At 39.9% G+C, this 226,129-nt stretch overlaps 6 protein-coding genes and 2 long non-coding RNA genes across 10 annotated transcripts; 3 read left to right on the forward strand and 5 right to left on the reverse strand.

Moving 5' to 3' along the window:
• Window positions 1-6,792: 6,792 nt before the first annotated feature.
• Window positions 6,793-10,428, reverse strand: SOSTDC1 (sclerostin domain containing 1). The gene is made up of 2 exons (XM_068674099.1): window positions 10,030-10,428; window positions 6,793-8,130 (listed from the first exon to the last, which is right to left on the reverse strand). The coding sequence occupies exons 1-2, from the start codon at window positions 10,232-10,234 to the stop codon at window positions 7,715-7,717; spliced, it is 621 nt and encodes a 206-aa protein (XP_068530200.1). The 5' UTR covers window positions 10,235-10,428; the 3' UTR covers window positions 6,793-7,714.
• A 40,471-nt stretch (window positions 10,429-50,899) lies between these two features.
• Window positions 50,900-68,790, forward strand: LRRC72 (leucine rich repeat containing 72; the record flags this gene model as incomplete). Its single annotated transcript, XM_068674100.1, has 8 exons — window positions 50,900-51,030; window positions 54,433-54,502; window positions 56,881-56,962; window positions 58,441-58,554; window positions 62,879-62,968; window positions 65,100-65,264; window positions 66,262-66,289; window positions 68,336-68,790. Coding segments are annotated over 8 exons (846 nt in total), but the record flags the coding sequence as incomplete, so codon positions are not given.
• Window positions 68,791-75,715: 6,925 nt separating this feature from the next.
• On the reverse strand, window positions 75,716-98,791 carry ANKMY2 (ankyrin repeat and MYND domain containing 2). The gene is made up of 10 exons (XM_068674101.1): window positions 98,627-98,791; window positions 96,333-96,397; window positions 88,739-88,877; window positions 86,522-86,620; window positions 84,228-84,388; window positions 83,139-83,353; window positions 82,494-82,629; window positions 79,427-79,555; window positions 78,856-78,997; window positions 75,716-77,278 (listed from the first exon to the last, which is right to left on the reverse strand). The coding sequence occupies exons 1-10, from the start codon at window positions 98,691-98,693 to the stop codon at window positions 77,055-77,057; spliced, it is 1,377 nt and encodes a 458-aa protein (XP_068530202.1). The 5' UTR covers window positions 98,694-98,791; the 3' UTR covers window positions 75,716-77,054.
• Window positions 98,792-99,011: 220 nt separating this feature from the next.
• BZW2 (basic leucine zipper and W2 domains 2) lies at window positions 99,012-154,190 on the forward strand. 2 transcript variants are annotated; one of them, XM_068674103.1, is made up of 12 exons: window positions 99,012-99,222; window positions 118,957-119,021; window positions 124,653-124,829; window positions 125,972-126,075; window positions 128,595-128,660; window positions 134,677-134,812; window positions 138,376-138,485; window positions 140,345-140,515; window positions 140,959-141,105; window positions 145,263-145,401; window positions 151,904-152,026; window positions 153,734-154,190. In XM_068674103.1, the coding sequence occupies exons 2-12, from the start codon at window positions 118,964-118,966 to the stop codon at window positions 153,760-153,762; spliced, it is 1,260 nt and encodes a 419-aa protein (XP_068530204.1). In that variant the 5' UTR covers window positions 99,012-99,222; window positions 118,957-118,963; the 3' UTR covers window positions 153,763-154,190. The 2 variants fall into 2 exon arrangements, with proteins under 2 accessions (XP_068530204.1, XP_068530203.1); XM_068674102.1 differs by lacking the exon at window positions 99,012-99,222 and adding an exon at window positions 113,017-113,100.
• LOC137852398 (uncharacterized) lies at window positions 109,462-112,542 on the reverse strand. The gene is made up of 3 exons (XR_011093802.1): window positions 112,403-112,542; window positions 111,482-111,553; window positions 109,462-111,170 (listed from the first exon to the last, which is right to left on the reverse strand). It is a non-coding gene; the product is annotated as an uncharacterized lncRNA (long non-coding RNA).
• A 33-nt stretch (window positions 154,191-154,223) lies between the features above and the next one.
• Window positions 154,224-163,688, reverse strand: LOC137852399 (uncharacterized). Its single transcript, XR_011093803.1, has 3 exons — window positions 161,164-163,688; window positions 155,856-158,556; window positions 154,224-155,434 (listed from the first exon to the last, which is right to left on the reverse strand). It is a non-coding gene; the product is annotated as an uncharacterized lncRNA (long non-coding RNA).
• A 9,941-nt stretch (window positions 163,689-173,629) lies between these two features.
• TSPAN13 (tetraspanin 13) lies at window positions 173,630-192,220 on the forward strand. Its single transcript, XM_068674104.1, has 6 exons — window positions 173,630-173,962; window positions 185,769-185,936; window positions 187,213-187,293; window positions 188,239-188,352; window positions 188,689-188,799; window positions 190,003-192,220. The coding sequence occupies exons 1-6, from the start codon at window positions 173,900-173,902 to the stop codon at window positions 190,075-190,077; spliced, it is 612 nt and encodes a 203-aa protein (XP_068530205.1). The 5' UTR covers window positions 173,630-173,899; the 3' UTR covers window positions 190,078-192,220.
• Window positions 192,221-194,400: 2,180 nt separating this feature from the next.
• Window positions 194,401-199,518, reverse strand: AGR2 (anterior gradient 2, protein disulphide isomerase family member). 2 transcript variants are annotated; one of them, XM_068674105.1, is made up of 8 exons: window positions 199,381-199,518; window positions 197,593-197,730; window positions 197,284-197,347; window positions 197,139-197,191; window positions 196,456-196,529; window positions 195,979-196,042; window positions 194,939-195,022; window positions 194,401-194,687 (listed from the first exon to the last, which is right to left on the reverse strand). In XM_068674105.1, the coding sequence occupies exons 2-8, from the start codon at window positions 197,720-197,722 to the stop codon at window positions 194,638-194,640; spliced, it is 519 nt and encodes a 172-aa protein (XP_068530206.1). In that variant the 5' UTR covers window positions 197,723-197,730; window positions 199,381-199,518; the 3' UTR covers window positions 194,401-194,637. The 2 variants fall into 2 exon arrangements, with proteins under 2 accessions (XP_068530206.1, XP_068530207.1); XM_068674106.1 differs by having other exon boundaries at window positions 197,593-197,749; window positions 199,381-199,484.
• Between the last annotated feature and the right edge of the window lie 26,611 nt (window positions 199,519-226,129).

The following is a 226,129-nucleotide window of genomic DNA, read 5'->3' on the forward strand; positions in this document are numbered from 1 at the left end:
CAGCTGCAGCAATGTGGCTATCTGACATGCAGCAGTTATATAGACTGAACCTGTTTAACATACACCGCTGAGCAACCATCAAAGGTTAACCATTTTCCAGCATGCTAATCTAGCTGGATGCAAACCAGTTATTTAATGAAGAATGCTATGTATACTGTCAGCTTTTCTGAGTAATCCAGTCCTACTCATTTTACTTTTAAAAATTCTTCCTGACAGTTACCTGTACCTGTACAGTTGTTTCCACATGCATTCAGTTCTCTTCAACACTGAAAACTTAAGGAAATGGACTAAATAACCACAGAATGATTGCTTAGATCACAGAATCACAGAATGGTTGAGGTTAGAAGAGGCCCTCCTAAGGTCACCTTGTCCAACCCTCTGCTCAAGCAGGGGCACCCAGAGTAGGCTGCCCAGGACCATGTCCAGGTGGCATTTGAATTTCTCAAAGAGGGAAGCTCCACAGCCTCTCTGTGCAACTTGTGCTAGAGCTCGGTGTTGTGGTTTAACCCGGAAGGCAGTTATGTACCACACAGCCACTCCCCAGTGAGAGGGAGAAGTGGATTGAAAAGGATGAAAGTGCAAGAACAAGGTAAAGACAGTTTTATAAGAAAGGGGAAAAAAATTAAAACTCCAAAAATCCAAAACACAACACCATACCATACTATAAAGAAAATTATTCCAGCCAAAACCAGGACACTCAGTCAATCTCACAATAAAGTGCTTCCATGATACTCAGAGGGAACCTCCTGTGTTTCAGTTTGTGCCCATTGCCTCTTGTCCTGGCACTGGGCACCACTGAAATGAGCATGGCTCTTTTTTTCAGGTATATCTACACGTCAATAGGATGGCCACTGAGCCAAAAAGAAAAGGTGGTCCTAATGCATCCTTTATTTATTTAATTTTTTTTTCCTTTATCAGAATGGAATTGTGGAATAGGTAACCTAACTACTGGGAAGACTAGTTTGGTCATTGAGAGAACTGAGATTTTTACTATAGCTAGAAATTTCAAAGTAGAGGGCAGAAGCAGTAAGATTTGTAAGGGGCTGCAGTATTTGAATAAAGAGTACCACAATGTACTACATTCTTAAGTTAAGATTCAGACAGCACCTTGAGTGGTCTGTCTGATGAAGACTTTTATATAAAAGTATACAGAAAAGTATTTAATTAAGGAAATAAAAAATGAAAACCTATATTAATATTTACTTTACTCTTGTTAAAGGATGTTGCAAACGTTTTCCTCTTGCAGAAGTTTCCAGATTCATAACTGATTACAAAGAGCTCAATAGAAAGTAAGGAGACATTAGTTTCAGAACACCTAAAAGAGGTTTAAGGGGTAACTCACTACCTGTAATCTTAGAATCATGGAATGTTTTGGGCTGGAAGGGGCCATAAAGATCATCTAATTCCACCCCCCTACTGCCATGGGCAGGGACAGTTTTATTCATAAAATCAGATTCCTGTAACAGTACCAGGGTAACACTGAGAGGGAATGCTTTTACTGATCGACTTTATCTGTGTTGTGAACAGGATTTTTGAGCAAAATTCCTCAGCAAGGAGTTCAGCTGTGTGGCAGACTGATAACTTTCTAAGAAGTATAAAGTAGGTAATTACGCCAACCTTGTAAGCTTAGGCAGTATTGTTCTTTCAGAAAGAGGGGGCTGTACCCACACTCCAGAAGGTACGACCAGTGCAGTGAGATGTCAGTTTCTGTGTAGATGTCAAGTTCTGGAATCTCCCTGATTTGCTGTGGCCCTGTATGGAATCTGTGGATGATACAGATACAAATCACACTGCTGTGCATTATTTTCTTTGAATGGTAGGAGAAGACACAGGGACAGTCATGTGAATTTAGACTTGGCAGTCTATTAAAACCTAAGGGTAGCTTGAGCTTGGCAATCTGCAGACAGAAAAGCCTGTAGTTTTTTGAAACTACTTTTGTAGTCTTCTGAAAAGTTGCGATGAGCAGAAGAAAACGAAGGACATGCAGCACATGTTGCCCTCCACATTATTTTGTTCCATTTTTGAACTGTTTTCTCACCTTTCACCTCTTCTAAACACACCCAGATTCAGACATTTCAATATCAGAAAACAAAAGATGCAGTGCAGTGACACAACCTGTTCCATACGATCTGCCCTGGCTACCATCCTAAAAACTGCAATAAAGAAGTACAAAAGCAAAGGTTTCAGCAGGCCAATTTATTTTTTTTTTTTGCAGCTTTACATTTTAGAAACAGTCAGACCTCTGTTCTTCATCCCAGCTTAATGGCCATAGGGAGTCTAAAAGAGCTTTCTTCAACCCATCCCAAAAATAAATGAATAAATAAATAAGTAAATAAATAAAGTAATAATCTAACAAGCAACAGATGTTTAAACTTGCTTCAGCTGCAATTAAAACAGTCTTTGTGCTACAGAAGTCTGTGTTAAAGCTCTACATAGCCCCACCATTTCTCAGTGCCCGTTCATGTGGTAGGGCTAGACTTGTACTTCCATTTTTCCTTAGGCCCTCCCTCAACTCTCCACTGTTTTATGTAAAAGAACTGTAATATGTGTCTGGTTGGCTCTTCCTTAGCCCACCAAAGCATCACATTTCACAGACTGGATTATGCTTTTACTATGTTTCTTTGCAATTTCCTTACTAAGTAACTTCTCACCAAGGCTAACAAAACAAATCAAATGCAGAACTCCTAGGTCAAGTCATAGCATGACTTTTCCTTTGAGTAGTCAAAATTAAAAAATAATGCATCCAGTCATTCCAAAAAGAGATTTAAAATATTTCTATATCAAAAAGCAAGTGTGTTGTGACAAAACAGCTAAGGATTTAAACAATGAGACATTAATACGTTAGTGTATGACTCCTAAAACAGAGCAGGGGATGAGAAATAAAATATTCAACAAAAAAAATTTAGGTGATTTATTATTTTTTAATTAATATTAAGTAGATGGTAACAAATACCACTTGTCAACAAGTGTCATGTTTGAGGTTTTGTAAACAGAACCATATTATTTTTACAGTATATTCTGATTTAGGCCTCTTTTCCAGAGATCTGATATTTTTATTTGTTTTTCTTTACGTTCATTAAGTACCCTATTCCACAAACAGCCATAGCAAAGCCCTGGTTTCCATTTATATTAAGAGGTCCTCTGTATTTCTTTGTTGTTGTGTAGAGGCATTAAGACAGCCTGAATCCCAGCTAAGTAATGTAACATGACCTCGTTCACTGTAATATGTTGTCAAACCTAAGTGAGTTAGGAAAAAACAAACCCCAAAATGGAGTTAAAATCCAATGTTTGTAAATATTTTTTCACCAATGAGTAGAGACTAGTTGCTGTTATGGCATCTTGTTTGAGTAGCATTAACAATGAAGAGTATTTACGTGACACTGAAGTACTGAGGAAGGTGGGTGTTTAAATATTAACTGGGTGGTAGGCAAGTTACTCGTAAATCACATTTTTCTGGTGTTTCAGTCCACATAACTCATTTGACAAGTGAGCTGAAAGTCTGGGTGCCTTTCAGAAAGATGCATGGACAGGCTTTCTGTTGGGGTGGGGGAAACATTCAGGCAAAATTAACAAATCCAGTGACAGAATGTCTGCTTAACTCATAAATCTCTAGAGAAATTTCAGTTTTAGCCTGGAGCTATGTTTATATGTATGTCAATGAAGTTAAAATCAAAGCCCCTTGCCTGGCCTAAGGGAAAGGAAACGCATCATGAGAATAGGATACCTTCCAACACTAAGGATTCCTTATAATTTTCCACTGAACACCTCCAGGTTAATACTGTAGCAACAAGACTCTCACAGTGGAATGTGTTGAACAGCCTTTTCTTGATTAATGCTACACTTCTCCAGGAAGGATATAAAGGTCAAGGTTAGGAGGACTGCAGTGATTTACTAGCAGAAATCTGTTGGGTGTTTTGAAGGATGTTATTCAAATGTCTGCTCTGTGTCCAAATGACTGGACTTGGACGACTGGACTTGGACTGGGCATTTTCAATTCCAAGGTTGCTAGAAAGGAGAGAGCAACAGATTTGTTACTGTTGCTAAAAAAAAAAAAAAAAAAAAAAAAAAAAAACTTCTCAAAGGGCCTTTCTTGTCTAGACAAGTGTCAGGCCCTTCTGACTTCCGCAATTGATAACGATAACGCCTTAATGACTCGTGCTATCTACTGACGGCCTCCATGCAGTGTGCCTCTGAATGCTAACATGCTATCAAAACACTCAGCATCTGGCCAAGTTTCTATCTAGTGGTGTCTAAGGAAAATTGACTTCCACTCATTATGAAACAATTTACCCTTTAGCTGGGGGCAGTTTTCATCAACAGGAAAGTAATGTAATAATGATGGCAGATTAACAAATTATTTCTAATTTATTCACTTGTAGTTTTCTGAAGCAAGTGCGACAACAATTATTAGGTTCCTTCTAGGTTTGACTTTAAATATATAAAAAATCTGCTTCTTTTCTCAAATCTTGAATTGCAGAAAAGTGACATTTTGTGCAAGTGGAGATTATCTTCCTTTGTTCTGACTGATTGTCCAGCTACCAAGAAGGGTGACTCAAGTATTTATTTCCTTGTTGAAAATGAAGCAATGAAATCAAGCGCAGTCTACGACTATAAGGAAATGCTTTTTAAGAATCCCCTGGACTTAGTGCTCTATTTATAAGATAGGATATTACTGAGAAAGTCTCTATACTATTTAGCTATTTGGCTTAATATTTCAGGTGAAAACTAAGGAAATTCTAGCATATATGTCTTTCCTTGTTAACACTGAAGCAAGCATTAGAAGATGTATCATATGTTAAATTATTTAAGTTTAAACAGTACTGTTTTCTTCATTGAAGCTTTGGCAGGATTCTTTGATACAAGAACGATGGCCCATATCCTACCCACAACTTTACATTCAGAGACTCTCCGTATACGAAAAGCTAGCTGGATATACTTCTAAAATGCCTTTAGTCTGGATCCTTGGATAGACACCTGTGAGTCTTGCAAGTAACAGGGTGAAATAGAAAGCAGGTTTTATAGTCCAGATGGAAGCATTCAGAGCCAGGAGATGAATGACAAGATACCTTAAGAAAATTCATTAGGATGAATTTCTAACATTGCTTTCCTTCACAAAAAGCTGAAGTCCTGCCCAAAGATGAGACCCTAGCTACCTCAGGTGGCACTTCAAAGTTGCGTCACTGCTGATGGATAAAGCTTCTACTGGCTTCTCTTGTTTTATCAACTATACCAGTCTTGAGACCCTGTGGTCTTTCTGTTGCGTCTTCAGCAAATTTCCATGAAGTCATCTTAATGGAAGTGTGTCAGTTTATTCCCCTTCAGGTGTTTCTGTGTGCAGAGACAAACTAGGAAAGAGTTACTATCTCTGTTGCTAAGTGCAACGTCTTATTAAATACGCACGTTGTTCCTACGGTCAAACTTCATTGACTATAGGAGGGTCATGAGCAAGATCTGTGCCTGTTTTCACTACTCTTCCAGCAGCCAAGCACAAAACAGGCAGGGCAACCTTACTGATGACCATCGTCTTTTAAAAGAATTATGGTAACTTTTTGGTCTATTATCTCAGTCTTTTTTGCTTTATCATCTTGAAGGATTAGCCAGAGAATTAAAAAATATATATAATCACTGGTATTTGGCAATAGTCCTTCCCTTATAAAAGAGATTGAATGAGACTATAATGTCTGTTAAAATCAAAAACTTTGAACTCTGTAGATCTGCTGGCTTGATTTGCAATGTCACATCACCTCTCTCCCTGCTAATTCTTTTATTCATCTCCTATCATCTTAGGCTTAAAAGAAGAACCGTTTAAGATCAGAGATTTTATTTATAAATGGTCTCTGATCTCATCATTCTTACAGTTTCATGATCATAGAACAAAACTTGAAGCAACTAGGTCATTGATGTATTTTTTTTAACTGTACCACCCTGTATATACCTTTAAATGAAGAAAGTATCTATCTTTGCACATGTAGCAGATTTTTAAGAGAATTCTTTAAAGTAGCTTTGAGGAAAAATCATTAAATTTTGTCATTAAAAGTTAAGATCCAATAAGTCAAGCAGCAGCAATGAGTTTCAAACAGTTTCTATTTACAACCGAGGAAGATCTGGGCTAAGAACTTCATGATGAATCCTTTGAAATTAAAATGCAAGATTGAATGAGAAAACAACAAGAAGGTTAAAGGGAGCTCATGTGACACCTTATTATTAGGCAAGACTTTTCATTATCCTCTGTTGTTTTCTTATCTTTGGGTGCAAACAGGGTGTAAAAGTTAATCATTTATGAACAGCAGTGTCCTGTGATGAAATCGTGCCCATATTACCTCAATATAGTTTGAAAGATTAAGACCAGATGATTCACGGACTATGTGTTGAAAAGTAGGTTGTTTTCTATATATTTCCTGACATGTCCTGTAATGATCTGTGGGTAATGTGCAGGACTGTATTGGCTGCATGGGAAAGATTAAACTGACTGTTATTTTTACCATTTGTCTTTGACTTGATCATCATCTTTAGTGTAAAAAAATGTGGTGTTTTACTAGCTTGTAAAACTTCCCAAATACACATTTCTTCTGCAATGTACAACTTGAGAATTGTTAAATATGAACCTAGTTTGGACTGTTAATAAGCACCATCTGTTCAGTCGTGAACGATTGTTACATCCAAAAAGAATCTACAGAAATATTATTTTTATATTAAATGTCATGAATAGATTTTCTTTGAGCAGATGTTCTCCCACTTTTTAAGATTAACTGATTAAAATGTGTATATTTTCATACATACAGCCAGACAATACAGTTTCTTAGCAGTATTTATTTTTGTACAAAAAAAAAAAAAAAAAGAGAAATTAATTTGAAAGGAAGTCATATCTGTCTTTTGATTGCACACTTTTAAACAAAAATAATACGGAGTGGAGGATAAAAAAAAAAAACAACATTTTTTAATTTGCTACTTCAAAATAACATCTACGTCTATGAATGTTCAAAATGAAAATATATAAACCAAGAATGCTAAAACATCTATTTTACATTATCTACAAAATGTATGTTCTAATCCAGCCACAAATCATAGGAAAATACTTTGATACATGAGAAAAGCTATAAACATAGGAACATTTTGAAAGGAAATAATACACATAAAAGCTCATTAAATAATTACAACAACAAATAAATAGTTTGTTCAGCTTTACTTTTTGATTGCTGCCATGCATATTTTAATTTTTGGTATACTGAGATAAAAGAAAGGTGAGCATGCAAGGCATTTTTTTAAGAATGAATCTGAAAGCAGATACTAGGTGTTGTATTTTAAGCTGTTGTCAGAAGTTCATAAAACATGATAGAGAAGGCAACAGACATGATAATTAACTGTTCTCATGAAAACACACAACAGAGCATCTTTTTACAAAATAGACTTCAGTGAATATTCGTGGCAACTTTTCTTTGCCTCCATGGCAGGAGAAAATGTCAAAGTTTAAAGTGTGGGTTTGGAAGGCGTGTATTATTCCCCATCTTGAGCACTTGGAAAATCACCCAAATCGTCCATATGCTGAGAATGCCCCTTTTGGTTTTGGTCAAAGCAATAAGCGTGCAGCGTCAGCTGAGAGCACAGCAATGGCAGACTTGTCTTTAAGCAGTCAGAACTGTAAAGCAAACGGTTACAGGTGAGTTCAGTTTTGGCAGGAGGAGCAGGAGATGAGAGAGGAGAGAATGTCTGACTTCTAACTTGTACTGTGTTTGCTGGATTTACTGGCTCTTTTTCTCTCTTTGTGATGCTGGATGGGCTTTGCTTGAGAGGTTCCCTCAAAGTTGTGGCTGGACTCATTGTGCTGCCTGGTGTAGCGTTTACACTTGCAGGCCGTGACCACAGTTATTTTGTAGGTTCTTATACTTCCATCCTGGCACTGCAGCTGGATCCTCTGGGTGCGAGTTTTGTCGTTGACGCATCTCCACTCCTGCGAGCTCCGCCTGCTCCAGTACTTGGTTCCGTAGCCTCCTCCAATCCAGTTGGGGAGCAGCGGCAAAGGGAGGCATTCACCAGCACACACCAGCTCCTTCAGGGGGTTGATGCTGGTGCACTGGCCATCTGAAATGTACTTGGTGGATCTCAGCTCCCGGCAACCAACTTGAACCCGATCTGCAGAGTGCACAGAAGGACAGACACTGAGATTCGGAATGCAACCATCTCCTTAACCAGACATTTTCACATTAACAAGAGGCATTTTGCAGAAGTTGAAGGAGGCTTTAATCTGTACGGGACATCTTTTTACTGTTGTGTCCCCCAACACAAGGGCCTCAAGCACTGATGATATCTCTGGGTACAGCTTAAAGGAATGGTAAGGATACGCACTTCAGCAGTTGTGGGAGAAGAGGCACTTTCATTCTCTATCCTTCTTCACAGGGACATACCTTTCAGAAGAGAAAAAATGCCCCAAGGGAAGAAATGTTTCCTGCTTGTTCTAAGTCTAGGAACTTGCTCTGTGATGTTTACAACAATTATGTTGGATCATTAGCAAGGGGGAAAACAGTGCATTGGAAACTGTTTATATGTGTTTAAATTAATTTAAAATATTATGTTTCTTGTCCTTTCACGGTTACAGCGGACTGTGTCCCATGAGCACTGATGCTCTGAACACAGAGGTTGTGAGAGTGATAACAGCTCAAGTTTCCAGGGAATGGTGTTCTGCCTACAGTTTGAATGACTGGCAGGAGCAATTTCTGAGTGGCTGTTCTGCCTTCAGAGCAGAAGGCATCTGCCTGGTTGTAGTAATCTCTACGTTATGTGTAACATAGAGGATCCTGCAAATTCTCTCGGGCAACTGACATAGAAGGAAAATGCAGAGCTTCTAACACAGGCGTGTTTGTACCCGTCTGTGTGCAGCTCTGCACCCTGCAATAAACACAACTGTTTATTTCGGTAATTACACTTTGAAATAAACGCCCACAGCGCGCTTAATTTTAATAAGCAATCTTTACTGGCTACGCTCTCCCTCTTTCTGCAGGACAATTACGACGCAGATTCTACACACAATGCAATTAACTAACGCCTTTAAAATACAAGTAATTACCAGAAACGTTTCAGAGTGAATCATGAGAGGCTTTGAAGGTCCATCTGCATATCACAGCTACGGGCTGCTTCTGTTGGCTTTTGGGGAAGCCAGGTGGGAACGGGGACATGGAGTTAAGGCCACCCGTCCCCTGCGCCTCAGGGTGGGCAGCTCTGCGGGGCGACCTGAGGGGCTGGTCCCGCCTGACTTGCGGATGAAATTCAAGTTTCCCTTCCCGCAGCTGCACTCAGGAATGTACCTGGGAGCAGCCGGTGGCGGATCCGAGTTTGTCTCCCCTGTTTTTACGTCTCTCCTGGCTCAGCTTTTCCCCAGTGACAGCTCGGTGACAGGGAATTAGCTGCTGGCTGCCCCGGCCACCTGGCCGTGAGGGGCCCTTCCCTCGGCACCTGGCGTGGCTCCGCGCTGTGGGGGCCGCTTCGTGCCCTCCCTTTCCAGGGCTGCCTCTATTTTTATCGCCTCGCTGTGGGTGGGTCGGGTGCTTGTTTGGATTTTCTTTCATTTTAGGGAGGCGGTCAGGGAAGGAGCAGATAAAGTCAGCGGGAGGTTCCCAGCTCCCCGCGCATCTGACACACGTACATAAAACCCGGGAGGAAGCTACGGGAGGCAAGTCGGAGCAGGGCTCCCAGGTAAATGCCGAGCTCATTTGTTTACCCCCGCTGGAGGTGTAAAGCAGGTAGGCGCTCCAGCAGGAAGCAAAACCAAAGAGCGGGAAGAGAAATGGGAGGTTTGGCCGTCCTGCCTCTGAGAGCAGCCCCCACAGCCCGCTGAGCCGGGCCGGGGGGCGCTTCCCATCCCCTCCCCGGGGACAGCCGGGGGCAGGAGGGGAGCCGGCAGCAACCCCCGGGGGGACAGCCGGCAGCGTCCCCCCGCCACCTTCCTTCACCCCCGGCAGCTCTCCCCCCGGCAGCACCCCGCAAGAGAGGGGTGGGCGGACGGACGGACGGACGGACGGACGGACGGATACTCACTGCCGCGCTCGGGCGCCGTGCCCGCGTAGTGCCGGCCGCCGTTGCGGGCCTGGTTCAGCGTGCTGTTGCTGCCGGGGCTCGCCGGAGCGGGTTTGACGACGTGCGAGTAAAGGATCTCGGTGGCATCGTTCTTGAAAGCCGAGAAGCTTTTGGCGAAGATGCAAGCGAGCAGCAAGGCGGAGAAGTGCACGGCAGGGAGCAGCATGGCTGGGGCGGTCTCCGAGGGAGCCCGGTGAAAGGTTTCTCCGCTGCTGCTTCCCGGGAACTCTGCAGTCGCTCTTGGACGTTTCCCTTATATATTGAGAGAGGCTTGGCATCCGTTCAGGTGTAAAGTTGTGGAGAGCTTCAGAATGAAAAGCCACAAAAGGGGCGGGATCCCTACAGCAGCCTGCGAAGACCTCTTCCCAATGGGAGCGGGCAGCGAGCAGAGGAGGGGCTGGATGCTGGGTGCTGGGTCCTGGGTGCTGGGTCCTGGGTGCTGGGAGCCCTCCTTGGGCTCCGAGGGCATCCCAAAACCCGGGAACCACGCCGGGCACTTCGGCTTCATGTCCCTGGCACTAAGGGGCACAAGGAGCCTCTGTGGCTCCTGCCATGCCAAGTCCCTTCCCCTCCTTGCCAGGGCGCCCCTCAGAAAAACTTGCCCGTGCCGTGAGGATGCAGAAGTTTGCGGATCTTGCAGGAAAGCCCTAGTAACACAAAGGCTGTCTGCTATATGCCAAGATGGCTTTAAAAAAATTATAGTGAATAATTTAAAGTTGCCTCTAGATGTTTTAAATTATGCAGCTTTGATCAAATGAGTGGAGCACTGCTGGAGAAACTACTTGTTTTAGGGGAATATTCTCTCCCTGGTGTGCACAGCTACAAGTATGTATTTCTGGATCACCACGCATAAAAGCATCTCCTCTAGGCTCCTTAGCACAAAATGTCCATATTCATAGCCTCTCACTATGCTCATTCACCAAACTCGTCTTTTTTAGTTTTGCACATTGCCTAGAGCATTTTTGTATTTTAAATGTATTATTTCATGTAATAAAGAAAACAAAGAGGGAAGAATAGTCCTTATTTTGGCATGTGCTTTTATTGTGTCACACACTTACTTGATTTTCCATAAAATTACATGGCCCAAATCCAAACGCTAGTGTAAATTGAGATGTTGTCAGTAGGCCAATGCTTGTTTGCATCGGCGGTGAACGTTCTGTAGATTTTCATTATAAATAAAACAACTGTGATCAACACTGAAAGCTATAGTGTTCCGATTAAAAGGAAACGTTTTCCTTGGGAGAAAGCACAGCCATGCGGGAGGTGACATCATGTAAAGATTAGCCTCCAGTCTCAAAGCCTTTGTAACTGAGTTGATATCTGTAGAGTCATGCTGGATTTTATTTGAAAGCAGAGCTGGAATACAGATCAGTTACCTCTGCTGACAAGGTCAAAACCCCAGAAATTGAGAGAAGACAGGTTTGTTTCATCCTAGTCACAAGCAGACATTCGTCTGTATCAGCACCATTTCCCTCTTGTGCTGCTGAGAAAGTTACTGTGGGCTTCAGCTGGAGGAAGGACGGATCCTCAGCCAGGACCCAACTGATAGCCTCTGCTTAAAAGACACAGGAAAAACAGGAGTGGTGCAAGGTGAAGTGAGTTTTTCTGGTGGAGCTGTGTGTGGGGAAGTGAGTTGATTGCCTGCATCTATTATGAGTAGCCCAACCCAGTTCTGGAATAACAAGAATGTTGCAAGGCAGAGTGAGATCTTTCAGCGGGGCAGTGCACGGAGGAGTGGGATCAGTACTAACCCCTGACAAAGCTCTGAGCTCCACTCTCGTGGAATGTCTTATTTAACCACAGAAGTGAAGGTGTACATTTTACCTTTCCTGTAAAATAAAGTAGAAAATGAAAGCTTCTAAGCAAATTGTCAAAGAAGATAAGTACGTTACAGAACCATTAATATTTGACCATTATTCTACTTCAGCAGCAGCTAACCAAAGGTCTACTTTGCCTCTGTTCAAGTCCTACCTAATTTTTTCTCATATTCAGAGCTTCACGCATCTCACCTTCCCTGTAGGATAGTCTCTGAGATTAACTGCCCCAATACAATTAAAAACCTGGAACCCATTTTCCAGTTCTCCACAGTTCCTGTCGATATTAGTCAGGGGACCTCTTCCTAGTCAGACAGATTTTCCCACATTACACAAGACTTGGGAAAGTCAGAGGTTTCCTTGGGAGATGCTTCCTTTGAAATAAGGCACGCAATCTTCTCACAAGGAAAATGTATGGGAGCTTGGATTGCCTGTAGGACTGAGCCTGCAATGAGCTTGCTAAGCCTTAACCTTTCCATCTTTCAGTGAAAGCTAAAATTCGTCCTTTCAAATTTAGGCTGTAGGAAACCATTAAGTTTGTCACATGCTTCTCTTGGCCTCATCACTCAGAGAAGGAAGACCTCAGGACAAGCCTCTTACAGCCTTCGTAAAAGAAAAATTCGTCCTGAATTTGTCATAAGAAAGATAGCACAGATTACCTTGCTACCTTGTTTTTCTGTGAGCTAGTAGTTTGTAGACATTTTGATTTCATTTGCATTTTCCACTTATTACAAATATTGTATGAAAATCTCATGATTTTGGTACCTCTGGCAGCGCTGTCGGCCTCCCTGCTTTGAGAGGTAAGCAGGCTTCTGAGGAGTTTCTCAGTCAATTGACTTTATCCTTTCTGTTGTCAAACCTGGAGTTTGCAGTCTTTTGCTTTGGCTAAGTTTTCCTGAAAGAGATTAGGAGTCACATGAGGGAAAGGGATGCTGGTCAGTCAGATTTTGTTATTCTTCCTGAGCAAACCTCACAATCAAAAGGTGTTCCCTAAAGCTCAGCTCAGAACGGGTTCCTAGACATAAAGTGATTTCTGCTACCTTTACTCAGAAGGTTGTGATGAGTTCTCAGGGGTGAGGGCTGTAAGTTGCCTATGCCTTCGTGGCCTCAAAAACAGACAAATACAGTGCATAGTCTGCCCTTATTCTAGTCAGATTCAGTGGATTGTGTGGAACATTGCTCTGTGCTTAATCTGTAATATTGGCCATAAGGAATATATTACACAAGGTCTTTGAAGTCTGTACTGGCTTCCTTTTTGCCTCTGGGCATAACTCAGGATGTTCTTATTGATCTATAAAACCCTATATGCTTTGAGTCGTAAGCAATAAATTCTCTTTCCTTTATCTGCCATTATGACACTTAAGATCAGCCAGGGCACATTGACTGTATCTGCGTCTCGAGGGTTGAGTGCTCAGAGTGGAGGGCACAGGGGCTGGATTTCACTGCTCTCAAGGATCTCTGAGAGATCCCTGAGAGATCCCTGAGCCCATTCTGCTGCTTGGCGTGGCTGCCCACAGCCCCCTGTTTATTCAGATCCTCATAAGGTGGCTGTTGGGAAAGCTCAGGGAAGAAATCTGTTAACCAGATTAATTTAAATGTTTGTACATGTACCCAGGGATGAGGTGGTACAATTTAACTATGTGGGGTGGGTAGTGGTTTTTTTTGTGTTTGTTTGTTTATTTGTTTGTTTTTGTTTTCCTGCTTAACTGCTTCTTGTATCTTAACAGCCTTGCTTCTAATGGACCTAAATATAGTAGTAAAGCCATCCATCACTCTTCACAGAGAATGGTATCCGGAGGTATCTGCACCTTCAGTCGTGCTTTTGTCATTTTCTGTGATGCAGAAACACACACTTGTCTCCCTGTATGCAGAATACATTGTGTGCAATACATATGCTATGTAAGGGTCCCAAAAGAGAATTCCCTTCTTCATAGATGACTCCATGGTCATTCGTATGCCTGGCAGGATCCCATCCTTCGTGTTTCTGAGGCATTATAATGATGTCCGAAGGGCAAAGTTTTGTGCAGAGTGCACACACCTGTCGAGCAGCACAGAACAGCCACAGGGAACAGAAGGGTATGCATGGACAAGTACAAATGACTTCCAGGGAGCCTCATCCTTGCAATCCATGTGATTGCTGAACACACACAAAATAAGAAGGATTTTCCAATTTTTCCTAATTTTGGACCTGCCCATTTTAAATAATGACAGGAGAGGGCCTGGATTAGAATGAAGGCTGTATGGAAAAATAGGAATAAAATTCATTTTTGTATTGTTATTGCTCGTCCCAAAGAGAAGACCATTAGAGCACTACACTTCTGACTTGTTTCCAAAGTACAGGCTCAGATAAATGACTGCAAAAAAAAGAGAGTGACGTTTATTACTTTGCACCTTAAAACAGAAATGACTGTCAGGCTATTTTCTGTTAAGCAATAAGCATATTAGTAATGTACTTCAAAGCAGCATAAAATGTGATTTGGAGCATGATAAGAGAACTTGTCTGAAAGTGAGGTAAAATTGTAATAAATGTAACTGTTGAGAACTTGTAAGCTGTTGTGCAACAAGTTAGCATACTTCTAAAACTCACACAGAAAACATGTTAGGGAGATACCCCCACCCGCAAATTCCCAAACCAAAGATTTTTTAAAAAATGAGTTTTTAAAAAATTAACTGTCCATTTAAAATTTTCTCATTAAATTACACTTGAGTGATCCGACAGAAGGCACTACATATATTGTCATTAATGGGAATGGTTAATTAGGTCTGATTTATGTCTTCTTCCTCTCCCTAAGATTTTGTACTGCAGTTTTATTTTTTTTTTCTACTTTCTCTTATACATAATGTAGACAGAATAATTTAGGTCAGGCTTTGCCTTCAAAGGAAGCAATTCATCATTTCTATCAGGAAAAAAAAAAAAAAGACTTTAAATATAGACGGAAAAAGGGAAAATATTTAAGTTTATTTTAAAATTCTATGCAAATTTACAGCAGAGTGAAGAACTGCCTGCACTAATTATAATTGCCACCTCTTCTTGAATATTTGGAGTAAGATTTTAAGACCTGACTGAAGACATTGTGGCTTACTATCACCCAAAGCATGTTTTATGATTTTCTGAATACAGAAGAAATGAAAACAAAACAGGGTTTTACAAGCATAAAACTATAGGGACAATGGCTTGTCTATTTGGGGTAACATTTTTGGGAAACTCTTAGGTGGCAGTGAAATATAGCTTTTTTTTTTTTTTTTGGTTATTTTTTAAAGAGATCTGAGGCAATAAAGCAGGATTTTTTAATATGCACAGACATAGAAGTCAACTGGACTTCTCTATCTACATACTTTCTAAAATGTTGCCCTAAGGAGTAAAAGTCCTATTGATTTTCGGTGAACCAGTCACTTAAACGCTTTTGAAAATTTTACCCTCAGGTTAAAATTCTGAAACTCCTACTCAATGTTAAGCAGGCGAAGTCCCATCAACATGCCCCAGTTGCAAATAAAATAGCAACTGAGTAAGGGTTTTGAAGTCTGTCCTGTTTCTTTACATGTAATTAACTGAACTCTTAATATATCACTATGTTTCAGTAAACTGCTTTGTGTTTCTAATTACGTGGTCTGAAATGATTACAGTGTATTTAAAAAATGCACACTCTACAACAAACCAGCTAAGAAAGTCTGGCATAGGTTCAGGGTTTGCTAAGCAAACACTTGCCAAACCTGTTGTTAGATCCGAAGTCATAATTTAAAAACAAGCCTACAAGGTATCTGGAAGAAGATCCTTCTTTCCTTCCTTCTGCTCCATCTCCCACTCCCTTACAAGGAAATCACTTTCCCTTATCAAAACAGAACAGTTACTGACATTTTTCTCCTGGTAAGAAACCTATCCCTGCTATATTCAGATCCTAGATTTGGCTGGCGCACGTTCTTGTTAAAGAAAAAAGTTACCTTCACCAAGAATGTTAATGTCCAAATTCTTCAATCAGATAAATATGCACAACTCCTACTGAAATTAAGGAAGTACCTGAGGGTAAAACCTGGCCCCAAATTAGAATTTTAATAATTGTAATATTGTGTAATCCTTTCCCTGCCAAGAGACAGAAATGGCCCATCCCGCACAACGAATTCAGACCATGCATTTGGTATCAGGGTTTCACTCATAATGCACACACCAGAAAATAATTGAACAAAGCATATACTGCTCACTTTGTTAAAAGGAACCCATAAAATATTACAATGCATTTTTACAGTATTGAAAATCTCTATTAGTTGCACATATAGGATCTTCTACAATCCAGAGAACATTTCCATGTTATCACCCCAAACAGTTTCAAACACTGGGAACCTTAGTTAAAGTGGACTTAACTAAGGGTTTAGCTATGTGCCTCTCTCAAAGGATCCCTAGGAATATCAGATCAGTACAAAGGTTTTCAGACTCAATTACTGATACTTGCCTCCTACCTGAATTTAGTTTCAGCCACCTTGTCCTCTTTAAGTCCCGAACTGTTTCATGCAATGAGTGAGTGAGTCAGGTTGAATGAAAATAAGACACAGAACTGAGTACCACCTGCCTACGTAGACACTACAACCCATTCCAGATTTACTTTCCAGCAATTTTATTTGCCTTGAATTCACAAGTAAAAGAAAATCTAACAGAAGTAGCTAATGGAACCCTGCCAGAGGAGGGTCTGGTCACTGAAATGCTCTAGGATCTGTCTTAAAGCAAAAAAATTACATTTCTATTAAATGGAAATATGACCACCCTACAGCCCTAGCTAAGGAATTGGCAAAATGCTCACTGAGAGTCAAGTTTCCAAAATCTTAGGGCTAAGTCCTTAACAGTTTTTAGGCTTTTTTACAGCAAGAACTTTTTGTTGTTGCTGTTGACTCATGTACACATATATAATATATAGAAACACATGCACACTCAGTTTGGATAGGAGTTCTATTGCCATGAAGTTGAGAGATGGGAATGAATATTCAATACATTCCACCCATTCTCTAGGTTGCAGATAAAATTTAGTATCAAAACACTTCAGGGAAGAACAAAGAATGGAAATTCTTTGCAGCAGTAGGTGTCAAGATTTCAAAAACTTTTTTTGATCCAAGTCAGAAAAAAAAAATCTTATCTTTCTGAACTTCCTTGCAGAAGAAATTTTAGTCAAAAAATAAAATCTTACCAGATGTTACTGCTCAGTTTTGATTTTTCCTTTGATTAATCTTGACTTTTTGATTTTAACATAATGGCAGTTTAACAGCAGCAAGATAATCCCTGCCTTAAGCATGACATCAGGTTTTAAAGGATTATTTATCTTATCTTATCTGAGCCTAGAAGTCTCTCGGTATATCTTTATGGTAATAAACAGATATTAGCTGTGCTTGCTTAATCACAGAGTTTTAAGAAAAACCGTCCTCTAGCCTGAAGTGCAGTGGAGGTTCAGTCTTCAGTTGATGCTCTGTGTATCTGTATGATCACAACATATTAGCATTTGGAATTAAAATGTAGTTAAAGTGATATGGTTACAAAACAACTTAACAATGAGGTTGCTGTCAGCAGAGATGATCAGCAATGATGAACTTAAAACGACTACTTCTCCAGAGATTCAGCTTTGTCCATACTGACCAGCAGGACGATGCACCCGCGCCAGCAGTGGCAAGAAACCCAGTGGGCTCCTCACCATGTGTTAGGCCTCTTACCCCCTACCCAAACCCTCGTCACTCTTCACATATGTAATCTTAAGGCAACAAAAACATTAATTTTCCAATGCAAAGCATGGTTGTTGTGAGGGAGATTTGTTTGGGGATTTCGGTCTTAAATCCATTTGGAGTTAGAAACTGGTGTAAGCGACGTGCTGCCATTAGTCAAGCAGGGAAATGTCACAACGGTCTGTTTGTTCACTTGGCCTTTCTGCAATTCTTCAAAGCTTTTCACAGGGCTGCTTTTCTAAAATGTATCCTCGCATGGAGACATTGTACAAATAAAGCTTTCATAACTGTCAACATCTGAATTTGTTTTCCAGGAGGAATATTTCCAGTAAATTTTCACTCTGAGGAAAAACAGAATAGCGTACTCCCTCCTGGTAGTTTTCATCTAAAATGTAGCTCTCGTCTCACACACTCATGCCTGCCTGATCAGGCCAGCACAATAGTTTTTGCTGTAGATGGAAAATCCTACAGGTGGAAATTCCTGGTGTGATTCTTCCTTGGTGGGTACCAGCCTTGCCCCCTGTAAGTCCAGGAGACGCACATTTCCTCCTGAAGGCTGGGTGTAGCAAGCCAGCTTTGTATTGAACAGCCAGGAAGAGATGGTGCTTTGGTATCTGCCTCTAACCTGCACAATCTTTCTTTTTCTCCTGACTTGGTACCTGCTGGGGGTGGCTGGGAGGGTAGCATCACAAAATCCTGCCTTCCAGCTTCTCTTCACAGTTTTGTATCTCAGGTGCTCATTTCCATGGGATACACCTGTTGTAGTGTATCCCATGCTGACTCCCTCCTTTCTCTGTAGCAAACTCTGGCAAGCTGTTGGAGTGCCAGAGGTGTGACAACTGCCTGGCATTTCCATGTCTGTCCACCTGGCTCCTCTGCACAAGAAGCACCTTTAGCAACAAACAGAGGAGATACAGGGTTATGAGGGTACTTTCCATATATATATATATATGTGTGTGTGTGTGTGTGTGTGTATATATATATATGTATTTATATATATATATATATATTTCAGCTTGTGACAGGATGTTATTTCAAGAGAGGAAAAGCATCTGAGGTTTTTACCAAGGCCGTGAACTTGCACAATGCCATAAGGAGCTAGTAGTTCAGGCAGGTCCAGGAGGCAATCTGGGGACAGCTTTCATAAGATTGGCATTCTCAGGAGATTCTGTTAACTAGTAGGTGGCAATGCATTTTGCACCTGTTTATGAAAAAATAAGTGGAAAATAATTTCAGTGGTTTCTGTGACATGCAAACTAGGTGTTGCTATAAAACTCCTTAAAATACTGAGGAACCATATCTGAGAGTTTTCTTCTTTTAAAGAATACTTAAATTATTTCTCCTTTAAGTAGAAATAGGAATTCAAGAAGTTCTATCATAATTTATGTTTTATAGTAAATAAATACTTATGTGAACTTTTAAGGTTGAGTCCACCCTGTCCCACATCCAGTTACCCAGTTTTACACCTGTTTCCTACTTGAACTGTACAGCATTTACATATGTAGCATGTTACAAATTTTGCAAAGAATACATATTTTGTGCTCCTTCTAAAAAATAATATGGACAACATTAAAGAAGAGTATCTTACTCAGAACAAGATATACTTGTTCTGGGCAGCCCAATACATAATTTTTGTCAACACTTGGTATCATTATAAGGTCTGTTAAAAAAGCACTAAAACTGAACTACTGGAACTAATTTACTCAGTAAGACTTTAATGACTTTCTCTGTTTTTAAATGAAGTGAGGAAAGTGGTTATTTTATTACTATTCATTTAGTCAACAAGTATAAACAAAAATGAATGAATATGATGTTACAAAGGGTATATATGGTCATCAAACACTTTGCTTCATTTTGCATTCTAGGAAACATGTGCTGTCAAGAATGTTATGTGTTTGGCAATAAACTGCTTAAGATAGATCTTTTTATATATATATATATATATATACATGTATATAAATAGTAAGGAAGAACAATGCATGCTTTTGCTACAGCATTAAGTTTTTCTAAGGGTCCAATTCAAACCTCCTTGAAGTCAATGGAAATCTTTCAATTGTCTTGAAAGGAATTGTATTTTGAGTCTCCATGCAGTAAAATCACAAGGAGATTTGCTGGCAGTGTGTGTGTAATCTGCGTTCAGTGTGCACATTAAATTAACTTAAAACATCTGTCCAGTAGGTGGCATATGAGATCTCATAGTCCAAAAAGTAACAAAGCAATGGCTTGTCATCACCAACACGGGAAAATGGTATTTCATCAGTTGCATCTAAAAGGCCAATATGAACTTTAAGAGTCTATATGCAGAAACCAATGTGGTCTTTTTATTCACTTTTATTTAATTTGTATTATTAGATTCACATTTCCATGTTAAACAGAACTCATGTTTATTGAATAGCAGCTATAGAATATTAGATTATCCATCTTGTTACAAATAGTTCATATTTTTCAGTTTCTCCATTACTTAATGTTTATCACACATGTCAGCACACTTATGCTTATAATATGGTGGCAGTCCTTCCCAGACCTTGTTCCAAACATCTGAGGGAGGACTGGGACAGGCTCTCCAAGGCAGTGGTCACGGCACCGAGCCTGTCAGAGTTCAAGAAGTAGTTTGGACAACACTCTCAGACATGTGGTCTGATTTTTGGGTGGTCCTGTTGTGGAGCCAGGAGTTGCATTCAGTGATTCTTGTGGGATATTTTCTATTCTATTCTATTCTATTCTATTCTATTCTATTCTATTCTATTCTATTCTATTCTATTCTATTCGGTTCGGTTCGGTTCGGTTCGGTTCGGTTCGGTTCGGTTCTGTTCCGTTCCGTTCCGTTCCGTTCCGTTCTTTCCTATCCTATCCTATCCTATCCTATCCTATCCTATCCTATCCTATCCTATCCTATCCTATCCTATCCTATCCTATCCTATCCTATCCTATCCTATCCTAACTTTTTCTCATTCCTCTTGACTAAAAGGTTAGTCTGCATAAAGGTCATTAGCGAATGTAATCCCTCATTCCCTCGAAGTCCCCTTCCCCTCCAACAGGCACTGCTTCCTATGAGCATTCAGCATTGAGGCTCTGGTTTCATTCTCATGCCACATGCAGTTATGGCAGTGTAAATAATCTGGGGTCTTCCTTGAAAAGCAGTCTTGGGAATCCTCCAGTTCTATTTGACTCCTCTTTGTATCACTAACCATTCTTCATTTTGATACAATAGGTAATGTAGCAGTGACTTAATACCACATCACCACATAAGACTAAACACCACTTTGTGAAACTACAATACCTGAAAGAACTTCAAAATATCTTAATTATCCCACACACAAAGATTAAAGGAAGGAAGACAGTCCCAGAAATACAGAGGCTGCAAACTGTAATCATATTTCAGGATTACTCTTGGTTATTAAAGTCCTTTTTGGCTAGGGATTTTGCAGAGGATTGAAGTCACTCATTGTTTGCCTTATTACCTTCAGCAAAACATCTGAGAAGCAGCAGCACTGTTTGCTTTCCAAATCTAGCCTTCAGCTTTGTGGCACACATAATCTTTGCATGGTAAAAGTTCAGGCCGTATCCCGAACCCTAATTGGTTTGGGCTCCAGCATCAAAAGTTGGCGGTGTACTTGAAAATATCTCATTAATCTAATCTTGTGACTTTGGGGCCATTACAAGGTCTAGGATTTGCATCTGTACTGTCAAGCATGTGTGGATCTCAGAATATTCTCAAGACCTAACTCTCCCATAATTCACACCACAAACCCTTAAACTAATAGCAAGGCATTATTTTAGCATAAGTGCCAGGAGGTGGAAAAACACTTACTATACTCAGAAACACTGATTATACTCGGTGGTTTTGTGTGGGCCAAGCTTTTGTTCAGGCAAGCTGCCTGGACTGCACCCAGGCAAAATCAATCACAGTAATGGTTCATCAGCAAGTACTGGGAGGTTGTTTTTCCTTACAACAGCATAGATTATTTAAAACCAAGCTGTAAGTGGGCTACGTACAAAAGTATAGATGGAAAATTTGTGGGACATGTGGCTGAGTGTGCGCATGTCTGCACTCAAACCCACTTTTCAGTTTGTAGTCTAGACATGGCCTTATGGCTTGGATTTGGAAATGCTGAACCTCAAAGAGATGAAAGTAGGGTTTAATACCCTAAGGCAGATGGGTTGGAATGTGAAGAAAACCTAATAATGCAGGTTACTTTAAAGTCTGAAGTATGACTGTGGTCAATCCTGCTCTTTTAAATGGGGAGGGGGGAATTTCATCTCATCAAAATTTGGCAGGTACCATTCAAGATAAACAATTTGAATCTCTAGTGACTGTGGTTTGGAAACAAAATTAAGCTTGTAATAAATTTCTGTAAATTTTCTTTCCGAATGTTCTGCTAAACACAACTTCTCTCTTGGAGGCAGCTGTAATAATACAATATTTTACATTTATAAAGTGGATTTCAGCCTGAAAAACCCCAACAGGCTTTGCAGACTGCATTTGTTCACAGTCATCTAAATGTGACTGAACTGCGTTGGGAGCAACAAGCAGGCACGGAGGTACATTGCATACCTGGGGCCATGGAAGCTTTGTATGAAAACATTGAACTAAAATCCTGTCACTGTTGAAAGAATTATACCTTTTCATCTGCTTAAAATGGGCAGGATGCTGGATTTTTCAAATTACTTAGTTGTTGTAAACTTTACCAGTCCACTAAATACTTGGGAAGGTAAAAACATTGAAATGGTTTGGTTGGGACTGGAATAATTATAGTCAAGGTGTCTTACCACTAATGCTTGGAGCATTAAGCTTTCCTACGAGATAGATCTGGATATCCAGCTCTGTACGTTGTTGCATACAGATAAGACAGTTGTTGGATACAAAGCCTCAGTGAGGCTGCAGCTTCCCTACAAGAGGGTGTCAGACTGAACGTTACCAGCAACTGTTTGCCAGGCTGCCATGCTCCTTTAATATAGAAAATACTGCGCATAGCAGTAATTTAGAAAGACAAGAAGTACTGCATGTAAGGAACTAATACAAGCAATAGTATTCAGCAAATGGTTAACATCATGGGCTTTTCATGAGTGGAAAGAAAATGGAGGATACAGTGAATGCTCGTTTTGTTAGCTTACAATACTGTCATACAGCTTTATGTTCTGGCATCAAGCATGTTGAAAAATCCAAAAATGCTCGATACAAGTTAGAACTCAAATGTCTATTTCTTTAGAAGAAAGAGCTCTTACAGAGTTCAGCTAAAACTGTGCATAAGTGAGGCAGGATCTAGCATGCTGAAGAGTAGCTGCACCATTCATGGAAACGCAGTTATTTAAGTCTGGAAAAGAATGGACTTAGTATGTGGAATTAGAAATATTAAGTCAAATCAAAACTGCATTTAGTACATTGAGAAAGAAATCTCAACAAATAAAAATATTTTTCACTAGAAGAAATAAGATTACACTGATTCTTGGTTTATGTTCTCCATGCTGCCTCACTCTTGCCAAAGGGTAAATCATCCAAATATTTAAAATAAATTATCAATAGAACATTTATGTATGAAGCACAACTCATATGGTATAGATAACTTATACATAAAAACAATATAAACCATTTTTAAATGTACATTTTCCATTTTTGTTTCTAATAGTCAACTATAATCTAAAATCTTTCCTTTTTTGCTGTGCGTGTGTATGAGGTTTTGGAGCAATCCTCTTAAAACATGACCATTTTAATTTTAAAATTAAGTCATGATAACATTTAATGTGCTTTCTTGGGATTTGTTGATCACAATTTTATTATTTTATTTTATTTTATTTATTTTATTTTATTTTATTTTATTTTATTTTATTTTATTTTATTTTATTTTATTTTATTTTATTTTATTTTATTTTATTTTATTTTATTTTCCACACAAGGTGGCCAAGCTGTATATTGTTCTGTGCCATAGGCTGTAGTTTTTCATACAGCATTTCCTTGTCTCAAGGATAAGTGTTTAGAAGAACAGAAGGAAAGCACTCTATTTCTCCATTTCCCTATAATACCACCCAGTATTTCCCCTTGCAAGGTGCAGATTTCAGTAATCTCTAAGTCCTTTTTTAATTTCTCTCTCCTTCATCACTATTCAATCTATCAAAGACCTACCAAGCTACTCAGCTGAAAACAAAAGAATTATTTTTGTCTCTAAGAATATGGTATGAGGTCTACTGTACACAGAGTAAAAAACATTGAGGTATTCATGACAAAACTCTAATTTAAGAATAGTGCTGTCAGTTTCTCAGCAGTATCAAAGTGAATAAAGTGAATAATTCCTTGATAAAAACAGTTGTATGTGCCCACGCCTTTTACAAGGTTTCTTTTATAATGCAAATAGTTTCTGTTAGAAAATTACTTTTTCTGGGGGCAAGGTTACATGTTTGGGAGAATACTGCAGATACAGACCAAAATTTCCATCCTCTAGGGGTATATGCCTTCTGAATTCCACCAGGGCAAACTCTTGAATGTGCAGAAGGCCTTAGCAATTACATGGATATCCTACACACCAACAAAATGCTATGGTCCAGGTGCATACCAAAGAACAAAAGCAGTAAAATGATAACATTTTAAGCCACCTAAGGATATGTATAGTTTTCATTTTGTGGCTTTCCATGAGATTTTACTTAGTGTGTCACATTTCCTTTCCCTACTGTTACTACAGATTCAGTGGGACAGTCTAAGTAAAAACACACCAGAGTTCTCCATTGTAAGATCTTTCTTTTGTGCTAATTTTTGTCCTGAAAAGAGATAAACCATTTATTTCAGTTTGTCTGGAACACAGATGGGTATGGGCAACATTTTTCAACTGCTGAGTCAGTAATCAAAAGGATCTATTTTACCCTTTTTCAAAATGTTGTCATTGACTAGACTGTTGATTATTTATTTATTATTTATATATGCCCAACCTTCTCCTACTAAATCAGCTTGAATAGATTAGTTTAGTGTCAATAGTCCCTACACACATAGTTTTCCTACACTTAAAAAAATATGGACACTTGACAGCTTCCTGCCTCCATGGTTCATTGAAAGAAAAAAAAATGGGCACAAAGTACTGCAGCAATAAAAAACACCTTTCACTGTGATTTTTCCAGATATGGCATTTTGATAAAATTTAAAACTTGCCCTTTAATGTTCAAGTATTGAAAAATATTTACGTATTTCAAAACTCTAGTGTTGGTAACTGTGAAATACATGTAGAACCATTCCTCATTCTTTCAGGCAGTTCCTGAATGGTATGCTGTGGGACACCATCTGGTGGATAGCTGTAGTTAAAGCAAATATTTATATTTGCAAACAAGTTTTTTTTGTTGTTCTTTGAAGTTCATATTTGCTTAGATACCCAACAGTTTCCCTAGCCTTAACCAGTCTCATAATAAAGGAAGGTTAAAAACTACTCAGATGCAATCCCTCCCCAACATGACCTACTTACCCTTTAGAAAGTAAAGCAGACCATGAAAGACCTTTGTGCTGAAAGTACTGAATTCTAACTCATGTTGAATGTTGATGATTCCCATAGGTGTGTTTTAGCATTAGCATTTTAGCATGTGTTTCTGTGGAACTTACCATGCTTTATGATTCACATCATAAAGCAGTCTCAAAGCACAGGGACGAGATTGTTTTTGGACAGGATTAAACCAGAAGATATACTCCAAAAGCTCACCTAACGCTCTTCATCTACAGGACCAGGTTAGAAATACCCATAACTAAACTTGCCTGACACATGCATTGTGGATGTTGAGCTCTCAATGCAAACATTTCAATGCCACAAATCCTTTCTTATTCGCCTACACTACTTACGAATGCAGATGTAGTTCATGTGACTCACTTGGTCCTAGCTGCAGAGCGCAGCCTAGGTGGGCTTTGTGAATCTTACTGGAAACCAGTCCATCACAAAGTGAACTTCAAAATGGAAACAGAGATGGGGCAGGTTTCTCTGCACTTGAAGATTCATTACATGGCTCAAAGGTATGTAATTTAGTCATTGAGTAAAAGGTTCTGAACCAAACCTTTTCTCTTTAGTCAAACAGAAACTACATACAGAGAACAACTCATTTTAGAACATTTGTCTTTTTTTGTTTTGTTTTGTTTTGTTTTTCTTGGTGTGATAGAGTGAATGTTTTGAGGGATTTACATAGAGGCAGGGTTATTTGACTGAATTTCTTTAGTATTTGGAAGACAAGATTACTGATAGTCATGTTACATATTTGCTTGAAAAACATTTTTGTCTGCTACTTTTACATTTCTCATGAAGCAACCAGACAAAAAGATAGGGTGTCTTTTCTAAAAGTTAAAATAATAGAGGGAGAAAGAATTGCATCTGTGTATAATTATAGCTGATGTGATGAAAATCTACTGCTCTTTTTTAAATTCATCCTCAGCAAAACCTCACACGATCAGCTCTTTTTTATGCCAAATAACCCACAAATTTTATAGCCTGGACTTTTCTACATCATAAATGTAAAAATAAAGCAGAGTGTTATTGATGGGAAATATTATTGGCACCAACTGTATTTCTAATGATCTGTAATACATGTATGCTAGTTTATAGGTTAAGGCTGGCTGTAAATTTGTAAATGCATACAACCACGTAGTACTTTCACTTTGTGTGATACAATATAGAATCTTAAAATAAACAAGCCATATATTTAAAATAAACATAAATTCTTAAAATTCAGAAAGCAGCAACATTCCTGTAAAGAGAGGACATCATTTACTGGAATTGTTTTTACTAGAAATACCCAGTTTTGACATTTATGAGGCCAAGATAAGTGACACTGATTTATTAAGAAAGTTATTTTAACAACAAATTTAACTATTCAAGTTTTATAGTCACTTTTAGGATTAGTAATGCCTATCAGATTGGCGCTTGCATTTAAATAGAGCTCTTAGTTTCACATTAAAAATGTAAGAAAGGCCTGATTAGGTCAAAACAAAGGTCCCTCCAGCTCTGTTTTTGGCCTTCAGCAGTGGCAATAGGAGAGTCTATCCATGGTGAGTAACAAGCCCCACCATTTTCAGAGATCCATTCCTCTTTCACTTGACACACCATTATTGTGTTAGGGACATGAAAAATACATCCCTACCGTATGGAGATGTCCCTTATTTGCCTAATCCCTTTTTGAACCTGCTGTCACTGTTTGCTTCTACAGTCTCATGTGACAGCAAATTCCAGAAGCCCACTACCTTGTGTTTAAAGAAATGCTTCGTTTGACATGTTTTAAGCTGCTGTCCTATTATTTTTATCAAATTCTCATATTATGAGATACAGTGAACTAGTGGTTCTGCTTTAACCACTATTTTCATCACTTTTCTCCCCAGCCTTCTCCTTTCACTGTTGGAGTCCCAGCTTTTTCAGTTTCTCCTCAGAAGGTAGCTGCTCAGTCTCTAATTCATTTCAGTTGCCCATAGAGCTTTATGTTGTTGTGTAGAATGCCAAGACATTTTTAATTTTTATTTATTCATTTATTTATTTATTTATTTATTGTGAGTTTCTCAGCATAGTCCGGGGTCAAACTGTTATACTGCTGAAAAGAATACTGAAGGTTTCCATACTATCAAGGTGATAATTTTCTTTCTGGTAAGAGAAGTTACTTTTCCCTGTTGCTTATTCCTAAGGGTTCACAAGAATTTATACCTGGGGAATATAGTTTGATTTTTTCCTTTCTAATTTCCAGATATTTTATACATAATGCTATTCATTAACTCCAAATTTAAAATGTTCAGAAGTACCATATTTTTTGCTATAGCAAGCTAAGCATAAATATATTTTGCTGTCTTTCAGTAACACTTACACTTTTCTCTAATGTGCTATTTGGTTATTCCTTTAATGCATTTATCTATATACAGAACTTTTAATTATGTTAGGCTCTTCTGGAATGTCTTTAAAGTTTTCCTCAAAGACTTTGAATCATATATATTCACTGCCTTCTCTGACACTCAGTATTTCTCCTGCTCTAACAGCTTCTGCTGAACACTAGTTTTGAAAAATTTCCTTTATTTGAGGTGTGCTTTTTCTACCTCATATGTTAGGGGTTTAGTTCTGCATTAATTACAAATATTATCTACAAGTGCAGAAGCTTACAGGCACAGGTAGCTACCTTCTTTTCTCCCAGGAGAAAAATGGAAGCATTGTGTTGACTGGTTTTGATTTATAGAACACAAAGGCCTCATTCATTCTGATTTCAAGGTCATCGCTATGTGATCTTCTTGACAAGTTTGAACAACTTCCAGATAAGCATCAAGAAGTCCTCCTGAATAACAATGACTAGACTGTCAAGATAGTAATAGTATGATTGAAGGGAGCATCCTCTAAATGCAACACGTACTAAGGAATGTGGAGAAAACTTCTAAAGACTTACTGTTGTGATAAAACGGCACGTGCCATTTTTAATGTAATGGTGAACTGGATTGCTGATTCGAATCAAGAATTAAATGAACCTGCTTATTTAGCTAAGAGAGGGATTTTGACCATTTCATATAAGGCAGAGTGATGTGTAGGAAGCTCAAAGAGTACGATATCTTTCTCCGACTCCTTTGTTCCTCTGTGGGAGGCCACTCTATAGCACAGAAAAAAATTCTTGATGCTGCTGAGTTTCATATAAGCAGATTGACAGGATGCAGAGTTTGGCACAGTTGTCTTTTTTTCTGATGAGGATTACAAATAGCAGCAGCGGCAAAGATCCAAACTGACCTATACTGACAAAATAATTCAAGTAATTCTTCAGGGAATCTGACCACAAACACATTTAGTCCTTTACTTTCATGTGGAGTTCAAAACACTGCAAAAATCTCATGGTATGCTATACAGTTGTGAGCTCTGTGCTGCACACATTCACTTGGGGTACCACATGAGACTGAGACAAACGGATACATATAACAAGGTTCTAAGGAGTGATAAATAAACTGGGTTTATTTCATTCCTAGATAAATTTCATAGAAGTAGGACATGTGAAAATTGGGTGATAAAGATTCCCATGCCCAGCATAACTAGGAATGTCATGTATATTAATTAAGCAAACAGAAACAAGAAAATAGTTTGTATGTATTTTTGAGGTGCATACAATTCACAATAGAACAGGTTTCCAGTCTCAGTGCCAGATCAACCTAGCCAAAAAGGATAATTGATTGGTTTTATGCATCATTGCACAGTGTCTAAAGGCACTCATAATCTATGGTTGATTGCATTTTGAGTATTGCCAAAACGAATACAATCCCTTCACTGTTGAACAAGATCATAATATTTATATTGACAATTGAGAACTTTGAATAATACATAGTCCCATCATGTCTTTTCTATAAAATTAAGACCCTTTTATGTCCAAAATCAAAAACAGATTGCACAGTCCAAATAGTTAGGATCTTGTCAGCATTTTTCAATTAAAATTGCTTATTTGTCTAAGTCGTGTCTTTGTCATATAAATATGAAAATATATTCCTACAGTATGGACTTGGATTCAATCCAACTTCAAGACTTTCTTGTATTTTCTTATAGTAAGCTATCTGCCCTCTCAAAATGAGATATAAAGGATATAAAGAAAATTGTCTTTTTAGTTATGAGATTGAGAACATACAGTACTGTTCCCATTTACAAATGGTCTCAAAAGGTAGTATTAAACCTAGACTAAACTAAATCTTTCAAGAAGAATGACCAGGTTCACTTTGACGAAGGACAAGCTGAGGGAGTGTATGTTCTCTCTCTGAAAACCAGTGAACCAACATTTGGAATAAAAAGTTGTGGGTTTTTTTTGTTTTTTTGTTTTGTTTTGTTTTGATTTATTTTTTTTTTAAATTTTTTAATTTCTTATGGAACACAGAAGCAGTTGATATATTCTGTGAGTGTCCCAGTCAAGCAAGAATGTAGGATCACTTTTAACACTTTTAACAGACCATTTTTCAGGCACTGAAAATTTTCTTCAAAAAATTCTTCTCAAATTTCACTGAGTGCAAGTTTTTTAAAAGTTTCTAAAAGCACATTATTAAAATATCTTTACATTAACTTTTTTTTAATTTTATTTTATCTCTATTTTTATTTCTAAGTGCAAAGAGCTTTTTGTTAAATTTATGCCCGACTTATTAATTAGGCATAGGTTTGTAGAGCCAGTAGATCTTAATTTAATTTCTGTCACTGCCATTCTGTGCTTTTAGAATTCTGTGCTTTTATAAAACAGGGAAAAAAATAATTTCATTTATATAAAACTTCAGTATTTATTGATGAAACTATCTTTTCAAACAAAGTAATGAGATTAATTTTGGTTGATGGGCTTAAAAAAAAAAAAAAGTTAAGTGGAATAGCCTCACCCTTTCAGTACATTATGTGCATTATACTACAGTACATTACAATTACGTTATGATCACGCAGGGTTTAGATTGAAATTCTTTCAGCAAATCTGGCAGAGGAGTGATTTGGAGCCCTCTGCACACTGGATTTGGAATATAGGAGACCATCTCAGGAGAAAGTGCAGACAAAAAGATTGCCGTTACTGTCACATTGTGCTGATGCTGTGTCTGAGACAGTAAGAGTCCCATTAAACACAGAGCTTCTGCTCTAATATTATCTCCAAATGTTCTCTTCTTCATTCCTTACAGGTACAGAGCTGATTTGGGCACCTAACTCCCCCGGAAGTCACAGCTGCAGACTGCATTTTCTGTTTGCTATCTTAGTTTAGTTTACACTATGCCCTGATCTCAGTTAATCCCCTCCTAGATACCTAATTTTTACAAAGCTTTTTGACTCACTTGAAATTCTGAATTTCCCTAAATGAGAGGGGTTTCCAGGAATCCGGCAGAGCATTACTAAGTTTTATAACTCATATGTCTCCCTTTTAAATCTAGCCCAAGGTCTTCTGCTTGTGAGTGTTAGATCTGGGGCCCCCAGCACAAGAAGTACATGGAAGTATCAGAACAAGTCCAGAAGAAGGACAAGAAGGACACAAAGATAAATAAGAGGCTAGAGCACCTCTCCAGCCTTGGAGCACCTTGGAGCTCTCTCAAAGACAGCCTGAGAGAGCTGGGGTTGTTCAGCCCGAAGAAGAGAAGGCCCTGGGGAGACTTTATAGCAGCCTTCCAGTACCTAAAGGGGGCCTACAGGAAAGATGGGGAGGGAATCTTTGTCAGGGAGTGTAGGGTTCGGGCAAGGGTAATGGTTTTATACTAAAAATGGGGAGATTTATATTAGATATAAGGAGGAAATTATTTACTAAGAGGGTGGTGAGGCATTGGAATCTGTGGGCAGAGGAGCTGTGGATGCCCCATCCCTGGAAATGTTCAAGGCCAGGCTGGATGGGCCTTTGAGCAACCTGGTCTGGTGAGAGGTGTCCCTGCCCATGGCAGGGGGTTGGAACTGGATGGTCTTTAAGGGTTTCTAATTTTCTAACCATCCAGTAGAAACTGGATGGTTTCTAATCCAAACTACTTGATGATTCTATGGATCTAAAAAGGAGTGAATCTTTTCTTGGTGAAGAATGCCATTGAAGCACAGCATTGCTTTCCTCTCATTTTCATGCAGTTACATTTCATAATAGGATTGTTAAGATGGGGGCATTTATTTCTAATTATTCTTCTTACCTTTACAGCTCTGTGATTCCACATCTTTCTTCTTTCTTGTCCACCATTCCTCCACTATTCTTGTGACACAAAATGGCACAGGAATTTCTGACTTTCACTGGGAAATCTCTCTGGTACCAGTTCCAAATAGCCATTTGAGTTATTTCTGAAGATTTGTGAGAATTCTGCAGAACTGCTTCCTACCTTTGTATTTCTAAAACATTAACTGGGACTTCTTTGGCTTTTTTGGGCAGCATGGAAGATGGTAAGACAAAATGGTGCAGTGTGCGCTATTTAATTCTTTGTCCTCGCATACTATGCCAAAACTCTTTATGTGGTCTGCACAATAATTGAGTAAAAAACAAAGGAAAACCAGAAAGCCTTTTGCAATTAATAGCAGTTTAGCTTGTTCTTGTTTGTGTGGTTTCATTGTTTTTTTGTTTGTTTGTTTTGTTTTTAGTAGTGATTTTTTGGGGCAGAAAACAGTATTTAACTACAAGCCCGTTATCTCTAGAGTTACAGCATTGCCTACCAGTGACCTCACATTAGCATTTTAAAACACAAGATCTAGTAGTTATTAGTGATCAAATAAAATGTTTTTTAGAACATTCTGAAGGATAAGCTGGTACTGTATTAACACCTTGCAGATGAAGATTCACCCCCGGTAAATTCTGAGCAATGCACTGTCAGACACAGGGAAATTTGTAGACAACTACCCCTGTGCAGACCGGGCAGTATTGTATTCCTGACTATACAGAATATTGTAATCAAGGCATTTATGTATATTAAGTGTAGTTTCAGAAACTGTATATTTTTCTGTTGTCTTTCAAGCTGAAACTAAGAAACAGATTTAAAAGCTATCCATATGTCTAGAGTTAAATCAGCTTTCTCAGACAATTAGATTGCTAAACATTAATTTTTAAATTTTAAAGAAATATATAAAATTATTTTTTTCTAGAACTGCATATGATCAAAGAACCAAGGGTAAACTGCAATTGTGGAGAATTTTCTTACAGATCCCTAATTTTATTCCAAACTTATTAGCTTGGGGATGTCAGTAACTGAGGCTAAAGAATTAATACAGTCCGTTGAATCACAGGATCATTCAGGTTGGAAAAGACCTCTAAGGTCATCTAGTCCAACCTTTAACCTAGTACTAATGTTCACCAATAAACCATCCTGCTAAGTTCTAAATCTACACGTTTCTTGAAGACCTCCAGGGATGGTGACTCAACCACTTCTATGGACAGCCTGTTCCAATGCTGCACAACCCTTTCAGTAAAGAAATTTCTCCAATATCCAACCTAAACCTCCCCTGGCACAACTTAAGGCCATTTCCCCTTGTCCTATCACTTCTTGCTTGGGAGAAGAGATCAACCTCCATCTCACTACAACCTCCTTTGGGGTTGTAGTCACCTCAATGTCCTTGCAGCTGGGGGCCCAAAACTGAACACAGTATTTGAGGTGCGGCCTCACCAGAGCAAAGTACAGGGGGACAATCACTTCTCTAGTCCTGCTGGCCACACTATTTCTGATACAAGTCAAGACACTGTTGGCCTTCTTGGCCACCTGAGCACACTGCTGGCTCATATTCAGCCAGCTATGGACCAATACCCCCAGGTTCCTTTGTGCCAGGCAGCTTTCCAGCCACTCTTCCCTCGGCCTGTAGCATTTCATTGCATGCGGTTGTCATGCCCCAAGTACAGGACCCAGCACTCAGCCTTGTTGCACCTCATACAGTTGGCCTCAGCCCATCAGTCCAGCCTATCCAGATCCCTCTGCAGAGCCCTCCTACACTTCAGCAGATCAACACCCACACCCAACTTAGTGTTGTCTCCAGACTTACTGAGGGTGTGCTTGATCCCCTTGTCCAGATCATTGGTAAAGATATTGAAGAGAACTGGCCCCAGTACTGAGCCCTGGGGGACACCACTACTGACTGGCCTCCAGATGGGTTTAACTCCATTCACAATGACTCTTTGGCCCTGACCACGCAGACAGATTTTTACCAGTGAAGCGTATGCCCATACAAGCCTTGAGCAGCCAGCTTCTTCAGGAGAATGCTGTGGGAAGCCTTACTGGGTCAAAAGCCTTACTGAAGTCTAGGGAGACCATATCCACAGCTCTTCTCTCGTCCATTAAGCATGACGCCTTGTCATAGAAGGAGATCAAGTTTGTCAAGCAGGACCTGCCTTTGATAAACCCATGCTAGCTGGGCGTGATCACCTGGTTGCCCTGTAGGTGCTACATGATGTCACTCAAGATAATCTGCTCCATGTGCTTCCCTGGCGCCAAGGTCAGACTGACAGGCTTGTGGTTTCCTTCATCCCCCTTGTTGTCCTTCCTTTGGATGGCCATCAAATTTGCTAGTCGCCAATCAACTGGGACCTCCCCTGATAGCTAGGACTGATGATAAATGATGAAAAGTGGCTTGGCAAGCACTTGCGCCAGCTCCCTCAGTACCCTTGGGTGGATAACATCTGGCCCCATAGACTTGCATACACCTAAGTGGTTTAGCAGGTCACTAACCATTTCCTTGTGGATTATGAGGGCTTCCGTCTGCTCCCTATCCCTGTCTACCAGCTCAGGGGCCTGAGTACCTGAAGGACAAATGGTCTTGCTGCTAAAGACTGAGGCAAAGAAGGCATTGAGTACCTCAGCCTTTTCCTCATCTCTTGTCACTATGTTTCCCCCTACATCCAATAAAGGGTGGAGATTCTCTTTAGTACTTTTTTATTTTTGTATTTATAATAATAATAATAATAATAATAATAAGAAGAAGAAGAAGAATAAGAATAAGAATAAGAATAAGAATAAGAATAAGAATAAGAATAAGAATAAGAATAAGAATAAGAATAAGAATAAGAATAAGAATAAGAATAAGAATAAGAATAAGAATAAGAATAATAAAGTCTTTAAGAGCAATAACCATATTGAGCTCAAGTTGGGCTTTGGCTCTTCTAATTTTGCACCTGCACAGCCTCACGACATCTAAGTAGTCCTCCTGAGTGTCCTGCCCCCTTCTTCCAAAGGTCACAAACCCTCTTTTTCTTCCTGAGCTCTAGCTACAGCTGTCTGTTCAGCCAGGCCAGTCTTCTTCCACACCAACTTATCTTTCAGCATGTGGGGATGGCCTGCTCCTGAGCCTTTAGGATTTCCTTCCTGAAGAGCACCCAGCCTTCCTGGACTCCTTTGCCCTTCAGAACTGCCTCCCAAGGGACTACTCCAACCTGTCTCTTTAACATACCATGGTCTACCCACTGGAAGTCCAGGGTGGCAGTTCTAGCCCCACTCCTTACTGTTCCACTAATCAAAAACTCTATTAATTCATGATCAGTGCACTCAAGATGGCCTCCAACCTTCACATCACCCACAAGTCCTTCTCTATTTACAATCAAAAGGTTGAGTGGGGTACCATCCCTAGTCGGCTTGCTCACCAGCTGTGTCAGGAGAGCTGGGTTCTTGGTATATTCACTTAGTATATTCACAGTTCAAGTAGAGGAGTCTGGAACAGAGCATAAAAACTAAATTCCTTGATATATGGAATGAACTAGGAAGTAACATGGACCAGAGGATTTTCAAAGAATGGATGTTTGTTACTTCCCCATGTGTTGGGTCTGTCTGAGCTGGAGTCACCTTTTCCCTGCAGCAGCCCACACAGTGCTGTGCTCTGCACTCGTAGTTGGAACAGCACTGATATCACTCCAGTGTTGTGTCTATTGCTGCGTAGTGCTGGCACAGCATCAGGACTCCTTCCAAGCCCCCAAGAGCCAGCAGGCTGGGGGTGGGCAAGTGATGGGGAGGGGACATTGCCAGGGCAGTTGACCTAAACCAACCAAAGGGATATTCCATAACACCTGATGTCACACTCAGCAATAAAAAGGGGGGCTCTTGTGGGGGAGGGAGCTGTTCTTCCTGAACAACCACTACGCGTTTTGAGGCCCTGCTTCCCAGGACATGGCCAAACATCGCTCATTGATGGGAAGTAGAGAATAATTTTTTTTTTCCTCTCTCTCTGCACTTCCGTGTGGACTTATTGTTTCTTTTGTTTCTTTTTCTCCCCATTCCCTTTCCCTTTAATTAAACCTTTCTCATCCTCGAGTTCTCTGTGTTGTATTTTCTCCCCCTTCCTCTTTGAGGAGAGGGGGAGTGAGAGAGCGGTTGTGGTGGAGCTTAGCTGCCCACCTGAGTAAAACCACCACACCCCAAAATCTGAAAAGTAAAAATGCATCAGGTTGAGAACCAAAATTTTGTAAATATAGGGACAGATAGTATGACATGAATTTTATGGAATATATGTTCTTTGCTTAGATGAACAAATGGGGAAATTGAGTATCCTTCTAGATACATTCCTTTCTTCTTGATTATGCAGGCAAGTTTAACTAGGGTATATAAAAATAAATATATATATATATATATATAAATTGCCCAGTTAAAATGAACCAATGCTGATTTTTGCAGCATTGTATTTAAATTTAATCTATGACTTTTGTTGTAAGCAGGAAAGAGGATGTTGAGATACAATAATTAGAAGGTAAATAAACCCCAACTATATTCTGAGCTGTCTGACAAAATGCTGGAGGCCTTGGAAAACAGAATTATGATAAGCAGGACCAGAGTTTAGTTATTATTGATAGTGGAGAAATAAATAACTAGAAAACATCCACTCCGTTTCACAAAAGTCCTTCAAAATTCTGAAATACATCCTTGTTGAACACAACCTTTAAAATATTTGTGTTAAATGGTTTGTTTCAAAGTAGTATTTTTTATCAAAAAGTTCAGATCTTACAATTTTTCTTTACATTCTGAAGTGATTTACTTTTTCCAGATCACTAGGACTTCCCCAAAAAGTTTTATTTTTAACAAAACAATATAAAGTAGTATTTTCTATGTGAAAATTTTCTTATCATCTTGAATGAGATAAAATAACAAAAGCCAGTCCTGTGAATGTATGTGTGTGGCATTTTTTTTCATCACATCTGACATACAGCTTTTAATAAAAACTTTTCCTTCTCATCAATAAGCAGACACGCAAAAGAGAGAGCTTCCTTCTATCAATAACCTTTAACTAATACCAAATCTTCTGTTTCCTCAAGGCAAACAATCAGGTAGCCCTAACACCTGCAGCTACTGGAAACATTTGTCTAAGAAGGCATCAAACTAGTGGGAGCCTGGGGAAATATAAATATGGTAAATGGATTGCAAACACTTCAGCTCGTGCTTAGAAATTGTCCAGTCATGAAGCACTACTTTTTGCTAATAAAACCCCCTAGAACTCACCAGAAGTTAGCTTACTGTGGTGTTGGAACAGTTACCAAATATGTTTAGAAGAGCACAAAGATGCATTATGGATGAAAATAGTGTTTATATAACAAACCATAAGAAGGTAGAAGAGCTCTCTGAGATTACAAATCATAAACGCAGACTGAAAGCCAAATTCTTAAACGTATTAGTATGCCTATAAGTCCAAGTAGCTAGATAAAGCTCTTTATAGTTCATGTGGTATGAGAATTTCCTCTGCTTAACAGTCCAAAGCATCCACATTGGCTTCAAATTGTGCTTTGCTACTATGACTGTTACTTGTTAGAGTTCCCTACAGCTTTTTACAAACATATTCTCAAGTATTTTTCTCCCTCGAACAGTATTATGAACTTGAACACACATCCGTGTTAGTCTTGGGCCCACATCATTCCAGTAGATATCACTATACATGTCATGCCTCTACATACAATGCCTCTCTATATACATTGTCTCTACGTACAATGTCCCTACATATCAGTGCAAGATAATGATATGAGAAATGGTATAGGTCTTTAATTTGAATTTATTAAGCCATTCTGACATAATAGTTAAATCACCATGCCTACCAGCTGTAGAAAACCCTCTAAAGTAAATCACAGATATATATATATGTGAAAATGTCTCAGTTTATGTAGTTGTTCTTCAAGCATCTTCTTGAATACATCATCATTCAACACACCTGCTCCCTGTTTCTCAAGCAAGAAGGCAAGAAATTAAAAATAGAAACAGTCATGAAAGAGGAAAATAGTGGACTTGATTTAGAAAGTCTCTTCCACTCCTTTCCACGCGGGACAGTATTGTAAATGGTGGCCTTTTCCATGTACACAGATTCAAGAGACAACTGAGAATTAATACATTTATTACCTCTGATATGCACTACAGTGGTGAGATGTCATTTGATCCTCTTTTAGTAGCCTTAGCTACTCTAGTGCCTTTAGCTTAGCTACAGTTCTGAGAGTGTGGTAATTGTCAGAGAATAAGCACAGAGAATAGAATAAAATAGAATATAAGAATAGCAATGTAGTGTATCAGTAATTCATTTACACAGCTTGGGTTAGAATAGATTTGGCAAACTAAACACAAGTTATAGGATCCCAAAACGTGAGACAGATGAGTCAGGTTTTTTCCCAGGGCAGAAGGCACAAAGAAATGTGCCAGGTAGCCCATAAACATAATTTATACAAATTAGGACTTCATATATGATTAAGATAATACTTTTAAGAGTTCCAGTATTATGATTGCACTCCTTTGCCCCTGAGTCAACGTACCTTTTAAGTTTTTATATGTATATGCTCAAACTCTTCTTCAGACTTCAGCTTTATTTCATATCAGCATATTTTCGTTTGCAGGTATTTCATACAATATGAATTCACTACAGACTGTGCATTTACCATGTTACATCTCCACGGCATTAATTGAACAATTAAGTTATTACACTTTAAAAATAATTCTTATTATTTTACAGGAATACCTATGCTGTCTGATCAGGTTTCCTGAATCCTTGTGGTTCCTCAGGAAGTGTTTAGGGGCCACCAATGATTACAGAGCTTGCAATACCCAAGGTAATTCATTTAGAACTGCTTTGTGTATCTCTGCATGGCACAGTCTTGCACCATGTAAATAGTCTGATAGCCAAACTAAGACAGAATACTTGAAGTTTATATCTGAAAATTACTTCTACGGCCATCATGGTTAAAGTTTTATTTGAAAATGAGCAGTTAGGGGATGTTTAAATATTGGCAGGTTATGAAACAAAAAATGATCACCAGTAACAAAGATTTCTCTAAATCAATAGGCAAACTGCTATTTGACATCAGTAAGAACACTACTGACTTCTACATGTAGAGAGCTCTGCAAACATCATCCTTTAAGAAACAGTTTTTATTTAAAAGGATGAGGTGGTAATTTTTTTTTTTAGGAAGTAGTATTAAAAGTTTTTAAAATGCATAATATGTTTTTAAGACAAATACCAACCATGTTAGTAAGTAACATGATTTCACGTAGTGAGCATATAAATTTTTACTTACATGACTAACAGCAATACTTTTGTAATTACTTCTCTATTGGATTATCTTCCCATAAAGCCTTAAGCATTAGAGGCATGTACATTATAGAGGACCAAAAAACCTAACTATCATGTTCTGGAAAGCATATGTGATCATAGCAACAGAGATTTGTTTTTAAACGTTAGGATAGATACAAACCATTGTGGGGGTGTATATACAAAGTTTTGAAATATTAGAATGCAGATTTCTGAGACTAGAGGAATAGGATTGTTTGACATAATGTTATTTATGCGTCCATAAAAGAACTGTAGCAGACAAGAGTTTTACTTCTGACTGTAGATCAGACTTGGAAGCTCCAAGCATGCAATATTGACAAAGTTAAGAGTGAGTATGTTGAAATGAGTGATACATGGTGAGAAATAATACTGAGCCACTATATCTGTTGAAACACTTCTCCATCAGGCCTGTCACTTGTGCTGGTGGTCTTTATTCTCCAGGGTAGTATTCAGATGTCAAGTCAGATCAAAGCTGGCTTTGAATAAACTAGTTCATCCATACCATGCAGTCTACTGGGACTACTCTGCCATATGCTTACCAATGTGCAAGATGTATCAATTTATATTACACATAATACCAGAAAAAAAAATAATAAAGAAAAAATTTGGATTTCTTGTTTCACAGTCACTGCTTTAACCATTCAAATTAATCACTAGTTTCAAACTGAAAATAGCCTGAACTTTTTTAATACAGGGTCAAATTTGTGGTGTTTATTGAAAAATAAATGTCCTCCCACAGTTCTTCTCCTGAACTTGTTAGGGTCACTGAGATGTCGTCAGTACTATCAGCAAGATTAATAGTGTGAGCAAGAGAAGTGATTCAAATCACACAAATGCCTGAGCGGTTTAGATAGTATGGAGTATTTGAAAAATCTGCACAGGGCTTGCAGCTACTGGACCTACAGCAGACTGGCGCTCTTCTGGAGCAATAGCTGGAATGCAGGTGGGATATCCTACTGATCTTTCCTCAGGCTTCTAAGTTTCACCTGATAAACACTGATAAAATATTTCCGGTAGCAAGAAGAAAAAAGGAAATATGCATTTATCTACAATATATCGCATCTACTTCACAGCTTTCCAAGTCAAATTTATTTATAACCTCAAAAGCATGTTAATTGTACTAATTTCTATGTAGCACTGGTGTAACATAGGCAATTTAAAATTTGTCCCAGTTACTAAATAGCAGAAAATTTTCTTATTTTTTGGTGGATGTTCTGTAAATATGCAGAACTGTACAAACGTGGGATTGAAAATAATTATGTAGTAGGATTTCCTTTGGCTGGGGAGGTGGACAAGATGAACTCTAAAGATGCCTTCCAACATAAATTAGCTGATTCTATAAAATGCAGATGCAGTTTTTAAAAATACCTTTTGTGAAAATCCCATGCAAGGCAGTACCTTTGATAATAAGGATTTGATTGTAGAAGATAGGAAAGGAAAGAATTGTGAAAGCACAGTATTATATGATATATATTGTATTGATCTCTTTTAAAAAGTAGTGAGTGCAATCTTACTATTTTATTTTTCATTGTTAAATATTTTATTTTTACACTATGTTGTAAAAATATAGGCCTTGTCAGGGAGATGCATTGAAACACAACATTAAATCACAAGTCAATAAGACTACAAAGCTGAGACTAACATGCAAGTCATTTAAATTATCTGTATGAAAATGAAAGATTTTATTTAAAATATTTGGAACATTGTCTAAAAAATCTTACTAGTATAAGATGTAAGGAAATGGAGACCTTGACAATAGTAACTCTGAGTAACAGAAATTGAAGATAAACCCTCAAAAATACAGAACATCATTCCAATAATATCGTAGACAGGGAAAAAAAAAAAAAAGATTTAAAACTTTGGCAACTAAAAATATGATTTATTACACTGTTTTTAGCATTTTGCATCTTTCACAGCTACTGAATAATAGGTTAAATTAAAAAGATCCACTGTGCTCGCAATTTTTCAATACACTTTCAAAACCTACTGTACTAGATTTCAACTGGGAAGTCAAAAACAAAATAAAAAATGGCTGAACAGTTGAATGACCTAGCCCATCACCTAATAGTTGCGTTGAGTGTCACTTGCTAGACTAACCTCATGAAAAATTAAATCTGAAATACATGACAAGGTCATAAGGTCATTCTAGTGACTACAGTGTATTAAAACAAATTATTTAGGGAAAAAAAAAAAAAAAAAAAAGGATGGCAGCATAACTTTGGAGGAATAATTAAGCTCAAGCAGAGATGTAAGGGTTCGTTCTTCAGTCCAAGTAATGTCTATCACCACAAAACAGCAATTGGCTAGATTTTAGGAGACATTTAATCTTGACAAAAACTTATATCTGGGCTGTGTGTACCATACCCTGAAGAAGAATGTTTAGGATATGGGAGACAGAAATGACAGTAAACACATAATGACAACATGAACGAGAGACTGCTATTTTATTTCTAGAAGAGACAATAAGGATGGGGCTCTGGTACCAGAGGCTGTCATTTTTTGCTATTCATAGCTGTCATTTTGCTGTTCAGTGTTAGCGGCGGGCCATTTAAATCGGGCGCCACCGCCATTTCGCAGCCACTTCCCGAGGCGATCGGCTCTGGGGCAGACGCGTTGTGCAGCAGAGCGGGGGATCGGCCAGGCAGGGCTCATTTCTCCGGCACCGAGCCCACTCGAGGGAGCCGCCAGGGCCCGGCAGCCCTCGCCAGGGAGGGGAACGAGGCCACAACGAGGCGGAGGCGGAGCCAGCAGCGCCCCCTCCCCGGGCGGTCAAACGCTGCCCCTAGGGAGCGCGGCGACCATAGAATCATAGAATCGTAGAATATCCTGAGTTGGAAGGGACCCTTAAGGATCATCAAGTCCAACTCTTGACACCGCACAGGTCTACCCAAAAGTTCAGACCATGTGACTAAGTGCACAGTCCAATCTCTTCTTAAATTCAGACAGGCTCGGTGCAGTGACCACTTCCCTGGGGAGCCTGTGCCAGTGTGCAACCACTCTCTCTGTGAAGAACTTCCTCCTGATGTCAAGCCTAAATTTCCCCTGCCTCAGCTTAACCCCGTTCCCGCGGGTCCTGTCACTGGTGTTAATGGAGAAAAGGTCTCCTGCCTCTCGACACCCCCTTACGAGGAAGTTGTAGACTGCGATGAGGTCTCCCCTCAGCCTCCTCTTCTCCAGGCTGAACAGGCCCAGTGCCCTCAGCCGTTCCTCGTACGTCTTCCCCTCCAGGCCTTTCACCATCTTCGTAGCCCTCCTCTGGACACTCTCCAACAGTTTCATGTCCTTTTTATACTGTGGTGCCCAGAACTGCACACAGTACTCGAGGTGAGGCCGCACCAGCGCAGAGTAGAGCGGGACAATCACCTCCCTTGACCTACTAGCGATGCCGTGCTTGATGCACCCCAGGACACGGTTGGCCCTCCTGGCTGCCAGGGCACACTGCTGGCTCATATTCAACTTGCTGTCTACCACGACCCCCAGATCCCTCTCTTCTAGGCTGCTCTCCAGCATCTCATCGCCCAGTCTGTACGTGCAGCCAGGGTTTCCCCGTCCCAGGTGCAGGACCCGGCACTTGCTCTTATTGAACTTCATGCGGTTGGCGATCGCCCAGCTCTCCAACCTATCCAGATCCCTCTGCAAGGCCTTTCCACCCTCATTCGAGTCCACAACTCCTCCAAGTTTGGTGTCATCAGCAAACTTGCTCAAAATACCTTCTATTCCTACATCCAGATCATTTATAAAAATATTGAAAAGTACCGGCCCTAAAATGGAGCCTTGAGGGACCCCACTGGTGACCGCCCGCCAGCCTGACGCAGCCCCATTTACCATAACCCTTTGGGCCCTCCCCGTTAGCCAATTGCTCACCCATCGTATGATGTTTTTATTTAGCTGTATGGTGGACATTTTGTCCAGTAGGATCCAATGGGAAACCGTGTCAAAAGCCTTGCTGAAGTCCAAAAAAATCACATCAGCTGGTTTCCCTTGGTCCACCAAGGGACGGGCACACAGCGTGTGGCGCCTCAGAAGGGAGAGGCGCGGCAGTTGGCGCAGGCAGGGCGAGCAGGCAGGGCAGAGCGCGGCCCCCCCGCCCATACCAACACCTCCTCTAACGGCGGTCTGCCGCTAGCTCAGCTGCGATGGTGTACACCAGGCACAGAGCTCTCTCCACGAAGTCTGTACACACCCAGACCGACTGCCTGCTCAAAACTGCAGCAGTTCAGGTCTCCGGGTGCAGGGAGTGCCTGAGCCTGTTGCTACCACCTGCGGGGGGCAGAGAGACTGTGCGTGAGGTGCGAACAGGTGGACGACCTGATCCGCCTCATGGCAGAACTCAATGAGAAGGTCAAGAGGTTGAGGAATGTTATAAATTAAGTCTCATCTCAATCTGAATTTAGTAATATTTACTAAAGAATATTTGTAAAAGGTATAAAAGGCAAGTGAACAGTGCTGGGTGTGTGGGGAGTCTGCGCTCCACCAAGACGCGCACACAAACATCAAACATTCTAAATATACAGAATATTGCTTTTACATGCTAAACCCGAGTACACGTATACATATGTACAATCAGATAAGGTAACAAACAATCCTTTAAGTTTCATGACTTAACAGCCTCCATTTTCCATTCCTTTTCTTGATTACAAACAAGTCTTCGGTTTCCATTCCTTTTGAACAATATGTCTTGCTTTAAGTTGTCAAGCAACCCGGCCTTCAGGCCTTATGTATCCCCTTCTTCCCAGATCAAAGTAAAGCATATCTATCTCCTTTTCAAGGCCAATAGGCCTGGGTCAAAACGCACGTCCAGGTCACAAGGGAGCGCAACAGCAGAGGGGCCACTGGTGTAGCAGAAGGATCTGTGGAGAAACCCGCAGTTCCCTCACTGTCTGGGGAACCACACGTTTCTGACTGGGGTCCCACATGGCTCTTTAAGGCCTCAAAGATTGCTCGCCAGGTGCTGAACAATCCCGCTGCTGCCTTGTTTTTAGTAGCAGAGTCCCACACCTTGACCTCAATTTGGTCCCATGTTTCAGGATCATAAACTGTCTGATTGTTAATGAGGAGAATAAGCTGTAAGGTTACCAGGACAGTCTTTGTTTCTAAGGACGTATGATTCCCCATAATGCGCAACTACTTACCAGCGAGGGGCAGTTGTGTGGGCAGGTACACTTTTCTCAGCTTGAGCTTCTCTCCAGCTCTGGTATGCCTGTTTCCAGCGACTTTCTGTACGAGCTTCTTTGAGCAGTTTGCAGAGTCTAGCCGAACCTATCTTCATGAGGTGATCAATGTGCCTGCTCCTGTCCTGGTCTCCATTCTGCTAGCTTTGTTCCTTTTCATTCCTTCTTTCTACTCCTTTATTGATGACATAACTTCATCGTGTTGCCTTCTTTTTTTATCTTGAGGGCAGGCTCCCCTCTTATACGCTTCACCCCATAGCAGTTCTTTTCAAAACAACTTTTCATTAGTCAAACAAGTTTGCAAATAACAGCAACGGCAAACACCAAGAAACTTCCATGCCTTAAGGGCTGGAGAACAAGCAAACCGACACTGCATGGAGTCTCCTGAATCACCCTTCTTTTGTTCCCTCTAAACTCTTTTACATTCCTGCTGGCCTCATCAGTAAGAGTCTAATGCTATCATTAACCACGGGGCTTTCTGACCCCCATGCACACACTCCCAAATTTCCCCCTAATTATTAATATCAACCATTTTCTTGACACGAATTACCACTCCATATATAACAGGAAAATCAGGGAGTGTGAGCAGGAGATAGACTTGTGGAGCGACTCCCTGCACGGCCTGAAGGACAGGTACCGGGGTGGGACACCCGAAATGGGGGTGGACCCCCTGTCCTGTTGCTGTCGGGCAGAAGGGGGGACCTGGGAGTTGAGGAGGAATGGAAACAGGTCCCTGCTCGACATCCCAGGCGATGCCCCCCCCTACCGGCCCCACCTTCCCAAGTACCCTTACGCAACAGGTTTGAGGCCCTGGAGCTTGAGAGACCAGTAGTTGAGGAAGAGGTAGAAAGTCTACCCAGGAGGATGGCAAGGGCGAGGAAGTCAACTCCATGCCTCAGGACAGCCTCCACCAGGACAGAAAGAAGGGTGATTGTTGTGGGCGACTCCCTTCTCAGGGGAACAGAGGGACCTATTTGTTGACCTGACCCTACCTGTAGGGAAGTCTGCTGCCTCCCTGGGGCCAGGGTCAGGGACATTGCCAGAAAGCTTCACAACCTGATTCGCTCCTCTGATTATTATCCTCTTTTAAAAGTCCAGGCTGGCAGTGATGACATTGAAGAGAGAAACCTGAAGACCATCAAACGGGACTTTAGGGGACTGGGACGGTTAGTGGATGGAGTGGGAGTACAGGTGGTGTTTTTGTCCATCCCTACGGTGGCAGGGAGGGGTACAGACAGGACATGGAAAGCCCACCTGATAAACACGTGGCTCAGAGGCTGGTGCCAACACAGGAAGTTTGTTTTTTTTTGACCATGGGGCACTTTATTCAGCACCCGGCCTGGTGGCCGCAGATGGGTCCTTATCTCTAAGAGGAAAACGGATCCTGGGCCAGGAGCTGGCGGGGCTCATTGAGAGCCCTTTAAACTAGGTGAGAAGGGGGACAGGGCTGAAACAAGGCTTGTTACAGCTGTGCCAGGGGGAACAATGGCAAGGCTGGGAGAGAAGGCAATGGCCCAACTGAAGTGCATCTACACTAATGCACGCAGCATGGGTAACAAACAGGAGGAGCTGGAAGCCATCGTGTGGCAGGCAGGCTACGACTTGGTTGCCATCACGGAAACATGGTGGGACCACTCCCATGACTGGAGTGCTGCAATGTCTGGCTATAGGCTCTTCAGAAGGGACAGGCAGCATGGGAGGGGTGGTGGTGTGGCTCTCTATATCAGAGAGAGTTTGGATGTCGCGGAACTTGAGGCTGGGAATGATAAGGTTGAGTCCCTATGGGTTAGGATCAGTGGGAAGGCCAACAAGGCAAGCATCCTGGTGAGGGTCTGTTACAGACCGCCGAACCAGCATGAGGAGACTGATGAGTTCTACAGGCAGCTGACAAAAGTTGAGAAATTGTCAGCGCTTGTTCTTGTGGGGGATTTCAACTTCCTAGATATACCCTTGAAGCACAACACAGCCCAGAGAAAGCAGTCTAGGAGGTATCTGGAGAGCGTGGAAGATAGCTTCTTGACACAGCTGGTTAGTGAGCCTGCCAGGGGAGGTGCCCCACTAGACATTCTCTTCACAAACAGAGAAGGACTGGTGGGAGATGTGGTGGTTGGCAACTGTCTTGGGCAGTGACCATGAAATGGTAGAGTTCTCCATTCTCGGAGAAGCCAGTAAGGGGACCGGTAAAACCGCTGTATTGGACTTCCGGAGGGCCGACTTTGAACTGTTCAGGACGCTGGTTGGTAGAGTCTCTTGGGAGGCAGTTCTGAAGGGCAGAGGAGCCCCGGAAGGCTGGGTGCTCTTCAAGAAGGAAATCTTCTCGATCGTGGTACTGGGGCCGGTCCTCTTTAATATCTTTCTTGATGATCTGGATGAGGGGATCGAGTGCACCCTCAGGAAGTTCGCAGATGACACCAAGTTAGGTGCGTGTGTCGATCTGCTCGAGGGTAGGAAGGCTCTGCAGGAGGATCTGGATAGGCTGGACCAATGGGCTGAGGCCAACTGTATGAAGTTCAACAAGGCCAAGTGCCGGGTCCTGCACCTGGGGCGCAATAACCCCAAGCAGAGCTACAGGCTGGGAGATGAGTGGTTGGAAAGCCTCCAGGTGGAGAAGGACCTGGGAGTGCTGGTTGATAGTCGGCTGAATATGAGCCAGAAGTGTGCTCAGGTGGCCAAGAAGGCCAACAGCATCCTGGCTTGTATAAGAAGCAGTGTGGCCAGCAGGTCTAGGGAAGTGATCGTCCCCCTGTACTCGGCTCTGGTGAGGCCGCACCTCAAGTACTGTGTTCAGTTTTGGGCCCCTCGCTACAAGAAGGACATCGAGGTGCTCGAGCGAGTCCAGAGAAAGGCGACCAAGCTGGTGAGGGGCCTGGAGAACAAGTCCTACAAGGAGCAGCTGAAGGAGCTGGGCATGTTCAGCCTGGAGAAAAGGAGGCTCAGGGGTGACCTTATCGCTCTTTGTAAGTACCTTAAAGGAGGCTGTAGCGAGGTGGGTGTTGGTCTATTCTCCCATGTGCCTGGTGAGAGGACGAGGGGGAATTGCCTAAAGTTGCACCAGGGGTGTTTTAGGTTGGATATTAGGAAAAACTTCTTTACCGAGAGGGTTGTGAGGCATTGGAATGGGCTGCCCAGGGAAGTGGTGGGGTCACCATCCCTGGCGGTCTTTAAAAGACGTTTAGATGTTGAACTTAGTGATCTGGTTTAGTGGAGGACTTGTTAGTGTTAGGTCAGAGGTTGGACTCGAAGATCTTGAGGTCTCTTCCAACCTAGACAATTCTGTGATTCTGTGATATTAACACTTTTCACTGGACTGTAAGTGTTCCAGGGAGGTAGCATAAGGCGAAAAAGAGTAAGTCATGCAGGCTAACTAGGCTAAGTCTGGCTGTGCTTTGTTACAGCAAGACCATCCCAAAGCCCATTGATGGTGCATACACTGCCAGTCAATGGTTTCAACTGGAAATCAGAAGCACCCACTTGCAGCTGGGGCTGAAATTTGAGTACAGAGTCTCCTCCCCTCTCTGTAATCCAGAGCCAGGCTATCAGCTGATCAGCAGCGCTGTCAGAAGCTCAGCAGCCTTGGGAGCCTGTCTCAAGAGGAGGGAAACATCTCCAAGCCATTCTTGCTCTCATTTGCATCCGTAGGAAGGAAGTAGGCTTAGAAACTGGCTGAGCAGCTCTGTGAAGAATTTTTTTTCCTCCCCAGCTCGTGGGATGAATTCCCTTTATCATTTAACACCGTTAATAAGTTGTAACAAAACTCTCCCCACCACATTTTCCCAAGAGACAATAGATAATGTGGGGGACTGCATTAGGGGACACCCAAGCCCATATACAATGGTTCAGGAATGTGGAAAGAGATGGGGTTTGTTTTAAACCAGGTTTAACCTTAACTTTATTATCCAAAGCAAATATATTTTTCTGTAATGAGGTCTCTAAAGAGATGCAATGACAATCCCTCATGGTGTAGGGCTGAAGGGTATACATACTCAAACACCCAAGAATGCCTCTGAACTACCTCAGTGAATAAATGGTGTAACCCTGTGGATCACATGAACTCTTATAGGTACCTAAGATTCTGGTGGTTTACACAGATCTCCTGAGCTGGCCTACCACCTTTGCCAGTAAAAACATAAGATGTGTGCTTCCCCTATCTTCATATCCTGTTATCACATATTTAAGATCACATTGTCTTGTTACAACTCTGCACCCATATATAAGCAAATATAGTATTTTCAGCACAGAAATATAATGAGGACTTTTTGGAAGAATGTATGTAGTAATTAAGTCATTACTCTGAATATCCCGAAGGGCAAGAATTCATTTATGCACAGCAATCCAGGAATATGTTTAAATAGGTTAGAGGTCATGTGTTTTTGAAAAGGACAACACACAGGCAACAGAAAGTATGCTGATAGTGCAGTTTGTATACAGAAATACTCGTTTTCTACCCAACTTCCTTTAACCTTACTTGGGATTTTAGGAGTCAACTTGCAGAAAGAGAAATAAAAATTAAAAAAAGGGTTAACTTTAATTTTAAACAATTTTATACATTTAGGCATATTAATTTTATATATTTAGGCATCCAGACTAAATCAATAGATATAGATTAATTCGTAAGAGAGAGAAGCATCTCAACAAAACAAATCAAAACAAACTTCAGCACCTCAGCCAATGTATGTCACACCTTTACTGGAATGAAACAAAATACCTTCCAGAGGTTCCCTTTCTCTTCATACTTTAGATAAACATGATATGACAAGAAAATTCAGACCCTTGATAAGATGATTTTATTATGAATGCTGATTTTTTCTTTAATAACAATCTCGCCTTCCAAAATTCTAAAGTGGTAGCTTCATCTTGTTAATTGAAAATGCCGTGTTCCAACATAAAATAAAAAATATGGATCTGCGTACCAGTTTCTTCTTCTCAAGTACATTTCCTCTTTTTATGTTTTTAATACCCTAGAGATATTTTTAGAAGCTAAAATAAGTGATTAAAGACACTTCTGTTGTGTCAGTTTTATACTTTTAAGATGTCTAGGCTTTCTTATTTGAGGTTTCTACTTGTTTAAATCTAACTAGCTGAAATGGAAGCCACCCACACAATTTTTCTATGAAAATGAGATATTTGCAACATAATACTTGTACTGCAGTTCCATTCCTCCATCATATATACTACATTTAGTTTCAGTGGTCTGAACAAGCAAAGGCATGCACATAATTAATTCCATGAGGGACAGCTTATTCATACACTCGCACACACAACTCTTGCTCTTTGTATATCAGTTGCACATAATTTACAATGGCTATTTCTGCTAACTTGAGTACTCTGTAAATTAAATTCTAAATAAAGCTCCAAGTTTTCAGACTTATTTTTCTTGTAGCGCCATCAAACATTTTCTATTGTCCTACATGCACATTAGTGCACGCACACACCCTGGAAAGGGCTTTTTCTATTCTTCAGCTTGTGCTATGTAGTAAAATGGTTTTAAAAATAAAATGGCAACAGTTGCTTGCACATGTGGATGTCATAAACATTTTGTGTTACGTTACAATCCAGCTCAATCAAATGCATTTTAGCAGCAGCGGGCATGGGAGTGGATATGGAATGCATTTTCTTAGACACGAAGGTGATTTGTAAGTTGCAAACGGGTAACACATACGGTGCGTATTAGTTGTAAGCTCACAAATGTTCTCCTGGTGACATGCATATATGTATGTAGGGTCTGCATTTAAAGCAAATAGGAAGGTAGTTAGGAAAAGAGCCCATTTTTTCCCGGGATTATAACAGAATAGTGCCCAGGAAATCTCCTGGAGGAGATCTCACAGAGGCAGAGCAGCACTCTCCCTGAGCCTTTGCGGCCCCGAGGCCTCCCGCAGGGCCCCCAGTCCTCACAGCCCCACAGCCGCCCCCTCCCCGCGGCTGCCCGGCCCTGCCGCGCCCCGGTCGCCTAGGAGCGAGCGCAGCTCTAAAATGGCGGCGGCCGGCGGCGGGCAGGTGAGCCCCTTCCCGCCTCTCGGCGGGGCCGCCTGACGGGGAGCTCGGGGCGCGGAGGAGGGGGGAAAGTGGCAAGCGCCGGGCCCGGAGGAATGGCAGGCTCAGGGCGCTTCCCTTTCTTCCCGTGCACAGGGGTTGAAAGCCTCCTCTGGGGTTTCTGGTCCGAAGTAGGTGCGTGGTTCCTGGCTGCGTGCCTGGCAGCTGGCCCCTGCTGCAAATCCCCAAGGACGGGCGTTTCTTTGGGGGGATGTGGTACAGCTGCTCTGCTCCCAGCAACTTTTCTTTTTCTGTCTGCGGATGTTGTGGGCCATTTGGACAGCATTTTCTCCTACCTGACAGCTGGGAGCTGTATCGAGTTCCTGGAGAAGTGGCAACTATGTCCAGCCACCAGCTGTGCTGAGTAAGAGGCTGGTGCACCCTACGGGTCCCACTAGCTCTGTGCTTGCCCCACTGGGAAAGCACCACAGCTTCTGCCCATTTGCAAGTGTATCCAAAGTTACCTTATGTCAACCCAATGACCCCAGAGCATGCTCCAAAACTAATCGGGCGCCTAATACAGGCTGCTCTAATCATACCCATCAGTACTTCCAAGTTTGCAAAGTCCAATTTGCAATTTCATGTTAGAGGCAAGAGTGATATTAAAGGACATTGGGCATTTACTAAAGCTGTTAAATGTTTTACTGGTATGTTGCTTTTTATCAGCTGCTAGAATTTGAGATCCATAATACTCATGCTACTAGGATTGCTTTTACAAATTATGGCACATAAGCACTATATTCTGAAAATGATATTTGTGCCTACATTTTTCAAAATTAAATAGACATGTAGAGTTTTCTGGATGTGTAGAATCATAGAATAGCTCGGGTTGGAAAGGACCTTAAGGATCAGCCAGTTCCAACCCCCCAGATAATTTTAAAAAGTCATGTGTGTAAAATAAATTTGCATATTCATTGCAAGGTAAGCTGTTCTCATGTTGAACACCTGTACTGTTTTGGCTGACATGAGTTGAGAAGCCCGTTCTCTAGCCGACCTCTGTTTTCATATATCTATGAGCTGTGGGTCTCTATAGAAAACTGGAGTAACATAACTGTTGATGTATTTTTTATCAATTAAAAATAGAAACTGCCAATTTGATACCTCTTTATCCGCCTTAGACTATGCTGTAGTTTGCGAGGTGCTGTGATTCATACATTAATTTTGGCATGTGTATTAATTTAGACACTGAATATATATATGTTATAATGTAATTAATTATGCATTATCTTTTGCTGACAAATGTACTGTGTACTGTCAGGCAGTAGAAAAACAGCTGAAGATCTGTGGCTTTAAGCGGAATATCGATGTCTTAGTATTGTATCTGGCTGGACAGTAAGTAAAATGTTTCTTCAGCTTTTACTAAAAATGGAGCACGTGGTAAATGGTAACCTTTCATAGATCTTTCCATCTCTGAACATCATTTATATGTGAATTCTCAGTAAATCATATTTATACCTAGTCCATACATGTTGTGCAAGAAGAAATGGTATAGATATATATGGATGTAGATAACAGAACTGCATTCCCAATGAAGTAGTTAAATGCCTCAGCCCTAGACACACAGTCCTCTAGCAACCCAGCATTGCTTGAGGGTCGGTAAGTTCATAGAGTTTTGCGTGAACTTCTACCAAGGGAACAGAGACGTGAAGCTTAATGGGCTGATCTCTACCTGTTCTAACTAGCTTGTAAAGCTGGGTGAAAGACTGTCAAGAAAGCAAACGCAAAAACACAGGACCTGCCCAGTCTGAGAACTGCCAAATTTCTGACCTCCCTGAAGAAATCTGTTGTTGCAATAGCAAAACTCATTGGTAGCACCTTTGAAATTACCTGCATCACTACCATTAAGAATTGAAAGGAGGGCAGGGCAACATGAAGTGAGCACGAGAACACTTGTTTGGAGCTGACAGCACTGATCAGAGAAGTGATCTCCTCAGTGAACTTTATGAAGCAGCTTAAGAGATAGGGCAGGTGAGGAGAATAAACCATGCAAAGTGAAGGAAGGTAAAGCTTTCACGAACCTGTGGGTGATCTAGGTTGATAGAGTGATATGCTGTAGGATGAACATGCTGAGAGGCTACTGTAGAGAGATGGATACATGACAGGACATACTTCAAAGTTTTTGAAAAGCATACTTTGAATTTCTGGCCAGGGCACAATTCCAACTGTTGCATACCTGTCTGCAGCCTCACAACTGTGTCTAGTGTTTGTATTGTTGATATATGTAAAGAACTAATGTAGTTGAATAATTCAGGGACAAGGTTTTAAAAGTCTCCAGGTTTTATGAATAAAAAAAAAAGCGTTACAGGATTTCAGTGATTTAAGTGGAAATTAAGTGCCCTTGAAAGTCTCCATGTGTCCACTGGTATGTCTAAATTCCTTAGCACATCTCTCGATTTACACCATGAAAGAATTTGATGCTCCGTGAAAAGAAAATATGAAGCTTATAGTTACTGTTAAATTATTATAATCTTTATTAACTTTATTATAGAAAGAAGAAAACACAGAAAATCCGAGTAAGGAAGAAATTTAAATAGAAATGTACAAGATGCATCCATATATTTTTTAAACAATATGATAAAATTATTCTAATGCATATGTGTAAAATATTAAGACTATATATATACAATCTTAAGAAGCACATTTTCTGATGTTAAATAATTAAATATATGCCCTCATTGGCTTTGAAATACTTTTTTTGTGTGTGGAATAAAAAAATGAATAAAAAGAAATTACCAGATGGCAGATACAGAAGTGATCTGTCTTTAAACCATCATCTTTCTCAAAATGGTTTAATGGGAAGACAGATCACTTCTGTAGCTGGCTTCTTTGATGACTGGAGAGAACCTATTTCCTTTTATTCTATACCAATTTATATAAACCTTGAATCTCAGCCAATCTCAGTATCAGATCATGCCTCCTTAACTGTTGATTTGACATATATTTCTGTTGGCTAAAGTACGAAGAAAATTAAAAAATAATAATAGAAGTCAATCAAACTAGAGGGAACAAAATTGTGTTTTTAAACCACTGCTGTTAAAGGGACATGAAAAAATTTACTTTTCAACACTGAAAGCTGTCATCCTAAGAAAACTGATTAACTTAGCAGTAGGTAGGAGTAGAGGGCTGGAGGCCAGAAAGTATCAGTTTGTAAGAGACATACAAAGTCTGGAAGGCATACAGAAAGGGACAGGCTCCTTTAGAGGAATTAAACTCTACCTGGGGCAAATTAAATGCCTTAATACCAGGGAAAAAAAGAACAAAACACACACACACACAAAAAAAAAAAAAAAAACAAACCCACAGATCAAGGCTTGGATATAGTAGAGATGAGGCTGTTAAAAGAGAGGAGTAAAGCCAATTAAAATGTAAATCTGTAAACTAAGTGTAGAAATGCAATGACAAAGAATATGAGGAGATTTGGGCTTTGCTATCTGAAAAGTAGTTCAGGGGTGTACAGGTAAAGCTATACAGAAAAAATATATAAAATAGTTCTGTAAGTTCTCTAAAAATATATAAAATAGTTCTGTAAGAGCTCTGGATGTCCCGTCAGCATTCAAGTGATTATCTTTAGTACTTACAGTAATGTACTTGCTTGTGACATAAAATAAACACATAAATATGCGATCAGCATGGAATAATCTGATTGTCAGAAATACGGGAGAATAAAATTACAGCAGATGGACTGTGTGGGGTTTGCTCTTGACTTTTTTTCAAAAACAAGATCAGAAAAAGTGTCCACTCCTCCTTTGTATGTGGTGGGTTTGTTGGAAAAAAAAAAACACATGGGAAAAGAGACTAGGTTTCATAGCTGGAACACAAGCAGATTGAGTTAGGCTGCTAATGTGAGGTTAATTCTTTCCAATGCTATTAAGTCTTTCAGAAACACCCTGGTGCTGCAAGATATTCAAATCAACACAAAGTTTTATTATGTCAATTAAAATTGTAAACATCATCTATAATTATTTGACAGGAAATCAATAATATTTATTTAAAACAACAAAACCCAGCAACAATTAGTGAAATTACTCAGCAGCTCACCCGTATTCTCTGGTTAGTAGGTAATTTATTACTTATAGTACACTAGCAAGCTCAGCTTCAACGTGCTACATACAATTAACCAAAACCCCCTACAAGCAGAGACTACCAGCTTCAGTGAACATGCAGTTTCATGTAAAACAAGACTGCTAATGAGTATGAGGAAATACGAAAGTTTATACAGCAGAGTAAAGGGGTGAAAAAAGATAAAAGATTTCACAGTGTGCATTAATACAAAAAATAAGAAATGCACAGTGATGTGCTAAGTGTCTTTCTTGCATCTCTGGCACTGTGGTTGGAGAATCTGTGTTGTACCTAAGACAGCTCTCTTTTTACATTTGTTGCCCTCTAGGATGCAAAAATCCTCCTCCTGTGTTCTGAAGAGAATTTTAACAAGCTGCAAAGTAGATGAGACTCATACTCCCTGGAAAATAAATGCTGTTATGGAAAAATAATTTATAACTGAGTTCGTTCCAATTTCTTTACCACCTGCTGCTTTGTTATGCTTTCAGGTGTTTATAATGCATACATTGTTTCTCACTTTTACTCTGTGTGTCTTTCCCTGCTATAATTTCTACAGAATTGTTGCTTTTTAGTGTTTGCATAATATTATTTATAAAAAAATTATATATATTTTTTTTTTAAGTCAATAAGCACAATGAATATTAAGAAATTTGTTACTTTATTTTCTTCCACCAGAGGACTAAGAAGTATTCCAAGTCTATCACACTTTCATAGGTTGAGGTACTTGTGGATTAACAACAATAAGGTAATAAAGCATACCTTTAAAAAGCAGAACAATGCATTAACATTCCCTGTTTATTTCATCACAGTTTTCCTAACATAAAATATGATTGTAGTATCTAGCAAATTTAACTGATTTATGTAAGACAGTTTTGAAGAAACCATTGTTTTACATTAGAGTATAAGCTGATTTTTTTTTTTTACATATCTCATTTATAAATCCCATGAATTCAAGGAGCTGAGTTTTTGTGCTAATGTCTTAGCAATAAAAAGACAGATTAGGTACACTTAGAACTATGCTATTGGAAAAGTTGCTTGATACCATACTGATACCTGAGGCCTAGGAGAGCATTTTCCAGTGTAGCTCATAGCAAGTGTTCTCTGCCCACCACAGTGGGCAGCTTTTGGAACAGAATCACAGAATCACAGAATTTCTAGGTTGGAAGAGACCTCAAGATCATCGAGTCCAACCTCTAACCTAACACTAACAGTCCCTGCTAAACCGTATCCCTAACTTTAAGGTATTCTTAAAGAAACTTAGGGTTTTTCTAGTTCTTCAGGAAAGGAGCGGACTGCAGGAAATGCATAGGTCCTTTATTGTGCCCTTCTAGACATGCCTGGCTTGTTTCCTTGCAGGCTGGCAGCTGAGGTGAGACTCCTTTCTGCTGTCACGCACATGAGTGACATAAAACCCTTTCAAATTTGCTCCCACCTGCACACAACAAGTAGCACTGCCATGCTAAGATGGATGCAATGTCTTCTGTCATTATGCAGACTGTAATGTCATCTAAACGTGTTTGAATTAAGAGACTTTGCTGGGCGAGTGACTAGAGTTTGACAATGAGCCACCATAAATTCTGTTATATGGTCCTAAGACAGTTATTCAGACTATGAGCCATACTTTCTCCATCTGTGCAAATCCAGATCATAGCAATTATAAGTACGAGTTCTAAGACAATGCTCTGTAAAAATCTCCAGACACTACATTTTTCAGCCAAGTCTAGAATTATCTCATTTAGAAATCTCCAAATACATATCCAACCTTCCCCATTAGCCACTGGTAATTAAAAAAAAAAAAAGGCTGGAGCCTGCTTTTAAATTTATTATTTTACAGTAGTTTACATGATTTTTACAAAGGGTGCAAGTTCTTAAAGCACCGTAAGTGCTTGCTCAGGTAAATAAGTAGCAATGTGAGCAGCAGGAAAAAAAAAAAAAAAAAAAGCATTCCATGTAATTTAGGAGTGTATGTATATCTGCTGCCCCAGGCTAACATCAATTATATAGCATGTTATGTAGACTTCGTTGAAAGACCTGTGGTTATCCAACTGTTTTCAAAAAAAGCAAAAATATGGATATGTGAAAAGGTTGAACTAAACCCACAGGTATAAGGCTTTCCCTTTTACTTCTAAAGGGCACTAAAGAATAAGGAGAAATGGCCTGATGACTAAGCAGAGATGAACTGGTTGATCAGTAAAATATAAATAAATCTGATTTTTGCATAGGTCTTACTCTCCTACTTATGCTGTAACAAAAATCATTCATTCAATGTTCTGCATAACTTGTGGAAAAAAAAAATATTTTCTGTATAAACTGTGGAGAAGCCACTAAATGGCTGTTCTGAGAAGACTTCAGCTAATAGGGGAAACACATTTTTCTGAACTTCAAAGAGCTAAACACTTTTTAAATTTCCTTTAAGAACACATTGCAACAATTTTATCACAAAAAGTAAACTTAAGATGATCTTAAAACAAACTTGTCAAAGGTAGAGAAGTGCCGCTATATACAATAGGTATGTGTATCATAGTATCATAGAATCATAGAATATCCCGAGTTGGAAGGGACCCATAAGGATCATCAAATCCAACTCCTGGCACTGCACAGGTCTACCCAAAAGTTTAGACCATGTGACTAAGTGCACAGTCCAAACGCTTCTTAAATTCATACAGGCTTGGTGCAGTGACGACATCCCTGGGGAGCCTGTTCCAGTGTGCAACCACCCTCTCGGTGAAGAACCTCTTCCTGATGTCCAGCCTAAACTTCCCCTGCCTCAGCTTAACACTGTTTCCGTGGGTCCTATCACTGGTGTTTACAGAGAATAGGTCACCTGCCTCTTCACTGGCCCTTGTGAGGAAGTTGTAGATTGTGATGAGGTCTCCCTTCAGTAGTGTAGGCCCTACACTACACACGGTACAATAATCATTGTGAAGAATATGATTTTAGTTTCAGAATGCTGTTACAATGGTGAGCTTGCTACCCAATTGTATATACTTTACCTTGCACTCAAGTCAAGACTGATCACTAAAAACTTCTTAGAGTATGCCAGTTTTCAGATAGGCTGCGTTTATACTTCTCCAAAGTTAAATTCAGACTGACATATAGAAGTTTTCCTAACTCTAATTTCAGATCCAAGATTTAACTTTCTTGAAGAAAAACTACTGCTTGACTGAACTATATCTCAATGACAATGAGATCACAGATATATCAGGTACAAATCTTCCCTTTTCATATTATTGGACAGAAACCTATACCTTCGGTTCCATGTATTGGCATTCAAATTTTTAACAGTGGACTACAGCCAGTAACTTAATGGTTGAAAGCTCCCATGTATGAGTAAATGTTAATTATTTTCTTCCAATGTACTTGAGTGGCTGTAACTAATAGCCAATATCAAGTTTATGCTGGTCTATGGGAATGAAATATCATTCACTTTAATGTCAGGCAATTGTAAAATATTTTTGATCTAGCATGACCATATTTTATATTCAAGATGGATATGCAAAGTTCTTTTTACATGTGGTGATTTGTAGTCCTCTTGCTGACCAGGCACTGCATAAGCTGATAAAACCTTCTGGGAGCCATTTATGTTTACGTGATGAAAAACTGATTGCAGTGCTAACAGACTTAGCATGAAAATAAAAGAACAATAAATTAATGAGATGTCCCACTTCTAATGCAGGTTAAGGTTCTGCAGTTTCTTTATGATGCAGTTATACTTACAATCAGAAGTATTTTGCAAAGTTACTGCAAAACCATTTTATTCTAAAATTCAAACTTTATCCTATCCATCTATTTAATTTTTGCTTGCTTGTATAGATTAAAGTATCTATTTCAGACCAGTGAATTTCTAAATGAAAAGCCCAAAACATAGTAATAAACCTGTGTATTTTAGATGTTCTAAATGCTAATATTTTACTCTTCTCAGTCCCTATAAACTGTTCAGATAATAAATGATGTTGATTAGTTCTTGTGAGATTTTGAGAAAAATGAATGTTTGAAAAAAACATTGAATGAAAGACATGAGAGACATTACAGTAGATACCAACATATGTGCTATCAGAAGGGCAGGTGTCATCAGCAGAGAAATGTGGATGAGAAAAAATTATGTAGAAATTGGAAAATGAGATGTCTAAACCTGATGTGGTGTGACGATGTGAATATATAGTCTGTGTCAGCAACAACAGTTATTTGGAATAACTTTTTAAATACATTTATAATAACTTGAACTATTTTCTACAGCATATGCAATGCATTGCTTGTAAGGCAAATGTAATATTAGCTAAGGATAAAAGGAAGCAAAGAGGAATTAATCAAAGATCACTGGGACATCGGAGGAAGGAAGGGATACAGGAAGGGAGGAAGAAGGCAGTTGATGTTGATTTGTTGAGGCAAGAGTGATGGAGACAAATGGAAAGAACTGGAGCAAAAAAAAAAAACAACAGTGAGGCATATGTTTAATGATGTGACTAGAAAGACAGAAGAGATATTGAAATCTCTGATAGTGTTTGTTTTTTTTTTTCCCCTCTTTTTTTTTTTTTCTATTCTCATGCAAGGTGTTATAAATATGCAGACCTAGGTGGACAACTAGAATGTCAGATATAGTGTGCAACATAAAATAATTATTTAATAAATACAATGAAATATGTTGAAAATATTTATTTTTCATTTCATTTCATTTCATTTCAGGTGCTCTGAAACACTTGTGCGCACTACAGATTCTGTTGCTTCATAACAACCAGTTAAAACAACTTGGCAAAACAGTGAAGGAATTAAAAGGAATAATAAGCCTGCAGACCCTAAGTAATACCTTATTTCTATTTTGAAGAACACAAGTAGTAGTTTTTTAGTGTATCTTCTCATGATGTTTCTTGTCCATTTCTGCATCATTTGCCAATAGCTTTTGAAGCTAATTATCAATTTCAACCAAATGTGACCGAAGAAAGAGATCTGTAAAGCATGACAATTCCACAGAGAGTACTACTACTACAGAAAAAACTGTTCAGTGAGTTCAAAAGTTAACTGCTTTTGGCTGTTGGCTAGCCAGTCTCTGAGATGAGTAGTGTGGAGGCAGTCAAAGCATTTTGTAAGGGAACATGGGAGTACACTGCTCACGGAGGTGAAGGGAGATGAGAAACTGATGTTATTGCTGTTGAGAGTGTGAGGAAGGTTATAGAACCCAAATTCCTGTCTTGTTAATTACATTGCTTGGATAACTTATATTCTACATCTTTTTGGTAGAATCTATGGATTTCCAGAGTCTAAGATATTAGTCTTTAGATATTAAGTATAATAGTATCTGTGGTATAATTTTTGGTGTACTGATTGGAAATAAAAGTCGTGTAGGATCTGAAATTTGAAATTAAACGATACAAGACAGTGCTTTCACTACTGAGTTACACTGTAAGGAGCAGCCTTCAGGGAAGTAGGATTATATGCTATTAACCTGTTGAAAATGTGAATGTAAACAGTGTTTTTTTTCATGGTTTCTAAATGAACGTTGTCTTTGGACATGCCAAACTCTCAGTACTTTGAGAAAACAGGAAATTAGTTTCATGTCTTATCACAGTTAATGGAGGCGAGCGTCATCAAACCATACCTCTTTATGCATTCAAATATTGAATTTTTGAGTGCAGGAAAGGAAAAATGGCTTGAAAATTATACTTTTAATTGAACTTGATGTTGGTCTAAAATTCACAAACAAATCAAGTGTTTAGGAAGACAATATGCCAGCAAAATCATTATTATTTTTTTTGTTATGGGCAAAACTGAAAAATAGTCCATGTAAGAATGCAGTTTGAAGTGATTAGGCAAAGTCTGGACAGACATCCTATGTATGAATGGTGCTGTCAGTTGAATTTAATGTTATAGCTCTGCCAATTAATATGTTGCTTCATAAAGCACAGCGAGTTTGTTGTGCTTTTTGCAGTTGTCTATGGGAAATAAAGAGAAATAGTTAAAGTACTGCTGAGTTATTATGAGTGGCAGTCACAAAGACACCATGAAAACTGGATGGATATTGAACTGGTCACTGCTATGGAAAAGCAATTATTTAAAAGTACTATCAAACAGAATACATAGAGTAAGCCGGTCTGCCCTGATTAAAATGTTATTCAGTTCAAAGATATGAGAGTAAATGCAAACCATTGGAAGAAACTTAATAATCTGCTTTACAGTCATTCCTTGCTAAGCTTTCAAAAATTTGTCAGTGCCTTTGCTTCAAAGAAATTAGATAGTACTGAGTTCTCAGATTAACAGTACTACATTAGCTTAATTAAATACATTATCATACATGTATTTGAAGTAAATGACAGCAATAAATGAACAAAATAAATTTTGAAAGCGATATCCTACATATCGTATTACTGTAGCATTTATCTGCCTGTCTGCAGAGTTCAGAAACGTGAGATGGGTGCCGCATTTGGGCTGTGTATCTTTCAAAAGGCCTGTGCCCATATTTAGCTTTATAAAATAAAAACTGTTTTGGAAATGGGAAGGTTCTCACTGTTGTGAGGTAGATCTTTTTGAGATTTATTTATTTATGTATTTGTTTATTTATTTATTTATTTATTAGCTGGAAAATTTGATAAAAAAAGTAAAACAACTTGCAAACCTTCAATAGAACTTCCAGAAAATTAATATTTAATTATTGTGTAGCACTGGTGGACATTAGAATTGTTAAAATGGGGCAGTCTAATACGCTGTTATTGGGCACTTCAGAAGCAACATTCAGCTACCAGAATGTTGCATTTCTCTTTCTTAAGGCTCTCGTGATTTTTAGCCACTGCACTGCAATGGAGTTGAAGCATAACAGTATTCTTCATCACACAGTTAGGGAAGACAGTCAGCTTCTAAAGATTTACTGGATAGGTTGTTCAAAACTGCAGCCTTTTGGGAGATACAGAGGGATTCTTTATGGGCTCACCTTGTGCTCCCATCTCTGCTTTGGAATCCAAGATTTTTGTTATGTACTCTGTAAATTGCCTCAGCTGATTTATTATCCACAACTGATAACATCTTGCTGCCAGTCCTCAGAAAACTTGTTTTGTTCTTCACTGTGTTTCTACCACAATAGTTCCTTTCTGCCCCGTGTGGGACAGGCACACTGTTTTCCTACAGTCTCAGTTGAGAAAACAGACAAAACTGTGGAGGAAGAAAGTATTATCCCTAATTTGTAGAATGAAAATTACATGACTTTGACTAGAAAGTAGATAGCAGAGCCCAAAATTGATCCCAGATGTTTTGTAAAATAAGACCATCTTGATCCATACAATGGCTGGATTTATTTTAAGAACAAGCAGCAGAAAAATTTGTATAGTATAAAAAAAAAACACCAGTCAGTACTGGGGAGGAGGGATGTGCTCCAAGTAGCATCCAGGTTCAGAAGGACTTAGTATCAACCCCTCTTTGTGTCTTGGAAAAATCTCTCTTGAATTGCCATTCCATTCCAGTACTACTTGAAACACAAAACTTACTAGCTTTTAGAGAAATTTCTGAACCATTTTTCTGTCTGGAATGCTATTACATATTGTCTTGACTCAAAAACAGACTTATCAGACATCTACCTAATGTTATTTCAAATTAACACCACCTAGAAAAAATGGCTGCGCACTACTGTGTTCAATAAAAATGTAACTTTCTTTTGCTGCCACCTTGTGGCTTTTTTACTACTTCCATATACAATGATTTTGTTGAAAAGTCATTAAAGAATTAAAAATTTTAATTTCTTCTCTCTATACATGAACAGACATTTTCTGCATAAAAGATGTCAATTCCTCTTTCCAGACAGACTGAGCCCTCAAAACAGTCGGGCAGTACCATCAAACACAGAGCCCTCTTTGGCAGTCAAACCATCCTGAAGAATAAAAAATGACACCCATTCTCAAAGCTGTGTAGAATATTTCCAGATTTCTTTCTTCTTTTAGTGTCCCTGAAATATCAGAACCCTTATTTGTGTCTGTAATGCCACCTTTCCCTACATGCAGAAATTACATAAATGAGAGGATTTTTTGTCTTATAATGAATATTAGCCACAGCCTCTCCTCCAACAGAACAGTGTAGAAGATGTCAAAATTATTAACTTTAAAAGATTTTTTTTTGCCTGCTCTGATCTTAAGGTAGAAACCTTCTGATTATTTTTACTTTACTGTCCAACTGGAATAGTATTTGTGTAAGGAGAATGCAGCATTATTATGTTTTTAATTTTGAAAACAAACAAACAAAACACTTTTTTTTTCCTGTTTTCTGATTTGGGAATGAGCCAATTTCTTCTTTAATCAACCTCAGATATCATTTGCATGAACCAAACCAAACCTGGCATGTAAGCTAGGTGAATGTTCCACATCTGTACAAAGCAGCAGCACAGGGCTGATACCTGCCTCTGTGGTGCAATTTTAGTCAAGTTGCTAATGGGCTTTCGAAGCTTAGGGCCTCGCCTCTTAATGAAAGTTGGTGGCATCCAGGTTCCAGGAGCTTAGGCCCTTTTAAACATTTTAGTCTTTAGGTTTCTGAGTTTTCAAAAACTCGTCTTCCATTGGTACATCAGAAAACTGAGTGTCTACATTTTATATTGCATCTGTAATGTTAAATTGCAATCTGTAATTGCAATCTGTAAGATGCAATATAACTTTATATCAGCTCTGACAAAGCCTTTGGAATCCTGAAGCTCATCTTTTTGCAATTAACTCTCTCCCTCCCTTCAAATTTTGTCTTATCTTTAAGCCATCACACCTAAAAGACTACTACAATTTAAAATAGGCATCACCTAACAATACACAATAAAATCAAAGGCAAGTACTTAGTGGTTTTGTCTGTAAGTTGTAAAAAACACAAAAAAGCTTCAAAGGCTCATTGTGCATAATGGCACCTTTATTTGGTTCTTGCCTGTGGTATTTTGCATCCTGTGCAATAAGCCACTTCTTGCAGTCTGTGCTCAGCTGAGTAATTTTGTCTGTGTAAAGAAACTGCTTTATTTACCTACTATAAAAATAATTTGAATTAATACTATTTTGTACAAAATTTTTGGCAACTATTATTATTTAATTTCCCCATCTTGCTAAGTTTGTTGTTTTTCTTTTATTCTTTTGTTGGTGGTGTTGGTGCTGTTTATTTTGTATATATTTTGCAGACTTATTCCATAACCCTCTCGCACATGATCCAGACTACCGCCTTTACGTGATACACTTCCTTCCTTCAGTACAGCTGCTTGACAGGAAATGTAAGAATCGCTTTTCTTTTTTCACAGAGATTGTTGCTTTTGATTTTAATCCATTTGGAAAAAATAGGTGAATCAATTTCTTCAAGTTTTTTATATGCATTTATTGATACAGGAAAAGATCTGATGAACTGGTAGCTATTTTGTGCAAGGTTTTTCATGCAAATTGGCATAAACAGTTGTATGGCATAAACAGTTTACTTTGTCAAACATTTTTGATTTCTGTCTTTTTCTAGTTGTCTTACGTATATTTATCCTGTAGTTGGTCTGTATATTTGGGGGTAAGAGATAAAAGCCATAGTTAAGAAACACCTACGTACATTTTGTATGCATATGAACCTGTACATGAGTATATCTACATACACCTACCTACCAGGAGTTGGACTCAGTGATCCTTGTGGGTCCCTTCCCACTCCAGATATTCTATAATTCTATATGAATTCTATGTGCATTCAGACTAATATATTTACAAGTGATCCTGTGTACTTAGATATGGATAATATTCTCAGGTGTCTGTACGCTTCTGTACAGTTTAAATGCTTACGTGCGCATTTCCTGATAAGATCCATACTGACCAAGCTGTCAAATATAAATCTTCATGAATCATCAGATCTTTCACAGCTGTACATGCTACTGAAAAAATAATGATCCTGAGAACAGACAGATGATAAATCAATGAACATGACAGTGGAGCCAGGAACTTAGCTTTGTGATTTTGTCTTCGGTGTTGGGAGAGCCATGTGGTTCACTGGGAAGCACTGTGAGAGGTGTTGATTCGTACCCCAGCTATTCCTCATAAAAAACAATGAGGAGAAACAACAACATCGTCTTGAAAACCTGCTCCCAGTCTCTAGGAGAAACAGGATGCAGGACTTGAGATGGCAACCACATTACTTTCTGCATGGGCTGGCAGGTTGCACAGCTCCATCATAAACGAAAACTGGTGGGTGGGACACCGTATGTGTCAGGGGTTAGTGAGCTGCTGGATTTGACCATAGCCATTTGTCTACACATTCATCTTGTACACTGGTAACTGTACCTCCAGTCTCTTCGATATTTGGGCTGGTGTTACACCTGTGCTTAGCACTTCCATCAGACAATTTTACTATGATCATTTTTGGCTAGGGTGGGGTGACTGCAGGTAAACCTGCTGGAAAATACATATGGCATTTACAGTTCTGGAAACATTTCCATAAAACTTCGTGGACTTCTCTCTTCAATACACCCATACTGTAATTAGTCTTGGATTAGGATTTGAGGCATTAATTTGTACCAAGCCATTCCCTGGACTTTCTGTTTAGTGAACTATTCCTTTAACGTTACAAAGACTGTACTGTTAAATAAAATGTTCCCTTTTTTGTGTTAAATGGAAAATGTTCTGGCTGCGGAACATTCCCACAGCTCTGTCCTGGCTGTCTGCTTTACACAGGACACATGGTCATACTTCTGTTACCTCCAGGCATGGCTACTGCAGTTCCTTTCTAATTAGTCCCCCAGACACCACGACTTAAAAATTCCCCAGAATTCAAAATGTTTCTGCCAGAGTTATGCTCTAAACCTGCAGCTCACTTCTATTTCCTATCTGAAGTGCTGGATTAGCATGCAGTTTAAATCATGAAAGTTAAAATCCCCTATTTGACTTAGGGTCTCAATCTCTTTCTTTAAACTGTAAAGTTACTTTTTAAGTAAAGTGCAAAACAAGAAAACATGAAGCGTTTCTTTGGATTGCGGTCCTACAGTTTTCTCTGTAACTGAGGGATGGGAATTGAACTGATTTTGAAGCAGGATTTGTTTTCACTATTCATACAGAAGCTTCCAAGTCTTTAGTAACTTCTACAGTAGGTCTCATTTAAATGGTAATGAAGAGACTTGCTTTCTAGTTTCTTGGTTTAAAATGCCTGATCCTACTGCATCCGAAACAAATACTTGATTTTATTTGACAGGGCTTCACTGCAGAGCCATAGGAAGTATCACTCCACAGTCCCATTCTGAATCATGGTGAAATCATGCAGTTACAGTGCAATTGTTGTCAAACTCTGTACAAAATAATGGGAATCGCCTTCTGCATGCACATAGTTGATACCAGACTTTTAAGTTGATAGAAATAGTATTTTTTTAATATCCCTTTTAACAGCAGTTACACAAAGAGAAAGGGAGTCAGCATTTCATCTTTATAGCTGTGAGCTGTCTTGTGTTATGGAGTCAATAGCTTTTGGAAAGAGAGTAAATACACCGCTGGGGACTGCCATGGGAGGCAGCAGAGGTGCTCAACCAGCCAGAAGACTGATGATGGCCCCAGGTAATAAAAAATTTATAATAAAAAAAAATGAGAGCATACACTTTTGAGTGATTTGAATTAGAAGAAAAGTTATTTTCATTCTTTACAACTTTAAAGTTCTTTACATTCATCTGATAAAAAGTTGTTGTCTTTAGTAGTAAAATATAAATGCATCAGGAACTCAACCAAACTGCTTCAAGTCAGGAGCACTGGTGGCAACAGCCAACAAATGATTCCTTTGCCTGTGTCTATTGTGACAAATACGCTTTTGCCACTCCCTGTAGTTACAGAACTGTTTTTAAGATAGCTGAACAAACAGCATTTTTTTCAATATGTATCTTTCTGTTTTGTTGTTGTTTGTTTGTTTTTGCCTTTTTTTTTTTTAACTTTTGTTTAGTTAAAACATTTTAATATACTACTATGCTGACTTGGTGATCAACATCATAGAGTTTTGATGCCCTCTAGTGCTTTTATAAAATAATCTCTTGAAGAATTTATTTCCTCCTAGTGATGTTAATTTTGCATATCTTGCCTAGTTTTGTAAGCAGAGTCCTGTTTATGTTTTCCAAGCTAAGACTGTTTTAATGATGTCTGGTAATAGAATATAAAGTAATTTTTAAAGAGTCCTGAAAACATTCACAGCTGTAAGACTGTGTAAGGTCCTGGCACAAGAAAGCAGGTGAGTACCATCCATAACCTTGTGACTTGTATCATGGGACCTTTCAGAACAGACCTTGGATTTCCACACAATACTGTCTGTCTTCTGTGAAAGAAGAAAAAAAAAAAGCACAGAAATGTTTATCTAGGGAAAATAAAATATGACAACTACATAAGCTTAAAAAGAACTAGGTATTTGTTTCTGCAGTAATTGAATAAAAGATGATATTACACATTTCAAATCTTTTGCTGGTTTTTAGTTAATTTGAACTAAAAAGTATTTTAGGATCAGGATGGTAATCCTCAGCTAATCAAACTGCTGTGTAGACATTACTGTCTTAATTTGAACTTTTTCTTACAGATTGTGAATTTGGAAATCACACAAATAAGTATGTATTTTTTTCTATACTTTTTTGTTTCTTTTTCTTTTGTATTTCAGAAACATTTAATTATTTTCCTCTTCCTGTACATAAAATAAACCCTAACAGAAGAAAAAAAAAACAGTAAAAATAATCTTTCAAAATTTTTTCTGGTCTTTTGTATTTAACATAGTTATAACTCTGCATTATTCTGATATGGCAGCCTACTCACTGCTGTTTTAAATTTAATATTGAAAGATATTCCAGGTATATAAAAATGCTATTTATTTATAAGATCAAATACCGATTGCTAGAAAAAGCGTGCCTGAAGCATTACTGCATCAGAATAGCTGTTCTGTCTTGTGGCATTAACAACTTTCTCCTGGCTGGCTGTCCAGTAATACACACAGTCTGGAAAATATTACTTACCTGTAGAAGGATTTTTATTATTTTTAGTCTATAGTTGATGTTATATTTCAACATCATAGAAATAAATGTAAAACTCACTTCTGTTATCTCTGTGCCTAGACTGAGGCAGTATAATGGCCGCATTTTAATGCAATGAAATTTTAAAATGCTATCTTTATAAGGCATATTTACAATCTTAAGATATCAGGTTTGTTTATACTTTCTGGTTTCATACATCAAAATATTTGTAAGATGTATTAAAGGAAATAAAAAAGCCTACACATAGAATTCATAGCTTCATGCAGTCATAGAATTTTTTAGGTTGGAAAAGACCACTAAGATCGTCTAGTCCAACCTTTAACCTAGTACTGCCAAGTCCACCACATCTACACGTTTTTTGAAGACCTCCACGAATGGTGACTCAACTACTTCCCTGGGCAGATTATTCTAATACTTCACAACCCTTTCAGTGAAGAAATTTCTCCTAATAGCCAACCTAAACCTCCCCTGTTGCAACTTAAGGCCATTTCCCCTCATCTTAACACTTGGTGCATGGGAGAAGAGCCCAATCCTCACCTCACTATAGCCTCCTTTAAGGTAGAGTGTGATAAAGTCTCCCCTGAGCCTCCTTTTTTCCAGGCTAAACAACCCCAGTTCCCTCAGCTGCTCTTCATAAGCCTTGTAGCTTCTAGACCTTTCAACAGCTTTGTTGCCCTTCTTTGGACACGATTTCCCTTCTTTAGACAGTATGATGATTTCCTTTAACAACTTGATTTTGTATACCTAATTACTTTGAGTACAGCTCTTTACAATCAGCCTAATTTATGTTCAAAAATTATTTCCTGCTTTCAGTGGAGTTAGTTGTCCTCATAGATACGATGTACAGTTTCCTCTCCATCTTACTTATGTAGATGCTTAGGCTTTACAAGGTACCTGAGTATTTAACAAAGTGCTATACTCAGTGGGAATAGTCACATGATTTCTGTTAGGTATGTGTTACTACAGCTACACATTTGTGAAATAAGTTCTTACAAAATCAGTTTTTAATACTGCATCTGAGTCTAAATTTTTTTGGTCTAACATGAAGCCTGTGTCAATTCTGAACTGATGTTGCAAGTCTGCTGCTTCTCTCTCCCAGACTGCAGCTGTGGCGGGATACCTGAACAACACAAGTTCTTGGTGTTCTGTGTTCACTGTTCTGGATTCATTTGCATGGTGGCTATTTAAAAGACCCATGCTGAAATAAAACTTGCATTTGCATTAATGGATATCATATCACTATGAAATCATAAAATACACAGTTAGTTTCATGATTTACACTTCTAAGAATCAGAACATGAAAATGTACAACAATTATACTTTTCATGAAAAAGAAGCACTGAAAACAAAATAGCAAATTCAAGTCTGCCTTAAATGTATTTTAAATAATTTATTGCATGCTTTTTTTTCCTTAGAGTCCTGTGATTCTGAACTTCTCTAGTTTTGTTTTGCTTTTTAAAAATTTGGTGACAGAAGGAAACCTTCCAAAATTAATTTTTTTTTAATCCTCGCTGTTAGTATCATCGTGACTTCTACCTTCATTTTCTACACAAAGTGTGCTTAGTAAGTTAGCTCCAAATGAGTTTGGAAACATTGAGATAATTTACATTTGATTTGTTCTTTTTGCAGAGTTCCATTTGAGAACCCTGAAGACGCTGTTTTACTACGAGCAATGACAAGATCTGTAATGGTATTTTCCTCTCTTGACTGGAACAAAGTATCCACCTGTCGAGAAAGACGTCTTGAAAACAAAGCAGAAGATTCCCCTGAGAAGCTGACAATCCAATTCAGATGACTGCTTTCTTGCTTAAGAAAAAAGTCACTCCTCTGGTCTAGAGCAGATATAAACTTCTTACATCAGTTAATATCTCTATAACAGAAGTACACCAAACCCCACATCCAATTAAATGAACTTCCAGCAACAAAAAGTATTAGTGTAACATTCCTTTTATTATCAAATACATGTATATTATGTGGAGAGTCACGAAATAAAGAAATCAAATGATAAATAGTGGCAATGTTACAATAAAAGATGTTTGAAATGCAATTCTTACCACGCCTCTGTCTGTTACCACAAATTATTAAAGCCAAAATAGAAGCCAATTTTTTAAGAAATTAAGGATGAATTACTTTATTCTTTACCATTTCTACTGGCTAATATTGACTTACTATGTTCACTACTAGTAATTTGGGTTCCTCCGTCAAAATAGATATCAGATAAACCTCATTAAGCTTTTCTAATTTCTTAGAGGAGTTGAAGTTCCAATTTGCTGATTTGTGAGCTGCATGAATTCACCAAAAGTTCTTAGTTTTATGAGGATGCTGCGTTGGGTCTCACTGCTGTGGAGCCAGGAGCTCTTAAGTGCTGAAATCTGGCTCTTGTCTCTGGCTGCTCATATTCCCCCAGGATGCGGGCCTCTATTTAGCAGTCCTTGTGGAGACGGGGCATATCACATGAAGTGCACTGGTCCCAGCCTGCTGCCAGTGCTGTAGCAATACACCTGATGCTTTTGGCTTCTCTAGGCAGTTACCACAAAGGGAGCCAGCAGGCAATGTGTATGCAGATGTAAAGTAATACATTTCCTCACATCTTTCCTTCTCCATTCTGCCAAAGGCTTACTTTCAGTCAATGCTATCTGACATATCAAAGCCCTTCTTCAGCCCGGGGCTTGTCTTCTGAGTTCCTTTTTTTTTTTTTGTCCTCAGCTAGCACTGAGTCACGAAGCAGTCTAGGCTGGCAGGGATCTGTGGGTCCAACCCCTGTTGAAAGCAGGGCCTGACATTAGGTTATCCAGCATCCTGTCAAGACAAGTCAAATATTTCCAGGGAGGGTGAGACCACCACTTCTTGGCAACCTCTGGCAGTGTTTGTTTAATTGCAATCCCGAGCAACTTTCTCATATCCAGATGGAATTCTGCCTGCAACAACGTGGGCCTGTTGGCTCTTGTCCCGTCATTGTGCATCTCCATCAAGATGGTTCATCATCTCTGTAGCTACCTCTAGGTGTTATAAGATTATATCTCTCCAAGTCGTCCTTTCTCTGGAGTTGAACAAACTCCTCCAGCTCTCAGATAACCACGATGGCACACTAGCTGGAAGCTCTCTTGTTTTTTAATGTCTCTCTTGGTCCAGGTTGACCAAAACTGGACACAGTATTCCAGGTGTGGCCTAACAAGTGCCAAGTCAGGTGGAATAATTACACCCTCGGCCTGCTGACTATACTTTTGTCTTTACCTTCAGTGCTGCCAGGGCATACTGCTGGCTCAGGGGCAGCTTGCTGCCCGCCAGGACTTCCAGGTGCTTTTCAACAGACCCAGACAAATCCCAGCCTGTACCGCTGCTTGATATTATTCCATCCCAGATACAGGACTTCATCCTTTGTTAAACCTTGTAATTCCTTTCACCTTTTTGATGTTAGATTCCTTCCTTTTTGATTTCAGCTTCCTTATTTTTCTTGCTTAAAGCTGTATGCATTTTCTAAATGCCCTTAAATCATCCTCATCTCTGAGATTTTAAAAGGTAGATCAACACCTTGGTAGGTTTCAAGAACGTTTAATTTCTCAAATAGAGTAAGTTTACAGAGAAGCTAGATCAAATAATCCCTAGATTGTCTGGGTCTTTTGAACTCTTACAGCTGGCTGTGCTCACAGAGGTAGTCTGCAATGTAATAACTTCATAGCAGCAATTTCACAATCCCAGAATCTGTAGATTCACATCAGATTTCACATGTCATAATTGACACGGAAAAGGCTGAATTTAATGTTTTCTCTGAAAGCAGACTGCACCCCACATGGAAATGGGAGCTCAGTTAGTAAGCAATGTCACTTCAGAGTAAATTTCATTGATTTCAAAGTTTTGGATCAAATCAGAGGCACAGTATTTCTGGCCTGCAGTATTTCTTTTGTCCCTATCTTCTTTTGCTTAAAGAAAAATCAAAGTGAAATTTCCTATTTTAAAGTTTTCTGCTTAGAAAATTCTGGAATGCAAAACATGAATTTTATTATAGAACCTTTTTTAACAACTAACAACTTCATTTTCCCCAAAGAATATAGATTTTGAAAACAACAACAAAAAAACATTTCACATGAGTAAATCTTAAAGGATTTTAACTGTACTTCTTGTAATCTTCTTGAGCATACAGATGGGCTCAGAGATGACTGAGTTACTTTACAGTTATATGGTCTTTGATGGTGAAAAGTCCAACAAAACCTCTAGAGTTTTGGCCCTCTCACTGTTGCACACAAATGTCCCAGGAATACAGAGTAAAAAAGCAAACAAAACATCCTATCATGGCATCCAGAAGCCCTTCATTGTAGTATTTGCTGCTTGTTCACACCTGTAGTTTGTAAGTGTTGGATGCTGTCAAGCAAACCACAAGTCAGTAGAAATACTGATTGTCAAATCAACCTTACTCACTAAGCAGGGCTTTCCATTACACTCCTCCATGTGAGCTTTGTAAAAAGGTCTGTGTTTTACAGTCATTAGTGAAAAGGCACGTTTGCTACTTATGTACATGTACAAAGTACTCAAATTACAAAAGTAATTTCAAATTTTGCTGAAAATTTCCCTTCATTAGATGAAGAAAATCCTTGAATATCTAACTGCACCACAGAATCACAGAATCACAGAATTGTCTAGGTTGGAAGAGACCTCAAGATTATCGAGTCCAACCTCTGACCTAACACTAACAAGTCCTCCACTAAAACAGGTCACTAAGTTCAACATCTAAACGTCTTTTAAAGACCTCCAGGGATGGTGACTCCACCACTTTCCTGGGCAGCCCATTCCAATGCCTCACAACCCTCTCGGTAAAGAAGTTTTTCCTAATATCCAACCTAAAACACCCCTGGTGCAACTTTAGGCCGTTCCCCCTTGTCCTGTCACCAGGCATGTGGGAGAATAGACCAACACCCACATCGTTACAGCCTCCTTTAATGTACTTATAAAGAGCAATAAGGTCACCCCTGAGCCTCGTTTTCTCTAGGCTGAACAAACCCAGCTCCCTCAGCCGCTCCTTGTAGGACTTGTTCTCCAGACCCCTCAACAGCTTCGTCGCCCTTCTCTGAACTCCCTCAAGCACCTCGATGTCCTTCTTGTAGCGAGGGGCCCAAAACTGAACACAGTACTTGAGGTGCGGCCTCACCAGAGCCAAGTACAGGGGGACAATCACTTCCCTAGACCTGCTGGTCACACTGCTTCTTATACCAGCCAGGATGCTGTTGGCTTGGCCACCTGAGCACACTGCTGGCTCATATTCAGCCGACTATCAACCAATACTCCTAGGTCCTTCTCCGCCTGGCAGCTTTCCAACCACTCATCTCCCAGTCTGTAGCTCTGCTTGGGGTTATTGTGCCCCAGGTGCAGGACCCAGCACTTGGCCTTGTTGAACTTCATACAGTTGACCTCAGCCCATCAGTGCAGCCTATCCAGATCCTCCTGCAGAGCCTTCCTACCCTCGAGCAGATCGACACATGCACCTAGCTTGGTGTCATCTGCGAACTTCCTGAGGGTGCACTCGATCCCCTCATCCAGATCACCGATAAAGATATTAAAGAGGACCGGCCCCAGTACCACGATCGAGAAGATTTCCTTCTTGAAGAGTGCCCAGCCTTCCTGGACTCCTCTGCCCTTCAGAACCGCCTCCCAAGGGACTCTACCAAGCAGCGTCCTGAACAGTTCAAAGTCGGCCCTCCGGAAGTCCAATACAGCGGTTTTACTGGTCCCCTTCCTGGCTCCTCCAAGAACGGAGAACTCTACCATTTCATGGTCACTCTGCCCAAGACAGTTTCCAACCACCACATCTCCCACCAGTCCTTCTCTGTTTGTGAAGAGAAGGTCTAACGTGGCACCTCCCCTGGTAGGCTCACTAACCAGCTGTGTCAGGAAGCTATCTTCCACGCTCTCCAGATACCTCCTAGACTGCTTTCTCTGGGCTGTGTTGTGCTTCCAGAGTATATCTGGGAAGTTGAAGTCCTCCACAAGAACAAGCACTGACGATTTCACAACTTTTGTCAGCTGCCTGTAGAACTCCTCATCAGTCTCCTCATCCTGGTTCAGTGGTCTGTAACAGACCCCCACCAGGATGCTTCCCTTGTTGGCCTTCCCACTGATCCTAACCCATAGGGACTCAACCTTATCATTCCCAGCCTCAAGTTCCGCGACATCCAAACTCTCTCTGATATAGAGAGCCACACCACCACCCCTCCCATGCTGCCTGTCCCTTCTGAAGAGCCTATAGCCAGACATTGCAGCACTCCAGTCATGGGAGTGGTCCCACCATGTTTCCGTGATGGCAACCAAGTCGTAGCCTGCCTGCCACACGATGGCTTCCAGCTCCTCCTGTTTGTTACCCATGCTGCGTGCATTAGTGTAGATGCACTTCAGTTGGGCCATTGCCTTCTCTCCCAGCCTTGCCATTGTTACCCCTGGCACAGCTCTAACAAGCCTTACTTCAGCCCTGTCCCCCTTCTCACCTAGTTTAAAGCCTTCTCAATGAGCCCTGCCAGCTCCTGGACCAGGATACATTTTCCATTAGAGATAGGGACCCATCTGTGGCCATCAGGCCGGGTGCCGTGTAAAGTGCCCCATGGTCAAAAAAAAACAAACTTCCTGTGTTGGCACCAGCCTCTGAGCCACACGTTTATCAGGTGGGCTTTCCATGTCCTCTCTGTACCCCTCCCTGTCACCGTAGGGATGGACAAAAACACCACCTGTACTCCCACTCCATCCACTAACCGTCCCAGTCCCCTAAAGTCCCGTTTGATAGCCTTCAGGCTTCTCTCTTCAATTTCTTCACTGCCAGCCTGCACTATTAAAAGAGGATAATAGTCAGAGGGGTGAACCAGGTTGGGAAGCTTTCTCGCAATGTCCCTGACCCTGGCCCCAGAGGCAGCAGACTTCCCCTACAGGTAGGGTCAGGCTGACAAATAGGTCCCTTTGTTCCCCTGAGAAGGGAGTCGCCCACAACAATCACCCTTCTTTCTGTCCTGGTGGAGGCAGTCCTGAGGCATGGAGTCGACTTCCTCACCCTTGGCATCCGGTAGGGGGGGGGAGGGGGCATCGCCTGCGATGTCGAGCAGGGACCTGTTTCCATTCCTCCTCAACCCCTAGGTCCCCTGCCTCTGCCCGACAGCAACAGGACAGGGGGTCCACCCCCATTTGGGGTGTCTCACCCCAGTACCTGTCCTTCAGGCCACGCAAGGAGTCGCTCCACAAGTCTATCTCCTGCTCACACTCCCTGATATCCCTCAACCTCTCGACCTCCTCCTTGAGCTATGCCACGAGGCGGACCAGGTCATCCACCTGCTCACACCTCACGCACAGTCTCTTTGCCCCCCGCAGGTGGTAGCAACAGGCTCAGGCACTCCCTGCACCCGGAGACCTGAACTGCCGCAGTTTTGAGCAGGCAGTCAGTCTGGGTGTGTACAGACTTCCAGAGAGAGCACTGTGCCTGGTGTCCACCATCGCAGCTGAGCTAGCGGCAGACCGCCGTTAGAGGAGGTGTTGGTATGGGCGGGGGGTCGCGCTCTGCCCTGCCTGCTCGCCCTGCCTGCGCCAACTGCCGCGCCTCTCCCTTCTGAGGCGCCACGCGCTGTGTGCCCGTCCTGGTCGCCGCGCTCCTTAGGGGCAGCGTTTGACCGGCCGGGGAGGGGGCGCTGCTGGCTCCGCCTCCGCCTCGTTCCCGCCTCGTTCCCGCCTCGTTCCCCTCCCTGGCGAGGGCTGCCGGGCCCTGGCGGCTCCCTCGGGTGGGCTCGGTGCCGGAGAAATGAGCCCTGCCTGTCCGATCCCCCGCTCCGCTGCACAATGCGTCTGCCCCTGAGCCGATCGCCTCGGCAAGTAATCAGTAATGGAAAGTGATTTGAATGTGCATTTTCAGTTCTCTAGAAGATATACTTAGTTTTAGAAGCTTGTTCTGATGTTCCTAATTCAGATTTTCCAGAAGGCAATAGAAAGAGTACATATTAAAAAAAAAAATAGCCTTGAAGTGAATTAGGAAACAAGTACTGTGGTTCAGCAGGCTGTACACATGCACAGCTGCCACGTCCTTGTATCTAGCAAAGAGCTGGAAAAGCAGAAGGGAGGACTTCATGTTTCCTAGAAAGCAAGGTCAGTGGAGAGGAAAAAAAGTCTTGTGACTCATATACCCCTGAAGACGCAAGAGCTATCTCTTGGCTTTGCACTCCACAGCTGTCTTGTCACTTAAAACCTTGCTTAATGAATCAGGAAATTTTATGTTAATTTTCGTTCTACATTAAGCTCTGTATCAGTAATGTCATGTGAGATGTTTCTTCCAATTCACGATTGTACAAGGGCTCCTCATTATCTGAAGTGTATGCAGAACTTATCGTCTTTTCCCAACAGAAAAGCTGCCACCAGCTCAAGCTGAGGAAGGCTGAAGTAGCTCTCTTCTGAGGCCACCAGGGCCTTAATTTGTATTGCTTTTGTTCTGAGATTCACTGCAAAGAGAATGAAGCATGGCATCCTCTGCTCATAACGATTCAGAACCCTTCTGAAGCTGGATTGATAAAAATACATCTCCATAATCTCCACCAGGTAGCCTGTACTTCACACTTATTTCCAATTTCCAGACTTTCTCTGTTGCTTGGATTTTTCTTTATCAAGAAAGGTGTTGGCTGGTGGAATAAAAGCGGGATATGTGCGGTGAATTTTACGACACTTCTAAGACTCTGAATCATTTGCTCTGAATGAATGGCATTACCAGAGAAGTGTCAAAAGAGATATACATCCCAATGAGCCCCAACAGCTGTGTGTAGAATTGGGAATAACGAGCATTTCTGCATGTGGCAGCAGTTACGGTGACTCCCTATCTAAGTTTCAGACACACATTTCTTGCTTTCTGCCCCCCGTTGGCTCTTGGCCCCAGCTGTCATAAAAATAAACTTGCACACCTGAGCTACACGAAGCCCACATATCTCACATGAGAACATTGCAGCACGCCCCGGCAGCCCTCAAAGATGCAGTAAACAGAATTGCCACTCAGCTCCCAGCTTTTGAAAACCTTCCCTTTATTCTTCACATTTTATTCATTTAATCATTGAAATTAAAACACTCTTGGATCATACAAAAGATACATTCCCTGCATTTATGTATCCTCACTCTTACAAGTTGAAGAATAATAAACAAAAACTTTCAATATATTAAATAGTAAAAAATTAATAACATTTTTCCTCTGTATGGAGGGTGGTCCTTATTCTTCTACGTTGAAGGATATTGCCATGTTCAAAACATCAGTTATTCATCCAACAGTTGTAGGATATCAAACTCTACCATCCTTCTTATGCAGCAAGTAGTGTTTTAGTTGTGGCATTCCCTTTGATTTCATACAAAACAGCAGCTAATCTGAGTGAAAACAGCAAAGTTAAGGGGTGCTATTTTCAAGATAAGCTATTTAGCTGAAAGCCTAAGTGAAATCACAATTGTATCAATGAATATATGAACATTCCCATTTAGTTCATTCTGACCAGGTTTAGCATGTGCAATATTTAACATCTTTTATGTTTATAAAATAATTCATGAACATCCCAGTGTGTTCTAAGGCATCTTCACCTGAAAGCTGGGATTCAGAAACTATTATTTGGGAGCGTCAAAATATTTAACATCCTTCTGGTCTTCCCTTCATTAGGCTTTGATAAACTTGGACTATATTTGAGCAAATAAATAATGAAATCAATTCTCTTGAAACACACATTTCACAGTAAGTTTGAGATATCTGAAACAGCAGTTATCATTTAATAAAGTTGCCACAAAATAGACACTATTTTTGTGCACTCACTAGTCAAAAATATTTACAATAATGTCATGAGAAGTTGAGAATTCAGATGAGTATCTTTAGAAACTTAACTGCTACTGAATTCTTTCAGATAAAGCTTCCTAAAGCGGTGTAAAAAAGCAATTTAACAGTTGGCTTCCCAATGTTTTAACTGCAGTTCTGTGTTCTTGCAGAAAAAAATATTTGAATTACAAATAAAATAGATTTCATGTTCTGAAAACATGAATAATCCAAAACACTTTTTAAAATTTAAACTAAGTGGCTGATTGACCACAGATACTCATAGATTTTACTATGGCTACTGCTGGTACACATACAGATGGATCTATGCCACTAGTTTTTATCTTATTTTTTTTGTTATTATTATTTTATTCTACAACAGATCCTAAAGACAAACTAGCCAGTATTCCATCTCAGCGTGAACAGAGATATGCTTTCATAGAGAGTCTTGCATAAGCCATGCTGTAAGAACTCAGACACGGTCAGCAAAAAAAAATCTCTCTGACCCTTGGGGTACAGGGACTTCACCAGAATGCTTAGTCCCTTCCTACCCTCCTCTTATTCCTCAGAATCTTGTATTTTTTGAACATCAACGGCAGCTAAGCTAGTCTCACTTTCCAGGGGACTGTCAGGATTCAGGGCTAGTGCCTCGGACTCTTTGGTAAGTTCAGCTTCTTCTGTTCGGTCAGCAGCATGATTTGGATCCACTTCTTTGGTAGCATCTGGACCAGGAGCTGACTGTTCTTCATCTGTAGTACTAGACTCTCCTGGTTGCACTTCATCTAGACAAAAGAGAAGAGCCATCAGCCGTAAATACAGAACTCATCTGCTAGCAAACCACTTTTATTCCAGAAGAATGAATGCTAGGAAACTTTGCATTAAAAAGTGATTACTTTAGCAAGTATCACTAACAAAGACGTAAGACATAAGAGTTATGCTTAAGTCACCATAAGATTATTCTGAAACTAACTCTACACAAAGCTCTCATTAATTTCTCTACAATTTTGCCACAGTTCCTTTTCATACATAGAGGAACAGAGAAGGACTCTGCTGTTATTTTAACTTTGAATTCAAACATGCTTTACTGACACTACAGTTCACTCTTCAAAGAATGGCTGCAGGCTGATTAAACATAGAATACAGGTGTTCTGAAAAAAAAAAAGTTACTTATATAATTGTGCAGGAAGCTTTTTTTTTTTTTTTGCACATAACAGACTGAAGAAATTCTTGCTAATGAACAGTTGGCCACAATGCACTCCAGCGGAAATGAGTCATCCCAAATTTTATAACCTGACTGCATGGAAAGGAGTCAGCTAGTACAACTTTAATTTTTAAGCAATTTTTTTTTCAGAGAAAAAACACTTAAATAACTTTATGCCCTGATTATGCTAAGTGGGGGTCGCATGCTAACAATTATGAAAAGAAAGAGAGGAAAGCCTAGTTGGGGGCCCTTCAGAAGGCATCTTGTAATCCCCCTTGGTTTCTTATTCTGTTATGACTGATAACCAGTTGAAAACAATGTCCTCGCTAGCCACAACACTGCCAAAACATACCATGGTCCCATTGGGCTATGGAGCTAACAACTTCTTTAGTCTATGCTTCAGCCTGTAGTTTCTTAGCACTCACCCTTCTGCAGTAGACACTCGTAAACTCTTGTTTTCACCTGTAGTTACAGCTGTGGATTTTTTTTATATATATTTTATTTTATCCTTGTTGCTGATATATAGGATGTGTAAGGGGTATTAGTAGCTTTCTGAACTGAAACTACTGTTGATATGAAGACCATACATATGTGATGGTGGTTGATACACCACCATCACAAGGGGACTTGAAGCTAGGGTGAGTTCACTGTCTTGTGAAAAATAGAAAATCTGATAAAGTCTGTAGTGTCTTAACCATGTGTCTGAAGGAGTTAAAATGAAAACGTAGGTACTGCAGTATTAACGTTATAAAAAAAAAAAAAAGTTAGCCTCCCTTCTTAGAATAGGAGGGAGAAGAGCCATCTACCAAGATCCTGTCTCTGAGGAACTCGTAATACCTCCAATGAAAAGCAGAGTGTCATGAACCTCTTCATTATTTTGTTTTAAAATTTGGATTTTGAAATAGTGTAGTGTAATTCAGAATGCATCAGTTGTAGAAACCTATGTAACTCTAGCACCAAAAACCAGGTTTTAGGAAGTATACAGCATTTGCAAACTGAAAGACTTAATTCCAACAAATGCATGTTATGTTGTTACATTACAACAAAGACATTTCTTTTAACTTCAGCTGTTACAGATTTTTAAGACCTGTTACTGTTGTTCCTTATGATACAGTCCATGTTGCCTTAGTTTCAGCAAGCAAACCAATAGATCCTAACCTTTCTTCTGCTTTTTTTCTTGTTTTCTTTTTTCTTTGGCAGCTTCAAGTTCTTGTTTCTCATGAATTTCCTTCAGGGTCTTGCAGACTTTTTTGTGGGTAAACCAGTGTATTTTCTGGCAGTTCTGGTCACAGTACAGCACCTGAAAGTCAGAGCCATTCATCTTCATGTATTATAAAAATACACAAAAATCTTATATTTTTTAGTGCCTCAAGTAAAATATTTCTATTTATAGCATTTAATGGTATTTTTTAAAGCAATTTGTAAGGTCAGAAAGCAATTCTAACCTATATAAAACTCTAGAAGCGTAGTTTGTTTTGCTTAACTCTGAATATGCAGAAATTTTATTCTTTCTTAATCCTTAAACATAAGACACTTGGAAATCCACGTACTTCTACTTGGAACTGCAGCCATCTCTCCTAGAAGTAGATGACTTGTATGTTTGCAGTGCAGATGTACATGTGATCGATTCCTCATAAGCTTACATGGTAAATAGCCAAACATTCAAAATCCTCATCACCTCAATGGTACTAACTTGTGTGATACCTTATAACTATTTATGGATTCTTACCATTTTACATACTGAACATCTTTTGTCTGCTCCCTTTTCCCCACAAGTTGTACAGAATTCAGCATCCACAAAACCCACTTGGCCAGTAATAGCTTGTGTAAGTACAGAAAATGCTGTAGGATCAGAACCCTGAAAGTCAAGAAGGGGTAATAAGAACAAAATCAATTGTAAAACACAGCAAATACTGCAGTTATCCTGTAGGTTTCAGTTAAAAAAAAAAAAAAAAATCAATGTGAAGAGGGACAATAGAAGAGAAAAACAAAGTAATTCAAGTTTCCAAGTGGCCAGCTTAGTCTCACTGAAGATGCTGTAACAGCAAGAATACAAAATAAAATCATAAAGCTTCAAGTAGCATGAACAATTTAGCATGCATACAGCTACATCCATTTTTGTATATAAAGTTAACTTAGACCTTCTGTGGAAGGGAAGATAAAAATTACCTTTTTTTTTTTTTATTCTGCAAAAAAGGAGATGGATTTGAAGGTAACTATCTCTCAGCTATGAGAGATACATGCTTACATTTTGAAGAAGAGACATGCTTACATTTTGAAGAATCGATGGCTGCACAGAATGCTCCCTTATCCTGTGCCCTTGTTTTGAATCAATACCAGAAGCATGGTGCAATGAAACTAAAATTTGAAGGCAAAGATAATGGGACTTTTAAATAACTGCATATTGTGGGATTATTCAAGAAGCTCACTATGAAGAGTGAGATTTACCCCTTCCTTAACTGATGAATACTGATAATTATAAAAGCTATTTTGGAGGGAAGCATTATTAATGCAGGGCAAATGTTTGGATAATATAGAAGGCACTACCTAAGACATAAGCAGTCATTAAGTATATGAATAGTCCTAAATAACACTGTTAGTTTCACGTAGAACAGACAGAATTTTAAATGTAACAAATATATAGAATACAAAGCACCTGTGTTAGCCTGTATATTCAAACAACTGCTATTTTTCTGTGCAGACAAGCTAGATGATTTGAAGTATAAATATTCGCCACTGACTCCGCTGCATTTGGAAAATAGATTCCTTTCTCTTCAGAGAAGAGAACAAGTTTTACTTTTAATGCTCTGAATATTCCTTGAAGATCCATTAATTGCATAAGGTTCCTAAATTACAAGTCTAGACCTCCAAATGAAGCACTCAGTCACATTAAATCATGGAGACAAAGTTCAGAAGCTTTAAAAGATGATTTTTGTACCCGTTGAGGTTCACAAATACAAGTATATTACCACTAATGGATAGCTTTGCTTTCCTCGTTTCCACCTGAAATAACTCCTGAAACATGCTCCATGTACATCTATTTCTGTGCTACTTCAACTATTTTACTTTTGTTCCATCTGTTCTTTGTGCCATTCTTCTATCGGAATACCCCATTGCTTTTGCTGTTGTATCACGGATGCCCCTGTAACGTATCTGTTGGATGAATTAATGAAGTGTTATTAACTATAATTAACTATAACTAATGAATATTACTATTCCTAATACTATTAAAGAACTCAGTGGTCTTTTCACAGGCATCCACTTGTAGATCCTATGCAGCAGGTTTTTGCAAATTAGTCTCTGTGATGGTACAGATTTTTTGTTAAAACATGTTTTATTTAGCACCGGTGTACTGTTGTGCTCAGTGTACTCCGACTGCAGACCGAATGGTCAGAACTTCGAATTTTCAAAACAATATATAAATAATAATAAGCAAATAATTATTTATTATTATTTGCAGTATCTTTCCCACGCAATACAGGCAGTAAGATTGAGTATATTTTACTGGTAACCATAAACTAAGTTATTTTGGGCAATGATGTAAACAGAGGAAACAACGTCAAGTTTCTCCAGCTCTCTGTAAATCCTTAAATAGTTGGACCACCATGGAATATGCAGGGCCCTAACTACTACACCAGTTCTGAGATGCCCAGACCAAATCGGAGTAATTGCCAAAGGTCAAGGGCTTCCAGGAAATTAAAAATTTATAGCATCTTCTCTTTTCCAGTTCTGTAAAATGGACAAAAATACAGTGTAACAAAGCAAATGTCTTTAAAGGGAGAAGGCTGCAAGCTCTTCTAAGAAAAGAGACAGGAAGGAATATGTTTACTCTAAGGCAGCTCTTAATGCATCATGAAGGCTTACATTTTCATACTGTGTTTATTTTTCTGGCTTAGGCAAACAGTAGGGATTACATTAAACCTCAGGACATTTTCATTCAGTGGAGCCACTTAAGATAGAGGCTATTTTTAATTCACTCAGAGTAATCCAAGTATGTCACAAAACTGTGCCATTTCCCCAGTGTTAGGGTTTGTAACATCTAGCTCTCAGACACCAGAGAGAACACAGTTTTTAAAAAAAGAATAACAACTTTCGTGTAAGATTAACTAATGAAAACTACTATAATGAGGTGTGTTAGCAAAGATGTATGAGGAAAGCTGAAGTTAAATATTTTACTTGTAATTATGATTTCCTAATTCAGATACACATTGTACTGTGCATATGGCATCATCTTGTCTCTCCTTGTGATAAAGGGAGCTTCACAGGATGTTTTTCCCTTTTCTACCATCAAATATTATCAACTTCTCACATACACTGGAAATAATGAATGCATTAAACATAGGAAATGATTCAATCTGGAAGTCCACTTAGACCCTGGAAAGAAGAAAACATCATCTCTGTCTGAATCTACAGTTTGTAAAAGCACATTGGAAAAGAGAAACTGGATGGACATCCCAGAGTACGAAAAGAAAGCTCAACCACAGAAACAAACTTTCAATTTCCTTTAAAAGCTGAGGCATTTAAGCATTTGGTATTGGCACAGGGGAAAAAAAAAAACAAACACAGAACAACAACAACAACAAAAAAACAACCAACACTACTAGGTTGAAATATTTTACAGTATTCTCTTGCAACATATAAAATGAACTTCCATTTTTCCAGAGAACTCAGGGACGTCCAAAAACTTTGCTTAGCATAAAACACTGAAGAAGCTAAGAAAATGAAAGATGACTTAGTTTAAACCGAATTTACTATTGATGTTATTAAAAAATATTTTCTTGATAGAAAAAACTTACTAGTTCAACAGGAGCAATACTTCTCACAAGCTGCTGGAGCAATGTAGCTTCACAGTAAGGAAACTTTCGGATACTTTCTCGAATTAGCTTCTCTTGATACACAGGGAAACCATCTTTATCTCTCCCCTTCAAGAGACTGATTTTTTTAAAAACAAAGACAAATAAGAAATCATACAGTAAATGTTCAAGAACAAACACAGCATGTTGTACTCTGTCCTCATTCTGCCCTATTCCATATTTTAATTAATAGAGAAGATTTATCATTCAAAATAATTCTGAAACTTTAAACTCAGAAGTGTTTAAAATGCAAGTGAAATTACTTGTATTCTAATGCACAAGTGTTATGAAATAAAAAATAATTCAATGTATGCTCTGAAACCAGTACTTAATAATTCAGCCACACACTGAAAAATAATCATCCACAAGCAGACCAGTATCTACGTGACAGTGAAGTAGCAAAATGCTTTGTTGGGGTTAAAACAAAATAAAAACAAACACTGAAGAATGCACTGGGATTATTTCAAAACTTACTTGTCAGAGCCTTTACCTAAACCAATCCAACTATTCCTATTACAGTTGTCTTTTTCTGATACCTGTAAATCTAGCTCATATGCATACTTCAGACCTTTGTGTAGAAATACTTACTTTTTGATGAATCCATCTAGTTTATCGTCTCGCTCTTTTAGGAACGTAACACATTTCTGGAAGATGCAACTGATGTAGTGCATTTTCATAGCAAGTACTTCATTCATATCTTTCTGCTTCATACATTTCTCACAAATTAGATCCAGAACCCTGTAACATTTCTGCAGTGCTTCTACTTCAGCCAACAGAGGGTTCTCTTTTACTAGCAACACAATCTATGACAAAGATTGAAGAAGATGTAATCCAGTTCAGAGCTAGTATTTCTTTAAACTTACTTACTAGCATTAAAGTTTAAATAGGTCTTTTAACTAAATATCAGTGGAGTTTCTAATATTCCTTTACTTCCATCTTATGCTCTCTTCCCCTTCTTCTGTCAGTGTCATTATTTACTATTATTATTCACTATACTGTAATACACAGTTCCCATACAAGAAGTGTTCAAAATCAATACTGGTATTAAAAAACTGTAAGAAACAGAGCTACTTTAAGAATTACAGCTATTTTAAAAGAAGCACTTACAGAAACTACTACACACTGTCCTAAAATGTATTTCCTTTTGAACACCTAAAATAAACTGGACCTGTACAATTTAAGTGGCTCCATGGAACACATCAACCTCACATAAGCTTTATTTTCAGCAAATATACTGGCAAGTAAAAATAAATATCTCTGCATATACATTCAGAAACAGCAGCAAATGTTACCATGGTTAACCAGTGATTAAGGTAGGAATACACATGCTGAGACAAGCACTAACAGAATAATGAGAATTGTTTTATGTTTTCACTTTGAGTAAGGCTAGGAAAAAATAAATCCAGAAAATAATCTTTGTTTTGTTTTGTTAAAAATATGAATCTCTTCACTTAAAGGCATTAGTTCAAGGTTCTAACTTATTTGAACACTCAAATAGCTTCAGTTTTTTAGTCATGTCTAGACATTAGGCCTGATTCTTTCTCGTTTTCAGAAGCACCTGAGTTAGTAGATAATGCTTTTGATCTCAACTGGATTCATGGAAGAGCTGAATGCTTTTTGACATAAAAAAAACAGTTCCCATGCCAATGAACACATGCAATTCACATGCTACTTCACCTTAACAGGATGCATGTTAGTAGTAGTGATAATTTTATGGAGAGGCCCAGCCAACTTTACTGGCAGTTTTGGTTCTTTATCTAAGCCTTGTGGTTTAGTATAGTAGTCCAGCCTTTCACGTGGAAAAAAGTTGTTGATGATGGTCACACAATCATGCTGACCTAAAAACACACGAGAAAAAACAATCACTAACAAAATGTAATCATAACAACAACAAAAATCACCAAAGAACCCTGAAACCTAATAAGCAACACAGATGAGGATTATCCACAAAGGAGCTAAGCTTGACATGCTTTACACTGCTAACAGGCAGGTCTTACTTCTCTTTAAAACATGACTTGCTGACTTCAAGAAGAAAATGACTTCATGAAATTTCATTTCAAGAACTCCAGCTCCTTCATGCATCCTTTCTCCTTGTTAGGCCCAAACTGAACGAATAGGTATAACTCCCCAAAGTTATTTATTATGTTCAGAATCAAGCCATAAATAAAGCCAGTATTCTGACTCTGATGTGCAGCTATACTAGTAGCGCTGTATCGGTGTTAAAATTTCTTAACAGAAGTTCTCTCCACGTTGCATTTGCAAAAATCAATGACATTTGCATTCAAACTTCTTACAAGTTCTCAGGCCCCAAACAGACAGTAGTGTATTAATCTAAATAACAGAACATGCTTAGTATTTACTGAAAGAAAAAAAGGAGAGGACTGTGATGAAAGAAAGAGCATGAGAGAAGTTGCACCTGCTCCTTGTTTTCTCCATCTAGCAAAGTGATGGATTACTAGGCTGATGCAAAAGTAACATTTAGCTTCTCTAGGTCAGGGCCACATTCTTTAAATTGACTGATTTAACTTGGCATTAACTCAATTTATCATCAGTGGAAGACACAGACAACCAAATTCCAGCATTTAAAACCCTTCACTGTTTTTGAAGAGACTGTTCAAAGCTAATAGAGCACAGGGTAAGACAATGACAGAAGAAGCATCCTCACTTCCCACACAACGACAGATGAATTGATTGGACAGAGAATAAAAAAAGAAGAGATTCCACTGTTCAGACTTGTGCAGAGTAGCGTATCTCAGTACGTTTGAAAATATTTACTCTGGTGATATGATGATTTTAAGCAAGAATTCTCCAAAATTATGTTGAAGATGCCATTTATCATTCACTAATAACACAATTCAACATCCCATTCCAATAATCTCTCCAAATCCTAAGTGTAATTAATAGAAGTGGACTTCTTCAGCATGTTATGTGGATAGTTAAGGACTTGCTAGTTGAAACTCAAGTGAGTAATATCAATCTTTTACTCTTTAAAAGAAGAGGAAATACAATTGAAATTGAAACTGCACTAACTCACTATAAAAGGAAGTAAATCTAAATGTTGAAGTAGGGTTTTGAACAACAATTTGTTCCGGAACAACTAATGGACTTGCAGGAGAGTTCTCAGACATTTAACGAAGATGAAAAGGCTGCATTAAAATAGACCCCCATTTTTGGTTGCTGGGGGTGGGGCTATCTGGACAGCACTAGCTGATTCATGAAAAATACACCACTTTTTTCTGGTATTTTATCACAAATCTTTGCTGGAAATAAAGAAAAAGAGTGCTATATTTGGGTTGTATTTGGGAACGTTAATGCAGAAATCTTCTGATCACTACTGAGGTGGGTAAAGAAGTAAAAAGGGTTTAGAAAAAAAGAAAAGAAAACAAAAAAGGTTGCATGTTTTGCCCATGACCACCTAGCACTCTGTAATGAAAATTCTTTTCTTATTCTAGTCAAGTCCAGGTTAGTAAGTACTGACCTATCTCAGAACAGGTCCTGAGAGTTCTCCCTCTCACACGTGCAGAGGGAGAAGGGCAGGAGATGACTAACCATTACAGCACAGCATGCTGGTGCCAAAGCTCAGATGAGAGCTCCTGGTTTGTAGTACTGTGTTTTTCCTTCCTCCAGAGGAAGCTCCAGTTACATACTTTGTACTGCAGGAGCACACACGTGCACTTCAGAGACCTCAACTATTACAAGCTTCCTCTTACTGTCTGCAAAATAACGACACTGCATGAACTTGCACACTTGGAGAACAGCAACATCTATTCTTACAGATATCATCACTTGTGCATTGAAGAAACGAACATGGAAATAAAACATAAATGGACTCTGTTATAGGATGAAATGTGAAGAAAAAGAACTGTGTCAGTTCAGGACAGGTTATTGAACACTGTTTCACCAATAAAAAGCATCAAAACCTAACATTTTATTTTAGGGATTTAGGAAATGATATTACACCTTAACCTTACCCACAAAAGCAGCCATCTGAGCTGCAGTCCTTCCTACAGAGTTGACAACATCAGTCTCTGCTCCAGCCTCTAACATCATCCAGGTGATTTCTTTGTTTCCTGAATTTGGGAGAAGATATGGGGAATTAGAAAGAATAAACCAGAACTTGTATTTCTTCATATTATAGAAGAACAAGGAGCAAACTTCTTATTAAAACCTAATACAATTAACAGTGAGGAAAAATAATACTATTAAGAACATTACTTTAAGAGCAAGCTAAGAGAAACATGGTGCTGCCTCCTTATTTACAGTCCCAAAACATTAAATTGAAGGGAAAACTAAATTCATGCAGGCTAAAATTCTGTCCTATGTAACATACATCAAGTTCCCTGGGGAGCCGATGGGAGTCATATGCCTCTAACTATTCTAGCACTTGGTCCCCCTGGATAGCAGTACAGAAGCAAATTCTACTAATCTAGTTTGGCAGCTCAACTACAACGCTTGCTATTCTAAGAATAAAAAACAAACTCAGTACTATTATGTAGCAGGAGCATGGAGAAGAGAACAGATTGTTCCTTTTTCCACAGTGGGAACTGGGTGTTCAGACTGGGCTAAATACCAAATAAAATGAAGCTAAAATTTGATGGGAAGATTATAGGACTTAATTGGTGCCCTTCAGAGACTACTAAGGGCACTTGGCACTACTTGTGCTGGTTCCGTTTTCAAAGGTACTCTTACTTTATCAGTTTTTGTGCACATGCTAATTGGAAAAAAATATATATGAAAAAAGAAGGGGGTGGTAGGCAGAATTTAAGGTTTCTGGTTTAAAAACAAAGGCAATGCATCAGTAGTACTCATGTACCTTTTGCAGTCACAAATAACAGACCTTAAAGTCAACACTCAGAAGCATGCAAACCCAGATGGCAGGTTAAAATCACAGCTGGGAGAAAATGGTAAAAATACAGCAATTTCCATAAAGATGCAGGCATTTTAACAGCCTCTGACAGTTTGTTCCTATCTATTTGCTGCAGCTCTGATAGTGCTCAGTGTCATAAAATGCCGAAATTTCCCAAATCTTTTTATGAAAGTCTTAGCAGAAAAGCAGTCTGATAGGCTAGTTAGAGTGCATGTACACATATGCCTTCCTTTTTTTTTTTTTAATATTTATTTTTTTTTAATAAAGAAAGAAAGCAGACTTTAAACCCTACCTGATAAGAAATCTTACATCTTCCCAAAACAGAAAGTTCTAGTGTCCTAATAAAATAACCTAGCCTTGCCAAATCTAATCCTTTCCCTAGAAGGAACAACGTCTTACGCAATGCTTTCTTCTCACTCAAAAATATAATTGTTCCTTTCATGAGGGTAAAAGAAGAGCAAGAGGAAAGCTGCAAAGCACCACACACACACACACATATATGTAAAAGAGAGAAGAAAAATAATGTAAGGAAATACGTTTTTAAAACGTACTAAATAAATTTGTAGAAGCCCACAACATTTTTACATAGTTGCAAAAATAACATAGAAGAGAGGCAAACTTTGAAAAATATTGGATTGATGTGACAAGCTTCAAATATTACTACAAGCTAGTGATACAAAGTCCTAAAAAAAGTACAGTGCAGCATCATTTTCAGTGTAACTGTATGATTAGACAGAACAAATCCCAGTGCACAAAAAAAAGTTGCATGAGAAAACTCCCCATCTACTCAGGCGTGGTGAGGCCACATAGAGGGTACTATGTCCAGTTCTGGGCTCCCCAGTACAACAAAGACACGGAGCTCCTGGAGAGAGTCCAGGGAAGGGCTACTAAATGATTAAGAGATGGAGCATTTCTCATGAAAAAAAGGTTGTAGAAGCTGGACCTGTTCAGCCTAGAGCAAAGATGACTCGGGAAATCTGATCAATGTGTGTGAGTTTCTGAAGGGAAAGTGTCAAGAGGATGAGGCCAGACTCTTTGCAATGACAAGAGGCAACAGGCACAAAGTGAAATATGGGAAGTTCCAGCTGAACATGAGGAAAAACTGCTTTACTGGGACGGTGCCAGAGCACTGGCACAGGTTGCCCAGAGAAGCTGTCAAGTCTCCTTCCTTAGAGATACTCAAGAGCTGCCTGGATGTGATCCTGTGCAACGTGCTCTAGAGAACCCTGCCTGAGCAAGGGGGTTGGACTAGATGATATCCAGAGGTTCCTTCCAATCACAACCGTAAAAAATCAGTGAGATAAATTTAGTCAGAAGTTACCTGAAAGCCCAGCGAACATCAAGGCAGTGTACCCATGCTCATGTTCGTTGCAGTTAACATCAGCTCCATGGCGCAAGAGCAGCCTGCACATGTCCACTTTCCCTTTGTAGGCTGCATGCATTAGAGGGGTCATGCCATGCTGAAAAGAGGAAGAAGCATACAAGAATTAGTTGCATCTCTCTGTCTTCATGCCACAGACAATTTTCACTTGTTTACACATATTCAGTGTACCTGCCAAAGCCCTGTGTAATATTTAAGCTAGGAAGAACAAAAAAGCTCATAAAATCTTGATGAAAAAAAGTGGTTACTATCGTGCAGTATATTTTCGATTTTCCATGGTGTCAGTGTTTTCTGCTGTGCTATATATCTGAAAACAGACCAGTCTTGAAAAACAGAGAAACATTTTCCACAAATGAGTCATTAACACTAATGCCTTATACAGAAGACCAAAGAGAACTAAAGCTCGTCATAGCAGGAAAAGCTTGTTTGTAGAAAATTTGTCAGGTTCCTCAAGTTGTTATTTCTCCCCTGCATTATAAGCAAAGTAACAAGGAAATTAGAAATAGGCTCTTAATGCAAAAAATAATTGCAGTTTCTGAAGCTCATCTTGTTTAGTCACACTTACTGATAATTTTACTGTTCTCCTCTCTCCCATTTATCCATCCTTTTGGTACTGCGTTTGGGATCTCACACCAGTCAGAACTCTAAAGGTCCTTGTGAAGCTATCCAGCTCTAACCAGATGTTAACAATCATACATTCTCAAACCCTTCCGTTTGATAAACTGCACCAGTGCAAGAAGGCTTACCCTTCATCAAGGGAGGCTCTCGGAGTCGCACTGCTGTAACTACAAACGTGAACCTGAGCAAGCCCTAGGGGCAATTTTCAGAACCGTGGGGAATTGTTAACACACGGCTTTCTCCCTCTCAAAAGGCAGGGAGAAACAGTTCTTTTTGAGCAAATTGCATGACATTCAGTTCTGAGATTTTGATACATTTTTTCCAATACACTGTTCATTTCCACTTAACATCAAGTCAGGATTTGTGTTATCAGCCAAGACACAGTAATTGCCTAAAAACATTCTCCAGCACTGAGTACATGGGAATGTGATTTAGTCTGTCCCAGGTGGAAATTAAAATAGCATTTTCTTCCCTTTTTTGCAGGTTAGGGATATGTGCATGAATACAGTCATGTAGAACATCATTGCAGCTCTATAAATGCAGGGTAATGTGATCTTCTGAAATAATCTACTTGTCAGTTTGAGCCTTAATATATTTTTTGCTTCCATTTATAATACAAAACCTAAAGTTATATTTATCAGTATCATTAAAAAAAAATCCTAAAGGCGAAGGAAATTGGGCAAGTTATAATTTTAACATTTTTCAAGTATAATTTCATTACTCCCTATCCTAACTGAAAACATTGAAAAATAATTTCTTGGTGCACCTTATTTTAGCAACCTGATACACTTTTATATCTTGCAATATAAACTGCTATTAAAGAAACAGAAGATCTGAAGAGAAGTTCATGAAATGAGTTTGTGACTGTTTTTGCTAGGTTTCATTTGTGGTCCTATGAAAGAAAGTCATTCCTTCCTACTATACATTATACATTACATGGACAGTAATTTTTAGATGCCAGTCCCAGTTTGAAGTCATGTTGTAGAAACTCCTCCTTCAGTAGCACAGGAAAGTATCTCTGTAACATGATACAACTTACGGAAGCTTTTTCATTGGAGAAAACTTTAAGAAAACAATTACTTGAATTTTGGTTATATATAGAATGAGTTGTTTCAATTAAAAAAAAAAAAATCTGTCTGAAGATTGTAGGACAAAGGAAAGGTATTTTCTTTTGTACTCCCCTCCTTCTGGGAAACTTTCAGGAAAGCCTTTGATTCAATTTTGAAAGCATCAAGCTGTGGTGTGGATCAAAAAACATACCAAGCAAAAACATGTGCAGAGAAGTTATAAAACTGGATTTAAAGTCACACTAATATCAGCCTTTTACATTCACAGCAAACTAAAAAGGGACAGGATAAACACAAGCTTGTCTGGAAAAGCTTGGTATCTTCTATTATGCTCCTACGCAGAAGCTGAAGTGGCTGCAAATGTGATTCACAGGTTGAATATCTAAGATGGGTCCAGAAACAGTATGCTTTCTGACATGACATTTGGTTTGTCGGTACACCATCCTTAAAAGACTAAGCTGGCAGACAGTTTATTAAGCACAGAGATGAAAGGAAATACTTTATTCTTCCATAATGGAATACAGGATGAAGCAGCAGTTTTCTATCAGCTACTATGAAATGTTCTTATGTCCAAAAATCCATTCTTATGAACTCATTCCCTTGGGGAGAAAAGTGAATCTTTCCCAGTTTTTTGTTCGCTTTGTAGGGATACCAGACAGATTCTAGGGAGGAAAATTAACATCTCCTGCCTTCTGCAGTGCTGTAGGCATTCCCTGTATGCCTGACTGTACCATGAGGATCGAGTTTGCAGAGTCTCTAGAAATTGGTTGGCATCTCCCCTGACCGAGTTGTTCAGCTGATCTACCCCCAAGGACTCAAAGACATACAGGGGCTATGCCTTACGCCACACCAGCCCAGCTCTGTTGCACACTGCCATGCCCAGTTCCCAATGCTGAAAATATACCAGAAGCAAATGAGGAAGAAGATGAGATTTCAAGAGCTACTGCTGCCATGGTGGCAGAAATGAAGAAAAAAAAAACATACACTGTGGGTTCAGTAGGCTGAATCGCCTCAGGAGGGAAGAAAAGGACCTAGTGGGAGGCAGGAGGGGCAGGTTAGTAGCAAAACTAGGGAGGGCTTGGACTCCACTGCTAGAAGTCAGGGCAGAAGAAAGCAGATCAGTATTTCTCTTCTGCACCTTTACTACATCAAGGTGTGTTTCCACAGGATGAACAAAGTCAAGATCATAAAAACTGTAAAAACAACCCTCTGTCTTCGAGGAACTGTAGAGTAAATTCTCAACAATGCTGTTTTTCAGTGTTCATTGACTGGAGGTACTCAGCAGGAGAGAGGAAATGCCAGGGAGCAGGAGTTGGGATAAACCAAAAGAAAAAAAATAAAATCACCTCACATACCAGTGACCTGTGTTTGGCAGAAAAGCTGACATGCTTATGTGGCCAAACACTCCTGCTGAGTATGTGAGAACACAACATAGGCATACTGAAGTCACTGTTTTGTGGGTAACACTCTCACGATTGACTATCACAAACTGGAACAGCCACACGACCTGACCTGTGTTATTCAAGGAAAAAGGAATCAAAGTAGTACTAACACTCCATGTGCTTTACACCTCTCACACTCACTTCATTTGTCTTACACCACAACCATGAAAACTTGGCCAAGACATGGCACACGTGGGCTGGATCACACCAGAACGGTTCCCTCAGCAGGTTTCAGGCAAACCACAGCACCGCACACGGGAAAACTAGCCACCTAGTTGGAGATTAGGTCAAAGGTGATTTACATTAAAAAAGGAAAACCTTGGCCAAAACATTGCTGTACACACATGCTTCCACTGCTGAAGAAACCACCTCTCCCCTTCCCAGTTCATTTTGCACCTGGATATTACCAGGGACAAAGTTATTTTATTCTTTACATTCAGACAATCCAGTTCATTCAGAAAAATCACAAATTATATGCACAGGCTGAAGGTTTGGCTTTTATTTGAGACAATTATTTGGGAAGTTACTAGAAATGACACAGGAAAAACAGGTGCCACAAGGAACACATAGATACTGCTAAGGAATGTCTTCAAAATCAACTCATTAAAATAAAAAAATAAAAAAAAAAAAAAGAAAAGCATTATTAAAGTTAGAACAACTTACTAGGTCTAGTTCAGCCAAATATTTGGATCTGAACTGTAAAAATGCCTCTAACTTAACAGAAATGGTACTGAATGCTGCTAGTCTACTGTCCTGGTTTTGGACAGATAGATAAAAAAAGTTAACTCTAGATAAGTAGGAACCAATTCTAATATGAAACACTCTTCAGTGAGTATAGATCTCCTCGTTATACTCCTCCTCCTTTATAGTCAGTCATCCTGCTGAGCTGTTGTCTTCATGTAGGTATTACATTAAATTTGACTGATGATTTGTTTAACTGTATGTAGTGATGAAAAATCACATTCTACATCACTGTCCTGAACTGAAGTCAGGGAATTCTTAATAGATGTTGAATGTTCTTTGATTTGTGGATTTTGAAGTACTACACAAAAACATCAAAAGACAGACATGCACCAATAGGCAGGCTGCTGCTGTAATTTCAACAAATTTTTAAATTCTGTAATTAGCAAATAGATGGAGACTGTTTCTGAAAGACATATTTTATATTATAGAATGAACGGCTAAATTACCAGACTAGAAAAAAAATGCTGCCAATGCCAAGTGAAAGTTCTATATGTGATAAAATTATGAACCTGGGAATTATTTTAAATAGGAAAAAACTGTGAAGTCTTTTAAGGTCAAACCTTTCTGCTTAATCTGCATAAATCAATTATCAGGAAAATATGGTATTGTAGTATTACCCTTAGTAAGGGTAATTCACCTTAGCTATCAACATGACTGGAGGTAACTTCCATATCTAGAAGCCCAATCTGCTTCTTCTAGATTGTATTTCTGTAGTTTTCTTAGCCCCACTCGGCAAATGGATGGCATTAAAGTCAGCAAATTGCCAACATGAAATCACAGCATTGTTTACAAGCTCTGTACTTCTAGGGGAAAGAAGACTCCTGAACATTTTCTTCCACACTGCGTTTCTGAATTAGCAACCTCACCACCTAAAAATGGGATAAGAATGAATAAGCAGCACATATTTAAGTTAAATATAATTGTGGGTGGTTTTTATTGTTGTTTTGTGGGTGTTTTGTTTTTTTTTTTGCACCTCTTTCCATTGCCCTTTTGTTTATTATCTGAGCATAAATGCCTCTTAGATTTAAGCTGACAGAATCAAACAGCTAAAAACTTAAACTTACAGACGAAGAGCTATGTATATCTTTGTTTTCATAGGGAAAATACTTAGGCTTACTCAATGTCCATTCCTTCAACTACCTAAATCCACAAATTAAAAAAAGTAATAAAACAACAACAAAAATGATTTGGTGAGAAAGAACACTGGGGAAAAAAAAACAGGGCTGTATCTCCTGGATACCTGCACCATTCTGGAAGAGTGGCAAAGCTAATTTGAATAAAGGGGCCTTATGCTGCTTCTAAGTCACCTACTGCTACTACGTGACCCACGGTACTGCAGATAGGAGGAGATAAAGGATAAGCAAGTCTTGGACACATGAGCAGTAGAAGCAGATATTTAAAAAACAGTTTAAAAAAAAAAAATCTAGACTCTAAGCCTATCTATCTGTAACAACCACAGAAGCAATGCTGCAATATTGTATCCAGCTTATGCCTACACTCTTGAAGTAAGAAGCTGAAATAACTGCAAAGGATTTGGAAAAGAGAGATGAATACAGCTCAATTACTATAAAAAAATAACTTTAGGTATAATTGTTAAAAGTCAATGTACTTGCAAGGTACTACAAAAGAACTTCGTCCTGTCGAAAGACACAGAGAAAAGATTGCTGATTCCTCTAGGTTAAAATCTAATGACCAAGTGGACCTAAGCAGTTAGAATGTAAGGCTAGAAACATTCAAAACAGAAGTTAATGGGACATTGTCTTACGTATTGATATTTTAAGTCAGGAAGTGCAATATGTAACAGCCTTCTACTTGATGTGGATTCTGCAGCACACAAAATTATTAAAGTTTGATTGTATATTTGCTGTACCACAAACAGAATAGAGAATTGCATTAAAACCATGCTCATTCTATTGACTCTCTTGTGTAAAAAGAAAACCAAAACTTTAAGAAAAGGAAATGAATTCTTAGTTCCCTTCGCTCTCAGTATCTAAGCCTTTGATTTTTTCAGGGTTCTATTTACTCATTTCTTAAATTAATATAATTTAATAAAATAAGTAACAGTAGTAATAAAAGTGAATTTCAAAATAAACAGCTAAGGCAGTTGAGGGGAAAAAAAAAAAAAAGAGACCTGATGCATTCAAAGCAGTCTCCAGTTCTGGCAGCCTTGGATATCAGACTAAGCTAATGTATAATTGTTGTTTCATACACTATTTATGTACAAATATTAGAATAACACATCAGATTTTTTTCTATTATGAAACATTTTGCCTCTAAAAGTTGCCATGAGATGACCGCTGGATTAAAAAATTTAAATCTGAACCCTTTTTGGTTCAACATGCATCACAATGTACCACTCGCAGGAGAGGGGAGGATGCAAGAAGTCCATCAGATGAACTATTTAAATATACCCAAAACACATATGGCTCAGTCAGATGCGAACACTAGACAAGTATTGTTAATAGTGTTTCTTCTCTAACAATAGCTTAAGGCATAACTCAGCTAGGCTGCCTATTAATAAACCATATCCTCTCAGCAGTAATGTTGCACTAATACTGCATCATGGGTGCAGTCATTTCAGATCCTCCAGTACAACAAAGACATGGATAAACTGCAGCAAGTTCAGCAGGGTAAAGCCTGGACATGGTGGGAGCTCTCAGGCTAGGGGCTGGAGCAGTAAAGAGAGGCTGAGGGAACTGGGTTTCATCAGCCAGAGGATAGATGGCCTAGTGGGGACACAGAAGCAGCCTGCTGGTGCCTACAGGAAAGTTCCTGAGAAGACACAGCCCAACTCTTTGGTTAACGGTGGTGGGAGGGCAAGAGACGAGGAGTTAAAGTTCTGAGGTCCTTTCTAACCTCAATTTCCTAGGGATCCTATGAAGTGATAAAACTGGGAAAAACACAAACTGATACAAAGTACCTAATCAAGAACATACACAAGCTGCTGGCTATTTAAATTAATAAATTACACATTGATCTAACATGCATATTGGTCAATTACAGTTTTGTTTCCATGTTACACTTTAACATTATATGCTTTTGTAAAGAGAAACACTGTAAAGAAAAAATTAAGAGGAAATAAACATGAACCTCAGGCAAGAGTCTTTTCTCTGACAACTTCCTCCCATCTTCACGTAACACAAAGAATTGCATCTTCTACATGACTATCACATCTGTCTCTGCAGAAGACAGCATTTTCCACTTCTGACCTAGCTGCTCACTCTCTCTCTGTTTATTGCTCTGCAAAAGGTGACGTGGTACAGGCGTGAGATGCGTGAAAAATGGGGACAGATATTCTTTATTCACTCTGCCTGCTGCTAGATAAACAACAGATGGACTGCAGTTTGGTGGAGGTGACAAGAAGCTGGGGAGCATCCCCTCGTATCCTGCCGCAGTGTTCAACTTACCTTGCAGACACCAAAGCTCATGCAGGAATATGAGAGGAAATACAAACCATGTACTATCTTATATAACATTAAGCTTCCTTAAAGAAACTAACAGCTCTTCAAAGGTTCTTTATTCAGCTGCAGGCTGAAAACGTTTTCAAAAGAATTCTGATTTCCAGGAATCTGTACAGCGGTATTATTTAACACCAAGCAGGCCTTTTGGACCTAGTATTTTCATTGCTAAACCCAGTAGAATGCTTGTACAGTTGTGTCATACCTCATCCAAGCAATTGACACGGACATTCTTGCTGCCCAGTAGCCTTCCAGCCTCTTCGGTGTTTCCTTTAATTAAAAAGAGACACAGAAAGAAAAGAGGATGAGAAAAAGTAATGAAGAATTAACAGGAAAAAAAGCACAACTGATTAGAAAAAAAAAATAATCTTTGCAGATTAACTATCAGTAAGTCAACCACACCTAGCAAAGAAGCACAAGAACAGCCTTCTGCTCTAAAAGCTAAAAGCAAAGAAGTCAACATCAAAGAGTAGTCTAAGAGCATGCGGTAAGTATCTGATCTACATACACACATGAGCATGACACTAATATGTCTCTGCATAAACTGCATCAGAACAACTCTGAATGGGTAAAAATATTGAGCATTTTAATACGGTGCTCTAGAAGTACAGAATGTATGTCTATAAGAGCTACCTAGATTCTCACAGAAGGAAGTTTACTGTGTGAATCTTTTCAGTTAGGGCACAAGTGTAAAAATCTCATATAAAGCCCACTGACATAACTGAAGGGACCTTCAACGCAACTTTATTCATCAAATCGAAACAAAAGAACATTGACTCTCAATTAATGAAATCTAATTTATTGGCAACTAACAGAAAGTTCTGATCACCGATTGAATCACAAGCAAAGCTCTTTTAACAGTGGCCTGCTTAAATAAATATAAACATTATAATCCCTCACTTAATAAGGGGCTTCACATTTTTCTTCATGCATCACAAGGAGGTACTCTTCTAGCGACTTTGCAGCAAAGCAGCTTTTGCAATTTCAGTTTGGATTCATTTTGTTGCCCCCCAAAATTCATTTCAGTTTGGGTTCATTTTGTTGCCCCCCAAAAGATTACAAACACCAGAAATTATTTTCTTTAGTAATGTTTTGGTATGGTACGTATACAGGAAACACACTTTACTTGTATCTGGAAATTTATTATCTCAGGGAAAAGCACCAGTAACCTGGCTCATCTCACACACTTGACAATAGTGCTGTAAAATACAATGGCCAATGGTCAGGGCGCTGTCAACTAGCCTGCTCACCAAATAATTTTTTTCTAAACATACAAGAAGCTTCTTAGGACCTGGTGCAGTTTTCAGAATGTCTCAGCAAAATAACAAACATTTAGAAATAGCAAATCCTCAAGACATGACTGTCAAAGTAAACTTTAATGCAAGAAAAGCAAAAAAAAAATTGCATTTACAAGTTCAGAGTTCTGTATGACAAACCACCGAAGGATTTCCAAACAAGGCACTAAACTTTGGCAGAAGTCAAACTTCCAGAGTTGGCTAGCTCTCAGAAGTTGGAGCCAAGCTGCTTATAACGCTGTGTGATAGGAGGACAAGGGGCAACAGGCAGCATTTGAAGGGAAGAGAGGATCATATCAGATGGAACAAAACCCAACAATTTCACTCCGGGCCCAGTAAGGCACCTGAAGGGGCTGCCCAGAGAGGCTTTGCAGTCTCCATCCTTGGAGGTTTTCAAGGCCTGATCAGACAAATCCCCGAGCAACCTCTTTAGGCCTCACTGCTGACCTGCTTTGAGCAGGAGGCTGGACCAGAGACCTCCTGAGGGCCCTTCTAACCCGGATTACCCTGTAATCCTAATTATAAGCATAAGGTAAATTAGAGGCATTTCCAAGAGTAAGGTCTGAATTGCTTAAAGCGAGCCAGCCTGACTCTGAGGCACAGTAAGTTGATCACTGGCTGTCCCGTGCTTATGTCTGACACAGGGGAACGGGTGAACATAATTGCGAGCAAAGCCCCAAAACTATAAATAACATTTCCTATCGGTTCGAACTCACTCAGAACCACGTACAGAGGTGCACGGAGCACATCAGGCGGCTTTATTTCACCTCCAGCTAACAAATACCACTCACAGCTTTCACCATGCCTTTCAGAAAGTATTCAGGCAGGGCTGCAAGGATCCCTATGCAGCACCACGAAAGCCGGCCAGAAGCACAGGAATCCCCCAACCCCTGATACACACACACATAACGTGACGGGGGGCAGTTGGCCTCCTGCACAGAGCTCAAGGGAACGCCAGGCGCTGGGGGAAGGCAGCCCCGAGCCCTGTGAGCTGGGGAGCGCCGCGCCTCAAGGCCGGCAGACGGGGAGCGACGTGACGGGCTCAGGGCCCCGATTATCCCCACAACATCCCCGGCAGGTCAATGGCAGCGCAAATCCCCTCAGCTGCGCTGGGCCTCCCGCCGGGAAGGGAAAGGGCAAGGAGAGCGGGAGCAGGGGTGTGCAGGCGGCCCCTTCCCCGCAGGAGGGGGCGGCCGCGGCCCACCTGTGGCGATGACCCGCAGCAGCTCCTTCTCCTCGGGGCTCAGCTCGCCCCGCCGGGGGGGCGCCATGGCAGCCGCTCGCCTCCCTCCGGGCAGCGCCGCGCTCGGGGCCCAGCCCGGCCCCCCCGCCCCGCTCGTAATGGCGGCTCCACCCCGCCGGGGGCCGGGCGGGACGCAGCACTGCTCTGGCCGCCTGGGGGGGGGGGGACACCGGCAGGGGGACACCCGCCCTGCCCTCACCCCGGTGCGGCAGGAGAGAGGAGCCCGCTCCTCTTGTATCACACCCCAGGAAGCGCATCGGCGCGGGCTGCGCTGCCTTTCAGCCTTTTTTCCCCTCCTTCCCTCGCTTCTCTCTCCCCTCTCCCCCGCTCTCCGCAGTGACGCGGGCGGGCGGAGGGGCGGTGCCGAGCCGCCCGTGTGTCAATGTGCCCGGCCTGCGCGCCTCCATTGTCTGCCGCCGCCGCCAGCACCGCCAGCACCGCTGCTGTCCCTGCTGTCACCGCTGCCCCTGCTGCCGCTGCTGCCCCTGCTGCCGCCGCGCCGGCCGCCTGCCCGCCCGCCCTGCCCTGCCCTGCCGCAGCGCGCAACCACCCGACAGGTGCGGGGCCGGGAGGCGCGGGGCAGCGGGCGGCGGCCATGGCGGGGCAGCGGGCCTCTCCCCGGCCTCCGCCGCTGCCTCGTGGGGGCTTGGGGTTTATTTCTCTTATATTTTTTATCGCGGGTAGGGTTAAAGCAGCCGGGTGAAGACGCGGTAGGGCACGGCACCGCGTGCCGGGGGGGAGTGCGTGTGGGGGGGAGCCCGCTGCTGGCACCTTTCTAAAATTAAACCCGCGGCGCAGAGCGAGCCGTGGGGCGCGTCCAACTTTCCGATCCGCGGCCGGGCCCGGGGGCTCGGCGCGGGTTGGTCCTCGGGGACCTGTGGCGGTGCGTGCCGGGGCGGGGAGCAGCGCCCCAAAGCCGGTGCTGGGCGGGGGTCGCCCCGCAGCTGCCCCGTTCTGCTCCCTGGGGCTGTTCGGGCGCCTCGTGTGCCTGTAACCGACGGCTGGAGGCACGGCCTCGCCAGGCGGCTGGCACCACTTGTAGGTCGCCCCACGGCTGCTGCTGGCTGGGGTCTCGCCACCGCGGCTCCCCGGCGGTGCTCCCCACGTGCCTGAGGCCCTGGGAGGAGCGGGGGTGCCCGGCGGGGCGCTGCCGGGCCGCAGGCCAACGCGCTTTGTGAACGCGAGCCTGGCTTTACAACCCCCTGGGTACGCAGCCAAAACGTAGTACGACTTTATTTTAACAAAATGGTCGAGTTCCGTGTGCTTTCCCGGTTTTAAAAGTCGTGGGAATACAGGGACGTTGCTATCATCCGATTTTATTTCAATCAACAAGTGCAAATAAGTGAGGCCGCTGCGTCCTTGCGTTGGGGCTCTAGATTACAGCCGATTCCCTCAACTTCTTTATGTGGGGGGCCAAAATCACCCCGAAGGAAACACTCCGAGGACAGAAGTGCTTTTTATACGCTCGCCGTGAAAGATATGCCTGTTCGTGCTAGCAGAAGGCTGTCACTCGCTCAGCCACGAAGGCTGAATTTAGGGTTTAAATAGTCTTTTGTCAGTTCACTGCAGGGGGTGAATTGTACCCGCTGCGAACAAATTTTGTGATGTTATAGTATGTTGATAATCTCTGTGACACTGTTAAATAACAAGAGCCTACCAGGTTCCTTTCATATTCTAAAATATCCTGTCAGACATTCAATGTACAAAAATATGCACGTTGCGTTTTTTTTTTTTAATGTGGCAGTGTCAGTACTGTCATCGCACCCTTGTTCACTGAGTAAATGGGCAAATGAATTTTTTCCTTGGCAGCCTCACTGGAGCTTGTGTAGCGACTAAGGCTACAGGAGTGCTCCATCTAAAAGAGAAATAAAATACTTTTAAAATAGTGCTTTAAAGCGTTTCTTGCTCTTACCTATCAAAGGCTTCTGCGTGACCTTCAGTGCAGTAGTGAGCGGACATTTCGCAATCTTCTGTTTATCCTTCCTGTATCCTGATGAGGTAACGAAGTGCTGTTGCCTCCATTTTATGTATAGAACTTGAAGCATGGGGACATCAAGTGACTCTTCCACGGTGGTGTAGGAAGTCTGTGTCAGGGCAGGGAACTGGAACCTGGAAGTGTAGGTTTCTGAACTCTTGGTGTCTTACCTCTTAATGCATTTTCCTTTAACCATGTCAGTTTTTTACATACGTTTAAGTTGTGGTTATTGTGTAGTGATTAATAACTTAAGTGTTGGGCATTACAGAGGGAGAAGGAAATGTTTAAGTTTCAGGTGGTAAGTATTGCATATGGGAATTTCCCATATTTCCTCGTCAGATTATGTGTATATGTGGTGCTTTTGATTTCTGAAGCAGGCACAAATGGTGACTTGTTTTCTCCCTCCAGTTTGCTGCAGTTGTGCTCATGGGAAAGTACAATAGCTGTTGTAATGAATGCATAGGTGATTCTAAACACCTGATTTTTTTCTACAGCTGTCGAGCAAGATTGATGCAAGAAAAAAACAGAGGAAAAAAAAGAATATAAAAGAAAATATATTAATGTTTGCTTTCGATGTGCAGTAAGTTTTTTGGGGAATAAATGTAGGACAGTCTCTTCTACCCTATTCCTTGGACAGTGCACAGTGAAACTCTGTCTTCGGATATAAAAGAGAGGAAAAAGAGATGCTGAACTGGTTTCACTGGTTTCAAGCCACTTTCTCCCTTCCTGTCAAGTGACTATCTCTTGTCTTGGTGGCTCACTTGAAATGTGGTGATTGTACTCTGCTGATGGTGTCACAGCTCAAAGATCCGATAGCCTCTTTCTGTGCCAGATGATCAGAAACATGGTCAGACCCGCTACATTTTTACCTAAGGAAAAATAAAAAAACAAGCCAACAGAGTATTTCCATGACATACTCTCCTAGCTTCCATCCCACTGTCTCACAGCTAGGCACTTCCTGAACACAGGATGGTATCTTGGTGTTAACCTTAGAACTTGGTAGTCTGCAGTGTTGTTGTGGGCTCTTTTTTTGGAATTTAGGTAAACTTTGCATCTGCAGCATCCTGCGGTTATAACTTTCACAGCTGCATGAAAAATGATCTCCTTCTGTTTATTTGTTATTGAACCTGCTACTTAATGGCTTCTTTTGCTCTTTCTCTCTCTTTTTTTTTTTTTTTTAATTCCCCTCCCTAGTTCCTCTTTTGAGAATCTATGAAAAACTGTTCCCTATTCACCTCTGACAGGCACTCAAAGCTTGATAGACCTGTATCATCCCCCACCATTGTCTTTCTGCCACACTGACATTTTAAGTCTATTTAGTCATTCCTGTGTAAAAGCCATTTTGTATGGTTCTCAAGTGATTTTTTTTTTTTAATGGTTCTGCCTTCTGCCCTGTGCTATGGAGAATTTCCTTCAGTTAGAGCCAAGTTTTGAGACACCTTTGCTGGGTTCTGGACCTACTGACTCCAATCCTGATAGTTACATCGTGGCCAAAGCAAGGAGTGTCTAACAGGATTATTCATTTAGATCAATTCAAGTTCATGCAAGTTCAAGGTAGTCTTGTTTTGTTTTGTTTTTTAATTGCTAGAAACAGCCAATGGTTTTTCCCTCTTAAATAGCCTGTGGGTAGGTTACTTTTTTTTTTTTCCCCTCCCTGTTGATTGGCATTGTATAACTCTGACTTAAGTATTTTTGCTTTATTGTAAACACTTTTTTCTTTCTAGATTTCTTCTGTATTTGCATCTCAAGATAGCTGCTGAATCTGTGGTCTGATCTATCAACATTGCTAAGTCTTATTTTGAACCAAAAGTAGATTATTAAAATATCTACAAAAAAAAAAAAAAAAAAACAAACTGAAAATATCTACCTGCAGGAGTGAATGATACGTGCTCAAACACAATAGATACATCTTTGAATGACAGGGTTTTCCTATAGCCAGGGTGTTCACCTGAGACAAAGAGAGAGATTTCTATCTGCTACCATCTCGTATTGTCTGTGAAGTGCATTTCTGAGTATATGCTTTTATTTCTGTGTATATCTTTTAACTCCAAATTGTGCAAGGGCTACCTGTGTGATCTTCCCCAGATAGTAAGGCAGAGCATAAAGAAAAACTTCTGAGGTGCTCGGGTATTTTGATGATGAAGATAATGTGAATATTTTAGATAAATGTGCATTTGTAGTACCTGGCTAAAAGTTTCTTTTAAAAAATAATCATCATTACTTTCAGACATGTTTACTCCCTGCTCCATTCATATGATCAGCAGTAGACTTGTAATATGGCAAACAAATGACTCAATTTTGTATTCTCTTAATTGTTTCTTCTGGATGATCCTGATATAAACAACTTGCTCAGACAGTAGGTATTTTTTTTTTTTGCTTTTGTTTTTATTAGGAGACTTTTAGCTATTATTATTCTCTTTGATTAAGAGAAACAAATTATTTAAAACTTGGCTTTCATGTATATGAATTCCAGGTAGGTAGATACTTTCATTTTAGTCCAGCTGTAATAAAACAAATGCATACAAGCAGCTTTTGGCTGACAAGGACAGATGTGGTTAGTGGCTGCAGAGTAATATGTGTCAGACAGTCAGCTAAGCACCTTTGTAAGACTAAGTTCTTGCCCACTTAAGCTTTGCAACTGGTGTCTCCTAAACTAATTCTGGATTACCACAGCTTCTGTAGGAATTGGTTTGCTATGCCCATTCAGATACGTGCTGGTAAAATAAATTAAAAATTCCAGAGATGTAAGATTGCACAACACAGAAATACCCCTTTGTGCAGAAGGGCACTGGGTACGTTTCGATATAGGTCCCACTCCACCATTTTGTAGATGTGAGCACCACGCTGGGGGAAGTCCCTGGCACCTGTGTGTGATGCAGGCTGGAGAGTCCCGAGTTATTTTCTGTCTGTGAGTATCAAAGGTTTTATCTAATGAACTGTGGAGGTAGTTGGGTTAAATATATCTGATTAGATCTAATCTGGGAGTAAAATTTTAGCATAAGATAAGATTCTTCAAGCTCTGCTTACATAATACAGTCACCTACAGATACATGTATGTGTTTGCAGATCTAAGCTGACTGTTTAGGAAAGATGAGTAAAATTATGCATTGAACAGATATGTACTATTCAGATTGCTTTGGTAGATTTTTCTTTTCTCCCCACTTCTCAGCGTATTTTCTGTCTTAATTCCTCCTGTTCAAATTGAAGAATTCTCATGTTTGAGTTGCACATCTGACAGTAGGCTGTTGTCCATGCCTGTCTCACTGCTCGAGCCTACGAGTAAAATAAGTCCCTTCTGGTGCAAAATCTGTGATAAATTTCACCTCTGAACTGCTGTGGTTCTCTTTTAAACTGTGGATTTGATTACAGGTACTGTTTCTTTTGCCATGTGATCCACTATTATTAAATATGAATTCTCCTCAGCTGTTGTTCTGCTTTCTTGTTAATTTAAAATCTCAGTGATCTGTTCAAAGGTAACTGAAAAACTTGAGGACATTCAGCAGTAAAGCTGGTGTGCGAGAGGGAAATTGACAAATGGAAAAATCTATTGCTTCTCCCTGGAGAGACCAGTGTGTGGAGTGCAGTGCCTGAAAACCCTTTTGAACTTGCTGTGCTATGCTTAGATCTAACTGGAGATCTTGTAAAGAGTGCAAAAGTCAAAATAAAAGCTAGTCCAAAGTAAAAAAAGAGTCCATTGACCAGAGAAGAATTGTGGTGGTGTGGTGCTTGTATGTAGCGTATGCAGCTTGAGCTTCCTACGTGCCATAAAGCTGAGAGCATAGTGAAGTTGAGTTTCAAGAAAAGAGTATTCGTTGACTTTGGTTTAACAGCTCTGGTCATCTGTAAGTGTGGTTGTGTAGTGCAAACACAACCAAGGGCAGTCATGTATTTGTGAGGCATCGCTGGCAAAGGAACCTTCTGAATCAGCTCCCAGTTTGTGCCATGGGGTTGGATGGATGCAAGGGGCAGCTCACGTCCATCAGATTGAGACACTAGGGCATCCTGGTGCACACTGCTGAGGCAAAGGGAGAAAGCTGTTAAGAGGTGAGCTGGTTGTGAGTAAGTACAGAGGCTGAAACCTGGGTAAAGGCTGGTAAATGTGGTAGCAGCTTTATTTTCTGTTGTTTTGTCTTGTTCCCGCTGTGTCTTTAGAAATGCTTTTGTCACCAGGTATGTCTCAATATAGTAAAGTGCTTCCTCCATATAAAATAAATAATCTTTTTTTGAGTTGCACATTGCGTTTTGTAAATTCCTAGAAAGCAGGAAAATATTTCCAAGAAGTGAATTAGTAGCAATTCCTACCCTGACAGAGACTCTGTAAAATGCTGTTTATTTCTGTGCTTCATAGAGCTTTTAGACCAGAAACATGGTTTAGGAGTGGTATTTGCATTGATTTTTTTTTTTCTGTAGAATTTTTGAAATTTATTGAATATATCATACATACACGTTTTTTGGAGTCCTGTGAAAGCATTTGCTCCATGCTGAATTATTTGTAGTGTCAGATGCAGACCTTCTGTATAGAGACTGTTTGTAGTTACTCCGGGCTCATAGCAGTGGACCAAGATTACTGCTTTCAGCTTCAGTAAGGATGGATTATCTCTGGTGAGAATTAGAGTGGAGAACAGACAGGTCATGCAAGGAAAAATGCTAGACACAGTCTGGGACGGAAAGGTCAGTCAGGGAGATGGGAAGGAAACATCTCCTGTGATGTCTTCATTCCTAGTGAGTTACACCCTTCTGCCATTCCAGATGGAACAATTAAATACAACTTTGGGGTTGCACCTCATTGTGCTGACCACTGTTTAACATGTTTTTTAAATATATGTTTTCTTTTTATGCAGAAAAAGAAGTCTAAGCAGCTCAACAGTTTGTAATTTACAGGCTTAAGCAGTCCTTTAATTTCAGGTTTCGTTTCCATGAATAAAATCCCTTGCTTCACTAGAAATAATTTGAAGAGGGAAAATTCATTCAGTCTATTGAAGTTATACATTAATCATTTTTCTTTTGATAAGGCACAGGATGTGAAATCTTAGCAACGTGTTATTGAGCCTTAGTAGATAGAAGGGTAGGCATTTATTTGCACTGAAAATTAGAAAAAAACCAAAGTATGCTCTTTAAATACACAAGAAGTCAACCCAAGAGGAGATGGTGAGATGCTTCCCAGTCTGCACCTTTCTCTGTGCTAGCCGAGGTTGATGTGATGGGTTTGGCTAGCGCCTTGCTGCTGATTTTGTCATCGTCTCTGTGCCTGTGAGATTGCTGCTGAAACTCGTGCTGGTGGTCTCTTCCCTGCCTGCTTTGACCGTCTTATCTCAGTGCATGGCATTGTGTGACTGGGACCTATGGACCCCAAGCCAGTGAGCTCTGTGGAAGGTCAGTGTTGTGCTGTTGAGTCCCATCTTCTGTCCAAGATGATTTTGTGTTTTTTCCCCTCTGTTTTGTGGCAAAAGGAGACCCCAGTCAACATGTCCCCAGGGCCTCCTGAATCCTTGTCTCTGCCTGTAAGAGCCTGTGCCTTCCCAGGCCAGGGAAACACTTGCTTCTCCTGTACTCAGATATGAGGATGGGGTCTTCTTGGGTTTTGAGCTTGGCCACCTTGTTCTGCACAACTGTAATGAAAGACTTTTCCATGAATTAGGGAAAGCATGCTCATAATTCACTGCTCCAAAGGGAATGAGGTGAGGTCTTTATATTTTCAATTTTTGTTTTAACTTTGTTACAGTGTTAACAGAACTATTGGTGTGTACTGGGAAGTCAGGGTGCTCTCTTCCTAACATGTGCTGCCCTTGGTGTGTCAGTTTATTTGCTTTGCCATGTGCCTCCAAGGTCTGTCCTTACAGAGCAGGCTGCTAAATTGCCAAGGTGCACAGCACAGTCACGTCTCTGGTGTGATGAGGTGGTTTGGTCCTTGAGCTCTGATCTCTACAGCAGTCCCTTACAACTCCTCTGTGATCACTGTGGCATGTGTAATTGAGATTCATAACCTTTTTTTTTTTTATTATTTATTTCTGGGGGAATGCCAGTAGGAACCAGTGGTCCACAGCTCCCTGAAACCAAGTCTTTCAAGCTGAAGCATTTCATGGACAGCTTGCATGGTGCTAGGGATCCGTTCAGTGGTTGAATGCCCTCCTTCAGCTGCTTTTGTCTCCTGGCAGCAGGAAGGCCTGATTCTTCTCCCCTTTCCCTTTTGTTTTATGTTGTGAATGTAAACAGTTGTTGAGAAGTTCTCCTTTGGTCAAAATACCTTTTCCAGTCTGACCTGGGACCTCTCAGTGGTACAAAATCGGCATTATGGTGTGAGGAGGCAAGGCAAGTCTTGTGCAGCTGAGGGAGAAGAAGATGGTTCTGGGGGAACAGGCATCATCTTCCTGCTGTAGACCAAGATGTTCCCCACTTACTCTTTTTAACCTTACCTTATTTTTTTGTCATCCCAGTATAAATTTCTCAGATCCTGTTAATAACTAGGTTATTAGATTACTGAATTACCTTAATTAGTGTTCTACCTTAATTAGCGTTCTCAACAATTGGTTAAAAAAGCTTCATATCAACATATCCACAGTCTGAAATACTGACTCTGTTTTTTCCCTCAATATTTGCAAAAGAGGAATGGCCTTGCAACGTTGCCAAGAATAGAGGAAAAATGCCAACTATCACAAAGCCCCTGATTGAGTCTCATGTTGAATATCTGCCTTCTTTTATTTTACAATAAGAAAAAGAAATTTAGATTGGCACTTCAGCCACCTTTGCATTTTATCTCCCATTAGCAAAGGACACATGCCAGGTTTTTCAGTTTCTCAGCTCCACGCAGCGTATCAAGCTGGGCAGGGCAGTATTCAAGGTGGGATGCAAATGCATTGGACTGCATGAGCTTTAACAGTCAGCTCATTGACTTTGAGAATTTGACTGTCTCCATGTCTAAATAGATCTACATTTGGGGATTTTAGCATGAGTTCACTTTTTTTTTTTTACATTAGAAGTATTTTCTCCATCTCTCCCCCATCATTGTATAATAGGTAAGAGATCTGTTAGCAGGTTTTTTTGGCTTTTGACAAGCTGCTGCTTCTTTCAGAAACTATGAGGTGTAGCACGGAGGGGTATATGCCCTTTTTTCACTCAAAGTTAATGTATTGCATAGAAATCTTTTCTAGATGTATGAGAAATCCACATTCAGGAGCCCTGGGTTAACTGGTGTGGCTTTTGAAGTCCTCAGGGGAACTAATCAAGCCTTCCATTGTGTTTCCTTAATTCAGGAGAAAAAAAATAATCCTTTAGCTGTCTCATTAATAAATCTTATAAATTCTTAATATCTTTCATTCCTGTAAGAAAGGAGTTGTAGAAATCTAACGTAGCTTTTATTGACGCTCGTACTCAGTTCTGTGTCCATTTCTGTGTGTACACCTCCAGACATGCATCTGGTGGGGCCGTAATTACGTTACCTGCAGAAGGACGTTGCTGATGTTGGTCTTTCTGCTGCATGAACAATGATGCTGTAAACAGTAAAATAGGTTTCCCTATTAATCGTGTCAAATACCATTGTGCTGAGCTGACAATGAAGCAGGCCAAATGACTGCAAACCGGACGCACACTCTTGCTGCTGAAGGAAGCGAGGCTGGCCAGCACAGGGGTGTTTCAATGCCCATTTTAGAAGCTGTTAAACCTATTCTGGTGATTCTGGGTTAGAAATTGGTAATTCCTGCACTGACTCGTGGCTTCAGAAGGTGAGTTGGGTGTGGGTGGCTTCTTGCCAAGTGTGCTTGAGGTAAACTGGATTGTTAACCTTAAACAATGGAAATTTATGAATCATTTAAGAAATATAAGCAATTAAGTCTACTGATTTAACTATAGAATTGAGTAATACACCATTAGTGATTGTGCATTGTTAATTTTGACTGTATAATTAAACTCTGAGATATATTTAGCTGTCGCTGAGCTATAGACTTTACACAGATTATAAGTGCACAGGTATGAATTGATTTTGCAGCACTGTAGAAACCGATGTATGAAGTTGGAAATTTAGGACGGAGTCACTTTGATTAAAAATGTAGAGCTGAAGCTGTTTGCAGGAGACTCCCTTACATCCTACCCAAAGTTGGGCAAGTAGAGTACTTCAGACAAACAGTTTTCTGGAAATGTAGTTTTCTGGAAATGTTTGCTTTTCTCCATTGTTTGTGAAGGGAGCCAAGGATTGCGAGGTCAGACTTAGAAGTCTGTTGTTGGTTATTTTTAGAGTTTGGTCAAATGCAGAAGCAGCTGTAGTGTAACCGTCGCTGCCCTCATTTGGGATTTTCTGCATAATATGTTAGAGTGGGGCGGGTGTTGGGTTTGTGCTCCAGTCTGCATTGGGATGAAGGAGGTGCCTCAGCTGGAGGGGTGTTTTTGGCTCTTCAGTGTAAGCACAGGGTGCGTTTCATGCTGATGGCTAAGACACGGTGCCCAGGTGAGGCGGGGCCATCCAGCAGCATGCCAGCACGGGAGTGAAAGTGCGCGGCTGGCTGCTGGTGGGAGCAGCCAGGAGCTGCCTCTTCCACCTTAGCTGCACAGTTTGCAGCTTGGTTTAGGAGAATTTTAGCATGGCGTTTGTGTGATGCCAGGCTGAGTAGCATAGGATGTGATACGGCTGGATTCATTGACTTGCTTCTTCTCAACATTTTGGGCACGGTGTGGGCAGCTGCTCTGTGGCCAGAGCCCTGAGCTGCCTGCGTGCTCTCACAATTCATAATGTGCAGCAGCCATTGCTTCGTAGTGCTCCGTAAGGACAGTTGTGGTAGTCGATTTACTGACTTCAAAATACTTGGTCCTGTTCAATACCAATTAGTAATAAATTTGATGTTTTGTTTAAGTGCCATAAGAGGCTATTGACTGAATAACCTGTACCAGTTAAGAGCTGACTGATTTCTTCCTTGCCTGGCTACCTTGCTAACCACGGACCCAGACCTCTCATCAGGCAGTGATATCTGTGTAAAGTCCTCACCACGTCAGTGTTTGTCATGCTACTAATGTTGATGGCAGAATACAAAAAGTTGAAGTAATGCAGGGCTTTCTTTATGCTGAATAAAGCAGCCATGGTTATATTAACATATGACTTCTTGCAACTTGTAGGGGAATTCACTTGTAGTAGCCCCTTCGCCTATACTTGTAATATAGGCTGACATCAGTTGTAAAAATTCAGATGTCACAGTGCTGAGACTGGTGACATCACATGGGAGCAAGCGGTAGGAAGACAGCAACTGGAACAAAGCAGCCGGTTGCATGTAAGTATTTAACACTGGAGTGCTTCGGCTTTTTGCTTTCACAACTGAAGACAACTGATTTAAATGTCTTCCATCTTCTCAAAAGAAGCAACTTAAAGTTATAACATGTTATAACTCAAGTGTAATATAACATGCTGACTCCAGTCTTGTGATTTTGGTTATTTCTTCTCCTTACCTGGCCTTATTGCTCTGCCACCCAGCTTGCAGTGCTTTTGTCATAGTGCTCTCAGGTGGAATATACTGCCATGGATGATTAACACCTCCCTTGTGCATTTGGAGATTGGAGAGACAGCATTTCTTGAAGTACAGAGCTAAGGAGCTATGTGGGATGCATGACGCCGGCAAGTTCCCTGACCTCAGACAAAAGCTTGACTTGTTAGGACAAATGGGCCTTTGCTCCAGAGTGTGGTCTCTGAAAATGGCCCGTAGCAGTTGGGTAGGTTTTCTTTAAAAGAAAAGGGAAAAAAAAGTGTGTGTATAAATCTGGATAGATGAGAGCTCTGCATTTCTCTTCCTTTCATGCACTTGTCACACTTCCAGCAATTTTCAATTCAGGAGTTTCTGCCATTCTCGTGCTTGATAGCCCTTCTGTTAGACATTCAGGGAAGAAGAGTGTGTATCATAAGAGCTTTAGAGTTGCTGCACAGAGGTGAAGAAATTACTTAATTACTTTCTGAAGTAAGACTGAGAGCTCTGATATGTTGGCTGCCAAGTCTTGGGAAGGATAGCAAGTACTGTCCGTCTTTGCTTGTCCAATCTCTACTATCTGTTTTTCAGACCTGCAAAGGCTAATAGTTATGCAGGCACTCTGTGCCACATGTTGTTGTGTGTGTTTTTTCAGCTGCCAACATGTTGATAGGAATTCATATTTATTGCCATAGAATTATCTCAGCTTAGACTGAGAGAAATTGGATCAATCACTGCCTAGAAAACAGATGTCTGTTTTCATGTTGAAGGTGTGTGGATGTTTAGTGCTCTCATCACCCACTTCAGGAATTTGCTCACCAAAACTACTGCATCCTGTCAGCGTGTTCAGCCAGCTAGGAGAAAGAAGCAGCAGCCCCAGAGACTGCTTTTGGGTTGCAGGGAGATACAAGTCAGTTACAGGCTCCTTTTCTGTCCAAGTGACTGCTGCTAACAGCATAATCGGCGTTAGTTGGTATGTTTGGAATAGCTGACATGGTGCAAAACATTGTGCGTTTCTGCTGCTGGCTCTTCATACCATCGCTTTTTAGCCAGAAATACCAGAACTCAAGCATCTGAAAGCCCATTCATTGCCCTGAAGGTAAAGAGCCACGTGTTAACGTGGTGAACTCATTTTCCTTGTACAACCTTTGAAGAAATAATCAGAGAATTTTAAGTTAAAACAAGCTTTACTGCATGCAACAGTTGTCTCTTACTAGAGCCAAGGCCTTCACCACTTGCAAGCCTGTAAGAGGTGCTGACTATTAATACATCCCTCCTCCAATTACTGTATTTAGTTCATGAAATAATAAACTGTTAGCAGCTGGGAGCGAGTGCTTTCTGCAGAATCCATACTTCATATTTAATTTTTTGAGCTTAGCCATTGTTGTTTTGAAGATTACTTACAGGTTTTCAAATCCTGCAGTGCCATGTCCTGGCAATACCAGGGGTCTCCTGTGCTTTTGCTGATGCACAAAGCTTTAAGACAAGAAAGACAGAACTGTCACATCTCTGATTTTATTGATGTGATTGTTGAATTGTATGAGTAGGGTTGACCCTGAAAATATTACTGTCAGTGTGCATTAACAAAGAGGAACAGGGTGGACATGAGCAGAGTACTGCACATGAGAAATATGCTCTTGTACTTGCCTCCATTGCTGAGTTGCTCTTATATTGTCTTGTGTCTGACTGATTCATTGCTAGGAATTAGGCTTCTCTGATAATTTTTTTAGCATGGTTTCCACTGCATACTTGGGTTTTTTGCTTTGTTAGTTCCTGGTGCACAGGAACTATATAAAGTAACTCCAGTAAATGATTTATTCTCTGTATATTGTGAAGAGCACCTAGTACAACTTCCTCTGCCAAGCATTACTTTAATGAAGGGTAGAGCAAAATTGTGGCAGTACCATCATAATCAGGTTTTTGCAGAACTTCAGTTCAATTAAACCATGTTCCTACAGTACCATTATCTCTTACAGTGATAGCTATTGTATTTTTCCAGGATAAACAGTGCATATAATGCTCCTCTGAATTAAATGATCATTTTTTAGCACTTATATAGTCCATTGAAAATGGTGTCTTGCATAAAAAACAAACAAGAACCAAAAAAGCCCCACCACCAAAAAAAACCCTTGTTAACTTTGGAGAAGTGTTGTGTTCTGCTTGTTTTCTAAGTTAACCTGATCCTAATCTCTGCCAATCTGTATTATCACCTTCTTTTTCTAGGATGTTTCTCTTCTGGCAATCCATGCAAGCTTTAATTTGATGACTACCATCACCTTAAAATTGATATTTATTGGATATGAAGCAGTACATCCTCTCCATTACCTTGGGGTGCTCCAGTTAGGAGTGCAGCAGTCTGAGAGAGCTCTCAGCTGAAAAGCTCCTACTAATACCTCACCCTTGCAGAATTATATCTAATAACCCCTTTCAGCTGCTGAAAGAAACCTTGTTACCGAAAGATAGCTTTTTGTGTGTGTCAACCCGAGTGTATGATTTCATTTGCTTGACTTGTATTTTCACCTGTCAATGATTAAGATTTTTTTCTCTGTTCTTTTTGACTGTGCCGTGACTCACGCATATTTCATGTGGTTGCTGATTATGAGGCACAGAAGCCCGTTGCCTTGGTGGTTCAATTTGCAGTTCCTTGACTTGGTGGAGTACATCTGGAGTGCTTCAGGTGTGGGAGGTTTCTGCCTCGTTTTTACCTCCTTTTTCAGCTGAGCAGCTTCTTCAGAAATTCTTGGTTACTGACCTAAGAAATACCTGCTCTTCTGAAATCTGTGCATTGGGTTCTGTGTCTAATTCAGTCTGTGATTGCATTATAATTAGTGGATGTGAGGGTTTTTTTTTTTGACTATGTTTCAAGAAGCATATCCCTCTGCATCCCAGTTTAGCAGTCAGTTGATGTGATTTATGGTGCGAATTTTAGTGAGTTTGTCTTCTCATTTTTGTCTGCACTTCCTTGGTTGTCAGCTGGATAACTAATCACAGATCACACAGAATTCTTGGCTGCAGAGTCTTGCGTGAGCACAATTTTTTATTTTTTGTTTAACGTGTGGTAAGTTTCATTCTGTTCTGGTATTTGTTTTCTGCTGGTTGAGTACTTGCTGCAGAATGGAACAAACTCCAATTGTTTCACCCCTTTGTTTTCTCTCACCCTTTAGACATAGTATTAAAAGACAAATGCTTTTGTTGCAGTGGACACTTGCTTTTTAGTGTGGAAAAACACTGTCCCATGACTTAAAAAAAATATATATAAAAAAAATAAGGAAATTAAGTGCCTTCAGAGCTTCTGGAAAGCTCTCTTGGAAAAGACAAGGTGTTCAGTGCTTGCAGAAAATCTTTTACACCGCTATCTTAAGATACTAAACATGATATCCACTCGTAACTAGGGCACGTTTCCAAGTACGAAATTAAAGGTCGGTAGCTAGTTGCTTTGTGCACTGTAAGATCATAAACAAAATTAATCCCTAACAGAAGATGTGTTTTTCAGCAATAAATTTGTGAATTAATGGTGTTGTTTCAGGCAGAAATATTAACAGCACGAGGTTGATAATATTTAACTTACACATAATTGTGTGACTGCTTAATCCATTTGTGTTACCACTGAGATCATATTCTCACCCTTCCAAAATTCCCTCACAGGTTTTATTTTAAATATTACAAATGCTTTACTAGCTGTTAGTAATGACTGAGATCATTGGGAGAGAGGTTTCCTAAACGTCATAACTGAGGGCAAAATTGCAAGATAAACCTTACAGCTTCCAGTGTTGCTCTTTCTGCTGCTGGTTGAAGTTATAGACATTCAGGTTATTAGTCACTTATTAAAAATAAATTATGTTTCGGGAGTAGAGGGCAAGAGCAAGAAAATGGTGCTGAAACGGTACAAGTCCACCTGAATGCCTGTCACTCAGCCCTAAGTGAGGGCACTTGCCCTTGCTGGATTTCCAGAAGTGTAATTGAAGAGGGAGAAGAGGCAGAGGAGATGTGTTTTCATAACCTGCTCCTCTCCTACCCTCAACACTTGGGACCCTGGTAAACAGCGAACAGCACATTTTTATTTTCTTAATTTTGTAGCGGTGTCAAAGGGAACTTCGGAAGGCTGTAGGGAGTGTCTCTGCTGCTCTTCACGATACTGGCAACCGACATACAGGCTCACGTGGGTAAATACAGGGCTTCTCTTTCATGCTGACCAGATCCGGGAAATGCTGGCACCCAAGGTGAATTTCTTGCGAAGGGTGTGAAAGCAGTGTTGTAACAGAAGAGGTTTTATTGCTGCAGCTGGTGCTGCGGTTGTGAGGTGAGCGCTGTGGCAAGTGCAGAGGTTGCATGACGGATGTGCTTTGCGTTTGCTCTCCTCTGACTGCGCTGATTTGCAGAGAAATGCCTGCGGAAAAAGAGAATCGCAGCACAGGCTGAACATCGCAGTGGAAAGTGGGAAGCCTGACAAGGATTTGGCAAGAACCCATGGCTACATTACATCCACTCCGTCCTGTCGTCCCCTTAAAATGCTTTGTTCCTCTGCACTGGAGATGATTTATGAGTTTTCCACCTACAGATTTTGTTCACGCATAACCTAGCTGCCTGCTGCCTTCCCAGACAGCAGAGGCAGCTGCTCATTGCATGTTGACACATTTCCTCTCTAGCAGAAGTGCAAGGGCAGCTCTTCCTCTGTGCCACTGGAGTTGGCTAATTTGCTTTTAATATACCCCCATGGCTTGTTGCTGAAAGACAAAAAAAAAAAAAAAAAAAAAAAGCCCCAAAACTAAGTCTGACATTAGTGATAAGAATGTGAAAACGCCTAATTACTTTCCTGGATGAAAAAGACCCAATAAAAAAATAAAACCTCTTAATGGCTTGGATATTGCTCTTCTAGAGAAGCTTCATCTTGATATGTTTTTGTTTTTTTTTTTCCCCATAGAAACTCTCACCATCTATGATTGTATTTCATTTGACTTTATGATGAGTGCTAATGTTATGCGCGATGTCTGAGTGAAGGAAGGGGCTAGAGATGATTCCTTCCAGCACCCGTTCCCATGAGAGCTGTGCTCGTGGTGCCCCTGCTGCTCCCCAGCACCACCTCAATCGAATGCCAGCACTGCGGGGACCCGTGTGGCTGGGACCCATGTCAGGGGTTGCAGCCTGGGACCCATGTCAGGGGTTGCAGCCTGTCACTGCAGGCTTCCTCCCCGGGTTGCACTGCCCAGGGCACACAAGGCCATAAAATTTTGGGAGGGGAGTTTAATAAAATGGTTGCTCTCTTTTGATGTTGCCTGGCATGCATTTCTGTCCTTCTGCAGCTGGGGCGGTGCAGTTTTGCTGCTGTGAAGCAACTGGTTTTGAATTCTTCGTAAGCATGTTAATGTTTGAAGAACCTCAGATGTTTCTGACATCTTTGTGAACGTGTAAAATAATGCTTTGAAAAATAGAATTGGTTTGGATGAAGGTTTCCAGTATTTATTTTTTCAGTTTGAGCTATATATTTCCACAACCAAATGTTCCCAGTGTTTTAGCTTGGCAGAAACATTAGCTTTATCAAGGCTTTAAATGATTTTGGAGTTAATCATCATAAGAATTTCCCTGTGGCATGGATAAAAGACTGCATTTTTCTAACTTTTTAAGCAAATTCAAACTTGCTAGAGCTCTGAACTTTACTGTTTTTATTAATTAATCTTTTTAGTTAATGCTGGTTTTATTGATTGCTACAATTTTTATTAGTTGTGTTGTGAGGATTGTTTGATTATAAAAACTGCTGTATCATTATATGCATCATATCTACAACTGTAGATGTCCTTCAGTTCTGTTTTGCAGAATCCTCTTAACAAGAGTGCAATCTGGAAAACTGTTTTAAATCATACAATTTTTGATTTTTCTAATAAATCTTGTAGCTGCAGGTTAGTTATCCACAGGGCAGTGGTCAGAGCATTGAGTTGCTGGAGTTCAAGAAGCATTTGGACAATGCTCTCATGTATTTGGTTAGATTTTGTGTGGTCCTGTGTGGAGCCAGGAGTTGGACCTGATGATCCTTGTGGGTCTTGTCCACCTTGGGATATTCTACAGTTTAAAAATCTCTGGGTTAGTTTTGCTCAGGCTCGTGCTTCTGTAGTCTCCTGATGACAGTGTCTTTGCTCCTTCTGGGCCAGTGCTGTAGGGAGTGCCTTATAAAGCCTGGCCCTCACTCGAGCAGATTAGAGCACGATGTATTTAAAGCTAAATATAGAAGAAGGCAGATCCTGTGTTCCTAGTAATTAACTGTTCAAGAGTCTCTTCTGTTGCACTGAACCTCTAGTCATTAAATCTGCCACAAGTTGCAAGTCTTACTTTAACTGTTTTTTCTTTTTTTTTTTCTCATTCCCAGGTGTCTTAAAGGGCATAATTTATATTCACAGGAAACAGCGTTAAAATCCAGTAGTCAACCTTAAGGTGCATGCAACTCTTCTAGCAGTTTAAAAATACACTGTGTCAAAGGAGAGAAGTCTAGTGCTAGAAGTTGAACCTATGCATTTCTAACTTTTACAGCAAGTGGAAAAATGTACTGGTAGTGCTAGGATGAGGTCAGGTGCCTTTGTTCATTTCTTTGCCCCCAAAGCTTCTATTTTTTTTTCGTAAAGGAAGTAGTAGGCAGTGTTGATGCTAGCCCAAAGACACATTTGTGCTCTGTAAGAACTGAGACAGGTAAGACCTAATCTTCCTATTGCGTGGCTTGCATGATATTTTACAGACCCCATGCCCGCAGGGTTTGAATCTATTGAAGCTAACAATTTTGGCCCCAGAGCAAGAGATAAGGCATCACAGGCAAAGCATAAAAAAACAAAAACAAAAAAAAAAACACAACCAGACAGTCTTGGAGATATTATACCTTGCAGTGTCTTTTACAAATAATAGATGACCACAAAGGTAAAGTGTATAAATATGTCACACCTAGCTTGGCACTGGCTGGAGGCTGGGCTGTTGCTCATTGCGGGTGTCTGCTGGATCACCTGCCTAATGGACTTGAAAAGCACCTCCTGTTTCTTGGTTGCTGAGACAGCTACATGGGGGAAAGAGATGCTTGAGCTCTGTGTGAAGAGAAGCTTGGATCCTGTAGCATTTTTTGATCCTGTGGTATCATGGTTTACCTTTTTAACTCTCCTTGTAGATGAGTGAAATCATTTTTTTACAAGGCCATTTAGTGGTGCGGTTGTTTTGAAACGCTCTTAGTCCGCTAAAGCGGTGGCTTTAAATCGTGGTTATGAATGCGGGCCTCTCGGTGTAACTCTTGATTTTTATTCTTTATGACTTGCAAGAAACAAAACCAACCTGGACTGTGAACTTGACTTGGCACTTCCCAGTGCGTGCTGGCATTTTCTGACTGTTAATAAATCGTAGACCTAGACTAGAAAGCAGCGGTTTGCCAAGTTACACATTTGAAACACTGCTAAAGCGTCCAGCTAGTGACATTGCAACTGGATGAGACAGTCTGGTGAATGGGAACGCGTTATACAGTTAGAGCGCTGTTAACAGAGTTAAGCAAGCTTCCAGGGTAGAGAGACCATTGCTTACATAATACAGTGTGATTAATGGCATCTTTCTAGCCACAGAGCTTGAGTTTCTCTTTCTTCACGCTAGGAAGAAGTGTTGGCAGAAGTATGTACTTGTAAACCAGGCCTGCAGCAGCATGAGATTCCCATATTAAAATTTTAATTGAATGAGTCCATGATGAAGAAATAGTACAAATTTATGTAAAACTAAACTTCTTTGGAGAACAGATCCAAAGGACAAAGCTTCTTGTATGGTGAGGCTCAGTTGTGGATGAGCAAACCGTCCGTAAGGGTGACCTTAGGGCCTTCGGGGTGAAGCAGGTGGCTGGTAGGTCCCAGCAGTGACACCACTGGTGGAGCAGGACCAGGACAGCGGTGACAATTTGCAATGTGCAGCAGGGATTTGACGTACCTGTGGTTGTTTGCATCCAGCTGTCAGGCTGGCTATTTGTGCAAGCTGTGTGTTGAGCAATTGAGACAACTATATCTGAAGGTGAAAAAAAAAATAATATATATATATATATATATATAAAATTATTATTATCATTATTATATTATTATATTATATAATATATATATTATTTTTTTTGTTAGATAAAATGGTGTTAACACATCTGGTTCCCAAATATTTTAACACAGTATGATGAGATCTGCAATTAAGGTCTGAAGTAATAAGCCCAGTATTTTGCACCATTCTTGTTATATGATTTGCCATGTAGGTCCTATTTGTACACAAAAATGATGGGTGGAAAAGTCAGTTACCTTTTATTATGTTCACAACAAGCACATAATAGCGTTTCAGGAAATGGAAGTTCATCAATGCATCTTCAGCTTGGAAGAAATGTTTGGGAGAGAACTGATGGTTAAGGTGTTGTTATTTCTCCAGCAGGACAACGTGTAGCCCTGAGACTCCATCAGCCCAGCGTGCTCTCTGTGCTGGCTGGGTGGGCTGTGCTGCTGTAACCCTGCACTAGCAGTACAGGCAGAGGCTCCTTCTTTTCCCTGCTTGGCTTTGAACCCCGCCTTGTGTGGGGACAAGTGGCTTTTCTGTCTGTTTCTTGTATTTATGGATGACAAGCCAAATGAAGATGGAGGCAGCAGGGGGACAGGAGTAGTAGTTTGCTTTTGCCTGCTGTCCAGCTAAGGTATGAGAGAAGTACATCTCATCAAAGTTGTTATTGGCTTGCAATGGTCTTCATCTTCAAAATAATATGAATTATTCTTTGAGTATACATCAAGAGTTTCCTTTCCCTTTTCCACACCAGTATTTTGCTATGTTGAATGTTTGTTTTGCCTTTAGGTTAAAATGTCTGTGAATGTAATAGTAAAAATGTTTTTCTTTTTTTTTTTTTCTTCCAGAAATTTTATGAATAAGAATCAGAAGCCGGTGCTAACAGGCCAGCGGTTCAAAACTAGGAAGAGGGGTAGGTTAAGCTACATGGTTTTATTTTTCTCTTTGTGAAAACTACTAGAAATGGAATAACTGATGTTTAATATATTAAAGTTTTTCTCTTAGCCATATTAAGAATGCAAATGGTATTTGTTACTAAGCAATAAAGATTCTATTATTTTTGCTATATATTTAGGACGTTATTGTTACTTAGTTTGTTTTTACTTGCTAGTCATTCTTAAAGAAGCCTTAGTTAAATAATTACATCCTGAATGAATTTCTACTGCATTTATATATTAGGAAGAAAACTTAAGGAATGTTTGTCTCAGATATTTCTTAAGGTGCCCCTTCTGATTAAGAAAGCAAACTATGAGCTTTTATTTAAAGTTTGCATAAAGAAAATTATGTGGAATTTTGTTTTTATTTCTTTGACTCAAGTCAGTGCCAACTCTATAAATGAACCTTTTACTTCTAAAAAGGAATTTTCTCACCTTGCTTCTGTATGAGATGGTCAGATCATCTCATTGGACATGCTTTCTTGAAGAGCAGAGATTATACTCTGTATAGCAAGTGTCATTCTGACATGCTTGTTCATATATTTAGAGTTCATTTGTCACAATTTAGGTGTTTGAGACAAATGAAAGCTGAGCACTGATGCAGAGAGCAAAAATATTGGTAATATATTGATCTACTCAAAATATTGATGATACAATAATTGATGATCTTTTTCAGAAGATGTCTTTGAAAAGACGACCTAGACATCTTGCTGTTACAATAGCAGATTATTTTGGTGTGCACAGATGGAGTTCCTATCTGTCATGTTAACACATTTTTCCCGTCTTGACTTTCCTGCTTCTCGTTAGAAGCTAACACCTGGTCTGAGCTTGTTATGACAGATAATGTGAATACGAGCATTTTCTCAGTATGGATGAGAGAAACAAAAAGAGTTTGTAGTCTTTCTCAGAAAATTGCAGATTCTACCACAATCTGAAGAGCTGAGTGAACATATTAAGATCTGTGAAAGTCACAGAGAGAGAATTGTGAAATAGTTTTTTGTAGTTCTGCTTAAATCTGTTACCAGCTTTCTCTCATCTTTCCTCCCTTGCACACATTCCATCCTCTGTTATTTTGACTGTCACAGCTCATACAAGTGAATGGAGTCTCTGAAGTTGAAAATGTCCTTACTGTGATGCACGTATGATGTTTGTAGGTAGAACTAATTTGGAAAAGAAACTTCTAGTGCTTGCAAATAAATGTCACAGGGCTACAGTAATTAGTGGGATTAACTTTCTGTCAGTATGGATCAGAACAGCATTAACCAGCAACAGTATAGTAGCTGGAGGGGTGGAATTAGCAGTGCCTGAAAAATACCTGTCAACCAGCAATGGCAGTCCAAGATACGCATACTGCTGGATTGATTAAATGCATTGTTTGGTCCAGTTCAGTCAGTTATGGTAGGTATTTGCCAAATTTGTCTCGGAATGTTCTTTCTTTTGTAAGCACTTTCTTTTCAGTTTGCATTTTGCATTGTATTTAGAATAATGAGGTCCTAATACTGATTTGGTCTTTGAATTCTGTTATAATACAAGTAATAATTAAAGTAAATGAAGAGTTTGTATTTATAATTCTGTGCTTATCTATTAAATTTCTGTTACAGCGATTAGGTGGCAGTAGATACCGGTTGACTGCCTGGAAGAAGGGGAAGACTTGGAGCAAGGGTTGGAAGATTAGGGGAGCTGTTTGTTTTTTGTTTTATTTTAAAAGATTACTTAATAGAATGGGGATATTAAACACCTTTACTATAGAACTTGTAACATGCAAACACTTATTTGTGTCTAAAATGTAAGCAATGTCTTTAAAAATGGTGAGATCCTGGTTGCCTTAATATTGAAGGCTCCTGCTTTGAAAAACCTGTAGATACCTTTAGATACCTGTTTTCTTTCTAAACGCAGAGGAGTAGAAATGACTCCTAGCATGTTTATTCCTCTCTGCATGTATATACATTTTCATTTTGTATCATGTCAGAGTTGCAGACTGTCTTGTTCTTAGACTAGAAGATACTATTAGTTGTTTTTATCCTGACTTCCAGCATCTCAAGGAGTCGTTAAATTGTACCCAGATATGACTGAGCGCAGTGAGTGTGGTTTGACCATGACATTTCAGAGACTACTCTGTTGTGTGGAACTGGAAGGTCATTAGGAGGGGCTGAAGTGCACAGGAGGGAGCTGGTAGAGTGAGAGTTGATACTTCTTGACAGTTGATTTGTTTCTCAGGATACTGTTATTCTCCTTCTGCAGCTTCTACCAAACCACTGTTACCTCAGGAGCCAGTGAGGTGTGATGCAGCAGTCAGGCATCTAATGAAAATACTTGTTCGTATGAGTTCTGTGGCTGATCAGCTGACTGCAAACGTGACCAGTTTTTGATCTTTCAGAAAGCAGAAAGGGAAAAGGACAACATTTTTTTTCCATTAAAGTTTGAAAGTGATTTTAGTGACTACAATTTTGAAAGGAGAACTATGATCTGAAGAAGGAACTTGTAAATCCCCCTCCTTCCAGTTTTATTAAGTTGACCTAATAAAGGATATAAACCTTGCTTCCAGTGTATATAGTGGCAGGTATTAAAATCAATTTAAAAGATGTGAAGGAAGAAACCTGATGGTGTAAAGGGAATAACCTCCAGGGCAAGGAAGCAGTTCCATGTCAGTTTTTTGGCAATCTGGGTAAATAGTTTGGTTAATTCCAAAGAAAAGGTAAGTGTCATCTTAAAAAGAAATTAAGCAGAGCAAACAATGCATATGTACCTTCTTTCATGAAGAGAATTATATAACAATGTCAATATTAACACCTTTATATTAATGTGAAGTCAGAAGAGGTGCCAAACAGGGCATGATTATGATTCTTACGGAGGGAGGTACAAATGTACTTTGATTTCCTTATGAGCAAAAGAAAGGAAATAAGGATCCAGGAACATGATGAAAATGAAAAGCTGTGTGTAGCGCTGCTGCATTGGAAATTGCATGCATCACATCTGCAAGCTACACCTGCCACCATTAGCCTGTGATTGAAACTGTGCTTGTTCAGTAATTATGTACTTGACAGCTCAACATACTGTCACCACTTCTTGATGATGGCTTCTTACTCACTGTGCTGTACGACATCAGCATATTCCTCCCCAGTACATTAGTTTGGTAGGAAATGTTTAAAATAAAATTATAAATCATTTTTCATGCAGTGAGTTCACCACCTCTTCCTGCATAAATTTTTAGATTATGATAGACAAGTAAATAGTAGGGTGCTCCAAATGACACGAGAACTTCTGGGGCAGGAGAAAAACCTGTTTAAAATAGCTACGAAATGTTAACCGTGGTGTTTGTGTTTGTACTGAGGACTGTATACACATGATACAAAGCACATAACACCTTGAAGTTTAAACATGAATATCACAGGATTGTAGGGGTTGGAAGGGACCTCTAGAGATCATCAAGTCCAACGCCCCTGCTAAAAGCAGGTTCCCTACAGCAGGTTGAGCAGGAAAGTGTCCAGGTGGGTCTTGAATATTTACAGAGAGGGATGCTCCACAACCTTTCTTCTGGGCAGCCTTTTCTAGCGCTCACCCTCATTGTAAAGAACTATCTTAAATTTTAGACAAAATACAGTGAAAAAGTTAAAATAAGATGTTTTTATATTATTATTTTTACTTCTCTCTTAAGACAGAAGTCTGTCATCTTTCTGGTTACTGAGTTACCAAGCATTCTTTTTTACTGTGTAAATAGTGCATACTTATGTGGTATTTAAGAGAATAATTATTCTTAGATATTTATTTATGGGTGGAGCAGTGTTTCATGTGCACAGGTCAAACTGGCTGAAGCACGCGTGCCGAATTACTTACATTTAAGCAAAAGGCTTGCTTGTTTGTGGGTTGGTTGGCTTCTTGCTTTAGTGCTTCAAGGTAGAGTTGCACCTGAGCTCAGGTGGGATTGTGGTGGTGTTTTCTGTAGGCATGTCCTTCTGTTTCTGTGCTGGACCCTCCCTATAGGTTGCCCACTGTGGGCTACCCCCCATGGCAGCTACGTGAGGCAGCTGCTCAGTGGGGTTGAGTAGGCCTCAGCTCTTCTGTTTGGAGGATGGGGCTGCAAGCCACTTGGAGGTAGGAAATAAAGTCAACAAGCCACTAAAAGCTGGGTATAGTAGCAGGGAATTGTTGAAAATTGGATGATTAGAAAGGATGTGTTGAAGGAGGGGAGAACGTCCAGGTGATGTGCTGGAGGTGGTAGATCAAGTCAACCGCAAGTGCTTGTGGGGAAACAAGGAGAGCTATAAATGTTTCAGTACTGCAAGTGTTAAAGCTGATAGGAGTGGGCATTTACCTTAAAAGTTAGTTAATTGCCCAAAGGCAGCAGGAAGAAAGGCAATTAGGATCCAAGGTCTTTTGGAGTTGCTTTTGACTTGTGTTTGGGATAGCATTGCTTTTTCTGTGCTGCAAGTCCCAGAGCAAGGAAACCTGCAGCCAGAGGATGGGTAACATGGAGAACCTCCTCTCCAGAAAGCCTGACACAGCTGCAGCTGGCACCTTTCAGACTACAGCAGTGCATGCTTATTTAGATGAGAATGTTACCAATAGTCATTTGTATCAGTAACTAAAACCTCTGGATTTGTCTTCGGGATATGATATGAGCAGGTTTGTTGCCTTTTTTTTATTTTTTTTTTTAATCAACATTGATGTTAGCAAGTGGTAACAAAATAGGTTCTCTTTTTTTTTCTTTGGAGTGTCACAGAACTGTTCCCAGATGTGTTTCTGAAGTTCAGTTATCTTGATGGCAACAAGCACTTCACCTGTGCCCTTGTGTAAAGTCAGGACTTGTACAAAGCAAGTTATAAGGTATTATCTGTCTGCAAGAAAAAGCAGCAGGAGGCATGTGTAAAACCTGCCTAGATTTATCTGGAGTTTGCGGCTGTGTCTGTTGTGACTAATGGCCTTGGCATAGGGATGTGTTTGTGTTGGGGTCAGACTGTATCCTAATTTAGTTCAACCAGGGACATCTATACAAAATGTGGTGTTAGTGCCGCATTTCTGTGTTCTTATTGCTGCTCAGGTCTGTAAATGAAAGATAAATTTTTGGTTACACCATGTTGCAGAGAACTAAATATTTACAGAAAAGCTATTTTTATGAATACCTTGATCTCTTTTCCTGAAGGCTTGTCTCTTTGAAAACATTTCAGATATGCAACCACAATTATTTAAATAAAAATATCAAGAAGTGAAAAACGAAGTATTCCTACAGTGAAATTATTTACACAAAACTGACATATCCTTTATCCTGCTATCATTTAAAAATGTGTAGTGTTATGCACATTCTTTAATATCTTCAACAAGCGAAGAGTATGAAGTTTAAAAGCAATTTCAGTATTTGCTTGTCCCCCCTTTTATTTATTCATCTCTGTTTGTTTGCATGGTATTTGGGGGGAGTGAAGAGGAGCGTGAAGTGAGGGTAAACACAGCAAAATTTCCAGAGGCAACAAAAGCCAACCAAACAGACCTTTGTACAGTGCGTTGACCAGAATGGGAAGAGTATATTCAGGTGCCATGGTCATTTGAATTGCTGGTGAATACAGGATTTTAAAACTGTCAACCTCTCTTTTTTTTCTTCTTCCTGTCTGTTCCAGATGAAAAAGAGAAATTTGAACCCACCGTCTTCAGGGATACTATTGTCCAAGGCCTCAATGAAGCTGGGAATGACCTGGAGGCTATAGCCAAGTTTCTGGATGCAACAGGCTCACGGCTTGATTATCGCCGCTATGCTGACACACTCTTTGATATTTTGGTAGCTGGCAGCATGCTAGGTAAGTTGCAGTGTACCCAATGCAAAATTTTGAGGATTACCCTTGCATTGTACTGAATGCAAAATTTTGAGGATTAGCCTTGCTTCTTTTAAGATGCTGTCTTCTTTTACAAAGTGGAAATTATAAATTGTATTTCAATTATCCTTATCTAGCTACTTTTTGGATCTAGTATCATACAATATTTTATTGTTTGTAGTGCTATAATACCTAGAGACTTGACCTTGGCATTCTGTAAATACAACAAAAAAATGGGTACTGTTTTGAGAAGCCCTCAATCAAAGATGAAACAGCATACAAATGCAACAGCAAACAAAATGAGATGCCAGCTAGGGGAAACAGGAACTTACTAGTCTGAAAAGTTATCATACAACACTACAAGTTATTAGCTGTTGCAAAGCTTTCTTTGTAGACCTTGCAACACAGGCTAGCTGAAAGAACTGAAGGACAGCAAGGAGTGCTTTATGGATGTTTATAGGGAGTTTCCCCTGGGTGTTAGTGGCAGCATGGGAGAAGACACCTTTTGCCTACCTCTGTATTTTGAATGTGGGCTCTTTTTTCTATTTACTTTACTTTACTTTAGTTTGATTCCAGCTTCCTTTTCTTTGGCAAGAAGAAAAGATATTTTTGTAAGTCTTAAGGTAATGCAGGAAACAAAAGCTGGTGGAAGTTCTAGAAAAAAAAAAACAGCTCTGAATAAAGTAAGCCAGGAGAAGTCTTTTGTGTCAGTGTTTTAAATGTTTACATGGGGTTGGGAGGATGTTCTGAGTCCTCAAATTAGCAGCAGAGCTCTAATACTTTTATCTTTGGAAATGATTTACATTATTGTGGTGTTTAAAGTAGTAGTTAAAATAAGCACAAAAGTTATGCTGCAACCCTTTCTTATTTGAACCCACTCCATGCTCCCAAAAGCAGCTAAGATTCCTTAGTGTGACCTGATTTTCTTTGTCCTTTGAGGTCTGTGATCTCAGATGCAGTGTTATCGGCCAGCTGTCCTTTCTGTTGGGTGCCACTACACCTTCATAAAGCTTGTCAGTTTCCCCCTCTACACTCTTTTCTCCGTTGCCAGTTTTCACTCCTACCTTATACTTCAGTGGTGCTAATGTAAAATTTACTAAATCTTACTGTGTTTTTGTTTGTTTTAGCTCCTGGAGGCACACGCATAGACGACAATGACAAGACCAAGATGACCAGCCACTGTGTATTTTTTGCAGAAGAAGATCATGATGCCATCCGAAATTATGCTCAGGTCGGGATAATAAAGGGCTTGTTGTTTTAAAAACGATTATAGTAGAACACCTATAGACTGCCTGCTAATTACCCTAATTGTAGGGTAATTGAAAAATGGTTAACCAATAAGCTGCCCTAACCAATAAATTTTAGGTAACAAAATAAGATGTCTATGATTATCTGATCACAGCTGTCAACCTTTTCTTTTACAGAAAGCAGTTTTACTTTTTTCAGTCTACACTTGGGTTCAGTATATTTTTAGACAGCATCCCTGCTATTTTTGTTGGCCTTTTCTACATGCAACCTTAAAGATTTGCGTAAACATATTTTTAGAAAAATCGGAAGGATGTTGCACAGCAAGGATGTCACTCTGTTAGATTGGGTCCAGAGGAGGGCAACAAAGTTAATCAGAGGGCTGGAGCACCTCTCCTATGAAGAAAGGCTGAGAGAGCTGGGGATGTTAAGCCTGAAGAAGAGGGAGCTCATTGGAGCTTTTCCATACTTCAAGTGCTAAAATGAAAAAAGATGGAGAGCAACTCTTTGCTCAGGCAGACAATGGCAGGACAAAGGGGAATGGCTTTAAAGTAAAAGAGGAGATTTAGATCAGAGGTTAGGAGGAAATTCTTTACTCAGAGGGTGGTGGGGCACTGGAACAGGTTGCCCAATGCCCCATCCCTGGAGATGTTCAAGACCAAGTTGGACAAGGCCCTGACCATCCTTATCTAGTGGGCAGGGGGTTGGGACCAGGCGATCTTTAAGGTCCCTTCCAACCCAAGCCATTCTATGGTTCTATGAATGACAAAAATACAAAGCTCAGGCCTCCAACCTTTGGTTGTTTAGCTAGTTAGGAATCAGACTCATATTGAAGAAAAGCTCTTGAAGAGCTTTCATTTCTTTTACATACGTGCTGTACAGTTTCTTTTTACAAGAATAATATGGCTTGCACAAATAAGCCTGTGAAAGGAAATGAAGACAAATAAGCGATGAAGCCAGAAACATTATTGAAGAGAAGCTAATATTGCATGACTCCTTAACATAATTATTATATGAGATAATATAGTAAGAATTGTATTGTTAGTTCTAAGTCACTGCAATTCTGAATATGTGTAGGATTGCATAAAAAAATGAAGCATCGTTGAAACATATGTCAAAAATATATTGTTAATTAAGTAATGTTCATCTTTTTAATTAATTGGTTATTACTGGTATGTTGAAGACTAAATAAAAACTAGGTGATCTTGCTTGGCAGGGGGGTTGGACTAGATGATCTTCGGAGGTTCCTTCCAATCCTGCCCATTCTGTGACTTATCAAAATACACATTTTATTTAGAAATATGAACAAAATTCTAGCTAACATTTTTTCTCTTTCACATCTTACTTTATTAGACTTCTATATGTCTTTGCATTTCAGCATGGTCACTACTTGTTCATTTCTGTTTTACTTGTTCAGTGCCAAACTACTACCATTTAGGATGCTTTTACATTCTCTGAAAAATGAATTGAAACTTCATTTGAATGTCATTTCCTCCTTTACCTCCCCTATCCAGCCTGATAATAATGTCATTTTTTTTCCCCCATGTAAATCTTTTTGCCTGTGACAGCGAGTTATATGTTCTGTGCCCTTTGTTCTGTAGTAAGGGCAGTTATTTGCTTATTTAATTTATCTCTCACTTCTATCAGAATGCAGTCTGCACCTGTGCTGCTTCTGCTTTCATAATCTGGGGTCACAAGGTGGGAAACAAACAGTGAAAACTAGAGATCAAGCATTTCCAAGATCATAATTTTTATTAGAGTTTTGTAAATTGTTCTTCCTCTTACCCTGACAGCAGCGAGTCTTATTGTAAGCATTTGTGGTAGTAGATTTGATAAAGATCCTGCCTGTACTGAAGGATGACCAGCAGTGCTTCTTTACTGCTTCACTCCATTGATTTACACCTGACAGCTTCCCCAGACAGCTGCATTATCAAAGGGAGGGGGCAGAGTGCAAATTGCCTGTATCTGTTAACCTCTTCTTCCTCCCCCTTTGCCCTGCTTTTGATCTATGGTTAGGGTGTAAAGGAGAGTGAGAATAAAATGTTGAGACATAGAAAGAAGATGAAAACTCTCAAACTGTAGTAAATTCTCTGGTTTAAGTGTTGCTTTATAAATCAAGAATTGCAGAATTCACGTTTTCCAGTTTCGAACAAACTAACAGAGAACAGGATGTTTCATAATAAGTCATGAGATGGGCAGTGAAGCAGATAATGGCAGAAATATACTGCTGGCTGCTTATTTCCTGGAAACAATGTCTATATCATTGTCTAAAGAAAAAAACAGATAGCAGAACTATAGTGTGTAAGAAACCACCTATGCTTCCTACTTTTTCTTTCCTGTTGTGAAAACATTCAAATGAAAAAAATAGTCTCATCACGGTTTAGCCATGGACATTCTTTTTGGATTCAGTAGTGTTGGTCTTGTTTCTCTTTGCCTTTTTTTGTAAAAGCTTTTGCTAATTTTTTTTTTACTGTTTTCTTTAAATTAACCTGTGTTTATCTTTAGGTCTTCAACAAACTTATCAGGAGATACAAATATCTGGAGAAAGCATTTGAAGATGAAATCAAAAAGGTAATGGTGGTGGTGGTTATCCTTAAGTTTTTTTTTTTTGTTTTGTTTTCTTTTTACCCTATGTCTAATGTAATTTTGTATGTAAATGCTGCTCTGTTGTGTATTTTATTTAGCTCTCATGGAAAAGAGGATGGAATCTGCGGTTGGCAGGGGTGGTGGCTTTAGTCTGCAACTTTAGCTCCGTGAGAATGCTGCTGGCAACACTTGCTCTTGAGTTGTTCTGAATTTATACTTCCTTTAGTTGCTTTGACCAAACTCACCTTCATATTCTAGGCTTTTCTGCACAGGATTTCTGTGTACTTTGGGGTATAGTTCTTGGAGAAAGGCTTACTGTCCTGCTAATAGAACAGTATATTTGTGTTTTTTTTTTTATTTTATTTTATTTTGTGGTGCATTGTGTTTTTTGTGTTTTTTTTTCACATAGAATAAATGCAGATGTGCTGTGCAAAATAGCACTTGATCTATGAGTATTAAATTGTTCCTGTGTTGCTGAATGAGTCTTAACCACAAATTTTAGTATTTGAGGCCATAGATACGTGCAAGAAAAGTCATCACCACACCGATAGGGATTTCAGGACTTGCCTGTTATATTCCAGTAGATGTGGGTACTGTGTTGTATTGAATTCTACCTATGTCTCTCCTGTTTCCTGAGAATTTTTTGGAAGAAATATATGTGAGTATTTTGAGCTCCTAGTAGCAGATGTAAACACTATTTTATTTTCTAAATGGCCTGAATCAATGATAAACTCTGTGCTGTGCTGTAAGTTAACAGGCCTGCTGATATTGGCAAAATGTCAGTTTTGCCAATATGACTAATGACCTATGTGACTAAATGTCAAGTGTGTTAAAAGGAAAAATGTATTTTCATATCATCTGAGCACTAGAACGACTGCTGCAGGGGTCAAGTGAGGATAAATCTGGAGTGTGATGCCTCACCACCACCTCCTGTGGCTGAATGAATTTGGCACTTATTTTTGTACATTCTTGTTCACATTGGAAATTATTTTTGCACTTGTGGCCAGCATGCCTATTAACTGATTCTGATTGCTCAATACATCATTCTAAAGACCTAAATTTACCTCGCTTCCCCACACAAATCTAATGTTCTTGCTCTTAATTACTATAATCATTGACATGAGAAACGCTGACTCACAGCATTCAAGTTTCAGAGAGTGTTCAGCATATTAAACAAATGCCGTGTCAATCCAAACCGCCTCCTCCCTCTCTTGTAACTTGCTTGCTTTTGAATCAAGTTTCTAAGAATTCACTTTTCACAGTAGTGACTGGATGAAACCATGGTCAATATATAACAATTTGACTCCTCAGCTGAGGAACAAATGCCTCTAATCTGAAGATTAACCAATGCTAGCTTGAGACAAAGCAGGAATTGTAGGTAGTTTGGCTGGAGACCTGAAATCTTGTTTAAAGATGTTGGGAGCATCCTACCTATGGCAGCGTGGGGCTCAGAGTGAGCTTGTTCAGTTAGCAGATTACAAATTTCAATTTTATGTACAGACTGTTTGCGTGGTTTTCAGCATCCAATTACATCTTGCATAAGAAATCGCAGGAGTAAGTTTGCACACTGGTCCTAGGTTGGGAGTAATTTTTCCACCTGCCCTTCCATTGCTACCCTGAGCCCTGTGCTCTTCTGCAAGTCTTAGTGTGGCTCCTGAGGACCTGGACTTTAAGCATGAGTACCAGATGCATGCTCTTTGTCAGTATATGCAGTTTATCTGGCAGCGAGGAAGAGTCCTTTAATACCCCATATTGCAGAATTAAAAACTGGAAAGGTTGTTGCCCAGATCTGGGGTTTATGTGTTGCACATGTGCTGTCATTGCCTTAAAACACTTGAGGACTCTGTATTGCCTTCTGCTTGTCATCTTCTGTTTTTGTGAACCCATACTTCAAATGTCTGTCTTCTGACAATGCTACTGGATTTTTACTTATTCAATGCTTTAATCACTGTGGGCAGTAATGATGAGAGTAGCTGCCTGTAAAGAGAGTGACATGATAGATTGATAGATGCATTAATATTTCTAGAAGATGTTTCTGCAAGGTTCAGTAGTTCAAAGGTTACTGCAGTTTGGCAGCAGTTAGAAAAGAGTGACTCCTAAATGTTTCACTTTTTTTTTTTTTCTTCTGGCAGTATCATTAGGCAGTTAAAGTACTTGGGGGAAAACCAGCTCTTCTCACAGAAAAAGTCACGCTTTAAGAAAACAAAGCAAAACAACACAAGGCAATACCAGCAGTTTCATTGTAAGGAAGCAGATGGTGTCAGTGGGACTTCTCTTTCAAGAGAGTTTGTCTTAGATGGCAGTATTCGTACAAGTGTTTGCTTTATGTCTTCTAGTTCATAATTTTATCTTCAGGCTGTTGTTATTTCCCAGCACCTTTCCCTTTTATTGAAAAGCTTCTAGTTTTAAACTATTTCTTCTTAATTCTTATCCCTCAAAATTATTCTTTCTTCCAATAACATAAGTAAACTGTACTTCTGAATTTTTATGTCTTAATTATCTTGTACAAGCAATTTCAACAGAAGGTGAAGATGTTTAAGTGCATTTCTCACCTGGTGATTTCTAATATTGTCAGCTTAAATTCATATGAGTACTGCCTAGTGTTTCTGTATAGACCTGTGACAGTGTTTTGCAATAACTTTTGTAAAACTCTCAGTTCCAAATTTGTGTTCATCTTTCTTATGTAAGTACTTCTGCACAGGTCAGCCGATAAAGTGTGCGGTGTTACTAGCTGCCTATGTCCTAAATGTCTGACTAGCATTTTGAGACCAAATATGACAATTCAAACTGGTGACAATTCAGTGCTGCCTACAGTTGTAACAGATTATCAAATACAAAAGCAACAGGCTACTTCAGATAGTAAAGATATAAAAAGACATCTCACTCCCTGCGTGGATAGAATTCCTTAATTTTCACTATTAAGATCTCCAGATGGCAATAGAAGAGTAGAAACACTATTTTATTTTATTATTATTTTTTTTTACGTGCATGTCTTTACTTGTGTATGTATTATATACCTAGAACTTGTGACTGAAAGGCTTTTTTGTAGCAGACAAAAATAGCACGGAACAGAACATTAGGTCTGGTCTTGTGCTTATTAGGTATTCTAAACTCCCACCAGAATAGGTGGGAGTTCTTATAACTATGCTAGAAATACAAAATTGTGGGCCAGAGTTGTGCATTTTATGCCTCGAATCAGTCTGCATCTGTAACAAAAGCAGTAATACCAGCACTTGACTAACAGCAGGGAAGAATCAGCTTGGAACTTCTTGTGGGTGTTTTCATACTGTTCTGAAATAACTTGGACGTTTTGTGACTTCCCTGCAGAGGTTTGTAATAGTGATGGTAAAAGAAGAGCTCTTAAAGCAATCAGCAATAAAAATCAGAAACAACAGCATTGAACTGAACATTCTGTTCTTTTTGATAGTTTCTAAGGGGGGTTAATTAAAGGTTTTGATTCTTCCAATCACCCAGTCTCTTCCTAAATTACTTGAAAGTATAGAATAATAGCCTAACAACAGAAAATGGCATGTACTAGTTTGTTAGAGATGCTTTTTGCAAATCATAAAACAAATTATGCTACTAGCACCAGCAATACTTCAAGCATCGAGGGACAGATAGATGACCTGGTTCCTGCTCAAAAGATACAGCCATGGGGGCTTGAGAACATCGTAGTTCAGATTAAAAGAGACTTGCAAGAAGCATGTTTCAACAAGAGGGGAAAAGGAGGAGGCTGTGAACTTCATAGGTGCATGATTTCAAACCTTCCAAAACATTTGAACAATTACAGATTTCTCAAAACTAGAGTTGATAAATGTTTGGATCCTTCTCATAGGGTCCTTTTGCACCTTGGGCTGCATAACTCTCACTTTACAGCTGGATTTACTGGTGCTGTTGCTTTCATGACTGCAATCTGACATAAATGGCTACAACTGTTCATGGTCTACTCATTCCTAACAAAACACAGTGCAGGTTAGGCCTCAAATAAGCCAAGACTTGGTCTATGGCATTCAAGTAGTCAACATGACCACTTTCTACTCAAAATTTGTATCAATTGCTTGTCTGGGTGCAGAAGGAATGAACATTAAGTAGGCTACACAGAAATGTAAAGCTGTTTCATTTTTATTAGCAATCTTTGTCTCAGTACTTACAGTAAAGAGCACAAGGTCTAATTCAAATTTTTTTCTCACACAGACTTCCTTTTGGTACAATATTGTTGATTAAGTATTCCTTACACAACCTTTAAAATACCTAAGCTTCCAATCAGGCTTTATATTAGGTTTATATTAAAATTCTGTAAAAATGACTTGTCTTTACATTAAAGGTGACACTGGACTTATTTTACCTGCTCCATTGTATATACCAGGTGCTACATTCGGAAATAAAGCCTAACATTTGTCTCTCGTCTATGTATTTAGAAATAATAAATGCATTCATCTGCATCCCAAATTTTCATCCATTTTTTAATTGAGTCACAGTTTGTTGAAATAAAATGACACCTTGAGATTTTATAGTTTAGATATTTTTTCTTTTGAGCTAAAACTGCATATTGCAATCATTTGTCTGGAGCCCACTAAAACGCCAAATGATATGTCTGTGTCTGAATCATTCAGGCTTGTGTAAGCTGTAATTTAAAGCTGATGTTATGTAAGTACTACTGTATGAATGAAAAGGTTTTTTTCTGGTTTTGTTTGCGGATACAGATCAGAGGTATTCATAAAACTTTGCATGTCTTTCAGTAACTTAATTTGTTATCTGGATTTTTTTTTTTTTTTTAATATTAGAAATCTTTACAGTTACTGGTAAGATTATTGGGTATCTTGGAGAAGAGCTCTCACTGTCCATGGGAATAAACAAGTACAGGGGTGTATCTGCTGTCCTATCCCTTTGTAGGTATTGCTAATTATGAAATACACTTCGTCTGGAAACTGAGTGCAAATTTTTCATTAGAATGAGCTGGTCTGCTTTGATTGCATCTGGTGCTCATTTGGAGAAGGAAGTAAAGGTGATGACCACAGGAGGCACTTGAATCAAGTGCTGGTAGCTGGAAATGGAACTTCCTCTTTAAGTCCAGAAATTATGCCTGCAGCCTTTTTTTCCTTTCTCTCAGTCCTTTGCTGTCTAGCTTTCCGTTTTCCATCACCCATAATGTGCTTGCTAACAACATGTTAAGAAAACATTGTTAATGATAATGCTATTGAGAAAATCTTATTTTGCACAACTTTTTTCTTGCTAAAAAGGAAAAGAGCTATAATGCTTTAATATACTTTCCAAGTCATACCTTGAAATGAAATTTAAAATAGACATAAAACTTAGACTTTAAAATTATACTTTAGAATATCTAATTATTTACCTTTTAGCACTTAAGGCATAGTGAAATTGTATTTTTTCCTCAAGCTGTTTTAATTAGGAGTGGGAATAGCCGGGTCTTAGAGCAACTTGTGGTCCTGTCTTTTCTTTGTCAGCTCCACCAAGAAGGTCTGAACTTGAAAATTCTAACTTTAGCCAATAGAAAATCTGGAATAATTGTGCTGGGTTTCCTTCCTCAAAAGGAAAACGGAGAACTTTCTCATCCCATCATTGTTTGCATGAGTAATAGTTTTTGTTAGCTAGAAAAGGAACGGCAATTGTGTGGGGCTTGGTCCAAAATTTGGTGATGTGAATGGGCAGGCTTCTGTCAGCCTGTTGCAATCATCAAGTCTGTGTTCCTGAACAACTCCCGTTAATTTCTCTGGGTGTTAAGCCTTTAATGAGCTTTTTTTGTTTGTTTGTTTGTTTTAACCTTGTCTGTCTGAGTAAAGCAGTATTCCACATGCTTGTATCCCTATGGAAAGTGAAATTGTAAGTGATCACTGAAATGGCACTTTTGATTTTGATATGAGTGCTACTAATTACAGCAGGACTTGTTGAGAAATGAATATTAATAGATAGCTTAATTCTGTATCTCTGTTACCACTGCCTATGGCTCAAATGTATCTGTCTTTTCTTGTCTGACCTGCAGCTCCTGCTGTTTCTTAAAGCCTTCACTGAAACAGAGCAGACAAAGTTGGCGATGCTCTCTGGGATCCTGTTAGCCAATGGGACTCTTCCTGCTACCATTTTAACAAGCCTCTTCACTGACAATATAGTCAAAGAAGGTAACTTCCTAAATGACCTTTTTCCTTACATTAGCTTTAATAGGAGATGTATTTTACTGCAACGTATTTTATATGATGGAAGCCTGTAAAAACTGTTAAACAGAAAGCAGGATTTTAAAGCAGAAGCATATACAGACAGGAAAGGCCAATGTACTTTCTGAAATCTAACAAGGCAGTCAAAAGTTAGGAGAATACCAACAAAATAAAAAAAATAAAATTAAAGCACTCATTTTTTTTTTTGATATTATACAGCAAAAATGTAGTATGTCTGGATTCTTGTGATACTATACACATGTGAAGTGTAACATCTTTTCCTGAGATATGCCTAGTAATATTTTGGCAAGTTTTGCCAATATCTTGTGCAAGTAAATGTGAACTGGGACATAGCATATACAGACCAAGTGGGTATTGCAGAAGGGAACAAAATAATTCAAGTCATCAGTCTTGACTGCATACGAGTAATGATGAGTATTTGCTGTGCTTTTCCCATGGACTCATCTTTACCATATGATGGGTAACAGCTCTTCCAATCTTGAGGCATTAATGCCTTTTTGTGACAGGGGTTGTAGTGTTTTTTGTTTGTTTGTTTGGTGGGGGGAGAGGCCTGCTTTTTTTAAGCTATGTATTAGCCAAAATGTATTAACTTTGATTTATTTAAAAAAGTATTCTAACTGCACATTGTTTGCAGCATGCATTTGTTTTCTAAATGCTGCAGAAATAAAAGCCACAGCTGCAGTTTTGCTCTGTCATCACCCACAACTTTCAGGATCAGAATTAAAGTAGGAGAAAATTCAAACAGAAGTAATAATCCCTGTGTAAGGGTGATGAACTGCAATGTTTTTAAATCAAATTCTGTTCTTAGTTATGGCAACACAAGAGGCATCTGAAAACTCAAATTTGTCTAATCAACTTTTTTTTAATTTAACATTTCAAGAGTGCAATTGTTACGTACAAGTGCTAAAACAAGTTCAATTTGTATCATCAGTTTGTTTCTGAGATATACACACACACACACGTGTGTGTATATACACACAAAATGCATCCATATCACCATTTGAGGAAAAGGTTGTTCAGTCAGTGTTCTGGAAAAGATGTTTTATGGAAGAATGATTACAGATGCATATACAAATGAAACAGAAAAAGGATCAAGGCTTAAAGCAGGTAGATTATATAAGAATATAGCTGATTGCCTCCAGCAATTTTTTTTCCATAATTTAAGGAAAGGTAAGATAAACTTTTGTAAGATACATGATGAAACAATTAGTTGAGCTGATGGAGTTGTTGGATAAAAATGAGAATTGTAACATGGGCAAAGAAAAGATTGGCTATAAGGAAGGTAGGTGTAGTTTGTACTGTCAAGTTTGAGGGCAAATATGCATTTTAGGATTACCCCTTTTCAGTGTTGTCATTACTTCTAGCGTGACATATATAAATGGGAAAAAATGTATTCTGGGGATGTCTGACATTTCTAGCAAAGGAGAAAAATGTTCATGGTACCGGTGAAGCCTTATCGTCAGTCATGGTGGAAAACGAATGCAAATACAAAGAACAGCTAATGGAGATAATCAATAAAATAAATGGCTGAAGTTGCTCTATGCCAATAGAGTTGATGGGGGGGGAAAAAAAGAAAAAGACAAGCTATTTTGATGGAAAAGACTGTGGCAGACAGGAATAGAGCATAGCAACTGACCAGTAATGAATTCAGACTGTAAATTAGAAGTTTTAAAACATGAAGGTAGTGAAGCCTTGGAACAGTCTCCTTCTGATACTGGTTACTGTCTTAAAACTTGTTTTAAGATAAAGCTTGAAGAAGGATTTAGGACATAGGTATGGGAGCAGTGCTTGGTGACAAAGACAGCTCCATTTGATCTTGGTCACTATTCCAGTGGTCAGAGGAGGAGTGCTTTTCTTTTGAAAAAAGAAAAAGCAGGCATGTTTTTTTTGCAGCTGGTTGGTATTTTTGTTATTCCATGCTTGCTTTTATAAGGAAGAAGCCTGTGACCTAACAAGGTGCAGTGTGGATCTTACTGACATCTAACAAAAGACGTGCTTCAAGCCAAATTCTGAGGTGTGTGCCACCAGGCACTGCTCACTGAGAGGTTATAGCGATGCTGCAGTAGATAAATTCTGTTTGCATTAGCCTGCCCTCTGATATGAATGGGTTATATTGTCACAGCTTTGTATAAGTATTGTACAGAGCACGTGGGCTGTGAATAATGATTTCTAGCTATAAATGCCTCTGACTACTTTATCAAGTTCAGCCACAGCTCTGCAATGCACGTGCACATTTCAAATAGGCTGAATGGTGTTTGCAGGTTCAGAGTTGCAGGTGTGCATTATTCAGAGGGCCCCTGTTAGTTGAACAGGCTTGGTCAGTTCTGGTCAAGACTGGTCAGCTCATAGCACTTATGATCCCTGCATCGCGCTGGTTTCATTTGCAACATGATGCACAATATGTAAAACAAGCCCAAAGTGGTGGTATTTTTAGGTCTCTTTCATGGCATTACGCATCCATAGTTACATATAGTACTTCTCAAAGGATCATGCCTCACAATTAAGCTCTTGAAATAAGGTTGGTGAAACTGTCATAACAGTCAAGATCTGTAACGAATGTTAATGAAGTTGATGCTGCTTGGGGAATAATTGCTTCCATTTTTGTTTGGTGACTCATGTAGTCAATGTATCCTAGAAATAAAAAGAATGGGTATCAATTAAGTGGCTAGGAATGACTAAGCTACTTCCTGTCAGAAGGAACCATGTAGATCTTAGACTTTGGGGACTGTTTGAAGGAAAACCACAAAACTATAATGGCTGGCTGTACACAGTTACGTGTTATCATCACCGTCAGTAGTACTGTAAATGTTGACGTGAATGTAATATGAAGAAACATAACAGGGACCACTTCAGCAGGAAAGAGCTGAGTCTCCAGCTCCGAGACACTGCAGCTCACTTTCAGCTGGCTCTTTGCAGCCAAGAAGCTGGAGCAGAGCTGGAAACCTGCAGGTAGTGGACACAGTTACTTTGGATTTAATGTAAAAAAAATAGTAAGTTGCCTTAAGGAAGGAATTTTTCTCCTCCAAATAGTATTTGTGCCTGGGCCTGCCAACTTCTAAGTACCTTCTAGCAGGATGGCTGTTGCCTTGAAGCTGTGAAGTGATTTAACCCTATCCAGGACTTAAAAAAAACCCTTTGATTATACTTTTTATTTCGAGTTCTTATTCCTGACTGTCCTTTATTTTGTGCGTCTGTTTCCTAGCTGATTTAACACATAATTTTTCCTTTTGCATTAGATTCAGTCTGTAAATTGGGGAGGTAGGAAAAATAATTGCAAGCAAAATCTTTGAACAGTTAAAGATAGATGGGTAAAACAGAATGAAAGGATTTTCAAACAGCGTAGCATACTTCAGAAAGTTAATACCTCATTAAAGAAAAAAGCGCACTTCAGCTTCACATGTTTGGTCCTGTTGTCATAAACGTATTTTCATTACGTATTAAATTCTTGTAACCATCTCTAATTCATGTTGAAAATTGCTGAAACACGTTTTGTGTATTTTCTCAAACAGGGATTGCAGCCTCTTTTGCTGTAAAACTTTTTAAAGCATGGATGGCAGAGAAAGATGCCAATTCTGTTACCTCTGCTTTAAGAAAAGCCAACCTTGATAAGAGATTGCTAGTAAGTACAATATATTTTCAATAATCCTTATCTCTCCTTGAGGAAAAGAAGAAAATAAAATTCAGGTGGTAGCTTGCTCTAAGCATGTTAACTCCCCCTCAGACTCTCTTAGCATTTTTAAAATAATTTGAATCTCAGCAATTTTGTTATGGCTGTGTAGCATTGATACAGGTTCAGTAACACTAAATAACGTTTCAACATTGTCTCTATTTTTCCTGTAGTTAAGTGCCTCCTGAAAGGCTGTATACATGGGGGTTGGGAATTAATTAAATGTTTCTTTCTAACAAAACACACCACGAGCGACTGTGCACAAAGGTTTTCATTTTTATTTGTAATGTTTTACATTTGTAAATAAGAATTGAAGTATAAAGAGTTTCTGTAATCACAAAAGATGAGCATACAGTTTTCCAAACCCACAATGTTTGAATAGTATGGCGGCAGCAGAGTAAGCTAATTTTCCACAGCAGTAGCCATCTGGGTAACATAAATGGTCCTGCAGTGATGACAGCAGAACTAGTAGTAGCAATGCAGAGAAAGCTTTCAGCCTTTTGACTCAAAATGTGTGTTCTTGGTTTGTAGCAGTGGCCTGAGGTGTTCAGCGTATATGAATATGGAACAATGTCATATGCCTTTCCCTGCCAGTTTATTTCTGAAGATCAATAGTTTTTTTAATCTTCAAAAAGATTGCTGTGATAATCCGATCAGATGTGCTACATCCTGTGTAGCACTGCCTAGAGAATTTCAGCAGTATTTCCTGTTTCTACTTCAATAATTTATGATTAAGCTAGAATCTTTCAAAAGCAAAGCAGCCTCCCACACCCCTTCATCTCTTCAGTTTGTATTTGATTTCAAGAGTCCAAATCATAAATCATTTGCCATAAAGCTGGGAAATGGGCTAATTACACCATTTATTAGAAGGGGAAAAAAGCCAACTGTGTCTTATTTCCATTTTGAACTCCAGTGACTAAAGCTTTCAGCTGTTGGCTCTCATTATGCTGCTATATTAAAGAAGTATCAAGTGTCAGATGTTGTTGCTTAGCAGAGATGAGTTGAAGAAAGTTTCTTCTTAATCTGCTTTTTGATAAACAAGTATACTGAGGGTCTGGAGTCTCTTTGGGGGAGGGTGGGGAAGTACTCTCCATTCCACCAGAGTTTCATTGTAAGCAAATACCACTGAATCCACGCTGAGACATGGCATACACTATAGCAATTTTTAAGAAATACATATTTTTTTTAAGTAGCTGGACTTTGACAAATCATAGATTGACAAAATCATATATTGACAGTTTATTTAATTAGAAGTACCTCTGAGTTAATGTTAAGTGTGCATTGTGGATGTTGTGATTTTTGATAAGGGATGCATCAGTGGTAATCATTGCACAGCAGAGTAGTGATATTTAGGCCAGGGTGCCTGTACCAGGTATATATTGCTGAGGTAAATGCGTGGAAGCACTGGGAGGGCATGATAAACGTGCTTAGAGTATAATGGCTTTACCATCTATTCCTTTGCACTTTCCCTACAAGACTCTTGGAACTTGGAAGATGCTCAACTGTTTTGAGCACAGTCTTAAGCTCACAGCTGTTCATTAGTATGTGCCCTTAATGTGTACCCTTAGTATGTGTAGAAAGGGTGTTGGGCTTTTTGCATAACTGACCATCATTTCTTCTCTCTGCTCTAACTAAACAACAAGGGGAATGAAGTGTTGACTTTTCCAGTGTTAATACAAGCAGTAACAGGTGTGGTAACAGGTGATATCCATTGAACAGACTTAACATAAATAAATAAATAAATTTCCTTCCATTTTGTCAAGAGTCCTTGTTTGTTATTTATGTAACAGAGAGCTTTCCTGTCTTTTTAGGAACTGTTTCCAGCCAACAGGCAGAATGTGGATCATTTTGCCAAGTATTTTACTGAAGCAGGTTTAAAAGAGCTCTCAGATTTCCTTAGAGTTCAGCAGTCACTGGGGACTCGTAAAGAACTTCAAAAAGAGCTACAAGAACGTCTCTCTCAGGAATGCCCAATTAAGGAGGTAAAGAGTGTTTTACAACTTCTGTTTATATAATCATAGTTAAAGATGTAAATAAAGAATAAATAGAGAGGAGCAGGTACAGACTCCTGAAGATTTCCTCTGTTTTTCTTTAAATTACTTTTAATTTATTGATCAACTCACTTTGTGCCTTCAAAAGGCCAAAGCAACAAAACACCTTATAGATTTGTAAGTGTAATTGACTACATTTTTATGTTCAGTTAGACTTGATGAGAATGAAGTTCATGTACCTGCATTAACTGTTAGTTTGTATGGGAAGGAGAAACCTTGTAGTCAAGTAATACTAATGTTGCCAAATAAAAACATGGTAAATGTTTTTATTCTTGTTCTAAATTTGTTTCTTGTTGTTTCTGTACTGTGGTGATGGAGTTGTTACTGGCTGATTGGAAATGTTGCTCAACACAGCATTTTATTTCATGCTCCAGGTAGTGCTTTATGTAAAAGAGGAAATGAAAAGAAACGAGCTGCCAGAGCCAGCAGTGATTGGTCTCCTGTGGACCTGTGTAATGAATGCTGTGGAATGGAACAAGAAAGAAGAGCTGGTTGCAGAGCAAGCCCTCAAACATCTAAAGGTGTGTACCTGGGTGATGAGGGGAAGAGCTTGCTGTGAAACAACAGAATACATTCTAGAGCTGCCAAGTTCTTACTTGTTTAAATCCAGGAGATTCAGTCTTAAGGGCTAATAGCAATACCATGCATTGCAGTATCTTGTGTGTAGTACCTTCTTCATTCACAGTAATGCTAAAATAAGGTGCAGATTATTGAATGCTGTACTGTCCCCTGAGGCATACAGTGCAGAAAACCAGGGCAAGCTGAGGTGGTTGTAGCTTGAGTGCCTTTGCATTATGCTTTCTCAGCGTGCTGAGAGGCTCCTTGCCTAGGGCACAATATTAAACAAATGCTGAGACTTGAGTCTTTTTAGACCTGACTAGTAAGCCTGCTGGAATTGTCTTTGCAATGTCTTTGCCAGGAGCAAAGAAGTTTTGGGAGCATGGTGAGGCAGCACCTGTGCTGGCTTTGCACAGAGCTGTTTAGATCCTGGCAGGACTACTGAGCTCTGAACTTGTGAAATGTTTGATGCTGTTGTTGACTGTGGGAGCTGGGTAGCTGCTACTCAGCTAGTAAGGCAGGAGCTGACTTGAGAGCCTTTGCACTGTGTAGTGAGTGTGCACTTCCTAGCCCAGATGCTCTGCTTATGGGTAAGAGAACTAAATGCATAGAAAGCCAGACTGTGTGTTTTTTTTGTTTTTTTTTTTTTTCAAGTGATGACAGGTTGCAGTGTCACAGTTACGTGCTGCTACAAAAGCCCTTGCAACCTCAGGAGGAAAAAAAAAAAAAAACAAACACACAGTGCAGAATAATCAGAGTCCTTGCAATGGTTAGCATTCTTCAATCCAATCATGAAGGATTGCGCAGTGCAAGACACTTGAACTCAGGACATGGAAAGAAAGGCTTTTCAGTTTACCAGCTGAAAAGGACTAAGTTTACTATGAGCAAAAAAAAATACTCCTTCACAGCCAGGACTGCAAAAATGTACCATAAGACAAAAGCAATCAGTACTTTTTTTTGGTGATAAAATGGATCTTAAGCTTGATCAGAATTCCTTTCCTCTTTGTATTGATGCTTTTCCATATTTGAAGTTCCCACATTGGTTTAGCTCCTACTATGGCTGTCGTTTCATCTGAATTTAGGTTCCCAAGAGCAACATCAGTCATCCTAGAAATGTAGTCACTCGGGATCTTGCATAGTCTTTGATGGTAAAATTGAATGCCTTGAAGTCTTCTGCAGCTACAGCAACCCAAATAACAGTAGAAAGATGAGGGAGTTTCCAGAAGGAGGAGAGACATTGTTTTTCTTGTTCTTTTGATGTAGTGATTGATCACATCTCTTTATTTGAGTTGTAACAGAGTATCCATTGAGATTTATCATCTAATACTGCAGGGCAAATTAACAAATACTTCTTGGAATATTTGAACAGTGGGAAGAGAAACATATCTGGCTTTGTACAGATATTGTTGACTGGATGCTTAGTCCTACAAGCCTTGCTTAGCAAGCCATCAGCTATGTGTGTAACACCACTAAATTAGGTAAAGCAACTTACCTACATAAGATATGCATCTTCATTACTATGTGCAAAGGCTAAAATCAGATGAGTTCTATGGGGTGTTTACTATTTATACTTACAGGTAGGAGTTTAACAGAAGTACTAGAAATAAAAGTGTAGATTTTACTAGCTTCTGCTTCTTTACTTGTCATTGTTCAGAAATAAACAGCATTTGTTCCACATTGGTCTTGGATTCCCCTCTTTGGGCTCTAAGCTGACCAAATGTGTGATCCAACTCCAGAAATCAAATTAAGTGTGTTAGCGTGACACACAGCCCAGTTTCCTCCTGTGTGTTGATGTTCCCTGAAACAATTATGGAATTGCTTTGCCCTGATGGTGTGAGTCAGTATGCATATGAATACCTACTCAAAGTGGAACATGCCAGGTGCTGTGACTTATTCTTGTGTGGCTGTACCAACAGATAACTCACAGTTCTCGTAGCACTGACATGTAGGTACCAGTCTGCTGAAGTCATTAGATTTCTTTTAGTAAGCTGTGTGCAATGGACCCCTGAAAAGAAATTCCAAGGTGCAGTAAGCGTGGATGTCATGTGTGCCATCTGTACTGCAGGACTGGTAAGTTTTGGGCTGAGGAGGAGATATGGAAAGCTGTTAAACCCTGAATCTTACAGGGTAAGCTCCTCAGCCTTCCAGTAACCTCACAGCTACACTAGGACTTAACCCCTAGGCCACCTAGGATCTAGCCCCATCCTCGTGGATGGAGAGAATCCTCTAGACGGTTCTCACTAGAAACAAAACTGTGGTGTCAGCTTTGTGACACAAGAGCTGCTGACCTTTTGCAACATAACCTGAGGCAAATGGAAAATACTGCAGCTTTGCTTGGCCAACAATAAGAGAAATCTAATTTTATGGTTCCTCTGTCATTTAGACACTTGTGAAACTTCCCGTTCTAAGTCTGTACCAGTTAATGAGCGAGAGGAATGTGAGGGGAGTCGGTCAACTTAGCAAAATGAGGATCTCTTTATTTCTAAACTGAGAAGCTAAGATATTTTTTAATAAATCACTTAACACCAAGAGGCAGCTGTACATCACAGACCTGTGGATGGGATTGGGTTCTGCTGATAGTACTAGACAAACTGCAGTGTATATTGCCCTGCCTCCCTGCAACTTGACTAAGTAACGGCTGGATGTTTATAGGGCCGATGAGAAGAATGGGAAGAATCTTGCTACCCACAGTCCCCTAATTTTTGTGGAGTAAAAAGTAAATTGTTTTTGAAAACATATGTATACCTTTCTGAAGTGGAAAAACTCAACGTGTTGTAGTCTTTTTTTCATAATTTGTAAAACAGCTTCTTCCAAAACTAACTACACTGTCTGGTTGACTACCTGCTCTTATTAGTTACTGTATGACTTCTTGCTCTCTCTCTAAGTTAATAGCCAATACAGGTTGCTCTAGAATATCTTTTGCAAAATAATTCAGATTGTGCTCATTTTTTTCATGTGTTTCAATATATTTATTGTTTTCCTGTGGATCACATTGAGTAAGATCCTCAAGATTTAGCCCGTTGTAAAGATGTCCTAAAGCATGTTTTTGAACGTTTATATCACTGCTGCCTAAGGTGCTCAGTTACCTGACATTACCAATTGGGAGCCCTAGTCACACAGGTTTAACACCATTACGTCAAGCCATTGCAACTCCAGCTGGTAAAAGCCAAGCAGTATTATTGAAAACTAAGAAAGGCTGAACTGATCAATGCGAGAACAATTTAAATAGTAATGTTAACTTATATTTATGGCCAGGGGATCTGAAGAACACAGGTATTCTTTCTTCCCTTCAGCTCTGAAAAATGCTTTTATAGTATCTTAAATTTAAAATTGCAGCCTTAGCTGGACTCATTGCAGGCTAAGAAGAAAGGAAATTAGAAAGAGAGATGGATATAAAAACTGTCATTTTTTAAGGAAAGAGTGAATCAGATTTGATCCTTTAATGTAATTTTAAATTTTAGGATCTGAAATAATAGAAATTGCATAAAGTGAAAAATATTTTCTTTTATTATATTAATAAACTCCAGGAAAAGATGATGAAACATACAGCTGCTGTCTTATCAGAATCTCATTAGCACTTAGTGCCATGTTTTGACAACCTTTGCTTTGGTAAACAGCAGTGTTTTCATGATGGGTTGATGGTGGTGATAAGAATAATAATGACACTTGAACACAGTTAGATGGGAGTAATTGAATTTCCCTGAGACTTCTGAAACCCCTGGAAAACTGGAGATTTATATTTTTATGTGATTCATCCTTAGATATCTTACATATCCATCAATAAAGTGTCATTCCTTAATCTACATGCTGTGTGCTGTCTTGTGAAATGTACAAACACCAGTACTTAATGATGTGGACTCATAAATTCATTGTACAAAATTCAGTATCTAAAAGTCATACTGAAATTTAGTTCACAGCATGCAGTACGTTACAGAATGCTCATTGATATTTATATGTGCACTGTATGTCTTCAGGTAAATGTATTGGCAACTAAATCTACGGTTTCAGTGAAACATTTTCAGTGATGAAATTCATGATGCATACAACTAAGAAGCTACATTTATTGTACTTTTTCTATACTGATATGCACTTTGCTTTTTTTTGTGTGTCCTCCTTTCAGCAATACGCCCCTCTGCTTGCTGTCTTCAGCACTCAAGGCCAGTCAGAGCTGATTCTTCTCCAGAAGGTGCAGGAGTACTGTTATGACAACATCCACTTCATGAAAGCCTTTCAGAAGATAGTGGTACTCTTTTATAAAGGTAAAAGTCTATAGGCACTGTCATATACTGTGCGTGGACATTGGACCTGGCATTGACTTGACTGTGTTGAATGAAGTTATTAAGTATGTTATGGGCATGTGTTAGAAGCAGGGCTGGACTGTAGCCCCTTTGCTTTGAGCGTTTAAAATTAAGGTCTCCCTACATTCTCCAGTGGTGTAGTTGCTGTGTGCCAACTGCTCACCTATGATGTAATAGGAAATTGATGTTCTCTAGGTAACTGCATATGCAAAAATGTTTGAATTGAACTCTGAAACACTTTACACTTTGTTAGTTCAAAGGAGTGTGTGGCAACAGGAGAAGTCAAACCAAGCCCTTCTTTCTTTGTTTATCCTACAGTCAGGCTTTAGCAGGATCTAAGCAGTATCTACAGTCTGAGGGGATTTTTGTCCTAGTATATTACCAGGTCTGCGAAGAAATCTTTATACATTTCTGACAGCTTTAAAAAACAAATTAGAGTTTAATTTTTTAAAAACTTGAAAGTGCAAACTATCTCAGCAGGAAGATTTTTCAAGTTTTTTTGGGGGGTGTTTGTGGTGATTTTTACCCTGCTGGGCAGCTGAACTCCATCATAGCTGCTTTCTCAGCCTCAGGGGAACTGCTGCTGCATGCCTGGAGCACCTCATGCCCTCCTGCTGCACTGACCTTGGGGCTGCAGGGCTGCTTCTCGCTCCTCTCTCCCAGCTGCTGTAGCACAGCAGTTCTTTCCCAACTTTTACGGCCCAGTGTGACATCACGTGGCATGAATGTCCCTTTGGTCCCTTTAGGTCAGCTGCCCTGGTGATGTCCCCTCCCCACCTCTTGCCCACCCCCAGCCTGCTGGCTCTTGGGGCAGGGAGGAGTTGGAGGAGGTCATGGTGCTGTGCCAGCACTGCTCAGCAATAGACAAAACTCTGGTGAGAGATCAGTGCTGTTCTAGCTACAGATGCAGAGCGCAACACCAATATGGGCCACTGCAGGGAAAGTTAACTCCATCCCAGCAAGACCCAGTACAGTGTTATTCCCTCTCTGCAAGAATGGAGCTCTTCTTTATTTCTTCTCCTTTTTTCTTCCCCTGACAGTTTGTTGCAGATGCCACAGTTTGACAGATTTATTTTTTTATTGTGAAGCAGACTTCTTAGCAAGTTTATTCAGATCAGGTTGTCATAGAGACTAATGGTCTTGCAGTGTGTGCAATGGGTGAGTGCCAAACAGTTTGTTCTGACATTCCTGCTATAAATAGCTGAAGGAGAAAAATCAGCAGGAGCAGAAGCCCAGCACCGACCTTTGTTCACCCTGTGGTGTCCAGGTGCACATTCAAGTCAAACAAGTTCAAATTGATAAAATATTTTCATGGCTTCAAAAGGTGAAACAAGTGAATCAGACAGATTTATTTCTGTCCTTCTGTCGATATACTGTAGCCTCAATGATTAAATGAAAAAGCAGTACACCCAGTGGTCCCTCTGCCTTCAAATTCTATAATTTGTAAAGATCATGAATAACTGAAGAAAAACCTGACAGTGCAACCTGCAACAAGCACTATATTGAGTTTTCTTTGGAAAAGGAAAAATCACTTTGCACGTTGCAAATGAGCCAATATTGTAAGACCTGTACAGTTAGACAATAAGCGATGGTTAAAATAAATAGTTTTGTATAGGATTCCTTTCAAGGTTTTTTTTTTTTGGTTTTTTTTTTTTGTAAGTTCACTACTGCATTAGTCTGCAAGAGTAACCCTGACATTCCAAAGAACCTAAAAACAAAATACTAATGGGTACATTAAACTTAAGGTGCTGCAAAAATCCAGTTCCCACCTACTCTGCTCACCCCAAAAGCCCTTGTTCTGACTCTGGAGATGTACGTGGGCAGGCTAGTTATGCAGGATGGGAAGACCTAAGCCTCAGCACTACGTGTGTCACAATATCCCGTGATGTCTAGAAGAACGTTAGGAGCCATGGCCCATCCATGAAAGCACACTGCAGCAGGTATGGAGTGTCCAGAATGTGCAATATTCAGAGTGCACGTGCCCATATCAGTCTCGAGTGTCTTGGGCAGGCATGCCAGAGTTCCTCCTGCTCTATCATATGATGCAGTCATGAGGCAGCACAGCTGCCAGCCCTTCCTGCCCCCATTTAGGCTGAAGCTACATTTGCCTGTTTGACAAACATACTGTTGCCTACCAGCAATGGCAAGCCTGATGTTACAGCCAGTAGTAGTAGGACCCCTTTGAGCCTGGACATGGTAAGGAAGTTGTTAGCTCCATCCATTTAAGGCAGCTTTGGAGTCAGACTGTGCCCATTAGGTGAGGGTGTGCTTCTGCATTAACCAGGAAAGATTCCCATGTGATCCTTATTATCACACTTTAGTTGCTCATGACTTTGGTTTGTCTAGAGGAAGATACCAGCCTGAAATGGGGACTGGGTGCTGCCTGCCTCGGCTTCATTTCAGTGCTGGTGGACCTCACCCTTTCCTCCCCAGCTCATACCTCTCCACTAGAAACAAGCCATCCAGTCCTTTTAGAGACATGCTTTATCCTAGGTTCTTTGCTGATGACAGTGTATCTTATGCTTCCTATTAGTCAAGGAGAACAGCCGCCAAAAGCTATTAATGGCTGTGTTGGCAGTGAGGGAACAGCAGATGCTTGTATTCCCATTTCTGTTGTGCTTCATCTGTAACTTATATAGGATTTGGAGAGGTTTCAAGGTACCTAGAGACAAATACAGGCATCTGGATATCTGTGCACAGGCAGTCAGAAATGCAGCTATTTACCAGCAGGCATGTGGACTGCTTATTGCTTGTTACTCATCATGAGGGATTGTTTCCTGGGCATGAAGATGATTATTGGAGATGTGATTGTCACCCCATGCTTTGACAAGTTTAGTTTAACATCTTGGGTTTAAATCCTTCCCATTTTCACATCATCAAATAGCCCTTGGATTACTTTCCAGGAATTACCTGGAAATGTCTGAATATATTAATTGGAGTGGTTAGGTTCATTACTATCTAGAAGGCCTGAAAACCTGTGGTGTTTTTAATTGTTCTGAAATCTGTTGCATCTCTCAACAATGTGGAATGTAATATTTTCACCAGTTTGTAGGTATAATCTACAAAAGCAGTTCTGCAGTTGGTTAAAGCTTGTTGACGTTATTATATCTTTGTGCTCCTGGTAGAATATTGAGGAAAATAACCTGTCCTGTTCTGTACTAATTCCTGGCAGTGACATTGGCTTTAAGTGGTAACCAGAGAAGCAGTGCTACTGTAATTAGTGTTTTAGCCAAGCTTAAAGAGCACAGGCACAGGATCAGAAATTTGTCCAGAAAAATTGCAAATCGCTTATACAAAATAGTCCAGGCTTGCAGACTCTCCTTTCTTTTAGTTTGTGTCCAACTTGGAAATTTCAAGTGTGAACTCTTGACACTATTGAAATTAATACGCGTTTGTGAGGATCAAAATTTCATCCTCCGAACAACAAACCCCCTTAGCAGGCACAAAGTGTCTGTGTACCTCTGCATTAAAAGGTGAGTCAGTATTTACAAAATAATGAGGAGGGAGAAAATCCCTTGTGCGTGTGGAATAGTACTCCAGTCTACTGTAGCCCAATTAGACCTCAGAGATGCTCTCCTGCAGTATGGAGGTGTCGTAACCAGAAGATGCAGACTCTCTTCTCAAACAATAGGAATCTTGCACTTAGAAGAACTGAATCTTCAAGTTCTGCTTGACATTCAGGTTTTGGTGGGTTTCTGTTCTTGATAGAATCCAATTATCTTTAAACGATCTTCAGTATCCAAGTACCTTCTTTTGGTACTGGATGCAAAACCTTCCCAGGAAAAAAATAAATCATAAAGACCGTAATTGTACTGTGGGTGACGTTCCTCGTATTGAAAGAGCTCTTGCCTTAAGGCTGTCCTCCCAGATGAGTTGTCTGCAGTAGAGCTGAGCTGAAATTTGCAGATTGATTGACTGTGCTGGCAGCTGCCAGCGTATGCTCCTCTTTACCACCGATGGCTGTGCAGTCTGAGTTAAAAGCAGAAGCGCATTCACGCTGGGTGATTTAGTATGAAGCTGAGACCTAAACTTCAAGTAACATTCCAGTTAACCCTGCAGTAAAGAAATTGGGCTCTTCAAAGACTCTGCTTTGCAACCTCTCTCTTTCAAGACAGATGTCCCTGGAGGCTCTCGCAGTGGGTGGCTTGAGTGGAGGGTGGCTGCACCTGCAGGAAAGACATCTCTTGGGCTGACATCACCTGGGACTGCAGTGAAAATGATGTGCACATGCCCACAAACCAGAGTTCAGCTTCAGCGGTTAAAATATACCTATAATCAAGTTTGATGAGAAATAACTCATAGATGATACAGCTATATGAGTTTATATAAATGAGTCATTCCCTTCTTCCTTCTGTCCCCTCCAGTGTTCCTGTTGCTTCAAAGCAACCTAGGGGTATGATTAACTACACCCTGTCCTGCTTGATTGCTAAATTGAGCATCTCTGTGCTGACAGCACAGCTCTCATGAGCACTGGAGGCATGAATGTAGTTCAAATAATATTGCTCAGAAATGAAAGGAGAGTTGCAGTTGTCCTTTTTGCAGTTGAAAGCATTTTTTCTTCTCTGGTGTAGGAGGCTTATTGCTATGGAGTTACATACAGGCAAATTCCTCATCCACCCAACTCGAGAATGTTTTAATCTTCAGGGCACGTTGTGAGATTGCATACTGCTATTACCAGATTTAGGGTTGGGGGTGGAGAGAGGTAAGTTTCCCTTTCCTCTTTGGCAACAAACCCACCAAGTTTATAGGCTGCAAATCAAGAAAATGATTTACATACAAGGATGAAATTCCAGCTTCATGAGAGCCCATGTGAAATATATTTTAAGCTTGGTAAATGAAAATCCTGAATTATTAAATGCTGTAATGCTTTTGAGGTGCTGCTACAGATTACTGAGAAGTATTTAATGCAAAGTGAAACCTCTTTTTTAGCTCCAGTACTGCTTTTACTTTTGAGGAAAAATTCATTGTGGGGTGTCAGGATTTCTGAAAGATAACAGCTTTGTGTTGCTTGTAGAGTTCTCTCAGCACAACTTACATGTACTGAAAAACGACGTACAGCCAGAGCAGTCTTGCTCTCCTTGTGTTTTCAGCTTACTGTCAATTGCGGCAAACTGCAGAAGAGGTTTAAGTTTGAAAGTGTCTGAGTGACAAGGTAACTTACAGTCACGCACTCACTGAATTCCAAATTTTCAGGGAGATGTTTTGCATTCAGTTACTATAGGATGTCTTGGGGTAGTTTTGATTAAGTTCAGACGTATCCCAGGTTGCTTCCATCTGTTTATTATTCAACAGCATATGTGAAGTGTGCCTACTCTGTCTGGTTTGATCAGATGTATTTGATCGGATGTCACTTAATTCAGTTTGCCACCTTCTCTTCACTGCCATATCTGCTATGACCTTTAGGCTGCAGCAGAAGGTGATGGTCAGGGTTCACACTTCAGCAAGTGAATGCCAAATCAGTGGGACAACACCAAGGAGTTCAAGGCAGCAGAAAAGCACTCAACATAAATGTGTTGATTTTGCAGAGCAAGGGAGGGTAGTGTGTTCAAAGGCAAGAAGAATGGAAATTTTAATGAGATGCAGAAAGCTGTCTTTAGTCTTTTTATAGAACAAATACAGTTTGATTTTTGTTCTTTCCTCCTGCATTATGTAACTGCCAAAATGCCATTGTGGATCCCAGATTTTGCCTCCGCAGCCATCAATTACGGAGATATTTGGCTTGGCTGGATCACAGAAGCTTTGTTCCTGGGGCTAGGGGTCTGTTGCTAGACCTAAATTTGCATCTGTTGGAAACAATAAGTGTCCTTGCTGCTTATTAGGATTTCTTTATTCTGAATTTCACTCAGCCTCACGCTCCTTCAGACAGTTATTTTGTTCTTGATACTTGACAGAAAAATGTCAGCTGTGCTGTCCATCTGAGCAGTTCCCTTAAAATGGGTGGTCTGAATGAATGGTAGTCTTAAAACTTATTACCTAAAAGCAATATAAAACTTCTAGGGAAAAATGTCCAAAAATCCCTATTAGCTGTCTTTTAACTGTGCAGTCAGGAGATATCTTTTGCTTCAGGTTTTTAGAGCCATGCACAGTTCTGTGATCCAACAGCAAGAAAACACACGGTATTTCTTCTTGTGGTAACCTCTAAGATGTGTAGATGGATTTTTAATCAACTATCTTACATGGTGTATTTAAAGCAGATGAATAAAGAACTTCCCTTTGTGAAAGCACAATATTCGGTACTTTATTTTACATGTAACACATTTCATTGCATCCAGGATCCTTAATATGCATCAGATACTCTGTTGTTATAGCCTATTATAGTTAACGCAAAACTTGTTCCATTGTGACCATATTAACTTATTTTATTCTGCCTTTAAAAAACAAAACCAGGTACTATCTTTCTTCCCCCTGTCTTTTAACCTTAAAAAGTACAATGACTACATACAAACACTGATCTGTATTTCAGCTGATGTTCTGAGTGAAGAAGCTATCCTCAAGTGGTATAAAGAAGCACATGTTGCTAAAGGCAAAAGTGTTTTTCTTGACCAGATGAAGAAATTTGTGGAGTGGCTGCAAAACGCTGAAGAAGGTATGGATTCATTTAAAGCAATGTGTCAGTCTCTTTGTGAATCCAAATGTGTTTCTTCTCAGATTTTAGTTGTACAAGGCACATGAAGTCTACAGACTTGGAATAAAAGACAGTGGGTTTGACTGTTCCAGATTGTTTACAGTCATGCTCAAGCTTAACAGCGCTTGCTGCTTCTTACTTGAAGGTGTCTTTATTAACTCTTTAAGTCATCAGGTACCACTTGTCAGTAGATAAATTCTTAAAGCTTCTGCAGGTAGGATAAAATCTTTGGGAACATCTTCACAGCCAAATGGCAGTGCAAGTGTAGCATGCGCTGACATCACTGTGCTACCTTGCTGTAGCTAGCACTGATGACAGCACGATGACCTTAGTGTAAGCATATACAAGCTGATGGTTTTTTATATTGATACCTCTTTTTCTATTATCTATACTGACCACATGAACATAGCTTAAGCCTGCCTGTGCCATTGTGGTTGAAATTCATTCTGTATGAATGCTTAGGCTAAAATATGTGGTTTGTGTTTACTCTGTTAAAACAGTTACTGGGAAGGGGAACTGGTTTCTCTGGTCCATAAATGTGTTATTCTTTGTACTGAACAAATAGGTTACCATTTTTGCCAAGTTCACATCCTTCAAAAAGGAAGTCCATGTCAGTTGGGATGATCAATCCATGTGTAATAGCTAGGGATATAATTCTTAGTGTTCATTTGCATCCCTGCAACGTTGATTCTTTTAGACTTTTAGTGGGAACTTAGTAATGCTAAGGAACAGGTAAGTCTTTGTAGCAATTCACATATACATATAGAAAAACAAAAATGATAGCTCCTTTCACACTGTATACTAGCAATCTTGGTTAAAAACACTTTTATACCCTTTAATCTTCTGCTTGTATGCCATTCTGTTTTTCTTTTTCACCCTTTTCTGCATGTCCCTTCTCCCAGATTTCCTTAGTTACGAAGTCCAGTACCATTGAAGGCAAAGTATTGCTGTTAGTATATGCAGATTGTGTTAGATCAGATTTCTCAGAGCAAACTTGCTATATTTGTGTCAACAAGCCCTTTCCTGTCAGGTGAACACCAAGACAGAAATGCAATATGATGCAAAATAGCTTTATGTGACAAAAATGGTGTGCACGTTCCTAAATTACTAATTAATGTTATACTATACAAATCATTTAAAAAAATATCTTTTGTACTGATTCCACACCTGCTGTAGAGTAGTAGTCTGTATGATGATCATGACTGATATTTGCAGAGCAAATAGTTAAAAGGGTGCTTCCTGGATAATAGCAGTACAGCCTACGCAGAGATTAGAAGAGCAAACAAAGGATGCTGATTCTTAATTAAACTCAGCTTGGATATGCGTTGGTTGGCTCTGCGGATGAGGACCAGAATCATTCATGGTAAGCTAGAGTCATAGAACATCCCGAGTTGGAAGGGATGCACAAGGACCATCAAGTCCAACTCATAGTAACAGGTAACTAGTGACAGATCCCTAAACTAAGAACTACCCTGTGGAGCGTAACAGTGTAGGTCTTTGTCTTCTGAAGCTGTGCATTGCTTTCTGGTTTACTCTCTTTAATCTGTCAACCCTTCCTAGGAGGTACTAGGTGTGATGAAAATTTTAACTGGAGTTTTGGCAGGATATTCTGTTATTTTTAAGGAATTATGCAAACTACATGAAATATTTTACTTTCTTCTCTTCTAGAGTCGGAGTCTGAAGGGGAAGAAAACTAAGATGGTTTAACAAAGCACAGTCTCAATCTAGGTTAATGCCAAATGCGCTTGGGAATGCCGTACTGTTCAAGCAAAGAGGCTTTACTTCAGTGTCATACAGAAAACTATAGGCTAGGCTTTCCTTTTGTTTAGAAGAATAAAGGTTTTTAATGGAGCCCTGAGGCATTAGATGCTTTACTTGGGACTCTACCTCTGGTTCATTGTACACTAACTTAGGCAAAGACATTCAGCAAGGAGCCATATAGAAAAAGTGAGATGAGATACTTATGGACTCCTTTTTATTAACGGTCTTTTTCAGGTACTATGGTATATGAACACTCCAATTTCTGTTTATAGAACTGTTTGGTCTGTGTTTGTAGCTCAATATTGGCTTGTGTATGTGATTTGACACCACCACATTTTTTTGAATAAATAGCTTTTATATCTTACTCTTGCGGTGTTAGTGTGTTTTACAGATTTGGTTTGCCCCTAAGTTCTCATGATTCTTCGAGTAAAAATTACACAAGAATGGCAAGAGACTGTTTTCACACTTATTCACAAAATGAACATCAATACTTAATAGGGTTCAATGGACAGATTAGTGAGATTCCATAGCAAAAGCTAATGGATTCAATTACTTACAAAAATGTACGGAAACAAATCCACAGTCTCAGTTTTGCATGTACAAAAGTTTTGCAAATAATAAGTAGATTAATGTATTTTTCCATTCAGACTACACTCTATGGGGATGGTTAATTTTTGCAAGAAAAAAAGCATTCATTTTAGAAGCATTAACTTCAAACCATGCATGATCTCTGAAGTCTGAAACATTTTTATGCCAGGGTGATGTTACAGATCACAAGATCTTTGACTGAAGTACACAAATAAATATATAAACTTCTCAAGACCCATCTGGCTTTCTATAATATTCCCTCATGCCTTGATGTGATGTAATTTACAACTCCAGTGCCTGGAACCTGGCTAAGATGTTGCATAAATAAAGCCAGTGTGCAGCTTTATACATTCATTCAAGCCTCAAAACCCAAGCCCAGAATGAGATGTCTGACATTGTGGGAAAACTCAGCCTACACTCATGATCAGAGCTTCTGGAGCTTGTGGATGTGATCTGGACAGCAAAGGCCCTGTGCAGCATGGTCTCCTGACTTGACCTCTTTTTCACACAGCAGTCAATCGGATAACAGTTGCTGCCATTTCACTTTCCACACCCCAAATTACTGTGTAATTGTAATCTTCTGCCTCACTCCTGCCTCTGCTGTCTATGCCTCTAACCATGCCAGTGCTGAGAATTGGTAGGGCAGTGAATCAGTTTGCCAGTATGTCACACCCTGCCAGTTCATCTTCTTAAGAATGTGTTATTTAACACACTGCATCCTTCCCTTTAAACAGAGTTAAGTCCACATAAATGAGAAATTGAATTGGTAAGGTTTTGAAAAAGGAAACATACTTACAGGGGGAAAGAAACAGGGAAGCATAATTAACTACTGAAATTGTGTATTTTGGAATTAGAAACCAATAAGCTATCTAACAGTACAGATTTTTCTGATGGGAAAAGTCAACACAATGTAAACCACAGACCCTGTGGTTTCAAGTCTTACCTCAGTGTGTATCTAGCTTTACAGGAAGCAGCAGACAGCAAGCAGAAATCAAGTACTGTTGAAGGCCAGCTTTCCATCTAGAACAATATTTATTTTTGAACAGGTATTGATCTTTGAAAGGGGAAATGTATAACATGAGTCCAGTAACTTATAGCAACAGTAAGCAGACACTTGGACTGTCATATTATAAAACAGAATAGTTGAATTAGCTGTATGCTTTTCATTCTGGTCTTTGTTATTACAGAAAATAAATCTGCCAGGTACTACTGACCTGAGATGATCTCTTCACAAGTTCTGCAGCTGCAGTATAATATCAATTCATTATTGACACAAAACCACTATTGCTGGAAACGTTTCAAATTTAAGAAATGTGCTTTTCAAAGGTAGTAATGAATATTCAGTTGGGTCTGTGTAAAAACTACTTTTCCACATAATCTAAACAAAGCTGATTTCAATGGAGCCAATCTAGAATAATGCACAAAGGACACAATGACACACCTGTGGGTGAGATTGCCAGGGGCTGGTGAGACGTGTCTGGTTGCAGGCTGGCTGAGCCATCTGCTGGAGAGAATAAACATTGTCAGCAATAATCACTGGCAAAACAGCTTGTCTTCAATGCATCTGTGCCTTCATTATGCATACCTACAAGCCATGCACCCATCACAGATACAGGATGCAGTTGTCTCCTACTCCCTTAGTTGCTGGGTTGGAAGGAAATGGGTGTTTTTAGGGTGGGGCCAAGTAGACACCTCCTGCAAGCCCCTTTCAGCTTGCCCATGCTCAGCAGATCTCATAATTTGTTTAGGCAGGATTTCTGATACTGGTTTTCAGGATCAGTTCAGTTAGGGACTTTCCGTGCACATACATATTCAAGCAGCATTTAGGATGTATGCTGGAAGTTGAACTAGGTGGGGGCCACAAATACAAACACAGCTGATTTGCATCCAACTGAATTTCAATACAACTGTGTGTGATGATAAGGCTTTGCAAAAAGCCTGTGACAGAATCCAAACAGAGGTTTTGATGTGACTCTCCCCAGGCAAAGCACCAATCTATAGCAGCCTTTACAGAGTCCAAATCTCAGTTAAAAAAAAATCCCCAGCCGTAAGCATTTCTTCAACACAAGCCATAAATTAGTATTCCTCTTCTAGAGAAGTGAAAATTACAGTCATTGCTAAATATATTCTTCAAATCTGGAGTCAGTTATCATATAAAATAAAAATAAACTTCCAAAAAAAAAGTTTCATAAAATATATTGTATTTATTTTGAAATATCAGTGGAAACTAAATGTCAGAACTGTAAGTATCTCTTTTACTCAGCAGTAAATTGCAATAGGATGCACTTCAAAATGGGGATTATTGAATTTGAAGGTGAAGGTGGGATTACTTAAGGTGATTCCTCCCTTCTGGCCTCTCCCTTTTGAAACCATGCTGAGGTTTTGACTAAGAGCCATTTATATTGCTTTAAAGCAATCTTCTAGCATGCAAGTGCTCTCCAGGAGAGGGATTGCATCGTACCTGCGATGCAAAAATGAGTTAGGCTTTATGGCCTCCTCAGTTAAAGCACTCGTTAGAGACCTGAAAGGTGTTGATACAGTTTTTATTTCTTACTGCTTCTATGCCATTGTACTGCAGCCTTATAACAAAGGGAGCTCCTACCCCACAGAGGCCTATAATCCTGCACATCCCAAAAGAGCAATGAGTCGATACTCCCTTCAGCTCTTCCAGCTGCAATCCTGCTCCCCTCCTTGCTGTGCTTTGGCTGATAAGATATTTACTCCCAGAACACTCAGTACAACCTTCCTCACCTGATCCCTCTTACCTGCTGGGCCAGCACATCCCAAACCCAGTGGCCTGTGCCAAAACAAGTGATGGAGCAGTCCCTGGGCTTGTCCCTGGGGTAGCTCTAGGACGATGAAGTGAGGAGGAGTTCCTCCAGCACCAAGGCAGCAGCTCCAGGCTGGTGAGACCCTGTACAGGCACCCAGGGCCCAGCCCCTTCCCACACCTGGGAGAGGGATACCTGGGTGATTTTGTGTGAGAGTTGATATGTCTTCACAGAAGTGGTTCTCAATAATTAGTTCTAGCAATTTATTAACCAATTGGCAAATTAAAGATTTACTTTATAGATTCTCTCTTTGTTGAGTTAAATCTATATGTATTTTTTCTAAAAAACTTAACGACACAAAACCAGTGAACTCCAGTAAACACTCCCTTCTGATTAAGGCCCAGACCATTAATGCTTTTGTCAATACATTTGAAAAACTGTTCTTGAACATTACTTTGAAATATAAATAAAATATATAACTATTAAAAATGCTTACTATAAATTCAATATAAATATTTTTAAATATTGTTGCTAAATATGTAAATTTTCAAATGTATTTATGCATTACATTTAATTACTTTTAAAGATATACAAATAAAACATTTTTATAAAATGTAAAAGTATTTAGATAAAAAACATTTAAAATATACACTCAGGAGAAAGTCACAGCATTAACATAATATATGTGTAAGGGAAAATATTTAGATACAAAATATTTTGACTAGAACTCAATTTCAATCCATGGGATAAGTTACTTCTAAATGAATAAACTAGCTTGTAACTTAAATACTTCCCAAATACATTCGTAGATATTTTGAGAGCATTCATAGCTTTACTCCACAACTTTGATAAAAGTGTTCAGAAAATTCAGAACACCTGTTTTTTGAAGCATTGTTCACAAATAATGAATGCTTTTAGCCTGAATGCAGGCACTTTCTTAGAATTCACCCTATCTGTAGCGTTAACTGAGGTGACAAACACAAGATCCAGCCTTCCTTCTGGCTGTGCTCTAAGAAATAGCTGGGCAACTATTTTAAGAAACAGACACAGCCGATCACCTAGCTATTGATACTGCTTTTGGTTTCCTTCCAATACCTCTAAGCTATGCATTTTTTTTTTTTACCCCTGCAGCTTTTTGAAGTAAGATTTTAAGGCTATTAGAAATCTCTTGAAAGACCAATTCTTATCTCAAGCATAATTCATGATGCACAGTTCATCAATAACTTTACGTGTAACATAGGAATGCTGCAGAACCCCAGACATGGCCCAGGACACACGGTGCCCTCCAGATGCACATATACACTACAGAAGCTTCTCCTCCTACTGCTTCTTTTGAGGGGCTTGAGAAACACACTCCAGAAGGGCTCCTGTTCTGTACGAAGAGATAAGAGTAGGTTCTCTTAGATCATGGATAAGACTTCAAAGTACCAAGCATCTCAGGCGTATTTGAGCAACCTGGTCTACTGGGAGGTGTCCCTGCCAATGGCAGAAGAGTCACAGGAGATGATCTTTAAGGTCCCCTCCAAACCAAACCATTCTGTGGTTCTTTTGTCTGGCATACAATGGAGAGCTGAGTGTGCTCAGAGGTGCCTTTACTGAGATGCTCAGTTTACCTGGAAATAACATTTCTCTGACACCTCAAAAGGATTCGCTTTGCATTCCTGACATGTTCATGGACAAGAGTAAATACCTTTAAAAATCCCATTTACACATTAATTTATTTTTTTGTTTGTTTGTTTAAAATAAGGCTCATGGGCTGATGAAGACAAAACAGCCCTTCCTCAAAAAGAGCTACAAATAACATCACACAGGTTAATTACAGCCAGTCCTCCAACAGCGGCTGACCTGCGCTGCTTATGAAGAAACAAAACAAAGACGAAATGCATAAATATCTTTCCAAAAAGGGGGAAAAGAAGCAACACCTTTCAATTTTACTGCAAATATCCCAGGTGTGAAAGGCGTGGGGAGGATTAAAAGTGAATCTCCAGGGCCTGTGGTTCTTCCTGCAGCAGGCCTGGCTGTGTTAGCAGGGTTTCATGTGCTCTGCCCCGCACTGGAGAGCTCTCCTACCTGTCAAAAGGCACAAAGCTGCTCCTGGAGGAGCCTAAGACTGGCTGCTGGACCGTACATTGTCAGTGGTCTGCCCTGGGTAAACTCCTGTGCCCTCAGAAGGAGCCATGGGAATGCTTGGAGGTGATCCAGACATGAAGGAGGGTGAACAGCACTGGCCTACTTCCCCTCTGCCTCTCCCACCAGGGAAGGTAAGTTCAGAGGAAGAGAAATGCACGACCAATGCGATGGCTCTGTTTTGCAGACATACAGGACATACCTACTACCTGCATTGCTGTCTGTCCCATGACCTACCATCATCTCCCAGTCAGCAAGAAGAAAGAGGCCTGTGCTGAAACTGCTAATGTGGCACAGCTGTAGGCCAACACAGCATCTAGGTAATTGAATCTGCCACTGCTGTGGCGGCCGGGTGCCAGAAACTCTATTGGAATACATATGATTTATTTTTTTTTTTAAAGACCCTGAATAAAAAACTAACTACATCGTCACAACTTCATAACAATAACACATCGCTATGATAACACAGTCTCTTTCAGAACATGAACTGCCTGAGATTTTCCCCCGATGAAGTTTAGGAACATTGCTGACAGGCCAGCACAACTCTCTCCATCACTACTAGCTATTGCTGGGATATTTGAATAATGCTGGCAGACATAAATTATCCCAGAAGAAATAACAAAATAGTATTGTTGATGTATCCAAGGATACGACCAAAATTAGTTTTATAGGCAGACCTATGTTATGACACCCACTCATCTAGCTGGGAAAAATCAATAAGCTTTCAAGTACATCAGTCCTTTTCTAAGTCCAAAATAGAAGCAGCAGACTTGAAAAAATAAATCCCAACTGAGAACAACAGATCGAAAATTTAGTTAGATTTGTACCAATGAGACCACCCGAGAGAAAATTTATGGTATCTGTGATACAGGAGGACATTCTAAGGGTAAGTCAGCAGGCAGGAGGAAATTATAAGGGACTATCTGCAAGGAAAAAGGCAGATAATTTATAGTTTGTGGCATATGAAGGATAAATCAGTGGAATAAAAGGTTAATCTCTGCCTTTTGCTGTGTTGATGACAAAGAAATTCAAATATAGGAGATTCAGGCTTCTCCACCTTTGTTCAAGGGTCACAGACAACGCTACACCAGGCAGGAACAAAATGGTGCTTACCACGTGGCTGGGTGCCCATCCCTGCACCAAGTCTGTCCCTTCCCGTGACAATAGTAACCTTTGAGTCCAAGCCTTGTGCAATGCCAATGCAAAGACGTCTTCTGAAAGAGCCCCACAATGAGACTGTAATTTCACAACTAGACAGTTCTCTTGCACCATGATATGGGAGCAGCATATGAACAGACCTGGAAGATTTTCCCCTTGTTTGATTATGATGAACATTTTTCTGTTGTTTTATTGAGACAGTAGAATTCTGGGGTTAACAGAAGCAGAGTTACATTTCTTTTTCCTGTCGCAGAATTCCTACTCCAAGCTTCAGATATTAGCACATAGGCCTCAGAACATGGAAAGCTGTTCCACAAGAAATCATTAAGTCTGACTTTAAATCAAAGGGTATCTCATCCTATAGCCAGTTGAACGCATCTGGGAAAAGGGAAACACTGTCTGTTCCCAGATGGATCACTTCTCACTTACCATGGTAACTCACCTAGCTCGCTGGCACAGGCTGGCACAGGCTTCCAGAAAGTCTTGGAACATTTTGTCACCCAGTACAAGGTCTGGCTCTGCAATCTACCACAGGGGCTGGGGCAGTGACATTTTTTGGACTCTCCTTGATGCCCCTCCAGTGTGCCCACAGCCTCCTGGCCAGGCCCAGGGGAAGCTGAGCACATGGCCTGCATCTGTTGGCACACTTTTTCTCTTGCTTGGGAAAATCTGTGTCAAACACAAAAATACTCACAGCAGTCAGATTTGTTTGGATACATCCTCTGAAGATCCCAAATAGGGCAGTATTTTGGCAGGGGAAAAATCAACTCCTGGAAACACTGCAAAAAGAGAGAGAGAGAAGGAGCATCCAGTACCACTCCCGAGAGGGGTATCGGACACAAACAACTGGACAGAGATAATTTGGAATAACTGCATAAATCAAGGTCACGTACTGTCACTTCTGTACCACACATATATATATATAAATATATATATATATACACACACACTCATGTGCTGCTCTTACAGTCACACCACAGAATCCTGTTACAGACAGAGATTGCTTTATCTCCACTTCTTCCCTTTTATTTTGGCTTTCAACTTCATTTTGTACATATTCAGATTCAGTCTCCTTTACATGTTTTCTTTGCTTTGTTTGTGTGGGTAGTTTTATTATTTTTGCAACAGCTCGTTATAGTTAAGTGATTTATGTACCATATACCTTACTATAGTTATGTTTATGATTTTTTTTTCTTCTTTAAAGAAGCCTTCCTGAAACAGCAGCCGATGGTGCTCCTTTAGCTGAAGAATTCTAAGGGCAAAATGCACCTCAAAAGATACAGACACACATCTGGATGATTTATTTAAGCCTAAATAACACAATTTTTCTTTCAAGGACGAGAGAAGCAAATGGCCACTTATTTATGCTCTGCCTGTGTGAAAAATCACCTCTGTACCTTCCAAAACTTGAACAGGGTAAATCACATGCAAGAATCAGATGTAGGAAAGAAAAATTAATATGTATAAATCAAATGTATATGAATTTATCTACTAAAGAAGTGCTGAAGCAACTGGTTCTCACAACCCTAGACTCCAAATGGTTTCCGCAGGGTCTGGGAGAGGTCCGTCTCCAGTTACAGCTTTCAGACTACTGACCGAAGAGGAACACATGGTGGTGCTGATGTTGCAAAGCAACCCTGAATTTTTAATATGAAAAAGGCATGGAGGAAAAGTGCAGTCTTCTTGAGAATACTAATCCTCAGAGAGGAAGAAAAAGTACAGCTTCATCCCATCTCAAGGGAAGAATACAGTAGGTACAACTTAATAAGGTAGGTTGGAACCTAAGAGTAAACTCATGGAAAAGCACAAAAGCATTGGCTTCTGCTGACATCAGTGAGAGTGACAGCAGAGCAACAACCTTCCAGGTGAAGTCCTGCATCAGTGTGAGGGTCTGAATTATGCTGTAGGTGACATTTAAACTGAAATTTTCTTTCCTTGAAATTCATGCTAGTTGTTCTCACAAAAGTCACTTAAAATATCAGAAACACAGAGATTTTTTGGAATTCTCACAGGTTCTCATTCCACTGCATAAAATGGAAATGATAGAAAACCACATATTCCCCCAAGATGAAGGCATCAGAAGCAGAAACTTCCAGTTCTAGGAAGGCATTAAACCTTTAATTATGTTACTGACCCACTGTTCCCCAGCCATCTTTCACTGCTGTGCTAGCCTGTAATGTGCAGAAATTCATCTTTCTGCAGAGGCAAAATAGCAAACACAAATCACGCATCTCGGTAAAATACCAATAATAGACATGATAAAGCACTGGGGAAAAAAATACTGATTAAAAATATCAAGTGAATGTGCTCTGTTCTCCTATTGCATAGGTATCTGCTTCATTTGGTTAGTGCAGGGGATGTGCCTTCAACACAGGAATGTCAAACAGAAGAAGCATTCGATTTGAAAGAATGGTCCTAGCAGCCACCACAGTCAAGGATTTACCTAGTATTTGGGGTAAATCCTATACTTTTGCGGCATCTTTTACACTGTTTTGTCAGACTTGTGACTTCTTGTCCTTTGTCTCTGAGCTGGAGATGACACTCGAGGCAGACAACAAGATACCAGGAAATACTGCATGAAATCATGACAACAGAAACTTCTAGGGATTAAGTGGTAGGCTGTCAGCCCCAGCAGAGATACAGCACTGAGAAGAGGAAAGACACCTGATGTCCACTCCTGCTGGTCTTCTCAGAGACAATCATAGAATCATTAAGATTGGAAAAGACCTCCAAGATCATCTGGTCCAACCATCAAACCACCACCAGTATCACCCACTAAACCATGTCCCTAAGCACCACGTCCAACCTTTCCTTGAACACCCCCAGGGATGGCGACACTACCACCTCCCCGAGCAATCTGTTCTAATGCCTGACCACTCTTTCTGAGAAGAAATTTCTCCTGATGTCCAACCTAAACATCTTACCACCAACAGTCAGAACTGAGACCGTAAACAAACGTTGACCTGCTGTTAACATGGAGAAGGCCATAAAGCCTACCTGACTTTTGTTAATCCACTTCTGTTTTAACATCACTTGTAATAGCTAAGAGCACTCATAATATCTATGACAACTCATGTCAGCAATCCCACTGAATGCCTGCAAAGAAGCACTGCAGTGCACTCACAGGCAGTCAGTGCTCCAGGCCCATGTACTCCTTACATGATTGATAGCTTGCTTTGCCTAAATTACATGAAGAAATACTTCCCAGTGAAAATCAGACTTTAAGAGCTCTTTATGTTAAGTGTCTCATACTTTCTTATGGCTGGACACTTTAAAAAGTTCACATGACTTGCCACTGCTGAAATGGCCTTGTTTTTTTGGGAGCATCAGAGTTATTACTGCTGTTTAGGCTGCTGTGTCTCTCAGCAGGATCAGCAAGGCAAGCAGCACTATGTATATTGTTAGTTGCCATGACTTAGCTGCTCTAGGAAATTTGTGCTGTAAGACAAGCTTCCATACACATTTGGAGGAAAAAACACTCCTGGAGTGGCAGGCTGGCACCTTCCAGAGCTGACATCTCTCACTCGAGCACAGAAAGTGGAAACAAAACACAGTTGACACAGTGGTCAACAGTAAAAAAATGCCTTCCAGCTCATCCTGAGAAGTAAGTTAATTATTTTAAGTTCAAAATCCACCACCATTTAAAATTCTTTCCAGTACTAAGTAAGTTTAGATTTGCCGTTATACTTATATTTGGTGTACTTTCTGTAAAGCACAGTCAATGCAAATTTTCTCTCATTTTGTGATTGTCATTCATTTCCTTAAAAAAAAAAAAAAAATAAAAAATGGAACAGCATTAAACCCTGTGTTCTTCCTTCATTCCTTACAGTTGGCCTTTCTTACTCCCTTGCGTAAGGGTTCTTTACCTATGTGAAGATACATTAACTAAATGAGGGCTGTATTGCCACACTAACAGGGCATGCTTTTTTATAAACTGCATAGAAAAAAGTAACTGCATAGGGAAAAAAGCCGTAATGCCTGGCTGATTCATATAAATCCATATTGACTGACTGCTGTATTGTCTAGTGCTGACTAGCACATGAAAACCACAGCTTCAAAGAGATGAACCCTAATATGGGAATGACATGTCATGCAGGCTGACAATCCAGACAGCAAAAAGAGGTGAGTCTTGGGACTGTGAGAAGAAATTTTGGTGAAAGATAAGCCATGTCCTATCAACTTTATCATTCTTTCAGGGAAACTGTAATAAGCAAATTTAACTGACAGAAAATTCCTTTGTGCTTAAGGGATTAATTACTTATTGCAAATATCAGTACCTGACTGTCAGCTTACATTAACATCCCTAACCCAGATGTTTGGCACTGATAGCCTTAGCAGAAAGCCTTAGATAGAAGACTGATAGAAGACTTGATAAGCAGCTAACCTGTAGGATAAAATATGAAGCTAAATCTAAGCCTATAAGCTTAAGCTTAGCTAGCTTAAAGTCAGCAGTGCTCTCCACGCAAATACAAACAGACTGATGGTCACAGTGGTATGTTTGCTGCTGTACAGGAGCTGGATGTATAACTCAACAGCGAGAAATAAGTTCAGAGTAAGTGCAAGACTTTGTGTTTTTATCCTCAAACACTAGATATCACCTGACACTCCAAGTCACAAACTGTGGTGAGGGCTGTTTCGTCTTTGGTAGTTTCTAGGCACCTGCTGCACAATCAGCATCATCTGCTTGCAAGAAGACCACTGGGAAGAACTGTGCTACCAGATAAGCATGTTCCTGAGCACTCAAGTTACTTCACATATTTGAGGAGGGCTAGAAATTCACTCACTGCTTTCAAGGGAAAAGACCAAATGGTGAAACTGCTTCCCAGCTTGTGCACAGATGATTGTGGATATTAAGCAGAACTGGCTGGCAGTGGCAGATTGCTAACAAGAGGAAACAGCCATGGCTTTTTCTTTATGTTCCTTACACACACTAAAAAGTATTGCACTCACATTACTGGCAGCTCATGGCTGTAGGTCTCCTCTTTGCAAGAAAAGAAGCTACTCTGCTCTATTAAAGAGGTGTTTTAAAGAAAGATGAATTGCTAGGGGCACAGAGTATTATTACTTACCAACTGCTTCAAAACGTATGTCAGGTGTCTGAGTTATGACACTACTTTAAGACTATGGTATTATGAAAGAAATTGGGTTCTTTAGATTTATCTGCTGAATTTAGAACCATTTACTGTTCATATTTTCAAGATTTTGTTCAAAACAGTTGTTTCTGAAAGATTCGCACATCATCATAAGACTGCAGCAGCTAACTTTACTATAGATAAGCCAAGCTCATGGAGCAGGGTGCGCGTATTACAAATATATACATTATGTAGTTAGGGCTGGTGAATAAAACACCTTCCCATACATTCTGTCCACCTTGCCTTTTCTAATACTTCTCAGCTTTCTGTGGCCCTGAATAAAGGGAAAAAAAAAAAAAAAGTATTTATTTACTGGTAATCATTAAGCAAATGGTATAGTGCTAGGGAAAAATACATTCACTTGCAACTCATGCCCTTGAGAAAGAAAAAATCAGTTGGGCGTGTTTTGGAATGAACTTGCTTATCTGGAGTATGTACAACACAGACCAGCTGAAAGAATGAGGTGAAGCTCAAGTGCAACATTTTTTTTCTTAAACTGAAAATATGCATTTCTGAGAATAAATAATTGATTTCTTTTTTGATCTACACTTTTAACTTGTGACTGGCCTAGAGAATGCTGGTGCCACGATTTAATACAGTTTTACAACACAGTATGCCATCATTTTTGACTTATGAAGAAAGATAACCTTTACATGCAGTGGCTTGATGTGCTAAATGAAAAGAAAGGACCTGTTGGAATCACACGGGTCACTGGATCCAGTCCCTAGCAGCGCAGGCCTCTAACAGCCTGCTGTGCTCCCTGAGCTAACTGTGTAGTCTCCACATATGCTGCTGAAATGTAAAAGACTAAATCCCACAGTCATAATCTCATGCTATGTGTAGAAAAATAGGCAGAACAGGACTCTCACCTTTGGTATTTGGGGTCCTTGGTGAAGGGTAACGTGAAGGGGACCAGCTCAGTAGAAAAGCACCTATGGAACTGGTGGACTAGCTGAACGTGGGCCAGCAGTGTGCTCCTGTGGCAAAAACAGCTGACCACAGGTGGGGCTGCATTAAAAGCATCGCCAGTGGGTGGGAAGAATGGATTACTCTTCTTTACTCAGCACACCTCTAATACCACTTCTTGGGTTTGGCTCCTGAGTTCAAGAAAGTTACTGACAAACTGGGGAGAGGCCAGAGGGCCACCTGAACAGCTAGAGGGCTGAACTGTGTAATGTATGAGGAGAGGCTTATTTAACCTAGATAAAAGGAGACTGACTGCAGTCTTCCACTCTCTAAATGGAGTTAGAGCAAAGCTGGAGCCAGACTTTTCTGACCGTGACACAGCAAAAAAATGAGGTAATGGTACACACTGCAACAAACTTAATTCTGATAATGGAAACGTTTTCACTGAGAGTACTCAAGGACAGGAACAAGTTGCCCTACCAGGTTGTGGAAGCCCCATAGTTGGAGATGTTCCAAGAATTTGACTGGACATGACCCTGAGCAACCTGTTTTACCACAGGAGCTAGCCCTACTTCAAGCTGAAGGTTAGATCAGATGATCTCTGGGGGCCTCTTCCAAATTATTATTATTATTATTTTTTTTCCCAGGCACATGACTCACCAGAAAGCTCACAGGCCCAGCATCAACAGTGACACAGTCAATAGGCACACCTAATGATGAGCACTTATCTAAGAAGCTTACATCAGACTCTCGGTGCTTGATTTTTCCTTAGTGATATAAACCTTTTCTCCCCATCCTACCACTCACGTAGGACAAGCTCAGGCCTTCCTCTACTGTTCTTCTACATACTCGTAAACATTTCAGATTTCTGCTTCTTGGCATGTGATGTCTGATTACTTCAAGATTTCTTGGAATGCTTCCAGGGAATCACCTAGGAAAGCATTCAGTGGATGGTATCCATTTTCCCTTCAAACCAAAACCAAGTGGTGATGGTTTCCACCTGAACATGATCAAGTGGTAACCTTTGGGAGGTGATGATAACAAGAACCCACAGCAGACAGAAGACCCATAAAAACTTCACTTAATTTTAAAACTATTGATTTTCCCCACTGCTTCCTCTCTGCTGTTAACATGTCTTGTTAATCTCAGAGTTATTGTCTTATATTGAACGCTGAAGTTTGCTGGTTTTATCTCAGACCCGAAGAAGAGAATGTGATGGTGGATCAGGTGCCAGCACACTGCACTAATATGAACGATCCCCCCACCTCCTGGTAGAACAGAGCGTAGTGAATATCCTCTCCAAAAGGCAATCTATGCTGCAGGCCTGTCTCTATAGAGACACACAAATGCCTTGTATTTAATGCCACAAATATATTTCAGTTTGTCTGCATGAAATATTAGCCCACTCAGCTGCCTGGATCTAGAAGTCTGTCTTTTTCTCTTTCAGACGTAACTAAAATCAGCCCATTCCAACATCCCTGAATATTTACCTTGAGCAGAAGGAAGAGGCTTTGTGTCAAGCCTTTGACGTGTTACTGTTCAACATACAACTATTCTGCTATTTTCAGCCTCTGGTTACTTGTTTCTTTAATACATTAGATACAACAAACTCTCCTTATCCTAATCCTCTATCAGCTTAATTCAGAATGGATTTTAAATAATGCTGAAAGGCAAATCTTACAATTATGATAAGAGCTTCAGAAAATCCCAAGACCTAGCTTTTAATCCTATGAAACCAGTATTTGCCTTTTAAAATGTTTTTAGAAGGCTGACCTCTGAAATACAAAAAATAATGTTTTTAAAATCAATGTCCTGGTTTTTGTTGTTGTTGTTGTTTGTTTGTTTGTTTTTTCCTTCCTCTCTCACCTGTCTATAGATGTAACAGGGACAAACTTCACCAAGACTATCTTTTGTCTGGAAAGCACTATTCATGGGACAATACAAAAGAAATGGGTATCAACTGAATTAACTAGTAGACAGGCTATTGTTATACTCAAATGTTATTTTCACCCACTGCATGGTGGATCATGGGATTTTAAAAAAAGACTCAGTCCTGAACAATGGCTTCACAGTTGCCTGTCACTAGTTTTGCTTGAAAAGAGACTCCATTCTAAGTAGCTTTCTAACAGTGATTTAATTTTTAAGGCTTAACTCAAGAGCTTTATGCCATTTTGATTTTGGTCAGAAAGTTTCTTAAAGAATACATCCAGCATTTATCATTCTAAAAGTAAAGATGAATGAATTGTTCTTTGATCATTAGTCATTTGTAACCGCTTGTCAGAATTATTAAACTGACAATTTGCTGCATCTTTGTGCTTCTGGAGGAGCTATTTTCAGACCTAGCTGTGGGTTGCTCTAGCCTCTGTACTTAAATGGCATGTTTTCCTGTCCTAATTTCCCCTTTCTCTGTTTACAATGAGTTTTATTCACTAAAAATAAATAAAAGTCCAAAAGAGTTTTGTATATTTTTTCTTCTCTACAGAGATGTTTCATCCCATACAACACAGGCAAGCTTATTCTATACACCAGAATTGAACATAATGAACATTAGCATAAAGCACTGTTCCAACACCTGGTCCATCTACACCTGGCACCCATATGATGGCCATACAATCCCAGAACAGATAGATACACCTTGCTTATGCTGTCTTCAGTGCCTGGTGCCAGAAAGGGCTTCTTTAAGGCTGGGGGTGGAATGGCACAGGCACAATAGTGCTGCTGGTAAACCCACTTTGTTCCAGGAAGCAGAGAGAAACTCACTTCTGTGGGCAAATACTTACCATGGCACAGTGAGTTCATGACAAACAATACGGTAAATAGCTGGGGCATGGCCGCTGGACATTTGCACTGAATTTAGCTCTTAAAAAAATATTGCTGCAGACAAGGTTTCAAGTGTCCCCTTTATTGACTCCATATATTCTTCCTGCTGCTTTACTGGTAACCAGGGTGACTAATTGACCTGGCGGAATAATTGAGGTAGTTCAGGTGACCAAGATGACTCAGACTTCCTTTTTTAGTGACAAGAAATGGCTTGATACAGGAACCTCTACTTTCCATGGAGAGATGCAGTTGATCATACACGGACTGTAAATGCCATTTTGATTTACAGACTTCGTTGACTGTAGCACAGACCCTGCAGCTATCAGCAAACTTCAGACACACTTCTGTGCCAAGCACAGGGATGTGCTTTAGTGGTCAGGTGCCAAGGTAGTTTGAGCCCTTTATATACTCCATGATAAGCTAGCTGAGACCCTCTCCCCTTGTTCATATTCACTATGTGCCTCAACACTAACATTTAAAAATGCCAACCGTGTACAATAAATATTTTAAATAAAACTTAGACTGTAAATGCTTGTCTTGGTTTTTGGGCTCATGCAGTAAGCTTTAAAAACAATCCTATGGGACCTTTTTGCATATACAAAAGAAAAATGAGAAATTCTCTAGATGCTGCATCATCATAGCTACAAATACGACATTATTGTTTGTAAGACTATCATTTGGAGTTTTCCTATAATGCCTTAAAGGAAGCAAAAAGCCTGATGCTAGGCTTAAAAACAAACAATCAAAAAACAAGTTCCAAGAAAACACACACACAGAATCAACCACAAAAAACACACAACAAAACAAGCAGAAATACCAAGACAAGCAGGCAGAGAAGAAAATTGTGCAAGGTGCATTTCAGATTTCCTACAAATTTTCATGGAATCAGCAAGTTTTGAACAAGCCTGATTGTCTTGCAACTCAGTTCATAGCATTTAGTCCCACTATCTGTATTTTTTCCTACTTTCACAAGTATTTTGTTTACACATTGAAGGAGAGAAAGTCAAAGTAAAGGCCAATTGATACTAATTACAAAGTACAGATCCTGCATGTGGCATTCCTGCTCTGGAAAACACCTGGCTTGCTTTACCCCAGCTTTTCTTCTCCCTGATTTTGATGTGCATGAGAGACTTTATACAAACAACAGGGAAGAAAAATGACTGTGAGACAAAGAATGAAAGGAACTGCTCAGTGCTGTCAACTGCTCATTGTAAACCTGGGAAAAATAAAGCGATAAAAATCAATTTCTGCAAACAATGTTTTAGGTACTCTGTACTAGTACAAAGCAAGATTAGGTGTCACAATGTCGTAATTTTAAGCCAATGGTATACACTTCAAGACAACTTAGTATATACTTGTGCCTCCACATTTCAAATTTGTACTCAGAAGTGACACAGGCCTTTAGATTTCAGGCACATAATAAGTAAAATAAAAGAGCAACAATAATGTGGGATTGCAGCCTACTGATACAGAAGAGATTTTGCCCAAATGCTCAGTTTGAATTGAGTGTTTCCACAGGAGGCCCCATGCAGAAAACCTCCTTGAAATCACCAGTCTATATGGAAATGAACAGTGAAGAACCAAAGTGTCTCTGCTTGAAGCTCTGTTGAGTTGCAAGAAGCACGCTGGCAGCAAGCCCTGGCAGCTCTGCATTTTCACTCCCCTCTCTCCCTCTAGGAGCTCTTCCTTTTGCCCAGTCCATCAGGGCTGCCCCAGCAGCAGCACAAGTGCCCAGTGTTCTCTCCCCCCATCACAGTTTCCCATGGAAGAACAACTAATTCACACTGTTTGTAGCTCCTCCTGTTGCCAGCAGTGCCATTGAAAGGCAAGAAAAAAGGGCAGGAGAACAAAGAGTGTGCAAGGAAGCGGAGAATAGGCATCGGAAAAAGTGGGGGAAGAACAGGAAAAGTCATATTCTGCTCTTGGTTATGTCTGGCAGCTTGGGGATTAATGTCACAGATGGGAGTGCAGAATTTGTCCCCTACAGAGACAAAGGGCGAGGAGACATACTTAGGATTCTCACTTGGACCAGCTGTTTAAATAACTAAGCTTTAAAAAAAAAAATAAATAAAGTAAACATTATCTATGCTTTACCTACAGAGAAGGAAAGATTCATCTCCAATTACAAAAGTGCCTTGTTGTAACTGACAATTTAAAATAATTCACTAAAGAAAAAAAAAAAAAGACAATTAGTTCTAGCCAGAACCAGAATATGATACAAGTTCTTCAGCCTGATAAGAACAGGAGCACAGATGTACTTCTGGCCACTACCAGAAATTAGAGCACTTGTGCAGCTCAGTGCTGTAAAAGCAAGTTTTGTATTAAATCAAAACAATATCATTCCAAGCTCCTACTGTAAGTTGTGAACAGAATCAGAGGCGTGGGAGAGAAAAGACCTAAAGCCCAGCTACATTTGTCATAGCTCTATTTAATTGAACCGTCTGATTATCTAGCCAAGCTGAACTGTGCCCCACAGAGTTTATCATTGTCCAAGGCGGGGACAAACCAAGTTGCAATGGACATGGTTGGATGCACACTCGAATCTGAAGAAGTAATCCTGTACTAAGTGGGACTGTAGGAGCCGTGTCCTTTAATAAGAAATAGTGGCATTGATTAAGAAAGTGGAGGTACACCTTTTAATAATTAATAGGGAAAGAGATCTTCCTACAAGAAGGGCAGTGGGTGATAATATTGAATAATTCAGCACTATAACAAAAGGACAATGGTACAGTAATTTAATAAGTGAGCCTTTGCAACAAAATCCAACAAAACATTTGATAGGCTAATGGCTTCTTGTGTTCAGGAAAGGCCACACATTCAAGATACTATTTCCTATTGAGAGGACAACAAACAATTTCTGAAACTGCTCTTTACAACAAAATTAGAAGCAGCTGGTAAAACTGCATTGAAGCAAGTGACATTATACTGGGCTTATGCTCTGCCAGATCTGGGCCCAAAAGTTCAGAAGGGCCCAATAAAGCCAGAAGCTCAAGTCAGTAAATCTGTGTTCCCAATAGCAATAGGCCAAATTAGCTACAATATCAAGTCAGCTTAATTAGCAAGAGGAAAAAACAACAACAACAAAAACCCACAACATATTTTTCACTCATCCGGCCACTTCACAGAGCTCCAGCAGCAGGGATAGTCTGTGTCTGTCAACTCTGGAAACAAACAAACAAAAAGCTTTAGCAGCTGTTGAGCATTCAGATCTAATTTGTGGTCACGAGTATTGGAGAATTTTAATTTGTTGCCTGGCTAGCAGCTGAGAGGTAGACGTACATCAGTAAAAAACTATGGGTCTTCATTACTGTGTGAGGAGAAAAAAAAGAGAGCATTGTTTAATTGCAGAAGTCTGGCAAAACATCAAAGAGCACAGGAAAAAGATGTTAAAAAAAGAGAGATCTGAGTGACAGCCCAGGAAAGACAAAGCCTGCTGTTGTTCAGCCTCTTTCTGTCTCGCTGCTGGCAGGAATTACTAGCCTGCTGTGGCTTTCCTTAGCAGACAGAGGCCAGCCAAATTACATAAAACAAAACGCTTTTGAAATTTCCTTCTTAAATTGTTTTGATGACAAGTTCCCATTAAGAATTGTCGTGAATTCATCAGAAAGTAGATGCAGCTTCCTCTGCTATCCGGGAACTGACCATCGCTGGCAAGTTTTGCTCTGGCACCAAACCTTCCTGCAATAAAGCCACAGCGCTACAAAACAGCCCGAGTGCTCATGGTGGAGGAACACAGATCTTGCCTCTTTGTGAAGCACTGAAAAAGAAAAGAAAACATTTTGGTCACCAATCCTGCAACATGCGCACACCCTGAAGTAGCCTGCGGTTACCGGGCCTGTTGCGTTTATTGCACGGCATCGCTCCACAGTGTCTGAAGATAGGGTTTTGGAGTGTACTGGTGAACTGGGACAGTGCTTCAGGCAACTGGAACCAGCAGCAGAAATTTGGGAAGGCTGTTGTGAAACGGTATAGATGGGTTATTTTGTGTGGCTGCCCATGAGCAAAAATATTTAACTCTCATACTGATGTAAGCTTGTAAGAGAAGGCACAGAAAGAACCTGACAATAAAAAAAGGAAAAAAAAAAGAAATACACAAAGAGCCAGTAAAACTTCACAGTACTCCAAACGCTCCAGAAAAACAACCCCTTGAACGCCTCCTTCTGATTACCCAGGGGGTGAGGCTACCGATCACAGACCAGGGGAGGGGGAAGGCGGCTACAGGCGGCAGCACAACAAGATGGCCGAGGCGGTGCCGACCCCCCGGTAACGCCCAGCGCCGCCTCTCCCCCCGTACCCCCGCGCCAGGCCCCAGGCACGGCAGGGGGACACCCTAGGGGACGGCAGCCGGGGCTGAGCCCCGAGCACCCCCTGCCCCTCAGGAGGCGGCCATCGCCATCCCCTCAGCCCCTCATTTGCACACTGTTACCTTTGCGCCGGGGCCCGGCCAATCAGCGGGCGCCGCTCACCTGCTGGCGGCGGGGCGGGGGCGGGGCGGCCTCCCCGCGGCTCGGCTCGGCTCGGCTCTCCCGGACCCCACCGCACCGCGCCGGCAGCGGTACCGGCACCGGCGCCATGGTGTGCGGGGGCTTCGCCTGCTCCAAGAACTGCCTCTGCGCCCTCAACCTGCTCTACACGGTGCGGCGCGGGGCGGGGCGGGGGGCTTCGGGGGACGGCGTTTGGCGGCCAGGGCTGCCCCGCGGGGCTGGGGGAGAGCCCTGCGGTGTGTGTCTGGGGGGTGCCGCTGCCCCCCGGTTGGGATCCGCTGCCCCCCCCGAGAAGGGAGCGGGGGCACGGCAGGAGGGGGGCGGCGTGCGTTAGGGTGGGTGACTGCCCCCGGGCAGGCACCTGCTGTTATTTCGGTGAGTCTGGGGGGCGGTGTTCAACGGCCAGCAGTAACGTTGGTGGTTGGGGTGTGGGTGTTTTGGTTTTTGTTTTTTTTTTTTTTTTTTTTCTTTTTTCTCCTCCTTTTCCATGCTCGCACGAGGCAGCGCGGGGAGCAGGGCTGCGTGTAATGGCTGCCCCCGGCTGCGTGTGCCCAGGGAGCGAGCGGCTCTGATGGGGTTCAGCCGCCAAACCCTGCCCATCGCCAGCGGCTCGTCAGGTGTGGCTCTAAGCCCCACGGAGGGGTGTGAGTGGGTGTAGGGGTGCTTCTGGGAACACCAGGTGGCCCTAGGAAGTCGCACGGGGTCCCTGCGGCACTGTGCCTTGCCCACGTTGGCCCCAGCTAACAGAGCAGGCAGGCATCGGCTGCTTTGGCATCTGCAGTCTCAGGTAACCTTCGTGTAGTAGACCACGGTGAAGGTAACTTGGAGTGCTCCACCCTGATTCCTCTTTAAGTAAACTAAGATGTCAAGCAAGATTTTGTTTTTTTAATTGTTACTTCTTGTACGACAGAAAGGTGAGAAAAATGTGGGTCTTTCTAACGTAATATATGTACGCAAATCTCCATCTGTGTGCGTTTTTCCTGAAATCTCATTGCGCATTCTGACAGGCAGATAGTAACCAGATCTGTGGGGTCCGGTAGGACTTCTGAGCATATTTAGCCTTAAAGGGGTGGGTTGATATCTCAGACCTCTGTGGTACCGTTTGTAACACCTGTGCAATGTACCTGTGCCCTGAATCTTCCTCTGATGTCTCTGAGTAGAATTTACTTTGTGGGTGTCACTTGGTATTCATCTGTGTCACCTGTGCAGAGCATATGCTTTTGCTGAGAGGAAGGAATGACTTTACAGTAACTGGGATATCCACCTGTTACTGCTTGTGTTGCCGATTAATGATTGGTAAGAGAGGAGATGGCCTGCTCTCAGTTCTCCAAACTGGAAAAGCACATGGAAGACCAACAGAGAATGAGCTTCACCTTTTTAAGCAACAGTAATTCACAGCAAGGATTGGTGAGAGGAGTAGTGGGGAGAGATAACAAGCTCTGTTAGGTAACACTTCTTGAACATTCAGCTACATCGATGTGTCTGTATCACGTGCTTGGGGAGTTACAGTTTGTATTAAGCTTTTTTTTTTTTTTAAGCACTTCTAGAATATCTTGAATTTCAAAACAACAAAGTAGGATATTGGGGCTTGCTGTCTTGTTTTACTCTTATTTTCTTGTATACCAAGAAAAATACATATCCTGTCAGTAATAAATCAGTTACTGGCTTAAGGTAAGAAACCAGAAACTGACTAACCTAATTGCTTGCTTACCATTCTTTTCAGGTGATATTTGCTGATGCGTTTTGGTTTTTCTCTGGACTGAGTTAATGTCCTTAGGCACAGATTCTATTTTTTTTTTTTTTTTCTGTGAGTAATTCTGGCATCTGAGTCTTGCTGACTTCAGTATGGTTCCTTGCAGGTATAGGAAGAGTAGAGAAAAATAGTTGAAACTGTTGGCTTAGTATGTATAAAATGAAGTGCATTGCTAGAATAAGGTTTTACATGGAAGAACTGTCTACCTACAATAATTTTTAGAGTTCTAGCTTTGGATATCTGACCAATTTTGTTTTAGTCAATCATATTTATGTTTTTCTGTGAGTGTCAGACCAATATAAACTGTTTAAAAGGGCTGTCCGTGGAGTTCAGCTAGATTCAAGGATGCATTGTAACTACAGGTTTCTAATCTCTCAGGTATGAGAGTACCCTAGTTGCTTGCCTTACTGGTATTTGCTCATTTTAATCAGACAAGGATTTCCTTAGGTAGACAGTGTTCCTTTCAAGGAAGTCTTGAGTAATTCTGTTGAAGGGTGAACAGTTGGTATCTTATTTCAGATCAGATTCCTCAGAAAGGAAAGGGAAATTCCCAAGTCCTGGCTAGTGATGAAAGATTGAAGTGGTGGCTGGGATGCAACATTAAATGTATTTAAATTAAAGAAAAAAAAACAAAACAGTTCATTTGGATGGTATTTGCTGTTTTTATCACCTGAGCAGCTTAGTTATTCCTGCAGCACCAAACATTAACTGTTTGTTTTCAGTATGTAAATATCTTGCCTTTGTTTTCAAGAGCAGGCTTTCAGTTTTTCTTACACCTAGAGTGGCTGTTTGATTTTAAGGTAAAACATTATCATTAAAAGTAAGTATTTTCTTTAGTACCACAGGGCTCATGCCATAAGAGCATCCATGTTTCCTTGTAACACTAGAAAGCACCTTATCAAAATCATCTACTTCTTATAGTACTTTGCTCTCTGAACTTGTTTCTAGACTGCCTGTTCAGTGCCCTCCCTGTTCTTTGCATCGCTATTGAAAGTATTGTACTTGAAAGTTTGTGTTTTTTTTTTCTTTACCTATTGCTGTCTGTTCTCTGGGTGCAATAATTACTGTAAGTAATTACTACTTTTGTGCTGTCTGCCACCTTTGCAAAATTGCCTTCCCTGTGTTATGTAAATATATGCAAAGATGAGGACAGAAAATCCCAGATTTGGGCAGCAACTGTTTGGCATGGTGGGGCTTGTAATAGTGCTCATGGAAGTTGCACATTTCCCAGTGCAGAGGGGAGAGCACCTTGCATCCCCCAGGAAGTGTGCAGGCTCCATCTCTTCTCACTCTGCATAGAGAGAGCTGGTGTCAGAGGCAGGGTAAACATTTGGATTTTCCTAGGGAAAGGGAATGCAGCTGTCGCTGGTGCTTTCTGGTAATTTCCTGCCTGCTGCAGTGGTTATGCAGACCCAGGTACTAGCAGGCAGTAATCAGAGAAACCCAATTCCTGTCCTACACATCAATTTCTTTCACAGTGGTAGAGGAACCTGTGATCTCTGAGCTCAGGTCCCTTTTGGTTCGACTAAGTTTTTCTGCCCTGAGAAGCAAGCAGCAAATAGCTTGCTGCTTGCTGTGTCTGATGCTCTCCAGTCTGTGTACAAGCGTGCAGGTCAAGTTTGCTGCAGCACCTGCCTGTGCATCGGGCTGCTCTAACTCACTGTCCTAACTGGGTGCTCAGCAGATGGGGCAGGCTGCCTTGGAGTGGCTCCTTGTTTCCCAAGGACAGTGTGAAGGCAGCAGTACGAGCTGTGCTGTTTTTGTGTGCAAGTTCAACAGTGGTACAGAAGCTCCCGACTATGTGGCAAGGAAGGTCAATGTTGGTCATGTTAATTTAGTCTGTTTGTTTTCATTGGCTTTTCTGGAAGGCTTCTGTGCTCACACTTGAGAATACCAAAGATTATCTACACTGAAATATATTTTAAAACTTGTCAGTCCTTGGGCATGTGCTCAGATGTGCTGTGTGTCAGTTTGTAGCCAAAATGCTGGGTCTGTAGATCAGATATGAGTGTTTAAGTGTTTTTTTTATTATTTATTTAGAAACAGCTTGTGCAGAATGTGTAGTTTGAGTTGGAAGGCCAGACCACCATGCTAAATAAAAGAACTGGAGAATGATAGGGTGCAGAAGGAGGAGGCTGTATGGAGTATGGTATATTTTGTTTTCTGATGTGTTCAACCATTCTGACAGTACAGGTGGACGCTTTAAAACCAGCATCATTTAGAGATGCACTTTGAATGCCCTGAAGTAGTCTTGGAGCTCAAATCATTATTTTCTACTGATGTTTTCAGGTTGAGGGTGAAATATGTGTGGAAGAAGGATCTGTGAAGGATCACTGGGCTTCCTGAAAACATCTTCCATTTATAAAAAAAAAAAAAAAAAAGTGGGGGGGGAGGGAGGGAAAGGGGCAAGCAAAAGTAAGCATTTTAGAAGACAGCTGTTCCCATTACACAGCAGAAAGCTTGCATTTCCCAAAACCATGGAGTACAAAACAGGGGTTAAATCTCACTGCTGGTTCAACCTTACAGAAGCTTGTTACATGGTCAGCAACAATTTATTCCTAATTACTGGCCAACAACACAAAGAACTCTGAACTGGGCCATCAAACCCAAGGAGCTGGCTTCTGTGATAAGAGACAGGAATGCTGCCTTTCACATAAATTGCTCACTCCACATCATGCCTTTCAAGGCTGTTCAGTAACCAGACCACTGATAGCTCCTCATGTAAATGGAATAAGTATCATAATTGTGAAAGGTTCTACTTTCTGTTGGAAATCCTCTGGAAGTGCTCAAAGCTTTACTGCGTAACCTTAACTTTGCTTTCAGTAAAGCTGAAGAAATACTGAGAGGCAAAGCTGTTTATGGGTTGGATAACCTGCAGGCATGATAAAAATCAATTTCACTCTAGTCGTGGCTTGCTAAAGGTGCACCAGCACATACTGCCTTTTATATTAACACGTTGTTTTTAGATGAAGTGTGGGGAACCAGAAGAATTGTCTTGTAGATTCTCTGTGGATGTGAAGAAATGATTGACTGAGTCGAAGGGGAGAGTGGTAGAAATCTTTGACATCAAAATGCCACTACACAATATAATACACAATATACCACTTCAGGTTTAGATTTTAAAGCCCCCTTAAAAGAAGTGTTATGATTATGAATTGTGTAGAGGGAGAGAGGGGTCAGGGAGGATGCGTTTCATCATGTGTGCAATCTCTCTGATTTCAGTTCCTCTTCCTTATCCAGTCTGACAGCTCTTCTGTAAATATTTCCTTTGCTGATAGTGGTGTGAAGGCTTTATAGTCTCTTAATGCAGGAATGGCGAGGCCATATTTCTTAAAATTTAACTTCTGAAATGTAGTTTTTATTAACTCTGTTTTGGTCTGAGGCTACAAAGAAGCTCTGAGAACGCTAAATTCTGTGTCTGACTTGCTTCCTAGCAGTTGAAGCTAGTTGAAATGCTGAAAAGTTGCTAGTCAGTGAAAATAGCATATTTGCTTATGGCATGCCATTGAGGGAAGGAGGAACTGGTCTGGGCATTTGAATTGTTTGTCAGTAGTGGTGTCTACTGAAATCATTTCTCTGTGTCTTGGTTTCTTTTTGTAACATAAAAGTTAAGCTTGTGTACAAATACATGGGGTAAGTGTGAATGGAAATGTATTTATCTGGTGCAGTGGTGGTGCAAAAGAGCAACCTTGAGCACAGGAAAACTTGGATTTAAAGACTAGTGAATTAAGAATTTGTTTTCCATTTTGATTTTAGATGAGTTAAAGGAGTAATTTATGCAGTATTAAGGGGAAAGAAAACCAGACAGGTACTATAAAGGCTAATGCTTTATTCATGTTAACAATAAGTTAACTGGAGGATGGGACAAGCAAACTTGTGATGACTTCAGCTTTCTTTGTCACAAAGAAATTCTACTTTGTCTATAAATTGCTCTTTTGAAGCATCTCTGAAATCCAAGTCTCTGTGTGTAATGGACAAGCATTTATATGTGTATTTTTAGACACGTATAATGAAAGATGCTTCAAGTGGAGTCTGATTCATTCCACTGATCTTGAACATAGAGTCCCTAAAATATTTCCTACAGAGATGCTGATATGGGAGTAATATTTTCTCTAATGGCAAGATGCTTGATTTTCTTACTTTTTTTCAGACTCTGTAGAAAAAGTACTTGACCTCATAGTGAAATCTACTGTTCATCTCTTGGGACTTATGCTGCCTGTAGGTTTGTTCCAGGAAGACATTTAATTTCAAATCCATGAGTTTATATATCAGGTTATTGTGTATGTGTTTTTAGAAAAGGTTGCTGGAGTTTGTATAGGTGAAGGTAGTAAACAAGGGTGTATTGGGTTTACGTGGCAAGGGCTTGGCAGCAGGGGGACTGCAGGGGTGGCCTCTGTGAGCAGAGCCCAGCAGCTGCCCCATGTCAGGTCAGGGCCAGCTCCAGCCGGATCCAAAGGGACCTGCTGCTGGCCAGAGCTGAGCCAGGGAGCAGCACTGGGTGGGCCTCTGGGAGAGCAGAGTTAAGGAAGGGGGGGAAAATAACTGCTGTGCAACAGCAGCTGAGAGAGTGAGGAGTGAGAAGCAGCCCTGCAGCCCCCAAGGTCAGTGCAGCAGGAGGGCAGAAGGTGCTCCAGGAATGCAGGAGCAGTTCCCCTGCAGCCTGTGGAGAGGCCCCTGGTGGAGCAGGCTGTCCCCCTGCAGCCCATGGGTCCCACATGGAGCAGATCTCCACCCTGCAGCCTGTGGAGGAGCCCCCAGTGGAGCAGGTGATGTGGCCTGGAGGAGGCTGTGGCCCATGGAGAGCCCCCACAGGAGCAGGCCCTGGGCCAGAGCTGCAGCCCGTGGAGAGGAGCCCACGCTGGAGTAGGAGGTCTGGGGGGAGCTGCCACCTGTGGGGGACCCGTGCTGGAGCAGTTTGCTCCTGGGGGATGGACCCTGTGGTACAGAGCCATGTGGGAGCAGATCTTGAAGAGCTGTTGCCTGTGAGCAGCCCCCGCAGGATCAGTTTGGGAAAGGTGGCATCCTGTGGGAGGGACCCCACGGGGAGCAGGGGCTGAGTGACCGTGAAGGAGTCGTGGAGATGAAGCATCAGGGACTGACCGCAGCCCCCATTCCATTGGGGGAAGGACATAGGAGACGGTAGATGGAGGAGAAGGTATTTTTAGGTTTCTTACTGCTCTAGCTTGGTAGCAATAGGCAATAAATTACATTAATCTCCCCATGCTGAGTCTGTCTTGCCCATGATGGTAATTATTGAGTGATCTCTCTGTCCTTACCACATTGTATTTTCTCCCCATTTCCCTTTGGGGAAGGGGATTGAGAGAGTAGTTGTGGTGGAGCTCAGCTGCCTGGCAGGGTAAAGCCACCACAGAGAGTCTTAAATTTGGAATACTGGCTGTTGTTTCCCCATATTCACATACTTCCTGGGGCTCTGTCTTGCTTTTCTGGTTTGTGGATAGTATGTGCTTGTAGTATCTTTCTGTGAGAACTTGCTCTAGTTTGAGGCTGTAATAAATTCTTTTGCTCTTAAGTGAATGGGACCTTTTAAATCACTGCGTAAGTACTTCTGAAGAACCATTTGTAGCTCTTTTATTGAGAACTGCTTGTAAGAAGGTGTTTTGCTGTTGCATGGCTTAGGAGATTGTAGTATTTAATGAGCCAGGTGGTTCAGCAGAGTCCTTAGTCAGTGTTAAGCCTGTCCCCCATCCTTCACATAAAACTTGGATTTTTGGTGTGGGGAATGGTAAAATTTCCATGGTAGATCTGCTGGCAGTGGTGTTTGGAGGGGACTTCAGGGCCCGCTTGTCTGGGCTTCTGCTCTGAGCAGGATTATGAGCAACACTAGGTTGCCAGCTGTGGCTTTGTCTACTTCAGTCTTGAACACCTCAGAGAACAGATTTCATCATCTTTTTGAGTGCAGCACCAAACCACCTTGCAGGTGTTTTCTTTTTTTTGATGTCCAGAACCTTCCAAGCTGTTGCTTGTGGCTGTCACCCTTGTTTTGCTGCCTGTCAGTACTGAGAAGTGTTTGCCTCCATTGTTTTCATAACGCTCCTTCATTTTCAGCTACTATTAGATTATGACTGACTAAGCAAACCTAGCTTCATCACCTGATTCTCAAACATCATCCTCAAAGCTCCAGGCCATTCAGAGACCCTTTCCAGCTTCTCATATTTCTTTTTGACTTGGGAGGTTTAAAATAGGACACAGTACTTCAGCTTGCAGCTTCTCCAGCATTGAGTTTCCTTTGATCGTCCTCCTCTTGGCTTTCCCTTCACAGTGAGAACAGACTTTGGCTCGTATTCCACTTGGCAACCTGTGTGATCCCCAGGTCTATCTCGGAAGGCTGTTGTTTAGCCAGTCTGTTCCCAGGCTGCAATGACGTAACCCAGGTGCACAATTTTGCACTTTAGGAGTGAGCCAATAAAAACCTCACAAAGTTCATCAAGGTCTGAGCTGAACCTCTAGTATTTGGAGAGTCAGTCCCTCTTTCTTGTTTAGTATCATCCATGGATGTTTGAAGGATTTGTTCTATTCCATCACCTAGGCTGTTGTTGAAGATGCTGAGTGATGTTGGCCCCTGTATCAACCCCCTTACCAGCTACCAGCAGGATGTGGAGCCATCCATTACTACCGTTCAAGCTCAACCATCCAGCCAGGTTTCATTCAATCTAACAGTCCATTTTTCCAACCCAAGTTTTCTCAGCTTATTAATGAACTGTGGGAAAACAGATCTGTCCTATTCACTAGAAACTGGGCTGTGATTTGCTATGTTTTTGGTAGTAAATATTTGAAGCACCCGTAAGTAAGGCTAGCTGTACATAATGTAAAATTTATGTAGAGAAAATAGGTTCACTTCTGCTTCAGTCTTTCAAAGATGACGTTATTTTCTTGGGGGGGGAGGGTTGCTGCTGTGAAACGTTCAGTCAGTAAAATTAAACATGACGTTTGGAAGGTCTGTACAATCCTTTTGTCTTTATTTAGCAGAAATAGATGAGTTTTTAAATAAATAAAGTTGGTACCTCTAGAATGTACATACTGTTCATTTAAAAGTAGTTAGGGGCACTGATTTTTTTTGAACCATGATTAATTTCAAAGTCACAGTAGGTTCACTTTTAGAAATATTAAATCTAAGTTCTTTGTTTCAAAACACCTGAATATACAGTGTTGAGTAGCAGCTAAACAGTTGTTTAACCTAAGAATCTTGCTTTGTTTTTACCGAACTGTAAAAAACTTCCCAAAACAGCTTAAGTTATTTTTCCTGTTTGTAGTAGTATGTGTTTACTTTAGTGTTTCACATTATGACTCTATAAAACTGCATATGTCTCTGCCTTTATTGCTTAACGGAATGAACAATAACAGGGAAAAATGCCTTTATTCTTTGGAGGGAGGGGACAAAAGAGTTGAAAAGCTTAGTTTACTAGACAGGGAGTTTGTTTCTTGGAGACCTACATCTGAGCAATTGGTTACGTCTACAGTCTGGATCTGTAGCTGCTGAATCACATGTCTGACGCTTCCTGACAGCCACCTGTCGACCTGGTAATAAGAACCCAGAGGGGATGATTCCCAGTGTCGAAGCACAACTGAAAACGAAGGAATAAAAAAAATTTCATCTTTCAACATGCAGAAGAGGCACAAGCTTAATCCTAAATCCATTTTGAGAATGGTTTGTAAGCCTTCAGTTTGCGTTCAGTTTTGAAATACACGGTCAATTTTCCACACTTTCAAGTGGCTGAAATTGGAGGAGTCTGGAGTGGCTTTGATCCCAATCTGGCTGATACTGGATGAAGCATTCTCACATCACTTGCCAACCGGAACCCAGTAATATAGACCTGTGATCATAAGGAATTTCCAGATGCTTTGAAGAATTAGGCAGTGGTCAGCTTCATAAATGAAGAGAAAACGTATCTCTTTCTTTTTTTTTTTTTGGTCAAAGTTGGCCACCAGACTATTGCACATTTGAGGTTGAACAACAGGTTTAAGAGTCTAGAAGAGTATTTTTTTCCTTTTTTTTTTTTTTGTTTTTTACTTTCTAGCTGAGGCAATTAACAGCAGCAAGAAGTAAGGGGTACTCTGCAGCTCACATACCACACATCTAAGAATGTTTTAAGCATAGATTTTGTTTAGATCTCCTGTTTTTTGATTTTGATCCTTTTAAGAATAAGGTGATTTCATATATCTGTTTTAGAATTTTTAAGAAATAACTGAGCAAAAGATATGGACGTTTCTGACGCTAATGTAGTAAAATAAATCTTTCCTGTGGTACAAAGCAATGAAATAAAGTGAATGGGCATAGATCAGATCAGGAGGATCTTGCACTTAACTCTCTGATAGCGAGGCTAATTTTTAACCAGCAGTTTTAGGAAGTTTATAGCCTTATGCAGCATATGTTCAGAAGATCTGTCTGTGGCAGAGCCAAGGCGCTTTTGTTGTTGTTTTCTTATTTTTCTCTTCCCTGTAATTTAGATTCTTGACATCTTGGCCCGGTGTTTTGATTTTCACTAAACATGATGATTAAGATTTTTCATTTAAGAGAAACAAATATGTGAATTAATCCTGAAACTCTACTGGTATTGAACAATTTCTAACACTGTTATACTGCTCTTCTGTCTCTTCATGTCGTGAATGGAAGGTGTAGGGATGGCAAATACCCTCCTTTTCTTCTTGCAGACTGATTAAATTTCTCCTGCGGATTAGTGGCTTTCCATAAGAACTTTTTTGAGATGTGTTTCTGTCTGAATGCAAGCTGGGGACAACTCCCACTGTGTTTTGATCTTGCTGAGCATCAAACTTGTGATCAAGAAATCTCACAAGCTTTCTTGATGTTGTTTTAGATTTTCTTCTCTCAAAAGCAGCATTATATCAACCAGTCTTCTAAAAGATACTTTAGTTGAAAAAATATGCTCTCATAGGATCATGTTTAGCATTAAAACCAAGAAAAATGCCCTGCTTTAGGGTAAATATACTGAAACGATGGTTAAACTGGAAATTTACTCTTGTTTTTTTTTTTTTTTTAAATCCCTCTGGTAAGTAGTAAAATGTCATGATAGTCTTGTTCATCAGTTTTTGTTCAAACAAGTGTAAGTGCTGCTCTATATTTGTTGTTGAATAAAGCCATGCAGTTGGACTAGACCGAGTGCTTACAACTTTTTATAATAATACAGCTTCTGGGTATTTTTGGTGAGGTCAGGCTTTGGGAAAGTTGAAATTTGCATGTCAAATTGATGTTATTTAATGGAGAATGTAATAGGCGATATGTTATGCATAGGTCTAGCTGTTTCAAATGAGTGTTAGGCATCTTGTGTCAAGGACATCTGCGTTGCTTTGTCTGCTGCTTCCCTCCTGTTGTAACTCATTGCAGATTTCTCTGCAGCTTTTCATGTTGGAATTTATTTTTTTTTCCTATGTGTTTGGCCTGGAAACAGGAAAGGCTGGAGCTTCCTGCCCACATAAACAATAAATTCTAACTAACTAACTGGGACAGATTCTGCTTGCTTTCCCTGAATACCATCTTTAAAAGGAAGGAAACAGCATAGGAGTGCTTTGGGTATTGAAGTAGGATTGACCTCATAGGAGAGCTAATTTCCTGATGAAATACATGGCTGAGACAGGACCCCTTAATTGTTGCACTATATGCAGTCCTTGAGATACAGATCTAAAAGGTATTTTTGTGTGACCTTTTTAACTGCTGTGTTATATCATGTACTACACAGAATCTTCTGTAATGAATTAATACAAGTATTTCTGATTACGGTAAGTTTTGGCAAAGTACGTTTTTTTATATGTTCAGAGCTGTGGAGCTTTACTCCATAAATATGCAGAGTTGCAGAAAACATCTGGAAGTTTCATTCTACCATTCTGTACTTTAAAGATGATGATTTTTATCTTATTTTGTCAATTCTGTTATAATCCACACAAATTCACTGTTTCTAGTCAGTTACAGATAGCCTACAAGTCAAGCCATGTTGCATGAGCTACCACAGTTCCTCTGTAACAGTGTTGAGGAGTATCTGTGCCTTAAAACATCTGGTAAAGTCATTTTCAGGATGAAGTGGAAAATTAGTTCGTTTAGCATTGTGCTGCTTCTCTTTGAACTGGAAAGAATTGTACATTTCTGGTAACAACCTTAACGTAAGGAATGTAGCTGTGTGTTGATTGAGCCTCTTTTAACATGCAGACTAACTCTGTTTTCTCTTCCCTCCAGCTGGTAAGCTTGCTGCTGATTGGAATTGCAGCATGGGGAATCGGTTTTGGCCTCATCTCTAGTTTCAGAGTTGTCGGAGTGGCAATTGCAGTAGGCATCTTCCTCTTCCTCATTGCCCTTGTTGGATTGATTGGTGCGGTGAAACATCATCAAGTATTGCTGTTCTTTGTATCCTTCTGATGTGTTAGCACATGAATCACAACTTGGTTCAAGGCATGTCAACAACCTGATCTGTGGGCTGACACCTTGTGGAAGGTGCTTCAAAAACAGAACAAAGCTGTGAATTTCTGGCTTGGTCAGATGCAGTTTAAATTAAACATCATTCCCAGTTTACTTTATTCTAATTTCCTTGTTCTGCCCTTATTTTCACTTTGAAGACAGAACTATTCTATCCTTCTCTATTTAAAAATTAAAATATTTCAGCTTTTTGAGAAGATAGAGAAGTGTGCCACTGTGTTACATGTTACAAACCCTTCTCACTGTGTACTCAACCCTCTAGCAAGCTGGAGTGTGTGAACTACTAACGTTTAACAGTGGAGGAAGACAATACTTCCAGACAGTAAACTGGCTGTAGCTGGCAGAGGAAGGCGTTGTTACCCATACATGCTGCCAATAAGCACTTTATTTCATACCTAGTCTTTAATTGTGAACCCAGATTTGAAATAAGCACAGGCCTTTTCAGTGTGCTGTGCTGTCCCTTTATGGGTAAGCAGTCTGTGGTGCTGCCTTGCATAACAAAATTGATCTGTTTGGATGAGAGAAGAGATTAATCAGATAAAATTCTTATATTTCTGGTTCTGGTCTGTGAATAAATAGTGATGTCTGCATCATACACAATTTAATTACATGAGGTAAGGTTTTTGCTTTGGAACATGGCAGCCAAATTGTGAATCCAAAACGTGAACAAATAAAACATGATATTTTTGGTTTTATACTGTTTTCAGATACATCAGTGCAAAATTGTATTCCAAAAGCAGCTCTCAGTTTTTGTAATCTATCTTAAAGTTACCTTTTTAATTAATTACAGTGTGATGTCATTGAACAAAGCAAAAAACGTGTAATATATGGAGAAGTATTTTATTTATCATTGTAAGTGAAGTACCTTGAAATGGCAACCTTAGTCTGTAAAGCTAAAGAAACCAACTACAGAGTTTTTTTCTCTCTCAACTTTCATTATTTCTTTGCTCATATTGTCTTCCTAAACAAGAAATACCAAAACCCAAAAAATACAAGCTGTGAATACTAATAGCCAAAATGAGATAACATATGGTGATTGAGTTCTGGGGATGTTATTTGTTATCTCTTACACATCTAGTTTAGAATTTTTCTGTAGTTCTTTTGTTTCAAAAGACCTGTCCTTATCTGATGAAATAAGGCATGTCATTAGTCATTTGTGTTCTATAAACAAAATTAATTTGAGAGTATCTTTAACTACTACTTTCAGTACATGATCATCCTTTTGCTAGTTTTTATTGTCCAGTTTTCTGTCTCCTGTGCCTGTTTGGCACTAAACAAGGAACAGCAGGTAAGAAATGTTTCATGACTTCTCAGTTAATCTATAGTATAATATTATTTTTTATTTCATGTGTTTATATGTATGTGTGGGTGCATATTTATCTATACATATATATGTAGTCTTCCAAGTGTGTAGTGCATATTTTAAGAAAATCTGGGTTTAAAAATGCCCTGTGGATGTCTTTTTTTATTTTTTAATTATTTTGATTTTAAGGTTCCCACCTAGGTTTATGTTCACAGTTGTAGCAGCGTGGTATATCATGTGTTCAGCAGTTCCAGATAAGCTGATAAAATCTACAGTAGTAATCATGATGTAAAGGTGATAAATCCACTGAATTGTTTTTGTGTAACTGAAAAGGTTATGACTACATTAGGTACAGCAGTGACTGACCCATAAGTGGAAAAGTAAGACAAGCGTCTGTGGCATGGAGAATAATTCTTACTGTGTAAGAAGGAGGCAAGGGTATAGTGATGAAATGACCAGCTTCTACATGTACACACAATTTGTTTAAAACCTGAGCAATCATGTTTAGGTTAGTCGTGTGTTCTATTACTCGTGCTCTTGTTCAGTTTAGGAAAAGGATTGGAGGAAAACAACTTGACCATGAACGTGCTGCTGCTAGGTGCTGCAATCTCATTTGCAACCCAGACTGTTTGAACATTGAATTCATTCTTTAATGTTATTCTGTTACACTTTGGGATCTGAAGGTTTTAGTTGTTAAGGGCTATATAATTGGTGGAGCAAAGCTAGGTAAGAAATGTTATTTCTGTTATTTGGATGTGCCTGCTCAATGAGAAGCTATCACATAAGGTTTCTGTTTGAGCTGTGTTTGGGAAGTCAACCGTTGTTCCTATTATGAAGGAAGCAAAAAGAGAATCACCTACGTTGCCTCGTGTTGGTTTCCACTGATATATAAAACAGATTAATTAATATGTATTTGCTTGTGTCTTGTAGAGTCAACTTCTAGAGGTGGGATGGAATAACACTAACAGTGCAAGAACAGATATTGAGAGAAATCTCAATTGTTGTGGATTCAGAGTCTTTGATCCAAATGAAACCTGCTCCTCTGTAAGTTTTTTTTTTTTGAAGTGTAAGAAGACCTCAACCTTCTATTGTTGTATTTGTTCAATAATGTATAATTGCTTTCATTGTTGAAGAAAGTAAAGGTTTTTAACAAATCTGTAAGTTAGTCATAATGATAATACTAAGGTCCTTATGTAACTTACTGGGAACCTTACAGAGCACTCTTTAAAGGTTCTATTTGTGTACTTGCTTTTTTGGAGTCTTATAGTTCCTAAAGCTTTGTCTGTGGCTCGTAGTCTTCTATAAAGCTAACTGGGTACTTTCAATCAGTGAAGCTTCATCAGAAAATGGAATGCAATTCTCCGTTTGTATCTGTTACAGGATTGCTTTAGAAGTCACCAGTGTCAACCATGTGCACCGATAATAGAAGAATATTCTGGAATGGTGCTCAGATTTGTTGGAGGCATAGGACTCTTCTTCAGTTTCACAGAGGTAAGTAGGTTAGAAAACAGTGCTCCCCCCCCCCCCCCCATAATTGTGACACAAAACAAAGCCTTAAGTTTTAGGGGTTTTATTACAGGAACTCCCCACGTTGTCAAACCTAATAAGGTCAAAGCTTTTCACTTTATCAGCTTGTTTAAGTCTGCCAAAAGTAGGGCTTGTCTTTATTCAACACTGGGAGTATTTATGACGTTCTGTTATTTAGACTACAAACTTAGTATGTAACGCATTAAAATGTGGTGCTATAAAGCCTAAATTTTGCAAAAAGTTAGCTGTTCAGGTTTACTGTTATCTAAAAGTAATAAAGATATGCTGTTACTTTTAGCTTATTTCCATGTTCTCCCTGCTCCCTCTGTCCTTCCGTGCTCCTTTGTTTATTTTGGAGGTTTTCTTTATGTCTCCAGTAGTGCAGAGACTGTACCATAATAAATGAACTGTATTTTATGCATTATGGTGTGCTTTTTTTTTTTTTAAAGTCTTTGGCTCTATGCTTTAGTATCCAGATGGTTCATATACTTGCTTTATCAATCAGTGAATAAAAATCGTTGGAGCAGATCTTTCATAATTTCACAGTACGGCATGTTAAAATACTGCTCCTGCTGTGTAGTGCAGTTTTCAGACTGTTTGTAGATATTGCAGCAGCAAGGGATATAGCAACTTAAGTACAATTACTCTGACTTCTGCCCTCAATTTCTGTATTCAAAATGTGAAGTTGCTGTAGGGGGTGTGTGTGTGTCTTTTTATGCTGAATTTGAAAATGTAGTGGAATATAACCCTATTCTTAAGTGGTAGCTGATGAAGTGAAACAATTTAGAGGATATTATTTATCATTATCCTAAAAACAGGCTTATGAATATTTATCTCTGGGGGGGGGGAAGGATAGCTCTAGATACTGTGATACTAAATATCCTCTGATAAATATTTTGCTTAGCACTGTGGATACAGTTCTGGCCTTATTTTCTTCTCTCTATTGCTAGATAAGAATACCTTCTGAGAAGGTGCATTCTTTTTTAAATTAAGGTAGTTGGTGTGGGGTTGTGCAATTTCAGCAAAAGTATAATATCCTACGCTCATATACTATAAATTCGTTATTGGGGTTTTATGTTTAAAACAAACTTACTAAAACTGATGGAAGTTGAGGGTGGAAACCCTTTCCCTCTGCTTAATAATATCTGCGTTTTTTTTTCCTTTCAGATTCTGGGAGTCTGGCTGACCTATAGATACAGGAACCAAAAGGATCCCCGTGCAAACCCTAGTGCTTTTCTTTGATAAGTTTATAAAAGACTGAATCTTCTCTCTGCACCCTCTACTTCAAAATATTAGATCTCCATAGTTTGATACTTCCCAGTAATAAGGATTCTCCATGTACCCAAAAGCAAATTTTTTCCATAAGAAGTTTGTGGTTTTCATCTTTAAATTCCCACTGTTTTTCTTAAATATCTCTATTTTGAAGTAGATCAGAGTATTCAGTAGCTGGGCAGAGTCAGAGTAATTCTGTTATGACTTCAGTAGTTGACATGGTGAACTCTGTTCAGTGAGTTTTGTAGCACTACTGGTTTCTCTGCTGTCCAAAAAAAAACCCAAAAAAAGTATTTTCTGCTGTATTCATTGATTACAAAAACTCCTGTAATTTCTCATTAAAATGATAAAAATTACATGGTGGGTGTTTGAAGCTGTATGATTTTGATTAAGATTTACAATGAGTTCTAGTCACCTTCTTTTTGTCTTAGTAATGGTCTCCCACTCTCCTGTTCTTATTTTTTAAAAAGGTAAAGGTGTTATAATCTGTAGTGCGTGTAAGTGTGTATTAACTGACTACTGTACTCTTCACCCCTTCCGTACCCTGTTTGGTTTGTTTTCTTGGGGGCAGATCTAGAGTTGTTTTGACAATTAAAAAGAAGTACTTTTATGGATATCTTCACTATGAGAACAATGAATGAAGAAAACCATTGATGTAATCTGGAGCTAATTAACCTGAGCCTTTTTTCTTTGACAACTGAATGAAATTTGGTATTTGCACAACATAAGCATTGATAGTGGTCTGTCATCTTGTTTACGTAGGAAACCTGACTTGGTGTTTGGAAAGCTGTATAAATATTTTTACAGATAGTATAAAACTATTGTTGTACTCACTTAGCAGTATATATTCTTCTGTCATCCAACTTCAAGTCTTGATTTGATAAGAGATTGAATAGTTGGCAGGAGGAAAAAAGGAGAAAAAATGAGGGGGGAAAAAAGATTAAAGTTAGAATGGCACATCATTCATGTGCTGAGTGTTGTCTAAGCTAAAGGAGAGCATGGTCTCTGGTCCAATCTCCAACACAAGTGATCCATGAGCTGGAAGATGTAAGCAGCCGGAGGTGTGCGTGTTCCATTTGTTTCTAATCACAATGAATTGCAGACCTATACTTTTTCTTAATTAAACTTCTGCTTCTAGCATGGTGTAGGAAGTTTCTGTAGCCTGAAAGACAGCTCTGCAGGGAGAAAAAGGGAAGCGTATTAAGGTCATCTGCCTTGCACACAGTAGCTGAGTGTGGTGGAAGGGCTGTCACTGAGTGCAAATGAAAGAAGGTTCTCATAGGGGTCGCCCTTTGCTAGGCAGATGCCTTCTCGCTTTTGCAAAGAAGGCACAAACGAGTTGAAATACCTGCTTATCAGAATGCTTTCAGACTTCATGTGACCAGTGCTTCTCAAGAAGGAATTGTCTCGAGGTTTCAAAGGAAAATGCTGAACCTGAACATGGAGAGGGCTATGAGGAGTTTAGGTCAGCTTGTCTTCAGATGATTCTTCAACATCTGCTAGTAGCGCCATCTCCTGGTGTTGGATCTGTGAATTCCTGCTTCATATGTCTGGAAGTATTGCTTTCTGCTTCAAGCACGTGCTGAACCCATGTACTGAGGGGAATGGGACCTTAAAAGCCTTCAGACTGTTACTGAAGTATAATGTAAATATGCACAGTCTTTTTTTTATTTTCCTCCAAATGCTGTCCTGTTAAAGGGTACTTACCCTGCCGTTCTCAATAAGTGTCAAGAGGACAGTGATGATCTCAAAGCTGTCCTTAGCAACAGCTAATTTTCCTAGTCTAGATGGGCTTTGTAGTCTGTGCATTAATGTCATAAACCAGAGGAAGAGAATTAAGGAGGAGGTTTCTGAATGTTAAAATAATACTATATCATTGCTTCGACCTTGAAATTTTTCTTCATTGTATTTAGAGCTTGGTTTGGGGTGGTTCTAGCTTCATGATTATAGTAGGTGATATAGAGTGTGTACATGTGTGTTACGGAAGAAATACTGAAAATGTTACTACTTCAGAAACTGTCATGCCTCAGAACACTTAGTGTGAATTTAAGTGTTCAAAAGACAGATCAGTGGAGCATAAGGTTTGATTAAAGTTTTTCTATTGTATTAATAATACTTTGTCTAAGACTGTTTTTTTGTTTGTTTGCTTTTAAAATCAACTACGAACCTTGAAATTCACATCAAAGATATGGGTTCAGTTTCAGAATCTGATTCTTAAGAGGGGGCAGTAAAACACATTTAAAAAAAATACCACATATACCATCCGACCTGTAAAATATACCTTAAAATCTGTAGCTGACAAGAGAATAGGAACATACTGGTGTTACGAGTTTGTATTGTTATTTTAATTGTAATTATTTAAAGATTTTTTGAGGCGTAATGGAATTGCAGAAACCCCATTCATCCAGTGCACTTCAAGTTACTGTACATATACATTTCAGAAATGATTTCCCCAGATTTTCAGATAAAACTATAAGAATTTTTAAGTTACTTGAGTTGGTGCCTCTGTAAATAATTGGTGTTTAGAGGAGGGAATGAAAAGAGCAGAATTAAGTAGACCATTTCTGTATTCTTGAAAAATAGGCTAAGGTGAAAAGTAAATCACAAAAGTATAGCATTGAGTGAAAAAAAATGAGTTTCAAATTAAAAAGTGATCTTTTTTTTTTTTTTTTTGGGGGGGGGTACTCACAGGCTTAACTAAGAGTACCACTAGACTTGCAAAATATGCCATACTGTAGGTGCACTGTGTAGTCAAGCAGATAAAGATGATTCTGATAACCAGTTCCTGCCTTCATCAGTGCTGTCCCTCTGCTCAGCAGTGTAAAAACTTTTTTTAAAAAAATTATTTTATTGTGTGTGGCAGATAGCTGCTTCTAGAGAAAGTTTCTGCCTGAACTGCCACATTTTCCCCACATTCTTCAGCTTGGGATGAAAAGGAAAGACCTTTCTGTAGCAAAAAATTTCCTCACCACAACTAAAGGATGCTGCAATAGAAAGGAACATCTTACTGAACTGCTGAAAGGATGCTGAACCACAGAAGGGCTTGGGTGGAATGGGACTTTAAGGATTACCTAGTTCCTCCCCCGTGGGCAGGGATGCCACCCTCTAGACCAGGTTGCTCAGGTCCTTGTCCAGACTGGCCTTGAACACCTCCAGGCACGGGGCATCCACAGCTTCTCTGGGCAGCCTGTGTGAGTGCCTCATCATGCTCTCAGAGAACAATTTCCTCCTAACCTAAATCTCCCCTCTTTTAGTTTAAGGCCGTTTCTCTTACCCTATCGTTATCTGCCCAGGTAAAAAGTTGCTCTCCTTTTTTATAAGCCGCTTTTAAGTATTGAAAGGCTGCAATGAGGTGTCCCCCAAGCCTGAACATCCCCAACTCTCTCTTCCTGTATTCACAGGAGAGGTGCTCCAGCCCTCTGAGCATCTTTGGGCCTCACAAAGGCAGAGCAGAGGGGCATAATCACCTCCCTCACCCTGCTGGCCACCCCTCTGTTGATGCAGCTCAGGAAGCTGTTGGTCTTCTGGGCTGCAAGCACACACTGCTGGCTATTGTTGAGCTTTTCGTCCACCAGAACCCCCAAGTCCTTCTCTGCAGGTGTTCAGCTCCAGCGTGTCTTTTAGTTCTAACTTCTGTTGTCCATTTTGGGTAATCGTAAGCCACAAAATCAGGAAACCGGCCATATACTCACTACAATATAATTTCTATTAATGATCTCAAGGCCTTACTGTAAACAAAGGTCTTCTAAAGCAAGCAGTATTTAACTTTTTAATTTTTAAAAAAGATCTTCATGTAGTTATGGTGATCTCAGATCACTTTAGAATGCAGCCAACTTTGAAAACAAAAAATATGCACAACAAAACTATATGTAAACCACCACATTTTCTAATCTTTTTTTTTTTTTTTTTTTTTTTTGTATTTGAAATTGTTTTCCTTCTTAAAGGCTCAAGCATTCTGCACATTACCATGTAATTAACTGCAAACATAGAAAAGTTTTGTAAAAGGTTTGCACTTCTTGTTATCTAGCTGTAAAGAAAGGACTGATGAGAGCAAGGCAGGGGTTGGTGTTACAGGAAAGTAAATGGAGATAAAGTACACTGAGGAATAGAGCTTTGCTAGCTGCTGAAATGAGATAAAAAGCTGTTTTCTTTCCAAAGTGCTTAGATAAGAAAGTGCGAGGGGTGGTCTCAAGTAACACTGAGTTTACTCTAATATTAAGAGATAATAATAGGGTAAAATAAAAACAAAACAGAGCAATGTTTGTATGTAAACACTTGAAATGGATTTATTAAAAAAAAAATCATTTGTACAGTTGAATCATACAGTATTCTGTATGCCTTAAATTAAAAGACTCCAGCCTTTAAAAATGATGCCCAGTACAAAAGTGCTAACATAAAACTAGTGTTTGTGTATAAACCAGCACTATACATCACTAAACATCACCCTAAATAGTCTCTTCACCAGTGTCAATGAGTGGAGAAGAGATGGAAGATCAGACTTTCTGGTCTTTAGGGGCTTCCTTCTTCCCCTTACAGCTCAGTCTTCAGCAGCTTCAGTGCTTTCTGCATGTTTGAGTACACTAGAAATGAAATTCATATGTTATTTTTTTGTTGCAACTTTTTCACAAGAAAGTGTTTTCAGTGTTTGTACAGCAAAGCATACATGGGCAGGTTAACAAGCAGAGGTAAGCCATGCGATACCCTTCCCAAACCTGCCCATAGCTTATGCTGGGGAACTGTCCCTCAGCCAGCACTGACAGCAAGTGTGCCATGTCTGGCTTTACTCCTTGCCAAGTGAAAAATGTGGCTGCTTTGAGAACACACTACTTACACAATGAAATATCCGAGGGCTCATATGCATAGAGACGGTTTGAGTATCTTCCAGTAATATCAGCTCTCACAGTCAGGGAAGGATCTGGAAAAAAAGGAGGAAAGTTGCAGAGCGCAGGATTAACCCTTGAGCAGAAAAAGGAAGCAAGCCTTTCTGCATTTCTGTTTGCTTCCTAAGTGTTTCTGCAAGACAAATCTGCTCCCACTAACAGGTCGTTGTTCTGCGGTTAACTGCAGTTCTAGTGTCAAGATGTGTTTGCAGGTTTGTTGGGGAGGTGATCGGTTTGATTCTGTTCATTGCTGATCAGCCTAAGACCCTGTGTTGCTGCATAGCACGTAAATTAGCTCGGCCAGCTGAGGGTGCTTTCAGGCTACAAATATTAAGAAAGAAATAATGAAGGCAGTTGTTTTGGTCTAATGAAAATGGTCATCATGACCTAGATTTGTGCAGATATGCTAATGACATATGTATATGTCAGGTTGTGTACCTCTTCTGGGAGAGGGAATACCTGTTTGCATGCATGGCCACTGATAAATCACCAAAATACAAGTCCTTGTGAGGGATTGGTGCAAAGTGCTGCAGTACAGAGCTATGGACTGGGCCTTGAAAACCAGCTCCTGAAGCAGCCAACATCACTGCTCTTCCTGTGATGTCTGAGATTGTGTCTGAGATGAAATCACAGAGGGAGGAATTCCACACCTATGGCACTGCTAATGGCACAGCTGGGGCTGCTTTGCATTTTAGTCCACTTTAGAGAGTTGCAGCTTCAGGGGTTAAGCATGGTGTGCTCCCTGATCTTCAGAGCCAGGCCAGAGGCAAGCTTTTCCTTTTCCATCTCTGCTCTTATCATTGTACCCTGTGTGCACCTAGCCCTGAAACATGCTCTTGCTCAGCTTTTTCTTTTTTTGGGGGGGGATTTTTCTTTTCTTACGTGCACCAAAACCAACATGAAATTCTGTGTTTCTCATGGAATAAAATCCTGCTAATAAGCCTGAGGGTTTGAGATTCACGGCAGGGGCTTTGATCTGAGGTGTACTCACCGATGAACAAAATCCGAGGGACGTACTGGCCGTCAGGTGCCAGGTTCTTGTCTGTGGTTTCATACTTAAAGAAAACAGATGGGGTTTTCAGTCAAGATTGCAAGAGGGCATGTTACGTGATTCTGTCCTTTATACTCAGTGCTATCAAATACAAACTAAGCAATGCATTTCACACTTTCAGTAAATCTACTGCCTGGGTTACAACATTTAACCAGCTAGAGCTCTATATTGCTCATATCGTTTAATGATATTATTATATAAAACTTTAAATTCCTTTGTATTTTGTCAGTTTGATACTTTAAGATGAAATATCTTTATTACTAAATCTATTACACTCCAGCACCGGCTGTTTTTCCTAGCCAATCATGGCTATAAAACTGCCTAGTTAGCTATAAAACTGCCTAGTTATAGCTAGAGAAGCCAAAATTGGAAATAAAACTTTGTTGCTTTCACTTGAAGTGTTACTAGGAAACTTACCACGAGGTTCAGGAGAATGAATTTTTCAGCCAGTTTCTGTATTTCTTTATGTTCAGCAAAGACCTTTTTGAGTGCTAGAGTGAAAGCAATGAGAAATGATGGTTAATAAAAAATGCTTGTGAAATAGTCCTAGAAAAAAAAATAAATCAGAATAATCAAAATGAGAATTTCTAGTTTACAATTACAGCAAATAAAGACTTAAAGTTCATTTCACTGAAAGGTGATGAACTCAGCTTTATTCTGTGGAAATGAATGAGTGTAATGGTACAAAATGTCCCTTTTTCCTTCAGATAGTGCATCTCTCTCACAACTGTCTGCTCAAGTTTGAATTTGAGCATTTTGCCCTTTAAAACCCCTTTTCTCCTCTTGCAGCTTCTAACTCCAGTTCTCAGGGCATGGCCAATGCAGTGTGGAGATATATATAGGACCTCAACCTGGAATATCTGAAAGAATTTTAACCCTTGTACACAGCTGTTGAGGGATGCATGCCTCTTGCCATGTGGGTCAGCTCTCGCCTGTGTATTTTCAGTGACATGCCCAATGCTCCCTGGTGCGTGTGCAGGCTGGCATTTGGCTACTGCTTCCCCAGCAAGCAGATTTTCATTTTTATTTTTTAAACTGCATCTATCTGAAACTGAAACCCAGATATTTTATTTTCTTTTATTTCTGTGCAAAAGAATTACCTTGACTGTGTGGGCAGTCATCCAGGTGGTGGATAATCATCAGTGGTTTATTGCTGGGAAAGAAAATTCCTCGTTAGGGCTGGTGGGGTGCAGGGGAGGCGCTGGGGGACACCTCAGCACAGAGGGGCATGGAGGGGCTCGGTACCTGTGCTTGGAACGGAAGAGGGCTTCCTCATACGTCTGTGTCCAGATGAGCTGATCTCCCCAGCCTGTGAGGGAAAGACAGGAGGCATGTTACAGGCTGAGCTCATATCTGATCCCAGCCCTCCTGTGCCCAAGAGGGTTTTGGACAGACAAAGCTGGAGGGTTTTAAGTCAGGAAAAAGGAGGGGGTAGAAAATACTAGAAAATATGTTCGCAGAATGGGTTGCAAGAAAATTAATTTCACATAAAATTATAGGAATCAAAATTTTAGATTGTTTAAAGAAATAATTCATTCATTAATTTCTGTTTACCTCTGGAGAGTGTCTGAGGCAGTTTGGGCTTAGTGTTAGTTTCCTTCGTATCCTTCTTGCCCACATCCTTGGCCAGAACACAGGAGATGGCAACAAGCAGCAGGAACATGGACATATAATTCTTCTCCATGGCTGTTCCTGGGACAGAGGAGAGAAACTACATTTTGTCATGCCTCCCAGGCTGCTGCTCTGAGGCATGCAGCAGATAAGCAGGTCAGGTGTGCAGCAGGGTGAGCCAGGGCCCAGCCTGGCTGCTCCAGGAAGGGGCCTGGGTTTGGGGGAATGTGCAGGAGAGGTGAAGTTTGCTTAGCAAGTTGTTATGAAGGACTTGGCAGTTTTCTGCTGCTGTGTTTGTGGTATTGAGCTGTGGTTCTCTTAAGATGAACACTTATGGGTCAGTTTCCCTCTGTTCTTTTTGCATGTGTTGAATTTGCTCAGTAAAACAACAGAGTTTTGGCCATTTCAAAAGTACTTTTAAGTACTCATAAATTCATGGTTATCTCTGGATCTACCAGTCTTACAGTAAACGAGCAGGTTAGCAGCCTGGGGGCTGAAAAATTCACCTGTCTAGGCTCTTCCTCTGTTTTGCAATAGGAGTGACTCAAAGGAGATGTAAAATTTTGAGCTAGGTATAATACTGATACATTAACATAGATGCAGCTTAATGCTGTTGTTGAAACTTCATATCCTGTCTTCTCTCTTAAAAGTACCATCTAATCCTGAAAAACAGTCAAATCTATAATAAAAAGAGTGGGGAAGAGATGCCTGGTGGAACAGTAAGAACTGAAGTGCAGTGTGCTGGTTTAAGCAATGCAAAGCAGAGTGCTTTTTCTGACCCTGACCCTGGGGCATGGAGATGGAGACAAGACAAGTCCAATAGGAAACTCCTCAGCATTTCAGCTGGGATGCTTTGTAAGGGGAGAAACACTTTAACAACATGACACTATTAAATTTCATTAAATTTAAATTCTCATTAAGTTTCCTCCTGGAAAATGGAATACCAATATACTGGGTAAAGTAGGAAAACCTAAGATTTTCCAAAAACCATATGGAAAATTCAAAACATTAATGCAAAAACTACCACAGGCTGAGAGTTTTTAAAATTCAGACAATGAAAATGAAAATTCTGGGAAAATAGAAGCATTTTTACAGGTAGGAGCTGCAGGGAGAGGCAGTAGATGAATTTGCATCAGTGATATAGTGCTCTTAGCTACTGGGATGTCCAACAGACCTCAAGCATCCACACAGTTACTGTTTTAAGGACATCAAATATGATTTCACAAGAGACTGCATGTCCTAAGAAAAGTCTCCTTGGCAAGGAAGAAAATTAAATGAAGTTAGATTAAATGCAGTGGATTTTCAGGGCTGCCTTGAATTGCTTTGATTAGAACTGTATAGCGGAAGTAATGCTCATTTTAAAAAAAATAAAAAAAAGAGAAAGAAAGAAAAAAAGAAAGTAATGGACAACCAGGAAGTCAAAGACCAGGAAAAGTTTACTCTATTGCTAGTGCAGAAAGGCAAGCTAGAGAAACATTAAACCTGCTCTTTCAAAACTTCTCCTCAGTGTACACACTTGTGCTAGGTCTTCAACGCACAAAAAAACCTTCCTTCTCCTGCTTCTTTTAACTTGCAAAGATGGCATTTCTCTACATCTATTTCTTGTTAGCAAGCTGTACCAAACCATGCCTACATTGCTGCAGTCTTTTCTCTCCTCTGACTAGCTGCCACAGCTCCGGGCAGCCTGGGTGCTCCCGCAGGCAGCTCCCAGTGCCGCATGTGTTGGCTTACCTTGTTTGCTCTGCCCACTGGGGTGCGAAGGTGTTCCCAGTCCCACTGTGAACACCAGGGCTCCTTCTGCCTATTTATGCACCTTCGCACACCCCAACCCCACCCACAAGCTGTGAATTTGAATACTACTTCTAAAGAGCTAAACTTTCCAGTTTTTCCCCCTACCAAAATGTTCTGGGTTAATTTTGCAATTAGTTAACATCTCGGTTTCCTGCCAAGCACCAGGTATAAAGCTCAGAGACATTTCCAGAGATTTTTGAACATTTAGGAAAGGTGATTTTAAAATGTTGGCAAAGGTCCAAGTCCAGGTAAGCTTAAGTCAAGACTTCTGATTTGCCTGAAGAGTGATTTGTCTTTTTTTGATTGGCTGGAAAGTGAACGTGGGTCACTGTTCTCTTATTTCTCTGAAAAAAAGTTAAATTGATGACTCAGAGTTTTAGGTGTTAATGAGATAATTAATCGTGCACATTACACAGATATATATGTATACATACAGCTATAACACCATACAGAAAAAATTAATGAAGTCTGAAAGAAAGGTTATAAAGATCTCCACAGGAATGTATTTGGAAGCTAAAACAATGTGTTCATAAATTGAGGTCTAAATAAATATTTAAGTCAAATTTCATGTCTAATAAACTGTGTAGACATTTATTTTTAATTACACCATGAAAACCAACCATTTCAGCTTTCAGGTACGCATATATTAGAGTGTAACACTGAGGAAAACTGGCCCTTTCCTAGGTGGCTGAAAGGCCAGCCTGCCAGTGGTCCTTCCTCAAAGGTCAACGCAGGGAAACAAAAGTATGTTGTGTTTGGTGCATGCCTCATATATTGTATTGAGATTGGAATCACATTCACAGGCAGTGAGTGCTTACCATTATTCAGCTGGGTAGGTGAATTCCGTCAGATATATGGATTTTCTGGTCTGAAATTCACAGAAATTCTGAATTCACTCTCTAATGGCTGCTAATGACATTCATTTCTTCTGAATATATTTAAGAGAAAACAGTGCTTTGAATCACTTAAAAATACATATTTTGTAAAGAACAATTAGGAAAACGAGGTGCAGAAACAAGATATTGAACTCAAACAAAGAACTAACTGCTTTTCCTTACAAAATACAGTAGCACCATGCTCTGCTCAGATGCTTGACTTATCAGAATGGCAAAACCAAAGCTCCCAGGGAGGCCAGTCATTGTAACTCCTATTTCCATGTGGTCTTTATCATGTATAGCCTAATCAAGGAATGAAATAAGAGAGAGACTGCATGTGAATTCATGCTCCTGCTCCAGTACTTCTCTCTAAAGAGTCAGAGATGTGTTTTGTTAGCTTCAATGTTGTGTATCCAAATCACATCCATACAGGTTTTCTTCTAAAACATACACCAAAATGAGTTTCCAAGATCAATATTAGGGCATTTGAGTATTCACTTTGGGCAATCAAGTTACATCTGTAATCCACCTCAATGTGGACATAGGAGTCAAAAGTTAGGTACCCATTTCTGATATCTTGGTTTTAGGCAATTCCTAATCCTAATTTAATATGTTCTTGCTGACTGTCTTCTCAGGTCACACCTGGTAACATTTAAGTCTGATGCAGAAGTTCTAGCTGTTCTCTGGTTAAGTGAAGAGATAATGAGCATGTAGGGTCCCACTCACACAGCTGGAGTGAAAATTAATTTTGTCTAAAAACACATTGCCCCAGGAGAACTTGGAATGAAGTAGGACTATCCTGGAAGTTTTTTATTCTTTTGCTATAATGATCTGATAGGTATTTCTCCATATTTACTGATAATAGTTAAAATCTTTACAAAGCCAGTCACCAAATTTTTCCTTTCATTTTCATTCCTCTGGTCTGTGGGTACTTTCACTCATCATGTGGCACAGAAGTCATCTCTGTTTTGGAGACTGGTAATATAGCCCATTTAAAGGAATTTTCTGAAGCAGTTAATTTTTCCTTATGATTTGTAATAAGCTTTAGACTTCACAGAAGCACAGAAAATTCTGCCATTTCTTATAGTTTCATTAAAAAAAAACATGCTTCTAAGTCTCATGATCTGCTGCTCAGAATTAAAAAAGAAAAAAAAAAAAAAAACTTTACACAGGAGGAATGTAAGTAAGGAACAAAATGTAAAGTCAGACACATACTAGAAATACTCTGAGTCAAAGCCGGAAACTAGTGTATCTGGGTCAGTGAGCTTCCAGTACTGCTAAAATAGTAGTATATTGTTAGACACTGTGATTGAAAGTCGAATACTTTCATTTGAGAACTGGTCAAACTTCTTTCATCAAAGCTTTAATCACATGAACAGTTTTTTTTTTTTTGGTTTTTGTTTTTTTTTTTCCTCACCTGAAATCTACTTGGATGAAATTGGCCTGACAGTTTTTCAGGAAAAACTTTCACATTACATTTTAGGAACTCAGACACCTTTGACACCTATGGCAGATGCAGGTCTCATTCTCTCTATATATACACACATTTTTTCCCTTGAAATATTTTAAACCTTTATATTTTACATTATAGTTACATGTTCTCTGGATTAGGATACAGTGTGAAGATCAATGTTTCCTGTTATGTATCTCTGTTTTGTTTTTTATTAACAGCCATTCATGCTGGAGGAGGTAGCAGACCCCAGATATCCCACTTCCCAGCTTGGTGCTTGCTCTGTTAAGCAAGAAAGTGCTTTTTTTCTCAAGTTGTTTCAGGGAACTTTTGTTAAAGAAAGACTAGGAGGAACTTGGTATCTTCTAAGAAGTCCAGACACCTGAGTCTTGGAAAAGCATGGTTCAACCAGTCTCCTTTTGGTACAAAACTGCATTTCAACTGCATTTCAGCTGGGAACCCAAAACTTCAGCACATTTTTACTTCCGAACACTCAAAGCTGGTATCTGGAGTTCAGGTAAATGTCTGCTAAGAATTTGATGATTTGTCTTGAAGGATGATGACTTCCCAAAGTATATCAGCCTAACACATTCCCCTTTTTTGTTGTTCAATGAATTACTCTACTAACATGGAGTACCTACAGCTTATTGGTAATATTTTCAAAGAGGATAGCAAAGAGATGGTTAGGATTTAAAATATTACATTCTTATAACTATCTGGCACTTTGTTCACCACTTTCAAACAAAAGAACAATCTATCAGGATTCTGAGATGCCTGAAAACATTCTATTTGCAAATGCAAGTTTATAATACAAATCGACACTATTTGATAGAAATCAGCAGGCTGTAATGCAACCATGAACCATCCTTTACCTAGCCTCAGATAAAGATGGGGATTTGCCATGTGACCAGTTCCTATACTATACTCTGTTTTGAGCTGTGAAATGCTGGAATGTCTGGAAGGCATTGCTGAATGATGTGTTTTAAAATCCATATGTCATTTGAACAGCCGTAGTAAATACACCTGCTCTTGTATTGTTTAGTGTCCTTTTTCACAGTAGTAGGGAAGTTATCAAGATCTGTTACCAAGGAGTCTCAAGGTTTTCAGCATATGTGGGGCTTAATTGTTCACCTTGTATTTGGTAAGAGAAAGCCTGATTGTAATGACTCTTAGATTCAACTTTGAAGTGAAATTTTCAGTGAATTTTTTGGTAGGAGGGACTGGGAAGCTGGGGATGTACCTATGGAGAAGACAAGACTGTTTATCTAATCTTCATAATTAGGCTGGTTGGTTATGATTGGGAAGGCTTCACAGTTGAAATTCTTGTACTTAATTTTAAGTAAATGCATTTTAATTAATTTCAATAGTTATCTGTATTGTATTTAAAACATATGTATATGTATGTGTGTGTGTATATATATATATATATATATATATATATATATATGTACTCAAGTATTAAAGCCAATGACTCCTCCTCAGTCTGAGCAACTGATGTTTGATTTTCAGGATTGCTTGAAGTCTGTAAACCAAAAGTTTACTATTTTTACTGTTATCTATGAAGATGGTGGGAAGACTCTTGGGTTTTGAACAGCTTCGTTTTGTACCTGGTATCAGCTGGAGAGTTTTTAATTAACTCTTTTTTGTTATAAAATTTGCCTCCCCTGCTCCCTGGTTGATAAGCTCTGTTATGAATGAAGTAGCTTACCCACAGTGTCCATAATTCAGTGACTCTCCTTGAACTGCCATCTTCCTTTGATCTTTCTGTTTGCCTCCTTGTATTCATAGTTCTTATTTTGAATTTATGTTTGGTTACCTGTAGCCCAGACTGACACCATTCAGTTTTCTTAATGGCTTACCTCAAAGATCATTTTTATGAATGAGAATTTTTTTTCTTCTTGTCAATATTAGTGCCGTCTGCACCACCAAATGTGTCTGCATTTTTTCTCTGGAACACATCAGGTGCCAAACCCCATTCACAACTCAGCTGAAGGAAGGAAACAGTCTCTCCTGCAATGGATGTAACCCTGCACCACTATGTACTCTGCTTTTCTAAAAGGGCCTGACAAGTGGCCACTGATACAATAAACAGAGATGAATCACACAGTGTAAGCTCTGATTCCCAAAATTGGTCCCTAAAGTGTTACAGAGAGGATTCTCTTTATTCTTACTAATTTACCTTAGTGCTTACAAAAATAAAGGATTCCTCCCTTCCTCCCTTCCTCCCTTCCTTCCTTCCTTTTTTTTTTTTTTTTCTTTTCAAAATGAGCAGTATCTTGTCTTCTCTAGAATGCTATGTGTCTGTAGTGAAATTCCAGCTCAATCCACTGACACAACTCCTTTCTCAGCCCCACTATGTGTGCTAATCTCACAGTATTAAATATTACTTTTGTGTTTAGGCCATTATCCTAATCAATGTTACCTCTGCAATGAAGCTTATTGGTTCTGCCAAGTTTCTCTCTGTTATTGGTGCCATTGGTCATTTTCTCCAGGCTGTGTAGGCTGTAGTGGGTTTGAGAGATTCATAGTGGACATCAGGAAAGTCATCTTCATGAGAATGGTAGCAGTGGCACAGGTTAAACAGAGAGATGGAGGGACAGCTCTGCTGTCAGGTTTCCAAGAGATGGCTCTCAAAGTTTGAATCTTAACGTCATTAGTCAGTGGTCATACAGAGGGATGAGACTGGAAAGAGTATCTTCACCCTGTGTCTGACCTTCAACTGTTTGACAGTTTATAACATGAACCTTGAAATAATGCAGGAGCCTGTTCCAGCTGGTTCATGCTATGAATTAGTTCTTAATGCAGATTGCTGAATGTGAAGGCTTCTCACTATAATTCTTGTCAGCAAATATTGACATACTATACTTCCTTTAGTTACACAGTATCTTAATGACGTGTTATAGACCACTGGTTTGCTTTCCTGTTGGGAAAAGTCATTCTGTCACAGAATGAAACTGAAATGCCTGAAACTTCACATTTTCCTTATTTTTAAATTTATTTTTAGGTTGTCCATAAGTATATACATTATAGATTGCCTACATATCTATACTACACTGATTCTGGTTTCTGAAATAATTTCATATTTGCCAATACAACAGGAACATTAGGGACATATACCTTAAAAAGGTCTTAACCAAGGTCACCCTTTAAAATCCCTTTAGAACTACAAATCCTGATATATGCCAGGATTCTGTCATGTAATAGAATTCCTCCTCTTTTTTGCACTCTCTCATTGCATGAGTACTGATTTTTCCTTGATTTTCACTATTCCTCTTGTCTAAATACTATTTACTGGAAATATGGTCCATCTCACAGGGAAGAGAGTGTTTCCCTCAATTTCTTTAAAGAGTAGATTTTTATTGCCAATAACCTAGCACACTTTATCAGTGCATTAACTTGACTATGTTTGTGCAGGATGCTGGCAAAGGAGCAGGATCAATGATGGGGACTTATGAAAATTCATCCATCATGGAGGAACTGAGCCATTCCCTCAGAGAGGGAACACATCAACATCAACACATCACCACAGTGACCTTGGATGAGATACATCTGCCATAACATCCCCATAGTAATACTGGTAAGCTAAGGACTAAATAAGATGTGAGTGACATGGATCAAAACCTGGCTGAATTTCCAGGCTCAAAAGGTTCTGATCAGTAGCACAAAGTCCATCTGGAGGCCAATCACTAGCAGTGTACCCCAAGGGTCAATACTGGGGCCAATATCATTTAACATCTTCATTAATTGATTAAAAGAGTGCACCCTCAACAAGTCTGTGGGTGATACAAAGCTGGGAGGAGTGGCTGATAGACCACCTGGTTGTGCTACCATGCAGAGGAACCTTGAGAGTTGGAGAAATGAGCCAACAGGAAATTAATGAAGTTCAACAGAGGACAAAACAATGTCTTGCACATGGGGAGGCACTACTGAGTGCTGGGGTTCAAGTAAATGGAAAGTAGTTTTGCTAGAAATGAGCTGGGGGGTCCTGTTGGACAAGAATTTGGAATGGGCAACAATATGTCCTTGTAGGAAGGGCAACCAACAGCATCATGGGCTGTATTAGGCAGAGCATTGCCAGAAGGTCATGGAAGGTAAGGCCACATCTGGTGTTCTGCAGTGCTCCCTACTACAGGAGAGAGATATGGCCATAATGGGTCAAGTCAGGAAAATTGCCGTGGAGGTGGTAAATGGATGGAGCAACTGTTGTTTGAGAAGAGGCTGAGAGAGCTGGGATTGTTCAGCCTGGAGAAGAGAAGGCTTGAGGGTCTCTTATCAATGTATATAAATACACGATGGGGGAAGTAAAGAAGACAGACACAGTACCTTCTCACTGACATCAAGTGACAGAATGAGAGGAAATGGGCCCAAACTGAAATTCAGGAACTTGTAAGAGGTGTTTTTTTTTTTTTTTTTTTTTTTTTTTTTTTTTTTAACTGTGAGAATTATTGGGTACTGGAACAAATATTGCTGTGTTATCTCTAGCAGAATAGCTAGCTCTCTAATTAAGCAAATTAGAATAACTTAAGGGTACGTGTTCTTAAAGTCTTGTTTAAACGTTATGGCCTGGAAGTGGTAAGCACCCTCCCTCAGGCGGTAACGTTAAATAAGCACTATCAGTCATGGTGAGCTGATAGGAGTATGGGTGTTCCCACTCTCCTGCTGGCCCTGTTCCAGATGGTGTCATGAAGCTCTATCTCTGCATTCAAATGCAGTGAAGTACACGCTGCTCTTCTAAAACTGTGTTTTTGTTGTAGCTTGCATAAACAACACTATCCTGAATCTTAGCTTGCCATGGTCAAAAAGCTGAAATATGTTTCAGTTTTGCTTAGCCTAGATATTCAGAAAGTGGGAGAGAGCAGCCAAGTCTCATTTCTCCTCCCTCCCCATGAGGTCATTCTGGCAGCTGAGAATGGCTGAAATAGAAGTGAGCTTAGACGATGCAATCTCCTTCCAGCCAGCCGTTCTCTGCTGTACCACTGGGAGATTCTGTAAGACACAGGGAATTCCTTATGGTCAAGTCACAGGTGCTCTGACCGCCAATAAAGTTGGGTGGGAAAGATGGAGATGGGAGAGTGATCTGAAAGCAGAACACGTAAAGACTCAAGAAGAGTAATGTGTATGTAAAATTGCATGTACTAGAGATGCTATGTCAGTGGTCTGTTAGCAGCCACTTGTACTTTTAACCTCTCTGAAAGGAAAATATGAAATACAGTGCTTTTTTTATTATTATTATTTATTTTTTTTCTATGTTGAAAAACACGAAGCTGTCGAACTTGGATTAGTTAAGTTTTCAGAGTTGAATTCAAGGCATTTATGAACTCTGGCAGGCCGGAGATTCAGTTCCTGTACTCTTCCTGCACACCATGCAGCTGCTGGCACTGCAGAGCAAACAGGCGGCTGGTGCAGGGCTGGCTGACACCAGCAGCCCACTGCGCTCTGCAGGTGTCACCAGGCGGAAACAACCTGGGGATAACTGGGAGCACCCGCTTGCTTGCTGGCATGGGTGGGGGGATGTAAACCAACAGCACTGTAGGAATGTACGTGTCCCTGTATGCCTGGCCTTTGCTTGGTGTGGAGCTCTGCTGTTGCAGCGTCTGCTGCTTGGGTGGGTTGGCTAACAGTGCTGAGATCCAAGTTACTAATTCAATACAGAGGGCTGCTCCCTCCAGTTCCTGTCAGTTTTAAAAATCAAATATTTTACTAAAAGAAAAAAAAGCTAAACAAATTGAAGGTAATGAATAGCTGACTCAGGTAAATGATGCCAGTTTCCTGGAGAGCAGCAAATCATCTAGGCTATGCTCTTCAGTAATGCACAATGATGTGGATACCGTGTGCTTCTGCTGACAGACCACGGACATGGGAGCCTGTAATGGGCTTTTTTTTGTTTCCTCTCATCCTGATGGAGTGTCTGTGTGCATCAGTTCTCTCATCTGTAAACCAGAAATGATGAACATTATTTTCATTATAAGTTTATACGATGGAGGTAACTTTCACCTTTCTCATGTGATGATCAAATAACCTGCAAATAGTTGGTATGCTATACCTTCTGTTCTAGCTAGCTGTACTTCCTATTCTAAAATCAAGGAAGGAAAGCCCAGAGAAGTCATACAAAAGACTTGCAGCTTTAGATGAGATTGATGTGGGCACTTGAGTATTGCAATGTTGTGCTTGTGTACAGGAGAAGCCGTGCCCTATTTTTAGGAGTTGTGACCTCCAGCATGGTCTCCTGTAAAGAGAGACCTATCATAGAAGAAAATTACAGTCTATTAGACTGCGTGTCCAACTAATGCCTCCACTGTTGTTCTGTTAAAGCTGTATGTTATACTTGGGTTTCTTCTTAATGTTGACCAATAAGATTGTAGCACCTGTATTTCCTTGCACACTTCCTGGTTGATGTGTGCAGTGTATCAGTGATATGTGCAGGAGCAGTCCCACTTTCCGCTCTTGCTGTTGTTGCTGAGTCCCCCAAATAAGTAAATAATGTTATTGTAAATAAATGATTAACCAAAGTAGAGTTATCTGAAGAGCCTAAGATGCGAGCAGCAACAAGCTGCATCTTGAACTAGGAGACCATCCTTCTGGTGACTGACACTGCTCTGCCTATGAAACTTAAGCTGAATGCACTGCAATAATAGGAATTTTCCAACTGTCTCTGCAAGGCAATCAGATTGGTTTTGAAATAAAACCAGCTTATTTCTTCTTTTAAATACAGGAAATGGGAATGTAAATCTCCTAATGCCAGTAGCTATTACTCTTTAACTATTTCATTGCAGGCTGTAAGAATTTCTGGGAGTCTGTGTATGTGCTGGGACTGCTAGAGCCTGTGCTGTTGAAATGTGTTGTACTAAGTGCATTGTGAGGTGCTCAGAAGAGGCAGTGGAACCACGTGCCACATGTGCATGTGGTTAGCAGAGCTAGGGCCTAGATACTCAGACTTTTTAGTTTCTTCTAATTCTGGAAATGAGAAAAAATAATTTAACAAATCTTTTCCAGATATCTGATATGTGCCTTGGAAGACTAAGGATATTTAAAGATGTTCAGGTTAAAGGTTGAAAGATGTACATTAAATGGAAGTGTTAAATTCCCTAAAGTGTGGGGAAAATGAAACTGTTACTCTGTTCACAGGTAATTTAAATTGAAAGAAGGAATATTCTTGAGGCACCATTTTACTGCATGATCATAAAGATTTCTTTCTGTTACTCATGTTGGAATGTCATTTTTACTAATTAAAAAAAAAAAAACAAACAACAGGGAGATGCAAGCTTCCAGCTTCTCTGTGTGACTGTCTTCAATCTATCTTAATGCAATTTCTAGAAAATACTAGGTTAAAACAAAGCTTTGTTATTGACTGCAGGTAAATTCCTTTTTATAAAGGAAACTTACATGTACACCTTGATGGTGTGTTTCAAGACTGAGTATAAAAATGTCTCCATTTTTAAAGGTCAGCCCTTGTCAAGCCATCTCAAACTGAACACCTCTTCCTTTTCCTGACTATCGGCTGGTCTAGTAAAATAATTCACTTTCCCTTACAAACTGGTTTATAATTTTAAATTTTGCTTGATAAAATACGTTAAAGTGAAAGACACATCATGTCAGGAGCTGAATTCTGAAAAAACACCTAGTCAGGTGCAAGAAAATACTGCACTAATTTTCAGTTTCTCTGAATTCTGCCTGGTGAGTCTCACCCAGGACAACCTGCAGAGCTGGCGAGCAGGAATCTGGAATAGCAGCAGCAGCCCTGGGTGTTGGCTCTCTGCTCTGTGGCACCATAGCAATTTGGGAGTGGCTTTGTTTAATTAATAATCAAAATACGCCACTTGCTGCCTTTAGTTTTATTAGGGAAAAGGACACAGAGCAGCTGTGTCTGGTCACAGTAATGAGGTTTAAGTGTTATGGGAAATGAGAGAGACCCTTTTCTGTTCATGAAAAATGGTATTGTCTTCCTTTGTCTTTATATATTTTATGAAGGATATTATTTTGTTCTGAACACAGTGGACAGGACATCTTAATGCAGCTCTCAGTTAGCAAATACGAGACATCTAAAAGTTAATGCTGAATTTATTGTGCTGGTTAAACAATAGCTTGCAGCTAAGTTATCCAGAGAATGTGACTGTAGTTTTTGCTAACAGGAATTGAATCGGATATAACAGTAAATGCAAATAAAAGCTCCACCCTGGATTTTTTTTTTTTTTTTGGTTATATCTTTCTCCACTTTTAAGATTGCATTATTCTCCAGTTCATGCTATATCAGTGTTAAAGACTTTCGTGATGGACCCAGAAGCATTTCTTTCCTCATTAGCTGCATGTGCCAATGTTGATATTTTGAAAAATAAATGCATATTTGGGAGCTGTAATAAAATAATAGCACTACTTCTATGTTTTAATGAGGATGCTCCCCCCTCTACCAAAGGCTTGTTAATAGCTACTGCACCATGTACAGACGTACATGGTGCAGCAAGTAGCTATGTCAAAATAACAGTGGAGTTGGATCTGGAGCATTTTCCTTCCTTCCTTCCTTCATCTTTCATTTCATTCAGCCTTTTCCTGAGGGACAAAACTATGATGAGGCAACCTTTTTGAATGGACAGATTGGAGATCTGGAGTGTTATTTGTTGTCAACAAATACTTTACAACTACTAATAAAAAAGATCCTAACAAATTTTCCCACAACTTACTTTACAATGCAGAGCTAGTTTGAAGCACAAGAGCTATACCATGGTATTAATAAGTGTTTTGGAAAATGTTAATATTTGTGTGTCTATTATTTCAATTCTTGATCAAAGTGTAGATTTTTTTTTTTTCTGTTTCAGACTGTCATTTTGAAAAAAAATCCATCTGGGAATGAAAAGTAAGACTTTTTCAAAATTTCTCATGCAAAAGAAATGAAAATTGTTTAGAAAATGTTATTATTTTGGCTTCCCTTCCCACAATGAAATTGTGTACCAGAGCATGGCCTCTAACTTGTGGATATCTGGTAAGATCTGTAAGCATGAAGAATGCTTTAAATGAAGGCATGAATCAGTCACAGAGTCAGTGCTTTACAAAGGAGTTAACCAGGTAGGTGGTTTGATGAGAACTTGGCAAGATGAAATAGACTAAGTCATAAAATGATAATGAGCACAAAAAGAGGCACAACCAATGGAATGGTGTAAGTCGTGCTTCACAGAAGCACTTCCACTCCTGGTAGAAAATAGGATAGTGGAATTTTTCCTGGAGTAAAACAGGGAGTTTAAGTGCTTCTTCAAGTGCAATGAGGCTTTTGAAAATATGAGAGCAAAATTTTCAATTTTTTGAGGTGGTGATTCATTTGAACTGGAACTCCAGAACAAAACATCAGGGATATTTGAGAAATTTTGGACTTAGGTACACAGCCCAGTTTTGCATCTGAGTCTTACTGTTGCTGAAGGTACCTAGGATTGTGTCACCTATGCCAGGGCTGCCAGAGCAGAACAATGTACATGCACGCAGTGGTGAAGTAATCAGCAGGTCACAACACAGTGAGACTAATGTTTGAAAAAGCTGTCTTTTGTGTGGAAAATCTCAGCTTACATGGTATGATACACTGAGATATTTTAATCCCTGAAGGAATAAAATCAGCCTACTCAGCACTGAGGTTATGTTGGGAGATAGCAGAGATGAATGTACTGTCATTTTGGTAGATAGAGTACATCTAGTCTGTAATTACAGACGATCCATTAAGCACATAGCCAAGTGCCTCCATCCTACACTGTTCCTTACTCTCAGTCACAGGAGAACTTACCATTTCATCTTGTGCAAGCTTTGCTACATTGCTGGACACCTCTTCAGGGTATGAGAAGAATTTCACTTCCAGACAAGGTGTTAAGGTTAAACTATCTGAGGTATGCCTGTGGGTCATGTGTAAGTGCTCAGCCTTGTACTGGTTCCTGGCCAGTTTCTGGGAACTGGCTTTGAGCTGAGGCACCAGCCTAGAGTGAGCGTCCCACACCCCAAATGACGTGCATGCATGATGATGCATGCATGTGTGATTACAGTTCTTGGTTTTAAGATAATGTGGCAAGGCAAGTTTTTTGTTACCTGCCTTCAATTTTTTAATTCACTCCCTCATTTTTCATTTTTTTTTCATGGTTATACAGATGTCAAGATTTAATAACCTTTGAAACACCTAATGTAGACATCGAAGTCACGCACACGATGAAGCATGTATATGGTCAGGCATCCTGATGCCGGACGTGCTGGCAGAAATGTCCTGGAACCACCTTCCTCGTAATTCCTGCTTTTAGCTCACTTGCAAAGCTAATTGGATAGAGTTTCTCAGTGTAAGCTGTAGCTTGGCTTCTGTTTCAGCTTGGTTTAATGACTAATCTCCTTCCAGTCTATATATGTTTAATCAGGAGGTGACCTAGGTCAGATAATATGTCTGCTGCAAATGTTATTCTACTTGCAGCGTGTTTCATTAAACGATAGCAAATCTGTTCAGAATTCCTGCTATGCAGATCCCTTTCAAATCACTTTTACTGAAGGAGAGAATACGTGTTAGACTGTGAATGGCTGCCTCCCCATTTCTTATTTCCTTCCTGTTTTAAAGAGCAGTTTCAGGGCTACAGTATACCCATGCTATATATATCTGCGAAGGTTTCCGTTTCTCAAGCTGATGCTAATTTAAGTTTCAAAGAACTTCCTTCTGTATTAAGCAATTATTTATAGAATGCTTAGACTTAAATATTTTGTTCTAAATCTCAAGCCTGCCCTAAATCTTGCTCACTTTCATCACTGTTATCTTTCTGGTTTCTAATCAATGTCAATCTCTATGTATCATTAAAATCTGCTCTATGAATTTCAAATTTCTGTGTCTGTCTATCAAATCTACTTTTTTTTGTCATCTATCTGTGTATGACTGTACGCACGAAGACGGTGCAGAAATGACAAGGGGTCTTGCCAAAGCAGTGACACAGCAGGCCTCTTTCAGTTAATATTCAGAAATGGGAAATAAGCTTTCTTCATGGCCATTTCAAGCATTTGATATCCATTAAGATCATTTCTTGCTGTTGCAAAACTGAAAAGCCTCGTGGGCTTTTCTGCTTGTTTTATGCAGAGTGATGTCAATGCTACCCATCTGAGGTTTTTCATCGTGGTCAACAACCAACATACAGCACTAACGACAAGCAGTGACACCAATAATCCTACCCTGGGGAAAACAAACAAACAAGCCACATGAATACCTGCTCTCCTATGGGTGAATCTACTCCAAACCAACAAGCCATGCCTGGGCATGGGGACTGTCAGATTGGAGGAATCTGCCCATTGACATGGCATGTGCTATCTCCAGTGGGTATCAGGCCTCCCATGGTAACACCTGGTGGAAGGTCCATGGCACGGCTGGTGGTTCAAGGAGATAGCTGCCTCTCCAGTGGCCCAGGGCTGAGCAGTGCTTCCTGCTGCTAAAGGGGCCCAGAAATGAGAGAGCATATTCTGCTAAACTGCTGCTCTGAGAGAAATTTAGGGAAGTTTTTCAAACAATAGCCTGCTCAACAAAGACCCTAAACATACCCATGTAGGGAAAAGCTGTCATTCTGACCCTGGCTATTTTTTCTTTACTTTCTGCTTATTGCAAATATGAATATGATGCCTTTCCCCCCCTCTAATATTATGGGTTTGGAAGGAGCATAAGAAACAGAATATCCTGTCAAATAAAATGGCAGGGAATGGTTGCTGAATGCTTGATCACTATTATCATATTGTTTACAGGCTCCTTTTACATTGTAAAGACTCAGGAAGACCTTTGGTCCCTAACCTGGTCATGTTAAGTTCATTGCTGAGGGTGAGGCCCTGCTGCATGCTCAGTGAAGTTATTGTGTGTAGAAGAGAATTAAGGGGCAGCCGCTCTTACACAGGCTGCTTTGTGTAAGCTGGGCTGGGAGGAGAGATGTGTCCTGGAAATTAAACCCCTTCCTCTCTGCTTCAGCTGTGCCTCTGCAGAGGGAGTGGCATCACTGCAGGCTCACTGCTGCAGCTGGCTGCAGAGCTTTTCTTGCTGTGTTTGCTTAGCTGGGTGGACTCTCTGAGACAAGGGAAGGTGAACAGGAGCTCTGACTGATATCCCTGTTTTGCATAAGATCCTTGAAAAAGGTGTGACAGTCATTGACAGCCCTTTCTGTTTCTTTCCTCACTGGATGCAGCTCTGTGTTGGGGGAGGAAACAGAGTCAGGATGGGGACCCGCATGCTTATGGTGTGAACTTCTATGAAGGAGTGACTGCATCAGTTAGTAAGGGAAGAACCACTGATGTCGACTACCTGGACTTCTGTAAGGATTTTAACATGGTCCCACAAGACATCCTGATATCTAAATTGGAGAGAGATGGATTTGACAGGTGGACCATTCAGTGGATAAGGAATTGGTTTGAAAGTTGTACCCATAGACTGGTGGTCAATGACTCTATGTCCGGGTGGAGGTCCTGGGACCAGTACAGTTTAATATCAATGATATAGTGGGATAGAGTGCACCCTCAGCAAGTTTGCAGATAACACCGAAGTGAGTGTAGTCAGTCAATGTAACAGAAAGAAGAGATGCCATCCTAAGAGATCCAAGCAGGCTGGAAAAGTGGGCCCATGTGAACCTAATGAAGTTCAACAAGTCCAACAAGTTGCTGCACCTGTGTCAGGGCAATCCCAGACAGGACTACAGACTGGGTGAAGAATTTTTTAGGAGCAGCTTTAAAGAGAAGGACTTGGGGTTTCTGGTGGACAAAAACCTTGACATGATCTGGCAGTGTGTGCTTGCAGCCCAGAAGGCCAACCGCATCCTGGGTTGCATCAACAGAGGAGTGGGCAGCAGGGAGAGGGAGAGGGAGAGGATTGTCCCCCTCTGCTCTGCCCTTGTGAGGCCTCACTTGGAGTGCTGCATCTAGATGTGGGGTCCCCAGCACAAGAAGGGTGTGGAACTGTTAGAGAAGGTCCAGAGGAGGACCACAAAGATGATCAAGGGGCTGGAGCACCTCTCCTATGAAGAAAGGCTGAGAGAGCTGGGGATGTTCAGCCTAGAGAAGAGAAGGCTCCAGCATAACCTTACTGCAGTTTTTTAATACTTAAGGAGGACTTATAAAAAGATGGAAAGCAACTTTATGCTCAGTCAGTGATGACAGGACAAGGGAGATTGGTTTTAAAGTAAAAGAGGGGAGATTTATATTAGAGGTTATGAGGAAATTCTTCACTCAGAGGGTGGTGAGGCACTGGAACAGGTTGCCCAGAGAGGTTGTGGATGTCCCATCCGCAGAGGCATTCAAGACCAGGTTGGACAAGACCCTGGGCAACCTGATCCAGTGGTGGTGTCCCTGCCTATGGCAGGGGGGTTGAAACTAGGTGATCTTTAAGGTCGCTTCCAGCCCAAGCCATTCTATGATGCATTCTATGATTCTATGATTTCTGCAGCATAGGAAAGGATGCTCTTATCTACGGCAAGCCTTGTAGGAACAATTACAACCGCTCTTGACATGAATAACCTTGAGCAAGTGCTTAGCACAGTCTGCAGTGAATAGCTGCATTGTGAAGGGTTTTGGCTCGCTTGTGTTCCCACTGGTGTTTCAGAAAGAAGGCTCACAAGGTAAATGAAGATAAATAGAATCAGTAATATAATAAACCAGAGAATGACAAAGAAGTGTTGAGCAACAATCAAAACTTTGTAAAGGGACAAAAAGCTTACCCTCAATGACACATGCCCATTTCAGGTACAAATACAGGCTGGGCAGAGAATAGTTTGACAGCACCCCCAAGCAGAAGGACCTGGGGGTATTGGTTGATGAGTAGCTTGGCATGAGCCTGCAAGGTGCACTTGCAGCCCAGAAAGTCAACCCTATCTTGGGCTGCATCAAAAGCAACATGGCCAGCAGGGCGAGGGAGGGGATACTATCCCTCTGTCCTGCTCTTGTGAGACCCCACCTGGAGCACTGCCTTCAGCTCTGCCTCCAGCACAAGAAGGATGTGGAAGTATTAGAACAAATCCAGAAGAGAGCTATAAAGATGATCAGAGGGCTGGAGCACCTCTCCTATGAAAACAGGCTGAGGGAGTTTGGGTTGTTCAGTCTGGAGAAGAGAAGGCCCTGTGGAGACCTTATAGTGGCCTGCCAGTACCTAAAGGGGGCTGCAGAAAAGCTGGGGAGGGACTCTTTGTCAGGGAGTATAGGGATAGCACAAGGGGTAATTATTTTAAACTAAGAGAGAGTAGGTTTAGATTAGATGTTAGGAGGAAATTCTTCACTCAAAGGGTGGTGTGGCACTGGCGCAGGTTGCCCAGAGAAGCTGTGGCTGCCCCATGCCTAGTGGTGTTCAAGGCTAGGCTGGATGGGGCACTGGGCAACCTGGTCTAGTAGGAGGTGTCCCTGCACATGGGGGGTTGGACTTAAACGATTTTTAAGGTCTCTTCCAACCTAAACCATTCTACGATTCCGTAATTTCTGGGTTATTTCATTTTGCTACTAACTATTTTATATAGATAAGATAAAGGATCTCAGTGCAAAAAAACTTCTATCTTACTGAGAATCTTAACTAAAAGTTGATTTTTTTTAAATGGCATTTTTAATGGTTGTGAACATTCCTTTGGTTTATTAATAATAATAATTATCTGTCAGGGTGACAAAATGATACTGGAGTAACTTTTGAAAAAAATCATCTAGAGAAGTATTTCATTATTTACACACAAATATAGAATGAAACTCAGTCTTTTTTTTTTTTTTTTTTTTTTTTTTTTTTTTTTTTTTAAATTAATCTACTAGCTAAATTAATCCAAAAGTCCTTTCTTTGGCCATGCCCCTAGTTCCTTTTCATCTTGGTCCTGGAAGGTCAAGCTTAGCCTGCATCCATGAGGAAGCTGCATGCTAGTTATATGGGAGGGAGAAATGTGTGACTGCTGTTAATGGAGAGGAGAAATCAAATCTGTAATGTAGCTTCTCCCTTGTTCCTCTACTGCCTTCCAGAATTAGTTTTGCCTTTGACATTGTTTTCTTTCTTTCTTTTTTTTTTTTTTTTCCCTCTTAAATCAAGGAATGATGCAAAGTTTATGTAGTCAGACCAGGTAACAGTGAGCGTCAGACCAGGTAACAGTGAGCAGCAGAACTGAGCGGTAATGTTTTTTATGAAAACAAATGAAGAAATACACCATTCTTATGTTTTTTTAATATCCAATATTTTGCATTATATTAACCAAACTAGTGGTTTAGTGACATGGGTTGCTAACAAATGTATCATGCTCATTTGTAGTCTCTCGCTGTCTTATCCAAAGAATGAGCTGAATTATAAAGGTGAATTTTAGGTCCACGTGGTAGGTTTTGTCAAAATGAAAAAGAAAAAAAAAAAAAGCTGCAGAAAGAGAGAACTTTTTTTTAAATTTTATTTATTTTCCAAAATTTAGTTAATTTGTAGTGTGGCTAATCCTTTTGATTCTGCCTAGTGCTGTAATTTGTGTCGCAGATCAATGTAGTAGTGTGAAACACCTTAGGAGTTCACATGGCTCCTTGAAATCTCCCCGTGGTGCAATTTTAAGGTTAACCTTTCCAATTCTGTAAGCAGTGAAGCAGTTATTGCAATCTTATGCTGCTAGGCAATACAGTATAGTAGATGTATTCAATTAGTACTGTTTCCTACCTCATGGTTAGGCTTTCTTGTCATTTACTGGAAAATACACTTGGATACTTGATACATTTCTTATAGGATGTTGTTTTTTTTATACGGTGTTCACTTATTTTTTTTACATGTCAATGAAGAGATCTCACTAGCCCGACCAATACCCAGAATGATTTTATGTAATCCCAAATGTCTCAGACATTTATAACAGATTCTTTAAATCTAGAGCAATTGCTAAAATTAGGGTGAGAACATTCAGTTTAGGTAATGACTTGCCCTTTGAACAGAGATTGAGATGATCTGCATTTTCCAGTAAGAGCCTTAATCAGATGGCAAACAATGTTTGCTTAGCATTCATCTACATCAGTTTACATCTACAAGAAATCTGTACTTTAATTCAACATCTACTCTTTCCTAATTATGTCTTCAACAGTGTAAGCTGGTCTTTTTTAGTAAACAAGCTAATATTTATCTGCTGTTCTATTCTGGTCGCATGAAGCCTAGCTTACAAAGGAGATGACTTTGAAAATTTTCTGTAATCTTTGCACAGTAATCACCTTGGTAAGTATGTGGATAATTAAAGATAAGTTTTGTTCCACAGAGAGGTGTATAAAGTAGTAATTAAAGCTAACATTTACCAGGAGGATGTAACGTTTCTATTTCAACCGTTTTATAAATAGAGATTATAACCACCCCCACATAACTGCAGAAACACATTTAGAACATGCTTGATATTTAATGCATAGTAAATTTATATCCTTCTTATGGGAAGTAAAATAGGCAATTAAAAATGCTGACAAGAGAGACAATATGTTACAAGTATGTGCCTAAATTGCATTGATGTGCCTGAAAAGTACTTGATTAACTTCTGATAAGCTTGTAATAATCAATAAATTGTTATGATTGTTTAATCATGTATCAAAATGCACCAAGAAGTGCAATAATAATACATCAGCTACCATATTTTCCCAACATCAAAGCACAGCCAGTATTGTTTAATAGGAAAATTGCAGAGACCCAGTGCTTCAGAGGTGGCCTCACCAGGGCTGAACAGAAGTGCAGGATCACCTTCCTTGACTTGCAGGTAATGCTCTGCCTAATGTAGCACAGGAGGCTATTGGATGGTTTTGCCACAAAGGGACATTGCTGGCTCCTGCTCAAATTCTTGTCCACTAGGATCTCCAGTCCATTTTATGCAGAGTTACTTTCCAGCCACTCAGCACCCACCCTGCACTGGTGCATGCAATTATTACTTCCCAACTAGGGCATGCACTGAGGCACTTCTCAGCACTGGGCTGCTAAAAAGGCAGCCCCTAGGTGAACCTCATGAGCCCTTTGTTGAGCCTCATGAGTTCCCTGCCTGCCCATTTCTCCAGACTGTTTTGAAGTCCCTCTGAAACACCCATCTGGTCTGTTAATTACTCCATCTGATTTTGAATCATCTCAAGACTTGCTGAGCTATCTGTCCTATCATCCAGGTGACTAATGAAGGTGTCAAGAATATTGACCCCTGGGGTACACCACTAGTGAATGGCCTCCAGCTGGACCCTGTGCTGCTGATCACAACTTTTTGAGCTTGGAAGGTCAGCCAGTTTTCAGTCCACCTTGATGTTCACTGTACTGCACCATACTTCATCAGTTTGTGGGGGTGTTATGTCAGAAAACTTTGCTAAAGTTGAGATAAACAATATTTAATGTTCTCTCTTCATACACTGAGACTGTGTTTTTATACAGGGCTATCAAGTTAGTCAGACATGTTTTCCCCTTTTTAATTCATACTGATTTCTGCAAATCACCTTCTAGATTTTTATGTTTCAAAGTATTTTCCAGGGTTTTTTATCCCATCACTTTCCTTGTGATTGAGCTAAGTCTTTACTGGCCCGAAGTTCTTTGGATCCTTTTTGTTGTCTTTCTTGAAGGCAGAAGTGATATTTGCTGTCTTCCAGTCCTGGTTGCCATGATCTTGCACAGATAATCAAGAGTAGCCTCATGATTATATTAGCCAGTGCCTTCAGCACTCATTGGAACAATCCATCGTGTTCTCTGAATTTCTGAGAGCAAATCTAACCAGTAAAGCCAAGGTGAAGAGGGCACTGATTATCCTAGTCTTTTCTACGTTCTCTGTCATCAGGGATCCTGCCCCATTCAGTAAGAGGAGCATATTTTTCCTAGTCTTCATTTTGTGGTTGGTACCCCCGTACACCTTGTTGTTGCCCTTCATATTCATTACCAGATTCAGCTTGAGGTGTTTTTTTTTTTTTTTGTTTGTTTGTTTTTTTTCCTATCCTGCATGAAAGTACAGCATCTCTGTATACCTCCAGTGTCTCCTGTCTCTGCTTTGACCTCTGTTATGCTTCCTTTTTATGTTTGAGTTTCATCAGGAACTTCCTGTTCATCCATGCACATCTTCTACTGTCTTTGTTTGACTTCCTGCCCTTCAGCTGACATTTCTGGGCATGGATGAGGTTATCCTTAAAAGTCAACCAGCCCTCTTGGACCCCTTTTCTCTCCAGGACCATGTCCCATGGGACTGTTCCAGACAAACCCTGAGCAGACTGAAATCTCTTCTCTGAAGGCCAGGGTTGTGATCTTTTTGCATTGTTTCAATCTCTCAGGATCCTGAATTCCACAATGTTAAGGTCACTGAGTCTATGACATTCACATTCCTGACAGGTTCATCCTTTTTTTTAAGTATGAGGTCCAGCAGTATCTTCCCTCATTGGCTCCTTTGTAACCTGTGTCAGGAAGTTATCCTCAACTCACTGCAGAAGCCTCCTCGGTTGTGTGTGCTCTGCTGTGCTGTCCCTCAAGTAAATACCAAGGTGGTTCAAGCATTCCACCGCAAGGACCAGATCCAATAATGGTGCCTCGTCAGCACTCATTTGCTGTAGGCATACCCTTGGGATAGCCCCACGTCTTCCTTGTTTTGTTGGTTTTCAGATCCCTCACTTGCCCACTTTATCCAACAAGAACATAGGTTAATTAATTAGTGTTAGTATTCCAAATTAATTTTGGATACAAATACCTCTAATGTGTTGTTTGATAATATGTTGTAAAGAAACTACAAGTTTATTAGAGAATACTTTGTTGTGGTGAGGCAAAGGGTACTATTTAATTGTTGGAAGCTTTTGGTGTCTAAATAGTTTCTGCTGAGAACATTAGCAGCAGTCTTAGCGAGCAATGATACTTTTTTTTTTTTTTTCTCCTGTAACATCATGCAAAGCAATCTGTATTTCTATAAATGAAATACCCTTAAAAGCATATCTTTTTATTCTAGGTTCCATCACTGAGATTTGCCAAAACATTCAGAATTTAAGCATACATTTAGATAATATATATATAGATATTTATTTATTTATTTATACTGCTTTAAATTACTGTTCTTATGGAAGGTTTTACTTGTTTTTCAACTTTGCTGTTTCAAAATAAGCTTATCAGCCTGAAGTCTTTTTGGCAACTTTCCTCTGTGGTTACTTCGTAGTTCAAACATTTCTGTAATTTATTATCATATAGTCACAAATATATTGAATCTACATGACTGAAATATGACAAAGCAATGCCAAAGTATTTACTAGCATTGGTAATGCTTAGTATTGTTAGACTTGGAACAACAGCTTTTTCTTTAAATTAATTTTAACTTTACCTGGAGAAATGGTAGCTACTTTAAGACCTCTAGCTAAATCTGTGGAATTATCTGTTTACCACAAATATTTCTGGAATTTACTCTTTCTCAATGACATTGTTGCCTCTGGGTTAGTTTATGGCTCAGCAGAGCATGTCATGAAATTATATAGCACACGGAGAATTTTCTTTAGCTTTCTTGGTGAGTCATCCATTCTCCACCAGAAGGACACGTATCCCTTAATTTATTTCAGTGCAGGAAGGAAAGGCTTTATGCTTTAAGGCATCTGCATTGGTTATAAAACTGTGGATGTTCTCTTTCATTTATCTTAGCACAGTGCCTTTTTTTCCTTCATTTCAAGTATTCAAATGACCAATAGAACACATTTCACAGTCAGAAAAAAAGCTATGCTAATTACTTTATTTATTTATTTATTTATTTATTTATTTATTATTCCCATTCATACAAGCTGGGTAAATGCATCTCCACTTCTTTGCCCTGCTACGTGTTTTTTGTGTGATCTTAATCTGCTGATGTTTTAGTTACTTCTATATAAAAACACAGATAACTAAACATCCTTAGACCCTGTGACTCTTTTCAAGGTAAATAACCAAGAGATGTATCAGTCTCTTGGATACTACCCATTTATTATAGGCAACCTTCAGGCAGCATAGCTGTCTGAAGGTAACAGCATTGCCTCATGCCTAAGCTGTCTGGTCATTTGTACTCCAGCGATGCCCTATAACTGTACTTGAGGCTGTACAAGTTCAACTTACTCTATAGTCAACACGTGGTCAGGAAAGACAGCCTTCATGTATCTCTAAGAAGACTTGTAGTCCTACCTGATGGTGTTAATGTAGTGGACACCACATAAGCACTTAAGATGGGCTCACATTTGCATGTTAGCCTTCTAGAATGATTTCATGAAAGAATACTTATTATTTTAAAAATCTCTATTGGACATTAACAAAATTGTTTATTGGCTCTTATATATATACACACACACACCCACACACAACAAAAACAAACAAACAAAACCCTCCAAAACTTTATTTCTCTTTAAAGGAGTGTCCCACCTCCCATATCTTTAGTTGAAGAAAGCAGAACAACCCATAATGTGTTTTCAGTAGAGTGTGGTTTTCTATGGATTAATTTGTTTGGTTAGTAAATAAGAAAGGACATTCTTCCAAGGAAGAAAAGATTGAGTTTCCAGGCTCAGTGTAACAGCTGCACTAAATCTTTGAAGTCATTCAGGCCTGTTGGAAGTTCATTATAGGATTTTGGCATTTTTGTCTTTTTTTTCATTAAGACCAAGAATATACAAATTAATGAGAACTAAAGCCACTTAGTACATGAGGGAATATTTCTTTCTATTAGGGTGAGATTTTGCCTAAGGGAGAATGTACATGTGAAAATATTTGATAACAGTGAAATATATTGTATGTGGAACTGTTTTCCAAGTTTGTTTCATGGTTCTCTGATAGAAATGTTCAAGAAATGTGTAAAATCACAGCCCTACCTGCTTTTAGTCTTGAAACAACAAAGATAAAAAAAACATCTTGTCAGATCAAGGCTCCTTTTTTCTACCCTGTACAGTAGACCTTAACTTAGCTTCTTTTCTAGTCAGTCACTATCATCTTCCCTGTGTGTGGACATAAGCAGTGAAGACAGAAGTGTATATATACCTATGAACTCAGTTCTCCCCAGCTGTCTGAGTACTAAATAACAGAATGGTTTCCTGTGTGCCAGCCTTTTACAAACAATGTACTGGGGACTGGCAGCCAGGGTGTGCTGAATTGAGTGATCCTTAGAGTACATGGAAAAAAGAAGACATGGTAGATCTTTTAATAGTATTTTTAGGCTTTTTTCTGAAGCCATAACCAAATCCAAGCACCAAAAAATGGGACACTTTTCTCAAGAGCATTATAACCTTGAAAAACTGTCACATATAGCATCTTCTCTCTCTTTCATACAGGTCACATATATGCAAAGGGTGACTTGATGAATATCTACTTAAGAATAACTGGATTTGGAATTATAAGGAAATTTGGAAATGCAGTGCTTGATATGTCGGTGTGAACTGAAGGATGGCTCCACTGTATTTGGATTCTTTCTTATTAAAAATAAAGGATATTGCTGTGTGTTTTCTGTCATTCTAAACGTTTCTAAGCAAAAATCTGATACCTTTTAAAAGAAAAATGTTTGCTGAAATGGATCTACATGGTCAGTTACTTTATAGTGCACTGTAGCAACCCAACATGGTAAGTGATGAATATCATGAGCACCTTGAATAACAAGGAAAATGTATGAATATTTGAATTGTTAATTCTGGAGATTTTCTGTTGAAGGAATAAATATTCCTCCCCTTTTCATTGGCATTTATGGACATTTTAATTGCCATGGTGACTTCGTTTCCATCTCACACACTCTGAGGATCTGTGCAAACCTTTGGAACAAAGGAAGAAAGAAAAGGAAACACAGCAATGACTTGGTCAGTCCTGTGTAGGACACCTCAGCATTTGGAAATTTCTCTGTGTCAGCCTTTGGCTAGAACACGTGTAGTACATGAACCAATCCACAGTATACCAGTCTTATTTTGCAAGACAGTGTTACTTTTGCCATTTAAGTGCTGAGGTGTCCCACAGTCTCTTGTCTCCACGGTACACAAAGTTATGGTGGCTTTTCTTTTGTTCTGGTTCCTCGCAAATATTTGCACACTGAGAAATGTTTTAGCTCTGCAGACCAATGCATCAGCCATCTGCCTAGAAAAGCCAACGCCTTTCTGCTTTGAGACGGATACATAGGGGAGGATCCTGTTCTGTCGGTTCACAGATTCCTGTGCCTCACCTCACTGACGTTAAGTCCACGTTTGTTTGACTACCCTTGGTCTGATTACAACAGATAAGTCCAGGCAGTGAAATAGGTATGGATAAGTGAGCAAGTGCCAATAAAGTTTGCTTTCCAGAATATGTTGTGGTCAGAACAAAGGCAGAAATCAGAGAAGTCTTTTACATGAAATAGTTGTTTCCATAGGTGATACTACGCTCATGTTAATATTAGCATCCATGTGTATAATATAAAGGTTATGAATTCTATAAAGTGCATAAGCTACCCAGATGGGTTTTCTCAGCTATAGGTCCTTACATTATGCTTGAATTCATCCTGTTTAAAATAGCTACTGCTCTCACACTCACATTTGCTGTCTTTTTTTCTCCTTCTTTAGCTCTAAATTGAACAGAGGTCAAGTAAAGCTGGTTGCTTTAATTCTGGTTAAACAAAAAACAAACAAACAAACAACAACAACAACAACAAAAGGAACAGTTTCCCAATCTATTTTAGGAAATGGAAGTAAACAGCATGAATAAAGATCTGCCCATTAATATTGTGAATACCGTGGCATGCCAGCAGTCATTTATTTAAAAAAGACAAAAGGGGAAAGAATCATGCTGTGTCTTTCCTTGCACAGGTTACAGAAATGTTATCTTGTCCCTGAGCAATAAGAATTTAATCTCAGATCTGAATTTCTGTTTCATCAGGTCAGATAATCTCCAAGGAAGAGAGGGCAGAAGATAGTATCAGCTGTAAAATTACGGATGAATGTTGAGCTAAACTATGAACAGAAAAAATGTTGCGCAACATTCAGGGTGTTCTTTACCTGAATATCTAGCTCCACCAAAAGGATTGCATCCGAATCTTTAAGAATCAGATAAATTTAGTTCTATTTTCTCAAGGTTACACATTTCAGCCTAATGTCCATAGGGATTTGAGAAGTGAAAGAGGAGGGCTGAATTCCATTTGGTCACTTGGTGTAGCAGATCTCATCTGACACAGAGGGATTCTTGCACCTGTAACATTTCTGGGAAGTGGTTGCTGTCTGCTTGGATGGATGGCTCATCAAAACTGTCAAAAAAATCTGTAGTGGAAAATACTGTTCTACATTACAGATGTAGTCTGCATCTGTAAGACCTTTGGAAATAGATCCTGATTTTCTTCAAATGTCAAAATCACAAGCATTGCAGTGTATATACACAGGTCAACTTTCTTCCTAGAATGAAACTCAATGATCTGTATATTGTTCTGAGTTTTTTATTGCTTAAAATATGTTCTTTATAATAAGGAAAAGGACAGTAGGATCCAGGACTTGTGTTAATTGTTTCTTCCACAATGCCAATAATTGATAATTCTACCATTTATTTTCTGTTACAGCAGTGAGATGAGACTGTGGAGTTTAGCATTACTGAGACAAGGTGAATTCAGGACTATAGTCCTGAATCACAAACCTTTTGAATTGATCTACAAAAAAAGTGACCCAAATGTAATCCATAGGTGTGCAGAAAATAATAATTGGCATACAACTTTCAGATCAAGCAAGGTGACACCCATCTGGTTGTAGCTAAGCAAAAGAAGCATAAATACAGGAGTTTAGTGCTTTTATAGGGACTAAGATGTATTTGATTTGATTAGCTAGTTTTCTAACTTGAAACACTACCTGTTGCATTGCAGATACGAAGAGAGAAACATGACAATACTATTCATTTTCATTTAAGCCTGTGCCAGCCAAGGTTAATATATTCAAGTGTGTATTTTATTAGCAATTGTTATCAGCAGTGAAAAATGAATAAATATGACTTTGACTGAGTAAGAACAGCCAATATATGCTATCTCCAGAAAAAACAGAGCCAAGGCTGCACATCTGGATTTCTCAAAACTGTGAATTGTCTGAAGACAACCACAGATATGAGATGTGGGTTGAATTTGGTAAATTTATCTCAGAGAGACTTCAGTGTGTCTTTGTATCTAGGAACATCTCCTGCAAATTAGCTAGTCACCAGCTGTGAGGGCCACCCTTCATCTCCATAAACTTGACTGTGTAAATTGTAAAAGTAAGACCTTGTTGCTGCGAATTCTGTTGTTTTTGCAATTATGTTCCATTCATTTAAGCAAACCAGTCTTGTTTTATATCAACTAACTTGCATTTTTATCTGATAAAGAATTCTCTAAAAGCATTGTAGTTATGATTTCAACTATATATTTGCACTAAATTTGAACCTCTGAGTTACTGTGTTGTGACACCAGGCTGTGTCTGTGGTTTCCCTCTGTTATAGTAACATGGGTGTGAGCAGTGGCAACAATCAGCACAAAAATGC

This window comes from Anas acuta, chromosome 2, assembly GCF_963932015.1.
Source record: "Anas acuta chromosome 2, bAnaAcu1.1, whole genome shotgun sequence".
In the NCBI taxonomy this organism is placed as follows: domain Eukaryota; kingdom Metazoa; phylum Chordata; class Aves; order Anseriformes; family Anatidae; genus Anas; species Anas acuta.

Coding starts and splice junctions, on each gene's coding strand:
- TSPAN13 (XM_068674104.1), top strand. CDS start 173,900: ATGGTGTGCGGGGGCTTCGCCTGCTCCAAGAACTGCCTCTGCGCCCTC. Junction 173,963..185,768: donor CCCTCAACCTGCTCTACACG/GTGCGGCGCGGG, acceptor TCTTCCCTCCAG/CTGGTAAGCTTGCTGCTGAT. Junction 188,353..188,688: donor CAAATGAAACCTGCTCCTCT/GTAAGTTTTTTT, acceptor TATCTGTTACAG/GATTGCTTTAGAAGTCACCA.
- BZW2 (XM_068674103.1), top strand. CDS start 118,964: ATGAATAAGAATCAGAAGCCGGTGCTAACAGGCCAGCGGTTCAAAACT. Junction 134,813..138,375: donor TGACAATATAGTCAAAGAAG/GTAACTTCCTAA, acceptor TTTCTCAAACAG/GGATTGCAGCCTCTTTTGCT. Junction 145,402..151,903: donor AGTGGTACTCTTTTATAAAG/GTAAAAGTCTAT, acceptor TCTGTATTTCAG/CTGATGTTCTGAGTGAAGAA.
- SOSTDC1 (XM_068674099.1), bottom strand. CDS start 10,234: ATGCTGCTCCCTGCCGTGCACTTCTCCGCCTTGCTGCTCGCTTGCATC. Junction 8,131..10,029: donor CACGGCGCCCGAGCGCGGCA/GTGAGTATCCGT, acceptor TGCACTCTGCAG/ATCGGGTTCAAGTTGGTTGC.
- ANKMY2 (XM_068674101.1), bottom strand. CDS start 98,693: ATGGCGCCCCCCCGGCGGGGCGAGCTGAGCCCCGAGGAGAAGGAGCTG. Junction 83,354..84,227: donor CTAACATGCATCCTGTTAAG/GTGAAGTAGCAT, acceptor TCTTTGTCATAG/ATTGTGTTGCTAGTAAAAGA. Junction 79,556..82,493: donor GTATTGCTCCTGTTGAACTA/GTAAGTTTTTTC, acceptor CTTGACTTTCAG/GGTTCTGATCCTACAGCATT.
- AGR2 (XM_068674105.1), bottom strand. CDS start 197,722: ATGGAGAAGAATTATATGTCCATGTTCCTGCTGCTTGTTGCCATCTCC. Junction 197,192..197,283: donor CTCTTCCGTTCCAAGCACAG/GTACCGAGCCCC, acceptor TTTCTTTCCCAG/CAATAAACCACTGATGATTA. Junction 196,043..196,455: donor TCATTCTCCTGAACCTCGTG/GTAAGTTTCCTA, acceptor GTTTTCTTTAAG/TATGAAACCACAGACAAGAA.